This window comes from Oncorhynchus keta, chromosome 27 (genome assembly GCF_023373465.1).
Source record: "Oncorhynchus keta strain PuntledgeMale-10-30-2019 chromosome 27, Oket_V2, whole genome shotgun sequence".
Lineage (NCBI taxonomy): Eukaryota > Metazoa > Chordata > Actinopteri > Salmoniformes > Salmonidae > Oncorhynchus > Oncorhynchus keta.
The window spans coordinates 18,704,931-18,950,021 of NC_068447.1; the positions used below are offsets into that span (position 1 = coordinate 18,704,931).

The window sequence follows — 245,091 nt, forward strand, 5'->3', positions numbered from 1 at the left end:
CAAATCTACCAAGACCTGGCCGTCCCTCTAAACTTTCAGCTCATACAAGAGAAGACTGATCAGAGATGCAGCCAAGAGGCCCATGATCACTCTGGATGAACTACAGAGATCTACAGCTGAGGTGGGAGACTCTGTCCATAGGACAAGAATCAATCGTATATTGCACAAATCTGGCCTTTATGGAAGAGTGGCAAGAAGAAAGCCATTTCTTAAAGATATCCATAAAAAGTGTTGTTTAAAGTTTGCCACAAGCCACCTGGGAGACACACCAAACATGTGGAAGAAGGTGCTCTGGTCAGATGAAACCAAAATTGAACTTTTTGGCAACAATGCAAAGCGTTATGTTTGGCATAAAAGCAACACAGCGCATCACCCTGAACGCACCATCCCCACTGTCAAACATGGTGGTGGCAGCATCATGGTTTGGGCCTGCTTTTCTTCAGCAGGGACAGGAAAGATGGTTAAAATTGATGGGAAGATGGATGGAGCCAAATACAGGACCATTCTGGAAGAAAACCTGATGGAGTCTGCAAAAGACCTGAGACTGGGACAGAGATTTGTCTTCCAACAAGACAATGATCCAAGACATAAATCAAAATCTACAATGGAATGGTTCAAAAATAAACATATCCAGGTGTTAGAATGGCCAAGTCAAAGTCCAGACCTGAATCCAATCGAGAATCTGTGGAAAGAACTGAAAACTGCTATTCACAAATGCTCTCCATCCAACCTCACTGAGCTCGAGCTGTTTTGCAAGGAGGAATGGGAAAAAAATTCAGTCTCTCGATGTGCAAAACTGATAGAGACATACCCCAAGCGACTTACAGCTGTAATCGCAGCAAAAGGTGGCGCTACAAAGTATTAATTTAAGGGTGCTGAATAATTATGCACGCCCAATTTTTCAGTTTTTGATTTGTTAAAAAAGTTTGAAATATCCAATAAATCCAATAAATCGTTCAAAATATCCAATAAATCGTTCCACTTCATGATTGTGTCCCACTTGTTGTTGATTCTTCACAAAAAAATACAGTTTTATATCTTTATGTTTGAAGCCTGAAATGTGGCAAAAGGTCGCAAAGTTCAAGGGGGACGAATACTTTCGCAAGGCACTGTACATATGTCTCATTATTCAATCAGCTATGCCTCATGGTACGTTCATTTCCAGAGAGCTTCATTCTTTGAATACATGCTCATGATTATATTTTACACATCCTCAAAAAGTTGTCCCAATTCAAATTGAACTTGGGAGGACTAAATAAAATCATATTAGTTATATGTGTCTCTGTGCAAGGTTGCCTGGAACCATGTCCTTGAAGCTTCAAGGGGGTACTTAGTGTGTAGTATATTTCCCTGTCGTTGCTTGTTCATGTGTTTCCTATGGCGTGTGTGACTGATGGACAGCGTAATCAAAGTGACTGAGGATGAAGCCGATCTAATGATGGCTGCTGATGGACAGTGTAATCAAAGTGACTGAGGATGAAGCTGATCTAATGATGGCTGTTGATGGACAGTGTAATCAAAGTGACTGAGGATGAAGCTGATCTAATGATGGCTGCTGATGGACAGTGTAATCAAAGTGACTGAGGATGAAGCTGATCTAATGATGGCTGCTGATGGACAGTGTAATCAAAGTGACTGAGGATGAAGCTGATCTAATGATGGCTGCTGATGGACAGCGTAATCAAAGTGACTGAGGATGAAGCTGATCTAATGATGGCTGCTGATGGACAGCGTAATCAAAGTGACTGAGGATGAAGCTGATCTAATGATGGCTGCTGATGGACAGCGTAATCAAAGTGACTGAGGATGAAGCTGATCTAATGATGGCTGCTGATGGACAGCGTAATCAAAGTGACTGAGGATGAAGCTGATCTAATGATGGCTGCTGATGGACAGCGTAATCAAAGTGACTGAGGATGAAGCTGATCTAATGATGGCTGTTGATGGACAGCGTAATCAAAGTGACTGAGGATGAAGCTGATCTAATGATGGCTGCTGATGGACAGCGTAATCAAAGTGACTGAGGATGAAGCTGATCTAATGATGGCTGCTGATGGACAGCGTAATCAAAGTGACTGAGGATGAAGCTGATCTAATGATGGCTGCTGATGGACAGCGTAATCAAAGTGACTGAGGATGAAGCTGATCTAATGATGGCTGTTGATGGACAGCGTAATCAAAGTGACTGAGGATGAAGCTGATCTAATGATGGCTGCTGATGGACAGCGTAATCAAAGTGACTGAGGATGAAGCTGATCTAATGATGGCTGCTGATGGACAGCGTAATCAAAGTGACTGAGGATGAAGTCGATCTAATGATGGCTGTTGATGGACAGCGTAATCAAAGTGACTGAGGATGAAGCTGATCTAATGATGGCTGCTGATGGACAGCGTAATCAAAGTGACTGAGGATGAAGCCGATCTAATGATGGCTGTTGATGGACAGCGTAATCAAAGTGACTGAGGATGAAGCTGATCTAATGATGGCTGCTGATGGACAGCGTAATCAAAGTGACTGAGGATGAAGCCGATCTAATGATGGCTGTTGATGGACAGCGTAATCAAAGTGACTGAGGATGAAGCTGATCTAATGATGGCTGTTGATGGACAGCGTAATCAAAGTGACTGAGGATGAAGCCGATCTAATGATGGCTGCTGATGGACAGCGTAATCAAAGTGACTGAGGATGAAGCTGATCTAATGATGGCTGCTGATGGACAGCGTAATCAAAGTGACTGAGGATGAAGCTGATCTAATGATGGCTGCTGATGGACAGTGTAATCAAAGTGACTGAGGATGAAGCTGATCTAATGATGGCTGCTGATGGACAGCGTAATCAAAGTGACTGAGGATGAAGCCGATCTAATGATGGCTGCTGATGGACAGCGTAATCAAAGTGACTGAGGATGAAGCCGATCTAATGATGGCTGCTGATGGACAGCGTAATCAAAGTGACTGAGGATGAAGCCGATCTAATGATGGCTGCTGATGGACAGCGTAATCAAAGTGACTGAGGATGAAGCCGATCTAATGATGGCTGCTGATGGACAGCGTAATCAAAGTGACTGAGGATGAAGCTGATCTAATGATGGCTGCTGATGGACAGCGTAATCAAAGTGACTGAGGATGAAGCTGATCTAATGATGGCTGTTGATGGACAGCGTAATCAAAGTGACTGAGGATGAAGCCGATCTAATGATGGCTGTTGATGGACAGCGTAATCAAAGTGACTGAGGATGAAGCCGATCCGATCTAATGATGGCTGCTGATGGACAGCGTAATCAAAGTGACTGAGGATGAAGCCGATCTAATGATGGCTGCTGATGGACAGCGTAATCAAAGTGACTGAGGATGAAGCCGATCTAATGATGGCTGTTGATGGACAGCGTAATCAAAGTGACTGAGGATGAAGCCGATCTAATGATGGCTGTTGATGGACAGCGTAATCAAAGTGACTGAGGATGAAGTCGATCTAATGATGGCTGTTGATGGACAGCGTAATCAAAGTGACTGAGGATGAAGCCGATCTAATGATGGCTGCTGATGGACAGCGTAATCAAAGTGACTGAGGATGAAGCTGATCTAATGATGGCTGCTGATGGACAGTGTAATCAAAGTGACTGAGGATGAAGCTGATCTAATGATGGCTGCTGATGGACAGCGTAATCAAAGTGACTGAGGATGAAGCCGATCTAATGATGGCTGCTGATGGACAGTGTAATCAAAGTGACTGAGGATGAAGCCGATCTAATGATGGCTGCTGATGGACAGCGTAATCAAAGTGACTGAGGATGAAGCCGATCTAATGATGGCTGCTGATGGACAGCGTAATCAAAGTGACTGAGGATGAAGCCGATCTAATGATGGCTGCTGATGGACAGCGTAATCAAAGTGACTGAGGATGAAGCCGATCTAATGATGGCTGCTGATGGACAGCGTAATCAAAGTGACTGAGGATGAAGCCGATCTAATGATGGCTGCTGATGGACAGCGTAATCAAAGTGACTGAGGATGAAGCCGATCTAATGATGGCTGCTGATGGACAGCGTAATCAAAGTGACTGAGGATGAAGCCGATCTAATGATGGCTGCTGATGGACAGCGTAATCAAAGTGACTGAGGATGAAGCCGATCTAATGATGGCTGCTGATGGACAGCGTAATCAAAGTGACTGAGGATGAAGCCGATCTAATGATGGCTGCTGATGGACAGCGTAATCAAAGTGACTGAGGATGAAGTCGATCATGATGGCTGTTGATGGACAGCGTAATCAAAGTGACTGAGGATGAAGTCGATCTAATGATGGCTGTTGATGGACAGCGTAATCAAAGTGACTGAGGATGAAGCTGATCTAATGATGGCTGTTGATGGACAGCGTAATCAAAGTGACTGAGGATGAAGCTGATCTAATGATGGCTGCTGATGGACAGCGTAATCAAAGTGACTGAGGATGAAGCTGATCTAATGATGGCTGTTGATGGACAGCGTAATCAAAGTGACTGAGGATGAAGCTGATCTAATGATGGCTGCTGATGGACAGCGTAATCAAAGTGACTGAGGATGAAGCTGATCTAATGATGGCTGTTGATGGACAGCGTAATCAAAGTGACTGAGGATGAAGCTGATCTAATGATGGCTGCTGATGGACAGCGTAATCAAAGTGACTGAGGATGAAGCCGATCTAATGATGGCTGTTGATGGACAGCGTAATCAAAGTGACTGAGGATGAAGCTGATCTAATGATGGCTGCTGATGGACAGCGTAATCAAAGTGACTGAGGATGAAGCCGATCTAATGATGGCTGTTGATGGACAGCGTAATCAAAGTGACTGAGAATGAAGCCGATCTAATGATGGCTGTTGATGGACAGCGTAATCAAAGTGACTGAGGATGAAGCCGATCTAATGATGGCTGTTGATGGACAGCGTAATCAAAGTGACTGAGGATGAAGCCGATCTAATGATGGCTGCTGATGGACAGCGTAATCAAAGTGACTGAGGATGAAGCCGATCTAATGATGGCTGTTGATGGACAGCGTAATCAAAGTGACTGAGGATGAAGCCGATCTAATGATGGCTGCTGATGGACAGCGTAATCAAAGTGACTGAGGATGAAGCCGATCTAATGATGGCTGCTGATGGACAGCGTAATCAAAGTGACTGAGGATGAAGCCGATCTAATGATGGCTGCTGATGGACAGCGTAATCAAAGTGACTGAGGATGAAGTCGATCTAATGATGGCTGTTGATGGACAGCGTAATCAAAGTGACTGAGGATGAAGTCGATCTAATGATGGCTGTTGATGGACAGCGTAATCAAAGTGACTGAGGATGAAGCTGATCTAATGATGGCTGTTGATGGACAGCGTAATCAAAGTGACTGAGGATGAAGCTGATCTAATGATGGCTGCTGATGGACAGCGTAATCAAAGTGACTGAGGATGAAGCTGATCTAATGATGGCTGTTGATGGACAGCGTAATCAAAGTGACTGAGGATGAAGCTGATCTAATGATGGCTGCTGATGGACAGCGTAATCAAAGTGACTGAGGATGAAGCTGATCTAATGATGGCTGTTGATGGACAGCGTAATCAAAGTGACTGAGGATGAAGCTGATCTAATGATGGCTGTTGATGGACAGCGTAATCAAAGTGACTGAGGATGAAGCTGATCTAATGATGGCTGTTGATGGACAGCGTAATCAAAGTGACTGAGGATGAAGCCGATCTAATGATGGCTGTTGATGGACAGCGTAATCAAAGTGACTGAGGATGAAGCCGATCTAATGATGGCTGCTGATGGACAGCGTAATCAAAGTGACTGAGGATGAAGCCGATCTAATGATGGCTGTTGATGGACAGCGTAATCAAAGTGACTGAGGATGAAGCTGATCTAATGATGGCTGCTGATGGACAGCATAATCAAAGTGACTGAGGATGAAGCCGATCTAATGATGGCTGTTGATGGACAGCGTAATCAAAGTGACTGAGGATGAAGCCGATCTAATGATGGCTGCTGATGGACAGCGTAATCAAAGTGACTGAGGATGAAGTCGATCTAATGATGGCTGTTGATGGACAGCGTAATCAAAGTGACTGAGGATGAAGCTGATCTAATGATGGCTGCTGATGGACAGCGTAATCAAAGTGACTGAGGATGAAGCTGATCTAATGATGGCTGTTGATGGACAGCGTAATCAAAGTGACTGAGGATGAAGCTGATCTAATGATGGCTGCTGATGGACAGCGTAATCAAAGTGACTGAGGATGAAGCTGATCTAATGATGGCTGTTGATGGACAGCGTAATCAAAGTGACTGAGGATGAAGCTGATCTAATGATGGCTGCTGATGGACAGCGTAATCAAAGTGACTGAGGATGAAGCTGATCTAATGATGGCTGTTGATGGACAGCGTAATCAAAGTGACTGAGGATGAAGCCGATCTAATGATGGCTGTTGATGGACAGCGTAATCAAAGTGACTGAGGATGAAGCTGATCTAATGATGGCTGCTGATGGACAGCGTAATCAAAGTGACTGAGGATGAAGCCGATCTAATGATGGCTGTTGATGGACAGCGTAATCAAAGTGACTGAGGATGAAGCTGATCTAATGATGGCTGTTGATGGACAGCGTAATCAAAGTGACTGAGGATGAAGCTGATCTAATGATGGCTGCTGATGGACAGCGTAATCAAAGTGACTGAGGATGAAGCTGATCTAATGATGGCTGTTGATGGACAGCGAATAATCAAAGTGACTGAGGATGAAGCTGATCTAATGATGGCTGCTGATGGACAGCGTAATCAAAGTGACTGAGGATGAAGCTGATCTAATGATGGCTGTTGATGGACAGCGTAATCAAAGTGACTGAGGATGAAGCTGATCTAATGATGGCTGCTGATGGACAGCGTAATCAAAGTGACTGAGGATGAAGCCGATCTAATGATGGCTGTTGATGGACAGCGTAATCAAAGTGACTGAGGATGAAGCCGATCTAATGATGGCTGTTGATGGACAGCGTAATCAAAGTGACTGAGGATGAAGCTGATCTAATGATGGCTGCTGATGGACAGCGTAATCAAAGTGACTGAGGATGAAGCTGATCTAATGATGGCTGCTTGATGGACAGCGTAATCAAAGTGACTGAGGATGAAGCTGATCTAATGATGGCTGCTGATGGACAGCGTAATCAAAGTGACTGAGGATGAAGCTGATCTAATGATGGCTGTTGATGGACAGCGTAATCAAAGTGACTGAGGATGAAGCTGATCTAATGATGGCTGCTGATGGACAGCGTAATCAAAGTGACTGAGGATGAAGCCGATCTAATGATGGCTGTTGATGGACAGCGTAATCAAAGTGACTGAGGATGAAGCCGATCTAATGATGGCTGCTGATGGACAGCGTAATCAAAGTGACTGAGGATGAAGCCGATCTAATGATGGCTGTTGATGGACAGCGTAATCAAAGTGACTGAGAATGAAGCCGATCTAATGATGGCTGTTGATGGACAGCGTAATCAAAGTGACTGAGGATGAAGCCGATCTAATGATGGCTGTTGATGGACAGCGTAATCAAAGTGACTGAGGATGAAGCCGATCTAATGATGGCTGCTGATGGACAGCGTAATCAAAGTGACTGAGGATGAAGCCGATCTAATGATGGCTGTTGATGGACAGCGTAATCAAAGTGACTGAGGATGAAGCCGATCTAATGATGGCTGCTGATGGACAGCGTAATCAAAGTGACTGAGGATGAAGCCGATCTAATGATGGCTGCTGATGGACAGCGTAATCAAAGTGACTGAGGATGAAGCCGATCTAATGATGGCTGCTGATGGACAGCGTAATCAAAGTGACTGAGGATGAAGTCGATCTAATGATGGCTGTTGATGGACAGCGTAATCAAAGTGACTGAGGATGAAGTCGATCTAATGATGGCTGTTGATGGACAGCGTAATCAAAGTGACTGAGGATGAAGCTGATCTAATGATGGCTGTTGATGGACAGCGTAATCAAAGTGACTGAGGATGAAGCTGATCTAATGATGGCTGCTGATGGACAGCGTAATCAAAGTGACTGAGGATGAAGCTGATCTAATGATGGCTGTTGATGGACAGCGTAATCAAAGTGACTGAGGATGAAGCTGATCTAATGATGGCTGTTGATGGACAGCGTAATCAAAGTGACTGAGGATGAAGGCGATCTAATGATGGCTGTTGATGGACAGCGTAATCAAAGTGACTGAGGATGAAGCTGATCTAATGATGGCTGTTGATGGACTTTGATGGAGCGTAATCAAAGTGACTGAGGATGAAGCTGATCTAATGATGGCTGTTGATGGACAGCGTAATAAAAGTGACTGAGGATGAAGCCGATCTAATGATGGCTGTTGATGGACAGCGTAATCAAAGTGACTGAGGATGAAGCCGATCTAATGATGGCTGCTGATGGACAGCGTAATCAAAGTGACTGAGGATGAAGCCGATCTAATGATGGCTGTTGATGGACAGCGTAATCAAAGTGACTGAGGATGAAGCCGATCTAATGATGGCTGCTGATGGACAGCGTAATCAAAGTGACTGAGGATGAAGCCGATCTAATGATGGCTGCTGATGGACAGCGTAATCAAAGTGACTGAGGATGAAGCCGATCTAATGATGGCTGCTGATGGACAGCGTAATCAAAGTGACTGAGGATGAAGTCGATCTAATGATGGCTGTTGATGGACAGCGTAATCAAAGTGACTGAGGATGAAGCTGATCTAATGATGGCTGCTGATGGACAGCGTAATCAAAGTGACTGAGGATGAAGCTGATCTAATGATGGCTGTTGATGGACAGCGTAATCAAAGTGACTGAGGATGAAGCTGATCTAATGATGGCTGCTGATGGACAGCGTAATCAAAGTGACTGAGGATGAAGCTGATCTAATGATGGCTGTTGATGGACAGCGTAATCAAAGTGACTGAGGATGAAGCTGATCTAATGATGGCTGCTGATGGACAGCGTAATCAAAGTGACTGAGGATGAAGCTGATCTAATGATGGCTGTTGATGGACAGCGTAATCAAAGTGACTGAGGATGAAGCCGATCTAATGATGGCTGTTGATGGACAGCGTAATCAAAGTGACTGAGGATGAAGCTGATCTAATGATGGCTGCTGATGGACAGCGTAATCAAAGTGACTGAGGATGAAGCCGATCTAATGATGGCTGTTGATGGACAGCGTAATCAAAGTGACTGAGGATGAAGCTGATCTAATGATGGCTGTTGATGGACAGCGTAATCAAAGTGACTGAGGATGAAGCTGATCTAATGATGGCTGCTGATGGACAGCGTAATCAAAGTGACTGAGGATGAAGCTGATCTAATGATGGCTGTTGATGGACAGCGTAATCAAAGTGACTGAGGATGAAGCTGATCTAATGATGGCTGCTGATGGACAGCGTAATCAAAGTGACTGAGGATGAAGCTGATCTAATGATGGCTGTTGATGGACAGCGTAATCAAAGTGACTGAGGATGAAGCTGATCTAATGATGGCTGCTGATGGACAGCGTAATCAAAGTGACTGAGGATGAAGCTGATCTAATGATGGCTGTTGATGGACAGCGTAATCAAAGTGACTGAGGATGAAGCCGATCTAATGATGGCTGTTGATGGACAGCGTAATCAAAGTGACTGAGGATGAAGCCGATCTAATGATGGCTGCTGATGGACAGCGTAATCAAAGTGACTGAGGATGAAGCCGATCTAATATCTCTTCCTGATGGCTGTTGATGGACAGCGTAATCAAAGTGACTGAGGATGAAGCCGATCTAATGATGGCTGTTGATGGACAGCGTAATCAAAGTGACTGAGGATGAAGCCGATCTAATGATGGCTGTTGATGGACAGCGTAATCAAAGTGACTGAGGATGAAGCCGATCTAATGATGGCTGCTGATGGACAGCGTAATCAAAGTGACTGAGGATGAAGCCGATCTAATGATGGCTGCTGATGGACAGCGTAATCAAAGTGACTGAGGATGAAGCCGATCTAATGATGGCTGCTGATGGACAGCGTAATCAAAGTGACTGAGGATGAAGTCGATCTAATGATGGCTGTTGATGGACAGCGTAATCAAAGTGACTGAGGATGAAGCCGATCTAATGATGGCTGCTGATGGACAGCGTAATCAAAGTGACTGAGGATGAAGCTGATCTAATGATGGCTGCTGATGGACAGTGTAATCAAAGTGACTGAGGATGAAGCTGATCTAATGATGGCTGCTGATGGACAGCGTAATCAAAGTGACTGAGGATGAATGATCTAATGATGGCTGCTGATGGACAGCGTAATCAAAGTGACTGAGGATGAAGCCGATCTAATGATGGCTGCTGATGGACAGCGTAATCAAAGTGACTGAGGATGAAGCCGATCTAATGATGGCTGCTGATGGACAGCGTAATCAAAGTGACTGAGGATGAAGCCGATCTAATGATGGCTGCTGATGGACAGCGTAATCAAAGTGACTGAGGATGAAGCCGATCTAATGATGGCTGCTGATGGACAGCGTAATCAAAGTGACTGAGGATGAAGCCGATCTAATGATGGCTGCTGATGGACAGCGTAATCAAAGTGACTGAGGATGAAGATCTAATGATGGCTGCTGATGGACAGCGTAATCAAAGTGACTGAGGATGGATCTAATGATGGCTGTTGATGGACAGCGTAATCAAAGTGACTGAGGATGAAGTCGATCTAATGATGGCTGTTGATGGACAGCGTAATCAAAGTGACTGAGGATGAAGTCGATCTAATGATGGCTGTTGATGGACAGCGTAATCAAAGTGACTGAGGATGAAGCTGATCTAATGATGGGTGTTGATGGACAGCGTAATCAAAGTGACTGAGGATGAAGCTGATCTAATGATGGCTGCTGATGGACAGCGTAATCAAAGTGACTGAGGATGAAGCTGATCTAATGATGGCTGTTGATGGACAGCGTAATCAAAGTGACTGAGGATGAAGCTGATCTAATGATGGCTGCTGATGGACAGCGTAATCAAAGTGACTGAGGATGAAGCTGATCTAATGATGGCTGTTGATGGACAGCGTAATCAAAGTGACTGAGGATGAAGCCGATCTAATGATGGCTGCTGATGGACAGCGTAATCAAAGTGACTGAGGATGAAGCCGATCTAATGATGGCTGCTGATGGCAGCGTCACTAGGCAGATGTTGTACTGTACAATTAAATATTTAGTCATGTTCAACACTCACTGAACAATTGGGAGCCTAGTGTTAAATGATGCTAATTCCAATGTAAATTGTGTGAAATCCCTTATGGGCATTATCCCCCTTTGAAATCCAAATAGTAAACAACGGTATAATTTCTGTACCTGGTTGACCTCCTCTGGTGGGCTGCTGTCCTGTTTTGTTTCTACTGGTCATAGGGAGCCTAATTATACCATTTTGGTAGCAGGTGACCAAGCTTACTGTTGTGTATGTGAACAGAACACTTGTTTCTGTGTGTCTCTGTCTTTATTGTGTTGAGTGGGAGAAAAAGGTGATGGCAAACTGAGTGGGTTTGAGTGATAGAAAGCCCATCTGGGCAGACCCAAGGGGATCAATCACTCACACGTAAATTGATTTCACTCTTTTTCGATCCCTCTCTCTCTCACTTACACACATGCAGACATATCCAATCTCCCCCGCCCCCCCCCTGTTCTGGGCAGGGTGGCGGGCTCTTTGAGCCCCACACTTCCTGAAAGGGTGGAAATTTGATCCCATGGTTTATGCTCAAAAGAGCGCTTATCCAGGATTACGGGAGCAGATAAATAGAGTCAGTAAACTGCAGTGGTGACCTCCCTATAAATCAGCCACCACTGGGGCAACGCATGCTAGACACGATGAGAGGGAAAACAGGAGGGAAAAGATTACCAAAAATAAAGAGAGAAAGGAGAGACAACTTTTTAAAATGTATATCTGAGTGCAGTTTGAGGCTTTGCGCCGGGGATGATTAGGTGGCCAGGGAGAAAGAGTGGGATTCTTTTAATTGACACAGGGAATAACAGGAGGAAGAATAAGAGGAAGAAAGCGATAAATAAGGAGAGATACTGCTCCTCCGCCCCCACTTCCCCGGGCAGGTGTGAAATTTGTTGTGACAGAGAAAGGAGAGAAGAAGACCATTAATCTGCTCTGCCAGGGAACTCAAATTGATGATCCATTGTTGGAGAGGTAGAGAGAGGTGGGCTTGTTCCCGATCCCTCGCTGTCTTAAACACAGACACAGATGCATGCAGGTAGACTTACACATAAACACAGTCACACTTTTGCGCACTCTCTTTCTTTGTATCGCTCTCTCTCTCCTTATGTCTGTCTCCCTACTCTCACTCGTTCTACCTGCCCTCCACTCTCCCTCTTCTCATCCATCTCACTTTACAGTGTATTTGACATCTGCCCTGGCTGTCTGCCTGAGTTTCTGTGAAGGTACAGATGATGTCCTTCAAGTTATTCCCAGGCTCTCCAGCAGCAGTACAGTGGCTAGTACAGTCCTGTGGCTGCTCAGTAACACTTTCTGAGCTCAGGCTTAATAAGAAACCACACTGGGAGGACAAGGCCACTCTGACACCTCTCAGAATACAGTCAAAATACTGACACAATACAGAGAAACACACACACACACACACACACACACACACACACACACACACACACACACACACACACACACACACACACACACACACACACACACACACACACACACACACACACGTTGTACCTCTTTTCCACTTGTGCTCTCTCTCACCACCCACCCCACCCCACACACATTCTTGTTTGCAACCCTCCAAAAATACAGATAGGTAAGACAAGTGTTTGTTTGTGAAACTCTGTAGAACAGAAGAATCTCTAAGAGATTCTTTATCTTTCCTGACTCCTCCATCCAGACACATCAATTCAGTTGAATTCAAAGGACTTTATTGGAATGGGAAACATATGTTAACATTGCCAAAGCAAGTAAAATAGAAATTAAAGGGAAATTAACGAGGGAAATAAAAAAAGGACAGTACACAAAAGTTGTAAAAGAATATAGACAGTTCAAATATTATACTGAACAAAAATATAAACGTAATATGAAATAGATTCAACAAATTTAATGAGTTACAGTTCATATAAGGAAATCAGACAATTGAAAAAAATTCACTGGTTGCCCTTTTCTTGTGGCAACAAGTCAGAATTCTTGCTGCTGTGGTGGTACACTGTTGTATTTCAACTCATAGATATGGGAGTTTATATTGAATTTGATTTCAAATTCTTTATGGGTCTGTGTAATCTGACGGAAATATGTGTCTCTGATATGGTCATATATCTGGCAGTAGGTTAGGAAGTCTTTCTCGGTTGGATTTAATTGTGTTGCTGTCCTGGGGATTTGTGGGGTCATTTTGTGTTCGTGAGCATCTCTTCCTGACTCCCCCCTCCAGGCATGGTTCTATCTCTTCCTGACTCCCCCCTCTCTGACATGTCTGTATCTCTTCCTGACTCCCCCTCTCTGACGTGTCTGTATCTCTTCCTGACTCCCCCCTCTCTGACATGTCTGTATCTCTTCCTGACTCCCCCTCTCTGACGTGTCTGTATTTCTTCCTGACTCCCCTCTCTGACATGTCTGTATCTCTTCCTGACTCCCCCTCTCTGACATGTCTGTATCTCTTCCTGACTCCCCCTCTCTGACGTGTCTGTATCTCTTCCTGACTCCCCCTCTCTGACGTGTCTGTATCTCTTCCTGACTCCCCCTCTCTGACATGTCTGTATCTCTTCCTGACTCCCCCTCTCTGACATGTCTGTATCTCTTCCTGACTCCCCCTCTCTGACGTGTCTGTATCTCTTCCTGACTCCCCCCTCTCTGACGTGTCTGTATCTCTTCCTGACTCCCCCTCTCTGACATGTCTGTATCTCTTCCTGACTCTCCCTCTCTGACATGTCTGTATCTCTTCCTGACTCCCCCTCTCTGACATGTCTGTATCTCTTCCTGACTCCCCCTCTCTGACGTGTCTCTATCTCTTCCTGACTCCCCCTCTCTGACGTGTCTCTATCTCTTCCTGACTCCCCCCCCTCTCTGACGTGTCTGTATCTCTTCCTGACTCCCCCTCTCTGACGTGTCTGTATCTCTTCCTGACTCCCCCTCTCTGACGTGTCTGTATCTCTTCCTGACTCCCCCTCTCTGACATGTCTGTATCTCTTCCTGACTCTCCCTCTCTGACATGTCTCTATCTCTTCCTGACTCCCCCCTCTCTGACATGTCTGTATCTCTTCCTGACTCCCCCTCTCTGACGTGTCTCTATCTCTTCCTGACTCCCCCCTCTCTGACGTGTCTCTATTTCTTCCTGACTCCCCCTCTCTGACGTGTCTCTATCTCTTCCTGACTCCCCCTCTCTGACATGTCTCTATCTCTTCCTGACCCCCCCTCTCTGACATGTCTGTATCTCTTCCTGACTCCCCCCTCTCTGACGTGTCTCTATCTCTTCCTGACTCCCCCCTCTCTGACGTGTCTCTATCTCTTCCTGACTCCCCCTCTCTGACGTGTCTCTATTTCTTCCTGACTCCCCCTCTCTGACATGTCTGTATCTCTTCCAGACTCCCCCTCTCTGACGTGTCTCTATCTCTTCCTGACTCCCCCCTCTCTGACGTGTCTCTATTTCTTCCTGACTCCCCCCTCTCTGACGTGTCTCTATTTCTTCCTGACTCCCCCTCTCTGACGTGTCTGTATCTCTTCCTGACTCCCCCTCTCTGACATGTCTCTATCTCTTCCTGACTCCCCCTCTCTGACATGTCTCTATCTCTTCCTGACTCCCCCTCTCTGACATGTCTCTATTTCTTCCTGACTCCCCCTCTCTGACATGTCTGTATCTCTTCCTGACTCCCCTCTCTGACATGTCTCTATCTCTTCCTGACTCCCCCTCTCTGACATGTCTGTATTTCTTCCTGACTCCCCCTCTCTGACATGTCTGTATCTCTTCCTGACTTCCCCCTCTCTGACATGTCTCTATCTCTTCCTGACTCCCCCTCTCTGACATGTCTCTATCTCTTCCTGACATGTCTGTATCTCTTCCTGACTCCCCCTCTTTGACATGTCTGTATCTCTTCCTGACTCCCCCTCTCTGACATGTCTCTATCTCTTCCTGACTCCCCCTCTCTGACGTGTCTCTATCTCTTCCTGACTCCCCCCTCTCTGACGTGTCTCTATCTCTTCCTGACTCCCCCTCTCTGACGTGTCTCTATTTCTTCCTGACTCCCCCTCTCTGACGTGTCTGTATCTCTTCCTGACTCCCCCCTCTCTGACGTGTCTCTATCACTTCCTGACTCCCCCTCTCTGACATGTCTCTATCTCTTCCTGACTCCCCCTCTCTGACATGTCTCTATCTCTTCCTGACTCCCCCTCTCTGACATGTCTCTATTTCTTCCTGACTCCCCCTCTCTGACGTGTCTCTATCTCTTCCTGACTCCCCCTCTCTGACGTGTCTGTATCTCTTCCTGACTCCCCCTCTCTGACATGTCTGTATTTCTTCCTGACTCCCCCTCTCTGACATGTCTGTATTTCTTCCTGACTCCCCCTCTCTGACATGTCTGTATCTCTTCCTGACTCCCCCTCTCTGACATGTCTGTATCTCTTCCTGACTCCCCCTCTCTGACATGTCTGTATCTCTTCCTGACTCCCCCTCTCTGACATGTCTGTATCTCTTCCTGACTCCCCCTCTCTGACATGTCTGTATTTCTTCCTGACTCCCCCTCTCTGACGTGTCTGTATCTCTTCCTGACTCCCCCTCTCTGACATGTCTGTATCTCTTCCTGACTCCCCCTCTCTGACATGTCTGTATCTCTTCCTGACTCCCCCTCTCTGACATGTCTGTATTTCTTCCTGACTCCCCTCTCTGACATGTCTGTATCTCTTCCTGACTCCCCCTCTCTGACATGTCTGTATCTCTTCCTGACTCCCCCTCTCTGACATGTCTGTATCTCTTCCTCTCCCCCTTCTGACTGTCTGTATCTCTTCCTCCCCCTCTCTGACATGTCTGTATCTCTTCCTGACTCCCCCTCTCTGACATGTCTGTATCTCTTCCTGACTCCCCCTCTCTGACATGTCTGTATCTCTTCCTGACTCCCCCCTCTCTGACATGTCTGTATCTCTTCCTGACTCCCCCTCTCTGACGTGTCTGTATCTCTTCCTGACTCCCCCTCTCTGACATGTCTGTATCTCTTCCTGACTCCCCCTCTCTGAAGTGTCTGTATCTCTTCCTGACTCCCCCTCTCTGACATGTCTGTATCTCTCCTGACTCTGACATGTCTGTATCTCTTCCTGACTCCCCCTCTCTGACATGTCTGTATCTCTTCCTGACTCCCCCCTCTCTGACATGTCTGTATTTCTTCCTGACTCCCCCTCTCTGACGTGTCTCTATTTCTTCCTGACTCCCCCCTCTCTGACATGTCTCTATCTCTTACTGACTCCCCCTCTCTGACATGTCTGTATCTCTTCCTGACTCCCCCTCTCTGACATGTCTGTATCTCTTCCTGACTCCCCCCTCTCTGACATGTCTGTATTTCTTCCTGACTCCCCCTCTCTGACGTGTCTGTATCTCTTCCTGACTCCCCCTCTCTGACATGTCTGTATCTCTTCCTGACTTCCTGACTCCCCCTCTCTGACATGTCTGTATTTCTTCCTGACTCCCCCTCTCTGACATGTCTGTATCTCTTCCTGACTCCCCCTCTCTGACATGTCTGTATCTCTTCCTGACTCCCCCTCTCTGACATGTCTGTATCTCTTCCTGACTCCCCCCTCTCTGACATGTCTGTATCTCTTCCTGACTCCCCCTCTCTGACATGTCTGTATCTCTTCCTGACTCCCCCTCTCTGACATGTCTGTATTTCTTCCTGACTCCCCCTCTCTGACATGTCTGTATCTCTTCCTGATCCTCCCCCTCTCTGACGTGTCTGTATCTCTTCCTGACTCCCCCTCTCTGACATGTCTGTATCTCTTCCTGACTCCCCCTCTCTGAAGTGTCTGTATCTCTTCCTGACTCCCCCTCTCTGACATGTCTGTATCTCTTCCTGACTCCCCCTCTTCCTGACTCCCCCCCCCTCTCTGACATGTCTGTATCTCTTCCTGACTCCCCCTCTCTGACATGTCTCTATTTCTTCCTGACTCCCCCTCTCTGACATGTCTCTATCTCTTCCTGACTCCCCCTCTCTGACATGTCTGTATCTCTTCCTGACTCCCCCTCTCTGACATGTCTGTATCTCTTCCTGATCTCTTCCCCCTCTCTGACATGTCTGTATTTCTTCCTGACTCCCCCTCTCTGACGTGTCTGTATCTCTTCCTGACTCCCCCTCTCTGACATGTCTGTATCTCTTCCTGACTCTCTATCTCCCCTCTCTGACATGTCTGTATCTCTTCCTGACTCCCCCTCTCTGACGTGTCTGTATCTCTTCCTGACTCCCCCCTCTCTGACATGTCTGTATTTCTTCCTGACTCCTGACCCCCTCTCTGACATGTCTGTATCTCTTCCTGACTCCCCCTCTCTGACATGTCTGTATCTCTTCCTCTCTTCTGACTCTTCCTGACCCCTCTCTGACATGTCTGTATCTCTTCCTGACTCCCCCTCTCTGACATGTCTGTATTCTCTTCCTGACTCCCCCTCTCTGACGTGTCTGTATCTCTTCCTGACTCCCCCTCTCTGACATGTCTGTATCTCTTCCTGACTCCCCCTCTCTGACATGTCTGTATCTCTTCCTGACTCCCCCTCTCTGACATGTCTGTATCTCTTCCTGACTCCCCCTCTCTGACATGTCTGTATTTCTTCCTGACTCCCCCTCTCTGACATGTCTGTATCTCTTCCTGACTCCCCCTCTCTGACGTGTCTCTATCTCTTCCTGACTCCCCCCTCTCTGACATGTCTCTATCTCTTCCTGACTCCCCCCTCTCTGACATGTCTGTATCTCTTCCTGACTCCCCCTCTCTGACGTGTCTCTATCTCTTCCTGACTCCCCCTCTCTGACATGTCTGTATCTCTTCCTGACTCTCTCTGACATGTCTGTATCTCTTCCTGACTCCCCCTCTCTGACATGTCTCTATCTCTTCCTGACTCCCCCTCTCTGACATGTCTGTATCTCTTCCTGACTCTGACCCCTCTCTGACTGATGTCTGTATCTCTTCCTGACTCCCCTCTCTGACATGTCTCTATCTCTTCCTGACTCCCCCTCTCTGACATGTCTCTATCTCTTCCTGACTCCCCCTCTCTGACATGTCTGTATCTCTTCCTGACTCCCCCTCTCTGACGTGTCTGTATCTCTTCCTGACTCCCCCTCCGTGTCTGTATCTCTTCTGACTCCCCCTCTCTGACATGTCTGTATCTCTTCCTGACTCCCCTCTCTGACGTGTCTGTATTTCTTCCTGACTCTCCCTCTCTGACGTGTCTGTATCTCTTCCTGACTCCCCCTCTCTGACATGTCTGTATCTCTTCCTGACTCCCCCTCTCTGACGTGTCTGTATCTCTTCCTGACTCCCCCTCTCTGACGTGTCTGTATCTCTTCCTGACTCCCCCTCTCTGGCATGTCTGTATCTCTTCCTTACTCCCCCTCTCTGACATGTCTGTCTGATGTCTCTATCTCTTCCCCTCTCTGACGTGTCTGTATCTCTTCCTGACTCCCCCTCTCTGACGTGTCTGTATCTCTTCCTGACTCCCCCTCTCTGACATGTCTGTATCTCTTCCTGACTCCCCCCTCTCTGACATGTCTCTATCTCTTCCTGACTCCCCCTCTCTGACATGTCTCTATCTCTTCCTGACTCCCCCTCTCTGACATGTCTGTATCTCTTCCTGACTCCCCCTCTCTGACGTGTCTTCTATCTCTTCCTGACTCCCCCTCTCTGACGTGTCTCTATCTCTTCCTGACTCCCCCTCTCTGACATGTCTGTGACTCCCCCTCTCTGACGTGTCTGTATCTCTTCCTGACTCCCCCTCTCTGACGTGTCTGTATCTCTTCCTGACTCCCCCTCTCTGACATGTCTGTATCTCTTCTGTGACGTGTCTGTATCTCTTCCTCTCTTCCTGACTCTCCCCCTCTCTGACATGTCTCTATCTCTTCCTGACTCCCCCTCTCTGACATGTCTGTATCTCTTCCTGACTCCCCCTCTCTGACGTGTCTCTATCTCTTCCTGACTCCCCCTGACTCTGACGTGTCTCTGACGTGTCTGTATCTCTTCCTGACTCCCCCCTCTCTGACGTGTCTCTATCTCTTCCTGACTCCCCCTCTCTGACATGTCTCTATCTCTTCCTGACTCCCCCTCTCTGACATGTCTCTATCTCTTCCTGACTCCCCCTCTCTGACGTGTCTCTATCTCTTCCTGACTCCCCCCCTGACATGTCTGTATCTCTTCCTGACTCCCCCTCTCTGACATGTCTCTATCTCTTCCTGACTCCCCCTCTCTGACGTGTCTCTATTTCTTCCTGACTCCCCCTCTCTGACATGTCTGTATCTCTTCCTGACTCCCCCTCTCTGACGTGTCTCTATCTCTTCCTGACTCCCCCTCTCTGACGTGTCTCTATTTCTTCCTGACTCCCCCTCTCTGACGTGTCTCTATTTCTTCCTGACTCCCCCTCTCTGACGTGTCTGTATCTCTTCCTGACTCCCCCTCTCTGACATGTCTCTATCTCTTCCTGACTCCCCCTCTCTGACATGTCTCTATCTCTTCCTGACTCCCCCTCTCTGACATGTCTCTATTTCTTCCTGACTCCCCCCTCTCTGACGTGTCTCTATCTCTTCCTGACTCCCCCTCTCTGACATGTCTGTATCTCTTCCTGACTCCCCCTCTCTGACATGTCTGTATCTCTTCCTGACTCCCCCTCTCTGACATGTCTGTATCTCTTCCTGACTCCCCCTCTCTGACATGTCTCTATCTCTTCCTGACTCCCCCTCTCTGACATGTCTCTATCTCTTCCTGACTCCCCCTCTCCTGACATGTCTGTATCTCTTCCTGACTCCCCCTCTTTGACATGTCTGTATCTCTTTCTGACATGTCTCTATCTCTTCCTGACTCCCCCTCTCTGACGTGTCTCTATCTCTTCCTGACTCCCCCTCTGACGTGTCTCTATCTCTTCCTGACTCCCCCTCTCTGACGTGTCTCTATCTCTTCCTGACTCCCCTCTCTGACGTGTCTGTATTTCTTCCTGACTCCCCTCGTGTATCTCTTCCTGACTCCCCCTCTCTGACATGTCTGTCTTCTCTCTTCCTGACTCCCCCTCTCTGACATGTCTCTATCTCTTCCTGACTCCCCCTCTCTGACATGTCTCTATCTCTTCCTGACTCCCCCTCTCTGACATGTCTCTATTTCTTCCTGACTCCCCCTCTCTGACATGTCTCTATCTCTTCCTGACTCCCCCTCTCTGACGTGTCTGTATCTCTTCCTGACTCCCCCTCTCTGACATGTCTGTATTCTTCCTGACTCCCCCTCTCTGACATGTCTGTATCTCTTCCTGACTCCCCCCTCTCTGACATGTCTCTATCTCTTCCTGACTCCCCCTCTCTGACATGTCTCTATCTCTTCCCTCTCTGACATGTCTGTATCTCTTCCTGACTCCCCCTCTCTGACATGTCTGTATCTCTTCCTGACTCCCCCTCTCTGACATGTCTGTATCTCTTCCTGACTCTCCCCCTCTCTGACATGTTTGTATTTCTTCCTGACTCCCCCTCTCTGGCATGTCTGTATCTCTTCCTGACTCCCCCCTCTCTGACATGTCTGTATCTCTTCCTGACTCCCCCTCTCTGACATGTCTGTATCTCTTCCTGACTCCCCCCTCTCTGAAGTGTCTGTATCTCTTCCTGACTCCCCCTCTCTGACATGTCTGTATCTCTTCCTGACTCCCCCTCTCTGACATGTCTGTATCTCTTCCTGACTCCCCCTCTCTGACATGTCTGTATTTCTTCCTGACTCCCCCTCTCTGACGTGTCTCTATTTCTTCCTGACTCCCCCCTCTCTGACATGTCTCTATCTCTTCCTGACTCCCCCTCTCTGACATGTCTGTATCTCTTCCTGACTCCCCCTCTCTGACATGTCTGTATCTCTTCCTGACTCCCCCTCTCTGACATGTCTGTATTTCTTCCTGACTCCCCCTCTCTGACGTGTCTGTATCTCTTCCTGACTCCCCCCTCTCTGACATGTCTGTATCTCTTCCTGACTCCCCCTCTCTGACATGTCTGTATCTCTTCCTGACTCCCCCTCTCTGACGTGTCTGTATCTCTTCCTGACTCCCCCTCTCTGACATGTCTGTATTTCTTCCTGACTCCCCCTCTCTGACATGTCTGTATCTCTTCCTGACTCCCCCTCTCTGACGTGTCTCTATCTCTTCCTGACTCCCCCCTCTCTGACATGTCTGTATCTCTTCCTGACTCCCCCTCTCTGACATGTCTGTATTTCTTCCTGACTCCCCCTCTCTGACGTGTCTGTATCTCTTCCTGACTCCCCCCTCTCTGACATGTCTGTATCTCTTCCTGACTCCCCCTCTCTGACATGTCTGTATCTCTTCCTGACTCCCCCTCTCTGACATGTGTCTGTATCTCTTCCTGACTCCCCCTCTCTGACATGTCTGTATTTCTTCCTGACCCCTCTCTGACATGTCTGTATCTCTTCCTGACTCCCCCTCTCTGACGTGTGTCTCTATCTCTTCCTGACTCCCCCTCTCTGACATGTCTCTATCTCTTCCTGACCCCCCTCTCTGACATGTCTGTATCTCTTCCTGACTCCCCCTCTCTGACATGTGTCTCTATCTCTTCCTGACTCCCCCTCTCTGACATGTCTGTATTTCTTCCTGACTCCCCCTCTCTGACATGTCTGTATCTCTTCCTATCTCTTGACATGTCTGATCTCTTCCCCTCTCTGACATGTCTCTATCTCTTCCTGACTCCCCCTCTCTGACGTGTCTGTATCTCTTCCTGATCTCTTCTTCCTGACTCCCCCTCTCTGACATGTCTGTATCTCTTCCTGACTCCCCCTCTCTGACATGTCTGTATCTCTTCCTGACTCCCCCTCTCTGACATGTCTGTATTTCTTCTCTGACATGTCTGTATCTCTTCCCTCTCTGACATGTCTGTATCTCTTCCTGACTCCCCCTCTCTGACATGTCTGTATTTCTTCCTGACTCCACCTCTCTGACATGTCTGTATCTCTTCCTGACTCCCCCTCTCTGACATGTCTGTATCTCTTCCTGACTCCCCCTCTCTGACATGTCTGTATCTCTTCCTGACTCCCCCTCTCTGACATGTCTGTATCTCTTCCTGACTCCCCCTCTCTGACATGTCTGTATCTCTTCCTGACTCCCCCTCTCTGACATGTCTGTATCTCTTCCTGACTCCCCCTCTCTGACATGTCTGTATCTCTTCCTGACTCCCCCTCTCTGACATGTCTCTATCTCTTCCTGACTCCCCCTCTCTGACATGTCTGTATCTCTTCCTGACTCCCCCTCTCTGACGTGTCTCTATCTCTTCCTGACTCCCCCTCTTCTGACGTGTCTGTATCTCTTCCTGACTCCCCCCTCTCTGACATGTCTCTATCTCTTCCTGACTCCCCCTCTCTGACGTGTCTCTATTTCTTCCTGACTCCCCCTCTCTGACGTGTCTGTATCTCTTCCTGACTCCCCCTCTCTGACATGTCTGTATCTCTTCCTGACTCCCCCTCTTTGACATGTCTGTATTTCTTCCTGACTCCCCCTCTCTGACATGTCTGTATCTCTTCCTGACTCCCCCTCTCTGACATGTCTGTATTTCTTCCTGACTCCCCCTCTCTGACATGTCTGTATCTCTTCCTGACTCCCCCTCTCTGACATGTCTGTATTTCTTCCTGACTCCCCCTCTCTGACATGTCTGTATCTCTTCCTGACTCCCCCTCTCTGACATGTCTGTATCTCTTCCTGACTCCCCCTCTCTGACATGTCTGTATCTCTTCCTGACTCCCCCCTCTCTGACATGTCTGTATCTCTTCCTGACTCCCCCTCTCTGACATGTCTGTATCTCTTCCTGACTCCCCCTCTCTGACATGTCTGTATCTCTTCCTGACTCCCCCTCTCTGACATGTCTGTATCTCTTCCTGACTCCCCCCTCTCTGACATGTCTGTATCTCTTCCTGACTCCCCCTCTCTGACGTGTCTCTATCTCTTCCTGACTCCCCTCTCTAACATGTCTCTTATCTCTTCCTGACTCCCCTCTCTGACATGTCTGTATCTCTTCCTGACTCCCCCTCTCTGACATGTCTCTATCTCTTCCTGACTCCCCCTCTCTGACATGTCTCTATCTCTTCCTGACTCCCCCTCTCTGACATGTCTCTTATCTCTTCCTGACTCCCCCTCTCTGACATGTCTGTATCTCTTCCTGATTCCCCCTCTCTGACATGTCTGTATCTCTTCCTGACTCCCCCCTCTCTGACATGTCTGTATCTCTTCCTGACTCCCCCCTCTCTGACATGTCTGTATCTCTTCCTGACTCCCCCCTATCTGACATGTCTGTATCTCTTCCTCACTCCCCCCTTCAAACATATCTACATCTCTTCCTACCCTACCTTCAGACATTTTTATTTTATTTTTATTTTACCTTTATTTAACTAGGAAAGTCAGTTAAGAACATATATATATATATATCTTCCTGACCCTCCTCCAGATTTATTTTCCTGACCTCTTCCTGACCTCTTCCAGACATGCAGGAAGGAAAAGGAAAGGTCAAAAACAAACGTCTCATTCTCCTTATTATTTTCTTATTTTTTCAATATCTGTGCCATTTTGGAAACCACTGTGAAAAAATCATTACAAGATTAAATCTCAGATTATTAAGGATCATCAGATTAGTAATTCATGTCTTGTTAAAAAGCCTTCAGCAGGCGAATAGCTTCTTCATTACCACTTTTTCTGACTCTTTTCTTTTGTTCACTTTATTTTCTTATTATTATTAAAGCTTGGTCACAAAGCATCAGCTCTGTCAGGAGGAATGGGCCAAAATTAACCCAATATATTGTGGGAAGCTTGTGGAAGGCTATCTGAAACGTTTGACCCAAGTTAAACAATTTAAAGGCAATGCTACCAAATACTAATTTAGTGTATGTAAACTTCTGACCCACTGGGAATGTGATGAAATAAATAAAAGCTGAAATAAATACTTTTCTCTACAATTATTCTAACATTTCACGTTCTTAAAATAAAGTGATGATCCTAACTGACCGAAGACAGGGAATTTTTACTAGGATTAAATGTCAGGAATTGTGAAAAACTCAGTTTAAATGTATTTGGCTAAGGTGTATGTAAACTTCCGACTTCAACTGTATGTCTGTGTCTCTGTTTCAATTCAATTCAATTCAAGGGGCTTTATTGGCATGGGAAACATATGTTAACATTGCCAAAGTAAGTGAGGTAGATAATAATGAAATAAACAATAAAAATGAACAGTGAACATTACACTCACAGAAGTTACAAAATAATAAAGACATTACAAATGTAGTATTACAGTGCCTTGCGAAAGTATTCGGCCCCCTTGAACTTTGCGACCTTTTGCCACATTTCAGGCTTCAAACATAAAGATATAAAACTGTATGTTTTTGTGAAGAATCAACAACAAGTGGGACACAATCATGAAGTGGAATGACATTTATTGAATATTTCAAACTTTAACAAATCAAAAACTGAAAAATTGGGTGTGCAAAATTATTCAGCCCCTTTACTTTCAGTGCAGCAAACTCTCTCCAGAAGTTCAGTGAGGATCTCTGAATGATCCAATGTTGACCTAAATGACTAATGATAATAAATACAATCCACCTGTGTGTAATCAAGTCTCCGTATAAATGCACCTGCACTGTGATAGTCTCAGAGGTCCGTTAAAAGCGCAGAGAGTATCATGAAGAACAAGGAACACACCAGGCAGGTCCGAGATACTGTTGTGAAGAAGTTTAAAGCCGGATTTGGATACAAAAAGATACAGTTTTATATCTTTATGTTTGAAGCCTGAAATGTGCCAAATGTGGCAAAAGGTCGCGAAGTTCAAGGGGGCCGAATATTTTCGCAAGGCACTGTATGTATATATACAGAGTTGTAAAGATATGCAAATTGTTAAAGTAGAAAAGGTAAAATATATAAGCATAAATATGGGTTGTATTTACAATGGTGTCTGTTTCTCTGTGTATATACACCTGTCTGTATCGCTCTATATATGTATCTGTCTGTTTGAATGTATGTATATATATATATCTGTTTCTCTCTCTATATATACTGTATTATCTGTTTCTCTTTTCTCTCTCTGTATCTATCTGTTTCTCTCTCTTTATATGTCTGTCTGTTTCTCTCTCTATATGTATCTGTCTGTTTGAATGGATATATATGTACTGAATATACACTGCTCAAAAAAATAAAGGGACCACTTAAACAACACAATGTAACTCCAAGTCCATCACACTTCTGTGAAATCAAACTGTCCACTTAGGAAGCAAAACTGATTGGCAATAAATTTCACATGCTGTTGTGCAAATGGAATAGACAACAGGTGGAAATTATAGGCAATTAGCAAGATACCCCCAATAAAGGAGTGGTTCTGCAGGTGGTGACCACAGACCACTTCTCAGTTCCTATGCTTCCTGGCTGATGTTTTGGTCACTTTTGAATGCTGACGGTGCTTTCACTCTAGTGGTAGCATGAGACGGAGTCTACAACCCACACAAGCGAATCAGGTAGTGCAGCTCATCCAGGATGGCACATCCAATGCGAGCTGTGGCAAGAAGGTTTGCTGTGTCTGTCAGCGTAGTGTCCAGAGCATGGAGGCGCTACCAGGAGACAGGCCAGTACATCAGGAGACGTGGAGGAGGCCGTAGGAGGGCAACAACCCAGCAGCAGGACCGCTACCTCTGCCTTTGTTTAAGGAGGAGCAGGAGGAGCACTGCCAGAGCCCTGCAAAATGACCTCCAGCAGGCCACAGATGTGCATGTGTCTGCTCAAACGGTCAGAAACAGACTCCATGAGAGTGGTATGAGGGCCCGACGTCCACAGGTGGGGGTTGTGCTTACAGCCCAACACCGTGCAGGACGTTTGGCATTTTCCAGAGAACACCAAGATTGGCAAATTCGCCACTGGCGCCCCGTGCTCTTCACAGATGAAAACAGGTTCCCACTGAGCACGTGTGACAGACGTGACAGTCTGGAGACGCCATGGAGAACGTTCTGCTGCCTGCAACATCCTCCAGCATGACCGGTTTGGCGGTGGGTCAGTCAAGGTGTGGGGTGGCATTTCTTTGGGGGTTGCACAGCCCTCCATGTGCTCGCCAGAGGTAGCCTGACTGCAATTAGGTACTGAGATGAGATCCTCAGACCCCTTGTGAGACCATATGCTGGTGCGGTTGGCCCTGGGTTCCTCCTAATCCAAGACACTGCTAGACCTCATGTGGCTGGAGGGTGTCAGCAGTTCCTGCAAGAGGAAGGCATTGATGCTATGGACTGGCCCGTCCATTCCCCAGACCTGAATCCAATTGAGCACATCTGGGACATCATGTCTCACTCCATCCACCAACGCAACGCTGCATCACAGACTGTCCAGGAGTTGGCGGATGCTTTAGTCCAGGTCTGGGAGGAGATCCCTCAGGAGACCATGCCCAGGCGTTGTAGGGAGGTCATACAGGCACGTGGAGGCCACACACACTACTGAGCCTCATTTTCACTTGTTTTAAGGACATTACATCAAAGTTGGATCAGCCTGTAGTGTGGTTTTTCACTTTAATTTTGAGTGTGGCTCCAAATCTAGACCTCCCATGGGTTGATAAATTTGATTTCCATTGATAATTTTTGCGTGATTTTGTTGTCAGCACATTCACCTACGTAAAGGAAAAAGTATTTAATAAGAATATTTCATTCATTCAGATCTAGGATGTGTTATTTTAGTGTTCCCTTTATTTTTTTGAGCAGTGCATATATGTCTGTTTCTCTCTATATATATATATATATGTCTGTTTCTCTCTCTATATATATCTGTCTGTTTCTCTTTTCTCTCTCTGTATCTATCTGTTTCTCTCTCTTTATATATCTGTCTGTTTCTCTCTCTTTATATATCTGTCTGTTTCTCTCTCTTTATATATCTGTCTGTTTCTCTCTCTTTATATATCTGTCTGTTTCTCTCTCTTTATATTACATTTACATTACATTTAAGTCATTTAGCAGACGCTCTTGTACAGAGCGACTTACAAATTGGTGCATACACCTTATGACATCCAGTGGAACAGCCACTTTACAATAGTGCATCTAAATCTTTTTAGGGGGGGAGGGGGGTGAGAAGGATTACTTACCCTATCCTAGGTATTCCTTGAAGAGGTGGGGTTTCAGGTGTCTCCGGAAGGTGGTGATTGACTCCGCTGTCCTGGCGTCGTGAGGGAGTTTGTTCCACCATTGGGGGGCCAGAGCAGCGAACAGTTTTGACTGGGCTGAGCGGGAACTGTACTTCCTCAGTGGTAGGGAGGCGAGCAGGCCAGAGGTGGATGAACGCAGTGCCCTTGTTTGGGTGTAGGGCCTGATCAGAGCCTGGAGGTACTGAGGTGCCGTTCCCCTCACAGCTCCGTAGGCAAGCACCATGGTCTTGTAGCGGATGCGAGCTTCAACTGGAAGCCAGTGGAGAGAGCGGAGGAGCGGGGTGACGTGAGAGAACTTGGGAAGGTTGAACACCAGACGGGCTGCGGCGTTCTGGATGAGTTGTAGGGGTTTAATGGCACAGGCAGGGAGCCCAGCCAACAGCGAGTTGCAGTAATCAAGACGGGAGATGACAAGTGCCTGGATTAGGACCTGCGCCGCTTCCTGTGTGAGGCAGGGTCGTACTCTGCGGATGTTGTAGAGCATGAACCTACAGGAACGGGACACCGCCTTGATGTTAGTTGAGAACGACAGGGTGTTGTCCAGGATCACGCCACGGTTCTTAGCGCTCTGGGAGGAGGACACAATGGAGTTGTCAACCGTGATGGCGAGATCATGGAACGGGCAGTCCTTCCCCGGGAGGAAGAGGAGCTCCGTCTTGCTGAGGTTCAGCTTGAGGTGGTGATCCGTCATCCACACTGATATGTCTGCCAGACATGCAGAGATGCGATTTTATATATCTGTCTGTTTTTCTCTCTTTATATATCTGTCTGTTTCTCTCTCTTTATATATCTGTCTGTTTCTCTCTCTTTATATATCTGTCTGTTTCTCTCTCTTTATATATATATCTGTTTCTCTCTCTTTATATATCTGTCTGTTTCTCTCTCTTTATATATCTGTCTGTTTCTCTCTCTTTATATATCTGTCTGTTTCTCTCTCTTTATATATCTGTCTGTTTCTCTCTCTTTATATATCTGTCTGTTTCTCTCTCTTTATATATCTGTCTGTTTCTCTCTCTTTATATATCTGTCTGTTTCTCTCTCTTTATATATCTGTCTGTTTCTCTCTCTTTATATATCTGTCTGTTTCTCTCTCTTTATATATCTGTCTGTTTCTCTCTCTTTATATATCTGTCTTTTTCTCTCTCTTTATATATCTGTCTGTTTCTCTCTCTTTATATATCTGTCTGTTTCTCTCTCTTTATATATCTGTCTGTTTCTCTCTCTTTATATATCTGTCTGTTTCTCTTCTCTTTATATATCTGTCTGTTTCTCTCTCTTTATATATCTGTCTGTTTCTCTCTCTTTATATATCTGTCTGTTTCTCTCTCTTTATATATCTGTCTTTTCCTTTATATATCTGTCTCTTTATATATCTGTCTGTTTCTCTCTCTTTATATATCTGTCTGTTTCTCTCTCTTTATATATCTGTCTGTTTCTCTCTCTTTATATATCTGTCTGTTTCCCTCTCTTTATATATCTGTCTGTTTCTCTCTCTTTATATATCTGTCTGTTTCTCTCTCTTTATATATCTGTCTGTTTCTCTCTCTTTATATATCTGTCTGTTTCTCTCTCTTTATATATCTGTCTGTTTCTCTCTCTTTATATATCTGTCTGTTTCTCTCTCTTTATATATCTGTCTGTTTCCTTCTCTTTATATATCTGTCTGTTTTTCTCTTTATATATCTGTCTGTTTCTCTCTCTTTATATATCTGTCTGTTTCCCTCTCTTTATATATCTGTCTGTTTCCCTCTCTTTTATATATCTGTCTGTTTCTCTCTTTATATATCTGTCTGTTTTCTCTCTTTATATATCTGTCTGTTTCTCTCTCTTTATATATCTGTCTGTTTCCTCTCTCTTTATATATCTGTCTGTTTCTCTCTCTTTATATATCTGTCTGTTTCTCTCTCTTTATATATCTGTCTGTTTCTCTGTTTTCTCTTTATATATCTGTCTGTTTCTCTCTTTATATATATCTGTCTGTGTTTCTTCTTTATATATCTCTGTTTCTCTTATATATCTGTCTGTTTCTCTCTTTATATATCTGTCTGTTTCTTCTCTTTATATATCTGTCTGTTTCTCTCTCTTTATATATCTGTCTGTTTTCTCTCTTTATATATCTGTCTGTTTCCCTCTCTTTATATATCTGTCTGTTTTTCTTTATCTATCTGTTTCTCTCTCTTTATATATCTGTCTGTTTCTTCCTGTTTCTCTCTTTATATATCTGTCTGTTTCTCTCTCTTTATATATATGTCTGTGTCCCTCTCTTTATATATCTGTCTGTTTCTCTCTCTTTATATATCTGTCTGTTTCTCTCTCTTTATATATCTGTCTGTTTCTCTCTCTTTATATATCTGTCTGTTTCTCTCTCTTTATATATCTGTCTGTTTCCCTCTCTTTATATATCTGTCTGTTTCTCTCTATACATTGTATGTTTCTCTGTTTATCCATATCTCGCTTTCTCTGTTTCTCTCTCTCTATATATATAATATATATGTATATTTTTCGCTCTCTCTATATATATATATAATATACATGTATATCTTTCTCTCTCTCTATATATATATATATATATATATATATATATATCTTTCGCTCTCTCTATATATATATATAATATATATGTATATCTTTCTCTCTCTCTCTATATATATATATATATATATATATATATATATATATCTCTCTCTCTATATATATATATATATATATATATATATATATATAATATATATGTATATCTTTCTCTCTCTCTCTCTCTTCATCTGTTCCTCTCTGTCGGTTTCTCCCTCTGTTGATTTCTCTCTCTGTCGGTTTCTCTCTCCGTCGGTTTCTCTGTTTCACTGCCTTTCTATTTTTTTCACTTCATCTAACTAATAGGGAAGCCGATGCATTTGCTCACCTTCTAACCCGATGAGCTGTTTAGCTGGGGAGCTAATTACAGTGGAAGTGTGGAGCTTTGGGGGTGCAGTGTATCACTGGCTTGGCTTGGTTGTGTATTAGCAGATGTAGACAAGGCCTTGAACTGACTGGGAGTCTGTACTTCCCCTGACACACACTGTACACTTTTCTCTCCTCCCCAGTTAATGGAGAATTGAGGTAGTAAAGAGAGCAAAGACTATATCCTCAGGATATAGTTTCGAGGAGGGAGGGAGGGAGGGAGGGAGGGAGGGAGGGAGGGAGAGAAGGCAGGAGGGCAGAAGAGGAAAGCAAGGGATGAGAGAAAGAGAGAACAGAGAAAGAGTGAGACTGAGGGAGAAAAAAGAGGGAGAGACAGTAGCAGATCTCCAAATCGTGTTATATTGGGTGATTTTATAAAGAGGTCGTCTCGCAAAGCTGCCCTGACCTCCCTTGTCCCCCAACAGTAATAATGTTAGTGTGTGTGTGTGTGTGTGTGTGTGTGTGTGTGTGTGTGTGTGTGTGTGTGTGTGTGTGTGTGCGTGCGTGCGTGCGTGCGTGCGTGCGTGCGTGCGTGCGTGCGTGCGTGCGTGCGTGCGTGCGTGCGTGCGTGCGTGCGTGCGTGCGTGCGTGCCCATCCGTGCTAATGCGTACCGTGCGTGCGTGCGTGCGTGCGTGCGTGCGTGCGTGTGAGCTGAAAATACAGCACACAGAACACAGAGGCTTACTGTCCCAGCACGCACACGCAAGATAATTTACAATTTCCTACACTTGTGCAAGCAACTGAACATACTAACACATGCAGTCTCTCTCCTAACTATATCTCCAGAAGCCAGAGTTTAGTGCAGTGCCTTTCAGTTTGAAACGATTTTGAGTAAGGGCCAGGGGCTCTCACTGCCTCTTGTCCCTTAAAAGGTCATCCAAAGTCAAGTAACAACATAAGTTGCCACAGTCCCCTCCTCTTTGTCCTTCTTCATCAGCCATAACTGCCAATCCATCCCAACCATCCAGCCCCCACCCCAACCTCCAGCCCCCACCACAACCCTCCAGCTCCCACCCAACCCTCCAGACCACACATCAACCCTCCCAACTCCACATCAACCCTCCAGACCTCACCCCAATCTTCCAGACCTCACATCAAACCTCCATACCTCACCCCAACCTTCTAGACCCCATCCTGTTCTCTAGTTCCCCTCCATAGTTTCACTCTTTCTCGGAAACCTTCTCTTCCCATCCCTCTAATATACTGTACCTATTTCCTCGTTTCTTTCTCTCACTCTTAATCCTAATCCTTCTCTTCCTATCCCTCTAATATACTGTACCTATCTCCTCATTTCTTTCTCTCACTCTTAATCCTAATCCTTCTCTTCCCATCCCTCTAATATACTGTACCTATCTCCTCAATTCTTTCTCTCACTCTTAATCCTAATCCTTCTCTTCCCATCCCTCTAATATACTGTACCTATCTCCTCATTTCATTCTCTCACTCTTAATCCTAATCCTTCTCTTCCCATCCCTCTAATATACTGTACTTATCTCCTCATGTCTTTCTTTCTCTCACTCTTAATCCTAATCCTTCTCTTCCCATCCCTCTAATATACTGTACCTATCTCCTCATTTCATTCTCTCACTCTTAATCCTAATCCTTCTCTTCCCATCCCTCTAATATACTGTACCTATCTCCTCAATTCTTTCTCTCACTCTTAATCCTAATCCTTCTCTTCCCATCCCTCTAATATACTGTACCTATCTCCTCATTTCTTTCTCTCACTCTTAATCCTTCTCTTCCCATCCCTCTAATATACTGTACCTATCTCCTCAATTCTTTCTCTCACTCTTAATCCTAATCCTTCTCTTCCCATCCCTCTAATATACTGTACCTATCTCCTCATTTCTTTCTCTCACTCTTAATCCTAATCCTTCTCTTCCCATCCCTCTAATATACTGTACCTATCTCCTCAATTCTTTCTCTCACTCTTAATCCTAATCCTTCTCTTCCCATCCCTCTAATATACTGTACCTATCTCCTCATTTCATTCTCTCACTCTTAATCCTAATCCTTCTCTTCCCATCCCTCTAATATACTGTACTTATCTCCTCATTTCTTTCTTTCTCTCACTCTTAATCCTAATCCTTCTCTTCCCATCCCTCTAATATACTGTACCTATCTCCTTGTTTCTTTCTCTCACTCTTAATCCTAATCCTTCTCTTCCTATCCCTCTAATATACTGTACCTATCTCCTCATTTCTTTCTCTCACTCTTAATCCTAATCCTTCTCTTCCCATCCCTCTAATATACTGTACCTATCTCCTCAATTCTTTCTCTCACTCTTAATCCTAATCCTTCTCTTCCCATCCCTCTAATATACTGTACCTATCTCCTCATTTCATTCTCTCACTCTTAATCCTAATCCTTCTCTTCCCATCCCTCTAATATACTGTACTTATCTCCTCATGTCTTTCTTTCTCTCACTCTTAATCCTAATCCTTCTCTTCCCATCCCTCTAATATACTGTACCTATCTCCTCATTTCATTCTCTCACTCTTAATCCTAATCCTTCTCTTCCCATCCCTCTAATATACTGTACCTATCTCCTCAATTCTTTCTCTCACTCTTAATCCTAATCCTTCTCTTCCCATCCCTCTAATATACTGTACCTATCTCCTCATTTCTTTCTCTCACTCTTAATCCTAATCCTTCTCTTCCCATCCCTCTAATATACTGTACCTATCTCCTCAATTCTTTCTCTCACTCTTAATCCTAATCCTTCTCTTCCCATCCCTCTAATATACTGTACCTATCTCCTCATTTCTTTCTCTCACTCTTAATCCTAATCCTTCTCTTCCCATCCCTCTAATATACTGTACCTATCTCCTCAATTCTTTCTCTCACTCTTAATCCTAATCCTTCTCTCCATCCCTCTAATATACTGTACCTATCTCCTCATTTCATTCTCTCACTCTTAATCCTAATCCTTCTCTTCCCATCCCTCTAATATACTGTACTTATCTCCTCATTTCTTTCTTTCTCTCACTCTTAATCCTAATCCTTCTCTTCCCATCCCTCTAATATACTGTACCTATCTCCTCAATTCTTTCTCTCACTCTTAATCCTAATCCTTCTCTTCCCATCCCTCTAATATACTGTACTTATCTCCTCATTTCTTTCTTTCTCTCACTCTTAATCCTAATCCTTCTCTTCCCATCCCTCTAATATACTGTACCTATCTCCTCATTTCTTTCTCTCACTCTTAATCCTAATCCTTCTCCTCCCATCCCTCTACTATACATCTCTCTTCCTCATCCCTTTCTCTATTCTCCAGCTCTCAGCTCTACATCCTTTTCTCATCACACCATTAGAAGTGTGTCCAATAGTACACCCCTCATATACTGTACATCACTTTCTTCCTCTCCTTCTCCACTCTCCATTCTGCTCTTTCTCTCCTTCTCCACTCTCCATCCTGCTCTCTCTCTATCCTTCTCCACTCTCCATTCTGCTCTTTCTCTCCTTCTCCACTCTCCATCCTGCTCTCTCTCTATCCTTCTCCACTCTCCATTCTGCTCTTTCTCTCCTTCTCCACTCTCCATCCTGCTCTCTCTCTATCCTTCTCCACTCTCCATCCTGCTCTCTCTCTATCCTTCTCCACTCTCCATCCTGCTCTCTCTCAGCCCATTAGCAGCATGGTGATTTCCATAAGACCTGGGTGTTGTGCTTTGTCTGATGGACCCAACACTAATAGGATCCCGTAGGGGGTGTCTTCAAAGAGCTCCACACAAAATATGAAACTAAAGCAAGGGAAAATAAATCATTATAAAAAGGCAAAGGAACGCATGGAAATGTGCACACTGTGGTGTCATGGAGGAAAGCATATCAGTAACCAGGTTTCCATCCAACCATTTCATGTGGATGAATGACCTGACTGGTCTTATGGAAACAGCTCATTTGTGGGTAAAATTTCCCAACGTCGACCCCAAAAAATACGCTTGACAAGGCGGGATATTCTTTTTCTCTGTGAAATATATTATGCGACAATTGAGTTGGAAAAGCTTTTATGCACAAATATTGATAGGTTTTTCTATGATGTTGTAGCCTACTACCACTACGACATGGAAAAACATGCAGAGTTTAAGGCAGATGGAATAAGTTATGTTGAATTTCATAACTACTTATGATCGCTAGCCTTACGCCTGTCGCATGCTTCCCAGTCGAAACCATTTGTGCATATATCATGCAGAATTTTTTGTTTGTTTGTTTTGGTGTTTAGCCGGGTGTTCGTCCCTTTCCCTTCATCTCATCCCCTTCACTTCATCTCCTCATCCCCTTCACTTCATCTCCTCATCACCTTCACTTCATCTCCTCATCACCTTCACTTCATCTCCTCATCCCCTTCACTTCAGCTCATCTCCTCATCCCCTTCACTTCATCTCCTCATCACCTTCCATTCATCTCCTCATCCCTTTCACTTCAGCTCATCTCCTCATCCCCTTGACTTCAGCTCATCTCCTCATCCCCTTCACTTCAGCTCATCTCCTCATCCCCTTCACTTCATCTCATCTCCTCATCCCCTTCACCTCATCTCCTCATCCCCTTCACTTCATCTCATCTCATCATCCCCTTCACTTCATCTCATCATCCCCTTCGCTTCATCTCATCTCATCATCCCCTTCGCTTCATCTCATCTCCTCATCCCCTTCACTTCATCTCCTCATCCCCTTCACTTCATCTCCTCATCACGTTCACTTCATCTCCTCATCACCTTCACTTCATCTCCTCATCCCCTTCACTTCATCTCCTCATCCCCTTCACTTCATCTCCTCATCACCTTCCATTCATCTCCTCATCCCTTTCACTTCAGCTCATCTCCTCATCCCCTTCACTTCAGCTCATCTCCTCATCCCCTTCACTTCACCTCATCTCCTCATCCCCTTCACTTCATCTCATCTCCTCATCCCCCCTTCACCTCATCTCCTCATCCCCTTCACTTCATCTCATCTCCTCATCCCCTTCACCTTCATCTCCTCATCCCCTTCACCTCATCTCATCCCCTCATCATCCCCTTCACTTCATCTCATCTCATCATCCCCTTCATCTCATCTCCTCATCCCCTTCACTTCATCTCCTCATCCCCTTCACTTCATCTCATCTCCTCATCCCCTTCACTTCATCTCCTCATCCCCTTCACTTCATCTCCTCATCCCCTTCACTTCATCTCCTCATCCCCTTCACTTCATCTCCTCATCCCCTTCACTTCATCTCCTCATCCCCTTCACTTCATCTCATCTCCTCATCCCCTTCACTTCATCTCATCTCCTCATCCCCTTCACCTCATCTCCTCATCCCCTTCACTTCATCTCATCTCCTCATCCCCTTCACTTCATCTCCTCATCCCCTTCACTTCATCTCCTCATCCCCTTCACTTCATCTCATCTCCTCATCCCCTTCACTTCATCTCATCTCCTCATCCCCTTCACTTCATCTCATCTCCTCATCCCCTTCACTTCATCTCATCTCCTCATCCCCTTCACTTCATCTCATCTCCTCATCCCCTTCACTTCATCTCATCTCCTCATCCCCTTCACTTCATCTCATCTCCTCATCCCCTTCACTTCATCTCATCTCCTCATCCCCTTCACTTCATCTCCTCATCCCCTTCACTTCAGATCTACAGAGGCGAAAGTAATTCTCAGGACAGGGCTCAGCATATTGTATCCACCTCTTTTGTGATTGTAGATGAGTTGAAATGCATGAGAGGAAATGCTTAACAGTAGGTGGGTTCTCCAAAAAACTGCCCCGTGTAAAGACAAAGAAAAGTAAATCCCACCAACATGGCCACATCATTTCATTACAGGTGGACGGTAAACCAAAAGGGTTTATGATCCAAATAGACACGAGAGACATCTGGAAAACGTAAGTGCCGCGACACACACACACACACCATATAAGTGTATTGACCATATCAGGTTTTTATCTGTGTTCATAGCGAGTGAATCCGATATCTTCACTGGGTGAAAGCAATGAAGATAACTAAGAGGAGTGTCTTTTGACATTCAATTGTCTCAAGTGTCTTTTCACCGATTTCACATCAGTGCAGATGAAGTAAAGGAAATAAAGTTAAGAAGCTACTCTTGGAAAACAGAGGCAGCCCAGAGGTACTTAGTACAACCTCCTCTAGCTCCATAAGGGAGGACAATATTATTACATCACTATGGACGGAGAGTAGGCTGCAGAGAATCTGAATATGTGTGTCTTGTGCCCTAACTTTCCAGTGTTTTCGGTACTGCAGGTATTATAGTTTGTGTTTGTGTATTTGTAACCCGACTTCACAAAATACATTTCCATTTAACTAGGCAATAATGCGTGTGTGTTTGTCAAGTGAAGATCAATTGAAGACCCAAAGAGAGGGAATAAATACTAGAGGAACAAAGGATGGATTACATAGAGGAGGAGGATGACAAGTAGACAGGGGGCTGGGAGAGAGAAAGAGAGAGAGAGAAAGAGAGAGAGAGAGAGAGAGAGAGAGAGAGAGAGAGACAGAGAGAGAGACAGAGAGAGACAGAGAGAGAGAGAGAGAGAGAGACAGAGAGAGAGAGAGAGAGAGAGAGAGAGAGAGAGAGAGAGAGAGAGAGAGAGAGAGAGAGAGAGAGAGAGAGAGAGAGAGAGAGAGAGAGAGAGAGAGAGAGAGAGAGAGAGAGAGAGAGAGACAGAGAGAGAGAGCGAGAGAGAGCGAGAGAGAGAGAGAGAGAGAGAGAGAGAGAGAGAGAGAGAGAGAGAGAGAGAGAGAGCGAAAGAGGGGAATAAGGTCAAAGGAAGAGGTATTGAGAGAATCAGAGACATGCAGGTGATTTGACTAACATACAGGTGTCAGCATCAAGCATCTCAATTAAATGAATGTCAGTAGCCACTTCTCCATATTACACCCACCTCCATTCACCTGGACCAGAGGACTCTCAGATCACACACACCTTCCCCCATTCACCTGGACCAGAGGACTCTCAGATCACACACACACAACAAGGGAATACAAAGTAATTGAAAAATTAATTGAAATTACAATTCTGTGTGGTTTTAAAGGAGACATTTTTTAATTGATCCACCCTCTGGAATCTAATATTACACCACCACATGATCCCCAAATAGAGTCAACTAAACATAGAGCGATACAGAGAGAGATAGAGTGTTAGGGTGTGACAGATCATCAATATAACTCTTTCCTCACACAAACACACCCACACACCCACACACATCTCCCTCTATCCTTCTAATATACTTTCTTTCACACTTGTAATAAATAAGAGACCGACAGCAGACTTTAAAGAGAGCGAAAGAATGGGGGCTGGGACAGTACAGTTGTGATTAGGTTAGAAACATAACTCTGTGTGTGTGATTTTGTGTGTGTGTGTGTGTGTGTGTGTGTGTGTGTGTGTGTGTGTGTGTGTGTGTGTGTGTGTGTGTGTGTGTGTGTGTGTGTGTGTGTGTGTGTGTGTGTGTGTGTGTGTGTGTGTGTGTGTGTGTGTGTGTGTGTGTGTGTGTGTGTGTGGGGCAATGAAGCTGCTTATCTCAGTGAGTGGAAGCATCCCGTCTCTGCTGTCTCTCTCAGTCTAACCAGAGATAGTTAAATTAGCAGCTTGTGATCAGGACAAAGACACCAGGAGACACTGAGGCCAGCAACAACAGGTGAGCCTTCTGTTCAGGGAACAGGCACCGGGGAGAAACTGAGGCGAGTAGCAACAGGTGAGCCTGCTATTCAGGGAACAGGGAATGTAGTATTCCTAATCTGGGAAGCTGAGAGAGAAGTGTGGAACTTCCGATTCATGATTCAGAAGTGAATGTCGGTCATAGGAAATGATTGCACAAACATTCTGAGGAAACAAAGTCATAATTATTACAAAAATAGACATAAAATTGCAAAGTTGAGCAGGAACCAGCAAGACACACGTCCTCCTCAGCGCTGCCATCTTATATAGGATGGAATATTTCCATTGCTATTCACACGGCCGTAACACATCTGAACATCTGTTAATCGACTACAGTTCAGCATTCAACGCTATTGTTCCCTCCAAGCTCAACACCAACCTCAACACCAAGCTCAACACCAAGCTCAACACCAAGCTCAAACCTGGGTCTGGACTTCATCCTCTGCAACTGGATCCTGGACTACCTGTCGGTCAGACCACAGGCTGTGAGGTTTGGCAACAACACCTCCTCCACTCTCACAGGGGCCCCCTAAGGGGTGTCCTCAGTCCTCTGCTGTACTCCTTATTCACCCATGGCTGTGTGGCTTTGCACGACATCAACTCCATCATCAAGTTTGCTGACGATACAGCGGTTGTAGGCGTGATTACCAACAACAACGAGTCAGCCTATAGGGAGGAGGTAAGTGGACAGGTATTGTGGTGTCATGACAAAAACCTCTCCCTCAAAGTCAGCAAAACAAAGTAGTTGATTGTCTACATCAATGGGACTGCAGTAGAGAGAGTCACAAGTTCTAAGTTCCTCGGTGCACACATCATGAGGACTTGTCATGGAGCAACAACACCACCGCTCTTGTCAAGAGGGCGCAACAGTGTCTCTACCTCCTATGGCGGTTGAAGAAAGTTGGCATGCCGCACCTGGTCCTCTCCAAATACTACCACTGCACCATCGAGAGCATCCTGACCGGTTGCATCACGGCCTGGTACAAGAATTGCTCTGTCCACAACCGCTCTGTTCTCTCCCTTACTGTTGTAGTCTTGTTGTACATGGAACATATCTCACATGCACAGTTTAGAGGGAGAAGGATACCTTGGCCTGTCGAATTCTATCCACCACTTCTTTGTGGGATATTACATTTACATTTACATTTAAGTCATTTAGCAAACGCTCTTATCCATGTGTTCCTACCTTGTCTGTGGGCAGATCTGCAGCATTTCACAGAGAGTTAGAATAATCACCCTTTAATAAGTACAGAGGCGAACCTGATACCTAACCAGCTGTGGCAAATCAGAATGCTTCAAACACCTGTGCACATTTTTGTTTTTGCCTTAGCACTAAATCAGCCTTAGCTGATTCAAATGATCAAGTCATCATCAAGCTTCAAGTGGTATTTATGTCTAATAATTACATTATCTTCTATTGTTTGTCCTCATGTGTATGTTTTTCAGCATAAAGTACTCTGTGCCACTTAGTGTGGACACCAGGTGAGACCACGCACACACACAATAACAGTCTTTCTCCTTTACTTCATCCCTCTCCCCCTTCTCCCTAAATCCTCTAGGTTATATGAGCTGTGTTGGTGAACCCCTCCCACATCTGAACTGGCTGACACAGAGGGCACAGCATGATCATAGGTGAGAGGTCACTTGGTTGGGTCAACAGGAAGTATTATTAAAGAGATGCTTTACATTGAAATACAGATAGAGATGTAGTCCCAGAGTTAATGATCCAAGGTCAGTTTTGCATTTCACCTCCTGCTGATTATGATGACTGACCGTGTTAGAATTTTAAAAAACAAGGCTTAGTGATGCTCTCTCTCTCTCTATACATCTGTCTCTCGTCTGCAGGTATGTTTTGATGTGAGAGAGGAAGCCAGTCCCGTCATCGCCACCTCACCCACTCTTAATTGTTAGATTACTTGTTGGATATTACTGCATGGTCGGAACTAGAAGCACAATGACTTCGCTACACTCGTATTAACATCTGCTAACCATGTGTATGTGACCAATATAATTTGATTTGGCTAATGTTAGCTAGTCAGCTAAATTGCTAAATAGCCATTTTTGTATATTAACTTTATGACAAAAAATATGCACAATCTTTTGTCTCTACAATACTAATATATTACTCTCAATTGTAATTGTTTTGCTTAACTCATTATGACGTTATATTTACTTACATTTGCTTCCCCGTAATGTTTTGTCAGCCATCTTTGCTGAAGAAAGTCAACAGGGACGGGTGGCTCGTGTCAAATTCGTCATTGGACCCACTCGATATGATTGGACATGTAAAAACCTTGGGACCCAAATGCATAATGAGTGCTCAAACACCCCCTTGTGGTGGTCTGGAGCAATGTAGCTGTGACGCTGGATACCTCTAAGTCCCGCGGTGTAAGCTCGCAGCTTTTAAAGGAGGAACCACTGTACTTGTCAAATTAAGTGTTACCAAAACGTCCTAACAAGAGGTGAGACACTATATTTAAATCCTCTAGTAGTTTAAGAATGTCATAATCTCGCTCTCTCTATAAGACGTGGGACATCTGGAATCAGGTAGAAAAAGAGACCCAGCAGTCCTGTGAGTTGGATTTTCAGAACCCATGATTAAGAGAGACCATAGAGACGTGTGGGTGGTGAGGTTACTTGGTTAGTCCTATCTACTGCACTGTTGATTTTCATACACTTTGGAAAAGTGAAGTTTTTGAACAGTTCTCTAAAACCGGTTCCTTGCAGTTTGTCCAGGCAGACTGTATGGTGGGTCTGCTCTCCTGGTGGATTTATAATCCTAATCAATGACACAGCCAGAGGGGAATCTATATTGGTATCTTGTCCCCTAGAAAAATATCACATTTGAGTGGCTAATTTATAACCAGCTGCCAACATCGCACACCGGAGTCCTCATTTTCCCAAACAAACCCAGCCAGATAGCATCCACTCAGGTGGCAAGTCACACTGACCTCTGCTCTGCTGTCAGTCTGCATTGGACCACAACCCCATTCCCCTCCCCCTGAATCAAGCATGTTAGCCGTGGGCAGGAACAACAGCCTGCTATTACCTACCCCTGCTCTGCGCCCGGCCATCCAGGTAGAGGAGAATCTAATCTTCCACATCCTGAGAAGCATGTTGTAAATGGAGGTTCAATAATCAGCCGATTGACAGGAGTTGGGCTAAGACAGACAGACAGACAGACAGACAGACAGACAGACAGACAGACAGACAGACAGACAGACAGACAGAGTAGATCAGCTTTAATATTGCAGCAAGATTGTAGCTTCCATCAATGTAATGTTCTGCATAATTTCCAAACCCCATGTATATTCTTGCAAATATATATAAACTCAGCAAAAAAAGAAACATCCTCTCATTGTCAACTGTGATTATTTTCAGCAAACTTAACATGCGTAAATATTTCTATGCACATAACAAGATTCACCAACTGAGACATAAACTGAACAATGTGACTAACAGAAATGGAATAATGTGTCCCTGAACAAAGGGACTGCACCAGATTTGCCAGTTCTTGCTGTGAGATGTTACCCCACTCTTCCACCAAGGCACCCGCAAGTTCCTGGACATTTCTGGGGGGAATGGCTGAGATCCGGGCTCTTAGCTGGCAATGGCAGAACACTGAATGTCCTGTCCTGCAGGAACAAGCAGTATGACTGGTGGCATTGTCATGCTGGAGGGTCATGTCAGGATGAGCCTGCAGGAAGGGTACCACGTGAGGGAGGAGGATGTCTTCCCTGTAACGCACAGCATTGAGATTGCCTGCAATGATAACAATCTCAGTCCTATGATGCTGTGACACACCGCCCCAGACCATGACGGACCCTCCACCTCCAAATCGATCCCGCTCCAGAATACAGGCCTCGGTATAACGCGCATTCCCTCGATGATAAACGCAAATCCGACCATCACCCCTGGTGAGATAAAACCATGACTCATCAGTGAAGAGCACTTTTTGCCAGTCCTGTCTGGTCCAGCGATGGAGGGTTTGTGCCCATAGCCGACGTTGTTGCCGGTGATGTCTGGTGAGGACCTGCCTTACGACAGACCTACAAGCCCTCAGTCCAGCCTCCTATTGTGGACAGTCTGAGAACTGATGGAGGGAATTTGCATTCCTGGTGTAACTCGGGCAGTTGTTGTTGCCGTCCTGTACCTGTCCCACTGGTGTGATGTTCAGATGTACCGATCCCGTGCAGGTGTTGTTACACATGGTCTGCCACTGCGAGGATGATATGCTGTCCGTCCTGTCTTAGGCGTCTCACAGTACGGACATTGCAATGTATTGCCCTGGCCACATTTGCAGTCCTCACGCCTCCTTGAAGCATGCCTAAGGCACGTTCACGCAGATGAGCAGGGACCCTGGGCATCTTTCTTTTGGTGTTTTTCAGAGTCAGTATAAAGACCTCTTTAGTGTCCTAAGTTTTCATAACTGTGACCTTAATTGCCTAACGTCTGTAAGCTGTTAGTGTTTTAACGACCGTTCCACAGGGGCTTGTACAATAATTGTTTATGGTTCATTGAACAAACTTGGGAAGCAGTGTTTCAAACCTTTACAATGAAGATCTGTGAAGTTATTTGGATTTTTACAAATTATCTTTGAAAGACAGGGTCCTGAAAAGTTTATTTTTCTGCTGTGTTTACACACACATAAATATATATCGTCGGAAGTCGGAAGTTTACATACAGCTTAGACAAACACATTTAAACTCAGTTTTTCACAATTCCTGACATTTAATCCTAGTATAATGTCCATGTCTTAGGTCAGTTTGGATCAACACTTTATTTTAAGAATGTCAAATGTCAGCATAATAGTAGAGAGATTTATTTATTTAATCTTTTATTTTTTTCATCACATTCCCAATTGGTCAGAATTGTCACGCTCTGACCTTAGAGCTTTTTATTTCTCTATTTGGTTTGGTCGGGGTGTGATTTCAGGATGGGCATTCTATATTATTTTTTCTATGTTTTGTATTTCTTTGTTTTGGCCAGGTATGTTTCTCAATCAGGGACAGCTGACTATCGTTATCTCTGATTGGGAACCATACTTATGTAGCTTTTTCCCACCTATGTTTTGTGGGTAGTTATTTTCTGTTTAGTGTTTTCTGCACCTGACAGGACTGTTTCGGTTCTCACGTTGTTATTTTTTATGTTCAGTTTTCAAATAAATATCATGAACACTTACCACGCTGCGCTTTGGTCCGATTCTTCACCAGACGATGCCTGTGGCAAGAAGTTTACTTCAAATCAAATCAAATTTATTTATATAGCCCTTCGTACATCAGCTGATATCTCAAAGTGCTGTACAGAAACCCAGCCTAAAACCCCAAACAGCAAGCAATGCAGGTGTAGAAGCACGGTGGCTAGGAAAAACTCCCTAGAAAGGCCAAAACCTATGAAGAAACCTAGAGAGGAACCAGGCTATGTGGGGTGGCCAGTCCTCTTCTGGCTGTGCCGGGTGGCACATAACAGAACATGGCCAAGATGTACAAATGTTCATAAATGACCAGCATGGTCGAATAATAATAAGGCAGAACAGTTGAAACTGGAGCAGCAGCACGGTCAGGTGGACTGGGGACAGCAAGGAGTCATCATGTCAGGTAGTCCTGGGGCATGGTCCTAGGGCTCAGGTCCTCCGAGAGAGAGAAAGAAAAAGAGAATTAGAGAGAGCATATGTGGGGTGGCCAGTTCTCTTCTGGCTGTGCCGGGTGGAGATTATAACAGAACATGGCCAAGATGTTCAAATGTTCATAAATGACCAGCATGGTCGAATAATAATAAGGCAGAACAGTTTAAACTGGAGCAGCACGGCCAGGTGGACTGGGGACAGCAAGGAGTCATCATGTCAGGTAGTCCTGGGGCATGGTCCTAGGGCTCAGGTCCTCCGAGAGAGAGAAAGAAAGAGAGAAGGAGAGAATTAGAGAGCGCACACTTAGATTCACACAGGACACCGAATAGGACAGGAGAAGTACTCCAGATATAACAAACTGACACTAGCCCCCCGACACATAAACTACTGCAGCATAAATACTGGAGGCTGAGACAGGAGGGGTCAGGAGACACTGTGGCCCCAACCGAGGACACCCCCGGACAGGGCCAAACAGGAAGGATATAACCCCACCCACTTTGCCAAAGCACAGCCCCCACACCAATACTTACACTCAATAAGTATTTGGTAGCATTGCCTTTAAATGGCTTAACTTGGGTCAAATGTTTCGGGTTGCCTTCCACAAGCTTCCCACAATAAGTTGGGAGAATTTTGGCCCATTTCTCCTGACAGAGCTGGTATAACTGATTCAGGTGTGTAGGCCTCCATGCTTTCTCAGTTCTGCCCACAAATGTTCAGTAGGATTGAGGTCAGGGCTTTGTGATGGCCACTCCAATACCTTGACTTTGTTGTCCTTAAGCCATTTTGCCACAACTTTGGAAGTATGCTTGGGGTCATTGTCCATTTTGAAGACCCATTTGCGACCAAGCTTTAACTTCCTGACTGATGTCTTTGGATGTTGCTTCAATATATCCACATCATTTTCCCTCTTCATGATGCCATCTATTTTGTGAAGTGCACCAGTCCCTCCTGCAGCAACACACCCCCACAACATGATGCTGCCACCCCCGTGCTTCACGGTTGGGATGGTGTTCTTCGGCTTGCAAGCCTCCCCCTTTTTCCTCTAAACATAACAATGGTCATTATGGCCATTATGTTCCATCAGACCAGAGGATATTTCTCCATTTAGTACGATATTGTCCCCATGTGCAGTTGCAAACTGTAATCTTGCTGTTTTCTTGCATTTTTGGAGCAGTGTCTTCTTCCTTGGTGAGGGGCCTTTCAGGTTATGTCGATATAGGACTCGTTTTACTGTGGATATAGATACTTTTGTACCTGTTTCCTCCACCATCTTCACATGGTCCGTTGCTGTTATTCTGGGATTGATTTTAACTTTTCGCACCAAAGTACGTTCATCTCTAGGAGACAGAACGCATCTCCTTCCTGAGCGGTATGACGGCTGCGTGTGCACATGGTGTTTATACTTCCATGCATAATATAATAATAATAATATCAGTTGGTAGAGCATGGCGCTTGTAACGCCAGGGTTGTGGGTTCGATTCCCGGGACCACCCATACGTAGAATGTATGCACACATGACTGTAAGTCGCTTTGGATAAAAGCGTCAGCTAAATGGCATATATTATATATATTATTATATTATTATTATATTATTATATATTATATATTATATTAAATATAAATATAATATATAATGCAATTGTCTGTACAGATGAACGTGGTACCTTCGGGCATTTGGAAATTGCTCCCAAGTATGAACGAGACTTGTGGAGGTCTACAATTGTTTTCATGAGGTCTTGGCTGATTTCTTTTGATTTTCCCATGTCAAGCAAAGAGGCACTGAGTTTGAAGGTAGGCCTTGAAATGCATCCTCAGGTACACCTCCAATTGACTGTCAATAAGCCTATCAGAAGCTTCTAAAGCCATGACATAATTTTCTGGAATTTCCCAAGCTGTTTAAATGCACAGTCGACTTGGTGTATGTAAACTTCTGACCCACTGGAATTTTGATACAGTGAATTATAAGTGAAATAATCTGTCTGTAAACAATTGTTGCAAAATTTGTCCTAACCGACTTGTCAAAACTATAGTCTATTAACAAGACATTTGTGGAGTGGTTGAAAATCGATTTAATGACTTCAACATAAGTGTATATAAACTTCCGACTTCAACTGTACACACACACATACAGTATATATACGTATCTTTAAAAAAATATATGTTTTCTTTTTTTCTCTATTACCCTGTTTGCCCCAATTGGAGCAAACAGACATGTTATTGCCAGAATAGGAGAAGAACCTGACACTCGGGACACACAGGGGAACTAATACCTACCTGGAGGTGACCGCAATCCCTCCCCCATATGCCCCCCAATGCACAACTACGATAACAATAACGGGTCAGAACTCCTCCAGCTCTGTCCCATCCTGGGTATGTACATAGACAATGGTAGGCTTCAAGGGGACTCCTACGGTAGATACACCTATAGCTCATCTCTTGGCAGGAGTACTGTAGACTACTTTATCACTGACCTCAACCCAGTGTCTCTTAGAGCGTTCACAGCCAGTCCACTAACACCCCTATCAGACCACAGCAAAATCACAGTGTACTTGAACAGAGCAATACACAGTCATGAGGCATCAAAGAAAGGAAGTGAATAATATTCAACGGCTGGGGGACCTTGTCAAATGTTGTTGAGTTTCTTCTTCTGGCTTACTCCTCATCCTCTCGTCTCGTCTCCTCTCGTCTCCTCTCGTCTCGTCTCCTCTCCTCTCCTCTCGCCTCACATACTTCTCAAAACCCATTAGAAAAATAGAGATTCCTCCCTCTGACCTTCAGCAATGTGTACAATGAAATGCTTCTAATGGCAATGCTGAGATATTTCAAAATTCAAAACTGGTTTGCTGCTGTCACAACGGAGAGTACTAACCACTATATGATCATTGCAAGGTACCAGAGCTTTCTTGAAGAGGCTATTCATGTTAGCACAGTGATGTGTACAAGCTGGCTAAACGCTAGAGCTGTTAGCCAGTTCAGCTTTACTCAGTTGGTAAGTTTCAATTAATTCAATCTTATTGTTACAGCAGTCAGCTGGTATTCTGTCTATAATGGAGTGGCCATCAACCCTTTTGAGCTGTTGTGGGAGCAGCTTGACCGTAGGGTACTTAAGAAGTGCCAATCAAGCCAATCCAACTTGTGGGAGGTGCTTCAGGAAGCATGGAATGAAATCTCTTCAGATTACCTCAACAAATTGACAACTGGAATTGCCAAAGGTCTGCAGGGCTGTAATTGCTGCTAATGGAGGATTCTTTGACGAAAGCAAAGTTTGAAGGACACAATTATTATTTCAATTAAAAATCATTATTCATAACCTTGTCAACGTCTTGACTATATTTCCAATTCATGTTGCAACTCATTTCATATATGTTCTCATGGAAACCAAAGAAATGTCTAAGTGACCCCAAACTTTTGAATGGTAGTGTATATGGTGGGTGCAATTAAGCTTGGAATGTACTGAGGGAAAGTGATCACGTGGCAGGCATTGATAAGGGGAGAGAGCCATGGATTAGTGATGAAGGGGGTCAAGGACAGGTCACATTAAGGGAGAAGAAACGTTTATTACCCGCATCACTTAGTGTTCTGCCTAGCAATAAATACAATATTTAGAGAGAAGGAGGAGACTCCACCCAAAGTGGGGTACATATACCACAACTATTCTAAACATGCACTTGTCTAATGCACCTGTATTTATCCTCTGGGCAGAATTAACTCACCGGACTTAGTGTCCGGTGAGTTTTTACTCTGAGAATTAGAACCTAACCGTTTGAATGTGCAGACTGGAACAGCGGGAACATTTCCCTTGTCAGCGTCATTATTAGTCCCGTGTCCCTTAAAGTATTGCTCTGTGCTACCCAGTGGGGCGAGGTAGCACAGAGCAATGCTAAACCCCTCCCCCTTTCTCCTCCTCCCTTCCCCATGGGCTAGGCCGGTCTTCTGTGCCTTGAACCTCACGCGCCCACTGCTGTTTCAGGAGATACAGCTGGAGAACTACAAGGCAATCCCATTGTGCACCACTCGGGTGCCATGACCAATATGACCAATATATATTGTCCTGCTAATAACAGGGTTAATAATATGTCTGTGAGCATATCCAACAGGCTTTTATATAATTAATAATAATAATAACTTGAAAAAATATAACAAACATTTTGGACATGATTTCTTTTTCAAATAACTTAAACTGAGCGAGAAAAAGGCCATTCTTGAAAATGGGGTGAGACATTCTTACTAATTGGTAAATAATGCCAGGTTGCAGCAGGGTAGCCTAGTGGTTAGAGTGTTGGACTAGTAACCGGAAGGTTGCAAGTTCAAATCCCCGAGCTGACAAGGTACAAAATCTGTCGTTCTGCCCCTGAACAGGCAGTTAACCCACAGTTCCTAGGCCGTCATTGAAAATAAGAATTTGTTCTTAACTGACTTGCCTAGTTAAATAAAAATATTAAATGATATATTTATTTTCTTAGAGGGAGCAAAACAATGTACTCTAATGAGTCTCCCAGTCAAGGGTATAGTCCCAACCACTATACCATCACTGTGAGCAACCAAACCTTGCTTGTAGGTGGTATTCATGTTGGCACAGTGATGTGTACAAGCTGGCTAAACGCTAGAGCTGTTAACCACTTCAGCTTTACTCAGTTGGTACGTTTCAATTCATTCATAAAGGACCCTTTTTCTGTGACATTTGAATATCTCAATTGCAGGCTCCTCACGTCTTCTCTCCATTTGCCCACGCCTACTTCTCAAAACCCCTTGGATGAGAAAAATAGAGGACTCTATCCCTCCAACGGTTACAATGAAGCAATGGTAAAGGTATTGCTGAGATTTAATCTCAGGATTTGCCTGTTTCTTCGACAAGTGATTTAACCGAAAAAGCCACAGCACAAAAATATGTAAATCCTTGTCAGTGCCATGACCAGGATTTTAAGACAACTAACCACTATACAGTCACAGCTTGCTTGGGGAGTCTATTCATGTTGGCACAGTGATGTGTACAAGAAGGCTAAACGCTGGAATGGTTAGCCAGTTCAGCTTTACTCAGTTGGTACGTTTCAATCCATTCAAAAATTGCAATTTTTACGTGACATTGGATAATCTCAATTGCATGCTTCTCATATCTTCTCCCCACTGGCCTCGATTACTTATCAAAACCAATTGGATCAGAAAAACAGAGAGCCCTCTCATCATACTTTCTCCACCAATGACTACATTGAAGAACTTGGAAAGGCACAGCTGGGATTTGAACTCAGGATCTCCTGTTTGCAAGACAGGAACTTCAACTATGCCACAGCACCCACAGATGTAATCACACACTTTTTTATTCATTTGGGTATTTTGAGGACAGTAACAGTATCAACTGAGTGTCATACTGAAAATTCTTAAGAATCTCTGAAACAGCAGATGAACCAGTTCATGTAACTCACTAATGTACCATGAGCTAGGGGATTTTGTCAAATGCCAGAGTTTGTGTTTCTCAGCTTACACAGTACGTTTTAAGTAGTTAAAAATACAAACCTATTGCCATGTCTTTGTTCATTTCAGTGCCGTGAACAGGATTCAAACTTGGGTTTCTGCAGCCACAAGGTAGAGTACTAAGCACTATACAATCGCTTCACGCTACCAAATGATTAGTAGAGTACTAACCACTATACAATCGCTTCACGCTACCAAATGATTAGTAGAGTACTAACCACTATACAATCGCTTCACGCTACCAAATGATTAGTAGAGTACTAACCACTATACAATCGCTTCACGCTACCAAATGATTAGTAGAGTACTAACCACTATACAATCGCTTCACGCTACCAAATGATTAGTAGAGTACTAACCACTATGCAATCGCTTCACGCTACCAAATGATTAGTAGAGTACTAACCACTATACAATCGCTTCACGCTACCAAATGATTAGTAGAGTACTAACCACTATACAATCGCTTCACGCTACCAAATGATTAGTAGAGTACTAACCACTATACAATCGCTTCACGCTACCAAATGATTAGTAGAGTACTAACCACTATACAATCGCTTCACGCTACCAAATGATTAGTAGAGTACTAACCACTATACAATCGCTTCACGCTACCAAATGATTAGTAGAGTACTAACCACTATACACTCACGCTACAAATGATTAGTAGAGTACTAACCACTATACAATCGCTTCACGCTACCAAATGATTAGTAGAGTACTAACCACTATACAATCGTACTAACCACTTCACGCTACCAAATGATTAGTAGAGTACTAACCACTATACAATCGCTTCACGCTACCAAATGATTAGTAGAGTACTAACCACTATACAATCGCTTCACGCTACCAAATGATTAGTAGAGTACTAACCACTATACAATCGCTTCACGCTACCAAATGATTAGTAGAGTACTAACCACTATACAATCGCTTCACGCTACCAAATGATTAGTAGAGTACTAACCACTATACAATCGCTTCACGCTACCAAATGATTAGTAGAGTACTAACCACTATACAATCGCTTCACGCTACCAAATGATTAGTAGAGTACTAACCACTATACAATAGGCTTCACGCTACCAAATGATTAGTAGAGTACTAACCACTATACAATCGCTTCACGCTACCAAATGATTAGTAGAGTACTAACCACTATACAATCGCTTCACGCTACCAAATGATTAAGGACCCGCTGACATTCTGCACCAATTGGTACAATGAAGTGCTTGTAAAGGAACTGCAGAGATTCAAACTCTGGATGTCCTGTTTGCTAGACAGGTACTTTAACCAACTAAGCACAACACCAATAGATGTCATTTCTATTGTGGATATTGAAATCTAAACATATTTAGAGTTTCTTAAGAAATTCTATAGATGGAAGGAAATAAATAACTAATTCAATAGTTAGTGAAGGTCTGAACTTGGCAGTAGAAAACCTAAATAATATATTTGACCTCAGCTTCCCTACCAAATCTAAAAATGTCAAGTTGAAAACCTAAGAAAATGAACAACAATGACAAATGATTTGATGAAAAATGCAAAAACCTAAGAAAGACATTTGAGAAACCTATCCAACCAAAATCAGAGATCCAGAAAACCTGAGTCTATGCCTTCACTATGGTGAATCACTAACACAATACAGAAATACACTATGGAAAAAGAAGGAACAGCACGTCAGAATTTGCCTCAATGTAATTGAAGAATCCATAGAATGAACACTTCTGGGCAAATTTGAAAACACTAAACAGACATCACGAAGAGTTCTTTCCAAAACGGAGATGTATGGATAAACCTCTTCACAAATCGTTTTGGCACTATAACAAAGAACAAATAGCAAAAACATATACATGACCAAATACAAATCTTAGAATCAACTATTAAAGACTACCAGAATGCACTGGATTCTCCAATTACATTGAAGGAACTACAGAACAAGATACAAACCAAATCCTTAATGAAATGATAAAATATAGAGACCACAAATTCCAATTGGCTATTCTAAATCCTTAGCTCTGGCATCTTTTCCAATATTTGGAACCAAGGACTGATCACCCCAATCCACACATTTTTTTTGTAGGGGTTGATACATTTTTTGTTAGGGAAAATCAAGTGGAAATTATAAACTTCAGAAGCTGTTTTTAACCTCAAATACATTCCAAGTTTAAAATGTCCTGCATTGCATGAAAGTTCTCCTGCAACAGGGTGATCAAATTAAGATCCCTACATCTGTAGAGTCACAAACACACAAGCTATCAGAGAGATACCCTTCACAAGTATATCTTTCAATGCCTCAATCCCCTACCTTACTGAAACCAATTTCAATGGTTTCAAAAGAAACAATAATAACCTATTTGTATTTTGATAGGACTCTCTGGGAGGGGCAAAATGGAAAACTAGCCATTATTGGCAGAAAAGCTTGGAACTCAATTTCTTATTGGTCTATTAACTAATCTACCGCCTAGTGATGTGACCAGCAGGCTGAAATTTCAGGCGATTTTACAATCAGCTCTTACACTAAATGTGCACTAACAACATTTTCCCAATTTCACAGTATCATTCCAACCTTAGTATGGAAATATATATAAAACACAGGAAAATCAAATGTTTGACTGCACTGGGCCTTTTAATGATCAGCGTGAGCAGTACCCTGGTTTGGATAGCAGCACTATTAAACCTGACTTGTGTCTTCCATTTAACATTTCACAAAGCACAGCTTTGCACAGCATACCAAGATGATGATGGAGTGATTGAGTGTGTGTGTGGGTGTGTGGTGCGTCCTTTTGCAGAGGGGTATAAATATTGAGGAGAGGGAAGGGAGGGTGCGGCGTGTATGTGCATGTATGTGTACTTGTGTGTTGAATGAATATACCTAGGTGTGTGAACAAACACATGGCCCACTGACACCCCATAAACATGACATACTGCCTGGACCACTATAAGATCACATGAGATGTATATTCCATATAAAACTGTAGAGGGGAGGTCAATGCTCCATGGCAATTCATTCTAATACAGTATACAACACCTTGAGGAAATATAAAAGATAAATAGAGGGTGAAAAATAGGAACAGAGGAAAGAAATCACATCACCTGGTCAAGGGGACAGGGTAGCAATCCCTGCAGACTACCAGCCTTAAATTAATGTGCACATCCCCAGGCTTCATCAAGCTGTCATCATCAAGTTCATGCCTGGTTTAGATCTTATCTGTCGGAAAAATCAATTGTAAGTTTCGGTGTTCCCCAAGGTTCCCTTTTCTATTTTTTGGGGGAGGTGGATCAGCTTTATTATTGTGGATAGATTGTTGCTTCCATCAATGTAATTGTCTGCATCATTTCACAAACACATACACACACTCATATAAACATTCAAACATACATACATTTACACGATATATATATCGTATATATATATATATATATATATATTTACACACCTTCCTGTATTATTCCCTGCAAACCCTACCACCCCTCCCCCAATTGGAGAATCAAATAAACAATAACACTTAGGCTTCTACTTCCAGCTTATACATACTAACACGTTTTACAGACACAATCAATTTTACAATAGTTATATTTTGTTTGTTTTTAGTCCAGGCCTTCCTCTATTTCTGATGTCCATCCAGTTTGATTTCTATTTACCATATATTTGTAACTGCTATTTCACATTTCTGAACCTACAGTGCCTTGCGAAAGTATTCGGCCCCCTTGAACTTTGTGACCTTTTGCCACATTTCAGGCTTCAAACATAAAGATATAAAACTGTATGTTTTTGTGAAGAATCAACAACAAGTGGGACACAATCATGAAGTGGAACGACATTTATTGGATATTTCAAACTTTTTTAACAAATCAAAAACTGAAAAATTGGGCGTGCAAAATTATTCAGCCCCTTTACTTTCAGTGCAGCAAACTCTCTCCAGAAGTTCAGTGAGGATCTCTGAATGATCCAATGTTGACCTAAATGACTAATGATGATAAATACAATCCACCTGTGTGTAATCGAGTCTCCGTATAAATGCACCTGCACTGTGATAGTCTCAGAGGTCCGTTAAAAGTGCAGAGAGCATCATGAAGAACAAGGAACATACCAGGCAGGTCCGAGATACTGTTGTGAAGAAGTTTAAAGCCGGATTTGGATACAAAAAGATTTCCCAAGCTTTAAACATCCCAAGGAGCACTGTGCAAGCGATAATATTGAAATGGAAGGAGTATCAGACCACTGCATATCTACCAAGACCTGGCCGCCCCTCTAAAATTTCAGCTCATACAAGGAGAAGACTGATCAAAGATGCAGCCAAGAGGCCCATGATCACTCTGGATGAACTGCAGAGATCTACAGCTGAGGTGGGAGACTCTGTCCATAGGACAGTCGTATATTGCACAAATCTGGCCTTTATGGAAGAGTGGCAAGAAGAAAGCCATTTCTTAAAGATATCCATAAAAAGTGTTGTTTAAAGTTTGCCACAAGCCACCTGCGAGACACACCAAACATGTGGAAGAAGGTGCTCTGGTCAGATGAAACCAAAATTGAACTTTATGGCAACAATGCAAAACGTTTTGTTTGTCGTAAAAGCAACACAGCGCATCACCCTGAACACACCATCCCCACTGTCAAACATGGTGGTGGCAGCATCATGGTTTGGGCCTGCTTTTCTTCAGCAGGGACAGGGAAGATGGTTAAAATTGATGGGAAGATGGATGGAGCCAAATACAGGACCATTCTGGAAGAAAACCTGATGGAGTCTGCAAAAGACCTGAGACTGGGACGGAGATTTGTCTTCCAACAAGACAATGATCCAAAACATAAAGCAAAATCTACAATGGAATGGTTCAAAAATAAACATATCCAGGTGTTAGAATAGCCAAGTCAAAGTCCAGACCTGAATCCAATCGAGAATCTGTGGAAAGAACTGAAAACTGCTGTTCACAAATGCTCTCCATCCAACCTCACTGAGCTTGAGCTGTTTTGCAAGGAGGAATGGGAAAAAATGTCAGTCTCTCGATGTGCAAAACTGATAGAGACATACCCCAAGCGACTTACAGCTGTAATCGCAGCAAAAGGTGGCGCTACAAAGTATTAACTTAATGGGGCTGAATAATTTTGCACGCCCAATTTTTCAGTTTTTGATTTGTTAAAAAAGTTTGAAATATCCAATAAATGTCGTTCCATTTCATGATTGTGTCCCACTTGTTGTTGATTCTTCACAAAAAAAATACAGTTTTATATCTTTATGTTTGAAGCCTGAAATGTGGCAAAAGGTCGCAAAGTTCAAGGGGGCCGAATACTTTCGCACGGCACTGTACCTGCTGGAGCACGTGCTACGAGTGGGTGCTGCTATGGTGACCAGTGAGCTGAGATAAGGCGGGGCTTTACCTAGCAGAGACTTGTAGATAACCTGTAGCCAGTGGGTTTGGCGACGAGTATGAAGCAAGGGCCAACCAACGAGAGCGTACAGGTCGCAATGGTGGGTAGTGTATGGGGCTTTGGTCACAAAAAGGATGTCACTGTGATAGACTGCATCCAGTTTGTTGGGTAGAGTGTTTGAGGCTATTTTATAGATGACATCACCGAAGTCGAGGTTCGGTAGGATGGTCAGTTTTACGAGGGTATGTTTGGCAGCATGAGTGAAGGATGCTTTGTTGTGATATAGGAAGCCGATTCTAGATTTAATTTTGGAATGGAGATGCTTAATGAGTCTGGAAGGAGAGTTTGCAGTCTAACCAGACACCCAGGTATTTGTAGTTGTCCACGTATTCCAAGTCAGAGCCGTCCAGAGTAGTGATGTTGGATGGGCGAGCAGGTGCGGGCAGTGATCGATTGAATAGCATGCATTTAATTTGTGTTTAAGAGCAGTTGGAGGCCACGGGAGGAGAGTTGTATGGCGTTGAAGCTCGTCTGGAGGTTAGTTAACACAGTGTCCAAAGAGGGGCCAGATGTATACAGAATGGTGTCGTCTGCGTAGAGGTGGATCGGTGAATCACCAGCAGCAATAGCAACATCATACAGAAAAGAGAGTCGGCCCAAGAATGAGAAGGTATGGTGTGATTTGAAATGGTCGGAAATCTGTTTGTTAACTTGGCTTTCGAAGACCTTAGAAAGACAGGGTAGGACAGATGTAGGTCTGTGGCAGTTTGGGTCTAGAGTGTCACACACTTTGAAGAGGGGGATGACTGCGGCAGCTTTCCAATCTTTGGGAAGGTCAGATGACATGGAAGAGAGGTTGAACAGGCTAGTAATAGGGGTTGCAACAATTTCGGCAGATCATTTTAGAAAAAGAGGGTCCAGATTGTCTAGCCCGGCAGATTTGTATGGGTCCAGATTATGCAGCTCTTTCAGAACATCAGCTGTCTGGTGGTTCTTCGGCTAGCAAGCCGCCCCCTTTTTCCTCCAAAGATAACGATACTCATTATGGCCAAACTGTTCCATTACTGTTTCATCAGACCAGAGGACATTTCTCCAAAAAGTACGGTCTTTGTCCTCATGTGCAGTTGCAAACTGTAGTCTGGCTTTTTTATGGCAGTTTTGGAGCAGTGGCTTCTTCCTTGCTGAGCGGCCTTTCAGGTTATGTCGATATAGGACTCGCTTTACTGTGGATATAGATACTTTTGTGCATGTTTCCTCCAGCATCTTCACAAGGTCCTTTGCTGTTTTTCTGGGATTGATTTGCACTTTTCGCACCAAAGTACATTCATCTCTTGGAGACAAAACACATCTCCTTCCTGAGTGGTATGACGGCTGCGTGGTCCCATGGTGCTTATACTTGCGTAATATTGTTTGTACAGATGAACATTGTACCTTCAGATGTTTGGAAATTGCTCCCAATGATGAACCAGATTTGTGGTCTCCAATTTTTTTTCTGAGATCTTGGCTTTTTTGTTTTGAGTTTCCCATGATGTCAAGCAAAGTGGCACTGAGTTTGAAGGTAGGCCTTGAAATCCATCTACAGATACACCTCCAATAGGCTAATTGACATCATTTGAGTCAATCAGAAGCTTCTAAAGCCATGACATCATTTTCTGGAATTTTCCAAGCTGTTTAAAACTTTTTGGGGAAGTGGGAAGCTGTGGGAACATCAGGGGAAATTTCAAGTGCGCCACGTATAGTTTTTGATAAAACGCAAACTTTCATTAAAATGCACATACAAGGTACTGAATTAAAGCTACACTCGTTGTGAATCTATCCACCAAGTCAGATTTGTAAAATGCTTTTCGGCGAAAGCATGAAAAGCTATTATCTGATAGCATGTATCCCCCAAAATACTTCAACGTCACCTAACGACAGATTTTGCGATAGCCGGGGGCTACTCAAAACGCAGAAATAAAATATAAAACATTCATTACCTTTGACGAGCTTCTTTCTTGGCACTCCTAGATGTCCCATAAACATAATTTTGGGTCTTTTTTCGATTAAATCGGTCCATATATAGCCTAGATATCGATCTATGAACACTGTGTGAACAACGGAAAAAAATTGCGTTTTCTAACGTAACAACATTTTTTTAAATTAAAAAAGTCGACGATAAACTTTCACAAAACACTTCGAAATACTTTTGTAATGCAACTTTAGGTATTAGTACACGTTAATAAGCGATAAAATTGATAACGAGCCGATGTCAATTCTATAGGTGTCCGTCTGGAAATGCTGTCCGGATAAATCTCAACCAAAATATCCGGTCGGAGACCGGAAGAAATGCGTTGCCTTGCATCTGTTTGACCAAGAAACAAATAGTTGGCAAATGACAAGACTCTAGACAATGTCTGGAAGCTGTAGGTATTGCAACCTCGACCTCATTTAATCCGGTTCACCTTTAACAATCCTTGGAAGTGGCGCATGGATATTTTTTTCCATTTTCAGTGATCAGATTTTCCTGCACTTTTCGATGAAACGCACGTTCTGTTATAGTCAAAGCCGTGATTGAACCAGTTTTAGAAACGTCTGAGTGTTTTCTATCCACACATACTAATCATATGCATATACTATATTCCTGGCATGAATAGCAGGGCGCTGAAATGTTGCGTGATTTTTAACAAAAAGCTGCGAATTTTCGCAGCTTCCCTAAGAGGTTTTAAAATGCACAGTCAATTTAGTATATGTAAACTTCTGACTCACTGGAATTGTGATGCAGTGAATTATAAGTGAAATAATCTGTCTGTAAACAATTGTTGGAAAAATGACTTGTGTCATTCACAAAGTAGATGTCCTAACCGACCTGCCAAAACTATAGTTTGTTAACAAACATTTGTGGAGTGGTTTAAAAACGAGTTTTAATGACTCCAACCTAAGTGTATGTAAACTTCCGACTTCAACTGTACATTTGACAAACTCCGTATGTTTTACATTTGTTATCTTGTTGTTACTAGTCCCACCCTTCAGCTCCATGCAACCCCTCCCATCTATCTCTTAACACCATCCATATATTTTTAAACTGTGCTGTGATGCTTTCTATTCTCATAGTTTCTACAGATTGTAAATTAAAAATAAACATCTTTGCTAAAATCGCTTGACTATGACTTTTCAAATCACCCAGTATTACTATCTGCAGCGTTAGCTCTAGGTAAATGTTGCAATTCTTCAGCCATTCCTGGACCTGTAACCAAAAATGAGCTACATATGGACAGTACCAAAATAAATGATCCAATGACTCTGCCTCATCGCAGCAAAATCTGCAGACCTGGGAAGATTCTACCCCCATATATATACTTATATATATATATCATTCTATTGGTTGTAAGAATTTTGTATAATCATTTAAATTGAAAAATTAAAACTTTTGAATCCATGTGACATGGAATTGGTACATTGAAAATCTCTTCCCAATTATTTAGCAATTTATATTGCACAGCTGTCAATTTTTGGTAATTAAATTAAACTGGTATATATTTTTATTTATCACAATTTTCTTTCACCAAATTTGGTCTTTAATGCAGGGCCGAAAGACAAGTTCCTTACACCCTTATCAATTAGTATATTTGAGTTTAACCACAATATTTGTTGTATTATTTGTTCTGTCTTTTCAGGTAGAATAAACTGAAATTGCAACTAACTTTCTATCGCTTGTTTAAAAAAAATAACGATATGTTGGAGATTATTTTGTTTTCAAATAACCTAAAGTGAGCGGTTGTAATCTGAATAAAGGAAAAAAGGCCATTCTTGAACATGGGGTGAGATATTCTTACTAATTTACGAGAGAACCATTTTGGATTTAAGTATAACTTTTGTATTACTGATGCCTTTAGTGAGAGGTCTAATGCTTTAATATTTTATAATTTCTGACCTCCAAATTCATATTCATTATAAAAATAGGCCCTTCTGATTTTGTCTGGCTTGCCATTCCAAATAAAATGTCATATTTTTTGCTCATATAATTTTAAAAGCAGCTCGCTAGCTGTAGGCAAAGAAACAGGGTGATTTCTTCACAAAGACAGTATTTTCCATTCCATGGTAGCAAGATCTTAACTAACTTTGCTAACTTTCTATAAAAATGTATTTGAGTGAGATCATTTCTTACTTTCTGGATATGAATACATTGTATGTCCACATCTCCATCCGACCCTTTTATTGGTAAACTACACAGTAATGTAAAAGTTGATTTTTTTTTGTGATCCAATATGTAATATAGCACAGTTATCATACATTTGTTTTTAATTCAGAGAGGTTAGAAAACGTATCTAGATCGGCTTTGAGGCTGTGGAGGGATTTTAATTGTGAATGTAAAAGAAAACATGAATCATCAGCACACAATGACACCTTTGTTTTAAACCATGGATTTCTAATCCCTTAATATTATTGTTGGATCTCATTTTAATAGCTAAAATTTCAATGACAATAAATAGATATGCCGATAGTGGACAACCTTGTTTTACTCCTCGACAATTTAAAACTTTCTGAGATATAGCCATTATTTACAGTTTTACACCTAGAGTTACTATACATAACTTTAACCCATTGTATAAGAGATAATCCAAAATTGAAATATTCCAGGCATTTATATATAAACTCAAATCGTACTTTATCAAAAGCCTTTTCAAAGTCAGCTATGAAAACCAGGCCAGGTTTCCCTGATATTTCATAGTGTTCTATTGTTTCCAGTACTTGTTTTATATTATCTCCAAAGTATCATACATGTAAAGAAAATCTGATTAGGATGAATAATATCTGACAAAACTGTTTTAATTCTATGCGCTAAGTATTTAGCTAGAATTTAAGGCCTCCAATTTTTTTAAATGGACTGGATCTTTATATATACCACTTGGATCCTGTTTCAGTAATAATGAAATCAGACTATCTTGTTGAGTGTCCAATAATCTACCATTTATATAGGAGTGGTTAAAACATGCTAATAATGGTCTTCCACTGGTATGCCATCCAGCCCTGGAGTTCCCCGGACTTAAAGGCTTTAATTGCATCAAGAAGTTCTTCTGTAATTAGAAGGCCAGCATCCCAGTCGCCTCTTCACTGTTGATGTTGAGACTGGTGTTTTGCGGGTACTATTTAATGAAGCTGCCAGTAAAGGACTTGTGAGGCGTCTGTTTCTCAAACTAGACACTAATGTACTTGTCCTCTTGCTCAGTTGTGCACCGGGGCTTTCTACTCCGGTTAGATCCAGTTGGCGATGTTCTGTGAAGGGAGTAATTTCTCAGAACATGAATAGACTGATGAGTTTCAGAAGAAAGGTATTTGTTTCTGGCCATTTTGAGCCTGTAATCAAACCCAAATGCTGATATTCCAGATACTCAGCCAGTCTAAAGAAGGCCAATTGTATTGATTATTTAATCAGAAGAACAGTTTTCAGCTGTGCTAACATAATTTCAAAAGGGTTTTTTAATGATCAATTAGCCTTTTAAAATGATGAACTTGGATTAGCTAACACAACATGCCATTGGAACACAGGAGTGATGGTTGCTGATAAATAGGCGTACAGATGCCCATGTAGATATTCCATAAAACAAGTCTGCTGTTTCCAGCTACAATAGTCATTTACAACAATAACAATGTCTACACTGTATTTCTGATCAATATGATGCCATTTTAAAATGGACCAATTTTTTTTTTATTTTCTTTAAAAAACAAGGACATTTCTAAGTGACCCCAAACTTTTGAACGGTAGTGTATTACCTCAACTAACTTGTACCCCTGCACATTGACTCTGTACCGGTACCACCTGTATATAGCCTCCACATTGACTCTGTACCGGTACCCCCTGTATATAGCCTCCACATTGACTCTGTACCGGTACCCCCTGTATGTAGCCTCCACATTGACTCTGTACCGGTACCCCCTGTATATAGCCTCCACATTGACTCTGTACCGGTACCCCCTGTATATAGCCTCCACATTGACTCTGTACCGGTACCCCCTGTATATAGCCTCCACATTGACTCTGTACCGGTACCCCCTGTATATAGCCTCCACATTGACTCTGTACCGGTACCCCCTGTATATAGCCTCCACATTGACTCTGTACCGGTACCCCCTGTATATAGCCTCCACATTGACTCTGTACCGGTACCCCCTGTATGTAGCCTCCACATTGACTCTGTACCGGTACCCCCTGTATATAGCCTCCACATTGACTCTTTCCCGGTACCCCCTGTATATAGCCTCCACATTGACTCTGTACCGGTACCCCCTGTATATAGCCTCCACATTGACTCTGTACCGGTACCCCCTGTATATAGCCTCCACATTGACTCTGTACCGGTACCCCCTGTATATAGCCTCCACATTGACTCTGTACCGGTACCCCCTGTATATAGCCTCCACATTGACTCTGTACCGGTACCCCCTGTATATAGCCTCCACATTGACTCTGTACCGGTACCCCCCCCCTGTATATAGCCTCCACATTGACTCTGTACCGGTACTCCCCCTGTATATAGTCTCCACATTGACTCTGTACCGGTACCCCCTGTATATAGCCTCCACATTGACTCTGTACCGGTACCCCCTGTATATAGCCTCCACATTGACTCTGTACCGGTACCCCCCCCTGTATATAGCCTCCACATTGACTCTGTACCGGTACCCCCTGTATATAGCCTCCACATTGACTCTGTACCGGTACCCCCTGTATATAGCCTCCACATTGACTCTGTACCGGTACCCCCTGTATATAGCCTCCACATTGACTCTGTACCGGTACCCCCTGTATATAGCCTCCACATTGACTCTTTCCCTGTACCCCCTGTATATAGCCTCCACATTGACTCTGTACCGGTACCCCCTGTATATAGCCTCCACATTGACTCTGTACCGGTACCCCCTGTATATAGCCTCCACATTGACTCTGTACCGGTACCCCCTGTATATAGCCTCCACATTGACTCTGTACCGGTAGCCTCCCCCTGTATGTAGCCTCCACATTGACTCTGTACCGGTACCCCCTGTATATAGCCTCCACATTGACTCTTTCCCGGTACCCCCTGTATATAGCCTCCACATTGACTCTGTACCGGTACCCCCTGTATATAGCCTCCACATTGACTCTGTACCGGTACCCCCTGTATATAGCCTCCACATTGACTCTGTACCGGTACCCCCTGTATGTAGCCTCCACATTGACTCTGTACCGGTACCCCCTGTATATAGCCTCCACATTGACTCTTTCCGGTACCCCCTGTATATAGCCTCCACATTGACTCTGTACCGGTAGCCCCCTGTATGTAGCCTCCACATTGACTCTGTACCGGTACCCCCTGTATGTAGCCTCCACATTGACTCTGTACCGGTACCCCCTGTATATAGCCTCCACATTGACTCTGTAGCCTCCACATTGACTCTGTACCCCCTGTATATAGCCTCCACATTGACTCTGTACCGGTACCCCCTGTATATAGCCTCCACATTGACTCTGTACCGGTACCCCCTGTATATAGCCTCCACATTGACTCTTTCCCGGTACCCCCTGTATATAGCCTCCACATTGACTCTGTACCGGTACCCCCTGTATATAGCCTCCACATTGACTCTGTACCGGTACCCCCTGTATATAGCCTCCACATTGACATTGACTCTGTACCGGTACCCCCTGTATATAGCCTCCACATTGACTCTGTACCGGTATATAGCCTCCACATTGACCCCTGTATGTAGCCTCCACATTGACTCTGTACCGGTACCCCCTGTATATAGCCTCCACATTGACTCTGTACCGGTACCCCCTGTATATAGCCTCCACATTGACTCTTTCCCATTGGTACCCCCTGTATATAGCCTCCACATTGACTCTGTACCGGTACCCCCTGTATATAGCCTCCACATTGACTCTGTACCGGTACCCCCTGTATATAGCCTCCACATTGACTCTGTACCGGTACCCCCTGTATATAGCCTCCACATTGACTCTGTACCCCCGGTACCCCCTGTATATAGCCTCCACATTGACTCTGTACCGGTACCCCCTGTATATAGCCTCCACATTGACTCTGTACCGGTACCCCCTGTATATAGCCTCCACATTGACTCTGTACCGGTACCCCCTGTATATAGCCTCCACATTGACTCTGTACCGGTACCCCCTGTATATAGCCTCCACATTGACTCTGTACTGGTACCCCCTGTATATAGTACCCCCTGTATATAGCCTCCACATTGACTCTGTAGCCTCCACATTGGTACCCCCCTGTATATAGCCTCCACATTGACTCTTACCGGTACCCCCTGTATATAGCCTCCACATTGACTCTGTACCCCCTGTATATAGCCTCCACCCCTGTATATAGCCTCCACATTGACTCTGTACCGGTACCCCCTGTATATAGCCTCCACATTGACTCTGTACCGGTACCCCCTGTATATAGCCTCCACATTGACTCTGTACCGGTACCCCCTGTATATAGCCTCCACATTGACTCTGTACCGGTACCCCCTGTATATAGCCTCCACATTGACTCTGTACCGGTACCCCCTGTATATAGCATCCTTATTGTTATTTTGTTGCTTTTTTATTTTTTACTTTCTTTTATTTAGTATATATTTTTCTAAACTCTTATTTTTCTTAAAACAGCATTGTTGGTTAAGGGCTTCTAGGTAAGCATTTCACGTAAGGGTTGTATTCAGCACGTGACAAATAACATTAGATTTGGATTTGGTTTCTCTCTAGGTTTCTTCCTTGGTTCCGGCCTGCCTATTGAGTTTTTCCTAGCCACCGTGCTTCTATATCTGCATTGATTGCTGTTTGGGATTTTAAGATGGGTTTCTGAATAGCACTTTGTGACATCTGCTGATATAAAAAGTGCTTAATAAATAGAGTGCATTCTGAAAGTATTCCGACCCCTTGACTTTATCCATTTTGTTACGTTATAGCCTTATTCTAAAATTGATTACATCTTTTTTTTCCTCATCAATCTACACCCAATACCCCATAATTACAAATAAAACAAATGTGAGAAAAAAATAAACATCACATTTACCTCAGTATTTAGATCCTTTATTTAGTACTTTGTTGAAGCACCTTTGGCAGCAATTAGAGCCTTGAGTCTTGTGTATTACTCTACAAGCATAGCATACCTGTATTTCGGGAGTTTCTCCCATTCTTCTCAGCAGAACTCTGTCAGGTTGGAAGGAGGCATTGCTGCACAGCGACTGTCAGGTCTCTCCAGAGATGTTCAATAGGGTTCTGGCTGGGCCACTCAAGGACATTGAGACTTGTCCCGAAGCCACTCCTGCGTTGTCTTGCCTGAGTACTTAGGGTCGTTGTCCTGTTGGAAGGGGAACCCTTCACCCAGTCTGAGGTCCTGCGTGCTCAGGAGCAGGTTATCATCAAGTATCTCTCTGTACTTTGCTCCGTTCATCTTACCCTTGATCCTGACTAGTCTCCCAGTAACTGCCGCTCAAAAACATCCCCACAGCATAATGCTGCCACCACCATGCTTCACCGTAGAGATGGTACCAGGTTGGCATTCAGGCTAAACAAGTTCAATCTTGCTTCTCATGGTCTGAGAGTCCTTTTAGGTGCCTTTTGGCAAACTCCAAGCTGGCTGTCATGTTCCTTTAACTGAGGAGTGAATTCTGTCTGGCCACTCTACCATAAAGGCCTAATGGTTGTCCTTCTGGAAGGTTATCCCATCTTCACAAAGGAACTCTGGAGCTCTGTCAGAGTGACGATGGGGTTTTGGGCCACCTCCCTGACCAAGGCCCTTCTCCCTTGATTGCTCAGTTTGGCTGGGCGGCAAGCTCTAGGAAGTGTTGGTGATTACAAACTTCTATTTAAGAATGATGGTGGCCACGGTGTTCTTGGGGACCTTCAATGCTGCAGACATTTTTTGGTACCCTTCCCCAGATCTGTGCCTCGACACAATCGTGTCTCGGCGCCCTACGGATAATTCCTTTGACCTCATTGCTTGGTTTTCAACTGGGGGACTTTATATAGACAGGTGTGTGCTTTTTCAAATCATGTCCACCACAGGTGGACTCCAATCAAGTTGTAGAAACATCTCAATGAGGACCAATGGAAACAGGATACACATAAGCTCAATTTCAAGTCTCATTGAAAAGGGTCTGAATACTTATGTAAATAAGATTTTTCAAAAATCATGTTTCACTTTGTAATTATGGGGTAGTGTGTGTATATTGATAAGGGGAAACATTTATTTAATCCATTATAGAATAAGGCTGTAACGTAAGAAAATGTGGAAAAAGTCAAGAGGTCTGAATACTTTCCTTAAGCATTGTACATTTGATTGACTAATCTTACACAGTTTAAACAGCACCTCTGAAAGTACAGTGAAAGCCTTGAAAGAAGCTTTACAGAATGTCATTACGTGACTACTGTAACACCACACTTCAAACCCCAATGTTAGGACAAACATAGCATACAGACATAGCTCCCCCTACAGGTCAGAACTGATTACTACAACTACTGATCATCCCAGTGTGGGACTAAATGAGATGTTCAGATCTTTGAATAATGTGATTAAGCACATTTTATGGATGTGGAAGCTTCTCAAAATAACCTGAGATGAGGTTTGACCTGACTGGTGGTGTGTGCCATTTCCTATAATCTGGTCAGGAAACACACAGCATGACCACACTCTTCACTTATTTCAGTAGTCTAATGATCTTGTGCTTAGTTAGGGTGCCAAGCGAACCCCCCTGTTATCCTGTCAAGATAATCTTTAACCTTCTATGGAGAGACTGGGGATAATTGTCTCATGCTGCTGTACTGTACATGCTGCTGTATGGAGAAAACAAGATAACGACAGAGAAACGACAGAGAAACCTTAAACTGTCAATAAATCATATGGACTTGTACTAAAAGCAGGCTTACATCAATATTAATAGCATGTCATCTGTCAGGTTGAGATGGAGCGAGAAGGGACGTGTTCATTATTGCAACACACCTCAGGCAAACTAGTAGCTAACCAAGACAACCTGGCCTGGGAATGGAGGGAGAGCAGACAAGACTCAACCTAACATGTGTAGTCATTAAGCAGCATCTAGATAACATGTGCAGTCATTAAGCAGCATCTAGATAACATGTGTAGTCATTAAGCAGCATCTAGATAACACGTGTAGTCATTAAGCAGCATCTAGATAACACGTGTAGTCATTAAGCAGCATCTAGATAACACGTGTAGTCATTAAGCAGCATCTAGATAACATGTGGTCATTAAGCAGGATCTAGATAACATGTGGTCATTAAGCAGCATCTAGATAACATGTGTAGTCATTAAGCAGCATCTAGATATCACGTGGTCATTAAGCAGCATCTAGATATCACGTGTAGTCATGAAGCAGCATCTAGATAACATGTGTAGTCATTAAGCAGCATCTAGATAACACGTGGTCATTAAGCAGCATCTAGATAACATGTGGTCATTAAGCAGCATCTAGATAACACGTGTAGTCATTAAGCAGCATCTAGATAACATGTGTAGTCATTAAGCAGCATCTAGATAACACGTGTAGTCATTAAGCAGCATCTAGATAACACGTGTAGTCATTAAGCAGCATCTAGATAACACGTGTAGTCATTAAGCAGCATCTAGATAACACGTGTAGTCATTAAGCAGCATCGAGATAACATGGTCATTAAGCAGTATCTAGATAACATGTGGTGGTCATTAAGCAGCATCTAGATAACATGGTCATTAAGCAGTATCTAGATAACATGTGGTGGTCATTAAGCAGCATGTAGATAACATGTGTCGTCATTAAGCAGCATCTAGATAACATGTGTAGTCATTAAGCAGCATCTAGATAACATGTGGTCATTAAGCAGGATCTAGATAACACGTGGTCATTAAGCAGGATCTAGATAACACGTGGTCATTAAGCAGGATCTAGATAACACGTGTAGTCATTAAGCAGCATCGAGATAACACGTGTAGTCATTAAGCAGCATCTAGATAACATGGTCATTAAGCAGTATCTAGATAACACGTGTAGTCATTAAGCAGCATCTAGATAACATGTGTCGTCATTAAGCAGCATCTAGATAACATGTGTAGTCATTAAGCAGCATCTAGATAACATGTGGTCATTAAGCAGGATCTAGATAACATGTGGTCATTAAGCAGGATCTAGATAACACGTGTAGTCATTAAGCAGCATCTAGATAACACGTGTAGTCATTAAGCAGCATCTAGATAACATGTGTAGTCATTAAGCAGCATCTAGATAACATGTGGTCATTAAGCAGGATCTAGATAACACGTGGTCATTAAGCAGGATCTAGATAACACGTGTAGTCATTAAGCAGCATCTAGATAACACGTGTAGTCATTAAGCAGCATCTAGATAACATGTGTAGTCATTAAGCAGCATCTAGATAACATGTGTAGTCATTAAGCAGCATCTAGATAACACGTGTAGTCATTAAGCAGCATCTAGATAACACGTGTAGTCATTAAGCAGCATCTAGATAACACATGTAGTCATTAAGCAGCATCTAGATAACATGGTCATTAACAGTATCTAGATAACATGGTCATTAAGCAGCATCTAGATAACACGTGTAGTCATTAAGCAGTATCTAGATAACATGTGTAGTCATTAAGCAGTATCCAGATAACATGTGTAGTCATTAAGCAGTATCCAGATAACATGTGTAGTCATTAAGCAGCATCTAGATAACACGTGTAGTCATTAAGCAGCATCTAGATAACATGTGTAGTCATTAAGCAGTATCCAGATAACATGTGTAGTCATTAAGCAGTATCCAGATAACATGTGTAGTTATTAAGCAGTATCCAGATAACATGTGTAGTCATTAAGCAGTATCTAGATAACATGTGTAGTCATTAAGCAGTATCCAGATAACATGTGTAGTCATTAAGCAGCATCTAGATAACATGGTCATTAAGCAGTATCTAGATAACACGTGTAGTCATTAAGCAGTATCTAGATAACATGTGTAGTCATTAAGCAGTATCCAGATAACATGTGTAGTCATTAAGCAGTATCCAGATAACATGTGTAGTCATTAAGCAGTATCTAGATAACATGTGTAGTCATTAAGCAGTATCCAGATAACATGTGTAGTCATTAAGCAGTATCTAGATAACATGTGTAGTCATTAAGCAGTATCCAGATAACATGTGTAGTCATTAAGCAGTATCTAGATAACATGTGGTGGTCATTAAGCAGCATCTAGATAACATGGTCATTAAGCAGTATCTAGATAACACGTGTAGTCATTAAGCAGTATCTAGATAACATGTGTAGTCATTAAGCAGTATCTAGATAACACGTGTAGTCATTAAGCAGTATCTAGATAACATGTGTAGTCATTAAGCAGCATCTAGATAACATGGTCATTAAGCAGCATCTAGATAACATGTGTAGTCATTAAGCAGTATCTAGATAACACGTGTAGTCATTAAGCAGTATCTAGATAACATGTGGTGGTCATTAAGCAGCATCTAGATAACATGGTCATTAAGCAGCATCCAGATAACATGTGTAGTCATTAAGCAGTATCCAGATAACATGTGTAGTCATTAAGCAGCATCTAGATAACATGTGTAGTCATTAAGCAGTATCCAGATAACATGTGTCGTCATTAAGCAGCATCTAGATAACATGTGTAGTCATTAAGCAGCATCTAGATAACATGTGGTCATGAAGCAGCATCTAGATAACATGTGTAGTCATGAAGCAGCATCTAGATAACATGTGTAGTCGTTAAGCAGCATCCAGATAACATGTGGTCATTAAGCAGTATCCAGATAACATGTGGTCATTAAGCAGCATCTAGATAACATGGTCATTAAGCAGCATCTAGATAACATGGTCATTAAGCAGCATCTAGATAACATGGTCATTAAGCAGCATCTAGATAACACGTGTGGTCATTAAGCAGCATCTAGATAACACGTGTAGTCATTAAGCAGCATCTAGATAACATGTGTAGTCATTAAGCAGCATCTAGATAACACGTGTAGTCATTAAGCAGTATCCAGATAACATGTGTAGTCATTAAGCAGCATCTAGATAACATGTGTAGTCATTAAGCAGCATCTAGATAACATGTAGGCATTAAGCAGTATCCAGATAACATGTGTAGTCATTAAGCAGCATCTAGATAACATGTGGTCATGAAGCAGCATCTAGATAACATGTGTCGTCATTAAGCAGCATCTAGATAACATGTGGTCATTAAGCAGGATCTAGATAACACGTGTAGTCATTAAGCAGGATCTAGATAACACGTGTAGTCATTAAGCAGGATCTAGATAACACGTGTAGTCATTAAGCAGCATCTAGATAACATGTGTAGTCATTAAGCAGCATCTAGATAACATGTGTAGTCATTAAGCAGCATCTAGATAACACGTGTAGTCATTAAGCAGTATCCAGATAACATGTGTAGTCATTAAGCAGCATCTAGATAACATGTGTAGTCATTAAGCAGCATCTAGATAACATGTAGGCATTAAGCAGTATCCAGATAACATGTGTAGTCATTAAGCAGCATCTAGATAACATGTGTAGTCATTAAGCAGCATCTAGATAACACGTGTAGTCATTAAGCAGCATCTAGATAACATGTGTAGTCATTAAGCAGTATCCAGATAACATGTGTAGTCATTAAGCAGCATCTAGATAACACGTGTAGTCATTAAGCAGCATCTAGATAACATGTGTAGTCATTAAGCAGCATCTAGATAACATGTGTAGTCATTAAGCAGCATCTAGATAACATGTGTAGTCATTAAGCAGCATCTAGATAACACGTGTAGTTATTAAGCAGCATCTAGATAACATGGTCATTAAGCAGCATCTAGATAACATGGTCATTAAGCAGCATATAGATAACATGTGTGGTCATTAAGCAGCATCTAGATAACATGTGTAGTCATTAAGCAGCATCTAGATAACATGTGTAGTCATTAAGCAGCATCTAGATAACATGTGGTCATTAAGCAGCATCTAGATAACATGTGTAGTCATTAAGCAGCATCTAGATAACATGTGTAGTCATTAAGCAGCATCTAGATAACATGTGTAGTCATTAAGCAGCATCTAGATAACATGTGTAGTCATTAAGCAGCATCTAGATAACACGTGTAGTTATTAAGCAGCATCTAGATAACATGGTCATTAAGCAGCATCTAGATAACATGTGTAGTCATTAAGCAGCATCTAGATAACATGTGTAGTCATTAAGCAGCATCTAGATAACATGTGTAGTCATTAAGCAGCATCTAGATAACACGTGTAGTTATTAAGCAGCATCTAGATAACATGGTCATTAAGCAGCATCTAGATAACATGGTCATTAAGCAGCATCTAGATAACATGGTCATTAAGCAGCATATAGATAACATGTGTGGTCATTAAGCAGCATCTAGATAACATGTGTAGTCATTAAGCAGCATCTAGATAACATGTGTAGTCATTAAGCAGCATCTAGATAACATGTGTAGTCATTAAGCAGCATCTAGATAACATGTGTAGTCATTAAGCAGCATCTAGATAACATGTGTAGTCATTAAGCAGCATCTAGATAACATGTGTAGTCATTAAGCAGCATCTAGATAACATGTGTAGTCATTAAGCAGCATCTAGATAACATGTGTAGTCATTAAGCAGCATCTAGATAACACGTGTAGTCATTAAGCAGCATCTAGATAACACGTGTAGTCATTAAGCAGCATCTAGATAACACGTGTAGTCATTAAGCAGCATCTAGATAACATGTGGTCATTAAGCAGCATCTCGATAACATGTGTAGTCATTAAGCAGCATCTAGATAACATGGTCATTAAGCAGCATCTAGATAGCATGTGTAGTCATTAAGCAGCATCTAGATAACATGTGGTCATTAAACAGCATCTAGATAACATGTGTAGTCATGATGCAGCATCTAGATAACACGTGTATTCATTAAGCAGCATCTAGATAACATGTGGTCATTAAGCAGCATCTAGATAACATGTGTAGTCATGAAGCAGCATCTAGATAACATGTGTAGTCATGAAGCAGCATCTAGATAACATGTGTAGTCATTAAGCAGCATCTAGATAACATGGTCATTAAGCAGCATCTAGATAACATGGTCATTAAGCAGCATCTAGATAACATGTGTAGTCATTAAGCAGCATCTAGATAACATGGTCATTAAGCAGCATCTAGATAACATGTGTAGTCATTAAGCATCATCTAGATAACATGGTCATTAAGCAGCATCTAGATAACATGGTCATTAAGCAGTATCTAGATAACATGGTCATTAAGCAGCATCTAGATAACATGTGTAGTCATTAAGCAGCATCTAGATAACATGTGTAGTCATTAAGCAGCATCTAGATAACATGGTCATTAAGCAGCATCTAGATAACATGGTCATTAAGCAGCATCTAGATAACATGGTCATTAAGCAGCATCTAGATAACATGGTCATTAAGCAGCATCTAGATAACATGTGTAGTCATTAAGCAGCATCTAGATAACATGTGTAGTCATGAAGCAGCATCTAGATAACATGTGTAGTCATTAAGCAGCATCTAGATAACATGGTCATTAAGCAGCATCTAGATAACATGGTCATTAAGCAGCATCTAGATAACATGTGTAGTCATTAAGCAGCATCTAGATAACATGGTCATTAAGCAGCATCTAGATAACATGTGTAGTCATGAAGCAGCATCTAGATAACATGTGTAGTCATGAAGCAGCATCTAGATAACATGTGTAGTCATTAAGCAGCATCTAGATAACATGGTCATTAAGCAGCATCTAGATAACATGGTCATTAAGCAGCATCTAGATAACATGTGTAGTCATTAAGCAGCATCTAGATAACATGGTCATTAAGCAGCATCTAGATAACATGTGTAGTCATTAAGCATCATCTAGATAACATGGTCATTAAGCAGCATCTAGATAAAATGTATAGTCATTAAGCAGTATCTAGATAACATGGTCATTAAGCAGTATCTAGATAACATGTGTAGTCATTAAGCAGCATCTAGATAACATGTGTAGTCATGAAGCAGCATCTAGATAACATGTGTAGTCATGAAGCAGCATCTAGAGAACATGTGTAGTCATTAAGCAGCATCTAGATAACATGTGGTCATTAAGCAGGATCTAGATAACACGTGGTCATTAAGCAGGATCTAGATAACACGTGGTCATTAAGCAGGATCTAGATAACACGTGTAGTCATTAAGCAGCATCTAGATAACACGTGTAGTCATTAAGCAGCATCTAGAGAACATGTGTAGTCATTAAGCAGCATCTAGATAACATGTGGTCATTAAGCAGGATCTAGATAACATGTGGTCATTAAGCAGGATCTAGATAACACGTGTAGTCATTAAGCAGCATCTAGATAACACGTGTAGTCATTAAGCAGCATCTAGATAACACGTGTAGTCATTAAGCAGCATCTAGATAACACGTGTAGTCATTAAGCAGCATCTAGATAACACGTGTAGTCATTAAGCAGCATCTAGATAACACGTGTAGTCATTAAGCAGCATCTAGATAACATGGTCATTAAGCAGTATCTAGATAACACGTGTAGTCATTAAGCAGCATCTAGATAACATGGTCATTAAGCAGCATCTAGATAACATGTGTAGTCATTAAGCAGCATCTAGATAACACGTGGTCATTAAGCAGGATCTAGATAACACGTGGTCATTAAGCAGGATCTAGATAACACGTGGTCATTAAGCAGGATCTAGATAACACGTGTAGTCATTAAGCAGCATCGAGATAACACGTGTAGTCATTAAGCAGCATCTAGATAACATGGTCATTAAGCAGTATCTAGATAACACGTGTAGTCATTAAGCAGCATCTAGATAACATGTGTAGTCATTAAGCAGCATCTAGATAACATGTGTAGTCATTAAGCAGCATCTAGATAACATGTGGTCATTAAGCAGGATCTAGATAACATGTGGTCATTAAGCAGGATCTAGATAACACGTGTAGTCATTAAGCAGCATCTAGATAACACGTGTAGTCATTAAGCAGCATCTAGATAACATGTGTAGTCATTAAGCAGCATCTAGATAACATGTGGTCATTAAGCAGGATCTAGATAACACGTGGTCATTAAGCAGGATCTAGATAACACGTGGTCATTAAGCAGGATCTAGATAACACGTGTAGTCATTAAGCAGCATCTAGATAACACGTGTAGTCATTAAGCAGCATCTAGATAACATGTGTAGTCATTAAGCAGCATCTAGATAACATGTGTAGTCATTAAGCAGCATCTAGATAACACGTGTAGTCATTAAGCAGCATCTAGATAACACGTGTAGTCATTAAGCAGCATCTAGATAACACATGTAGTCATTAAGCAGCATCTAGATAACATGGTCATTAAGCAGTATCTAGATAACATGGTCATTAAGCAGCATCTAGATAACACGTGTAGTCATTAAGCAGTATCTAGATAACATGTGTAGTCATTAAGCAGTATCCAGATAACATGTGTAGTCATTAAGCAGTATCCAGATAACATGTGTAGTCATTAAGCAGTATCCAGATAACATGTGTAGTTATTAAGCAGTATCCAGATAACATGTGTAGTCATTAAGCAGTATCTAGATAACATGTGTAGTCATTAAGCAGTATCCAGATAACATGTGTAGTCATTAAGCAGTATCTAGATAACATGTGTAGTCATTAAGCAGTATCCAGATAACATGTGTAGTCATTAAGCAGTATCTAGATAACATGTGTGGCCATTAAGCAGCATCTAGATAACATGGTCATTAAGCAGTATCTAGATAACACGTGTAGTCATTAAGCAGTATCTAGATAACATGTGTAGTCATTAAGCAGTATCCAGATAACATGTGTAGTCATTAAGCAGTATCCAGATAACATGTGTAGTCATTAAGCAGTATCTAGATAACATGTGTAGTCATTAAGCAGTATCCAGATAACATGTGTAGTCATTAAGCAGTATCTAGATAACATGTGTAGTCATTAAGCAGTATCCAGATAACATGTGTAGTCATTAAGCAGTATCTAGATAACATGTGTAGTCATTAAGCAGCATCTAGATAACATGTGTAGTCATTAAGCAGCATCTAGATAACATGGTCATTAAGCAGCATCTAGATAACATGTGTAGTCATTAAGCAGTATCTAGATAACACGTGTAGTCATTAAGCAGTATCTAGATAACATGTGGTGGTCATTAAGCAGCATCTAGATAACATGGTCATTAAGCAGCATCTAGATAACACGTGTAGTCATTAAGCAGTATCCAGATAACATGTGTAGTCATTAAGCAGCATCTAGATAACATGTGTAGTCATTAAGCAGTATCTAGATAACATGTGTAGTCATTAAGCAGTATCCAGATAACATGTGTAGTCATTAAGCAGTATCCAGATAACATGTGTAGTCATTAAGCAGCATCTAGATAACATGTGTAGTCATTAAGCAGTATCCAGATAACATGTGTAGTCATTAAGCAGCATCTAGATAACATGTGTAGTCATTAAGCAGCATCTAGATAACATGTGTAGTCATGAAGCAGCATCTAGATAACATGTGTAGTCATGAAGCAGCATCTAGATAACATGTGTAGTCGTTAAGCAGCATCCAGATAACATGTGGTCATTAAGCAGTATCCAGATAACATGTGGTCATTAAGCAGCATCTAGATAACATGGTCATTAAGCAGCATCTAGATAACATGGTCATTAAGCAGCATCTAGATAACACGTGTGGTCATTAAGCAGCATCTAGATAACACGTGTAGTCATTAAGCAGCATCTAGATAACATGTGTAGTCATTAAGCAGCATCTAGATAACACGTGTAGTCATTAAGCAGCATCTAGATAACACGTGTAGTCATTAAGCAGTATCCAGATAACATGTGTAGTCATTAAGCAGCATCTAGATAACATGTGTAGTCATTAAGCAGCATCTAGATAACATGTAGGCATTAAGCAGTATCCAGATAACATGTGTAGTCATTAAGCAGCATCTAGATAACATGTGGTCATGAAGCAGCATCTAGATAACATGTGTCGTCATTAAGCAGCATCTAGATAACATGTGGTCATTAAGCAGGATCTAGATAACACGTGTAGTCATTAAGCAGGATCTAGATAACACGTGTAGTCATTAAGCAGGATCTAGATAACACGTGTAGTCATTAAGCAGCATCTAGATAACATGTGTAGTCATTAAGCAGCATCTAGATAACATGTGTAGTCATTAAGCAGCATCTAGATAACACGTGTAGTCATTAAGCAGTATCCAGATAACATGTGTAGTCATTAAGCAGCATCTAGATAACATGTGTAGTCATTAAGCAGCATCTAGATAACATGTAGGCATTAAGCAGTATCCAGATAACATGTAGGCATTAAGCAGTATCCAGATAACATGTGTAGTCATTAAGCAGCATCTAGATAACATGTGTAGTCATTAAGCAGCATCTAGATAACATGTGTAGTCATTAAGCAGTATCCAGATAACATGTGTAGTCATTAAGCAGCATCTAGATAACACGTGTAGTCATTAAGCAGCATCTAGATAACATGTGTAGTCATTAAGCAGCATCTAGATAACATGTGTAGTCATTAAGCAGCATCTAGATAACATGTGTAGTCATTAAGCAGCATCTAGATAACACGTGTAGTCATTAAGCAGCATCTAGATAACATGTGTAGTCATTAAGCAGCATCTAGATAACATGGTCATTAAGCAGCATCTAGATAACATGTGTAGTCATTAAGCAGCATCTAGATAACATGTGTAGTCATTAAGCAGCATCTAGATAACATGTAAGCAGCATCTAGTCATTAAGCAGCATCTAGATAACACGTGTAGTCATTAAGCAGCATCTAGATAACATGTGTAGTCATTAAGCAGCATCTAGATAACATGTGTAGTCATTAAGCAGCATCTAGATAACATGTGTAGTCATTAAGCAGCATCTAGATAACATGTGTAGTCATTAAGCAGCATCTAGATAACACGTGTAGTTCATTAAGCAGCATCTAGATAACATGGTCATTAAGCAGCATCTAGATAACATGTGTAGTCATTAAGCAGCATCTAGATAACATGTGTAGTCATTAAGCAGCATCTAGATAACATGTGTAGTCATTAAGCAGCATCTAGATAACACGTGTAGTCATTAAGCAGCATCTAGATAACATGGTCATTAAGCAGCATCTAGATAACATGGTCATTAAGCAGCATCTAGATAACATGGTCATTAAGCAGCATCTAGATAACATGTGTAGTCATTAAGCAGCATCTAGATAACATGTGTAGTCATTAAGCAGCATCTAGATAACATGTGTAGTCATTAAGCAGCATCTAGATAACATGTGTAGTCATTAAGCAGCATCTAGATAACATGTGTAGTCATTAAGCAGCATCTAGATAACATGTGTAGTCATTAAGCAGCATCTAGATAACATGTGTAGTCATTAAGCAGCATCTAGATAACATGTGTAGTCATTAAGCAGCATCTAGATAACATGTGTAGTCATTAAGCAGCATCTAGATAACATGTGTAGTCATTAAGCAGCATCTAGATAACACGTGTAGTCATTAAGCAGCATCTAGATAACATGTGTAGTCATTAAGCAGCATCTAGATAACATGTAGTCATTAAGCAGCATCTCTAGATAACATGTGTAGTCATTAAGCAGCATCTAGATAACATGGTCATTAAGCAGCATCTAGATAGCATGTGTAGTCATTAAGCAGCATCTAGATAACATGTGGTCATTAAACAGCATCTAGATAACATGTGTAGTCATGATGCAGCATCTAGATAACATGTATTCATTAAGCAGCATCTAGATAACATGTGGTCATTAAGCAGCATCTAGATAACATGTGTAGTCATGAAGCAGCATCTAGATAACATGTGTAGTCATGAAGCAGCATCTAGATAACATGTGTAGTCATGAAGCAGCATCTAGATAACATGTGTAGTCATTAAGCAGCATCTAGATAACATGGTCATTAAGCAGCATCTAGATAACATGGTCATTAAGCAGCATCTAGATAACATGTGTAGTCATTAAGCAGCATCTAGATAACATGTGTAGTCATTAAGCAGCATCTAGATAACATGTGTAGTCATTAAGCATCATCTAGATAACATGGTCATTAAGCAGCATCTAGATAACATGTATAGTCATTAAGCAGTATCTAGATAACATGGTCATTAAGCAGTATCTAGATAACATGTGTAGTCATTAAGCAGCATCTAGATAACATGTGTAGTCATTAAGCAGCATCTAGATAACATGGTCATTAAGCAGCATCTAGATAACATGGTCATTAAGCAGCATCTAGATAACATGGTCATTAAGCAGCATCTAGATAACATGGTCATTAAGCAGCATCTAGATAACATGTGTAGTCATTAAGCAGCATCTAGATAACATGTGTAGTCATGAAGCAGCATCTAGATAACATGTGTAGTCATTAAGCAGCATCTAGATAACATGGTCATTAAGCAGCATCTAGATAACATGTGTAGTCATTAAGCAGCATCTAGATAACATGTGTAGTCATTAAGCAGCATCTAGATAACATGGTCATTAAGCAGCATCTAGATAACATGTGTAGTCATTAAGCAGCATCTAGATAACATGTGTAGTCATTAAGCAGCATCTAGATAACATGTGTAGTCATTAAGCATCATCTAGATAACATGGTCATTAAGCAGCATCTAGATAACATGGTCATTAAGCAGCATCTAGATAACATGTGTAGTCATTAAGCAGCATCTAGATAACATGGTCATTAAGCAGCATCTAGATAACATGTGTAGTCATTAAGCATCATCTAGATAACATGGTCATTAAGCAGCATCTAGATAAAATGTATAGTCATTAAGCAGTATCTAGATAACATGGTCATTAAGCAGCATCTAGATAACATGTGTAGTCATTAAGCAGCATCTAGATAACATGTGTAGTCATTAAGCAGCATCTAGATAACATGGTCATTAAGCAGCATCTAGATAACATGGTCATTAAGCAGCATCTAGATAACATGGTCATTAAGCAGCATCTAGATAACATGTGTAGTCATTAAGCAGCATCTAGATAACATGTGTAGTCATGAAGCAGCATCTAGATAACATGTGTAGTCATTAAGCAGCATCTAGATAACATGGTCATTAAGCAGCATCTAGATAACATGGTCATTAAGCAGCATCTAGATAACATGTGTAGTCATTAAGCAGCATCTAGATAACATGTGTAGTCATTAAGCAGCATCTAGATAACATGTGTAGTCATTAAGCATCATCTAGATAACATGGTCATTAAGCAGCATCTAGATAACATGTATAGTCATTAAGCAGTATCTAGATAACATGGTCATTAAGCAGTATCTAGATAACATGTGTAGTCATTAAGCAGCATCTAGATAACATGTGTAGTCATTAAGCAGCATCTAGATAACATGGTCATTAAGCAGCATCTAGATAACATGTATAGTCATTAAGCAGTATCTAGATAACATGGTCATTAAGCAGTATCTAGATAACATGTGTAGTCATTAAGCAGCATCTAGATAACATGTGTAGTCATTAAGCAGCATCTAGATAACATGGTCATTAAGCAGCATCTAGATAACATGTGTAGTCGTTAAGCAGCATCTAGATAACACGTGTAGTCATTAAGCAGCATCTAGATAACATGTGGTCATTAAGCAGCATCTAGATAACATGTGTAGTCATTAAGAAGCATCTAGATAACATGTGTAGTCATTAAGCAGCATCTAGATAACACGTGGTCATTAAGCAGCATCTAGATAACATGTGTAGTCATTAAGCAGCATCTAGATATCACGTGGTCATTAAGCAGCATCTAGATAACATGTGTAGTCATTAAGCAGCATCTAGATAACATGTGTAGTCATTAAGCAGCATCTAGATAACATGTGGTCATTAAGCAGGATCTAGATAACATGTGGTCATTAAGCAGCATCTAGATAACATGTGTAGTCATGATGCAGCATCTAGATAACACGTGTATTCATTAAGCAGCATCTAGATAACATGTGTAGTCATTAAGCAGCATCTAGATAACACGTGGTCATTAAGCAGCATCTAGATAACATGTGTAGTCATTAAGCAGCATCTAGATATCACGTGGTCATTAAGCAGCATCTAGATAACATGTGTAGTCATTAAGCAGCATCTAGATAACATGTGTAGTCATTAAGCAGCATCTAGATAACATGGTCATTAAGCAGCATCTAGATAACATGGTCATTAAGCAGCATCTAGATAACATGTGGTGGTCATTAAGCAGCATCTAGATAACATGTGTAGTCATTAAGCAGTATCTAGATAACATGGTCATTAAGCAGTATCTAGATAACATGTGGTGGTCATTAAGCAGCATCTAGATAACATGTGTAGTCATTAAGCAGCATCTAGATAACATGTGTAGTCATTAAGCAGCATCTAGATAACATGGTCATTAAGCAGCATCTAGATAACATGGTCATTAAGCAGCATCTAGATAACATGTGTAGCCGTTAAGCAGCATCTAGATAACATGTGTAGTCATTAAGCAGCATCTAGATAACATGGTCATTAAGCAGCATCTAGATAACATGTGTAGTCATTAAGCAGCATCTAGATAACACGTGGTCATTAAGCAGCATCTAGATAACATGTGTAGTCATTAAGCAGCATCTAGATATCACGTGGTCATTAAGCAGCATCTAGATAACATGTGTAGTCATGAAGCAGCATCTAGATAACATGTGTAGTCATTAAGCAGCATCTAGATAACATGTGTAGTCATTAAGCAGCATCTAGATAACATGTGTAGTCATGAAGCAGCATCTAGATAACATGTGTCGTCATTAAGCAGCATCTAGATAACATGTGGTCATTAAGCAGCATCTAGATAACATGTGTCGTCATTAAGCAGCATCTAGATAACATGTGTCGTCATTAAGCAGCATCTAGATAACATGTGGTCATGAAGCAGCATCTAGATAACATGTGTAGTCATTAAGCAGCATCTAGATAACATGTGTAGGTAGACCCAGCATCTACAGGCATAACCTGTCTGGGGCAATTTTAGAAAATATAGAATGGCAACATACAGAATAGGTCGTTTTTTTTATATTTCTTCGCATGAAACTGACAAAAACATATCTGAACATAAAACAACTTCTGCCTTCCATGAATATTATCAAAGAAACTGGATTTATGCCAATCCCAGAGTAATGCCTGGGGTCGTCCTCGTAAAAGCAACCATCATCTTTGGTCAGATTATGTGACTTGGGTCATAGGATAGGAAACTTTAGCAGTTTAAGATTGCTCAGAGAGAGAGAGAGAGCATGTGTGTGTGTGTGTGTGTGTGTGTGTACAATCAAAGTTAAATGCATCATGTTAACTTTCAGAAAGTGATGTATCTTTGAACATTAAACATCTTTGAACAAAACTGCATTATACATTACTACCAGACTCCAAATCGACCCCTCACCCCTACGGCTAGGCACTTCACGTTGATCTGAGAGGGTTGGATAGGCGTGAGGAATAACTAAAGCCAAGAATGAATCACATGACAAGCCATGTTTGTATTATGCATAACTCCAAGCCAATTTCTCTCAAATTAAAAATACCACATTATCATCGTGTTATTCAGCAATGCCCAGTGTAACAAGAGTTTACAGAAAAGCCTTCATCCCAGCAACAAATAAAATTAAATATAAACTCAAAAAGACCTCACCCTACCCTCCCCGCCACCCAGACATTCATTGGTGCCTAGTCTCCATCAAAGTGATTCACATGAAGAAGAAAAAAACTCTGATATCACCTTATTAAAGATCCTGCTTATAAACTGTTTTCAACTACTATCACAATTATAATTAAATAATCATAACTACATAAAGTTATAATATTACCTGGTATAATAGAACAACAAAAAACATTCTTGCAATAATGCTTATAAGTAGTTTATAAAGCAAACATTCAAATTGTGTTACCAGAACATCAGTTATCAGTATATGTAAAAGCACATTGAAAGGTGAACTAAACAGTAACTCCAATATTGCTTTGCTAGAGGCTATTCTCTTCACAGGAGTTCCTTTCAACCTGCTTTTCTATCCCTAGTCATCAAAACCTCTCAAATAAAATGCAGTTACATGGAATCTGTTTTCTTGGAAAAAAAGTAAATGTAACTACATAGACACATAAGGGCCAGAATTTGGCCACTATCCTTTAGCCTCGATTCAATCAATGTTCGATGTACCTTATCTGTAGTTACTGTGTAGAGCTGAGTAGGAACATGTTGGCATATGGAAAAGCCTCATTGTCAAAACAATTTCAGTATCATTACATGGTAGAATGGCAAATTCATGTGTGATCGCCAGTTCCCAGTTTCACCCGGTTTGTCAGACATCACAGACAGTGCATTTTGGATTGGCTCAAATCAAATAGTGTGCTCCATTGTAGAGGAGTGGTAGTGGTGTGAAGAGGGGGCTGCAGAGTGGTGTCATCCACAGAGAATGAAACTAGTCATTAGTGGTCAAAAACACACAGGTGACACATGCAAGGAAGAAACAGAAACAAGTGGTTTTCCTCCACAAGCGTTCCTCTCTGCAGTCTCCTGTCGTTTCATACATGGAATCCAGGACACACGCTCTGTTCATCTTCCTGCCCATTCACCAACACTCAGGTGCGTGTGTGTTGGGTTCAGAGTAGCTCATTCTCGTCTTCAACGTCCTCAGAACCAGATGGGCCCTGTCGGACCTCCTCGTACCACTTATTGGTCAGAGTTTTCATCTGGATCCGACCATGCAGGAGGTCCTGGAACACACACAGAGAAAACAAACTCAAACTCACAGCAACAGAATACATCTGAGAAAGTCAAGGGAGATATAGACATCTTTCAAACTAATATGACTGGGTGCTTATGAATCCAATATGAACATGTGTGCATGCACGTGTATACACCAATACAACATGGCGTCAGGGAGAGTGGCACAGCTAAAACCAAGGTGGGATTACATGTCTCACACACTTGCTGTTGAAATGGCTGTTACCTCCTGTGTGAGTCGTCGTGTGAAGAATGGGTTGAGGTATTTAGCGTCCAGCCACATGAAGCCCTTCAGGTCGCGTCTCTGGAAGATCTGAGCCTCATACTCCTCCTCTGTCAACTCAGACAGGTGCTCCAACTCTAAGGCATTACCCTGGGGATCAGGGAAGAGAAGGGAGGGAGGGGGGGACAAGAAAGAGGGAAGAGGGAAAGCGGAGGGATGAATGAACTACTGAGAAAGAGATCGAGGGAGGAAGAAAGGCTGACGAAATCTTCCTTTGGTCTGTGACTGATGCTTGTGTGAGGCCTTTGAAGTGTTCCTCTCACTGAGACAACAGGAAGGGACTGACACCATATTAAGAGCCAACACCACAACACAGACAACAAGAAGTGACTGACGCCATACGAGAGGAGAGGCAACACCACAACACAGACAAGAAGTGACTGACGCCCTACGAGAGCAGAGGCAACACCACAACACAGACAAGAAATGACTGACGCCCTACGAGAGGAGAGGCAACACCACAACACAGACAAGAAGTGACTCACGCCCTACGAGAGGAGAGGAAACACCACAACACAGACAAGAAGTGACTGACGCCCTACGAGAGGAGAGGAAACACCACAATACAGACAAGAAGTGACTGACCCCCCACGAGAGGAGAGGAAACACCACAACACAGACAACAAGAAGTGACTGACGCCATACGAGAGGAGAGACAACACCACAACACAGACAACAAGAAGTGACTGACGCCATACGAGAGGAGAGGCAACACCACAACACAGACAACAAGAAGTGACTGACGCCATACGAGAGGAGAGGCAACACCACAACACAGACAACAAGAAGTGACTGACGCCCTACGAGAGGAGAGGAAACACCACAACACAGACAAGAAGTGACTGACGCCCTACGAGCAGAGGCAACACCACAACACAGACAAGAAATGACTGACGCCCTACGAGAGGAGAGGCAACACCACAACACAGACAAGAAGTGACTCACGCCCTACGAGAGGAGAGGAGAGGCAACACCACAACACAGACAACAAGAAGTGACTGATGCCCTACGAGAGGAGAGGAAACACCACACCACAGACAAGAAGTGACTGACCCCACGAGAGGAGAGGCAACACCACAACACAGACAACAAGAAGTGACTGACGCCATACGAGAGGAGAGGCAACACCACAACACAGACAACAAGAAGTGACTGACGCCATACGAGAGGAGAGGCAACACCACAACACAGACAACAAGAAGTGACTGACGCCCTACGAGAGGAGAGGAAACACCACAACACAGACAACAAGAAGTGACTGACGCCCTACGAGAGGAGAGGCAACACCACAACACAGACAACAAGAAATGACTGACGCCATACGAGAGGAGAGGCAACACCACAACACAGACAACAAGAAGTGACTGACGCCCTACGAGAGGAGAGGCAACACCACAACACAGACAACAAGAAATGACTGACGCCATACGAGAGGAGAGGCAACACCACAACACAGACAACAAGAAGTGACTGACGCCCTACGAGAGGAGAGGCAACACCACAACACAGACAACAAGAAGTGACTGACGCCATACGAGAGGAGAGGCAACACCACAACACAGACAACAAGAAGTGACTGACGCCATACGAGAGGAGAGGCAACACCACAACACAGACAACAAGAAGTGACTGACGCCATACGAGAGGAGGCAACACCACAACACAGACAACAAGAAGTGACTGACGCCATACGAGAGGAGAGGCAACACCACAACACAGACAACAAGAAGTGACTGACGCCATACGAGAGGAGAGGCAACACCACAACACAGACAACAAGAAGTGACTGACGCCATACGAGAGGAGAGGCAACACCACAACACAGACAACAAGAAGTGACTGACGCCATACGAGAGGAGAGGCAACACCACAACACAGACAACAAGAAGTGACTGACGCCATACGAGAGGAGGCAACACCACAACACAGACAACAAGAAGTGACTGACGCCATACGAGAGGAGAGGCAACACCACAACACAGACAACAAGAAGTGACTGACGCCCTACGAGAGGAGAGGCAACACCACAACACAGACAACAAGAAGTGACTGACGCCATACGAGAGGAGGCAACACCACAACACAGACAACAAGAAGTGACTGACGCCATACGAGAGGAGAGGCAACACCACAACACACACAACAAGAAGTGACTGACGCCATACGAGAGGAGGCAACACCACAACACAGACAAGAAATGACTGACGCCCTACGAGAGGAGAGGCAACACCACAACACAGACAACAAGAAGTGACTGACGCCCTACGAGAGGAGAGGAAACACCACAACACAGACAACAAGAAGTGACTGACGCCCTACGAGAGGAGAGGCAACACCACAACACAGACAACAAGAAATGACTGACGCCATACGAGAGGAGAGGCAACACCACAACACAGACAACAAGAAGTGACTGACGCCCTACGAGAGGAGAGGCAACACCACAACAAGAAGTGACTGACGCCATACGAGAGGAGAGGCAACACCACAACACAGACAACAAGAAGTGACTGACGCCATACGAGAGGAGGCAACACCACAACACAGACAACAAGAAGTGACTGACGCCATACGAGAGGAGGCAACACCACAACACAGACAACAAGAAGTGACTGACGCCCTACGAGAGGAGAGGCAACACCACAACACAGACAACAAGAAGTGACTGACGCCATACGAGAGGAGAGGCAACACCACAACACAGACAACAAGAAGTGACTGACGCCCTACGAGAGGAGAGGCAACACCACAACACAGACAACAAGAAGTGACTGACGCCATACGAGAGGAGAGGCAACACCACAACACAGACAACAAGAAATGACTGACGCCATACGAGAGGAGAGGCAACACCACAACACAGACAACAAGAAGTGACTGACGCCCTACGAGAGGAGAGGCAACACCACAACACAGACAACAAGAAGTGACTGACGCCATACGAGAGGAGAGGCAACACCACAACACAGACAACAAGAAGTGACTGACGCCATACGAGAGGAGGCAACACCACAACACAGACAACAAGAAGTGACTGACGCCATACGAGAGGAGGCAACACCACAACACAGACAACAAGAAGTGACTGACGCCATACGAAAGGAGAGGCAACACCACAACACAGACAACAAGAAGTGACTGACGCCATACGAGAGGAGAGGCAACACCACAACACAGACAACAAGAAGTGACTGACGCCATACGAGAGGAGGCAACACCACAACAAGAAGTGACTGACGCCCTACGAGAGGAGGCAACACCACAACAAGAAATGACTGCCGCCATACGAGAGGAGGCAACACCACAACACAGACAACAAGAAGTGACTGACGCCATACGAGAGGAGAGGCAACACCACAACACAGACAACAAGAAGTGACTGACGCCATACGAGAGGAGGCAACACCACAACAAGAAATGACTGCCGCCATACGAGAGGAGGCAACACCACAACACAGACAACAAGAAGTGACTGACGCCATACGAGAGGAGAGGCAACACCACAACACAGACAACAAGAAGTGACTGACGCCATACGAGAGGAGGCAACACCACAACAAGAAGTGACTGACGCCCTACGAGAGGAGGCAACACCACAACAAGAAATGACTGCCGCCATACGAGAGGCAACACCACAACACAGACAACAAGAAGTGACTGACGCCCTACGAGAGGAGGCAACACCACAACAAGAAATGACTGCCGCCATACGAGAGGAGAGGCAACACCACAACACAGACAACAAGAAGTGACTGACGCCATACGAGAGGAGGCAACACCACAACACAGACAACAAGAAGTGACTGACGCCATACGAGAGGAGAGGCAACACCACAACACAGACAACAAGAAGTGACTGACGCCATACGAGAGGAGAGGCAACACCACAACACAGACAACAAGAAGTGACTGACGCCATACGAGAGGAGGCAACACCACAACACAGACAACAAGAAGTGACTGACGCCATACGAGAGGAGGCAACACCACAACACAGACAACAAGAAGTGACTGACGCCATACGAGAGGAGAGGCAACACCACAACACAGACAACAAGAAGTGACTGACGCCATACGAGAGGAGGCAACACCACAACACAGACAACAAGAAGTGACTGACGCCATACGAGAGGAGAGGCAACACCACAACACAGACAACAAGAAGTGACTGACGCCATACGAGAGGAGAGGCAACACCACAACACAGACAACAAGAAGTGACGAGAGGAGAGGCAACACCACAACACAGACAACAAGAAGTGACTGACGCGCCATACGAGAGGAGAGGCAACACCACAACACAGACAACAAGAAGTGACTGACGCCATACGAGAGGAGAGGCAACACCACAACACAGACAACAAGAAGTGACTGACGCCATACGAGAGGAGAGGCAACACCACAACACAGACAACAAGAAGTGACTGACGCCATACGAGAGGAGAGGCAACACCACAACACAGACAACAAGAAGTGACTGACGCCATACGAGAGGAGAGGCAACACCACAACACAGACAACAAGAAGTGACTGACGCCATACGAGAGGAGCAGAGGCAACACCACAACACAGACAACGAGAGGAAGCAACACCACAACACAGACAACAAGTGACTGACGCCATACGAGAGGAGAGGCAACACCACAACACAGACAACAAGAAGTGACTGACGCCATACGAGAGGAGGCAACACCACAACACAGACAACAAGAAGTGACTGACGCCCTACGAGAGGAGAGGCAACACCACAACACAGACAAGAAATGACTGACGCCATACGAGAGGAGAGGCAACACCACAACACAGACAACAAGAAGTGACTGACGCCATACGAGAGGAGAGGCAACACCACAACACAGACAACAAGAAGTGACTGACGCCCTACGAGAGGAGAGGCAACACCACAACACAGACAAGAAATGACTGACGCCATACGAGAGGAGAGGCAACACCACAACACAGACAACAAGAAGTGACTGACGCCATACGAGAGGAGAGGCAACACCACAACACAGACAACAAGAAGTGACTGACGCCATACGAGAGGAGAGGCAACACCACAACACAGACAACAAGAAGTGACTGACGCCATACGAGAGGAGAGGCAACACCACAACACAGACAACAAGAAATGACTGATGCCATACGAGAGGAGAGGCAACACCACAACACAGACAACAAGAAGTGACTGACGCCATACGAGAGGAGAGGCAACACCACAACACAGACAACAAGAAGTGACTGACGCCATACGAGAGGAGAGGCAACACCACAACACAGACAAGAAATGACTGCCGCCATACGAGAGGAGAGGCAACACCACAACACAGACAAGAAGTGACTGACGCCATACGAGAGGAGGCAACACCACAACACAGACAAGAAGTGACTGACGCCATACGAGAGGAGAGGCAACACCACAACACAGACAACAAGAAGTGACTGACGCCATACGAGAGGAGAGGCAACACCACAACACAGACAACAAGAAGTGACTGACGCCATACGAGAGGAGAGGCAACACCACAACACAGACAAGAAGTGACTGACGCCATACGAGAGGAGAGGCAACACCACAACACAGACAACAAGAAGTGACTGACGCCATACGAGAGGAGAGGCAACACCACAACACAGACAACAAGAAGTGACTGACGCCATACGAGAGGAGAGGCAACACCACAACACAGACAAGAAGTGACTGACGCCATACGAGAGGAGAGGCAACACCACAACACAGACAACAAGAAGTGACTGACGCCCTACGAGAGGAGAGGCAACACCACAACACAGACAACAAGAAGTGACTGACGCCATACGAGAGGAGAGGCAACACCACAACACAGACAACAAGAAGTGACTGACGCCCTACGAGAGGAGAGGCAACACCACAACACAGACAACAAGAAGTGACTGACGCCCTACGAGAGGAGAGGCAACACCACAACACAGACAACAAGAAGTGACTGACGCCATACGAGAGGAGAGGCAACACCACAACAAGAAGTGACTGACGCCCTACGAGAGGAGAGGCAACACCACAACACAGACAAGAAATGACTGACGCCATACGAGAGGAGAGGCAACACCACAACACAGACAACAAGAAGTGACTGACGCCATACGAGAGGAGAGGCAACACCACAACACAGACAAGAAATGACTGACGCCATACGAGAGGAGAGGCAACACCACAACACAGACAACAAGAAGTGACTGACGCCATACGAGAGGAGAGGCAACACCACAACACAGACAACAAGAAGTGACTGACGCCATACGAGAGGAGAGGCAACACCACAACACAGACAACAAGAAATGACTGACGCCATACGAGAGGAGAGGCAACACCACAACACAGACAACAAGAAGTGACTGACGCCATACGAGAGGAGAGGCAACACCACAACACAGACAAGAAATGACTGACGCCATACGAGAGGAGAGGCAACACCACAACACAGACAACAAGAAGTGACTGACGCCATACGAGAGGAGAGGCAACACCACAACACAGACAACAAGAAGTGACTGACGCCCTACGAGAGGAGAGGCAACACCACAACACAGACAAGAAATGACTGACGCCATACGAGAGGAGAGGCAACACCACAACACAGACAACAAGAAGTGACTGACGCCATACGAGAGGAGAGGCAACACCACAACACAGACAAGAAATGACTGACGCCATACGAGAGGAGAGGCAACACCACAACACAGACAACAAGAAGTGACTGACGCCATACGAGAGGAGAGGCAACACCACAACACAGACAACAAGAAGTGACTGACGCCCTACGAGAGGAGAGGCAACACCACAACACAGACAAGAAATGACTGACGCCATACGAGAGGAGAGGCAACACCACAACACAGACAACAAGAAGTGACTGACGCCATACGAGAGGAGAGGCAACACCACAACACAGACAACAAGAAGTGACTGACGCCATACGAGAGGAGAGGCAACACCACAACACAGACAACAAGAAGTGACTGACGCCATACGAGAGGAGAGGCAACACCACAACACAGACAACAAGAAGTGACTGACGCCATACGAGAGGAGAGGCAACACCACAACACAGACAACAAGAAATGACTGACGCCATACGAGAGGAGAGGCAACACCACAACACAGACAACAAGAAGTGACTGACGCCATACGAGAGGAGGCAACACAGACAACAAGAAGTGACTGACGCCATACGAGAGGAGAGGCAACACCACAACACAGACAAGAAATGACTGCCGCCATACGAGAGGAGAGGCAACACCACAACACAGACAAGAAGTGACTGACGCCATACGAGAGGAGGCAACACCACAACACAGACAAGAAGTGACTGACGCCATACGAGAGGAGAGGCAACACCACAACACAGACAACAAGAAGTGACTGACGCCCTACGAGAGGAGAGGCAACACCACAACACAGACAACAAGAAGTGACTGACGCCATACGAGAGGAGAGGCAACACCACAACACAGACAAGAAGTGACTGACGCCATACGAGAGGAGAGGCAACACCACAACACAGACAACAAGAAGTGACTGACGCCCTACGAGAGGAGAGGCAACACCACAACACAGACAACAAGAAGTGACTGACGCCATACGAGAGGAGAGGCAACACCACAACACAGACAAGAAGTGACTGACGCCATACGAGAGGAGAGGCAACACCACAACACAGACAACAAGAAGAAGTGACTGACGCCCTACGAGAGGAGAGGCAACACCACAACACAGACAACAAGAAGTGACTGACGCCATACGAGAGGAGAGGCAACACCACAACACAGACAACAAGAAGTGACTGACGCCCTACGAGAGGAGGCAACACCACAACACAGACAACAAGAAGTGACTGACGCCATACGAGAGGAGAGGCAACACCACAACACAGACAACAAGAAGTGACTGACGACGAGAGGAGAGGCAACACCACCAAGAAGTGACGAGAGGAGAGGCAACACCACAACACAGACAAGAAATGACTGACGCCATACGAGAGGAGAGGCAACACCACAACACAGACAACAAGAAGTGACTGACGCCATACGAGAGGAGAGGCAACACCACAACACAGACAAGAAATGACTGCCGCCATACGAGAGGAGAAGCAACACCACAACACAGACAACAAGAAATGACTGACGCCATACGAGAGGAGAGGCAACACCACAACACAGACAACAGGAAGTGACTGACGCCATACGAGAGGAGAGGCAACACCACAACACTGAAATGACAGGACTCTACACACTCACGCTCCAACACTTCATGCTGAAACAGGAAAGGGCCTTCCCCAAACTGTTGCAACAAAGTTGGAAATGCAGAATCGTCTGTAATGTCATTGTATGCTGTAGTGTTACGATTTCCCTTCACAGGAACTAAGAGGCCTGGCCCGAACCATGAGAAACAGCCCCAGACCATAATTAATCCACCAAACTTTACAGTTGGCACTATGCAGTCGGGCAGGTAGCGTTCTCCTGGCATTCGCCAAACCTAGACTCCTCTATCGGACAGCCAGATGGTGAAGTGTGAGTCATCACTCCAGAGAAAGCCTTTCCACTCCTACAGTCCAATGGCAGCGACCTTTACACCAATCCAGATGACGCTTTGCATTGCGCATGATGATCTTAGGCTTGTGTGTGGCTGCTCAGCCATGGAAATCCATTTCATGAAGCTCCCGACGAACAGTTATTGTGCTGATGTTGCTTCCAGAGGCAGTTTGGAACTCTGTAGTTAGTGTTGCAACCAAGGACAGAATTTTTACACGCTATGCGCTTCAACACTCTGCAGTCCCGTTCTGTCAGCTTGTGTGGCCTACCAGTTCGTTGCTGAGCCGAAGTTGCTCCTAGATGTTTCCACTTCACAATGACAGCACTTACAGTTGACCGGGGCAGCTCAAGCAGGGCAGAAATTTTACAAACTGACTTGTTGGAAAATCACTGAGCTCTTCAGTAAGGCCATTCCCCTGCCAATGTTTGTCTTTGGAGGTTGTACGGCTGAGTGCTCGGTTTTATACACGGGTGTGGCTGAAATAGCCGAAGCCACTAATTTGAAGGTGTGTCCACATACACTATATGTACAACAGTATTTACCTCTACCACTCCAGTATCCCTGCACATTGTAAATATGATACTGGAACTGACCTTGTAGATAGCTTCTTACTTTCTCCTGTTCTTATTTGTGTTTTTGTTCTACCTTATGTTATTGTTAGTATTACATTGGTACTTATTACTGTATTGTTGGGTTTAGAATGAGCAAGAAAGTAATACAGAGACAACACCACAAGATACCTCTACCAGAAAGAGATTGCTGGTGTGTTCATTAACATCTGTCTGCTTGTGTATGTCAACATGAACTAGGGTAAATCACTGACAGGATTTTCTTTTTTACCATTTTCTCAGTCTTGCTGAGGTTGATGTCCTTCTTGCTCTTGCGTCGGGATTGGCTCTCCTCGTTGTCCATGATGCGAATGAGGGGCATGGTCCCACTGCCGAGGAGGAGGATGGTGAAGAGGACAATGATGATGGTGGTGGTGCCAATCAACTGGCGCTTCTCTATTGGCTCTAGACCAAGATGAAGGCTCAGGGCATAGGGGATGGCACCTCTCAGACCTAACAGAGGAAAGGAGTGAGGGATGGAGCGAGACAAGGGGAGAGAGGGATGGACAGAGCCAAACTGAGGGAGGTGTATTAGAGTAGTGAAGAAATGCTCTACTTACCACTAAACCACATGATGAACATCATCTTGGGCGTGATCTTGTGATCTCTGAAGAAGTTGAGCAGGTAGGAGAGCGGGAAAATGTTCACGGCCCGACCTACTAATACCAACACCTGGAAAGAGGTAGAATACAAAGCTCAGCACAAACAGTAACCTTTGCCCTTCACCCTACCGTCTAACCCTAGCTTCATGTCCACATCCTGGTTAAACCCCTAACCTCTACCCCTAGCTTCATGTCCACATCCTGGTTAAACCCTAGCTTCATGTTCTCATCCTGGTTAAACCCCAACCCTACCCTTATGTCCACATCTAGGCTCAACCCGTTGTAGTATAGAATGCTAACACTAGGTGGAAATGTTCCCTCATCACTGAGCGAATTTCAGGTCTGCTGCGTGCAAACTTGAAAGTTGTGAAAATTCTGTTGTGTGTTTACTGTGAACACTGAGGCTGTACCCACTTTAAATTTGTTTTAACAGTGGCCAAGTTGGCTTCTGTAGCTATTTGATCATAATGTAGGCCTACCAGAGTGGCCTACCATCAAAAACAACAGAAAATGCATCCCATAACATTTTAACATGGAAATAGCTGTTCAGCCTACAGTAGCAGCCAATTTGTGCAGTTCAATGTAGGCCTACACTCCATGAGACTTAAATGCAGGGCTTGACATTAACCCGTTAACCTTCAGACAAGCAGGTGACTGAAAATGTTGTGTTTGATGCAAGAAACCACTTTACAAAATAAAATACATCATTATTCCCATACCATTATTACAGAGAATCATTATGCTACCCTCTGACCATTGGCTACTTAGCTTATTCAAGCCTCTCAAAATATAACACTGCCCCTTTAAGACAAAAAAAAGCTTTTTTACCTAAGTCCCTTTTCAAAGAGGTCTAGAAATGCACACGTTTTGTGCTCTTGTAGGAAGCAATAACTCCCCCATTGCTGACAACAAATTACCCATAACTGGATTAATAACCCACTAACGAGCAAAGGATATGAACAAATGTACAAATGCCCCAACATGAGGCCCTCTCTTGGATCTCAAAACAAGCGCATCTACTCACGACCGCCCATGCTGTAAAAAACAGTCCAGTTCTAAGTGAATGGCACAGATACATATATGGCAACGGTGAATTTGCATATAGGCCTACTGCAGCTCTGATTGGTTATGGCGCACCGGGCCTGAGGTGTGCCTGTCAACGCAATAAAAATCCTACTCTGATGAGTTCTGTCAACAACAATATCTCTTGCATAGTTCTTTTTGCACACTAAGTATTGCATAGTCAGTTTTGGTATGTTGCATTGAAAAGTGGCTAATATTGTGTTGATTCGATCACAATTCCCACAGTAAAGGGAAACGATAGTGTTAACGGGGAAAAGTTACATTTCGTGTTTCTCTGTGTGGGAACATTGCTAGGCTATACCTGGTCACTAGAGGTTGGTAGTAATGCTAGGCTATACCTGGTCACTAGAGGTTGGTAGTAATGCTAGGCTATACCTGGTCACTAGAGGTTGGTAGTAATGCTAGGCTATACCTGGTCACTAGAGGTTGGTAGTAATGCTAGGCTATACCTGGTCACTAGAGGTTGGTAGTAATGCTAGGCTATACCTGGTCACTAGAGGTTGGTAGTAATGCTAGGCTATACCTGGTCACTAGAGGTTGGTAGTAATGCTAGGCTATACCTGGTCACTAGAGGTTGGTAGTAATGCTAGGCTATACCTGGTCACTAGAGGTTGGTAGTAATGCTAGGCTATACCTGGTCACTAGAGGTTGGTAGTAATGCTAGGCTATACCTGGTCACTAGAGGTTGGTAGTAATGCTAGGCTATACCTGGTCACTAGAGGTTGGTAGTAATGCTAGGCTATACCTGGTCACTAGAGGTTGGTAGTAATGCTAGGCTATACCTGGTCACTACAGGTTGGTAGTAATGCTAGGCTATACCTGGTCACTACAGGTTGGTAGTAATGCTAGGCTATACCTGGTCACTAGAGGTTGGTAGTAATGCTAGGCTATACCTGGTCACTACAGATTGGTAGTAATGCTAGGCTATACCTGTTCACTACAGATTGGTAGTAATGCTAGGCTATACCTGGTCACTACAGGTTGGTAGTAATGCTAGGCTATACCTGGTCACTAGAGGTTGGTAGTAATGCTAGGCTATACCTGGTCACTAGAGGTTGGTAGTAATGCTAGGCTATACCTGGTCACTAGAGGTTGGTAGTAATGCTAGGCTATACCTGGTCACTACAGGTTGGTAGTAATGCTAGGCTATACCTGGTCACTACAGGTTGGTAGTAATGCTAGGCTATACCTGGTCACTACAGGTTGGTAGTAATGCTAGGCTATACCTGGTCACTAGAGGTTGGTAGTAATGCTAGGCTATACCTGGTCACTACAGGTTGGTAGTAATGCTAGGCTATACCTGGTCACTAGAGGTTGGTAGTAATGCTAGGCTATACCTGGTCACTACAGGTTGGTAGTAATGCTAGGCTATACCTGGTCACTACAGGTTGGTAGTAATGCTAGGCTATACCTGGTCACTACAGATTGGTAGTAATGCTAGGCTATACCTGGTCACTACAGGTTGGTAGTAATGCTAGGCTATACCTGGTCACTACAGGTTGGTAGTAATGCTAGGCTATGCCTGGTCACTATGGGCTGGGAGTACTTACTATACACCAGATGACGAAGGAAAGCTCAAACTTGTGAGGGAAGCTGAAGATGGAGAGACCCAGGAAAGCAAACACACAAGTCTCTGTGGAGAAGAAAACAAACTTGTGACACTGTCTTGTGTGTTTATTTCGTATTTGTAATATTTTATGTACACGCTGCTATTTCCCTGTTTTGCCTTCTTGCCAGGCTGCCCTCGAAAAATAGGACAATGGGTTAAAAATAAATAACACAAGTCATTGTTTTTTACAACAGGATATGGGGGAAAGGACTTGTGATGCAGAAAGACAAGTGCTAACCACACATGAAGGCCACCGAGCGGAGGGTCTGCTGCATTAGGATCTGAGTGACAGGAGACAGGTTGTGATGGGTGTAGTGTGACATCACGATCCCCGAAAACAGGATAGACATGATACCTGCACAGAGAGATAGAGGGGTGAACGAGAGGGTAGGAAATGCATAGAAAAATTAATGACATTCCATTGTGTGCTTGATATTACACTGACATGAGAGGACTCACCAGAGAGTTTAATGCCCTCTGCCAGGCCGTAGGGCAGGTAGGCAAAGATGATCATCATGCCAAACTCTAAAGACGGAGTCTTCCTCAGGTCAAAGTGTTTCAGAAACTGGCACAGAGGTCAAGGGTAAAACAGTAACAGGCTCGTGTTTACAAGGTGTATGAACATGTTAAATGGGAATATTATCAACATACTACACAAAACACTCAATCACACACACAGAGAAGATACAATGGCTGATATGAGTCCGGTGAGGGTTCCGAGGGCAGCGGAACCGAAGAACATCTTGAGGAAGTATCCCAACGCCTGGAGGAATGTCTCCCAGCCCGTTACCATGGAGTTATCATCCCGGGCAAAGCCCTCGGCCGTACTGAACGACACAATGACATAAAGAGGGAAAAGAATACATCATGGTGATGTTAGGTATAGAGCGTTTCATATGGTTTTGTTAGTCAATAATTACTTGGGAAATATAATACATTATAATAGATTACCTTGGGGAGAGAATATGTAACCCATTTGACCTAAAAGACTCAGGCTGCAAGTGTATATGCTATTTATTTTTCCAGAAGGCCAGTGTAACTCATCCAACATGCAGTTTTTTTTTTCACTCCATATGCGATGCACAATGCAGATAACACCGGAATAATTGTTTTTTTAATTTAATTATTAATTATTATAATTACCATAGTGAATTGTTTTAATGTTTGCTTATGTGTCAATTAAATACCATAAGGGATGGGTTTGCCAATTGGCGATTTGACACGAAAATAAACATTTTCATTCATTCATTCATGCACTAATATGATGTCACCCAAGAGGGCAGTCACGTTGCATCACCAAAACCAAATGTTTAACCTTCTCTCAATCTACTATCTGCAATGTGCACAAGTGTATGTGTGTGTCTTCCTGTCCGTCTGTGTGAGAACCTGTTCTCCCAACACAGGGTTATCAAATTGCTCTGTACACATCGGAGACGTGACAAGTCTTTTCCTGTGACCTAGCCAGTCAAAGATGACACAAGGAACACAGTATATCTGATGTATGGATACAAACAAGGTCATTCTCTGAGAACTCTAAAACTAACCTGTTGTACTGAGTGATTAGTGCTTTTGGAGGTCGGTTCGGTTTTAGTTAGATCATAAAAAAAGACATTGATTTATTTTTACATTAAATGCACTCCGCATTATATGGGTTGAACATTGTAACACGTTGCTGCCTACGCTGTCTGACAAAATCACTATCACTGCTCTCTATCCCTCTTCTGTCTCATCACTCTCAGTGTCTGCAACACCCGAAGCTACAACCTAGTGTAGTAGGCATAAAAGAAACAAAGACTATACAAAGTTGGTCATTGTAGTCAATTACCACATTTTCTACACTAAACTACGTAGAATATTGGCCTGTTGGAAACTACAACTCCCTACTACAACTCCCTACTACATTGCACAGTTTAGGCTTGATCATATTTAACTCTTGAGAAACAGTGCAAAGTGCACATTGAACTGCAAACTTCAAGCAGTAGGGCATTCAAGTTAATCTGATGTTAATCCGTGATCTCATCGTCCTCCCAAGTCAAGGCGTGGTCTGCTGCTCTCTAGGAAGGTGTTCCCATAAGTGGGTAACACCCGCTATCAGTGGCCAACTGTGCATGGGTTCATTTAATGTATACAGGCGAGGCAACACGCGAGAGCACCATGGCAGAGAGAGATTGTCAGTAGAATAGCCTTACTGAAGAGCTCAGTGACTTTCAACATGGCACCGTCATAGGAAGCCAGCTTTCCAATAAGTCAGTTCGTCAAATTTCTGCCCTGCTAGAGCTGCCCTGGTCAACTGTAAGCGATGTTATTGTGAAGTGGAATATCTAGGAGCAACAGCTGCTCAGGCACAAAGTTGTAGGCCACAAAAGCTAACAGAACAGGACCACTGAGGGCTGAAGCATGTAGCTCGTAAAAATCATCTGTCCTCGGTTGCAACACTCAAGTTCCAAACTACCTTCGGAAGCAACGTCAGCACACAAACTGTTCTTCAGGACCTTCATGAAATGGGTTTCCATGGCCGAGCAGCCTCACACAAGCCTCAGATCACCATGTGCAGTGAAAAGCGTTAGCTGGTGTAAAGCTCGCTGCCATGGGACTCTGTAGGAGTGGAAACGCTTTCGCTGGAGTGATGATTCACACCTCAATATCTGGCAGTCCGATAGAGGAATCTGGGTTTGGCGGATGCCAGGAGAAGCTACCTGCCACAATCCATAGTGCCAACTGTAAAGCTTGGGGGCGGAAAGGCTGTTTTTCATGGTTCGGGCTAGGCCCCTTAGTTCCAGTAAAGAGAAAACTTAACGCCACAGCATTCCATGACATTCTAGATTATTCTGTGTTTCCAACTTAGTGGCAACAGTTTGGGGAGGGCCCTTTCCTGTTTCAGCATGACAATGCCCCAGTGCACAAAGCAAGGTCCATACAGAAATGGTTTGTTGAGATCGGTGTGGAAAAACCTGACTGGCCTGCACAGAGCCATGACCTCAACCCCATCGCACACTTTTGGGAGGAATTGGAACGCTGACTGCGAGTCAGGCCTAATCACCCAATATCAGTGCCCTACCTCACTAATGCTTTAGTGGCTGAATAGAAGCAAGTCCCTGCAATAATGTTCCAACATTTAGTGTAAATCCTTCCCAGAACAGAAGAGGCTGTTATAGCCGCAAAAGGGGGGTACCAACTCTAAGGCATGGTAGCTCATCTGACATTTAGAATTACAACACAGGGACAAAGGGCGAGTGCACGGACTAAGAATTACACACATTATACTAGCCTTCACCAGAAGATGTACATGTAGTGCCTTGATAAAATATAGTGACTTGATAAAACATTATGAGGAGGAAGAGGAAAGAGGGGGTGAGGAGGAGTACGTACTTTGTGAGTACGATAGAGACAGCATCGTTGAGGATGCTCTCTCCAAACACCAGCATGTTGAGGACAGGGTCCACGTTGAGGGCATTGAAGATGGCGATGGTTGCTACGGGGTCCACAGCAGAGATCAGAGAACCAAACGCAAAGCTTCAGGAGGGAGAGGGACAAGAATTTATTGGACAAAGCTTTGGACTTATTTTACAGGCTGTTTAAATCATGGTTAAAAACAGTAGGGAAAGGGTAGATAACACAGTCAGTGAAAACATATAGATAGAAAAGGCAGAGAGTGACTCACGAAAACAGACTGACTACAGAAAATACACACACACTCCACAGCATGTGACTACAGAGACATTGGGTGAACCTTCAAACACACCACTTCCTTATCCTAAAGCCAATCCATATGCTCAGCCCGGGCTTCTCAAAATGTCTGCCTCGCCTGGTTCACCAACTACTTCTCAGATAGAGTTTGTTCTTCATGATGCTCTCTGCGCTTTTAACGGACCTCTGAGACTATCACAGTGCAGGTGCATTTATACGGAGACTTGATTACACACAGGTGGATTGTATTTATCATCATTAGTCATTTAGGTCAACATTGGATCATTCAGAGATCCTCACTGAACTTCTGGAGAGAGTTTGCTGCACTGAAAGTAAAGGGGCTGAATAATTTTGCACGCCCAATTTTTCAGTTTTTGATTTGTTAAAAAAGTTTGAAATATCTAATAAATGTCATTCCACTTCATGATTGTGTCCCACTTGTTGTTGATTCTTCACAAAAAAAATACAGTTTTATATCTTTATGTTTGAAGCCTGAAATGTGGCAAAAGGTCGCAAAGTTCAAGGGGGCCAAATACTTTCGCAAGGCACTGTATATATACACACACACACACACTGCTCCAAAAAATAAAGTGAACAATAAAATAACACATCCTAGATCTGAATGAATGAAATATTCTTATTAAATACTTTTTTCTTTACATAGTTGAATGTGCTGACAATATAACACAAAAATTATCAATGGAAATCAAATTTATCAACCCATGGAGGTCTGGATTTGGAGTCACACTCAAAATTAAAGTGGAAAACCACACTACAGGCTTATCCAACTTTGATGTAATGTCCTTAAAACAAGTCAAAATGAGGCTCAGTAGTGTGTGTGGCCTCCACGTGCCTGTTTGACCTCCCTATAATGCCTGGGCATGCTCCTGATGAGGTGGCGGATGGTCTCCTGAGGGATCTCCTCCCAGACCTGGACTAAAGCATGGATGGAGCGAGACATGATGTCCCAGATGTACTCAATTGGATTCAGGTCTGGGGAACGGGCGAGCCAGTCCATAGCATCAATGCCTTCCTCTTGCAGAAACTGCTGACACACTCCAGCCACATGAGGTCTAGCATTGTCTTGCATTAGGAGGAACCCAGGGCCAACCGCACCAGCATATGGTCTCACAAGGGGTCTGAGGATCTCATCTCGGTACCTAATGGCAGTCAGGCTACCTCTGGCGAGCACATGGAGGGCTGTGCAACCCCCAAAGAAATGCCAACCCACACCATGACTGACCCACCGCCAAACCAATCATGCTGGAGGATGTTGCAGGCAGCAGAACGTTCTCCACGGCGTCTCCAGACTCTGTCACGTGCTCAGTGTGAACCTGCTTTCATCTGTGAAGAGCACAGGGCGCCAGTGACGAATTTGCCAATCTTGGTGTTCTGTGGCAAATGCCAAACGTCCTGCACGGTGTTGGGCTGTAAGCACAACCCCCACCTGTGGACGTCAGGCCCTCATTCCACCCTCATGGAGTCTGTTTCTGACCATTTGAGCAGACACATGCACATTTGTGGCCTGCTGGAGGTCATTTTGCAGGGCTCTGGCAGTGCTCCTCCAGCTCCTCCTTAAACAAAGGCGGAGGTAGCGGTCCTGCTGCTGGGTTGTTGCCCTCCTACGGCCTCCTCCACGTCTCCTGATGTACTGGCCTGTCTCCTGGTAGCGCCTCCATGCTCTGGACACTACGCTGACAGACACAGCAAACCTTCTTGCCACAGCTCGCATTGATGTTCCATCCTGGATGAGCTGCACTACCTGAGCCACTTGTGTGGGTTGTAGTCTCAGTCTCATGCTACCACACTAGAGTGAAAGCACCGCCAGCATTCAAAAGTGACCAAAACATCAGCCAGGAAGCATAGGAACTGAGAAGCGGTCTGTGGTCACCACCTGCAGAACCACTCCTTTATTGGGGGTGTCTTGCTAATTTCCACTTCCTCACCAGTCAGTCATGCTGATCTCCTCACCAGTCAGTCATGCTGATCTCCTCACCAGTCAGTCATGCTGATCTCCTCACCAGTCAGTCATGCTGATCTCCTCACCAGTCAGTCATGCTGATCTCCTCACCAGTCAGTCATGCTGATCTCCTCACCAGTCAGTCATGCTGATCTCCTCACCAGTCAGTCATGCTGATCTCCTCACCAGTCAGTCATGCTGATCTCCTCACCAGTCAGTCATGCTGATCTCCTCACCTGTCAGTCATACTCATCTTGTAGATCACATCAGCCTGTGAGAAAGAGAGAAAGATAGGACACATCACACATTTACAATAGAAACCATTTTGTGGGATTTTTTCAATGTTGCAGCATTGCACAACAGTTTGCAACACTGAGGACTGCATGTCTCAAGTGATTGCTCACATGCCCTACTGTTTCGTGGTTGTTTTGTAAAAGGTTTATCAGTTTCTAACACATATTCCTAGACTGACAATGCAATCACACTTGTGTCAATGCCAGTGAAATGTTTGGTAACATATGAAAAATGTTACCAAAAACATGTTACTATTGAGGACACCTTTGGAAACATGCGTTCTAATTCATACTTTTAAGTGCCATTTCCTCTGGGAATACATTGTACATCTTGAATGTGTTTTTTTTTATTATTTTTTTTACACACAAATCAATTCATTGCAAATCAATTTAATTCTTGAACAGCGATTTCCAAGCCGGTCTCCGGGGTACCCAAGCCATTCTATAACAGTGATTTCCAAGCTGGTCTCCGGGGTACCCAAGCCATTCTATAACAGTGATTTCCAAGCCGGTCTCCGGGGTACCCAAGCCATTCTATAACAGTGATTTCCAAGCTGGTCTCCGGGGTACCCAAGCCATTCTATAACAGTGATTTCCAAGCTGGTCTCCGGGGTACCCAAGCCATTCTATAACAGTGATTTCCAAGCTGGTCTCCGGGGTACCCAAGCCATTCTATAACAGTGATTTCCAAGCCGGTCTCCGGGGTACCCAAGCCATTCTATAACAGTGATTTCCAAGCTGGTCTCCGGGGTACCCAAGCCATTCTATAACAGTGATTTCCAAGCCGGTCTCCGGGGTACCCAAGCCATTCTATAACAGTGATTTCCAAGCCGGTCTCCGGGGTACCCAAGCCATTCTATAACAGTGATTTCCAAGCTGGTCTCCGGGGTACCCAAGCCATTCTATAACAGTGATTTCCAAGCCGGTCTCCGGGGTACCCAAGCCATTCTATAACAGTGATTTCCAAGCCGGTCTCCGGGGTACCCAAGCCATTCTATAACAGTGATTTCCAAGCCGGTCTCCGGGGTACCCAAGCCATTCTATAACAGTGATTTCCAAGCCGGTCTCCGGGGTACCCAAGCCATTCTATAACAGTGATTTCCAAGACATTCTACATTAAAGTCCAAAACTAGACAACTAACTAAACTAACTTCTCATCAGTAAAGCCCTGGTGGTGGATTAGCTAAAATAGATGTGGAATGGGGAGATGGAGAGTTCTAGAAGCCCATCGGTCCCAGGAATTGCAGGGGACCCAACAACCCTATAGAGTTCTAGAAGCCTCACCTGTCCTAGGAAGTAGATCCCTCCACCTACGATGAAGGCAGAGATGGCTGTCCCAATGACAGCAAACAGTGTGATGGAACCAATGTTCTGGAAGAAGTTACCCTGGCAACCAGAACACATGGAGGTGGAAAGATGAGCACCAAATATCCCAATACACCAAGAGGAAACACGTAAGCTCGTAAACACAGAGACACACGCTCGTAGACACACGCTCGTAGACACACGCTCGTAGACACACGCTCGTAGACACACGCTCGTAGACACACGCTCGTAGACACACGCTCGTAGACACACGCTCGTAGACACACGCTCGTAGACACACGCTCGTAGACACACGCTCGTAGACACACGCTCGTAGACACACGCTCGTAGACACACGCTCGTAGACACACGCTCGTAGACACACGCTCGTAGACACACGCTCGTAGACACACGCTCGTAGACACACGCTCGTAGACACACGCTCGTAGACACAAGCTCGTAGACACAAGCTCGTAGACACTCGTAGACACACGCTCGTAAACACACGTAGACACACGCTCGTAAACACACGTAGACACACGCTCGTAGACACACGTAGACACACGCTCGTAGACACACGCTCGTAAACACACGCTCGTAAACACACGCTCGTAAACACACATAGACACACGCTCGTAAACACACGCTCGTAAACACACAGAAAAACACACGTACGCAAGTACACACACACCTTATGTAGAGAGTATCCTGATTCGAAGATGATGGGCGGCAGAAGCAGGAGGAAGAACATGTTGGGACGAAACATCTCCTCTTCCTATCAGGGGACATGGTGGTTAACACACTCAACCTCGTTTCATCTTTAGCAATGATTTTTTGCAACAAAATAATTCAGGTGACTGCAGTCAGTGGGAGCGAGGAGTGGAAAGGATGAGAGAAAATGAAAATAGAAGGAGATGAGACAGGAAAGAGGGCCTACATAAGTTTGCAACAGACCTTGATTTGTCAAAACACATCTTTCAGTTCGACTTCAAGAGAGCTTCACACACACTAATGAATCATAGTGAGGCTCCCCTTAGAGGCACAAGACTGAGTTTGACCTAGCCTAGCACCACCATGACGCACATGATAAGCCCCTCAGGGGCACACACGTCTACAAACCTACTCATGCATACATAATGTACATACTCAGATTTATGGTACTTTATCTGACTCACACTGTACCCTGACCTGTGACCTCTTTCGCATCAGTTATGCGGGGGGGGAAAACATCCGGTTTTCCCGGGATACAGCATCTTCAACCTAGCTTCCGTTTCCCCTGAAAACCGGATGTGGGGACTCCGCTCAGGCGTTTCTTGTACACCTGCTACGTTAGGTTAATGGGATATAATGAAATCATTGTTGGCTCTCAGCTAAAATGTCTGGGCTCCTGGATCAGGAGTAGGCGTCATGTGCTGTTGCATTACGTTGTGTGTGGGGATTGTAAATCGCCTCACTATATCGATGCTGACTATAAATATCAACATGCGTGACAGTAAGTACGGCATGTTAGTGATTCAGGTGTAACTAAGTGTGTACAATCATTGTATTGTTATGCATTGTCAACCTGAATACCATATCCAGTGGGGCACAGAAGTTTAAAATAAATTATACAAATACTGAGCTATATTGCTTGCTAAAAAAATAAAATACAAATTATAATACAAATCATTCAGGGAGAGACTAGGAAGTAGGATCCCCTGTTTTCAATACTCCAGAACCCTCCCCTTGTGAGGATAACGATACAGCGTTTCTATCATGTTTTATGAGATTGGAGAAAACTTTGGGAGGGATATTAGACCATTCAACCATACAGAATCTTTCCAGATCCTTGAAAACCTTCACCTGTACTTATGGACTGCCCTCTTCAAACCACAGGTTTTCAATAGGGTTCAAGTCCAGAGATGGAGATCGCAAAATGTTGATTTTGTGGTTAATTAACTATTCCTTTGTGGATTTTGACATGTGCTTAGGGTTATTATCTTGCTGGAAGATAACTTGAGGCCAAGTTTCAGCCCCCTGGCAGAGGCAACCAGGTTTTGGGATAAAAATGCTCTGGTACTTGGTAAATTTCATGATGCCATTGACCTTAACAAGGGCCCCAGGCCCAGTGGAAGCAAAACAGCCCCATAAAGATCCACCACCATATTTTACAGTAGGGATGAGGTATTTTCTGCATTGTTCTTTCGAAGGCCATTGGTGCGTGCGTCCAAACAGCTCTTTTTCCTGTCCTCTGAACATAGCAAACTCCAGGCGGTGCGAAACGGCATTGGCACTTGGATTGGAACCAGTGCTCATGGTCATATGACAAGAAATTAGAGATATACTCAAAGCCACCGCACACCAGAGGTGGGCTTGGCCTCAAAAGAACAATGCATATGCAGAAAATACCTCATCCCTACTGTAAAATATGGTGGTGGATCTTTGATGTTGTAATTTGTTTTTACTAGGCTAACCTGTCTGCTTTGTGCTGACAGGGCAGTTTGGACATGCAAAGCGGATTTCTGAGCAAACAGGTCTATCTAATCCCGACCATAGAGAAGGTTGATTAGTCGTAAGGATTGACTACTAAGGTACATTGTGTTACCACTCTACATAAGAGGAAGTAGATAGACTGACACTTTATATTCTGGATAAGAATTAGGAACTGTTTCTAGTTCAGTTAAATCTTCTAATGCAATTTTAGTTTCACATTTTTTACGTCACATGCACAAGTACAGTGAAATGCCTTCCTTGCAAACTCAGCAAGGAAGGTATTTTTTTTGTCAGCAATGCTAACAATGAATATATATATATATATATATATATACACATATACACATATACACAAAGTAAGCATACTATATACAGGAAATATCTTAAAAGTCAGTTCCAATACCATATTACATGTGCAGGGATACTGGAGTGATGGAGGTAGGCATGTATTGGGGTAAGGTGAAGAGAAAACAGGATATAAGATAAACAGAGTAGCAGCAGCTTGTATGCGAGTGGGTGTGCAGAGTCAGTATAAAATGTACAGTGCCTTTGGAAAGTATTCAGACCCCTTGACTTTTTCCACTTTGTTACGTTGGAGTGGAGGAGGAAAGGACATACGGGAAGAGCCAACACGTTGGAGTGGAGGAAGAAAGGACATACGGGAAGAGCCAACACGTTGGAGTGGAGGAGGAAAGGACATACGGGAAGAGCCAACACGTTGGAGTGGAGGAGGAAAGGACATACGGGAAGAGCCAACACGTTGGAGTGGAGGAGGAAAGGACATACGGGAAGAGCCAACACGTTGGAGTGGAGGAGGAAAGGACATACGGGAAGAGCCAACACGTTGGAGTGGAGGAGGAAAGGACATACGGGAAGAGCCAACACGTTGGAGTGGAGGAGGAAAGGACATACGGGAAGAGCCAACACGTTGGAGTGGAGGAGGAAAGGACATACGGGAAGAGCCAACACGTTGGAGTGGAGGAGGAAAGGACATACGGGAAGAGCCAACACGTTGGAGTGGAGGAGGAAAGGACATACGGGAAGAGCCAACACGTTGGAGTGGAGGAGGAAAGGACATACGGGAAGAGCCGACACGTTGGAGTGGAGGAGGAAAGGACATACGGGAAGAGCCGACACGTTGGAGTGGAGGAGGAAAGGACATACGGGAAGAGCCGACACGTTGGAGTGGAGGAGGAAAGGACATACGGGAAGAGCCGACACGTTGGAGTGGAGGAGGAAAGGACATACGGGAAGAGCCGACACGTTGGAGTGGAGGAGGAAAGGACATACGGGAAGAGCCGACACGTTGGAGTGGAGGAGGAAAGGACATACGGGAAGAGCCGACACGTTGGAGTGGAGGAGGAAAGGACATACGGGAAGAGCCGACACGTTGGAGTGGAGGAGGAAAGGACATACGGGAAGAGCCGACACGTTGGAGTGGAGGAGGAAAGGACATACGGGAAGAGCCGACACGTTGGAGTGGAGGAGGAAAGGACATACGGGAAGAGCCGACACGTTGGAGTGGAGGAGGAAAGGACATACGGGAAGAGCCAACACGTTGGAGTGGAGGAGGAAAGGACATACGGGAAGAGCCAACACGTTGGAGTGGAGGAGGAAAGGACATACGGGAAGAGCCGACACGTTGGAGTGGAGGAGGAAAGGACATACGGGAAGAGCCGACACGTTGGAGTGGAGGAGGAAAGGACATACGGGAAGAGCCAACACGTTGGAGTGGAGGAGGAAAGGACATACGGGAAGAGCCAACACGTTGGAGTGGAGGAGGAAAGGACATACGGGAAGAGCCAACACGTTGGAGTGGAGGAGGAAAGGAGGAAACGATGCGGTAAAAAAAGGACTGCCGGCAAAGGAACGACACAGGAAGAGAAGGAGAAATGGGAGGAGAGGGAGAAATGGGAGGAGAGGGAGAAATGGGAGGAGAGGGAGAAATGGGAGGAGAGGGAGAAATGGGAGGAGAGGGAGAAATGGGAGGAGAGGGAGAAATGGGAGGAGAAGGAGAAATGGGAGGAGAAGGAGAAATGGGAGGAGAAGGAGGCAGCGAGTGAAAGGATAACAGGAGGGAAGCACATAAGGGAAAAGTAGACATGTTGGAGAAGAGAGATAGAGGGATGAATGGAAAAGGATGAGAGCATAGCCAGGGAAGACAGGATGTCATTGCCTGAGGGGTTGGTAGAGTGTGGCCTTGGCAGTTAGCAGCATGGTCCTGGGGGGAGGGGGGGGGGACAGAAGTGGGACAAGGATGAGCAGGAACAACAAAAAGAGGGGCCAGGGAGTGAGAGGGCAGACAGAGAATAGAGAGGTGAATAAAATGATAGAGAAAGAGTAGGAGCGTGAGAGACTCATGAAATAACTCTTAGATACTGAAGGTTGAGTCACTGTCACACAGAAAACAACAAGACCGTGCGTATATCAGACATGGAATGGTTTAGGTTGTCTCCAGATTGGGTTAAACAAATTGAGGGGCTGTCTTGAAGCATTAATCACTTTTTATGACACACGGGTACTGGGAACCTGGGGCAGACGCACGGGTACTGGGGCAGGCGCACGGGTACTGGGGCAGGCGCACGGGTACTGGGGCAGGCGCACGGGTACTGGGAACCTGGGGCAGACGCACGGGTACTGGGAACCTGGGGCAGACGCACGGGTACTGGGAACCTGGGGCAGACGCACGGGTACTGGGAACCTGGGGCAGACGCACGGGTACTGGGAACCTGGGGCAGACGCACGGGTACTGGGAACCTTGGGCAGACGCACGGGTACTGGGAACCTGGGGCAGACACAGACTCCAATAGACACTAAGAAAGTTGTAAAAACAAGACAACATCTCAAACATTCACATATTCTGTGCATGAGTAATCAGTCTACTCCTAGAATAAAAGGCCATTTTAAGGGACTGTATTCAACAAGCAGGAATTAAACATTGACAGCAAAGTGTGTAGTGTACCTTCCAATTAGCAAGCTCATGAAACTCAATGATCTTTATGAAGCCTCCCATCAGGATCCCTGGAAGAGAAAGACAACCACAAGATATCATGAAGAGTTCAACCAACACATAAAAAAAACACTCATCTCCATGACAGTTTTAAAGGTCTCACATTATCAAAGCTAAGAAAAGGCCACATCTCCTTGAAATGGAAATACCAACTCCTAAAGACCATTAGTGTGTGGATGTTAATACCAAGTAGGGAATTCATGTATTATCTTTAAAAGAATAAGAAAGCTATTGTCTAATAACGTTTCTTGGGCACAGGGGAAAGGGGTTAGTTTGTTTGTGTGTGTGCGACAGGCATTATAAACTGGGTGGTTCGATCCCTGAATGCTGACTGGCTGACAGCCATGGTATATCAGAATGCATACCACAGGTATGACAACATTTATTTTTACTGCTCTAATTACATTGGTAACCAGTTTATAATAGCGATAAGGCACCTCAGAGTTTGTGGTATATGGCCAATATACCACAGCTAAGGGCTAAATCCAGGCACGCCGCGTTGTGTCTTGCATAAGAACAGCCCATAGCTGTGGTATATTGGGCATATACCAAACCCCCCACAGGCCTTATTGCTTAATTATACAACACTATTTCCTCTCCAGAAAAAGTTCAATCTGGGAAATTACCTCACAGTTGACTATCTTCTCCATCTAGATGTGTTCTCTGTGTAATATCTTACACAAGCATCTATTCTACTCTGTCAACCTGCAAGGCTATTTCTGTTTCAGATGCCGTGCCCTCGCAAAGATCTAAAATGGAGATATCTGACATAGTGGTGTAATAAATGAATAAAACCAAATTGTAAGACAAGAAAACAAATGTAGGTCCAATGAGTGCTCAAACAGTATGAATCTAAAGTAGTACGACAGATTGCACATCACACGTGGTACCTACCTAAGGACACAACAGCCACACTCTCCGGCAGAAAATGTAGTTTGAACTTAATAAGCAGGTGCACCAATATGATGCAGATACCTGAGAAAACCGATACAATGGGACAGTGTCAATTTGAGAATGAAACATAGTTAAGATCACATGTTAAAAATTGACAAAATACAGTATTTGAGAGCATCCAAACAATTTCACTTCAAGAAAACCAAAAATGCTGTGGAATGCATTTAAGTTATTATAGCTTCAATCCACTATTTTATTTCAAATGGAACCAATCCATGTGTTTAGACCAACATAAACTAATCTGCAATAATCAACATAGTTGAACATCCAAATAGTGTCCAACCACTGAAGTCCAGACTCCCAAGTTTGATGCTGTGAACAGTCTGACGTCTAACCTCTTATCTCCCAAAGTGCTGGGAATCCACATACTGAATTGTGCTGATCAACACTGCTTCCATTTGTGTGTTGTGAAAACAAAAAGTTGAAAACCGTCAGGGTAGAACACTTGCATCAATCTGTGGACCAAAGACTTTGGTTTTCCCTTTTACTAATGAGCTAGACTAATGATTGCGGGTCTTGAGTCATTTCCTGAAAGCTGTAGTGTAGCCAATAGACTAACGAGTATTTAGGAATAAGGAAGCACTCAGTCCATTTAAGCCTCTCACTTAAAGATTGGCAGCTGAAGGAAGTGTTAAGCATTGTGTAGGCTAGCTTTCCTGGCAGAGCCTCATATACAATACAATTGTTTTGCAGATGCAATGTGAGAGTATTTGGTTTTGTTGAATTAATTATATGGATATTTTTTTATTGTGCTCGGCCGACATTGCAACTAAACCTTTATGTACTTGTGACCCACTGAGTTAACACAACAAATATGCTATATCTAGTCTAAGAACCAGTCTAGGATCCAGTCCTAAGCCTTGACAGAATTATTCAGCCACAACCTCTGACTGACCCACCATTTGGGATACACTGGTCGTCTGATTTAGAATACATCTTCGAACTCTAGAGGCTGCACTAATCGATACTAATGCAGAGGACTGGAATTCCTAAGAGGCAGAACATGTAGGCTTATGTCCTCTTTAGATTGTCTGAAGTGCTGCCACATCATTCCCCATCATCCATTCCTTGCTTCCTCCAAAACACTACTTCGAATTAAACTAGAACAAAAAGACCATGATTTTATGGATTGTCTCAATTTAATCCATACAGCATTATGCTACCACTTCAATTAATTACTTCTAAATTATGCTTTAAGATACAAATGTCAAACATATGTCAACAATCCTTCCTACAAAGGCCAATCTATGGATTAAGTGTAGTGAAGGGATCCCCCTAATCGGAGGGAGTGGTAGTGTTTTAGTGTTGCAATGATGGTGTATGGATAGAGCCATGAACATGGAATATAGGCTATACAATTTAGTACTTTCTTCTCTAATTTTTGTTTTTTTGTTTTTAAGATTCAAAATCCATAGGCGCTTTAATAATAATAATAATAATACAAATATGCAGAAGATTGATGGACAGACACTACTGACCGATGACCAGTAGGCTGAAGAATATGGTCATCCCACTAGACTGTTCCTCCTCCTGGGCCTTGACCCCAGCACCTGGCAGGATGGGCTTTGGGGTTGGCTTAGGGGTTGCCTTGACACCCACAGTGGTAGCGTGGAGGGTGTCATTACTGGAGTTATCTGTGTCATTTAACAGGCTGGAGCAAGGAGACAGAATAAGAGTTATCATTTTGAGACACGTGGGTAAATAGGCTATCAAATGACATCCTATGGCTAAAACAGAAGTGCACCTGGCTCTGGTCAGGCATAGTGCAGCCTGCTCTATGCTTGTGTACATGGGTGTCATTTGAGAGTAATTTGTCAATGTGTGTTTTTATCCTGTGTGATAAGAATGTGTCTCAATGTAAAGGAATATCGTTACTGACATTACATTTTAGGTAACCTCATCCCCAGGCTTGAGGAGGAAGCAAACAAGACTACATTTTAGCTAGGCTACCAAGAGTATGCAATGGGTCACCTTGGCCTACCAAACATGACCGTAGCCGAATAAACTCCGCGGTGAAGGAAGTGTCTGATGAACTCTAACTTCATCACCATGGAGTGGAGTTTAGTCAGCTACCCCTATGCTTGCTCTACACACGTCATCCACGAATAACGACAGCTGTTTCACCAGTTGCAGTCAAGGGCAACGCATTAAAAAGCTATAATCACACCTGGTTGATTGCTCTGCGTGGCCGTCTTGTTGAGGATTGGCAGCAGCTATATTTCCTTCGTTTCTCGAGGATTTTTTGTTGTCATCAGGAATAATTGTATGATCCTGTTCCAATCCAACATCGTCTCTGTCGTGCAAATCTAACAACGATTTTTGTCTCTCAACTCGTTCTGTCGTGAACAAATTTGGCCACGTCAACAAAAGACAAATAACAAGATGATACGCGGAGCCTTTCATTCTTCAAATAATGCTTTTAAAACAGCAAAGCGATGGTTTTAAGAGAAAATACTTGCACATCCATTTCTGTTTCATCGCATGTTGGCCACATCACAACTCTGCTTCCTGTTTGAACGAGCAGGGAGTTGTAGTTTTTACGTGCCACCAGGAAGGTCTTCAAATTGACTAGATCATTTTATGTGCTGATTTATGGATATAAAATATAAACTCGCCAAAAATAGTAATATCAATAACCACACTGTACAATCTTCACATCGACTTCAATATTTAGAGTGGTTTAATGGGCTTTGCCTTCAGGTAATTTCCTATAATTTCCCTCGAATCCCGGAGCTGACAAGGTAAACAATCTGTCGTTCTGCCCCTGAACAAAGCAGTTAACCCGCTGTTCCTAGGCCATCATTGGAAATTAGAATTTGTTCGTAACTGACTTGCCTAGTTAAATAAAGGTAAAATTAAATTTCAATAAATTGCAATAAGATATGACTTTTCACGGGATTTGTAGTTTCTGAAGAAAGAGCATTCCTGTATTATATAGCGACTGGACTGGAAAGAGTAGGCCTAGTCTATTTTACATGGAGAAAATTCGAGACAAGTGGCATTGGGGTGAAAATAGTAGTAAAATAACTATTGAAGTGAACATGTTTGATAGGCCTACAAACAATTAAAGGCAATCTTCAGCCCAGCCCCATACTGCCCATTGTTCCACATTCAATGGGTCTACAGTAAATTAAACCAGATGCTCACAGCTTCTTTGTACCAACAGGCCTGACATTTAAATCAGGATGCTGTTATGCTGTTGGTTGCCAGTCAAATTACAGTAGCCAACATTTGAATGCCTGGTTTGTGCTGAGCCATGCCTAAGGCAGAAGTTATGAATGTAGGTGGTGACTGACTGTATGCCTTGGGGGGATCACACACACACCAACACTACTCTTTTTCTCCCTTTACCATTTCCTCTTTGGCATGGCCAAGGGCACATCGCTTCCATAGTTCCCCTTCCCCAGGCATTTCTCTCAAAATTATCTATTTAAAGCGTACTCTGAGGGATAGGCTGGTCTGACCTTGTGCTCAACATGTTCACATTGTCTACACGACACATGCCAAAATGCACATTTCTACAAACTTGCAAGCGGAAATATTCACTTCCATGCATTATCTACAGGACCATCACAGACCCATGCACACATTGGCACATAAACAGATACATAAATGTGCACAAACACATATGCTACATGCATGCACGCACACACACACACACACACACACACACGAACAACACACACAGTCACATGTTTTCTCTCTCTCACAGACACATACACACACAATAAATATATTAGGATTGAGTACCACAAGAGCACACCATGGCTTTATGTTTTATTTTATCTTATAGAAAATGTATTGCGTAATGAAACATATTGGGGAATAAAGATACAATATAAAACCTAATAAAGTATACATTTTGCATCCATCCTGGCAATATTGTTAATATTTTGTTATTTCATTTTGGTCTAGGGCTATAATGGCTCCTCCACCTTGGCATAAAATAAGTGGAGTAAAGTACTAAAGTAAAAATATTTTGAAGTACTACTTAAAGGGCAACTCCGCCACATGTTAATTATCTCCAACATCATACCATTACATTTAACATTTACATTTAAGTCATTTAGCAGACGCTCTTATCCAGAGCGACTTACAAATTGGTGCATACACCTTATGACATCCAGTGGAACAGCCACTTGCATCTAAATCTTTTTTTGGGGGGGGGGGGGTGAGAAGGATTACTTACCCTTACTTACCCTATCCTAGGTATTCCTTGAGTACCTAGGATGTCTACATACAGTGCTTTCGGAAAGTATTCATACCCCTTCACTGTTTCCACATTTTGTTAAGTTGCAGCCTTTTTCTAAAATGGATTAAATGAAAACAAATTCTCTGCAATCTGCACACAGTACCCCATAATGACGAAGAGAAAACAGGTTTTTAGAAATGTTTGCAAAACAATTCAGACCCTTTGGTATGGGACTCGAAATTGCACTCAGGTGCATCATGTTGCCAATGATCATCCTTGAGTTGTTTCTACAACTTGATTGGAATCCACCTGTGGTAAATTCAATTGATTGGACATGATTTGGAAAGCCACACAGCTATCTACAGTTGAAGTCAGAAGTTTATATACACCTTAGCCAAGTACATTTAAACTCAGTTTTTCACAAATCCTGACATTTTATCCCAGTAAAAATCCCCTCTCTTAGGACAGTTAAGATCGCCACTTTATTTTAAGAATGTGAAAAGTCAGAATAATAGTAGAGAGAATGATTTAATTCAGCATTTATTTATTTCATCACATTCAAAGTGGGTCAGAAGTTGACATACACTCAATTAGTATTTGGGAGCATTCTCTTTAAATAATTTAACTTGGGTCAAACATTTCGGGTAGCCTTCCACAAGCGTCCCACAATAAGTTCCTTACAGAGCTGCCGTAACTGAGTCAGGTTTGTAGGCCTCCTTGCTCGCACATGCTTTTTCAGTTCTGCCCACACATTTTCTATAGGATTGAGGTCAGGGCTTTGTGATGGCCACTTCAATACCTTGATTTTGCCATAACTTTGGAAGTATGCTTGGGGTCATTGTCCATTTGGTAGACCCATTTGCAACCAAGCTTTAACTTCCTGACTGATGTCTTGAGATGTTGCTTCAGTATATCCACCTAATTTCCCTTTACTCATGATGCCATTTAGTTTGTGAAGTGCACCAGTCCCTCCTGCAGCAAAGCACCCCCACAACATAATGCTGCCACACCCGTGCTTCACGGTTGGGATGGTGTTCTTCGGCTTGCAAGCCTCCCCATTTTCATCCAAACATAATGATGGTCATTATGGCCAAACTGTTGTATTTTTGTTTCATCGGACCAGAGGATATTTCTCCAAAAAGTATGACCTTTGTCCACATGTGCAGTTGCAATCCATAGTCTGGCTTTTTTACGCCGGTTTGGGAGCAGTGGCTTCTTCCTTGCTGTGCGGCCTTTCAGGTTATGTCGATATATGACTCTTTACTGTGGATATAGATACTTTTGTACCTGTTTCCTCTAGTATCCTAACAAGATCCTTTGCTGTTGTTCTGGAATTGATTTGCACTTTTCGCACCAAAGTTAATCTCTAGGAGACAGAACGCATCTCCTTCATGAGCGGTATGACGGCTCTGTGGTCCCATGGTGTTTATACTTGCGTACTACAGTTTGTACAGATGAACGTGGTACCTTCAAGCATTTGGAAATTTCTCCCAAGGATGAACCAGACTTGTGGAGGTCTACAATTATTTTTCTGAGGTCTTGGTTGATTTCTTTTGATTTCCCCATGATGTCAAGCAAAGAGGCACTGAGTTTGAAGGTAGGCCTTGAAATACATCCACAGGTACACCTCCACTTGACTCAAATGATGTCAATTAGCCTATCAAAAGCTTCTAAAGCCATGACATAATTTTCGGGAATTTTCCAAGCTGTTTAAAGTCACAGTCAACTTAGTGTATGTAAACTTCTGACCAACTGGAATTGTGATACAGTGGTTTATAAGTGAAATAATCTGTCTGTAAATAATTGTTGGGAAAATTACTTGTGTCATGCACAAAGTAGATGTCCTAACCAACTTGCCAAAACTATAGTTTGTTAACAAGAAATTTGTGGAGTAGTTGAAAAACGAGTTTTAATAACACCAACCTAAGTGTATGTAAACTTCCGACTTCAACTGCATATAAGGTCCCACAGTTTCTTTATTTTTTTTTTATTTCACCTTTATTTAACCAGGTAGACTAGTTGAGAACAAGTTCTCATTTGCAACTGCGACCTGGCCAAGATAAAGCATAGCAGTGTGAACAGACAACACAGAGTTACACATGGAGTAAACAATTAACAAGTCAATAACACAGTAGAAAAAAGGGGAGTCTATATACAATGTGTGCAAAAGGCATGAGGAGGTAGGCGAATAATTACAATATTGCAGATTAACACTGGAGTGATAAATGATCAGATGATCATGTACAGGTAGAGATATTGGTGTGCAAAAGAGCAGAAAAGTAAATAAATAAAAACTGTGGGGATGAGGTAGGTGAAAATGGGTGGGCTATTTACCAATAGATTATGTACAGCTGCAGCGATCGGTTAGCTGCTCAGATAGCTGATGTCTGAAGTTGGTGAGGGAGATAAAAGTCCGCAACTTCAGCGATTTTTTGCAATTTGTTCCAGTCACAGGCAGCAGAGTACTGGAACGAAAGGCGGCCGAATGAGGTGTTGGCTTTAGGGATGATCAGTGAGATACACCTGCTGGAGCGCGTGCTGCGGATGGCTGTTGCCATCGTGACCAGTGAACTGAGATAAGGCGGAGCTTTACCTAGCATGGCCTTGTAGATGACCTGGAGCCAGTGGGTCTGGCGACGAATATGTAGCGAGGGCCAGCCGACTAGAGCATTCAAGTCGCAGTGGTGGGTAGTATAAGGTGCTTTAGTGACAAAACGGATGTCACTGTGATAAACTGCATCCAGTTTGCTGAGTAGAGTGTTGGAAGCGATTTTGAAGATGACATCGCCGAAGTCGAGGATCGGTAGGATAGTCAGTTTTACTAGGGTAAGCTTGGCAGCGTGAGTGAAGGAGGCTTTGTTGCGGAATAGAAAGCCGACTCTTGATTTGACTTTCGATTGGAGATGTTTGATATGGGTCTGGAAGGAGAGTTTGCAGTCTAGCCAGACACCTAGGTACTTATAGGTGTCCACATATTCAAGGTCGGAACCATCCAGTGTGGTGATGCTAGTCGGGCATGCGGGTGCAGGCAGCGATCGGTTGAAAAGCATGCATTTGGTTTTACTAGCGTTTAAGAGCAGTTGGAGGCCACGGAAGGAGTGTTGTATGGCATTGAAGCTCGTTTGGAGGTTAGATAGCACAGTGTCCAATGACGGGCCGAAAGTATATAGAATGGTGTCGTCTGCGTAGAGGTGGATCAGGGAATCGCCTGCAGCAAGACCAACATCGTTGATATATACAGAGAAAAGAGTCGGCCCGAGAATTGAACCCTGTGGCACCCCCATAGAGACTGCCAGAGGACCGGACAGCATGCCCTCCGATTTGACACACTGAACTCTGTCTGCAAAGTAATTGGTGAACCAGGCAAGGCAGTCATCCGAAAAACCGAGGCTACTGATTCTGCCGATAAGAAACTGGTGATTGACAGAGTCGAAAGCCTTGGCAAGGTCGATGAAGACGGCTGCACAGTACCGTCTTTTATCGATGGCGGTTATGATATCGTTTAGTACCTTGAGTGTGGCTGAGGTGCACCCGTGACCGGTTCGGAAACCAGATTGCACAGGGGAGAGGGTACGGTTGGATTCGAGATGGTCAGTGACCTGTTTGTTGACTTGGCTTTCGAAGACCTTAGATAGGCAGGGCAGAATGGATATAGGTCTGTAACAGTTTGGGTCCAGGGAGTCTCCCCCTTTGAAGAGGGGGATGACTGCAGCAGCTTTCCAATCCTTGGGGATCTCAGACGATATGAAAGAGAGGTTGAACAGGCTGGTAATAGGGGTTGCGACAATGGCGGCGGATAGTTTCAGAAATAGAGGGTCCAGATTGTCAAGCCCAGCTGATTTATACGGGTCCTAGGTTTTGCAGCTCTTTCAGAACATATGTTATCTGGATTTGGGTAAAGGAGAACCTGGAGAGGCTTGGGCGAGGAGCTGCGGGGGGGCCGGAGCTGTTGGCCGAGGTAGGAGTAGCCAGGCGGATGTCATGGCCAACCGTTGAGAAATGCTTGTTGAAGTTTTCGATAATCATGGATTTGTCGGTGGTGACCGTGTTCCCTAGCCTCAGTGCAGTGGGCAGCTGGGAGGAGGTGCTCTTGTTCTCCATGGACTTCACAGTGTCCCAGAACTTTTTGGAGTTGGAGCTACAGGATGCAAACTTTTGCCTGAAGAAGCTGGCCTTAGCTTTCCTGACTGACTGCGTGTATTGGTTCCTGACTTCCCTGAACAGTTGCATATCGCGGGGACCGTTCGATGCTATTGCAGTCCGCCACAGAATGTTTTGTGCTGGTTGAGGGCAGTCAGGTCTGGAGTGAACCAAGGGCTGTATCTGTTCTTAGTTCTGCATTTTTTGAACAGAGCATGCTTATCTAAAATGGTGAGGAAGTTACTCTTAAAGAATGACCAGGCATCCTCAACTGACGGGATGAGGTCAATGTCCTTCCAGGATACCCGGGTCAGGTCGATTAGAAAGGCCTGCTCACAGAAGTGTTTTAGGGAGCGTTTGACAGTGATGAGGGGTGGTCGTTTGACTGCGGCACCGTAGCGGATACAGGCAATGAGGCAGTGCATGTCAGAGCAAAAACCAAGCCATGAGGTCAAAGGAATTGTATGTAGAGCTCCGAGACAGGATTGTGTCGAGGCACAGATCTGGGGAAGGGTATCAAAAAAAGTTCTGCATCATTGAAGTTCCCCAAGAACAAAGTGGACTCCATCATTCTTAAATGGAAGAAGTTTGGAACCACCAAGACTCTTCCTAGAGCTGGCCACCCGGCCAAACTGAACAATTGGGGGAAAAGGGCCTTGGTCAGAGAGGTGACTAAGAACCCAATGCTCACTCTGACAGAGCTATAGAGTTCCTCTGTGGAGATGGGAGAACCTTCCAGAAATCCAACCATCTCTGCAGCACTCCACCAATCGGACGGGAGCAACTCCTCAGTAAAAACCTCATGACAGCCCGCTTGGAGTTTACCAAAGGCACCAAAAGACTCCCAGACCATGAGAAACAAGATTCTCTGGTCTGATGAAACTAAGATTGAACTCTTTGGCCTGAATGCCAAGCGTCAACTCTGGAGGAAACCTGGCACCATCCCTACAGTGAAGCATGGTGGTGGCAGCATCATGCTGTGGGGTTGTTGTCCAGCGGTAGGGACTCGGAGACTAGTCAGGATCGAGGCAAAGATGAACGGAACAAAGTACAGAGAGACCCTTAATGAAAACCTCCTCCAGAGCACTCAGGATCTCAGACTGGGGTGATGGTTCACCTTCCAACAGGACAACGACACTAAACACACAGCCAAGACAACACAGGAGTTGCTTTGGTATAAGTCTCTGAATGTCGTTGAATGGCCCATCCAGAGCCCGGACTTTAACCCAATCGAACATCTCTGGAGAGAAAGTAGATGTGCAGCCACTCTCCCCATCCAAGCTGACAGAGCTTGAGTTGATATGAAGAGAAGAATGGGAGAAACTCTCCAAATACAGGCGTGCCAAGCTTGTAGTGTCATACCCTAGAAGACTTGTGGCTGTATGTGGCTGTATAGCTAAAAAAAAAAAAAAAAGTTTTTGCTTTGTCATTATGGGGTAGATTGATGAGGGAAAAGCTATTTAATCAATTCTAGAATAAGGCTGTAAACTAACAAATGTGAAAAAATGTGGTTTTAAAATGATGTGGTTTTAAAATGATAAGGCCTAAAAAAATGCTCCGTTTTCACATATTTAGACAGTAGTTTGTTGTTGCAGATAATGAATATGAAGTTGAATATGAAGTTGAAAACTTTCCTATTCATATTTTTTTTGCAACTTTTACTTTTACTCCACTACATTCCTAAAGAACATATGTACCTTTTACCCGCATACATTTTCCCTGACACCAAAAAGTATATGTTACATTTCGAATGCTCAGACAGGACAGAGTGATGGTCCGATTCATGCGCCTATCAATATAACTCGTCATCCCTACTTCCTCTGATCAGGCGGAATCATTAATCACAAACAGTAGTGGTGCGTGGGTAAAATCACCAGGGAAGGCAAGCCAGGAAAAAAGCCATATTACAACCTATGTGTTAGGATAATTGCGTTATTTGCTCTATAACCTGTTAGTTCCTACTGTATGCCTTGACACCGTGATATATACATACCGTGATAGACAATAAGAAGACAATGACAGAATAAATTCAACCACACCTTTGTTTCATCACAAAACCGGAGACATATTTCCGGTTAAGTCCATAAAACATATTGCATGTGTAACAAACAGTTACATGACCTACAGCATGGTCAAGCAAGTGAATGTTTCCGACATTTTCGCACTACTAAACAACTATTGACTTTGAACCATGGAGAGTTACCGCAAGTTGCAAAGAAAACAGGCGACGCCTCCACTATTCTAGCACCATTTCAACATAATTTAATCACCTACGCTTAGTCTAATACAGTGACATCTAAAATATACCAAAAACGATTTAGTCCAATTAATGTAAGCTAAATATGATGTCACAACTGAGCTAACTCGGTTTAGCTCAATGCTGATGAGCTATTATTTTATTTAAAAAAATACATAAACAGAAGCCATTAAACAGTCATTTTCTATGAATGTATCTTTACTTTTACTCAAGAATGACAATTGAGTACATTTTCCATCACTGCATAAAGTCAATCAGTATCAGTGACGTAGTGAAAGAGTTTGCACACACTCCCTATGGGGAAACGAGACGCCTCCTCATAAAGGCATGGCACATTTTTTGTGGAAGGTAGACGCTAGTAGCTTTCCGTTCATAGTAGGCTACCACCGCCCGAGCGGCCGAGTTCCCCCGCGTCTGACTGTAGGCTAATGATGTCCTTCCACTGAATACGACACCGACAGTTTTGACTGCATTTTCGCGATTAGCTGTTCCACATTGGGACTTCTTCTAAACTGAATCAAAGCTGGCTTTAGCTGTCTTACCTTTCGATTCTGTCTTTCTATTCGCTAGACTTCCTACTCGCCTAGCCACTCATCTTTCCCGCAGAATATCTGCTGCAGTCGACAAATAAAACCGATTATTCGCAGATTGCGTTTACATCTGGACACGCTCGGGAGATTTGAGGCCTACTATTAGCCTATCTCTATTGTAAAGAAGAAAACGTCTGCGTGTTTTTGCGACTATATAATGCCGACACATCTGAGATTTCGGAGAAGGTCATTCCTTGGGCTTATATTCCTCTTCTCACTGTCCACCACTGCATTGTACTTCATCTATTCAGCGCCTGGTATCGGTAAGTCAGTCCCCATTGATCTGTAATACACTGAAATCACCCTTTATGTGATTATAATGAGATCCTCACGTCTGTGTGTTGAAGATCATGTACAGCTCGCACTGGCAACTAATGGGAGTGTTTCATAGGCTTGGGAAGCCGCGCGCCTCTCTGCTTAGGCTGCTTGGAAGTCACCAGACAATTTTATGGCTCATGATTCCGGGACGCAACTGGATGCGAGCAATGCACCTGCGTGATGATGGCGAAGTCCTTGTTGATTTTCTGCCTCTGAGGATAATCAGAACGGCTTTAGGGTTCCTGCTCTTTTGCAGATGAGCAAAGTAGCATATTGGATCAATCTACTTCTATAATTGGTGATTTTATTATCCTTACTAACGTTGGAAACATAAGGTTCAGAGTGCAACATGCATGGTTGAATAGAATATAATTAATGAAATGGAATACTTTGTTATAGAGGATTGATTTTTAGTTTGGTACCAGTCTGTTGAGCTTTCATTCCTTCCACTCCTGTCATTTGCCAAGTCTTTGGCAATGATTTGGCAAAAAACAGGAGTGGCGAGTGGAATGATAGCTGAACAGTCTGGTACCCAGGCTAGATTACAGTAACTGGGCTGCTCCCACTCCTACAGGACTTTACAGTAACTGGGCTGCTCCCACGGGACTTTACAGTAACTGGGCTGCTCCCACTCCCACAGGACTTTACAGTAACTGGGCTACTCCCACAGGACTTTACAGAAGAGTAATTGGGTGGCAACGAAGCTGGGCTGCTCCCACTCCTAGAGGACTGTGCAGTAATGTAGATGCTCACACTCCTAGAGGACTGTGCAGTAATGTAGATGCTCACACTCCTAGAGGACTGTGCAGTAATGTAGCTGCTCCCACTCCTAGAGGACTGTACAGTAATGTAGCTGCTCCCACTCCTAGAGGACTGTGCAGTAATGTAGCTGCTCCCACTCCTAGAGGACTGTGCAGTAATGTAGATGCTCCCACTCCTAGAGGACTGTGCAGTAATGTAGATGCTCCCACTCCTAGAGGACTGTACAGTAATGTAGCTGCTCCCACTCCTAGAGGACTGTACAGTAATGTAGATGCTCCCACTCCTAGAGGACTGTGCAGCAACATAGCTGGGCTGCTCCCACTCCTAGAGGACTGTGCAGTAATGTAGCTGCTCCCACTCCTAGAGGACTGTACAGTAATGTAGATGCTCCCACTCCTAGAGGACTGTGCAGTAATGTAGCTGCTCCCACTCCTAGAGGACTGTACAGTAATGTAGATGCTCCCACTCCTAGAGGACTGTACAGTAATGTAGATGCTCCCACTCCTAGAGGACTGTGCAGTAATGTAGCTGCTCCCACTCCTAGAGGACTGTACAGTAATGTAGCTGCTCCCACTCCTAGAGGACTGTACAGTAATGTAGCTGCTCCCACTCCTAGAGGACTGTACAGTAATGTAGCTGCTCCCACTCGTAGAGGACTGTGCAGTAATGTAGATGCTCACACTCCTAGAGGACTGTGCAGTAACGTAGCTGCTCCCACTCCTAGAGGACTGTACAGTAATGTAGCTGCTCCCACTCCTAGAGGACTACAGTAATGTAGCTGCTCTCACTCCTAGAGGACTGTGCAGTAATGTAGCTGCTCCCACTCCTAGAGGACTGTACAGTAACGTAGCTGATCCCACTCCTAGAGGACTGTGCAGTAACGTAGCTGGGCTGCTCCCACTCCTAGAGGACTGTACAGTAATGTAGATGCTCACACTCCTAGAGGACTGTACAGAAATGTAGATGCTCACACTCCCAGAGGACTGTACAGTAATGTAGCTGCTCCCACTCCTAGAGGACTGTGCAGTAATGTAGATGCTCCCACACTGGGCTGCTCCCACTCCTAGAGGACTGTACCTAGAGAGGACTGTACAGTAATGTAGATGCTCCCACTCCTAGAGGACTGTGCAGCAACATAGCTGGGCTGCTCCCACTCCTAGAGGACTGTGCAGTAATGTAGCTGCTCCCACTCCTAGAGGACTGTGCAGTAATGTAGCTGCTCCCACTCCTAGAGGACTGAGGACTGACTGTACAGTAATGTAGCTGCTCCCACTCCGAGAGGACTGTGCAGTAACGTAGCTGGGCCGCTCCCACTCCGAGAGGACTGTACAGTAATGTAGCTGCTCCCACTCCTAGAGGACTGTACAGTAATGTAGATGCTCCCACTCCTAGAGGACTGTGCAGTAACGTAGCTGGGCCGCTCCCACTCCTAGAGGACTGTGCAGTAATTTAGCTGGGCTGCTCCTACTCCTAGAGGGCCAGTTTATCAGCTGAGGTGTCCAGCTGTAGTCATGAGTTTCTTTGTGTGGCCCAAAGGTCAGCTGTTTTTATTACACCACGCTGTACTGTATTATGACTCTTATCCTGTTGTGTGGGATGATTCTTGGCATTTTATTGCCTGTCTTATGCTGCCTGTGAGAGTCACTGTGAGAGTCTAGAACAGCAACCTGTTAATGCCACAACATGCAAGGCTACTGTTTAGAAAATATAGTTATTTCTTGATTAGACTCAATTAGTGGTGTGATTATTTAATGAATGATCAGAACAGTTTGACTTCCACAGCACAGCGAGTGAAGAGATACAGTGGTGGAAAAAGTACCCAATTCTCATACTTGAGTAAAAGTAAAGATGCCTTAATAGAAAATGACTCAACTGAAAGTCACCCAGTAAAATACTACTTGACTAAAAGTATTTGATTTTAAATATATTTATGGATCAAAAGTAAATGTAATTGTAAAAATATGCGTAAGTATCAAAAGTAAAAGTATACATTTATAATAATAATAATAACATTTCATATTACTTATATTAAGCAGACCAGATTACACAATTTTACTTGTTTTTAAAAAAATGTAGGGATAGCCAGGAGCATGCTCCAACACTGACATAATTTTCAACTGAAGCACGTGTTTACTGAGTCCATCAGATCAGAGGCAGTAGGGATGACTGGGGATGTTCTCTTGATCACTGTGTGAAATAGACAATTTCTTGTCCTGCTAAGCATTCAACATGTAACAACTACTTTTGAGTGTCAGGGAAATGTGTGGAGTAAAAAGTACGTCCTTTTCTTTTGGAATGTAGTGAAGTAAAAGTCCTCAAAAATATATACCCTAAAAATGACTTAAGTAGTACTTTCAAGTATTTTTACTGAAGTACTTTACACCACTGGATAGGTATATGACTGAGTAAGCTAAACACCAGGGTGGGCGTGTCTCAGTAAACTAGTAGGTACTACTGTGCTGAGAAGGATGAAGTCGCCCTTAATCTAAGGTCAGTTTTGTATTTGAGGAGGGTTGATCAAGCACCTTTACTTCAACTCTGAGCATATAGCAATCCAGCCTCATGCTGTTGACAAGCTTGGACATGAATCAATTTGCAGCTTTACATTCCGCATTAAATCTGACACAAATGACATAACTGTTTCGAGTAACAATTCGTATGATAAAGAACAAGTTAGTAGTTATTTAGTTGAAGTGAGATAACCGATCACATGGTTCGTACTATCCAAACGGCAGAGGCGGGCCCAATCAGAGGCAGGGAAGAAGGGTTACTATAGGGCATATGTTTTGTACAGTAGGCCATGAATGGTTTCACGATTAGTCAAAGATGGCCTTGCTAAAACTAACAATGTGGTAATATATTCTGCTAAAAAAAATGTCTTCTTCCCCCTAGCACTACACAGCTGATTCAAATAATCAACTAATCATCAAGCTTTGACAATTTAAATAATCTGTGTAGTGTTAGGGCAGAAACCAAAACGTGCACCCCTCTGGGTCCTGAGGATCTAGTTTAGGAAATGATTGGGTAGGGGTAAAGTAAGGATTTCAGACAGCACCATATTTCCCTCTGTCCTGGACTCCTTTTAAATAATTATTTCATATGCTTATAATGCTTTATAAATGTATTATATAAGAGACCATAGTCAGAACATCACTTCTATTTCAACATACAGCCATCAACGTACAATGTAGTCTAAACTGTTCTGACTTGTCTCTTTATCAGAAGCTACAGTGCTCATGTGCTATTTATTCAATATGCTCATATTCATTGAAGCCTGAATATTGTGCTTCAACCACTTCACTGGAGAACATCCTGCTGTTTTAATGCTGCTATGCTGCTTCACTGGGACGAAAGGCACACACCTACATAATGCCAACCTCCCCTTACTCAAGCCCCAAACAATTGTCCATGGACAGACATATAATACAAGTATAAAGCATTATAAGCATATGCAATAATGATTTATAGTCATATTAGCTATTATAAGGACGGAGTCCTAGTTCAGCAGGTGTATTTGTTGGTAAACATTTTATGTCCAACACCTGCTCCAACCCATTGTGACTTACAAGGTAAACATTTTGATGTCCAACACCTGCTCCAACCCATTGTGACTTACAAGGTAAACATTTTGATGTCCAACACCTGCTCCAACCCATTGTGACTTACAAGGTAAACATGTTGATGTCCAACACCTGCTCCAACCCATTGGATGTCCAGGTCCTCCCTTGTAAGTCACATGTTGGAACTTTACCAATCATCAAAGGGTAAGCTGATCTCCCTAAGTCATCAGAATGGCTATTGACCCACCTGTGCTTTTTACCTATTGAAGCTGACTTAATCAATAATTGAATCAATGTTCATATGGGGGAACACGTCAACTGATTGGAATTGGCTTTGCAGGTCATGGGTTTTTTACCCTGACTCTTGTCTACAATTGTTTTTAAATGTCAGCCAGTTTACTCTTTGAAAAATTGACGGCCGTTCTAAAACCATAATTTAGCTTCATTCGTTTACCACCATTTAAAAAAAAAACGTAATTTATTGATGATCTCCGTTTGTTAGTGCAAACAGTTTTCCTTCCCTCTGTTATCCTGTCTTTCCCTCCTTCCCTCTGTTACCCTGTCTTTCCCTCTTTCCCTCTGTCACCCTGTCTTTCCCTCTGTCACCCTGTCTTTCCCTCTGTCACCCTGTCTTTCCCTCTGTCACCCTGTCTTTCCCTCTGTCACCCTGTCTTTCCCTCTGTCACCCTGTCTTTCCCTCTGTCACCCTGTCTTTCCCTCTGTCACCCTGTCTTTCCCTCTGTCACCCTGTCTTTCCCTCCTTCCCTCTGTCACCCTGTCTTTCCTTCTGTCACCCTGTCTTTCCCTCCTTCCCTCTGTCACCCTGTCTTTCCTTCTGTCACCCTGTCTTTCCCTCTGGTTCTCCTGGGTGTTGATTGTAGTGTTTTAAAGGCTGCGTGACCCTGAAAGTAAGATGGGTCCAGAAACGGAACTAGCAGCAGGCCATTAATAATGGATGGTAACTAGGAGCAGGACTGCTGTTACTAAAAGCTACAGTTTAGACCCCAACACTTGGGGCCTCACAGAGGGGTGATACAGGAGAAGAGGTCAGAGTACAGTAGTTCTGGGGGTGGGGAATACAATGGGGTTAGGGAAGAAGGGTGGAAATTGACTAGGAAAAGGAGGAAGAATGATGGAGAGATGTTGGATCCAGGGACATCCTAAATATAGCCTAACTCTCTCTCACTCACATGCACACACACATTTAAACAAAACAAATATATTTCATTCATTTACTCATTTATAATTGGTAGATTTTGTTATGTGTTTTAACAAACCTTTATTTGAGTACTTTTTTTGTGGTGTGGTTTTCATATAATACCTTGTGCTTCCAACCACAACCTGCACACCAGTTTTTAAATGTTTTTATCTGTATTGTTCTCTTATCACTTTCTTTGGTGCAAATACATTCAACTTAAACTAATGGCCATACAGGGGAGGAGGAGTTTATGAAAGAAACCGGGGAGGAGATGTGTAGTGTAAAATGAAGGAGGGGGAGGGTATAAGTGGTAGATACACCCTCCCGTCTCTCCCCTCCCAATATCTACCACTTCCCCCCCCCTCACCTGTCTCTCACACTTACACCCTCCCCTATATCTACCACTTACACCCTCCCCTATATCTACCACTTACACCCTCCCGTCTCTCCCCTCTCCTGTAAGTGGTAGATATAGGGGAGGGTGTAGGTGGTAGATATAGGGGAGGGTGTAGGTGGTAGATATAGGGGAGGGTTTACGTGGTAGAGACAGGGGAGGGGAGAGACAGGGGAGGGTGTAAGTGGTAGAGAAAGGGGAGGGTGTAAGTGGTAGAGAAAGGGGAGGGGAGTGACAGAGGAGGGGAGAGACAGGGGAGGGTTTAAGTGGTAGTGACAGAGGAGGGGAGAGACAGGGGAGGGGAGAGACAGGGGAGGGTTTAAGTGGTAGAGACAGAGGAGGGGAGTGACAGAGGAGGGGAGTGACAGGGGAGGGTTTAAGTGGTAGAGACAGAGGAGGGGAGTGACAGAGGAGGGGAGAGACAGAGGAGGGGAGAGACAGGGGAGGGGAGAGACAGAGGAGGGGAGAGACAGGGGAGGGTTTAAGTGGTAGAGACAGAGGAGGGGAGTGACAGAGGAGGGGAGTGACAGAGGAGGGGAGAGACAGGGGAGGGGAGAGACAGGGGAGGGGAGAGACAGGGGAGGGGAGAGACAGAGGAGGGGAGAGACAGGGGAGGGTTTAAGTGGTAGAGACAGAGGAGGGGAGTGACAGGGGAGGGGAGAGACAGAGGAGGGGAGAGACAGGGGAGGGAGGGTAGAGACAGAGGAGGGGAGTGACAGAGGAGGGGAGAGACAGGGGAGGGTTTAAGTGGTAGAGACAGAGGAGGGGAGTGACAGAGGAGGGGAGAGACAGGGGAGGGGAGAGACAGAGGAGGGTTTAAGTGGTAGAGACAGAGGAGGGGAGAGACAGAGGAGGGGAGAGACAGAGGAGGGGAGAGACAGGGGAGGGTTTAAGTGGTAGAGACAGGGGAGGGGAGAGACAGAGGGGAGGGGAGAGACAGAGGAGGGGAGAGACAGGGGAGGGTTTAAGTGGTAGAGACAGGGGAGGGGAGAGACAGAGGAGGGGAGAGACAGAGGAGGGGAGAGACAGGGGAGGGTTTAAGTGGTAGATACAGGGGAGGGGGAGGGTTTAAGTGGTAGATACAGGGGAGGGAGAGACAGGGGAGGGTTTAAGTGGTAGATACAGGGGAGGGGAGAGACAGGGAGGGTTTAAGTGGTAGATACAGGGAGGGGAGAGACAGGGGAGGGTTTAAGTGGTAGATACAGGGGAGGGTTTAAGTGGTAGAGACAGGGGAGGGTTTAAGTGGTAGATACAGAGGAGGGGAGTGACAGGGGAGGGTTTAAGTGGTAGATACAGGGGAGGGGAGAGACAGGGGGGGGGAGAGACAGGGGAGGGTTTAAGTGGTAGAGACAGAGGAGGGGAGAGACAGAGGAGGGGAGAGACAGGGGAGGGTTTAAGTGGTAGATACAGGGGAGGGGAGAGACAGGGGAGGGTTTAAGTGGTAGATACAGGGGAGGGTTTAAGTGGTAGATACAGGGGAGGGGAGAGACAGGGGAGGGTTTAAGTGGTAGATACAGGGGAGGGGAGAGACAGGGGAGGGTTTAAGTGGTAGATACAGGGGAGGGTTTAAGTGGTAGATACAGGGGAGGGGAGAGACAGGGGAGGGTTTAAGTGGTAGATACAGGGGAGGGGAGAGACAGGGGAGGGGAGAGACAGGGGAGGGGAGAGACAGGGGAGGGTTTAAGTGGTAGATACAGAGGAGGGGAGTGACAGGGGAGGGTTTAAGTGGTAGATACAGGGGAGGGGAGAGACAGGGGAGGGTTTAAGTGGTAGATACAGGGGAGGGGAGAGACAGGGGAGGGTTTAAGTGGTAGATACAGGGGAGGGTTTAAGTGGTAGATACAGGGGAGGGGAGAGACAGGGGAGGGTTTAAGTGGTAGATACAGGGGAGGGGAGAGACAGGGGAGGGTTTAAGTGGTAGAGACAGGGGAGGGTTTAAGTGGTAGAGACAGGGGAGGGGAGAGACAGGGGAGGGTTTAAGTGGTAGAGACGGAGCAGGGTTTAAGTGGTAGAGACAGGGGAGGGTTTAAGTGGTAGAGACAGGGGAGGGTTTAAGTGGTAGATACAGGGGAGGGGAGAGACAGGGGAGGGTTTAAGTGGTAGATACAGGGGAGGGGAGAGACAGGGGAGTGTTTAAGTGGTAGATACAGGGGAGAGACAGGGGAGGGTTTAAGTGGTAGATACAGGGGAGGGGAGAGAGGGGAGGGTTTAAGTGGTAGATACAGGGGAGGGGAGAGACAGGGGAGGGTTTAAGTGGTAGATACAGGGGAGGGTTTAAGTGGTAGATACAGGGGAGGGGAGAGACAGGGGAGGGTTTAAGTGGTAGATACAGGGGAGGGGACAGGGGAGGGTTTACAGTGGTAGATACAGGGGGGAGAGACAGGGGAGGGTTTAAGTGGTAGAGACAGGGGAGGGGAGAGACAGGGGAGGGTTTAAGTGGTAGAGACAGAGGAGGGGAGAGACAGAGGAGGGGAGAGACAGGGGAGGGTTTAAGTGGTAGAGACAGAGGAGGGGAGAGACAGGGGAGGGTTTAAGTGGTAGAGACAGAGGAGGGGAGAGACAGGGGAGGGTTTAAGTGGTAGAGACAGGGGAGGGTTTAAGTGGTAGATACAGGGGAGGGGAGAGACAGGGGAGGGTTTAAGTGGTAGATACAGGGGAGGGGAGAGACAGGGGAGGGGAGAGACAGGGGAGGGTTTAAGTGGTAGATACAGGGCAGGGGAGAGACAGGGGAGGGTTTAAGTGGTAGATACAGGGGAGGGGAGAGACAGGGGAGGGTTTAAGTGGTAGATACAGGGGAGGGGAGAGACAGAGGAGGGGAGAGACAGGGGAGGGTGTAAGTGGTAGAGACAGGGGAGGGGAGAGACAGGGGAGGGTGTAAGTGGTAGATACAGGGGAGGGGAGAGACAGGGGAGGGTGTAAGTGGTAGATACAGGGGAGGGGAGAGACAGGGGAGGGTGTAAGTGGTAGATACAGGGAAGGGGAGAGACAGGGGAGGGTGTAAGTGGTAGAGACAGGGGAGGGGAGAGACGGGAGGGTTTAAGTGGTAGAGACAGGGGAGGGTTTAAGTGGTAGATACAGGGGAGGGGAGAGACAGGGGAGGGTTTAAGTGGTAGAGACAGGGGAGGGGAGAGACAGGGGAGGGTGTAAGTGGTAGATACAGAGGAGGGGAGAGACAGGGGATGGTGTAAGTGGTAGATACAGGGGAGGGTTTAAGTGGTAGAGACAGGGGAGAGACAGGGGAGGGTGGGAGGGGAGAGACAGGGGAGGGTGGGAGGGGAGAGACAGGGGAGGGTGGGAGGGGAGAGACAGGGGAGGGTGTAAGTGGTAGATACAGGGGAGGGTGTAAATGGTAGATATAGGGGAGGGTGTAAATGGTAGATATAGGGGAGGGTGTAAATGGTAGATATAGGGGAGGGTGTAAATGGTAGGTGGAGGGAAGAGACTGGGGAGGGTATAGGGAAGGGAGGGTATAAGGGGGAGGTAGTCAAAGTATGAGGAACGTAGTGGGTGCAGAGAGCAGGGGGTAGAGAGAGGAGGAGAGGGACAGGGGAGGGTGGGAGAATTCTGGGATGAGTAGGTGAAGAGATACCAGAGGAGAATGAAACAAAGAGATGATGAGGGATAGACAGATCGGGAGTACCCTCGTTCTCTGTTACACTCCAGGGGAGCTTTCCCAAACACCAGTATGTATGTTTTACCCAGCATGCCCCTCTCCCTTATGCCCAGTCCCTAGTTTCTGCGTCACTGGAGTGTAGTCATAAAAACACGTATAGACCCCCTCCAACAAGCACAACAAACTGCACCACACACACACACACACACACACACACACACACACACACACACACACACACACACACACACACACACACACACACACACACACACACACATATATACCCACATGAGCTCAGCTTCTCTGTGGCCCTGGAGCATGGATGCTGTGATGCAGTTGGGAGGCCGGGGATGCAGGCCACAGCTGGGCTTGATGACTGCAGTTTACTTAATTAAAACATGAGAGGATCCCGTCGGAGCTGGGGAAGGCACAAGCCCTATTTATAGAGACACCCACGCACTGGCACACTCAGAGCAAGAGAGACGAGAAATCCAGGTGCTTCTTATGTGTCAGTGCTGTGTGTGTCTGTGCTGTGTGTGTCTGTGCTGTGTGTGTCAGTGCTGTGTGTTTATAGGTGAAACCCCCAGGTGTACTGAATGAAAGGAATGTTCTACTACTACATGGTCTGTGCTGTGTGTGTCTGTGCTGTGTGTGTCTGTGCTGTGTGTGTCTGTGCTGTGTGTGTCTGTGCTGTGTGTGTCTGTGCTGTGTGTGTCTGTGTTGTGTGTGTCAGTGCTGTGTGTGTCAGTGCTGTGTGTTTATAGGTGAAACCCCCAGGTGTACTGAATGAAAGGAATGTTCTACTACTACATGGTCTGTGCTGTGTGTGTCAGTGCTGTGTGTGTCAGTGCTGTGTGTGGGGGGTTTGTTGTTTTGTAGGTGAAACCCCCAGGTGTACTGAATGAAAGGAATGTTCTACTACTACATGGTCTGTACCACTGTTAGTTCCATCGTGCATTCAGCCATCTCTAGTCTACAACCCATGAAACATTTTGGTTACGTTAGATTTTACAGTCTGCTAACTAGCTAGCTTGCGTTTTTATAGATTTCACAGTAAATTGGAAATACAATTTGTATGTAATAATTAGTTTATTTGGGCATCATCATGTCATTAAAATCAATGTTTATAAAACACTGACCACAATGCATGGTCATGTTCTCAAAGCTAAAATTGCAGCATTGGAGGTATTACTTTAAACATATTGATGCAGCTAAACTGTCAACTTCCTTATTCTGCTCCCTTTATATGGGTGTTGAGGAAGTAAGTTCACTCTGTACCAGGAACAAGTAGGTCACAGTACGTTTGTGTAAGACATTCTGTGTCTGGTTATTCATTTGTAATTGCCCTATGGGTTTAACCTTTGGCCTCTAATGGATAGGGCTAAATGGAAATGTTTCTTAAAGAAGACACAAGCATATGCATAACCATGGGAGCACATGAAAGAGAACAGTTTGGAGCTTATGGGAAAAGTATGAGACTAAAGTTGAGAACACGAGGTCACCTGACACAAGACTGAATCCAAACATGACACTGTTGATTGTAACATAAACATAAATGACCGGGCCGAACACCTCTCTAAAGTGTGCAGTTTCAATGCACTTTTATGACTCACCAAACAGTCTTCAACTACAAGGTGCTTTTAATAAAAAAACGTTTTTGCTCTCCTAGCTGTGCCATTGAGGAATTCGAGCCAGCACACTTTTAGTTGTTTTGTTTGAAACACATGTAGGCTCGGCCCTAATTTATGTGTTTTCTGTTACATGGAACTGCATGGCAAATGGTCCAGGAGCAAAGGTCAATGCCCAAGGACTAGTCAGCCCTTCTCCCTCTGAGGGGCCAAAATGTATCTATGTTACAGTATCCAGAGTACTGACTATTGAATGACTGATAGATACATGGATACTATAGCATTATTCTATCTGAAACAGGTTCACTGAGGAGAACTCTGATGATCTCTGTGGTAACTGTTCTCTGATGCTTTCTATATGGATGGTTGGCTGATCTCTGTGGTAACTGTTCACTGAGGAGATCTCTGATGCTTTCTATATGGATGGATGGATGATCTCTGTGGTAACTGTTCACTGAGGAGATCTCTGATGCTTTCTATATGGATGGATGGATGATCTCTGTGGTAACTGTTCACTGAGGAGATCTCTGATGCTTTCTATATGGATGGTTGGCTGATCTCTGTGGTAACTGTTCACTGAGGAGATCTCTGATGCTTTCTATATGGATGGATGGATGATCTCTGTGGTAACTGTTCACTGAGGAGATCTCTGATGCTTTCTATATGGATGGTTGGATGATCTCTGTGGTAACTGTTCACTGAGGAGATCTCTGATGCTTTCTATATGGCTGGATGGATGATCTCTGTGGTAACTGTTCACTGAGGAGAACTCTGATGCTTTCTATATGGATGGATGGATGATCTCTGTGGTAACTGTTCACTGAGGAGATCTCTGATGCTTTCTATATGGCTGGATGGATGATCTCTGTGGTAACTGTTCACTGAGGAGATCTCTGATGCTTTCTATATGGATGGATGGATGATCTCTGTGGTAACTTGTGTCTGGGCAGCTCTAAAACTGGCTCTAAAACAGGTTTTGTCATTTCAGGAATTCTGTCTTATTTACATAAGCCTCATCCCCCACACAAGCCTCATCCCCCACACAAGCCTCATCCCCCACACAAGCCTCATCCCCCACACAAGTCTCATCCCCACACAAGTCTCATCCCCCACACAAGTCTCATCCCCCACACAAGCCTCATCCCCCACACAAGCCTTGAACTGCTGTGACATCCTGTTTAGGTTGGGCCTTGGTCGTCAGGTTATTCTGGTAACTCGGTATCGTTTGATTGACCAATGGTTGGTTTTGGGTTGAAAGGTTACATCTTCAGATGTTATAAATGGAATTAAATGCCTTTGTTCTCTCTCGTATCCAGTCCATGGAAGAAGGTTATATGATCAATTCTCATTTTCTAGGCCTCCGGTCTAGTAAGCGTCTCTTTGTTCATTTTTATTTTTACCTTTATTTAACTAGGCAAGTCAGTTAAGAACAAATTCTTATTTTCAATGACTGCCTAGGAACAGTGGGTTAACTGCCTGTTCATAACAACAGATGTCATGCTTTGTCTTGTAAGTTAACCTTAGGATCTATATGCTTAGAATAAAGCATTCATTGCCTATTACTGTAACTCAACTATGGTGTTCTTGCATATTGCTAAATAATCTTTCTGGAGTCAGATAAAAATTTTAATAGGCTAATTGCTTAGTCGTATTAGGAGTCGTATGTGATGCATTGATACATATTATGCCCACGACACACAACCCTGGATCCTCGCCATCACACAATTACTGTTTACACAATCCAAAAATGGCCCGTTTTCTAAATCACAATCTGGGTCAGGTGGGCATCATTTGAAAGCTTGTTCTATTGCCAACATGACTAGCTAAGTTATGAAATAAGATCTTACGGTGTTTCACAAGGCAAATCAGAGAAATGTAATTTTGGTGCACATAGAAAGGACTCATGAGTGCATTCAGGCATTTTCTTCACAATAAACAAACAGGCTCATTCTGTTCAGAACAACCCAAGGTATGACGCCATGTCGACTTGCAACTGCACATCAAACCTCGTGATCATAAAAGTTGACATTTGTGTATGACATGAGTTTATATAGTTTTATGACTTGGAAATGTGAAGTTCGCATTTGGATTCGTGGGAATTTATTATAATTCTCAACGTCTCATCTTTCATAATACATCGTCCTCTTCATTTACAGCATTCCCCTCACTCGGATAACCAAAAAGTTCCCCACTTACCAGGAGGGATGGGGCAACTTCTTGTCACACGAGTTGCTCAAGTTCAGAACGTCAGTCAGCATAAAACTCACACATCAGTGTGAAGGATGTGTAGCATTACTATACAGCCACTGCGTCCAGATTTAGGTGCTTATTAGTGCCCAAATCTGCCATTTTCAACCCATGTACGAGTGTAAAGGCTACATGCTTTGAACCAGCAAAACAGTGCTTTAGCTTAGTTAAGTGTCAGTGACTGATTGTACCCTGACACACACACACCTCATAAAAATGACATTGCATACATCGCCAAGGTGTTGACTGCTGAAGCTTATCCTGCGACGCCAGGCTGATGCCCATGGTTTTATGGCATACATCTCCATGGTGTTGACTGCTGAAGCTTATACTGCGACGCCAGGCTGATGCCCATGGTTTTATGGCATACATCTCCAAGGTGTTGACTGCTGAAGCTTATCCTACGACGCCAGGCTGATGCCCATGGTTTTATGGCATACATCTCCATGGTGTTGACTGCTGAAGATTATCCTGCGACGCCAGGCTGATGCCCATGGTTTTATGGCATACATCTTATCTCCATGGTGTTGACTGCTGAAGATTATCCTGCGACGCCAGGCTGATGCCCATGGTTTTATGGCATACATCTCCAAGGTGTTGACTGGCAAAGCTTATCCTGCGACGCCAGGCTGATGCCCATGGTTTTATGGCATACATCTCCAAGGTGTTGACTGCTAAAGATTATCCTGCGACGCCAGGCTGATGCCCATGGTTTTATGGCATACATCTCCAAGGTGTTGACTGCTAAAGATTATCCTGCGACGCCAGGCTGATGCCCATGGTTTTATGGCATACATCTCCAAGGTGTTGACTGGCAAGGCTTATCCTGCGACGCCAGGCTGATGCCCATGGTTTTATGGCATACATCTCCAAGGTGTTGACTGCTAAAGCTTATCCTGCGACGCCAGGCTGATGCCCATGGTTTTATGGCATACATCTCCATGGTGTTGACTGCTAAAGCTTATCCTGCGACGCCAGGCTGATGCCCATGGTTTTATGGCATACATCTCCAAGGTGTTGACTGCTAAAGCTTATCCTGCGACGCCAGGCTGATGCCCATGGTTTTATGGCATACATCTCCAAGGTGTTGACTGCTGAAGCTTATCCTGCGACGCCAGGCTGATGCCCATGGTTTTATGGCATACATCTCCATGGTGTTGACTGCTGAAGCTTATCCTGCGACGCCAGGCTGATGCCCATGGTTTTATGGCATACTTCTCCAAGGTGTTGACTGCTGAAGCTTATCCTGCGACGCCAGGCTGATGCCCATGGTTTTATGGCATACATCTCCATGGTGTTGACTGCTGAAGCTTATCCTGCGACGCCAGGCTGATGCCCATGGTTTTATGGCATACATCTCCAAGGTGTTGACTGCTGAAGCTTATCCTGCGACGCCAGGCTGATGCCCATGGTTTTATGGCATACATCTCCATGGTGTTGACTGCTAAAGCTTATCCTGCGACGCCAGGCTGATGCCCATGGTTTTATGGCATACATCTCCATGGTGTTGACTGCTAAAGCTTATCCTGCGACGCCAGGCTGATGCCCATGGTTTTATGGCATACATCTCCAAGGTGTTGACTGCTGAAGCTTATACTGCGACGCCAGGCTGATGCCCATGGTTTTATGGCATACATCTCCATGGTGTTGACTGCTAAAGCTTATCCTGCGACGCCAGGCTGATGCCCATGGTTTTATGGCATACATCTCCAAGGTGTTGACTGCTGAAGCTTATCCTGCGACGCCAGGCTGATGCCCATGGTTTTATGGCATACATCTCCAAGGTGTTGACTGCTGAAGCTTATACTGCGACGCCAGGCTGATGCCCATGGTTTTATGGCATACATCTCCAAGGTGTTGACTGCTGAAGCTTATACTGCGACGCCAGGCTGATGCCCATGGTTTTATGGCATACATCTCCATGGTGTTGACTGCTGAAGTTTATCCTGCGACGCCAGGCTGATGCCCATGGTTTTATGGCATACATCTCCAAGGTGTTGACTGCTGAAGCTTATACTGCGACGCCAGGCTGATGCCCATGGTTTTATGGCATACATCTCCAAGGTGTTGACTGCTGAAGCTTATCCTGCGACGCCAGGCTGATGCCCATGGTTTTATGGCATACATCTCCAAGGTGTTGACTGCTGAAGCTTATCCTGCGACGCCAGGCTGATGCCCATGGTTTTATGGCATACATCTCCAAGGTGTTGACTGCTGAAGCTTATCCTGCGACGCCAGGCTGATGCCCATGGTTTTATGGCATACATCTCCAAGGTGTTGACTGCTGAAGCTTATACTGCGACGCCAGGCTGATGCCCATGGTTTTATGGCATACATCTCCATGGTATAATTCTCCCATCCTGATAGCATGTGATTCTGTTAATTACAGGGAGCAAGTGGGTGTGAACTGCCAGTTAGTTCATGTTGCCTGCTGTGGTAACTATGGCTGTGTGTTTTTATGGTCGGTCAGTCACCCACACACAGCGACCAGTGGTAGCAGTCCTCTTTTCTCAGACCCCGGTGATCCGGGATACCCAAAGAGAGAGAATGAGGCTAAAATGTATTACTAGAGGGTGGACAGACAGACAGACAATGCCTATGCACAGTGTTGCAGCAGAGGGTTGGCTCTAATGCTTGTTTAATAATAATAATGTTTTATTGTTGCACACTGGACAGGTGCAGTGAAATGTGTTGTTTTACAGGGTCAACCATCGTAGTACGGTGCCCCTGGAGCAAATGAGGGTTTCCTTGTTTAAGGGGACATCGACAGATTTTTCACCTTGTCTGCTTGGGTATTTGAACCAGCGACCATTTGGTTACTGCCCCAATGCTATAACCACAAATGCCCTGCTGATGTTGCGAAGATCCACACAATAGCTGCATCTGTAATGTGTAGATATCAGGTGAGCACGGCTATAACCTGTTAACATCTATTGTAAAATTGGAGCGAGCTCAGCTTTCACTCAACCTGCTCTGGTCGGGTACGTCCGACCCCCCCCTTTCCAAAATAAGTTATTTCCCGGATTGACTGGCCTCTCCCTGTTAGACTGGCCTGTTTCTGTTTGACTGGCCTCTCCCTGTTTGACTGTGTCTTTGTCTCCATGCCAACCTCTTACGTCACCATTTCCTTGCTGCATGCCACCTTTGGACCTCTGAAATCTGTTGTCTGGTTTTGGCAGGCTTGTTTTCTCCATAAACCACTCTACAGCTATGGACAATTTGTGAGTTGGCAGGGTTTCAGCTGAAATCTGTTCATGCAGGGCCTAAATCGACTGCTTCTTTAAGGGTTTTGGAATCCGGTTTCCTGACTGTAAAACCCTGAGGCTTGCAAAACCCATCCAAGTAAAGGAAATGACTAGCAGAAATATTGTGTCTGTTGATGCAAAGTTTTTACATTTTTCATTATCTGTTGAATTTGAGTTGTGTAGTTTCCTTGATGACTCAGGGTCAGTTTGTACCCCTCTTCCTGCATAGCTTGCCTCTCCAGGCTTTTTAGAGCCCCCACCCGAGTTTCCTGCAAGGCAGCTCAAAAAATAGCTGTGTTTCCTAGAAATGCTTTTCATTTGTGTGTGTGTGCGTGCTTTTATTTGTCCTGTGTGCCAGACTGGTCTCCTGGACTACATGTAACATAGTAAGCGTAAATCCAGGACACTGAAATTAGTATGCTATGTTGTATAACATGGAAGGTTACTTAATGCGTGTTCGAATCTCATCACGGACAGCTTTAGCATTTTTAGATAATTATCAACTTTGCAATGACTTACTACTTTTGAGCTATTTTGCAACTACTTAGCATGTTTTGAAAATTCGTAACATACGAAATGGAGTTTCTTAAAATTACGTACAGAATAATACAAAATGCTCCGAGACTACGTTGTGTGTGTGTGTGTGTGTGTGTGTGTGTGTGTGTGTGTGTGTGTGTGTGGCAAGCCACTTCCTTCCAAGCTGCCATTTTGGAAGGCAGCAAAGCAGCATCCTGCTCATAGCATCATTTGAATCCTGATTTGTGTAAACTCAAAGGGTGTGTGTGTGTGTGTGTGTGGCAAGCCACTTCCTTCCAAGCTGCCATTTTGGAAGGCAGCAAAGCAGCATCCTGCTCATAGCATCATTTGAATCCTGATTTGTGTAAACTCAAAGGGTGTGTGTGTGTGTGTGTGTGGCAAGCCACTTCCTTCCAAGCTGCCATTTTGGAAGGCAGCAAAGCAGCATCCTGCTCATAGCATCATTTGAATCCTGATTTGTGTAAACTCAAAGGGTGTGTGTGTGTGTGTGTCAGCGCTCATGTCATGAGCATGGTGGTGTGTAGCAGGGTGCTTTGCATTTTGGCAAACGCGAATGGAGGCAAAAACCATGTCTGGCTGTCAGTCTGTCTTGTTGACCTCCAGTCCGTGTGTAGCTGGTTGGTGGGGACTAGAGAATGACCATTGAGGGTAATGTCTAACTCATTAACTTTGTTGTTCAGTGAGGCAGCACTTTAGGGCCAACAAACTACAATTTGGGATTTATAATCCCTAATATAATTAATCTGCTTAACAATACCATTCAGTCCATCCAAATCCAGTTAGTTTCATCCATAGTCTAAACAGTCTCCTTTCGTGTCACATCCGAGGTGAAAGAATTGGACAGGTGATTGTACACAGTCTACAAAACATTATGAACGCCTGCTCTTTCCATCAACTGACCAGCTAAATCCAGGTGAAAGATCCCTTATTGATGTCACTTGTTAAATCCACTTCAATCAATATCGGTGAAGGGGAGGAGACAGGTTCTTGAAAATCCTTCTTGAAGGGGGTGGAACTCAATATTAGGAAGGTGTTCTTAATGTTTTGTACACTGTATATTTCATCCACCATATTTCTTTCATGTGTTTTTCTAGGAAGTCCCACACCCACACTGCAGACTTTCCATAGATTGAATGTCTCCTCTTTAGACCATGATACCAACTGTCTGTCTCTGACGTATGTCATTTTCTTGTTTGTTTTTTTTTTACATTTATTTTTATTTTACCTTTTATTTAACTAGGCAAGTCAGTTACGAACAAATTCTTCTAGTTACCGTGGTCCCCAAGACCTTGATAAGACCGAAACACTACCTTTGTATATCTTTATCGTCACAGTAACAGCAAACATTTTTCTTCCAGCCGCTGTGTGTGTGTGTGTGTGTGTGTGTGTGTGTGTGTGGGTTCCTCCCCAAGAGAACCAAATGGAAAAGGCAGAGTTATTCTGTGCCTGGTGCATACATCCAAACACACTTAATCAGTCCCCATGCGTTTGGAATAATTTGATGCTCTGCTGTGAAGGGAGTTGAATATATGTTTGGAATTAAATTGATTATGCCAAGTGTGGTTAGATCTGATTTCTCATTTTACATATTAGTAGGCCTATTCATTCATATCTGCCAAATGGCCATTTCAAAAGAAGCAAGCAATTTGTCAAAGTGACATGGCCACACATGGGTAATCAAACCGTGAAAGCTCTATGAATTGAGTACTTTTCATTTGTTCCATGGAAACCAGTTGACTGCCCTCTAGAGTGTTAGGTCGGTGGGCCTATGTCTTTCTGCCCTAACTGCTATTGGACCCATTGTTTTAAGCGTGTGTAAGGTGAGGCCCAAGGACATGTGATGCAATATTAACAAAGGAATTTGGTTAAACACTATAATGTGAGTTCATTGTACCTATCGAGTCTCTCTCAACCACCAGAAATCCTCTTATAGCCTTTCATTGACTGTGTTCCTTCCTTTACGAAAGCACGCACACATTCACACTATCTCTACTGCAATTTCTCTCTCTCACAACTTAATGACCATAATCTTGTGTGGTTACCATGGGACACAGTACTCTCTTGAGAGGCTATTAAGCAGGACTAAAATAGTTGAGAAACCCACTTCCTCACTGATATGGCAAGGACAACTTATCTAGTTATCTATAGCAATCTATTGGTGCATTATCAATGATGCCCCTCCCCCCACTCATTGTAGGCTAATAAAGATCATGTATGTGGAAACTTCTGTCTAATTTACTGTGGGCCAATAAAGTGTCTGATAGATCAATGGTGTCACGGACTCCTCCTAGATACACACTAACAGTCACACCTCTCATAAATAAATGGACTCTTCCATCATGTTGTGAGAATACTTCAGAAATACAAACTAGTGTCTGCAGGTTTTTGGTTTTTCCTGTCAACTAATCCCTAAACAACAAGGTGAGTGAAGTTCCTTACTAATTAATGACTCATTTATGAATCAAGTACAAGGGAGGAGCGACAACCCACGGACACTTGGCCCTCCGGGGAAAGAGTTTGACACCTGTGTACTATTGCATGGCAGCTTCCTCACTGAAAGTATAGGCAGCACCTCTAGTTCACCATTGTCATATTGTTTCAGCACAACATCCTGTCTCTATCCACCTCTGACGTAGATTAGTTCCCCCTAGTGACTACACTAGCAAAACCACATGATCCTACTCCAAAACATGTCAACTTCTTCTGTCACTCAGATTCAGATCTATTTCATTTAGATGTGTTGTCCTCTAATCTTGGGTGGGTTGTTTTATTAGGTGTGTGAGGATTGGGGTAGTTTGGAGTAAGGGAGATGGACACTAATCCATCAGTGTAACCTGAGGGACAGGAGAATAATCTCTTTGTTTTCCGCGGCCCGTCCCTCCCCTTGTTATTGATACTGCTGCCGTGGTTACGCTGGTCTTGTGCTGCTGGCACACAGCAGCTGGTGGTAATGGAATCACTTGTTCATGTCAACAACATGACCACAACATGAACAGCCCAGTTATCTCATCTCATAGGGACCAGGGGGGCGGTGTGATGGGGGGATGATGATGATGACATTGTCCTCACCAGCATAACAAACAATGTTGTTACGACAAATACTGTAATGATGGTGATGACCATTTTTAACAAGGTACCCGTTCCACTTTGCCATTGCAACAGATCCTGTTGTTGACCATGCCGTCTCAGTCATCTGCTGTTCAGGAACTCCTGTGTTTTCCTGTTGTCTGTTCCCCATGGTACCATGTATAAAAAGAGTCTTGTTAGAGCTGCCCTGTAAATCCTCTAGAGGGTAGTTAAAGTCAGTTCTACTCTGGAGCTGTGGATGTATTTTTACATTTAGCAGCGGTCATGTATTTTTTTTACATTTCGCAGTGGTTATGTATTTTTTTTAAAACATTTAGCAGTGGTTATGTATTTTTTTTTACATTTAGCAGTGGTTATGTTTTTTTTTTTAACATTTAGAAGTGGTTATGTATTTTTTTTACATTTAGCAGTGGTTATGTATTTTTTTTTTAACATTTAGAAGTGGTTATGTATTTTTTTTTTATACATTTAGCAGTGGTTATGTATTTTTTTTAACATTTAGAAGTGGTTATGTATTTTTTTTTAACATTTAGAAGTGGTTATGTATTATTTTTTTTTACATTTATCAGTGGTTATGTATTTTTTTTACATTTAGCAGTGGTTATGTATTTTTCTTTTTACATTTAGCAGTGGTTATGCATTTTTACATTTAGCAGTGGTCAGGTATTTTTACATTTAGCAGTGGTCAGGTAATTTAGCAGACACTCTTATGCAGATCAACTTACAATTGGTGGATTCATTATTTATGTAGCAAGTTAGCTGAAGTTTATATATGCTTGCAGCATTTCTCTGTATCTTCTGGTCCTGTTTTCAGTGTAAGCAGTATAGGGTTTGTCTGTATCTTGCGGTTGTATGTCTGTAGTTGCTAGCTTCTTCCTCTCTTTATGTAGTGTTAGCGGAGTGTGCTGTGGCCTATTTGTTCAGTGAACAGTAGCAACCCTCAGCTGTGAGGAGACCTCGCCCCTCTTCTGCTGAGAAAGAGCGGGAGATGTAGAGAACGAGGAGGGTGTGTGTATTTTTTTTTTTTTGTATGTTTGCTTGTGCGCGTGTGTGTGTTTGTAATGTGTGCAGCTTTTCTGAGCCAGAGTGAGCTACTGCAATAACACAATGTTGCTCTGGACAGCTGCCAAATAAAAGTGCAGTGTAGACTCTGCCTGCGGAGGAGGGGAGTTGGAGATTGGGATAAGTGTAGACTCTGCCTCGGAGGGGGGTTGGAGAGTGGGATAAGTGCAGTGTAGACTCTGCCTGTAGAGGAGGGGGGTTGGAAAGTGGGATAAGTGCAGTGTAGACTCTGCCTGTAGAGGAGGGGGTTGGAAAGTGGGATAAGTGCAGTGTAGACTCTGCCTGTAGAGGAGGGGGGTTGGAAAGTGGGATAAGTGCAGTGTAGACTCTGCCTGTAGAGGGGGGGGAAAGTGGGATAAGTGGGATCTGCCTCAGAAGGGGTTGCAGTGGGATAGACTGCCTGCAGAGGGGGGTTTGGACAGTGGGATAAGTGCAGTGTAGACTGCCTGCAGAGGGGGGTTGGAGAATGGGATAAGTGCAGTGTAGACTCTGCCTGTAGAGGGGGGTTGGAGAGTGGGATAAGTGCAGTGTAGACTCTGCCTCAGAGGAGGGGGTTGGACAGTGGGATAAGTGCAGTGTAGACTCTGCGTGTAGGGGGGTTTGGACAGTGGGATAAGTGCAATGTAGACTGCCTGCAGAGGGGGGTTGGAGAATGGGATAAGTGCAGTGTAGACTCTGCCTGTAGAGGAGGGGGTTGGAAAGTGGGATAAGTGCAGTGTAGACTCTGCCTGTAGAGGAGGGGGTTGGAAAGTGGGATAAGAGCAGTGTAGACTCTGCCTGTAGAGGAGGGGGTTGGAAAGTGGGAGTGCAGTGTAGACTCTGCCTCAGAGGAGGGGTTGACAGTGGGATAAGTGCAGTGTCTGCGTGTAGGGGGGTTTGGACAGTGGGATAAGTGCAGTGTAGACTGCCTGCAGAGGGGGGTTGGAGAATGGGATAAGTGCAGTGTAGACTCTGCCTGTAGAGGGGGGTTGGAGAGTGGGATAAGTGCAGTGTAGACTCTGCCTGTAGAGGGGGGTTGGAGAATGGGATAAGTGCAGTGTAGACTCTGCCTGCAGGGGGTTGGAGAGTGGGATAAGTGCAGTGTAGACTGCCTGTAGGGGGGTTGGAGAGTGGGATAAGTGCAGTGTAGACTGCCTGCAGAGGAGGGGGGTTGGACAGTGGGATAAGGGGTGAGGCTGGGGATGCTGTAGGAATGAATCACTGCTCCGTAGCGTGGTCTGACAGGGAATCTCACCTCCCTCAGACTGAATGCTGCCTGGGAGGGGCACAAATAGAATTTGTGTGTGTGTCTGTGTGTCTGTGTGTGTGTCAGTTGCAGGGTATTGGGTTAACCAGCTTTAGGGGATCACAGTGTGCAGACAGTGTCATTTAGGGATGAGCAGGGTGTGCCTGTGAAACAGATGAGGAAGGGATTGGGAGGTGGAGGGATGGATGGATGGATGGGACAGGCAGGAAAGAACAGTTGTGAAAGAGTGTTTCTGTGAGGTGGGAGAGAGACATGGGCTTATCTCTTTTTAAAATCCTACCTAATAGTATCCACCCATTTTTCTGTCTTTGCTCTCTCTTTTTCACCTGAGAAATCAACTGGGCTCTGTCCTAATCTCATAGGATATCGCTTCACTAACCCACTCTGAAAGAAACAAAGAGCGCCTTGTTCTACCGTCTGCCTGCGCTGTTTACCACAGCAAGGATACAGCCAACAGTGGAAGAGAGGAGCGAAAGAGTAAAGAGAAAGGCAACAGTTTTCTGTCCCTCAGTTCATTTTCCAGTGTTATTCTACAGTAAAAGTGAGAATGTGTTTCTGGTACTCTAGTTTTGTATTTGTTATTCTCTTCATCTGGTCCCCATGTTTTTCTGCAATGTTGTGTGGCTCAGCTCTGTGTGCAGGATGACTCAGGAGGTACACACACACACACACACACACACACACACACACACACACACACACACACACACACGGGACAGAAGAGCAGATGGAGGAGCAGAGTGGCTGGTGTGAGACAGAACATGAACTCTAGCCGGCCCCCTGCTTTCCCTGCTGGCTTATGTCCTCAATAGTATGTGTGCCATATTGTGTGTGCTCACTTCTCTTCCCATCCCTCCTGAACCAGCCAGCTTTTTACCATCAGAATAGCCTCAATTCGTTGGGGTCTACAAGGTGTCGAAAGCTTTCCACAGGGATGCTGGCCCATGTTGACTACAATGCTTCCCACAGTCGTGTCAAGTTGGCTGGATGTCCTTTGGGTGGTGGACCACTCTCGATACACACAGGAAACTGAAAAACCCAGCAGCATTGCAGTTCTTGACACAAACGGGTGCACCTGGGATCTACTACCATACCATGCTCAAAGGCACTTTCAGCGTCTGAATGGCACACATACACAATCCAAGTCTCAATTGTCTCCAGGCCTAAAAATCCTTCTTTAACCTGTCTCCTCCTCCCCTTCATCTACACTGATTGAAGTTGATTTAACAGGTGACATCAATACAGGATCATAGCTTTCACCTGGATTTACCTGGTCAGTCTGTCATGGAAAGAGCAGGTGTTCCTAATATTTTGTACACTGTGTAGCTAGATGTCACTTTCATTTGCCTATCACACTTTTGCATTATGTCAATTCTACATTGCAAAAGTTGTGTTAGAAGTTGTGTTGTAACTCCCACGTACTTCAGAACTGCATTTAGACGTTAGGAGATAAGTTCTGGTGATTTTAATCTCAACTGTACATATGGGTAAAATGCATGGAGAAATTCCTAGAACGCTGATGTGCAATGTCCCAAACTGATTTTGGATATGTATGCAATTTGTCATCTGGGCTGTTCAGTGACCTATAGTGTTAACACTGTATCATTTCAACCCCCCCTAGGGCTAGTACACCTGCTGACACTGACATGGATAAAGAATGTGAATGACCCTTTTAGATAATGATTGTGTTTGTATTTCTTCCTATATTGTGCGTGTGTTGCTCACTATTGTCAGTGAATGATTCATATCTACCGGTAAGGAGGATTGATGGGTTTCTGGGAAAGTACTGTCTCTAGTTTCTTAGTACAGATGACTCACTGCTGCTCACAGGTTAGTTTCATTTCTTTATTTGTGTCTCGTGTTTAGAGCTATTGGGTTGACTCTGAGGTTTGTCCTAATCAGTGCCAGAGCTAATTTGGTGACTAATGGTATGGCATTAATGTTGTTGATCTTACTCGGTAGCTGTTCGGATTGAAGGGATCCCTAAAACGCATCTCTTGCTTACCGTTTCTGTTTGACCATAGCCTACATTTAATGAGGAGTTGATGAGGATGTTGCATGAATAGTGTGTAGTCTCTGGCTTGTATCATGCTTGGCCTGGTGCTGAATTGGGAGAGGGGGTGGAGAGGGATGGAAGAGGAAGCGTTGTGTGTTGACTCTAGCAGGAAGTGGGCACGGTGCCAAATAGCGCTGTGGTGAGTGACGTCATCATGGAACACAGACTGGAGAGCAGTTCCTCTCAAAGGGAGAATTAACAGATTTCTCTCTTCCATCTCAATCCCTCAAAGATGAGAGAGGAAGGGATGCAGAAGAGAGGAATTTGTTAGTGGAAATCATAAGAGTGGAATGGAAGGGGAAACTCCACAGACATCCGGCCCTTTATTCAGCGTAAAGCGTGTGAGTGTGGTCATGAATCAGATATTTATTTGTGTCTGACAGAGAGAGGAATTAATTCCCGCTTCTAGGAGCCGTGGAGGTGTGTGTGTGTGTGTGTGTGTGTGTGTGTGTGTGGTGTGTGTGTGTGTGTGTGTGTGTGTGTGTGTGTGTGTGTGTGTGTGTGTGTGTGTGTGTGTGTGGAGGTGTCTACAGAGTGGCCCCTTGGGAAAGACAAACACATGCAGCTGATAATTTAAGGTTATGTAATCTCCGGCAACCAGATGGATGGGGAGCGTGAAGGATGTAGGGAAGAGGAGAGAGAGAGAGAGAGAGAGAGGGGTAAGAGGAGAGAGATATGATGGAGAAAGAAATTACAAGGGGGGAGGGAGATTTTTGTTTTTGGAAAGGAATGCGTGTCAATACAGCACAAAGAAGAGATGAGAGAAATAGAGCGAGTGATCAAGATGAAAGAGTGAGATAAATAACACGGAGGGGGGAGATGGGGAGGAGGGCATGGGAGAGAGGGGGGACATGAAAGGAAGGGCATGGGAGAGCGAGAGATGGCATGGGAGAGCGAGAGAGGGCATGGGAGAGGGATAGTACAAAACTAGGGTTAGAGAGATGAAAAAATAAGGAATGTGACAAATGAATCACTTTTTTTGTAGACCAGTTAAATATTGGAAGTGCATGCAAAGCCAGTCACTCTATGCTTTCTGGAAGTGTTTGTGTAAATATTGAAAGTGCATGCAAAGCCAGTCACTCTATGCTTTCTGGAAGTGTTTGTGTAAATATTGAAAGTGCATGCAAAGCCAGTCACTCTATGCTTTCTGGAAGTGTTTGTGTAAATATTGAAAGTGCATGCAAAGCCAGTCACTCTATGCTTTCTGGAAGTGTTTGTGTAAATATTGAAAGTGCATGCAAAGCCAGTCACTCTATGCTTTCTGGAAGTGTTTGTGTAAATATTGAAAGTGCATGCAAAGCCAGTCACTCTATGCTTTCTGGAAGTGTTTGTGTAAATATTGAAAGTGCATGCAAAGCCAGTCACTCTATGCTTTCTGGAAGTGTTTGTGTAAATATTGAAAGTGCATGCAAAGCCAGTCACTCTATGCTTTCTGGAAGTGTTTGTGTAAATATTGAAAGTGCATGCAAAGCCAGTCACTCTATGCTTTCTGGAAGTGTTTGTGTAAATACTGATGATGGTATAATCAGTAAAACAGAAACCGCTACATAGAGATGTAGGGCTTCCATATGCAGTGCCTTTTTTAAACACATTTTGTTACGTTACAGCCTTATTCTAAAATTGCTGAGTTAAAAATATATATATATAATTTTTTATTTATTTTCTACACACAATAACCCATAATGACAAAGTGAAAAAAGTTTTGGGGTATAAATAGAAATACCTTATTTCCTATGAGACTTCAAATTGAGCTCAGGTGCATCCTGTTATCAGTGATCATCCTTCATTTTTCAACAACTTGATTGGAGTCCACCTGTGGTAAATGAAATGGATTGGACATGATTTGGAAAGGCATAACTGTCTGTATAAGGTCCCACTAAGACAGGATTGAGTCGAGGTACAGATCTTGGGAAGGGTACCAAGAAATGTCTGCAGCGTTGAAGGTCCCCAAGAACACAGTGGCCTCCGTTCTTTAATGGAAGAAGTTTGGAACCACCAAGACTCTTCCTAGAGCTGGCCGCCCGGCCAAACTGAGCAATTGGGGGTGGTAGCTTGGCTAGACAGCCTGCTTGGAGTTTGCCAAAAGACTCTCAGACCATGAAAAATTAATGATGAAACCAAGATTGAACTCTTTGGCCTGAATGCCAAGCGTCACGTCTGAAGGAAACCTGGCACCATCCCTACGGTGAAGCATGGTGGTGGCAGCACATTGCTGTGGGGATGTTTTTCAGCGGCAGGGACTGAGAGACTAGTCAGGATAGAGGGAAAGGTGAATGGAGCAAAGTATAGAGATCCTTGTTGAAAACCTGCTCCAGAGCACTCAGGACCTCAGACTGGGGCGACGGTTCACCTTCCAACAGGATAACGACCCTATCGCTCAACCAAGACAATGCAGGAGTGGCTTTGGGACAAGTCTCTGAATGTCCTTGAGGGGCCCAGCTAGAGCCCAGACTTGAACACAATCGAACATCTCTGGAGAGACCTGAAAATAGCTGTGCAGCAACCCTCCCCTCCAACCTGACAGAGTTTGAGAGGATCTGCAGAGAAGAATGGGAGAAACTCTCCAAATACAGGTGTGCCAAGCTTGTAGCATCACATCCAAGAATACTTGCAGCTGTAATCACTGTCAAAGGTGCTTCAACAAAGTATTGAGTAAAGGGTCTGAATACTTTTTTTTTTTGTGCAAACATTTTGCTTTGTCATTGTGTGTAAACCAAAAAAAAAAAAAATTTTAGAATAAGGCTGTAAAGTAACAATATGTGGAAAATGTCAAGGGGTCTGAACTTTCCGAATATACCGTACAGTCGGGGCCAAAAGTTTTGAGAATGACACATTAATTTCCACAGTTTCAAAAGGGTCAAATGCTTTTATTGACAATTACATGAAGTTGATGCAAAGAGTCAATATTTGCAGTGTTAACCCTTCTTTTTCACACTTTTTTGTTCCCTCGAGCCACTTAGTTATCACTTCTGCGTTATGGTAAGGTGCTCCATCATGCTGGAAAAGGCATTGTTCGTCACCAAACTGTTCCTGGATGGTTGGGAGAAGTTGCTCTCGGAGGATGTGTTGGTACCATTCTTTATTCATGGCTGTGTTCTTAGGCAAAATTGTGAGTGAGCCCACTCCCTTGCCTGAGAAGCAACCCCACACATGAATGGTCTCAGGATGTTTTACTGTTGGCATGACACAGGACTGATGGCAGCGCTCACCTTGTCTTCTCCGGACAAGCTTTTTTTTGGATGCCCCAAACAATCGGAAAGGGGATTCATCAGAGAAAATGACTTTACCCCAGTCCTCAGCAGTCCAATCCCTGTACCTTTTGCAGAATATCAGTCTGTTCCTGATGTTTTTCTGTTTTTCCTTTTTTCTTCTTTGCTGCCCTTCTTGACACCAGGCCATCCTCCAAAATTCTTCTCCTCACTGTACATGCAGATGCACTCACACCTGCCTGCTGCCATTCCTGAGCAAGCTCTGTAGTGGTGGTGCCCCGATCCCGCAGCTGAATCAACTTTAGGAGACGGTCCTGGCGCTTGCTGGACTTTCTTGGGCACCCTGAAGCCTTCTTCACAACAACTGAACCACTCTCCTTGAAGTTCTTGATGATCCAATAAATGGTTGATTTAGGTGCAATCTTACCGGCAGCAGTATCGTTGCCTGTGAAGCCCTTTTTGTGCAAAGCAATGATGACGGCACATGTTTCCTTGCAGCTAACCATGATTGACAGAGGAAGAACAATGATTCCAAGCACCACCCTCCTTTTGAAGCTTCCAGTCTGTTATTCAAACTCAATCAGCATGACAGAGTGATCTCCAGCCTTGTCCTCGTCAACACTCATACCTGTGTTAACGAGCGTATCAAAACTTTTGGCCACGACTGTATATTGTACTTGTTTGCATTCGGCTAACTGTATCTAAGGAATGAGTTTCTCTCAAACAATGGCTCTGATTTCCTTAGAAATGCCAGTCTGCAGACTGTATACAGAAACCCACAAGTGCACAAATATGTAGTGTGTGTGCTTGTGTGCGCACACTGGTCAGGAAAGGGTGTGTATTTTAAGTCTGTATGAATGGCACAACCCTTCTAGGCCCACATAACAAAACACAGCCATCTTGATGGTAAGTTTGACCTACAGGTAAGAGATACATCTTCCATGTACACAAGTTGTCCTTCTGCAGACAGTGTGTGTGTGTCTTGATCTATTATGCTCTTACAGTATTGTGCAGTTTTGTGCTTTTGATTGAGGTTTTGAAAGTGAAAGGTTTTGACGACCGTTCCTAGGTCGTCATTGAAAATAAGAATGTGTTCTTAACTGACTTGCCTGGTTAAATAAAGGTATATTAAAAAATATATATTAAAATATATATATATATATATATATTAAAATCTGAAAATCGGTGCCCGAAAATACAGATTTCCGATTGTTATGGCCATTCCGATTAATTGGTCGACCTCTAGTGGATACAGATACATTTGTACCGGTTTCCTCCAGCATCTTCACAAGGTCCTTTGCTGTTGTTCTGGGATTGATTTGTACTTTTCGCACCAAATTCCATCTCTTGGAGACAGAACGTATCTCCTTCCTGAGCGGTATGACGGCTGCGTGGTCCCATGGTGTTCATACCTGCGTACTATTGTTTGTACAGATGAACGTGGTACCTTCAGGCGTTTGAAAATTGCTCCCAAGGATGAACCAGACTTGTGGAGATCTACAATTTTTATTCTGTGGTCTTGTCTTTTGATTTTCCCATGATGTCAAGCAAAGCGGCACTTAGTTTGAAGATAGGCCTTGAAATACATCCACAGGTACACCTCCAATTGACTCAAATTATGTCAATTAGCCTTCAGAAGCTTCTAAAGCCATAACATCATTTTCTGGAATTTTCCAAGCTGTTTAAAGGCACAGTCAAAGTTAGTGTATGTAAACTTCTGACCCACTGGAATTGTGAGACGGTGAAATAATCTGTCTGTAAACAATTGTCGGGAAAAAATGACTTGTGTTATGCACGAAGTAGACGTCCTAACCAACTTGCCAAAACTATAGTTTGTTATCAAGAAATTTGTGGAGTGGTTGAAAAATTAGTTTTAATCACTCCAACCCAAGTGTATGTAAACTTCCGACTTCAAGTGTGAGTGTATATCTATCGAAACACATGTACACTAGATGACACTACATTAAAGCACTTGTGAAGAAACGTCTCTGTTGGAGGATGAGGTGGCAGGCGTTGGCGCAGGCATTTATTGTTACCTGATAGAAGTTGACACAATTTATTATTTTCATCTTGACCATTCAAATAATTTGTTTAGTTGCCGAGAAAGATCATCCCTAATGTTGTTGTATGACCCACAGTAAAGCAAGGCTTGAGCCTGTTTCAATGGATCCATTGTTACAGAATGTACAGATCGGTTTATCTAAGGGAGGGTTTGTGTATCGACCAGTCTTTATAGCGAGAGGGGCCCCTTCACATCTAAATTTAGCTAAATGAAGTGTGCGTGTGTGCGTGTGTGTGTAGCATGTCGATCTCGGACTGCCTTCGGGCTTCTCGACATCACTTACTGTGGTCAAGCTGGGCTAGCGGTTCCAGAGAGGACATCCAATAATAGTTTAGCATCAACGGGAACCTTTCACCTGCAACAGCACCTCCCAATAATATAATAATATAATAATATATGCCATTTAGCAGACGCTTTTATCCAAAGCGACTTACTTCATGTGTGCATACATTCTACGTATGGGTGGTCCCGGGAATCGAACCCACTACCCTGGCGTTACAAGCACCATGCTCTACCAACTGAGCTACAGAAGGACCACACCAATGATGCTAGAGCACTACTCTACTGTCCATCATCATCAACATACTCTCGGATCTATTGTAGCAATCATCATCGACATACTCTTTGATCTATAGCAGCAATCAATCTTCATAATTGTGCGTTTTTTGTTGTAATTATTTGCGGTCCAATTGAATCGCTTAATGGTTTAAAGGCACAGTGTAGTCAAATTTTGATGTTTCTGTGTTTAAAAAAAATATACTTCCCGCACTAAGGTTGTAATAAGAGTGTGAAAATTATGATAATGCTTTTTTGGTGTTAGAGCTGTTTGAAAACACTGCCTGAAATGTCAGCCTGTTTTGGTAATTGGTAGACCAATAAGAGTTCCAAACCTCTCTGCCAATAACAGCTATCTCTCTGGTTAGTGGTTCTTTGTATTTTGTGTTTGTAGGTCCTCAGGCTCTGTTGCAGGTATGTGGGAAGTGCTGATATGGGCTGATGGTAAAAATGACAATTTTTCAGAGTGACAGCTTTAAAGCCTTAGTCTTGTATGTGTGTGTGTTCCTATTGTAAACCTGGCCTTTCAGCTCTTATCAGACAGCCAGCAGGATCATCTCCTATTGCTGAGGGTGTGTGTGTGTGAGAGAGTTTATGGTCAATATTGCCTTCATAGCAGTATTTTGTGGTCGTGTTCTTGTAAGCCAGTTAACATTCCTTCAATCATTTAGCAATCATCATCATCATCTCTGCAGATGACCAAGGAGAATTCACATGTACTAGATGGAAATACAGCCGAGAAATACAGCCGAGCAGATATTAAAGATCACATCATGCTGCATCTGCAGGGCCCATATTCACAAAGCATCTCAGAGTAGTGATGATCTAGGATCCGGTCATCCCTCTCCATATAATCATAATCATTATGATCTAAAAGACCAAACTGATACTAGCCTTCCATCAAATGATTGAAAATACCAAACCCTGCATAGCTTCAAACCCGAGCCAGCAGTAGGATGCCAGTTGGGATGGCTACTAGCTTACCAGAGCCCTCTTCCTTTACAGCTTCACATTCATCACTGATGGTTGTCATGGTGGAACATGACAGAAAATGTACAGAGGGGGAGAGAGAGGTGGGAGAACACAGAGGGGGAGTGAGAAGAGGATAGGATAAAGGGAAGCGAGGTAGGGGTGAGCTTGGCATGAGAACAGTGTGTTTTTACAGAGCTCTGGAGAACAAGGTCGACCAAGGTCTCCCATCAAGCTTAGAAGGGTTCAGTGCTGGCCATGTGAGAAGGGTTTTACTGGACAGGTCTCAGATGGACTCATCCAAAAGATTTACTGTCTTTGTTGTTTACCCAGAAGGAGTATTACTTAGATGATTCGATCATTATGGACCCCCCCACACACACACACACAGACCGTGACTTGTCTTTGAGCTCCGAGATAGGCTCAGGCATAACATGAGTTGGCATCGGCACAGAGTAATGAGTGGGTGCCTGCATGTGGAAATATATATATATACACACACACACACACACACACACACACACACACACACACACACACACACACACACACAGGAAATGCTACATTGATGTGGATACGGATGCAGAGTATTTTATTGGAATCTCAGCTATGTTTGTGTTCTGCAGAAAAAAGAGAACATTAATTCAGTTATTGGTGGTCTGGAGTCTCTCTAGTTCTGCAACCAAGGCTATTATTGGTCTCTACCAATGTGAATGTCATGGTAATAGAATTACTGATAAATCACATTTCATGGAGTTACACACATACACATACAATCCATGCTCACGATAGCATACATGTAAGGCAGTGTACACACACACACAAAGAAAGCGAGTGTTTTGCGGAATGCTGCTGGGAATGGGATATTGGTTGATGAGATTAATCAAGAGATATGAAAGGCACACTGAGACAAAGCTCCTCTTGGCTCAAAGGCTCATTGTCCTCGACTTTCAGGCCTTGTGACTCAGCTAACGAGTGACACACACACACACACACACACACACACCGTACGTACACTAATACACAGCGATGCGGACATAAGACACAGCTTTGTAGGAATCAGTCAGTTGTAGTGGTCCTACCCTTCCACTGCTGTAGTCTCTCAGGCAACAGTCCAATGAATAATGGGCAGTGCTCCACTTAGCACCACTCTGCTAATTACTGGCTATGACATGGATACATGTAGACCATAGGTATATTGTTTACTAAAGGAGTATTACATGTATAAACAGCTGTGCAGCTGATATTATTATAAATACTGAACATATGGCCTTTGTAGTGCCGTGGTTGATTGTGCTATTAATCTACATTGAGTGTACCATTATGTACACCTGCTCTTTCCATGACAGACAGACCAGCTGACTCCAGTGAAAGATATATCTTATTGATGTCACCTGTTAAACCTACTTCAATCAGTGTAGATGAAGGGGAGGAGACAGGTTAAAGAAGGATTTTTATGCCTTGAAACAATTGAGACAGATTGTGTATGTGTGCCATTCAGAGGGTTTAAAACTATTTAAGTGCCTTTTGGATGGGGTGTGGTAGTAGGTGCCAGTTGCAACAGTTTGAGTGTGTCGAGAACTGCAACACTGCTGGGGTTTTCACATGTGTATCCAGAATGGTCCACCACCCAAAGGACATCCAGTCAACTTGACACAACTGTGGGAAGCATTGGAGTCAACATGGACCAGCATCCCCGAGGAACGTTTTAGACTCCTTGTCGAGTCTATTCCTCATTGTATTGAGTCTATTCTGAGGGCAAAACGGGGTGCAACTCCATATTAGGAAAGGTGTTCCTTTGTGTGTGTGTGTGTGTGTGTGTGTGTGTGTGTGTGTGTGTGTGTGTGTGTGTGTGTGTGTGTGTGTGTGTGTGTGTGTGTGTGTGTGTGTGTGTGTGTGTGTGTGTGTGTGTGTGTGTGTGAGTGAGCTGGGTATAGCAGTTGAACCACATCCTTTATGCATGTACTTTCCAGACGACACAAACAAGTCAGCCCACTCATGTGGTTCCCACGCCCAGACAGATGGACAGACCTGTTTAAAACCACTAACCAAACATTTACAGTGGAAGAAGAAGCCAGTGCTCTCATTTGGGTGACCAGAGCTGTGTTCAAATACATATGTATTAGAGTATCTGGTATCTGTGTATTTGAGTACTTTCAAATACACAGACCCAAAAAAGTAATTTTATTTGAATGGTTCTTTGTAAAAACCAAATAGTCTACCAAAATCTATTTGACATTATTTTCAAATACCTAGGTTAAATACATGGGAGTGTATTTCCAAATACATACGAATATATTCAAATAAAACAAAATCAGAATACTTCAAATGTATTTGAGATATTTTAAGCAGTATGTGAACCCAGGTCTTGTGCTGACAGAATGAATAATAACAATTTAGTCATTCTTGATTATTTTGGTCTGTTTGGTCTTGTGATTTGGTGCCTATATGTGGTGCGGTACTGACTACAATTGAAGTCGGAAGTTTACATACACCTTAGCCAAATACATTTCAACTGAGTTTTTCACAATTCCTGACATTAATCCTAGTAAAAATTCCCTGTCTTAGGTCAGATAGGATCACCACTTTATTTTAAGAATGTGAAATAATAATAGTAGAGAATTATTTATTTCAGCTTTTATTTCTTTCATCACATTCCCAGTGGGTCAGAAGTTTGCATACACTCAATTAGTATTTGGTAGCATCGGGTCAAACGTTTCAAGTAGCCTTCCACAAGCTTCCCACAATAAGTTGGGGGAATTTTGACCCATTCTTCCGGACATAGCTGGTGTAACTGAGTCAGGTTTGTAGGCCTCCTTGCTCGCACACGCTTTTTCAGTTCTGCCCACACATTTTCTATAGGATTGAGGTCAGGGCTTTGTGATGGCCACTCCAATACCTTGACTTTGTTGTCCTTAAGCCATTTTGCCACAACTTTGGAAGTATGCTTGGGGTCATGTTTATTTGGAAGACGCATTTGCGATTAAGCTTTGACTTCCTGACTGATGTCTTGAGATGTTGCTTCATTATCCACATAATTTTCCACCCTTATGATGCAATCTATTTTGAAGTGCACCAGTCGCCCCCGCCAGCAAATAAACCCTACAACATGATGCTGCCACCCCAGTGCTTCACAGTTGGGATGGTATTCTTCGGCTTGCAAGCCTCCCCCAAACATGTCCTCCAAACATATCGATGGTCATTATGGCCAAACAGTTGCAAAACGTAGTCTGGCTTTTTTTTATGGCGGTTTTGGAGCAGTGGCGTCTTCCTTGCTGAGCGGCCTTTCAGTTTCTGGTGATATCGGACTCGTTTTACTGTGGATATAGATACTTTTGTACCGGTTTCAAGGTCCTTTGATGTTGTTCTAGGTTTGATTTGCACTTTTCGCACCAAAGTACATTCATCTGTAGGAGACAGAACGCGTCTCCTTCCTGAGAGGTATGACGGCTGCGTGGTCCCATGGTGTTTATACTTTTGTACTATTGTTTGCACACATGACCGTGGTACCTTCAGGCATTTGGAAATTGCTCCCAAGGATGAACCAGACTTATGGAGATCTACAGGTCTTTTTTTCTTAGGTCTTGGCTGATTTCTTTTGATTTTCCCATGATGTCAAGCGAAGCGGCACAGAGTTTGAAGGTTTGCCTTGAAATACATCCACAGGTACACCCCCAATTGACTCAAATGATTTCAATTAGCCTATCAGAAGCTGCTAAAGCCATGACATTTTCTGGAATTTTCCAAGCTGTTAAAAGGCACAGTCATCTTACTGTATGTAAACTTCTGACCCACTGGAATTCTGATGCAGTGAATGATAAGTGAAATAATCTGTAAACAATTGTTGGAAAAATGACTTGTGTCATGCACAAAGTAGATGTCCTAACCGACTTGCCAAAACTATAGTTTGTTAACAAGAAATTTGTGGAGTGATTGAAAAACGAGTTTTATTGACTCCAACATAAGTGTATGTAAACTTCCAACTTCAACTGTATATGTGGTGTGGTGCTGCCTATATGTGGTGCAGGTTGTCATGTGGGAAGGTTGACAGTAGGTTAAAGGGAGAGAAACTGGCAGGTTTTCTGCTCTCTGACTCCCCAGAGAAACATACAGGAAACAATTAGGAAAGACTTTAGTGCTTCTTTATTGCGTGTCTGTCTCTACTGCATGCCATCTCTCTCAATTCCCAAAGCAAGTAAAATAGATAAATAAACAAAAATGAAACAAACAATTTAAAAAATGTACCTTAAACACTACACTTACAATAGTTTCAAAGGAAAATATACATTTTAAATGTGATATTATGTCTATATACACTGTTGTAACGATGTGCAAATATTTAAAGTACAAAATGGAAAATAAATAAACATAAATATGGGTTGTATTTACAATGGTGTTTGTTCTTCATTGGTTGCCCTTTTCTTGTGGCAACAGGTCACAAATCTTGCTGCCGTGATGGCACACTGGCATTTCACCCAGTAGATATGGGAGTTTATCAAAATTGGATATGCTTATGAATTATTTGTGGGTCTGAAATATGAGTGAAATATGTGTCTCTAATATGGTCATACATTTGGCAGGAGGTTAGGAACTAGGCAAGGGGCAGTGATGGGAGAAGGGTGGGCAGGGGCATATCAGGATTATTTTATACTATTGGACAGAATGGGAGGGGCCATCAGTATAAGATGTTCTTATTGGACAGACGGCAGAACTGGAGGTCAGATCTGCACAGAAAGTTTGGTGTTTTATTTTTGTTCTTTCTCCTCTATCAAGTGCAGCCATGTGAGTCTGTGATCGTGGCTGGAGATTTGTCTCTCCCCTGATCATTGTTGCAGTTTCTGTTTTTTCCTTTTTTTCTCTCTTCTGGATTTTGTGGGCAGTGTGCACATACACAGACCTGGCTCTCAAGAGAAGGCAGGCTAAGGCGGCCTTTCTCAATATCAAGGCTATGCTCACCGAGTCTGTTAAAGCTTTCCTTAGTTTTTCATCAGTCACATTGGTCAGGTATTCTGCCACTGTGTACTCTCTGTTTAGGGCCAAATATAGCATTCTAGTTTGCTCTGTTGTTTTGTAAATTCTTTCCAATGTGTCAAGTAATTATCTTTTTGTTTTCTCATGATATGGTTGGATCTAATTGTATTGCTGTCCTGGGGCTCTGTTTGTGTTTGTGAACAGAGCCCTAGGACCAGCTTGCTCAGGGGACTCTTCTCCAGGTTAATTTCTCTGTAGGTGATGGCTTTATTATTGACGGTTTGGGATTTTTTTTAGGTGGTTGTAGATCATTAGCGGTTATCAGCCTAATTCTGCTCTGCAAAAATATCCTCTGGGTGAAACACCAAATAATGCATGCAGAGTCTTTAATTTGGTGTTTGTCCCATTTTGTGAATTCCTGTTTGGTTCGCAGACCCCTGACCTCACAACCATGAAGGGGAATGGGTTCTATTGCCCTTTTGTGGTTGTATTTTTTTAGCCTGTTGATATGTCAAATTTGATGGTCCGTTTGATTGCATAGAAGGCCCTTCTTGCCTTGTCTATCAGATCGTTTACAACTTTGTGGAAGTTACCTGTGGCGCTGATGTTTAGGCTGAGGTACGTGTCTTTTTTTGTGTGTAATCTAGGGCAATTGTGTCTAGATGGAATTTGTATTTGTGGTCCTGGCAAATTGACTTTTTTTGGAACACTTATTTTAATCTGTGCAGAAGATCTAGGTGCTGCGGTAGGCCCTTCTTGGTTAGGGACAGAAGCACCAGATCATCAGCAAACAGTAGACGTTTGACTTCCGATTCTAGTAGGGTGAGTCGGGGCGTGGCACATTTGTTTTAGTGCCTTCGCCAATTCGTTGATATATGTGTTGAAGAGGATGGGGCTTAAGCTGCATCCCTGTCTCACTCCACGGCCCTGTGGAAAGAAATGTACGTGTTAAGGCCAGAGCCAATTTTAACCGAACACTTGTTGGTTGTATATATGGATTTTATAATATTGTATGTTTTTCTCCCAACACCGCTTTCCATCAATTTGTGTAGCAGACCCTTAAGCCAAATTGAGTCAAAAGCATTTTTGAAATTAACAAAGCAAGATTTTGCCTTTGTGTTGGTTTGCTTGTTTGTCAATTAGGGTGTGCAGGGTGAACACGTGCGCTGTCGTACCGTAATTTGGTAAAAAAGCCAATTTTGACATTTCCTCAGTACATTGTTTTCACTGAGGAAATGTACACGTTTGCTTTTAATGATAATGCAGAGGATTTTCCGAAAGTTGCTGTTGACGCATATCCCACGTTAGTTATTGGGGTCAAATTTGTCTACGCTTTTGTGGATTGGGGTGATTAGTTCCAAATATTATTGGGGAAGATGCCAGAGCTGAGGATGTTAAAACATGTAAGTGTAGTCAACTGGATTTTGTGTTCTGGATATTAACCATTTCATTTAGGATACCATCAACACCACAGGCATGTAGTGGTTGGAGGGTTTGTATTGTACATTCTATGGGTTCTTCAATTACATTGAGCTGATTTCTGATGTGCTGTTCCTTTTTCCATAGTGCGTTTCTGTATTGTGTTAGTGATTTACCATCGTGAAGGCGTAGGCTCAGGTTTTCTGGTTGGATAGGTTTCTCAATTTCTTTCTTTGATTTGATGAAGAACGCAAAAACCTTTTTATTGTTGTTAATTATCTTAAGTTGTCTGCTTGACATTTTGGATTTGATACGGAAGCTGAAAGATCAAATATACGGTCTAGGATTTCTACTGCTAAGTTTACACCTTCGCTATTAAGAGAAACGTTTCGTCCAGGAAGTTGTCTAGAATGGATTGAATTAGTTTTTGTTTTTCTTAATATTATTGGCTTTGATGTTTTTCTTAATATCCTTTGGCTTTGATGCCTCATGATTTGAGTATTGCTTAAGTTGAGTGTGATTTTGCTGTGATAGGGGTGTCAGTGGGCTGACTGAAGGCTCAGAGTATCTGAGTTGAGGTCTGTGATAAAGTCATCTACTGTACTACTGACAAGGGATGAGCTGTAGGTGTACCTACCGTAAGAGTCCCCTCGAAGCCTACCATTTGACTATGTACAGATCCAGCGTGAGACAGAGCTGTAGTCGTTGTGACTCGTTTTTGTTGGTGGTTTTGTCATAGTTGTGCCTAAGGGTATATTTGGGAGGACATGCTGTCTGTGTGCTAAGAGTGTCAGGTTTTTTTCCAGTTCTGGCATTTAGATCCTTAGACTAGTACATGTCCCTGGGCCTGGAAATGGTTGATCTCCCCCTCTAGGATGGAGAAGTTGTCATCGTTGAAGTATGAGGATTCTATTGGAGGTATATAAACTCAGCAAAAAAATAAACGTCCTCTGTCTACTGCATTTATTTTCAGCAAACCTAACGTGTAAATATTTTTATGAACATAACAAAATTCTACAACTGAGACATAAACTGAACAAGTTCCACAGACATTTGACTAACAGAAATGGAATAATAAGTCCCTGAACAAAGGAAGGGGGGCAGTCAAAAGTATCTGGTTTGGCCACCAGATGCATTAAGATGCATTTGCCGGTTCTTGCTGTGAGATGTTACTTCACTTCCACAAAGGCACCTGCAAGTTCCCTGACATTTCTGGGGGGAATGCCCCTCACCCTCTGATCCAACAGGTCCCAGAAGTGTTCAATGGGATTGAGTTCCGGGCTCTTCGCTGCCCATGGCAGAACACTGACATTCCTGACTTGCAGGAAATTACACACAGAACGAGCAGTATGGCTGGTGGCATTGTCATACTGGAGAGTCATGTCAGAATGAGCCTACAAGAAGGGTGCCACTTGAGGGAGGAGGATGTCTTCTCTGTAACGCACAGTGTTGAGATTGCCTGCAATGACAACAAGCTCAGTTCGATGATGCTGTGACACACCACCCCAGACCGTAACGGACCCTCCACCTCCAAATTGATCCCGCTCCAGAGTACAGGCATCGGTGTAACGCTCATTCCTTTGACGATAAACGCGAATCCGAAAATCACCCCTGGTAAGACAAAACCGTGACTTGTCAGTGAAGAGCACTTTTTGCCAGTCCTAACTAGTCCAGCGACAGTGAGTTTGTGCCCATAGGCGACATTGTTGCCGGTGATGTCTGGTGAGGACCTGCCTTACTACAACTAGCCTACAAGCCCTCAGTCCAGCCTCTCTCAGCCTATTGCGGACAGTAATTGCAATGTATTGCCCTGGCCACATTTGCAGTCCTCATTCCTCCTTGCAGCATGCCTAAGGCACATTCATGCAGTTGAGCAGGGACTCCTGGGCATCTTTCTTTTGGTGTTTTTCAGAGTCAGTAGAAAGGCCTCGTTAGTGTCCTAGGTTTTCATAACTGTGGCCTTAATTGCCTACCGTTTTGAGCGGGCTCGAGCGATCACGACAACTCAGACAAATTCCAAATAGTGTCCACAGAAACATGTCAAACGTTTTTTATAATCAATCCTCAGGTTGTTTTTAAAATATGTAATCGATAATATATCAACCGGCACGGTCTCTTTTTCAGTAGGAGAGGGAGAGACGATGGCTGCCCAAGCTCTGTTGCGCAAGCAAAACTCATGCGAACACCTGACGCAATGTTATCTTTCTCGCTCATTTTTCAAAATAAAAGCCTGAAACTGTTAAAAAAAAATGAAAGACAGATTTTGTACCTTGTCAGCTCGGAGATTTGAACTTACAACCTTTCGGTTACTAGTCCAATGCTCTAACCACTAGGCTACCCTGCCGCCCCTAAAGACTGACACCTTGAGGAAGCGATAGGAAAAGGAATCTGGTTGATATCTCTTTAAATGGAGCGAATGCAGGCTATGGAACATGGAGCTTTCAAAATAGAAGCCCCTTCCTGGTTTGATTTTCCTCTGGTTTTCGCCTGCAATATCAGTTCTGTTATATTCACAGACAATATTTTGACATTTTTGAAAACTTTAGAGTTTTCTATCCTAATCTGTCAATTATATGCATATTCTAGCATCTGGGCCTGAGAAATAGGCCGTTTTACTTTGGGAACGTTATTTTTCCAAACATAAAAATAGTGCCCCTACAATGTGATTTTCATAGTTGAAGTGTACCTATGATGAAAATTACAGGCCTCTCTCATCTTTTTAAGTGGGAGAACTTGCACAATTGGTGGCTGACTAAATACTTTTTTGCCCCACTATATATATTTTGTTGACAAGCTTGAAATGGGCTTGATCTAATTTGACACAACAAGCAAAATCGCATATCAAAGTTTAGCTCTCTTAATAAATCAGGAGGCGGAGAGTTCTGTCCTTATATTTACGTATAATATAGGAGTTTTGCCTTTGGAGGATATTCTTTTTATGTTGCATCCTCACTGGGCGCCCCCATTTTAATTTGGGTTATTTTCGGGTGGTTATATTAGACACATCCATGCAAGATCTGAAATAAACATTCCAGTCTGAAAACACCCTTTATGAAAATGATTGCTCATTCAATGTTGGATTGAAAACTGATGAAAACTGATGTTCCCTGACAGAGTTAGCAGTGTCATTTTTCTTCATTGTAGTTCTTACTTACAGTAGTTCATCCTTTCTGTTAGTGGTGTGGTTTCTAAATGTCTCCTCAATCTTTTTTGGCAGAAAATATACCAAATTGCAGGTAATTTTGACAGAGCAGGACCGTATGACTGTATCAATGAACTAACGTTTCACTCCTCTCTCCCTCCTCCTCTCTCCGTAGTAAATGAGTACCTGTTTATGGTGCAGGCCACAGGGATTCACATCAAGGACAACGTGAAGAATATCGGTGTTCAAGTTCTAGAGCAGGTGGTCAGAGGTGGTTACAATATCAATGGCACAGGTAAGAAACAGCTAACACAGGTTCTTAATGTTAGGGCACAAGTCTGCCAACACAGGTTCTCGATTTAATATGTTTCTTAACACTTCTACATTATTTTGGATGCTACCATGATTACGGATAGTCCTGAATGAATCGTAAAAAATGATGAGTGAGACAGTTAGACACACCAATATCATACCCATAACACACGATAACCTCTCACCATTACAATAACATAGGAGTAGGGATGCATGATATATCAGTGAACATATCGGAATCGGACGATATTAGCTAAAAGTACCAACATCCATATCGGCTAATGTCTAGTTTAACGCCAAAGTGCAAAACCAATGTCAAAGCTGACGTGCATACCTATATAACGTAGGTACATGACGTGCATACCTATATAACGTAGGTACATGATGTGCATACCTATATAACGTAGGTACATGACGTGCATACCTATATAACGTACATGACGTGCATACCTATATAACGTACATGATGTGCATACCTATATAACGTACATGACGTGCATACCTATATAACGTACATGACGTGCATACCTATATAACGTAGGTACATGACGTAATGACGCCACATAAAATTTTGCACTAAACGTGCAACACAACATTCCTATCCTAGCCCACAATATCTGCTGTGTGGATCGAGCAGTCAACAAGTCGAGCAGTCATTTGAAAGAGTAAGAACATTTCAGTGAGACAACTCAAAGATGAAATCCATTAAAGTCAAGATAATGGAATTCATTGCCCTTTACAATCAACCGTTCTCTGTCGTGGGTGATGTTGGCTTTCGCACACTGGTCGAGCACCGGTACACACTACAAAGTGCGCAAACGGCGTTCGGTAGCCATGACCCAAACGGCGTTCGGTGGCCATGACCCAAACGGCGTTCGGTGGCCATGACCCAAACGGCGTTCGGTGGCCATGACCCAAACGGCGTTCGGTGGCCATGACCCAAACGGCGTTCGGTGGCCATGACCCAAACGGCGTTCGGTGGCCATGACCCAAACGGCGTTCGGTGGCCATGACCCAAACGGCGTTCGGTGGCCATGACCCAAACGGCGTTCGGTGGCCATGACCCAAACGGCGTTCGGTGGCCATGACCCAAACGGCGTTCCATAGAAATCCTAAATGTAAATGTAAATGTAAATCCTGGTTGAGAATGAAACGACTAAACAAATGAACAACGAAACAGCACAGCCAGTATGTGACAGAAATAGGTTTTGATTGTTTTACTGGTAATGGGAACATACGTAAATGCCATAAAAATAACTTTTTGGTGCGTGTGTGTGTGCGTGTGTGTGCGTGTGTGTGTAACCTTAACTAGGGAAGTCAGTTAAGAACAAATTCTTATTTATAATGCCGGCTAAACCCGGACAATGCTAGCCCAATTGTGTGCCGCCCTATGGGACAACCAATCACAGCCGGATGTGATACAGCCTGGATTCAAACCAGGGACTGTAGTGACACCTCTTCCACTGAGATGCAGTGCCTTAGACTGCTGCGTCCGTGTGTGTGTTAACTATTTAACTGTACTGGAATGCTTAAAAGGCAGCAAAAAAATGTAATATTGGTTATATCTGGGGGTTTTTGGCAAGGAAATATCGGTATCGGCCAATAATGGTAATATCGGTGCATCACTCCATAGGAGGTTAGCATTTTTTATGGGGGTATGATATTTGTGCGTCTAACTTTCTCAGTCATCATTATTCATTCAGGATTCTTCATAATCATAATAGCATCCACATTAGTTTAGAAACATATATTCTTTACAATAAAGTGACAACATTATTTAGTATTAATTTCTGGGCACAAAAAGATCTGAAACACAACCAAAACAAACAGCAAATAGGTAATTTAAAAAGTTATAGTCAATCGATCAATAATATAATTATTCTCTTGGCAAAACATTTGATCTTTGATTTACAATCTGTAGAAACTATGAGAATAGAAAAATTAAGCACAGTTGGAAAAATGTATGCCAAATAGAAACTGTACGGTGTTCAGAGATAGATGGGAGGGGTTGAGGGGAGCTGAAGGGTGGGGCTAAAAAATAACATAACTAATGTCAAATATACTGTGTCCGTAATGTCAAATATACGGTGTCCGTAATGTCAAATATACGGTGTCCGTAATGTCAAATATACTGTGTCCGTAATGTCAAATATACGGTGTCCGTAATGTCAAATATACGGTGTCCGTAATGTCAAATATACGGTGTCCGTAATGTCAAATATACGGTGTCCGTAATGTCAAATATACGGTGTCCGTAATGTCAAATATACGGTGTCCGTAATGTCAAATATACGGTGTCCGTAATGTCAAATATACGGTGTCCGTAATGTCAAATATACGGTGTCCGTAATGTCAAATATACGGTGTCCGTAATGTCAAATATACGGTGTCCGTAATGTCAAATATACGGTGTCCGTAATGTCAAATATACGGTGTCCGTAATGTCAAATATACTGTCAAATATACGGTGTCCGTAATGTCAAATATACGGTGTCCGTAATGTCAAATATACTGTCAAATATACGGTGTCCGTAATGTCAAATATACTGTGTCCGTAATGTCAAATATACGGTGTCCGTAATGTCAAATATACGGTGTCCGTAATGTCAAATATACTGTCAAATATACTGTGTCCCTAATGTCAAATATACTGTGTCCGTAATGTCAAATATACTGTCAAATATACTGTGTCCGTAATGTCAAATATACTGTGTCCGTAATGTCAAATATACGGTGTCCGTAATGTCAAATATACTGTCAAATATACGGTGTCCGTAATGTCAAATATACGGTGTCCGTAATGTCAAATATACGGTGTCCGTAATGTCAAATATACGGTGTCCGTAATGTCAAATATACGGTGTCCGTAATGTCAAATATACGGTGTCCGTAATGTCAAATATACGGTGTCCGTAATGTCAAATAAACTGTGTCCGTAATGTCAAATATACTGTGTCCGTAATGTCAAATATACGGTGTCCGTAATGTCAAATATACTGTCAAATATACGGTGTCCGTAATGTCAAATATACGGTGTCCGTAATGTCAAATATACTGTCAAATATACTGTGTCCCTAATGTCAAATATACTGTGTCCGTAATGTCAAATATACTGTCAAATATACTGTGTCCGTAATGTCAAATATACTGTCAAATATACGGTGTCCGTAATGTCAAATATACGGTGTCCGTAATGTCAAATATAATGTCAAATATACTGTCAAATATACGGTGTCCGTAATGTCAAATATACTGTCAAATATACGGTGTCCGTAATGTCAAATATACGGTGTCCGTAATGTCAAATATAATGTCAAATATACTGTCAAATATACGGTGTCCATAATGTCAAATATAATGTCAAATATACTGTCAAATATACGGTGTCCGTAATGTCAAATATACTGTCAAATATACTGTGTCCGTCATGTCAAATATACGGTGTCCGTCATGTCAAATATACGGTGTCCGTCATGTCAAATATACGGTGTCCGTAATGTCAAATATACGGTGTCCGTCATGTCAAATATACGGTGTCCGTCATGTCAAATATACTGTCAAATATACGGTGTCCGTAATGTCAAATATACTGTCAAATATACTGTGTCCGTCATGTCAAATATACGGTGTCCGTAATGTCAAATATACGGTGTCCGTCATGTCAAATATACTGTGTCCGTCATGTCAAATATACGGTGTCCGTCATGTCAAATATACTGTGTCCGTCATGTCAAATATACGGTGTCCGTAATGTCAAATATACGGTGTCCGTCATGTCAAATATACGGTGTCCGTCATGTCAAATATACGGTGTCCGTCATGTCAAATATACGGTGTCCGTCATGTCAAATATACGGTGTCCGTCATGTCAAATATACGGTGTCCGTCATGTCAAATATACGGTGTCCGTCATGTCAAATATACTGTGTCCGTCACGTCAAATATACGGTGTCCGTCATGTCAAATATACGGTGTCCGTAATGTCAAATATACTGTCAAATATACTGTGTCCGTCATGTCAAATATACGGTGTCCGTAATGTCAAATATACGGTGTCCGTAATGTCAAATATACGGTGTCCGTAATGTCAAATATACGGTGTCCGTCATGTCAAATATACGGTGTCCGTCATGTCAAATATACGGTGTCCGTCATGTCAAATATACGGTGTCCGTAATGTCAAATATACTGTCAAATATACGGTGTCCGTCATGTCATATATACTGTGTCCGTCATGTCAAATATACGGTGTCCGTCATGTCAAATATACGGTGTCCGTCATGTCAAATATACGGTGTCCGTCATGTCAAATATACGGTGTCCGTCATGTCAAATATACGGTGTCCGTCATGTCAAATATACGGTGTCCGTCATGTCAAATATACGGTGTCCGTCATGTCAAATATACGGTGTCCGTCATGTCAAATATACGGTGTCCGTCATGTCAAATATACGGTGTCCGTCATGTCAAATATACGGTGTCCGTCATGTCAAATATACGGTGTCCGTCATGTCAAATATACGGTGTCCGTCATGTCAAATATACGGTGTCCGTCATGTCAAATATACGGTGTCCGTCATGTCAAATATACGGTGTCCGTAAAATGTATAGAAGTTCAGAACTTTTGCGAAACCGCACAGTTGAAAAGGATATGGCAATTTGAAATCCAAACTGGATGGTGTTCAGAGATAAATGGGAGGGGTTGGGGGGAGCTGAAGGGTGGGACTGGATGGTGTTCAGAGATAAATGGGAGGGGTTGGGGGGAGCTGAAGGGTGGGACTGGATGGTGTTCAGAGATAAATGGGAGGGGTTGGGGGAGCTGAAGGATGGGACTGGATGGTGTTCAGAGATAAATGGGAGGGGTTGGGGGGAGCTGAAGGGTGGGACTGGATGGTGTTCAGAGATAAATGGGAGGGGTTGGGGGGAGCTGAAGGGTGGGACTGGATGGTGTTCAGAGATAAATGGGAGGGGTTGGGGGGAGCTGAAGGATGGGACTGGATGGTGTTCAGAGATAAATGGGAGGGGTTGGGGGAGCTGAAGGATGGGACTGGATGGTGTTCAGAGATAAATGGGAGGGGTTGGGGGGAGCTGAAGCGTGGGACTAAAAACAAACAGGCCCAACCTCTACTATTATAAAGTGTACTGTGTCCATAAAATGTATGTATAAGCTAGAAGTAGAAGCCTAAGTGTTGTTGTCCATAAGTTTACTCCAATTAGGGGAGGGGTGGTAGGGTTAGGGGAAAATAATAAAGGAGAATATTTATTTACTAACAAATATATATGGGGATTGGAAATGATGCAGACAATTGAATTGATGGAACCCACAATCTATCTGCAATATTAAAGCTGTGCTACCTCCTAAAAAAAACCCCAGAAAAATAGCAAATGCATCCATTAAGTTTGTAGAGTCACAAGCTTGTTGTAATCATTGTGAATATGGGACCAAATACTAAACTATTGACTACTTTAATTCACGTATACAGTACCAGTTAAAGGTTTGGAGACACCTACTCATTCCAGGGTTTTTCTGTATTTTTACTATTTTCTACATTGCAGAATATTAGTGAAGACATAAACTATCACATAACACATATGGAATCATGTAGTAAAAATATATTTTATATTTTTCAAAGCAGCCACTCTTTGCCTTGATAACAGCTTTGCACACTCTTTGCATTCACTCAACCAGCTTCACCTGGGACGCTTTTCCAACTGTCTTGAGTACTAGTAGTTCCCACATATGCTGAGCACTTGTTGGCTGCTTTTCCTTCACTCTGCGGTCCAACACATCACAAACCATATCAATTGGGTTGAGGTCGGGTGATTGTGGAGTCCAGGTCATCTGATGCATCACTCATCACTCTCCTTCTTAGTCAAATAGCCCTTACACAGCCTGGCGATGAGTTTTGGGTCATTGTCCTGTTGAAAAACAAATGATAGTCACACTAAGCGAAAACCTGACGGGATGGCATATCGCTGTAGAGTGCTGTGGTAGCCATGCTAAGTGTGCCTTGAATTCTAAATAAAGACTGTGTCATCTACAAAGCACCCCCACACCATCACACCTGCAGACATGCAGAGATCATCCATTCACCAACTCTCAAATTTGGACTAATCAGGCCAAAGGACAGATTTCCACTGGTCTAATGTCCTTTGTTTGTGTTTCTTGCCTTAAGCAAGTCTCTTTATATTGGTGTCCTTTAGTTGGGATTTCTTTACAGCAATTTGACCATGAAGGCCTGATACTCTGTTACTTGAACTCTGAAGCATTTATTTGGGCTGCAATTTCTGAGGCTGGTAACTCTAATGAACTTATCCACTGCAGCAGAGGTAACTTTTGGTCTTCCTTTCCTGCAGCGGTCCTCATGAGAGCCAGATTCATCATAGCACTTGATGGTTTTAGCGACAGCACTTGAAGAACGTTTAAAGGTTCCGGATTGACTGACCTTCATGTCTTAAATTTACAGTCCATCATTACTTTTTATTTTCTTATTTGAGCTGTTCTTGCCATAATAAGGACTTGGTCTTTTACCAAATAGGGCTGTCTTCTGTACACCACCCCTACCTTGCCAGAACACAACTGATTGGTTCAAACATTAAGAAGGAAAGAAATTCCACAAATGAACTTTTAACAAGGCACACATGTTCATTGAAATGCATTCCAGGCGACTACCTCATGAAGCTGGTTGAGAGAAGGCCAATAATGTGCAAAGCTGTCATCAAGGCAAAGGGTGGCTACTTTGAAGAATCTCAAATATAAAATCTACTTTGATTTGTTTACTACATGATTCCATATGTGTTATTTCATAGTTTTGATGTCTTCACTACAATGTATAAAATATTAAAATAAAGAAAAACCCTGGAATGAGTAGGTGTTTCCAAACGCTTGACTGGTACTGTAAGTGCATTTGTCCCAATGCTTTTGGTCCCCTAAAATGGGGAGACTCTGTACAATTTTTGAGATGTGTAACGACTAAACAGTTCACCCGATATGGATGAATATACCCTCAAATTAAAGCTGTCAGTCTGCACTTTGACTTCATAGTCATTGTATAATTTCAAATCCAAAGTGATGGAGTACAGAGCAAAAACCTTTGGCGCTCACTGTAGTAGTCTAAGGTGTCATAATTAATGAGTTCTCTCTGGCTGCGTCTAGGCACCCTATTCCTTTTTATATACTTTTCACCACAGCACAAGGTGAATAGTGTGCCCATTTTTGTACACAGTCTGTGTGTCCGGACGATTAACACTGAGCAACATACTGGCAGTAGTGGAAATGTATTTAGGTTAGGCCATTGATTTCTCCTTCTGTCTGGGACCAGATTATACCTATGACTTCAACCTGAGTGAGAGTGATGTGCCGCCCACCACATACCTCCCCGACAGCTTCACCTATTTGTCCTCACAGATTTGCCCAGAGAGACTGCCCTCCATGAGTGAGTACACACACACACATGTTTGTTTTACTATACTTGTGGGGACCAAATGGTTGATTCCCATTTAAAAATCTGCTTTTCCATAACCTTAACCCCAAATCCCTAACCTGAAACCTAACCCTTAATTCTAAACCCTATTGTAAACCTAACCCTTAATTCTAAACCCTATTGTAAACCTAAGCCTACAATATCTTTTTTCCTTGTGGGGACCGGCAAAATGTCCCCACTTGTTTCCTTGTTTTACTATCCTTGTGAGGACTTCTGTTCCCCACAAGGATAGTAAAACCATAAACACACACTCTAGAATATTGGCCTTAAACCATTAGCTAGTCACATGGTACACAAGTTTGATTTATTTCAAGCACTACTTTCAAAGAGTTCACTTCACAATGAGATTGGTATTTTATACCTATAGAGTTCTATTCTGGGCTTTGTGCTCCCCTAGCTAGTTAAGTGAAAGACTGTTACCTCAGTTCTTGAATGTCAGTTTATTTAGTCTTACGAGTGTATATATGGTTGCGTGCTGTCCTGTTCATTCAGTGTTGACCTCTCTCTCTCTCTCACTCACTCACTCACTCACTCACTCAGAGGGGAGGCTGGAGGTGAATATGAGTGAGATGGCTCTGGAGGATGTGGAGAGGGTTCTGTTGAATGCTGAGCCTAGCATGACCCTGGGGGGCTACTGGAAGCCCAGGGACTGTGTCCCACGCTGGAAGGTGAGTTAGTGATTGGCGCAGTCCATCACACGCACTGTCATACTGCACATGCATGTAGCCTGTATAGGACTCTGATGGAGGCACTGTACTGTACAGTCTGGATCAACACATCAGCCCTGGATAATGTATTTATTAGTCTTTTTAAAATTGAACTGGAAATATATATTGCACTTCAAGAGTGTGCAGCCAGGACTACATTCCTCCCATGTCTAAATTCTTCTCAAGGAAATGAAGGCACACAAACACATTCGCAAAACAGAGCAGCCAAACAGTGACACTAAATTCCAGCTAGATGTGTGTGAACCAGACACTGTTTCTGCAGGAAGACAGCTGATTGACAGAGGGGGTTTGATGGTTGACATCTCCATTTCCCTACTCAGGCTCAAAGGAAACCTAAAGACATGTTCTGGAACTTTGGCAATTATTATTATTATTATTATTTTACCTCCTGCTTTGGATGTGTCAATGTGTAGTTCATACATGCATCATCTCTGAGAATAACTACGGTCTTACCTCACTTAGCCACGTAACCCTAGTTTGAAAGTGACCATTTTTCTGGAACTTGTGCTGCACCATTTTCCATACAAGTTCCCCCACGTAGGCCAGCCCTCTAGCAATTCGAGTTCTAGCCAATGAGCTTCAGGCCCTTGCCATTTGAGTGACAGCTAACCATTTGCACACACAGCAGAGCGAGAAAGAGAGCAATGACGTGGTGCACATCTCTGCACAAGTACACAATTTACTGGGATCAGTTTTGGCTTGTGAGCACCACTTTCAGAACTACTGGCTAAGAAGTATACAAAAGTACTGGAGAATCTCTTTAAAGCTGCTGCTGTTACTAAGATGACTCTTCTAAAAACCAAAACCAGGGAAAGCATTTAGTTGGCCCTCTCCAGAGTGACCTTCAATCCACCTATCCCCATGCAATGATCAGTAGATGCCATATCTGATTGTGTGAAATTTATATTTTTGAAAGGCCTGTTGAAATACTTAAATGCCTTCTTCCTTACTTCTGTAGTGGTTATGCCTTATCTGATGTGTAATAATGTTGTTCCCCTCCCTATCCCTAGGTGGCGATACTGGTCCCATTCCGAAACCGCCATGAGCACCTGCCTATCTTACTCAGACACCTGATACCAGCACTACAAAGACAGAGGCTACAGTTCGCCTTCTATGTTGTAGAGCAGGTAAACACGCATGCACACACTGCTTGGGTATGTAGGGCTCACTGGATACCCAAGCAGCTCTGTGGTTATCCAGTGAGCCCCACATACCCAAGCAGTTCTGTGGTTATGTGGGGCTCACTGGATAACCACAGAACTGCTTGGGTATGTGTGGCTCACTGGATAACCACAGAACTGCTTGGGTATGTGGGGCTCACTGGATAACCACAGAACTGCTTGGGTATGTGTGGCTCACTGGATAACTACAGAACTGCTTTGGTATGTGTGGCTCACTGGTTAACCACAGAACTGCTTGGGTATGTGTGGCTCACTGGATAACCACAGAACTGCTTGGGTATGTGTGGCTCACTGGATAACCACAGAACTGCTTGGATATGTGTGGCTCACTGGATAACCACAGAACTGCTTGGGTATGTGTGGCTCACTGGATAACCACAGAACTGCTTCTGTATGTGTGGCTCACTGGATAACTTCTTTCTCTCCTCCCTCCCTCGGACCACTCCTCCCTCTCCTCCTAGGTTGGTAGTGAGCCCTTCAATAGGGCCATGTTGTTTAACGTGGGTTTCCGGGAGGCTATGCGGGACCTGGACTGGGACTGTATGGTGTTCCACGATGTAGACCACATGCTGGAGAACGACAGGAACTACTACGGCTGTGGAGACATGCCTCGCCACTTCGCTGTCAAACTCAACAAGTACTCCTACATGTGAGTCTCTCACAAACTTTCAGACACTCGTGTGTGTATTGTCACGTGCTAACACACACATACACAATTTTTCCATTAGTTGGAGTCCAGGTTTCTCCTAACCATTTATTGTCCTCTAGGCTTCCGTACAATGAGTTCTTTGGTGGCGTCAGTGGTCTAACAGTGGAACAGTTCACCAAGATCAATGGCTTTCCCAATGCATTCTGGGGCTGGGGAGGAGAAGACGACGACCTTTGGAACAGGTGAGGAGAACGCCCTCCATACCCACACGCTTCACTCCTCCCTTTTATTACTTCCTGTACTCATACAGAACATAAACAACACACCATGTCCCCTGTGACAGGTTTACAGTCCTGAACTATCCTGAACTTTAACCAATTGCAATTCAAAGTCTTTTTTTTTTTTTTTTACCCCTTTTTCTCCCCAATTCCGTGGTGTCCAATTGTTAGTAATTACTATCTTGTCTCATCGCTACAACTCCCGTACGGGCTCGTGAGAGACGAAGTTCGAAAACCATGCGTCTCCGAAACCCAACCCAACCAAGCCGCACTGCTTCTTAACACAGCGCGCATCCAACCCGGAAGCCAGCCACACCAATGTGTCGGAGGAAACACCGTGCACCTTCGACCTTGGTTAGCATGCACTGCGCCCGGCCCGCCACAGGAGTCGCTGGTGCGCGATGAGAGAAGAATATCCCTACCGGCCAAACCCTCCCTAACCCGGACAACGCTAGGCCAATTGTGTGTCGACCCACGGACGTTTTTGAGAAAGATACCCTGTGAAATCAAATTTTATTTGTCACATACACATGGTTAGCAGATGTTGATGCGAGTGTAGTGAAATGCTTGTGCTTCTAGTTCCGACAATGCAGTAATAACCAACGAGTAATCTAACCTAACATTTTCACAACTACCTTATACACACAAATGTAAAGGAATGACTAAGAATATGTACATAAAAAAATATATGAATGAGTGATGGCTGAACGGCATAGGCAAGATGCAGTAGATGGTATAGAGTACAGTATATACATATGAGATGAGTAATGTAGGGTATGTAAACATTATATGAAGTGGCATTGTTTAAAGTGGCTGGTGATACATTTATTACTTCAATTTTTCCATTATTAAAGTGGCTGTAGTTGAGTCAGTATGTTGGCAGCAGCCACTCAATGTTAGTGGTGTCTGTTTAACAGTCTGATGGCCTTGAGATAGAAGCTGTTTATCAGTCTCTCTGTCCCTGTTTTGATGCACCTGTACTGACCTCGCCTTCTGGATGATAGCGGGGTGAACAGGCAGTGGCTCGGGTGGTTGTTGTCCTTGATGATCTTTTTGGCCTTCCTGTGACATCGGGTGGTGTAGGTGTCCTGGAGGGCAGGTAGTTTGCCCCCGGTGATGCATTGTGCAGACCTCACTACCCTCTGGAGAGCCTTACGGTTATGGGCGGAGCAGTTGCCATACCAGGCGGTGATACAGCCCGACAGGATGCTCTCGATTGTGCATCTGTAAAAGTTTTATTTTTTGGTGACAAGCCAAATTTCTTCAGCCTCCTGAGGTTGAAGAGGCGCTGCTGCGCCTTCTTCACCACGCTGTCTGTGTGGTTGGACCATTTCAGTTTGTCTGTGATGTGTACTGTACGCCGAGGAACTTAAAACTTTCTACCCTCTCCACTACTGTCCTGTCGATGTGGATAGGGGGGTGCTCCCTCTGCTGTTTCCTGAAGTCCACGATCATCTCCTTTGTTTTTGTTGACGTTGAGTGTGAGGTTATTTTCCTGACACCACACTCCGAGGGCCCTCACCTCCTCCCTGTAGGCCGTCTCGTCGTTGTTGGTAATCAAGCCTACCACTGTAGTGTTGTCTGAAAACTTGATGATTGAGTTGGAGGCGTGCATGGCCACGCAGTCAGGGAGTACAGGAGAGGGCTGACAACACACCCTTGTGGGGCCCCAGTGTTGAGGATCAGCGGGGTGGAGATGTTGTTACCTACCCTCACCACCTGGGGGCGGCCCGTCAGGAAGTCCAGGACCTAGTTGCACAGGGCGGGGTCGAGACCCAGGTTCTCGGGCTTGATAACTAGTTTGGAGGGTACTATGGTGTTAAATGCTGAGCTGTAGTCGAGGAACAGCATTCTCACATGTTATTGAGTAAATGTATTTCTTGGTTTCTTTTCATTTTAATAAGAGAACCTTCAATTCATTGCATTTTTATTTGTTGATGTAAAAAATCGAAATTGACAGATTTATTTTTAAGGTTGTGCATTAGATTTGAGGTGGGTTGGGGTCGCTAGAAATTCTTGGGAGAAAAAGTGGGTCCCCAGAGAAAGTTTGAATACCACTGCCTTAACCTTTACATTAACCATTCAGAATGAGTGCCTGAACTTAATGTTTAACCCTTTCCAAAACATTAAACTAAATTTGACATTTGGGACAACTTAGAAATTTGTTGTGTAGTAAGACTGAGAACTAGTTGGACACACAGCAGGCATTCTTCCTCCATTTGTCTTTGCCATACAGCATTGTTATCCCCCCACACACACACACACACACGACTCAGAGTCCACTCCCACTGAAGCAGATGTGTCTACTTCGCCCCAAGCTTTACACAATCACTGACAACAGTATGTACTGTACAGTTTGTGTCTTTGAATTGTTTATACCATGCCGTTGTGAGTGTGTGACTCTGTAGTGTTACTGTGTGTCTGACAGGGTGCAGTATGCTAACTACACGGTCAGTCGGCCGCAGGGAGAGTTGGGCCGTTACATGTCAATCCCACACCACCACCGTGGCGAGGTGCAGTTCCTGGGAAGGTTAGTCTCTCACACACACACACGCACGCACGCACGCGCGCGCGCACACACACACATGCCACTCTCTAGTACATTAACACACATCCCCGGTGATACTTGGGGATTTGGATAAAGAGGGTGTTTGTGAGAGGAATGCAGCCCCGGCCCATGTGAGCCAGTCACATGAAGAGTCCGAGTTAGTGGCTTTCAGGGATTTCTCCACTCCTCCAAAGATTTTGCATGTGACTTGCTTGGGAGCTACATTCCAAGCATATCCTCTCTACTCTCATTCCTAAATACTTAACATCTTTTACAAGTCAGCAGTTGGTCGAACACGTCAAATTGAGCCGTCGTAAACCTGGGGTATTTCCCAATAGTCTACCATGACTTCCTTCTGGTCTCTTCTACTTCATCTTCTCAGGGACCCAAACTGACCTTGGAACAGTGTCTAGGCTCGAGGCCGGCAGACTTCATTCTCCTCTGTCTGATCCCTGTCTTTCTTCTGTCCTCCCAGGTACACTCTTCTAAGGCGCTCTAAGGAGAGACAGAGTCTGGATGGGCTCAACAACCTGCGGTACTCCCCCCTATTGTCCCGGAGGCCTCTCTACACCAACATATCAGTCAGCCTGAGCAGGAAGCTAGCCCCTATAGCAGACTATAACTGACCAGGAAGCAGCGGGCCACACAGCCCTCCGGGGAAACGAAGTCATTATGGACGTCAGCCATATCTCACCAGTCACAGCACTCCTTAGGACTTTTTAGTTCATTTACTTTGATTCAGTTTTTTAAGCAAAAAAGACATGCAGAACGGTGTTGATTGATCAATCCTCGTGACATGTAAGGAGAAAGCCGCACTCGTTTTGTGCTGTGGTCCATCAATCGCTTCTATCATCCGGGCTTCTCCACTCTTCTGTCTCCACCTGCCCTCCACACCATTTTGGGCCTTTAGCATTCATTCTTTCATTAATTTGTTCAGTAAGTCATTAATTCACTCATGGAGACAATGGCAACTGTAACCATAAGGGAAACAGAAACACGTTCCCTCTATAGGGCTGTGGTGTGGAGGGGACAGTAGTGTAGTTTGTGTATGTGGCTGAAGGAGTTAGGTTGTACACACAAATCTGCTGACACAGTCCCTAGGCTTTGATTTTATTTTGACCTTGAATATTTGACCTGAATATTTTTCATTGACTTATTAAACCTGTGAAAAACAGACACACACAGAGTAGGTCCTCACAGCTGGCTCTGTGTAGGACATGGAGGGAGAGAGAGACGCTGTGGACAAAGGTATAACATTAGCTTGAGACTGACTTGTGTGCAGAGTGGCTGACTGGTCACAGTAGACACACCTTTAGCTAAATAAACATACTAGCCTAGCAAATTGAAAATCTTTGACAGTACAGTGTGAGTGAGAGAGGGATAGCTATGTATGTGTGAGTGAGAGAGGGATAGCTATGTATGTGTGAGAGAGAGAGGGATAGCTATGTATGTGTGTGAGAGAGAGAGGGATAGCTATGTATGTGTGAGAGAGAGAGAGGGATAGCTATGTATGTGTGTGAGAGAGAGGGATAGCTATGTATGTGTGAGAGAGAGAGAGGGATAGCTATGTATGTGTGTGAGAGAGAGGGATAGCTATGTATGTGTGAGTGAGAGAGGGATAGCTATGTATGTGTGAGTGAGAGAGGGATAGCTATGTATGTGTGAGTGAGAGAGGGATAGCTATGTATGTGTGAGAGAGAGGGATAGCTATGTATGTGTGTGAGAGAGAGGGATAGCTATGTATGTGTGTGAGAGAGAGAGGGATAGCTATGTATGTGTGTGTGAGAGAGAGAGGGATAGCTATGTATGTGTGTGAGAGAGAGAGGGATAGCTATGTATGTGTGTGAGAGAGAGAGAGGGATAGCTATGTATGTATGTGTGTGAGAGAGAGAGGGATAGCTATGTATGTGTGTGAGAGAGAGGGATAGCTATGTATGTGTGTGAGAGAGAGGGATAGCTATGTATGTGTGTGAGAGAGAGGGATAGCTATGTATGTGTGTGAGAGAGGGATAGCTATGTGTGTGTGTGTGTGAGGGTGTATGTGTGTGTGTGTGTGTGTGTGTAGTATGTGTGTGTGTGTGTGTGTGTGTGCTATGTATGTGTGTGTGAGAGAGGGATAGCTATGTATGTGTGAGAGAGAGAGGGATAGCTATGTATGTGTGTGTGAGAGAGAGAGGGATAGCTATGTATGGGTGTGTGAGAGAGAGAGGGATAGCTATGTATGTGTGAGAGAGAGAGAGAGGGATAGCTATGTATGTGTGACAGAGAGATAACTATGTGTGAGAGAGAGAGAGGGATAGCTATGTATGTGTGAGAGAGGGATAGCTATGTATGTATGTGTGAGAGAGAGAGGGATAGCTATGTATGTATGTGTGTGAGAGAGAGGGATAGCTATGTATGTGTGTGAGAGAGAGGGATAGCTATGTATGTGTGTGAGAGAGAGGGATAGCTATGTATGTGTGTGAGAGAGAGGGATAGCTAGGTATGTGTGAGAGAGAGAGGGATAGCTATGTATGTGTGAGAGAGAGAGGGATAGCTATGTATGTGTGAGAGAGAGAGGGATAGCTATGTATGTGTGAGAGAGAGAGGGATAGCTATGTATGTGTGAGAGAGAGAGGGATAGCTATGTATGTGTGAGAGAGAGATAGCTATGCACATGGGCTTGTCAGCATCCTGTTTTCACTGCTTTGAGAGATTTCTGATGTCAGACACATGTTTAGTGAGTCTCCTAAACTGAAATGTTCACTATTCACATCATGTCATGCAGTTTAAGCCTGTCTCCCAATTCACACTCTTTTCCCTATAGGCCTGTGTGTTCCACAATCATGTGTAACACTGTATAGGAATAGGATGATGTTTGAGAGGCAGTCTAAAACTAGAGACCCTGTTCTATCCCCTTTACCCTAAACAGAAATGTTTATTCATCTATAGGGTCATTTGCGATGGAGCTTGCAGAGGCACTTTCTCTAGTGTCTATTTAAAGAGACACTGCACTGTGTTTGCAGCTGCTTTGTGTAATGTCATTCTGACGTTGGTTAGACACCGTGGCAACGCTTTCCAGCCCCCCATCCTGCTGGACTATGATGACGGTGCCCTTAGGCACTGCTCAAAGGTCAGAAAGTAACTGTAGACACAGATTAAGTCATTAGCAGTGGTTAATCTTTAGCCAGTGTGTGTGTCTGTGTGTGGGAAAAGTCTGAATACTGGGGTTTGTGTTTGGGTGGTATGCTACATGAGACCTCACAAACTAAGGTACATACACCACTCCAAATATCTCCAGCAATTCCAGCCCTTCGTCTTCTCGTCTGTGCAGATATGTGTATTTTTGTATTTGTAGTTTTTAAGGATCTCCATTAGCTGCTGCTATGGCAACTCTTCCTGGGGTCCAAACAAATGAAGGCAAAAATAAAACGGTACATCATACAACATTATTACAGTAGAACATTTATAATCCCATCATACGTATGTGTGTGTAGAGTGCATGTGCTAGCGTGTGTGTGTGTGTGTGTGTGTGGCAGTGTGTGGCAGTGTGTGGCAGTGTTTGAGTGAATTCGTTTTGTCACAGTACTGAAGTAACATCAAATGTGGTCCTACTGTTGTCTCTGTTCAAATGCCTATATTCCAACACACCGGCCCCTCCACGTCTTGGTGTCTCTATAGCTTTAATATACTGATAGTTCATTTCACACACATCGCCTTGTCAAATCATTGACTTTCTTCAGATGTATCATTTGGGAAAAAAGTTTTTTTGTGTTCCCATGATATGACGGAGGCGGGACCTCCTTTTATTTATTTAATCTTTTAAAGATGACTTCCTGTGATTGATTGATTTTTGTTGTGGTGATGATGATGATGATTCAGTAAACTTGCTGTGAGACAGGCTGTGTTAGAAGCACTGAAACTTGTGGTTGTGAGATTGAAAGTTCAACCTGTGTGGAAAGATGTTCCAAATGAACCCCTGCCCCTAAACTCTATGCACTTAGATCTGAAACAATTAGCAAAATGGTAACGGCTCCACCTTTTTTTAAATGCTAGTTGGAATGTCTGCCATATTGCTTATACCTGTCCAATCCACTTGGATCTACACACATGCATAGAGATTAGGATATAGAGGTTAATTTTGGATTTTATATGTTCGTTAAATCAGCTGAACCGGCAATGTAGACGTAGGCCATTTTGTGTGACAACCACAGGAAGAGGAAGACGCCTAATTATAAAGTCACTTCCTCCTGCTAAGCACCTTCTGTTTCTTCATCGATAATCAATGGTGCTGATCTGCTTGCCCTTCGATTGGGGGAGCCACTCACTACGTGCTGCCTGGGAACCAATCCTGTGTGTAGATAGCTACAGGAAGTACCCCTCTTATTGGTTCATCCTTCCTCTTTTTAATGTCACCCAACTAGAAGCATGTGTTTACTTACCTACTGTGGCCAATCACGTTGGAGGTGCTTAGTGGAGAGTTGTTGACATTAGCTGCTAGTTTCTCTAAAGTCTTCCTCTTCGAGTGTGTTTGATTGAAATGGTGGAGCCTGTCAATGCCAGGGGCCCAGGTGTCATTTACAAGAGGTTGTTTTTTTTTGTTTGTAAATATTTAGGTTTTGTTTGTTTTCAAGCTCTGCTCTGCTCAGAGAGCCTGAGTTTGTAGGCTGGAGTGTTCTGATTCGAGCCCTAAGGTTTCCACTACTGCTGGAGGAGGAGAGGAATAAAACCCAGTAGTAGTGCCTATCACCCTGCTGTCACTTCTAGGTTAACCCCAGACCTTCAAGGTAAGTCCCAGTCCAGAGCCGAGGCCTGCAGCCTCTGGTCCTGTTCCTTTGCCTTGAACCAGTGACCTAGACCTGGGAAACCAAGTAAACATGTACTGTAGTATACTGTCTTGTCAGTGACATTGGTTGGTCTTTACAGTGCTGCAGCTCTCGAGGATTAGGACTGGGGACACCTTGGTTTAGGCATGGTCTTACGTCAGATAGCCCAACGATCGTCTTAACGGCGTGTCCCGTTATAATAACGCCATCTGCCGGAAGACAATGGGGTTTAGATTGTTGTTGTAACTGATCCTGTGTCAGTGTGGTAATCCCAGAGCTCAGCCAGGGTGTGCTGCAACGCCCTGGTCTTGTCAGGCTCCTCTCTGACCGAGCAGAGCCATGATCTGATCCATTCTGTGCCAGTCCAAATGAAGGGCTCAGTGCTGCTCCGCCCTGGTATGACTAGCCACTGTTATTATTCTGTCTAGATGTACATGTAGCAGACTGGATAATCATGGAGGCTAGTCGTCTCAGAGATGGGTACTGACGCCTGACAGACTGGCAAGCCTTAATAAAAACCTCTAATTTATTTCACTGTTTTCACACGCTTACATTTTTTATGAGCAAATCTATTTAAATTGATGGAAAAGGTGCATATAAGATAAATGTCCACTCTGTAAATATTATTGTCTAGTGTTATTGAAAAGAGAAATTAAAGGTCTTAAATCCCTACAAATGCTTAACGAACAAGGGGTTCCGCTGAGTTCCTTCTGGTGCCATGGACCTACTTACCCTCATCAAGCGCTACATAATCACTTTCACGTTATTGGTTCCAAACTCATTGTAGATAAGGAATAATGTAAGGGTTAGTCCATCAGCATTAGAACCCATCAGCATTCTGGTATAGTTCCCATTGTCATGAAGTAGATGATGTGGGTCATCTCAGTCGTCTATAGTGGTAAGGTGTAGGTGTAGCTTATAGGCAGTGCTTGACTTGGGGAGGAGCTCACCAGAGCCGAGTACTGGCACCTCAAATGTTCTCCTGCTTGAGCTCCTGTTCCTCTTATAGAATATCAGCACAAAAGTATTGTGGAGCTCCTGCACCTAAATATAAACGGTACCGGCACCCAAAATGAGTACTCAAATCTATTTCAGTCCAAGTCAAGTACTGCTTATAGGGTATAGGGAGAACTACATCAGCCAGAAACACCATTATGTTTATAGTAATGGGACAAGGAAGCGAAACCATGTTCCAACTGCTACCAACTCCAGATTATACACCCCCAAAATGTGTTTTTGTATAAAGGCAAATTAAAAGATGAATAAATACATGACTATATTACTAATATATCTTTCTCTGATTGTAAGGACTTTATTTCTCCTTGAATTGAAGCCATTTGAAGCCACTTGTAAAACTCGATGTCAGCCTTATATCTGTCTGTCTGCATTCTTTTGTATGATTTTTTTTTTACCATCGTTATTGTCAAAGTACACCAATAAAATTAACTTTAAACGATGTCCATGTGCTCTGAAATTATTATAATTAATGGAGCCATCTTGACTCATTAGGGCTAGAAATGGGAGGAGTAAGGAGAAGAGGGAGTGGTCAGAGCTAGTCACACCAGTACTGTAGGAAAACTAGACCAAATCATGTCTCCTGTTAACAGAACTCTCCACTGCACAGCTGTTCTGTATCAGATCAGTGACTGGGACAAAGGTTTTGGTTGTTTAATGTTGTGTGTGTGTCATCTGTCACAGCAGGGAGCAGAAAGAGTCTGAGAGGAGGGTCACAGCTGCATTTAGAACGACAACAACAGCACATCTCAGGTTAGCTCACTGCAGTCACAGGTTAGCCCACTGCAGTCACAGGTTAGCCCACTGCAGTCACAGGTTAGCCCACTGCAGTCACAGGTTAGCCCACTGCAGTCACAGGTTAGCCCACTGCAGTCACAGGTTAGCCCACTGCAGTCACAGGTTAGCCCACTGCAGTCACAGGTTCACAGGTTAGCCCACTGCAGTCACAGGTTAGCCCACTGCAGTCACAGGTTAGCCCACTGCAGTCACAGGTTAGCCCACTGCAGTCACAGGTTAGCCCACTGCAGTCACAGGTTAGCCCACTGCAGTCACAGGTTAGCCCACTGCAGTCACAGGTTAGCCCACTGCAGTCACAGGTTAGCCCACTGCAGTCACAGGTTAGCCCACAGCAGTCACAGGTTAGCCCACTGCAGTCACAGGTTAGCCCACTCCAGTCACAGGTTAGCCCACTGCAGCAGTCACTGCAGGTTAGCCCACTGCAGTCACAGGTTAGCCCACTGCAGTCACAGGTTAGCCCACTGCAGTCACAGGTTAGCCCACTGCAGTCACAGGTTAGCCCACTGCAGTCACAGGTTAGCCCACTGCAGTCACAGGTTAGCCCACAGCAGTCACAGGTTAGCCCACAGCAGTCACAGGTTAGCCCACAGCAGTCACAGGTTAGCCCACTGCAGTCACAGGTTAGCCCACTCCAGTCACAGGTTAGCCCACTGCAGTCACCCGCCTTTTCATTTGGCTCCATTCAATCGTCTAAAACCACTAGGAGACATATGCCACAGAATTGTACTGTCATATGGCCATATTTGCTCATTCATATACACTCTGTGCAGTGACACACAATTATTTTGACGGTTTTATTAGAGAAACGTGTTTGAGTGTGAAAGGGTATACCTCACCTGTTGCACAACTGAATGTGTTCAATGTGTCTTCCACATTTAACTTTAATCGAAGTCCATTTCATCGGTGCATATGCATATGTACACTCAACCAAAATATAAACGCAACATGTAAAGTGCTGAAATAAAAGATCCCAGAAATGTTCAATATGAACAAAAAGCTAACATCCCTGTTAGTTTTCATTCCTCCTTTACCAAGATAATCCATCCACCTGACAGGTGTAGCATATCAAGAAGCTGATTAAACAGCATAATCATTACACAGTTGCACCTTGTTCTGGGGACAATAAAAGGCCACTCTAAAATGTGCAGTTTTGTGTCACAAAACAATGCCACAGATGTCAAGTTTTGAGGAGTGTGCAATTGGTATACTGACTGCAGGAATGTCTACCAGAGCTGTTGCCAGAGAATTTCATGTTAATTTATCTGTCATAAGCCATCTCCAACGTCGTTTTAGAGACTTTAGCAGTAAGTACAAACGTCCTTACAACCGCATACCACTTGTATGGCGTAATGTGGGCGAGCGGTTTGCTGATGTCAACATACCAGTTGTATGGCGTCATGTGGGCGAGCGGTTTGCTGATGTCAACGTTGTGAACAGAGTTCCCCATGGTGGCGGTGGGGTTATGGTATGAACAGGTATTTCCAGCAACTTCGCACAGCCATTGAAGTTTTGACAACATTCCACAGGCCACAATCAACAGCCTGATCAGCTCTATGTGAAGGAGACGTGTCGTGCTGTATGAGGCAAATGGTGGTCACACCAGACACTGACTGGTTTTCTGATCCAAGCCCCAACTGTTTTATAATGATCTGTGACCATCAGATGCATATCTGTATTCCCAGTCATGTGACGTTCATAGATTAAGGCCTAATTCATTTATTTCAATTTACTTCTTGTATGAACTGTATGCATGTTGCGTTTTGTATTTTTGTTCAGTATATGTATGTACGTGCGTTTGTGCCTCTCTCCAGCAGTCTTTATGCCACTAATGAAAGACTTGGCCTTCAGTGCTGATGAATGGCAATTCCTGATTCTATGGGTAGCACTCTGTTCCTATTCTGTGTGTGTGTGTTTTGGCGTGTTTCAGTCACTTCCCTTCATATCAGCACACAAAGTGACAAGCCTCAGAGCTGCTCTCTCTCCACCCTGTGTGTCTGTTCTCTAGGTCATCCATGGTTGGGTCCCTCTGTGCCTCGCTGCGTCCCCAGGGAGGGAGAGGGTAAAGTTTGTTGGAGCGGGCACCCAGCTGTTCCCTGCCCATGGGGCCCTGCTCACTCTGTGTTTGCTCTATCCTGCTGTGTGTTTTCTATTTGTGTGTATATAGGTATGTATGTATGCAGTTGAAGTCGGAAGTTTACATACACCTTAGCCAAGTACATTTAAACACAGTTTTCACAATTCCTGACATTTAATCCTAAAATTCCCTGTCTAGGTCAGTTAGGATCATCACTTTATTTTAAGAATGTGAAATGCCAGAAAAATAGTAGATTGATTCATTTTGGCTTTTATTTCTTTCATCACATTCCCAGTGGGTCAGAAGTTTACATACACTCGATTAGTATTTGAGTATTTGGTAGCAGTGCCTTTAAATTGATTAACTTGGGTCAAGTGGTTCGGTTAGCCTTCCACAAGCTTCCCATAATAATTTGGGTGAATTTTGGCCCATTCCTCCTGACAGAGCTGGTGTAACTGAGGCAGGTTTGTAGGCCTCTTTGCTCGCACACGCTTTCTCAGTTCTGCCCACACATTTTCTATATGATTGAGGTAAGGGCTTTGTGATGGCCACTCCAATACCTTGACTTTGTTGTCCTTAAGCCATTTTGCCACAACTTTGGAAGTATGTTTGGTGTCATTGTCCATTTCGAAGACCCATTTGCGACCAAGCTTCAACTTGCACCAGTCCCTCCTGCAGCAAAGCACCCGCACAACATGATGCTGCCACCCCGTGCTTCACGGTTGGGATGGTGTTCTTCGGCTTGCAAACCTCCCCTTTGTCCTCCAAACATAATGATGGTCATTATGGCCAAACAGTTCTATTTTTGTTTCATCAGACCAGAGGACATTTTTCCAAAAAGTACAATGTTTGTCCCCATGTGCAGTTGCAAACTGTAGTCTGGCTTTTTATGGCGGTTTTGGAGCAGTGGCTTCTTCCTTGCTGCACGGCCTATCAGGTTGTAACGATATAGGACTCGTTTAACTGTAGATATAGATAATTTTGTACCTGTTTCCTCCAGAATCTTCACAAGATCCTTTGCTGTTGTTCTGGGATTGATTTGCACTTTTCACACCAACGCTTTATCCAAAGCGACTTACAGTCATGTGTTCATCATTCTAGGAGACAGAATGCTCTACCAACGTCTCTCCTTCCTGAGCGGTATGACGGCTGCGTGGTCCCATGGTGTTTATACAATTGCGTACAATTGTTTGTACAGATGAACGTGGTACCTTCAGGCGTTTGGAAATTGTTCCCAAGGATTAACCAGACTTGTGGAGGTCTACAATTTCTTTCCGAGGTCTTGGCTGAGTTCTTTTGATTTTCCCATGATGTCGAGCAAAGAGGCACTGAGTTTGAGGGTAGGTCTTGAAATACATCCACAGGTACACCTCCATTTGACTCAAATGATGTAAATTATCCTATCATTATAAGTGAAATAATTTGTCTGAGATGTTGGAAGAATGACTTGTGTCATGCACAAAGTAGATGTCCTAACCGACTTGCCAAAACTATAGTTTGTTAACAAGAAATTTGTGGAGTGGTTGAAAAACAAGTTTTAATGATTCCAACCTAAGTGTATGTAAACTTCTGACTTCAATTGTGTGTCTGTATATGTGTGTGTATATATATATATATATATCCATTGTGTGTGCGTGCATTCCATCAGTAATTCCACAGCCTTGTTGTGACTCCTGCCTGCATATCTGTCAGGGACACGAGTGACGCCTGTTCACCCATCTGATCTTCAAACACTCTCCTCTCTTCCTCCCCCTCTTCCAATATCATTTTTCCTCCCCCTCTTCCTCCCTCTCCCCCTTCCATGTCTAACACAGCCAATCACAGCAGTGTTTCCCATCTCTCTACTCTCACCCTTCCATCTCTAACACAGCCAACCACAGCAGTGTTTCCCGTCTCTCTACTCTCACCCTCCCCTCCTTTCGCTGCCACCCTTTCATTCTCCTCTGGAGCCTCCCCATCCTGGTGACAGTGCTGAGTCACATCCTGTCCTCCTGTTTACCCTGTAGTCTGACAGTCTAGTCCACCTGGCATGGAAAACATTTTGTTCTGTTTAGTGAATGGTATGGAATGTGCAGTCCCTGATAAGGAGGAAGGGTTTAACATACTGTTCTTGTGTATTGGAAATACTACTGAAATTCTGAATAATAAACCACAACTTCTGTCATTATCAAAGGATTTGATGCCTCCTGCTGGTTATTCATAGATCTGCATCAGAACATGAGAAATCAAATCAGAGTTTATTGGTTTATTAGTTGTATACGTAGATTTGCAGTGAAATGCTTATGTGAGTTACAGCAGGTGCAGTAGAAAGTCTTATGTTAGTAGCTCCAACAGGGCAGTAGAAAGTCTTATGTTAGTAGCTCCAACAGGGCAGTAGAAAGTCTTATGTTAGTAGCTCCAACAGTGCAGTAGAATGTCAGTTATGTTAGTAGCTCCAACAGGGCAGTAGAAAGTCTTATGTTAGTAGCTCCAACAGGGCAGTAGAAAGTCTTATGTTAGTAGCTCCAACAGGGCAGTAGAAAGTCTTATGTTAGTAGCTCCAACAGGGCAGTAGAAAGTCTTATGTTAGTAGCTCCAACAGTGCAGTAGAATGTCTTATGTTAGTAGCTCCAACAGGGCAGTAGAAAGTCTTATGTTAGTAGCTCCAACAGGGCAGTAGAAAGTCTTATGTTAGTAGCTCCAACAGGGCAGTAGAAAGTCTTATGTTAGTAGCTCCAACAGGGCAGTAGAAAGTCTTATGTTAGTAGCTCCAACAGGGCAGTAGAAAGTCTTATGTTAGTAGCTCCAACAGGGCAGTAGAATGCCTCTCAAACACAATACAAATACACAAATAATCAATAAATCAAGAACTGTCAGAACTAGTCCAATTAATACTCCAAAGATACTGTATATTAGCGTGAGCATTTACAGTATATAAATACGTGATGTTTTATAGACAGCATGTCATTTGGAAAAGAAAATGGTATGTACAATAGTAGGTATATTAGGATGGGCTATGTGGAGAATACAGTATATACATACACAGTGAGTAAGCAACAGTATATAAACAGTATATGAAGTTACCAGTGTTCAATGTCTCACATGGGACATTAGTCTCAAGATGTAGAGCGGAGTATCGGGCAGGTAGCCGGCTAATGATGGCTGTTCAACAGTGTGATGGCCTGGTGATAGAAGCTGTTTCTCAGTCTCTCAGTCCCGGCTATGATGTACCTTCTCCGTTAGACAGTATCAGAGTTAACAGACCGTGGCTCAGGTGACATGACAAATTTCTTCAGCCGCCTGAAGTTGAAGAAGCGCTGTTCCGCCTTCTTTACCACAGTGCTGGTGTGGTGGCACCATTTCAGGTTCTCAATGATGTGCAGGCCAAGGAACTTGAAGCTTTTTAACCTCTAGACTGTGGCCCGTGGATGGGGACGTGCTACCTCTTCTGTCTCATTTAGTCCACGATCAGCTCCTCTGCTTTGTTGACGTTGATGTAGGGAGTATTTTCATGGAAACACTTTGCCAGGGCTCTAACCTCCTCCCTGTTGGCTGTCTTGTTGTTCTGGTCCTCAGGCCTACCACTGTCGTGTCGTCAGCAAACTTGATGATTTAGTTAGAGTCGTGATCGGCCAGACCGTCATGTGAGTACAGGAGGGGGATGAGCAAGCACTGTGTTGAGGCTCAGTATGGCAGAAGTGTTGTTGCCTGTCCTCACCACCTGATGTTGGCCTGTCAAGAAGTCTAGGACCCAGTTGTACAGGGATGACTTCAGACCCAGGGCCATGAGCTTAGTGACGAGCTTGGAGGGCACTATGGTGTTGAAAACTGCTGTAGTCAATGATCAGCGTTCTCACACAGGTATTCCTCCTCCAGGTGGGATAGGGCGGTGTGCAGTAAGAGATTTAATCGTACATGGATCTGTTGGTGTTGTATGCAAATTGTAGGGGGTCTAGGGTGTCATTTAAGATGAAGGTTGTATGGTCCTTGACTCTCAAAGCGCTTCATGATGACAAAGGTGAGTTCTACAGGGTGATAGTCATTTAGTTCAGTTACCTTAGCTTGCATGTGAGGTTTTTGTATGAGTAGGCCCAGTGGCCTAGTATGAGTGCCAGTCGGTTTGTGCCATCATGTCAGCTGCCCGTCACTCATTGTTTGGCTTGACAATGAGCAATGAAGATGGAGAAGCACAAACAGATCTGGGACCAGGCTACCAGTTCACCTTAGTATCAAAACTCTTCAGCATAATACTATTCCGTCTTAGACATCAGAATGACCAAAGAAGAAAACACAAAACTTTAAGGAGAAATACATTTCTTTTACAATAAAAAACCCTAAATGTTTACAAATATTATAGCACCTTTCATGTTGACATAGGCTCCAGTATTTTTAAAGGAAGAGTCCACACAGAGTGGAGTGTGTTTGCCAGTAGAAACCCATAGCTGCTCATTAGTCTTACATCATTCACTTTGTTTTTGTTATTGGTTTTACACATATCTCTAATACGTAAAGTATAACAATGGCTCGAGGCCAGCAGACTTCATTCTCCTCTGTCTGATCCCTGTCTTTCTTCTGTCCTCCCAGGTACACTCTTCTAAGGCGCTCTAAGGAGAGACAGAGTCTGGATGGGCTCAACAACCTGCGGTACTCCCCTATTGTCCCGGAGGCCTCTCTACACCAACATATCAGTCAGCCTGAGCAGGAAGCTAGCCCCTATAGCAGACTATAACTGACCAGGAAGCAGCGGGCCACACAGCCCTCCGGGGAAACGAAGTCATTATGGACGTCAGCCATATCTCACCAGTCACAGCACTCCTTAGGACTTTTTAGTTCATTTACTTTGATTCAGTTTTTTAAGCAAAAAGACATGCAGAATGGTGTTGATTGATCAATCCTCGTGACATGTAAGGAGAAAGCCGCACTCGTTTTGTGCTGTGGTCCATCAATCGCTTCTATCATCCGGGCTTCTCCACTCTTCTGTCTCCACCTGCCCTCCACACCATTTTGGGCCTTTAGCATTCATTCTTTCATTAATTTGTTCAGTAAGTCATTAATTCACTCATGGAGACAATGGCAACTGTAACCATAAGGGAAACAGGAACACGTTCCCTCTATAGGGCTGTGGTGTGGAGGGGACAGTAGTGTAGTTTGTGTATGTGGCTGAAGGAGTTAGGTTGTACACACAAATCTGCTGACACAGTCCCTAGGCTTTGATTTTATTTTGACCTTGAATATTTTTCATTGACTTATTAAACCTGTGAAAAACAGACACACACAGAGTAGGTCCTCACAGCTGGCTCTGTGTAGGACATGGAGGGAGAGAGAGATGCTGTGGACAAAGGTATAACATTAGCTTGAGACTGACTTGTGTGCAGAGTGGCTGACTGGTCACAGTAGACACACCTTTAGCTAAATAAACATACTAGCCTAGCAAATTGAAAATCTTTGACAGTACAGTGTGAGTGAGAGAGGGATAGCTATGTATGTGTGAGTGAGAGAGGGATAGCTATGTATGTGTGAGAGAGAGAGGGATAGCTATGTATGTGTGTGAGAGAGAGGGATAGCTATGTATGTGTGTGAGAGAGAGAGGGATAGCTATGTATGTGTGTGAGAGAGAGAGGGATAGCTATGTATGTGTGTGAGAGAGAGAGGGATAGCTATGTATGTGTGTGAGAGAGAGGGATAGCTATGTATGTGTGTGAGAGAGAGAGGGATAGCTAGCTATGTATGTGTGTGAGATAGCTATCTCTCACACACATGTGTGTGTGTGAGAGAGAGGGATAGCTATGTATGTGTGTGAGAGAGGGATAGCTATGATGTGTGAGAGAGGGATAGCTATGTATGTGTGTGAGAGAGGGATAGCTATGTATGTGTGACAGAGAGAGAGGGATAGCTATGTATGTGTGTGAGAGAGGGATAGCTATGTATGTGTGTGAGAGATAGCTATGTATGTGTGACAGAGAGAGGGATGTGACAGAGAGATAGCTATGTATGTGTGTGTGAGAGAGAGGGATAGCTATGTATGTGTGTGAGAGAGAGAGGTATAGCTATGTATGTGTGACAGAGAGAGATAGCTATGTGTGAGAGAGAGAGGGATAGCTATGTATGTGTGAGAGAGGGATAGCTATGTATGTGTGAGAGAGGGATAGCTATGTATGTGTGAGAGAGAGGGATAGCTATGTATGTGTGTGAGAGAGAGGGATAGCTATGTATGTGTGAGAGAGAGAGGGATAGCTATGTATGTGTGAGAGAGAGAGGGATAGCTATGTATGTGTGAGAGAGAGAGAGGGATAGCTATGTATGTGTGTGTGAGAGAGAGGGATAGCTATGTATGTGTCAGAGAGAGAGGGATAGCTATGTATGTGTGAGAGAGAGAGGGATAGCTATGTATGTGTGAGAGAGAGATAGCTATGCACATGGGCTTGTCAGCATCCTGTTTTCACTGCTTTGAGAGATTTCTGATGTCAGACACATGTTTAGTGAGTCTCCTAAACTGAAATGTTCACTATTCACATCATGTCATGCAGTTTAAGCCTGTCTCCCAATTCACACTCTTTTCCCTATAGGCCTGTGTGTTCCACAATCATGTGTAACACTGTATAGGAATAGGATGATGTTTGAGAGGCAGTCTAAAACTAGAGACCCTGTTCTATCCCCTTTACCCTAAACAGAAATGTTTATTCATCTATAGGGTCATTTGCGATGGAGCTTGCAGAGGCACTTTCTCTAGTGTCTATTTAAAGAGACACTGCACTGTGTTTGCAGCTGCTTTGTGTAATGTCATTCTGACGTTGGTTAGACACCGTGGCAACGCTTTCCAGCCCCCCATCCTGCTGGACTATGATGACGGTGCCCTTAGGCACTGCTCAAAGGTCAGAAAGTAACTGTAGACACAGATTAAGTCATTAGCAGTGGTTAATCTTTAGCCAGTGTGTGTGTCTGTGTGTGGGAAAAGTCTGAATACTGGGGTTTGTGTTTGGGTGGTATGCTACATGAGACCTCACAAACTAAGGTACATTCACCACTCCAAATATCTCCAGCAATTCCAGCCCTTCGTCTTCTCGTCTGTGCAGATGTGTATTTTTGTATTTGTAGTTTTTAAGGATCTCCATTAGCTGCTGCTATGGCAACTCTTCCTGGGGTCCAAACAAATGAAGGCAAAAATAAAACGGTACATCATACAACATTATTACAGTAGAACATTTATAATCCCATCATACGTATGTGTGTGTAGAGTGCATGTGCTAGCGTGTGTGTGTGTGTGTGTGTGGCAGTGTTTGAGTGAATTGGTTTTGTCACAGTACTGAAGTAACATCAAATGTGGTCCTACTGTAGTCTCTGTTCAAATGCCTATATTCCAACACACCAGCCCCTCCATGTCTTGGTGTCTCTATAGCTTTAATATACTGATAGTTCATTTCACACACATCGCCTTGTCAAATCATTGACTTTCTTCAGATGTATCATTTGGGAAAAAAGTTTTGTGTTCCCATGATATGATGGAGTCTGGACCTCCTTTTATTTATTTAATCTTTTAAAGATGACTTCCTGTGATTTTTGATTGATTTTTGTTGTGGTGATTATTCTGCCCTTGAGTTGCGTTCCCATGCAAAACTAGACAGATAGCTATTCTGCCCTTGAGTTGCGTTCCCAGCAAAACTAGACAGATGCTAACACTAAGTCTTCAATAAAACTCCCAAAACTAGACTAACAACTAAGTCTTCAATAAAACTCCCAAGGCGTGACTTTTCTTGAATGAATATATTGAAAACGTTTATGTTGTGAAACTGCAAAATACAGAAAAGAATATACTTTAGTGTTCAATTCACACCGACATACTGTAGATGTACATTAAACATTTGAAGTTGCATAAATACAAAGCACGCGCTAAGGTACCATGCATCTGGCATGATGCCAAACCATATAGCTAATTGTTAACCATATGGTAATTGCTCCTTTCATTACTCTAACAATGTATAACCATCTATGTAGAATAACAAAGCATATTACACTAAAAACAGTAACAAAACTACAGTATTGTATATTTTACAATTTGTTTGCATGACGCATGAGCAAAGTAATACAGCTAATGACATACACAAAAGGCATTGCAATTTGTGAGTAAATGCAACCAACATTGATATGTAAGAAACTCTATCAATAACAAGATTATCATCATTAGCTAAATGCTTGAATCGAACTTACAAACAAATATTTTTCCAAGGCTGAAGCGTGACAAGAAATAACTACATTGAAAGACCTGCACCGTAGCGTTGTTTGTAGCTGCTTCTATGCGTGCAAAACAAATTCTGAACTTCCCGTTTGCGTTGACTTTCTAAGTACCAGAAAGCGCCACTAGGGGGCAAATAACACCATTGAACACAATGAAAATCCAATTTAACCATTGTAATAAAATAATCTGTTATCTTCTAACAGGATGGCAGCACACTCCCCGCCTGGTATAATGAAACTGTGCCACTATGAAATAAAACATATCAAGAAACAAATAATGTCCTTTCTATTTTTATCTTTTGTCTCTAGGATGCTTCAGAAAGAAGAACAACAATCTCTGAGATTGGTCTCAGAAACACCTTAGCAGCTCCTTGCTTGACAATTTTTAGTTCTACTTTCCTAACCTTTTTGTCAGTACTGGGAAAGGTTTTTACCACAAGCCCGACTGGCCAGTCATTTCTGTGTGCCTGACTGTCTTTCAATAAGACAACATCTCCCACTTTTACATTTGGCTTTTCTGCTGTCCATTTTCTGCGTCTCTGCAGCGTTGTCAGGTACTCCTGTCTCCACCTTTTCCAAAAGGTTTCCACTGTTTTCCATGAAGGTCGTTCATGCTGAAGTATCTGGAAGGGGCTGAGGTAGCGCTGGTCTTTTGTGTAAGTAACATTGAGGGTGTGAGAATGGTAGGCATGTTAGGGTCGGTTGATACTGACACTAAGGGTCTCGCATTGATTATTGCCATAACTTCAGACATAAGAGTGCTCAAGACCTCATGTGTGAGACGAGTGGAGCCCATCTGAAACAGCATAGCATCAAGAATACGTCTGGCAAACCCATTGAGTCTCTCCCAAGAACCACCCATATGAGACGAGTGTGGAGGATTAAATATCCAAGTACATCCCTTATCTGAGAGGTATTTAGTCAGTTCGAGTCATTTGTGTCGATACCCAGTTCCCTGCAGGCACCTATAAAGTTTGTACCTCGATCAGACCTTAGCACTTTTTCTGGACCACGGATAGCGAAAAACGCCTCAGCGCGTTGATGAAGCTGGATGTGGACATGGATTCGATAAGCTCGATATGGACTGCTCTAGTAGACATACATGTAAAGAGCACCGCCCAGCGCTTGAGTCTGCACTACCACCTCTAGTGCGACGAGTTATGACATTCCATGGTCCAAACACATCAAGTCCAACGCTGGTGAATGGTGGTTCAGATGTGAGTCTGTCTGCAGGCAAGTCAGCCATTTTTTGGTCAACTAGCCTCCCTCTAACCTTGCGGCAGGTGACACACTTGTGAATGACACCAGAGACCAGACGTTTGCTCCCAATAATCCAGAAGCCTGCTGCTCGAATAGCTCCATCTGAAAAATGACGGCCTTGGTGAGCCACTTGCTCGTGATAATGTCTTACCAGCAGAGTGGCAACATGATGTGTCCGTGGGATGATGAGAGGATGTTTTTCGTCTTGTAACATGTCAGCGGAGGATAAGCGGCCTCCCACCCTCAGCAACCCATCCTCATCAATCACTGGGTTCAGCTTTTGACTGTACTTTGCTTTGGGAACTCTTTTCCTTTTTCAATGCATTTGAATTCCTCTCTGAAGGCTTCATGTTGCACACAGTGAATGATTGCTGTTTTGGCTTGTGACAACTCACTTGTACCGCATGGTTTATTACAGTCATGCCAGCCTCTGCAGCTGGTGTTGTCTGCACCTTCATGGAAGGATCTTGCAACATGAATGAGTCGTGCTGTGGCTCGATTGAGAGTTTTCCAGCTTGAGAACCTCTCAAAGCGATGAGAGCTGAGTTGAGCTCCAGAAACTTTAGATGCAAAGACAGTGACGTCTGGTCGAATCTCTGCATCTGTGTGAGGCTCTACAAGGTCAAAATTGATGTTCTCAGGCTTACTCGAGTTTGTTTGGGTCAGGAACGGTGGACCTGAGAACCAACTAGTGTGTTTTAAGAGCGCAGCAAGTATGGGCCTGGTTGCATGGTCTGCTGGATTGCTGCCAGTGTTTATATAGCACCACTGATCTGGATGGGTAGACTTCCTGATGCGAGTTATCCTATTGGCAACATAAACATAGAATCTTTTGGTGACATTGTGGATGTAACCGAGAACTATCTTACTGTCTGTGTAGAACTTGGCTGCATGTATATCAATGTCAATTTCGTATTTGATCAGTTCATACATTTCAACAGCTAGCAAAGCCGCACACAGTTCTAGGCGTGGGATAGTGTGGGCCGGACGAGGGGCCAATTTTGATTTCCCCATGACAAATCCAACATGGCATTGACCTTCCGAGTCAATAACTCTCAGGTAGGCTACCGCTCCTATGGCTACTGTAGAGGCATCTGAGAAGATGTGTAGCTCTCTTCTTTGATTGGTAGACAAGGAGACTGGGATGGAGGTCCGCTGTATATTCATATGTTCCAACTCCATCAAAGATTCCTTCCACATTTTCCATTCCTCTTCTTTTCCTGTGGGAAGAGGGGCATCCCACTCACTCTGATCAGAAGAGAGTTCTCTGATTAAGGCTTTACCTTGCATTGTTATAAGAGCCACGAACCCAAGGGGGTCATAAAGACTATTCACTGTAGACAGGATGCCTCTCCGCGTAAAAGGCTTCTCATTGTGGGACACCTGGAATGAGAAGCTGTCTGTTTCCAGGTTCCAAGAAAGTCCCAGACTCCGTTGAAAGGGGAGAGGATCCACTCCTAGGTCCAGATCTTTTAAGTCTTTAGCACGGTCCTCCATAGGGAAGGCTTCCATAACTGTTTTGCTATTGGATGCAATCTTGTGTAGTTTCATGTTGGACTCCGCTAACATTGCTTGTGTTTTTCTTAGAATATTGATAGCTTCTTCTGTAGTAGCTACTGATGTCAGACCATCATCGACGTAGAAGTTCCTCACTACATATTGCTTGGGTTCTGACCCGTGTTCCTTCTCACCCTGTAGCGCTGCTCGTCTCATGCAGTAGATGGCTACGGCTGGTGAAGGGCTGTTCCCAAATACATGGACTTTCATCCTGTACTCAGTTATGTTTCTATCTGGGTTGTTGTCTTCATACCAGAGAAACCTTAAGTAATCTCTGTGATCCTCACGTACACCAAAACAGTAAAACATTTGTTGCACATCTGCTGTTAGTGCAATGCAATCCTTGCGGAAACGCATTAGGACACCCAAGAGTGTGTTGTTTAAGTCTGGACCACTGAGCAGAACATCGTTAAGTGACACGCCTTGACACTTAGCACTGGAGTCAAATACTACTCGTATTTGTTCAGGCTTTTGTGGATGGTAAACACCAAATATGGGCAGATACCAACGTTCTTTGTCTCCCTCTAGTGGCTGTGAAGGTTCGGCTTGGTCGTTATCCAGCATCTTTTGCATGAAGTCAATAAAATGACGCTTCATGTCAGGCTTTTGTCTAAAGTCCTGCGAAGTGATGTGAGATGGTTCATGGCCTGCTCCCTGTTATTAGGAAGGCGACGTCTATTGGGGCGAAAGGGTAGTGGAGCCACCAGTTGTTTCCATCATCCTGGAAAACCTGCTTGTCCATGAAGGCTTTGTCCTCCACTGATGGTGCTGGTTTATCATCGTCTTGTGTTTTGTCGAACACGGAACATCCCAGGCTGTCTGTGTTCACAGTTGTGATTGGATCTCTCGAGTGCACTGTAGAGGGAGAGATGTGTTTCTGAGCTACGCTGTTGTAGTTCTCTTTTACCTGGATGATGTCAGGGCAAGGGCTCAGATAGGATGTGCGACCATTTTGAAGTATGTTTGTCCTGAACACGTTAACATTGGCTGGTCGGTGAGCAGTTCCCAGATAGACCTCACCCACAATGACCCACCCGAGGTCGAGTCGCTGTGCATAAGGAGTGTCGTGGGGCCCATTGATTTGCTCTCGTACCTTGTGTACCCTTAAGATGTCTCGTCCTAAGAGCAGGAGGATGGGAGCGTCTGGGTCCACAGCTGGAATTCTGTCCATAACTGGTTGCAGATGGGGATGATGATACGCAATGTCGGGGGAGGGAATCTCCATCCTATCATCTGGCATCATATCACACTCTATCAGAGTAGGGAGAGTGAGCTGCATGTGTCCATCTATAGACTCCACCATGAAGTTGACGGCTCTCCTGCCTGAAGTCTCTGTTACCCCAGAACACGTCTTCATGGTGTATGGAGCAGAGTTGTCATTGATGTTGAAGAGACTGAAAAACTCTGTCTTGGCCAGAGATTTGTTACTCTGTTCATCAAGCACTACATACATTTTGACAGCTTTCTCTTTTCCCAGCCGGATAAGCTTTGACTAAGCATATTTTTGAACATGATCTTGGATTGACTGCCTCACCACAGATCTCTGTACACTTTGAGGTGACAGATAGAAGAGCATCGTCACCTTGCTCCCCGCCATTATCTGTCTCTGCTGTAGCGGTGTATGTATTTGTAGGGGCTGGGCCTGGATGCAGAGCAGCAAGATGCCTGTCGCTGTCGCACTCAGAGCACTTGATTGAAACCTTACAGTCTTTAGCTCTGTGCTGAGTTGACCCACAACATCGGAAACAAATGCCATTGTCTTTGAGATATGATTTGCGCTCATCTAGAGTTTTGTATCTAAACCCACGGCACTTTTTAAGAGGATGAGGCTTGTTATGTATTGGGCAGTGACGGTCAGAGTTTTCAACCTTTTTCTTACTGGGTTTGGTTTGGTGGTCTGAGGCCTCAGATGACACATCTGTCTTGTATACAGTCACAGGTGTCTTGCTGCTGTACCTGGCAGGTTTCTCACTTTTCATGGACACCTGGTTAGTTGAGGTGTAGAGGGTGAAGCTGGGGTCATTTCTAATTTTCGCCTGGTTCCTGATGAATCTCGAGAAGAACGAGAATGATGGGAATGCTACCCGATAGTCCTCCTTATATTTGGATCCCTGTGCTATCCATTTTTCTTGTAAACTGAATGTAAGTTTCTCTACAATAGGGTTTACCCCGAGATGTGTCCAGATAAGCGAGGCCTGGAAGGTACCCTTCTACTTTAGCACACTCCAGTTCGAGAAGAATGTCACCTAGTTCTCTTAGTTTGTGATTGTCTTTGTTAGCCAGTTTTGGAAAATCATCCATTTTCTTCAACAGTGCATTCTCGATCACTTCGGGTGTACCATAGCACTCTTCTAGTCGTTGCCAGACCATGTTAAGTCCTGCTGTTGCGTTGAAAATATGGACAGATCTAATTCTGTTTGCTTGCTCAGACGACTCTGCCCCTAGCCACTTGGTAATTAGATCTAACTCTTCCCTGGCTGATAAATTCAAGTCTCTGGTCGCATTGAGAAAGGATGCTTTCCATGCCCAATAATTATCAGGGCGATCATCAAACTTCAGGAGTCCGGAACTCACCATCTCACGTTGTAGGAGGTACTTGATGAGGTCTGGTGCCACTTGTGACTCAGGGAAGTTGTGTGTGTGTGACTGGAAGTGGGCTTGCTTTCCATTTCCACCATGCTGCTGTTCATTTCTTTTGAACGGAGAGTCTCTGCTCATGTTCTGTTGTTTGCTACTTTCTGGATTATGGCATGTAGCTGGGTCAACACTAAGCTCTTGTTTCTCCACTTTAAATTGAAGTTCAGCAAAGTAGGGCCTAGCATGTTGTTGCACATACTCACATGTACGTTGGACTGGACTTAAGGGCTGTGTCCCGGTGTCTAGTTCTTTGCAAAGCTCTCTGCGTTCTGATCCTACAACTTCTTCAAAAGGCTGCAGCTTCAGCCAACGCAGCAGCAGCTGTTCTCTCAACTTGGAGAACATATAAACTTGCCTCGAGGTCAGCTTTTGCTTCAACAAGCTGGCCTCTATTTCTGCCCTTTGTTTCATCACAGAAGCTTCCTTCTCAGCATAAGAGACTTGTGCGTGTGCTGCGTCCGTGCTTTGATGGCTGCAGAACTCGCTGTTGAGGATCTGCTTGACTGTTTTGATGACCTTGATCTTGTAGATTGAGACTTGGTCCCAATGTGCTGAAGAGGCTCTTCCATCTCTCTCTGTTGAACACCTGGCTCTGGTTGTTGCATCGTAGACTGCTGGTATTCCCTAGGATGAGAGGCTTTGTTGGCTGATGAACGTAGAAACATAACCACCGTGTGCAGTTATTCTTGTGCTTGAGCCCGCTGTGATGATGTTTTTTCACTATTCTGCCCTTGAGTTGCGTTCCCATGCAAAACTAGACAGATAGCTAACAACTAAGTCTTCAATAAAACTCCCAAGGCGTGACTTTTCTTGAATGAATATATTGAAAACGTTTATGTTGTGAAACTGCAAAATACAGAAAAGAATATACTTTAGTGTTCAATTCACACCGACATACTGTAGATGTACATTAAACATTTGAAGTTGCATAAATACAAAGCACGCGCTAAGGTACCATGCATCTGGCATGATGCCAAACCATACAGCTAATTGTTAACCATATGGTAATTGCTCCTTTCATTACTCTAATAATGTATAACCATCTATGTAGAATAACAAAGCATATTACACTAAAAACAGTAACAAAACTACAGTATTGTATATTTTACAATTCGTTTGCATGACGCATGAGCAAAGTAATACAGCTAACGACATACACAAAAGGCATTGCAATTTGTGAGTAAATGCAACCAACATTGATATGTAAGAAACTCTATCAATAACAAGATTATCATCATTAGCTACATGCTTGAATCGAACTTACAAACAAATATTTTTCCAAGGCTGAAGCGTGACAAGAAATAACTACATTGAAAGACCTGCACCGTAGCGTTGTTTGTAGCTGCTTCTATGCGTGCAAAACAAATTCTGAACTTCCCGTTTGCGTTGACTTTCTAAGTACCAGAAAGCGCCACTAGGGGGCAAATAACACCATTGAACACAATGAAAATCCAATTTAACCATTGTAATAAAATAATATGTTACCTTCTAACAGGATGGCAGCACAGTGATGATGATGATGATGATTCAGTAAACTTGCTGTGAGACAGGCTGTGTTAGAAGCACTGAAACTTGTGGTTGTGAGATTGAAAGTTCAACCTGTGTGGAAAGATGTTCCAAATGAACCCCTGCCCCTAAACTCTATGCACTTAGATCTGAAACAATTAGCAAAATGGTAACGGCTCCACCTTTTTTTAAATGCTAGTTGGAATGTCTGCCATATTGCTTATACCTGTCCAATCCACTTGGATCTACACACATGCATAGAGATTAGGATATAGAGGTTAATTTTGGATTTTATATGTTCGTTAAATCAGCTGAACCGGCAATGTAGACGTAGGCCATTTTGTGTGACAACCACAGGAAGAGGAAGACGCCTAATTATAAAGTCACTTCCTCCTGCTAAGCACCTTCTGTTTCTTCATCGATAATCAATGGTGCTGATCTGCTTGCCCTTCGATTGGGGGAGCCACTCACTACGTGCTGCCTGGGAACCAATCCTGTGTGTAGATAGCTACAGGAAGTACCCCTCTTATTGGTTCATCCTTCCTCTTTTTAATGTCACCCAACTAGAAGCATGTGTTTACTTACCTACTGTGGCCAATCACGTTGGAGGTGCTTAGTGGAGAGTTGTTGACATTAGCTGCTAGTTTCTCTAAAGTCTTCCTCTTCGAGTGTGTTTGATTGAAATGGTGGAGCCTGTCAATGCCAGGGGCCCAGGTGTCATTTACAAGAGGTTGTTGTTTTTTGTTTGTAAATATTTAGGTTTTGTTTGTTTTCAAGCTCTGCTCTGCTCTGCTCAGAGAGCCTGAGTTTGTAGGCTGGAGTGTTCTGATTCGAGCCCTAAGGTTTCCACTACTGCTGGAGGAGGAGAGGAATAAAACCCAGTAGTAGTGCTATCACCCTGCTGTCACTTCTAGGTTAACCCCAGACCTTCAAGGTAAGTCCCAGTCCAGAGCCGAGGCCTGCAGCCTCTGGTCCTGTTCCTTTGCCTTGAACCAGTGACCTAGACCTGGGAAACCAAGTAAACATGTACTGTAGTATACTGTCTTGTCAGTGACATTGGTTGGTCTTTACAGTGCTGCAGCTCTCGAGGATTAGGACTGGGGACACCTTGGTTTAGGCATGGTCTTACGTCAGATAGCCCAACGATCGTCTTAACGGCGTGTCCCGTTAGAATAACGCCATCTGCCGGAAGACAATGGGGTTTAGATTGTTGTTGTAACTGATCCTGTGTCAGTGTGGTAATCCCAGAGCTCAGCCAGGGTGTGCTGCAACGCCCTGGTCTTGTCAGGCTCCTCTCTGACCGAGCAGAGCCATGATCTGATCCATTCTGTGCCAGTCCAAATGAAGGGCTCAGTGCTGCTCCGCCCTGGTATGACTAGCCACTATTATTATTCTGTCTAGATGTACATGTAGCAGACTGGATAATCATGGAGGCTAGTCGTCTCAGAGATGGGTACTGACGCCCTGACAGACTGGCAAGCCTTAATAAAAACCTCTAATTTATTTCACTGTTTTCACACGCTTACATTTTTTTATGAGCAAATCTATTTAAATTGATGGAAAAGGTGCATATAAGATAAATGTCCACTCTGTAAATATTATTGTCTAGTGTTATTGAAAAGAGAAATTAAAGGTCTTAAATCCCTACAAATGCTTAACGAACAAGGGGTTCCGCTGAGTTCCTTCTGGTGCCATGGACCTACTTACCCTCATCAAGCGCTACATAATCACTTTCACGTTATTGGTTCCAAACTCATTGTAGATAAGGAATAATGTAAGGGTTAGTCCATCAGCATTAGAACCCATCAGCATTCTGGTATAGTTCCCATTGTCATGAAGTAGATGATGTGGGTCATCTCAGTCGTCTATAGTGGTAAGGTGTAGGTGTAGCTTATAGGCAGTGCTTGACTTGGGGAGGAGCTCACCAGAGCCGAGTACTGGCACCTCAAATGTTCTCCTGCTTGAGCTCCTGTTCCTCTTATAGAATATCAGCACAAAAGTATTGTGGAGCTCCTGCACCTAAATATAAACGGTACCGGCACCCAAAATGAGTACTCAAATCTATTTCAGTCCAAGTCAAGTACTGCTTATAGGGTATAGGGAGAACTACATCAGCCAGAAACACCATTATGTTTATAGTAATGGGACAAGGAAGCGAAACCATGTTCCAACTGCTACCAACTCCAGATTATACACCCCCAAAATGTGTTTTTGTATAAAGGCAAATTAAAAGATGAATAAATACATGACTATATTACTAATATATCTTTCTCTGATTGTAAGGACTTTATTTCTCCTTGAATTGAAGCCATTTGAAGCCACTTGTAAAACTCGATGTCAGCCTTATATCTGTCTGTCTGCATTCTTTTGTATGATTTTTTTTTTACCATCGTTATTGTCAAAGTACACCAATAAAATTAACTTTAAACGATGTCCATGTGCTCTGAAATTATTATAATTAATGGAGCCATCTTGACTCATTAGGGCTAGAAATGGGAGGAGTAAGGAGAAGAGGGAGTGGTCAGAGCTAGTCACACCAGTACTGTAGGAAAACTAGACCAGATCATGTCTCCTGTTAACAGAACTCTCCACTGCACAGCTGTTCTGTATCAGATCAGTGACTGGGACAAAGGTTTTGGTTGTTTAATGTTGTGTGTGTGTCATCTGTCACAGCAGGGAGCAGAAAGAGTCTGAGAGGAGGGTCACAGCTGCATTTAGAACGACAACAACAGCACATCTCAGGTTAGCTCACTGCAGTCACAGGTTAGCCCACTGCAGTCACAGGTTAGCCCACTGCAGTCACAGGTTAGCCCACTGCAGTCACAGGTTAGCCCACTGCAGTCACAGGTTAGCCCACTGCAGTCACAGGTTAGCCCACTGCAGTCACAGGTTAGCCCACTGCAGTCACAGGTTAGCCCACTGCAGTCACAGGTTAGCCCACTGCAGTCACAGGTTAGCCCACTGCAGTCACAGGTTAGCCCACTGCAGTCACAGGTTAGCCCACTGCAGTCACAGGTTAGCCCACTGCAGTCACAGGTTAGCCCACTGCAGTCACAGGTTAGCCCACTGCAGTCACAGGTTAGCCCACTGCAGTCACCACTGCAGTCACAGGTTAGCCCACTGCAGTCACAGGTTAGCCCACTGCAGTCACAGGTTAGCCCACTGCAGTCACAGGTTAGCCCACTGCAGTCACAGGTTAGCCCACTGCAGTCACAGGTTAGCCCACTGCAGTCACAGGTTAGCCCACTGCAGTCACAGGTTAGCCCACTGCAGTCACAGGTTAGCCCACTGCAGTCACAGGTTAACCCACTGCAGTCACAGGTTAGCCCACTCCAGTCACAGGTTAGCCCACTGCAGTCAGGTTAGCCCACTGCAGTCACAGGTTAGCCCACTGCAGTCACAGGTTAGCCCACTCCAGTCACAGCCCACTGCAGTCACAGGTTAGCCCACTGCAGTCACAGGTTAGCCCACTGCAGTCACAGGTTAGCCCACTGCAGTCACAGGTTAGCCCACTGCAGTCACAGGTTAGCCCACTGCAGTCACAGGTTAGCCCACTCCAGTCACAGGTTAGCCCACTGCAGTCACAGGTTAGCCCACTGCAGTCACAGGTTAGCCCACTGCAGCCCACTGCAGTCACAGGTTAGCCCACTGCAGTCACAGGTTAGCCCACTCCAGTCACAGGTTAGCCCACTGCAGTCACAGGTTAGCCCACTGCAGTCACAGGTTAGCCCACTGCAGTCACAGGTTAGCCCACTGCAGTCACAGGTTAGCCCACTGCAGTCACAGGTTAGCCCACTGCAGTCACAGGTTAGCCCACTGCAGTCACAGGTTAGCCCACTGCAGTCACAGGTTAGCCCACTGCAGTCACAGGTTAGCCCACTGCAGTCACAGGTTAGCCCACTGCAGTCACAGGTTAGCCCACTGCAGTCACAGGTTAGCCCACTGCAGTCACAGGTTAGCCCACTGCAGTCACAGGTTAGCCCACTGCAGTCACAGGGCCCACTGCAGTCACAGGTTAGCCCACTGCAGTCACAGGTTAGCCCACTGCAGTCACAGGTTAGCCCACTGCAGTCAGGTAGCCCACTGCAGCCCACTGCAGTCACAGGTTAGCCCACTGCAGTCACAGGTTAGCCCACTGCAGTAGCCCACTGCAGTCACAGGTTAGCCCACTGCAGTCACAGGTTAGCCCACTGCAGTCACAGGTTAGCCCACTGCAGTCACACAGGTTAGCCCACTGCAGTCACAGGTTAGCCCACTGCAGTCACAGGTTAGCCCACTGCAGTCACAGGTTAGCCCACTGCAGTCACAGGTTAGGTGCAGTAGCCCACTGCAGTCACAGGTTAGCCCACTGCAGTCACAGGTTAGCCCACTGCAGTCACCCTTTTCATTTGGCTCCATTCAATCGTCTAAAACCACTAGGAGACATATGCCACAGAATTGTACTGTCATATGGCCATATTTGCTCATTCATATACACTCTGTGCAGTGACACACAATTATTTTGACGGTTTTATTAGAGAAACGTGTTTGAGTGTGAAAGGGTATACCTCACCTGTTGCACAACTGAATGTGTTCAATGTGTCTTCCACATTTAACTTTAATCGAAGTCCATTTCATCGGTGCATATGCATATGTACACTCAACCAAAATATAAACGCAACATGTAAAGTGCTGAAATAAAAGATCCCAGAAATGTTCAATATGAACAAAAAGCTAACATCCCTGTTAGTTTTCATTCCTCCTTTACCAAGATAATCCATCCACCTGACAGGTGTAGCATATCAAGAAGCTGATTAAACAGCATAATCATTACACAGTTGCACCTTGTTCTGGGGACAATAAAAGGCCACTCTAAAATGTGCAGTTTTGTGTCACAAAACAATGCCACAGATGTCAAGTTTTGAGGGAGTGTGCAATTGGTATACTGACTGCAGGAATGTCTACCAGAGCTGTTGCCAGAGAATTTCATGTTAATTTATCTGTCATAAGCCATCTCCAACGTCGTTTTAGAGACTTTAGCAGTAAGTACAAACGTCCTTACAACCGCATACCACTTGTATGGCGTAATGTGGGCGAGCGGTTTGCTGATGTCAACATACCAGTTGTATGGCGTCATGTGGGCGAGCGGTTTGCTGATGTCAACGTTGTGAACAGAGTTCCCCATGGTGGCGGTGGGGTTATGGTATGAACAGGTATTTCCAGCAACTTCGCACAGCCATTGAAGTTTTGACAACATTCCACAGGCCACAATCAACAGCCTGATCAGCTCTATGTGAAGGAGACGTGTCGTGCTGTATGAGGCAAATGGTGGTCACACCAGACACTGACTGGTTTTCTGATCCAAGCCCCAACTGTTTTATAATGATCTGTGACCATCAGATGCATATCTGTATTCCCAGTCATGTGACGTTCATAGATTAAGGCCTAATTCATTTATTTCAATTTACTTCTTGTATGAACTGTATGCATGTTGCGTTTTGTATTTTTGTTCAGTATATGTATGTACGTGCGTTTGTGCCTCTCTCCAGCAGTCTTTATGCCACTAATGAAAGACTTGGCCTTCAGTGCTGATGAATGGCAATTCCTGATTCTATGGGTAGCACTCTGTTCCTATTCTGTGTGTGTGTGTTTTGGCGTGTTTCAGTCACTTCCCTTCATATCAGCACACAAAGTGACAAGCCTCAGAGCTGCTCTCTCTCCACCCTGTGTGTCTGTTCTCTAGGTCATCCATGGTTGGGTCCCTCTGTGCCTCGCTGCGTCCCCAGGGAGGGAGAGGGTAAAGTTTGTTGGAGCGGGCACCCAGCTGTTCCCTGCCCATGGGGCCCTGCTCACTCTGTGTTTGCTCTATCCTGCTGTGTGTTTTCTATTTGTGTGTATATAGGTATGTATGTATGCAGTTGAAGTCGGAAGTTTACATACACCTTAGCCAAGTACATTTAAACACAGTTTTTCACAATTCCTGACATTTAATCCTAAAATTCCCTGTCTAGGTCAGTTAGGATCATCACTTTATTTTAAGAATGTGAAATGCCAGAAAAATAGTAGATTGATTCATTTTGGCTTTTATTTCTTTCATCACATTCCCAGTGGGTCAGAAGTTTACATACACTCGATTAGTATTTGAGTATTTGGTAGCAGTGCCTTTAAATTGATTAACTTGGGTCAAGTGTTTCGGTTAGCCTTCCACAAGCTTCCCATAATAATTTGGGTGAATTTTGGCCCATTCCTCCTGACAGAGCTGGTGTAACTGAGGCAGGTTTGTAGGCCTCTTTGCTCGCACACGCTTTCTCAGTTCTGCCCACACATTTTCTATATGATTGAGGTAAGGGCTTTGTGATGGCCACTCCAATACCTTGACTTTGTTGTCCTTAAGCCATTTTGCCACAACTTTGGAAGTATGCTTGGGGTCATTGTCCATTTCGAAGACCCATTTGCGACCAAGCTTCAACTTGCACCAGTCCCTCCTGCAGCAAAGCACCCGCACAACATGATGCTGCCACCCCCGTGCTTCACGGTTGGGATGGTGTTCTTCGGCTTGCAAACCTCCCCCTTTGTCCTCCAAACATAATGATGGTCATTATGGCCAAACAGTTCTATTTTTGTTTCATCAGACCAGAGGACATTTTTCCAAAAAGTACAATCTTTGTCCCCATGTGCAGTTGCAAACTGTAGTCTGGCTTTTTTATGGCGGTTTTGGAGCAGTGGCTTCTTCCTTGCTGAACGGCCTATCAGGTTGTAACGATATAGGACTCGTTTAACTGTAGATATAGATAATTTTGTACCTGTTTCCTCCAGAATCTTCACAAGATCCTTTGCTGTTGTTCTGGGATTGATTTGCACTTTTCGCACCAAAGCACGTTCATCTCTAGGAGACAGAATGCGTCTCCTTCCTGAGCGGTATGACGGCTGCGTGGTCCCATGGTGTTTATACTTGCGTACAATTGTTTGTACAGATGAACGTGGTACCTTCAGGCGTTTGGAAATTGCTCCCAAGGATGAACCAGACTTATGGAGATCTACAATTTCTTTCTGAGGTCTTGGCTGAGTTCTTTTGATTTTCCCATGATGTCGAGCAAAGAGGCACTGAGTTTGAGGGTAGGTCTTGAAATACATCCACAGGTACACCTCCATTTGACTCAAATGATGTAAATTATCCTATCATTATAAGTGAAATAATTTGTCTGAGATGTTGGAAGAATGACTTGTGTCATGCACAAAGTAGATGTCCTAAACGACTTGCCAAAACTATAGTTTGTTAACAAGAAATTTGTGGAGTGGTTGAAAAACAAGTTTTAATGATTCCAACCTAAGTGTATGTAAACTTCTGACATCAATTGTGTGTGTGTATATGTGTATATATATATATATATATAATATATATATATCCATTGTGTGTGCGTGCATTCCATCAGTAATTCCACAGCCTTGTTGTGACTCCTGCCTGCATATCTGTCAGGGACACGAGTGACGCCTGTTCACCCATCTGATCTTCAAACACTCTCCTCTCTTCCTCCCCCTCTTCCAATATCATTCTTCCTCCCCCTCTTCCTCCCTCTCACCCTTCCATGTCTAACATAGCCAATCACAGCAGTGTTTCCCATCTCTCTACTCTCACCCTTCCATCTCTAACACAGCCAACCACAGCAGTGTTTCCCGTCTCTCTACTCTCACCCTCCCCCTCCTTTCGCTGCCACCCTTTCATTCTCCTCTGGAGCCTCCCCATCCTGGTGACAGTGCTGAGTCACATCCTGTCCTCCTGTTTACCCTGTAGTCTGACAGTCTAGTCCACCTGGCATGGAAAACATTTTGTTCTGTTTAGTGAATGGTATGGAATGTGCAGTCCCTGATAAGGAGGAAGGGTTTAACATACTGTTCTTGTGTATTGGAAATACTACTGAAATTCTGAATAATAAACCACAACTTCTGTCATTATCAAAGGATTTGATGCCTCCTGCTGGTTATTCATAGATCTGCATCAGAACATGAGAAATCAAATCAGAGTTTATTGGTTGTATACGTAGATTTGCAAGTGTTACAGCAGGTGCAGTGAAATGCTTATGTGAGTAGCTCCAACAGGGCAGTAGAAAGTCTTATGTTAGTAGCTCCAACAGTGCAGTGAAATGCTTATGTGAGTAGCTCCAACAGGGCAGTAGAAAGTCTTATGTTAGTAGCTCCAACAGGGCAGTAGAAAGTCTTATGTTAGTAGCTCCAACAGGGCAGTAGAAAGTCTTATGTTAGTAGCTCCAACAGTGCAGTGAAATGCTTATGTGAGTAGCTCCAACAGGGCAGTAGAAAGTCTTATGTTAGTAGCTCCAACAGGGCAGTAGAAAGTCTTATGTTAGTAGCTCCAACAGGGCAGTAGAAAGTCTTATGTTAGTAGCTCCAACAGTGCAGTAGAATGTCTTATGTTAGTAGCTCAACAGGGCAGTAGAAAGTCTTATGTTAGTAGCTCCAACAGGGCAGTAGAAAGTCTTATGTTAGTAGCTCCAACAGGGCAGTAGAAAGTCTTATGTTAGTAGCTCCAACAGGGCAGTAGAAAGTCTTATGTTAGTAGCTCCAACAGTGCAGTGAAATGCTTATGTGAGTAGCTCCAACAGGGCAGTAGAAAGTCTTATGTTAGTAGCTCCAACAGGGCAGTAGAAAGTCTTATGTTAGTAGCTCCAACAGGGCAGTAGAAAGTCTTATGTTAGTAGCTCCAACAGTGCAGTAGAATGTCTTATGTTAGTAGCTCCAACAGGGCAGTAGAAAGTCTTATGTTAGTAGCTCCAACAGGGCAGTAGAAAGTCTTATGTTAGTAGCTCCAACAGTGCAGTAGAAAGTCTTATGTTAGTAGCTCCAACAGGGCAGTAGAAAGTCTTATGTTAGTAGCTCCAACAGGGCAGTAGAAAGTCTTATGTTAGTAGCTCCAACAGGGCAGTAGAAAGTCTTATGTTAGTAGCTCCAACAGGGCAGTAGAATGCCTCTCAAACACAATACAAATACACAAATAATCAATAAATCAAGAACTGTCAGAACTAGTCCAATTAATACTCCAAAGATACTGTATATTAGCGTGAGCATTTACAGTATATAAATATGTGATGTTTTATAGACAGCATGTCATTTGGAAAAGAAAATGGTATGTACAATAGTAGGTATATTAGGGATGGGCTATGTGGAGAATACAGTATATACATACACAGTGAGTAAGCAACAGTATATAAACAGTATATGAAGTTACCAGTGTTCAATGTCTCACATGGGACATTAGTCTCAAGATGTAGAGCGGAGTATCGGGCAGGTAGCCGGCTAATGATGGCTGTTCAACAGTGTGATGGCCTGGTGATAGAAGCTGTTTCTCAGTCTCTCAGTCCCGGCTATGATGTACCTTCTCCGTTAGACAGTATCAGAGTTAACAGACCGTGGCTCAGGTGACATGACAAATTTCTTCAGCCGCCTGAAGTTGAAGAAGCGCTGTTCCGCCTTCTTTACCACAGTGCTGGTGTGGTGGCACCATTTCAGGTTCTCAATGATGTGCAGGCCAAGGAACTTGAAGCTTTTTAACCTCTAGACTGTGCCCGTGGATGGGGACGTGCTACCTCTTCTGTCTCATTTAGTCCACGATCAGCTCCTCTGCTTTGTTGACGTTGATGTAGGGAGTATTTTTATGGAAACACTTTGCCAGGGCTCTAACCTCCTCCCTGTTGGCTGTCTTGTTGTTCTGGTCCTCAGGCCTACCACTGTCGTGTCGTCAGCAAACTTGATGATTTAGTTAGAGTCGTGATCGGCCAGACCGTCATGTGAGTACAGGAGGGGGATGAGCAAGCACTGTGTTGAGGCTCAGTATGGCAGAAGTGTTGTTGCCTGTCCTCACCACCTGATGTTGGCCTGTCAAGAAGTCTAGGACCCAGTTGTACAGGGATGACTTCAGACCCAGGGCCATGAGCTTAGTGACGAGCTTGGAGGGCACTATGGTGTTGAAAACTGAGCTGTAGTCAATGATCAGCGTTCTCACACAGGTATTCCTCCTCCAGGTGGGATAGGGCGGTGTGCAGTGCTTAAGAGATTTAATCGTACATGGATCTGTTGGTGTGGTATGCAAATTGTAGGGGGTCTAGGGTGTCATTTAAGATGAAGGTTGTATGGTCCTTGACTCTCAAAGCGCTTCATGATGACAAAGGTGAGTTCTACAGGGTGATAGTCATTTAGTTCAGTTACCTTAGCTTGCATGGGTAATGTGAGGTTTTTTGTATGAGTAGGCCCAGTGGCCTAGTATGAGTGCCAGTCGGTTTGTGCCATCATGTCAGCTGCCCGTCACTCATTGTTTGGCTTGACAATGAGCAATGGAGATGGAGAAGCACAAACAGATCTGGGACCAGGCTACTAGTTCACCTTAGTATCAAAACTCTTCAGCATAATACTATTCCGTCTTAGACATCAGAATGACCAAAGAAGAAAACACAAAACTTTAAGGAGAAATACATTTCTTTTTTACAATAAAAAACCCTAAATGTTTACAAATATTATAGCACCTTTCATGTTGACATAGGCTCCAGTATTTTTAAAGGAAGAGTCCACACAGAGTGGAGTGTGTTTGCCAGTAGAAACCCATAGCTGCTCATTAGTCTTACATCATTCACTTTGTTTTTGTTATTGGTTTTACACATATCTCTAATACGTAAAGTATAACAATGCAACCATCATTTCTTCATATAAGTTAAAAAGTCAGTTAAAAATCCAAATAAAATGTCAAAAGAACAAAAATATCAGAAAAACAACAACAAAAATATCCCTTTAGGGAAAATATTGCCCAACTATACAACCAAGGGTGCATGTCAATAGTTTCAAATAGCCTCTTCTCCTCATCTCCTTTCCTTCCCAGATCTGAACAGTTAGGGTAGGTCAAAGCAATATGATGGAATCCTGCTCTGAATTTCTTCTCAACTTTCCCATCAGAGGAGATGAAGGAAAGCAGATGAAAATGTGAATCCTCTTCACACTACTGACACACATAAGTCTCTCTCCGTAGCTCGGCTGCTACTGGTCTCCCCTATGATTGGCTGAGCCCTTCCCGACACAGTCTTTGATCTCTCCCTTCAGCTCGGCTAGCTGTGTAGAGTGACTGGCCAGCGTTCCATTCACCTGTGACAGGTACGAGTCAGAGTGTCTCTCCAGCTCTGCTCTGATCCTCTCCAGGTGGTCCGCCAGCTCCCCCAGGCTGCCACACTGTCCCTCCACCTGGGACACACGACTATCCACCTCCTTCACCTCCCTCTGAACCCCAAGGGCCGTGCTCCAGCAGCCCTGCAGCTCTCCGGCCAGCCTCCTCCTCAGGCCCACCAGTTCCCCCTTCAGCTGGGCTAATCGGCGCTCCCCGGCCCCCAGGAGGGAGGCCTGGCGCCCCACCAGCTGGGTGATGCCCTGGACCTCGGTGGCTAGCTGGTTCTCCCTGTGTGTCCATGTGGCATTAGCTTGGCCCACTCCCTTAGTGAACAAGCTAACCGAGTCCCTCAGACCCTTCAGGGTGCGGTTGACAGAGTTGACATTGATTTTGAGGAGGGTGATCTCTCCTTGGACAGAGCCTTCCTGATCCTCCTGGGCGATACGGTTCAGAAGGGTCTGCAGTGTGGTGTTGAGATGGTCTAGCTGGTCGGCATGGGAGTCCAGACGACCTGACACCTTCTTCTCCACCTCCCCACACTCCTCCTCCGCTAGGCCTGTCCCCGTACCTCCTTCAGGGGTAGTTGCGGGGGAGCAGGAGGAGGTGCAGAGGAGCTCCAGGTCTGTGAGCTGTTTCTGAATGCCGTCCAGGTCTCCCTCCACCCTCCTCCTGACTGACTCGATCTCTGTCTCCAGGGCAGGCACCACCTGACCCTCCAGCAGAGCTGGGGCGGTGGCGTTTCTCAGCTCTTCCACGGCCACAAACACCCTGTTCTCCAGGGTCTTCAGCTTGTCCTCCAGGGTATTGAAGCCGTCCAGCTCCCAAGGCACCCTGGCAACCCCTACTTCCCCAGACTCTGTGGCATTGAGCCGGGCATCCATGTTCTCCAGACGGGCCTCTATCAGGGTCTCAATGTGGATAGTCTGGTCAGTGAGAGCAGCCTGGAGCTGGCGCTGAGACTCCGTTAACCCTGTCACTGACTCCTCTAACATCAACACCCGCTGGGACAGGCTGTTCACCTGCAATGACAGTGACATGTCAGGCATGTAGTGTAGCAATAAGCCAGTCATGTACATGTTTAAGCCATTTACAGATTGTGTGTTACAGATTGTGTGATAGAAATGTAAAGTACATTTTCGATTGAGCTGTCATATGCAGCATTTACTGTGAATGCATTCTCTGCTAAAGCGGGACGATTGCCTTTAAATTTCAGCTATATGGATTGAATAGAGCCCCAAAGTGAATTGGTACCTGTCCGCAGCAGCTCTCAGTGAGGGTCAGCCCCTGTATTTGGGCCTGCAGAGTACCCAGCTCCTCTCTCAGGCCAGTCTCTCTGCCGTCCAGTGACTGCTGAATCTGTTCCTGTCCATTCATGTGTTCATTATGACACTGTCTCTGGACCTCTCCTATCCTCTCCTCACAGTGGTTCTCCAGGCCAGACAGACGCCTCTCGAAGCCGTCCAGGATCTCAGCGCGGACGCCAGCAAGCTTTGCATCCAGCAGCTCCATGATGGAGGGAGAGCCCGATCCAGGGATGGGCCTGCCGGTCGCAGCCTCCAACATCCTCTTCAGCTGCCAGTCATGGCCCAGAACCATACCCTAATGAATGAGAATGACAATGGTTTGGTTTTAGGTAGCACTTTCCTCAAACTCTTGACATTGTGTAGAAATTGGTCAGTGCGGAGTCAAAGATGTACAGAATCTCAGTGTGAGATTCAGGATCGTTCTGATTGGCATTGTGCCACAAGTTTGATTATTGATTTGGACATGACATGGTTTTCTACATTTCCATAATCTAGCATAAACAATTCTAATCACAATACCTTAGCACCCACCTGTATCTCCTCCAGCATGTGTCCCTTGGCTCTGAGCTCATCCTTCACCTCCGTCACCCTCCCAGCCAGATCCCCAAACCCGGGGAAACCCTCTCCCCCCTTCAGGCCGTCTGGGGTCCCGTCTGGGATAACCCCGAAGCCAACGGAGGAGTCAGAGAGACGGGGGGCACTGGAGAGCAGGGAGCCCAGCATCTTTGTGGTATCCTCCCGGAGAGAGAGGCGCAGACGGTCCTCCAGGCCAGCCACCACCCCGTTCAGAATGTCCAGACCCTGGGTTAGGCGACGCAGGTCCACCTCCATACGGTCCAGACGCTCTCCACTAACACCAACCTTATAACCTAGAGAGAAAGAAAATGATGATTACATAGGGCAAGGGAAGGAAATGGAAGAGTAAATCAGGGTTTGAAAATATAAATTGGTGAATATTCCACCCCTGTCTGGTCTGACCGTAGTTGGGTTTGCCATTCCCGGTGGGAAGTTGTCCAGTGGGAATGGGTCTACTATCAGGCTGATTTGGGAAGGGCCTCCCAGGCTCCAAAATAGCCCTCCCAGGGACAGGTTTGTGGTCCAAGGGGGGTCTGGGCTCCCCGTGAGGGTATCCCTTCGCTCCTGGGCGGTGGGGGGCACCACCCCTGAAGGGGGGCATCATATCGGGCACGGAAGTGGGTCCATCGTAACAGTTCTCTCCAGAGTAGCCAGGACAGCACCTCCACTCCAGCTCAGTGATGGTTTTATAACCCACCTTGTATTTAGGCTTGTAGAAGGTCCGGTACCTGGAGTGGAGGATGGAGAGCAGGAGTGGAATATGGAGAGAGCAGGAGTGAAAGATGGAGAGGAGGAGAGAGCAGAAGTGAAGGATGGAAAGAGAAAGAGTGGAGGATGTAGAGAGAAAGAGTGGAGGATGGAGAGGAGGAGAGAGCAGATAACAGATCAGGAATTGAGATGGGAGGAGAGGACAGGATAGATCAAAGGATTAGGGTGTGTATAATGAGATGGTGGAGGGTATAAACAGTAGATTAGGGTGTGTATAATGAGATGGTGGAGGGTATAAACAGTAGATTAGGGTGTGTATAATGAGATGGTGGAGGGTATAAACAGTAGATTAGGGTGTGTATAATGAGATGGTGGAGGGTATAAACAGTAGATTAGGGTGTGTATAATGAGATGGTGGAGGGTATAAACAGTAGATTAGGGTGTGTATAATGAGATGGTGGAGGTATAAACAGTAGATTAGGGTGTGTATAATGAGATGGTGGAGGTATAAACAGTAGATTAGGGTGTGTATAATGAGATGGTGGAGGGTATCCAGTAGATTAGGGTGTGTATAATGAGATGGTGGAGGGTATAAACAGTAGATTAGGGTGTGTATAATGAGATGGTGGAGGGTATAAACAGTAGATTAGGGTGTGTATAATGAGATGGTGGAGGGTATAAACAGTAGATTAGGGTGTGTATAATGAGATGGTGGAGGTATAAACCAGTAGATTAGGGTGTGTATAATGAGAGGGACAGGTATTGAGATGGTGGAGGGTATAAACAGTAGATTAAGGTGTGTATAATGAGATGGTGGAGGGTATAAACAGTAGATTAGGGTGTGTATAATGAGATGGTGGAGGGTATAAACAGTAGATTAGGGTGTGTATAATGAGATGGTGGAGGGTATAAACAGTAGATTAGGGTGTGTATAATGAGATGGTGGAGGGTATAAACAGTAGATTAGGGTGTGTATAATGAGATGGTGGAGGGTATAAACAGTAGATTAGGGTGTGTATAATGAGATGGTGGAGGGTATAAACAGTAGATTAGGGTGTGTATAATGAGATGGTGGAGGTATAAACAGTAGATTAGGGTGTGTATAATGAGATGGTGGAGGATAAACAGTAGATTAGGGTGTGTATAATGAGATGGTGGAGGGTATAAACAGTAGATTAGGGTGTGTATAATGAGATGGTGGAGGGTATAAACAGTAGATTAGGGTGTGTATAATGAGATGGTGGAGGGTATAAACAGTAGATTAGGGTGTGTATAATGAGATGGTGGAGGGTATAAACAGTAGATTAGGGTGTGTATAATGAGATGGTGGAGGGTATAAACAGTAGATTAGGGTGTGTATAATGAGATGGTGGAGGGTATAAACAGTAGATTAGGGTGTGTATAATGAGATGGTGGAGGGTATAAACAGTAGATTAGGGTGTGTATAATGAGATGGTGGAGGGTATAAACAGTAGATTAGGGTGTGTATAATGAGATGGTGTATAAACAGTAGATTAGGGTGTGTCCTGAGATGGTGGAGGGTATAAACAGTAGATTAGGGTGTGTATAATGAGATGGTGGAGGGCAGTAGATTAGGGTGGGGGTATAGGTGTAACAGTAGATTGAAGGGTGTATCATGAGATGGTGGAGGGTATAAACAGTAGATTAAGGTGTGTATAATGAGATGGTGGAGGTATAAACAGTAGATTAGGTGTGTATAATGAGATGGTGGAGGTATAAACAGTAGATTAGGGTGTGTATAATGAGATGGTGGAGGGTATAAACAGTAGATTAGGTGTGTATAATGAGATGGTGGAGGGTATAAACAGTAGATTAGGGTGTATAATGAGATGGTAATGAGATGGTGGAGATGGTATAAACAGTAGATTAGGGTGTGTATAATGAGATGGTGGAGGGTATAAACAGTAGATTAGGGTGTGTATAATGAGATGGTGGAGGGTATAAACAGTTAAACAGTAGATTAGGGTGTATAATGAGATGGTGGAGGGTATCAGTAGATTAGGGTGTGTATAATGAGATGGTGGAGGTATAAACAGTAGATTAGGGTGTGTATAATGAGATGGTGGAGGTATAAACAGTAGATTAGGTGTGTATAATGAGATGGTGGAGGGTATAAACAGTAGATTAGGGTGTGTATAATGAGATGGTGGAGGTTTTATAAACCAGTAGATTAGTGTATAATGAGAGCAGTAGATTAGGGTGTGTATAATGAGATGGTGGAGGGTATAAACAGTAGATTAGGGTGTGTATAATGAGATGGTGGAGGGTATAAACTAAACAGTAGATTAGGTGTGTATAATGAGATGGTGGAGGGTATAAACAGTAGATTAGGGTGTGTATAATGAGATGGTGGAGGGTATAAACAGTAGATTAGGGTGTGTATAATGAGATGGTGGAGGGTATAAACAGTAGATTAGGGTGTGTATAATGAGATGGTGGAGGGTATAAACAGTAGATTAGGGTGTGCTTAGGGTGTGTATAATGAGATGGTGGAGGTATAAACAGTAGATTAGGGTGTGTATAATTTATAAACCCAGGGTGTGTATAATGAGATGGTGTATATAGATTAGGGTGTGTATAATTGGAGGTATAAACAGTAGATTAGGGTGTGTATAATGAGATGGTGGAGGGTATAAACAGTAGAATGAGATGGTGGAGGTATAAACAGTAGATTAGGGTGTGTATAATGAGATGGTGGAGGTATAAACAGTAGATTAGGGTGTGTATAATGAGATGGTGGAGGGTATAGGTGTGTATAATGAGAGTAGATTAGGGTGTGTATAATGAGATGGTGGAGGGTATAAACAGTAGATTAGGGTGTGTATAATGAGATGGTGGAGGGTATAAACAGTAGATTAGGGTGTGTATAATGAGATGGTGGAGGGTATAAACTAGGGGTGTATAATGAGGTATAGATGGTGGAGGTATAAACAGTAGATTAGGGTGTGTATAATGAGATGGTGGAGGTATAAACAGTAGATTAGATTAGGGGTGTATAATGAGATGGTGGAGGGTATAAACAGTAGATTAGGGTGTGTATAATGAGATGGTGGAGGGTATAAACAGTAGATTAGGGTGTGTATAATGAGATGGTGGAGGTATAAACAGTAGATTAGGTGTGTATAATGAGATGGTGGAGATAAACAGTAGATTAGGAAAGATGGTGGAGAGGTATAAACATGAGGGTGTGATGAGATGGTGGGGTATAAACAGTAGATTAGGGTGTGTATAATGAGATGGTGGTATAAACAGTAGATTATGGTATAATGAGATGGTGGAGGGTATAAACAGTAGATTAGGGTGTGTATAATGAGATGGTGGAGGGGAGATTAGGTATAATGAGATGGTGGAGTATAAACAGTAGATTAAGGTGTGTATAATGAGATGGTGGAGGGTATAAACAGTAGATTAGGGTGTGTATAATGAGATGGTGGAGGTATAAACAGTAGATTAGGGTGTGTATAATGAGATGGTGGAGGGTATAAACAGTAGATTAGGGTGTGTATAATGAGATGGTGGAGGGTATAAACAGTAGATTAGGGTGTGTATAATGAGATGGTGGAGGATAAACAGTAGATTAGGGGTGTATAATGAGATGGTGGAGGGTATAAACAGTAGATTAGGGTGTGTATAATGAGATGGTGGAGGGTATAAACAGTAGATTAGGTGTGTATAATGAGATGGTGGAGGGTAAACAGTATAGATTAGGGTGGTATAATGAGAGAGGTATAAACAGTAGATTAGGGTGTGTATAATGAGATGGTGGAGATAAACAGTAGATTAGGGTGTGTATAATGAGATGGTGGAGGGTATAAACAGTAGATTAGGGTGTGTATAATGAGATGGTGGAGGGTATAAACAGTAGATTAGGGTGTGTATAATGAGATGGTGGAGGGTATAAACAGTAGATTAGGTGTGTATAATGAGATGGTGGAGGGTATAAACAGTAGATTAGGGTGTGTATAATGAGATGGTGGAGGGTATAAACAGTAGATTAGGGTGTGTATAATGAGATGGTGGAGTATAAACAGTAGATTAGGGTGTGTATAATGAGATGGTGGAGGGTATAAACAGTAGATTAGGGTGTGTATAATGAGATGGTGGAGGGTATAAACAGTAGATTAGGGTGTGTATAATGAGATGGTGGAGGGTATAAACAGTAGATTAGGGTGTGTATAATGAGATGGTGGAGGGTATAAACAGTAGATTAGGGGGTATGTGTATAAACAGTAGATTAGATGGTGAGATGGTGGAGGGTATAAACAGTAGATTAGGGTGTGTATAATGAGATGGTGGAGGGTATAAATGAGAGTAGATTAGGGTGTGTATAATGAGATGGTGGAGGGTATAAACAGTAGATTAGGGTGTGTATAATGAGATGGTGGAGGGTATAAACAGTAGATTAGGTTGTGTATAATGAGATGGTGGAGGGTATAAACAGTAGATTAGGGGATAAAGAGATGGTGTAGTGTGGAGATTATACAGGCTCAGGTGAGGGATTGTACTAGGGGTTATTACCCTTGTCTTTCTGATTCCCTCCATTTTATTTGAAGTAGAAATCCTTTGACTATTTATCTCTGAGGTCACTACAGGGGACCTTTGAGAGGCTTCACACCAGAGAGAATATGACATCCCAGCTCACACCCTCATTACATGAATTACCATAATATATGTTTGTTTATAATCCACTGGGATGAAAATAAATGGTCAAACAACACTTTCAAACCCCTGTGGGCGGTTCAGAGTCACAGAGCCACTGACAAAACAACACAGTTGGGTGTGCTGCTGGGGGGACAGTATGGCGTTAACTAGTAGTACACACTGCCACCACCAGAGGGCAGCACAAAAAAACTTTAAGGAAAATATTTTTAACCTTTTTTTATTTTTTTAAATGATCAGTTCACATAATATAATTTTAAAATCTGCAATAAGGTGTATGTAATAGAATATACCGGTCAAAAACGAATGTAGATATGATAACATGTCATTCTAAAGCTTCCAAAATCTTGTTTGCAATAGGAGTACCATCATGGCTGCACGGTTGTTTCCAAACAGCGCCCCCTGTCAGTCATCCATGATTTATACATATCATTGGTCCAAATGCAAAGCACACTGACTGCTTTGCCATGCTCGTCAAAAATACATGGAAAGTGTACAACAGTGGTTGAGTCTCATTGTCAGTATCCTTTTCAGCCCCCTCTTACAGTTCGTATGAGTGTCAGAGGCTGCTGGGTCTGAATTCTCTACAGTAATTATATAGTTTCCAGTTTTACGTTTTAATTGTCCTTTCCCAATAATGCAATAGTTCCATAAAAAAAGAAGTGAGCTATTAAAAGTAAGTAAGCTATATACAGGGTCAGTGCCAATACCATATTTACCATATTTAATATGCAGGGATACTGGAGTGGTGGGGTAAGGTAACTAGGCATAAGGATACAGTATGAATAACCGAGTAGCAGCGTATGTGATGATTGTATGTGTGCCTGTGTGTGTGTGTGCGCTGAGTCAGTGTAAATGTGAGCACGTGAGCAAGTGAAGTGTACTTACATGACGACAGGACACTTCTGCCCCCAGATGCACTTGGTTGTGTACTCTGCCGTTACGTAAGTGGCCATACTGTCCTGCATCGTACACGTGATGTTCTTCTGGACCACATACGCACAGTGGTTTCTGATAGAGAGAGAGAATATCAATAACGACAAAAACAACAACAGGATATCATCAAGTCCTCAAGCCAATGCTGTTTCTCCTGTAGAACTCTGTCCATAACAGCATTAGTGACGGTTGCCACTCCAGCACATATAGCAGCTCTTCACAATGACCAAGGTTGGAATTCACTCATTCCGTACCACACTTTCTGAAAGTGCAGTGATGAAAATCAAGTTGAATTCTGGCCCATGTTAGACATTTCCAATGACACTGATTCCCACATATACTATACTTGAGGCCAAAATCCTACATGAAGACATATGTGTTGTTGAGCCATGGACTGTCTCCAAGAGGCTCTGCAGGCTCATTCTGTCACTTTGACGCCAGTGCAACTATAGCAACGGCTAAATGTTCCTAGGCCGGTCCAACAGGAAGCAGTGCTCCGGCTTCTGTAGGACGTTAGATGTTGTTGGGGTTCCAAGGGATACTTATTATTAAGTGTGAAACGTAGCACTGCTCCACAGCACTTCCAGGGCACACAGAAGTGTTTTGGAGGAAAATGAGGGAATACGTTTGAGGCAGAGAAGTGTGTGTATGCCAAGTTAACAGGTTCATGGGGCAAAGAGAGAGGACAGGCTGTCGGAAATTATGAGAAACCACTGCCTTATTGGTTTAGGCATCCCTTAGCGTGTGTGTGTGTGTGTGTGTGTGTGTGTGTGTGTGTGTGTGTGTGTGTGTGTGTGTGTGTGTGTGTGTGTGTGTGTGTGTGTGTGTGTGTGTGTGTGTGTGTGTGTGTGTGTGTGAACTCTCGCTCTCTCCATGTGTTGACTCTATTGATAGGGGACTGGAGCGGGAATGACTGGGCTCCTTTCATACAGAGCAGGAAACCTGTTGCCGGGGTGTGCGTCGTCAAGGAAGTGGTTAGCTGTGCTGTCGTGTGACCTGACCTGGTGAAGTATTATGGGATGTTCTTCGAGTCTATGGACTGCACTAACGCCACTTTCTAGTGGGAGGGATATATTGTGCCTTTGGAAAAGTCTGTGTGCATTTTCTCAAAATAACAAAAAGCAAGAAAGTACACATGCAAATCACTGTTCACACGTACACAGACAAAGGCAAACATGAACACACACATCCCCTCTCACCCATATTCATGTAGAAGACCTCCTTTACAGTAAAATGCACAATATACAACTGGTTTTAGAATCATACAGTAAAATGCACAACATCACAACTGGTTTTAGAATCATACAGTAAAATGCACAACATCACAACTGGTTTTAGAATCATACAGTAAAATGCACAACATCACAACTGGTTTTAGAATCATACAGTAAAATGCACAACATCACAACTGGTTTTAGAATCATACAGTAAAATGCACAACATCACACCTAGTTTTAGAGTCATACAGTAAAATGCACAACATCACAACTGGTTTTAGAATCATACAGTAAAATGCACAACATCACAACTGGTTTTAAAATCATACAGTAAAATGCACAACATACAACTGGTTTTAGAATCATACAGTAAAATGCACAACATCACAACTAGTTTTAGAGTCATACAGTAAAATGCACAACATCACAACTGGTTTTAGAATCCTACAGTAAAATGCACAACATACAACTGGTTTTAGAATCATACAGTAAAATGCACAACATCACAACTGGTTTTAGAATCATACAGTAAAATGCACAACATCACAACTGGTTTTAGAATCATACAGTAAAATGCACAACATCACAACTGGTTTTAGAATCATACAGTAAAATGCACAACATCACAACTGGTTTTAGAATCATACAGTAAAATGCACAACATCACAACTGGTTTTAGAATCATACAGTAAAATGCACAACATACAACTGGTTTTAGAATCATACAGTAAAATGCACAACATCAAAACTGGTTTTAGAATCATACAGTAAAATGCACAACATACAACTGGTTTTAGAATCATACAGTAAAATGCACAACATCACAACTGGTTTTAGAATCATACAGTAAAATGCACAACATCACAACTGGTTTTAGAGTCATACAGTAAAATGCACAACATACAACTGGTTTTAGAATCATACAGTAAAATGCACAACATCACAACTGGTTTTAGAATCCTACAGTAAAATGCACAACATCACAACTGGTTTTAGAGTCATACAGTAAAATGCACAACATCACAACTGGTTTTAGAATCATACAGTAAAATGCACAACATCACAACTGGTTTTAGAATCCTACAGTAAAATGCACAACATACAACTGGTTTTAGAATCATACAGTAAAATGCACAACATCACAACTGGTTTTAGAATCCTACAGTAAAATGCACAACATACAACTGGTTTTAGAATCATACAGTAAAATGCACAACATCACAACTGGTTTTAGAATCATACAGTAAAATGCACAACATCACAACTGGTTTTAGAATCATACAGTAAAATGCACAACATCACAACTGGTTTTAGAATCATACAGTAAAATGCACAACATACAACTGGTTTTAGAATCATACAGTAAAATGCACAACATACAACTGGTTTTAGAATCATACAGTAAATTGCACAACATCACAACTGGTTTTAGAATCATACAGTAAAATGCACAACATACAACTGGTTTTAGAATCATACAGTAAAATGCACAACATCACAACTAGTTTTAGAGTCATACAGTAAAATGCACAACATCACAACTGGTTTTAGAATCATACAGTAAAATGCACAACATCACAACTGGTTTTAGAATCATACAGTAAAATGCACAACATACAACTGGTTTTAGAATCATACAGTAAAATGCACAACATCACAACTAGTTTTAGAGTCATACAGTAAAATGCACAACATCACAACTGGTTTTAGAATCCTACAGTAAAATGCACAACATACAACTGGTTTTAGAATCATACAGTAAAATGCACAACATCACAACTGGTTTTAGAATCATACAGTAAAATGCACAACATCACAACTGGTTTTAGAATCATACAGTAAAATGCACAACATCACAACTGGTTTTAGAATCATACAGTAAAATGCACAACATCACAACTGGTTTTAGAATCATACAGTAAAATGCACAACATACAACTGGTTTTAGAATCATACAGTAAAATGCACAACATCACAACTGGTTTTAGAATCATACAGTAAAATGCACAACATACAACTGGTTTTAGAATCATACAGTAAAATGCACAACATCACAACTGGTTTTAGAATCATACAGTAAAATGCACAACATACAACTGGTTTTAGAATCATACAGTAAAATGCACAACATCACAACTGGTTTTAGAATCATACAGTAAAATGCACAACATCACAACTGGTTTTAGAATCATACAGTAAAATGCACAACATCACAACTGGTTTTAGAGTCATACAGTAAAATGCACAACATCACAACTGGTTTTAGAATCATACAGTAAAATGCGCAACATACAACTGGTTTTAGAATCATACAGTAAAATGCATAACATCACAACTGGTTTTAGAATCATACAGTAAAATGCACAACATCACAACTGGTTTTAGAATCATACAGTAAAATGCACAACATCACAACTGGTTTTAGAATCATACAGTAAAATGCACAACATCACAACTGGTTTTAGAATCATACAGTAAAATGCACAACATCACAACTGGTTTTAGAATCATACAGTAAAATGCACAACATACAACTGGTTTTAGAATCATACAGTAAAATGCACAACATCAAAACTGGTTTTAGAATCATACAGTAAAATGCACAACATACAACTGGTTTTAGAATCATACAGTAAAATGCACAACATCACAACTGGTTTTAGAATCATACAGTAAAATGCACAACATCACAACTGGTTTTAGAGTCATACAGTAAAATGCACAACATCACAACTGGTTTTAGAATCATACAGTAAAATGCACAACATCACAACTGGTTTTAGAATCCTACAGTAAAATGCACAACATACAACTGGTTTTAGAATCATACAGTAAAATGCACAACATCACAACTGGTTTTAGAATCATACAGTAAAATGCACAACATCACAACTGGTTTTAGAATCCTACAGTAAAATGCACAACATACAACTGGTTTTAGAATCATACAGTAAAATGCACAACATCACAACTGGTTTTAGAATCATACAGTAAAATGCACAACATACAACTGGTTTTAGAATCATACAGTAAAATGCACAACATCACAACTGGTTTTAGAGTCATACAGTAAAATGCACAACATCACAACTGGTTTTAGAATCATACAGTAAAATGCACAACATCACAACTGGTTTTAGAATCCTACAGTAAAATGCACAACATACAACTGGTTTTAGAATCATACAGTAAAATGCACAACATCACAACTGGTTTTAGAATCATACAGTAAAATGCATAACATCACAACTGGTTTTAGAGTCATACAGTAAAATGCACAACATCACAACTGGTTTTAGAATCATACAGTAAAATGCACAACATACAACTGGTTTTAGAATCATACAGTAAAATGCACAACATACAACTGGTTTTAGAATCATACAGTAAATTGCACAACATCACAACTGGTTTTAGAATGGTCCTTCTGTAGCTCAGTTGGTAGAGCATGGCGCTTGTAAAATCCCGGGACCACAACGTAGAATGTATGCACACATGACTGTGGTTTTAAAAGCGTCAGTAAATGGCATATATTATTATATTATTATAGAATCATACAGTAAAATGCACAACATACAACTGGTTTTAGAATCATACAGTAAAATGCACAACATCACAACTGGTTTTAGAATCATACAGTAAAATGCACAACATCACAACTAGTTTTAGAGTCATACAGTAAAATGCACAACATCACAACTGGTTTTAGAATCATACAGTAAAATGCACAACATCACAACTGGTTTTAGAATCATACAGTAAAATGCACAACATACAACTGGTTTTAGAATCATACAGTAAAATGCACAACATCACAACTAGTTTTAGAGTCATACAGTAAAATGCACAACATCACAACTGGTTTTAGAATCCTACAGTAAAATGCACAACATACAACTGGTTTTAGAATCATACAGTAAAATGCACAACATCACAACTGGTTTTAGAATCATACAGTAAAATGCACAACATCACAACTGGTTTTAGAATCATACAGTAAAATGCACAACATCACAACTGGTTTTAGAATCATACAGTAAAATGCACAACATCACAACTGGTTTTAGAATCATACAGTAAAATGCACAACATCACAACTGGTTTTAGAATCATACAGTAAAATGCACAACATCACAACTGGTTTTAGAATCATACAGTAAAATGCACAACATACAACTGGTTTTAGAATCATACAGTAAAATGCACAACATCACAACTGGTTTTAGAGTCATACAGTAAAATGCACAACATCACAACTGGTTTTAGAATCATACAGTAAAATGCACAACATCACAACTGGTTTTAGAATCCTACAGTAAAATGCACAACATACAACTGGTTTTAGAATCATACAGTAAAATGCACAACATCACAACTGGTTTTAGAATCATACAGTAAAATGCACAACATCACAACTGGTTTTAGAATCCTACAGTAAAATGCACAACATACAACTGGTTTTAGAGTCATACAGTAAAATGCACAACATCACAACTGGTTTTAGAATCATACAGTAAAATGCACAACATCACAACTGGTTTTAGAATCATACAGTAAAATGCACAACATACAACTGGTTTTAGAATCATACAGTAAATTGCACAACATCACAACTGGTTTTAGAATCATACAGTAAAATGCACAACATCACAACTGGTTTTAGAATCATACAGTAAAATGCACAACATCACAACTAGTTTTAGAGTCATACAGTAAAATGCACAACATCACAACTGGTTTTAGAACTACAGTAAAATGCACAACATACAACTGGTTTTAGAATCATACAGTAAAATGCACAACATCACAACTGGTTTTAGAATCATACAGTAAAATGCACAACATCACAACTGGTTTTAGAATCATACAGTAAAATGCACAACATCACAACTGGTTTTAGAATCATACAGTAAAATGCACAACATCACAACTGGTTTTAGAATCATACAGTAAAATGCACAACATCACAACTGGTTTTAGAATCATACAGTAAAATGCACAACATCACAACTGGTTTTAGAATCATACAGTAAAATGCACAACATACAACTGGTTTTAGAATCATACAGTAAAATGCACAACATCACAACTGGTTTTAGAGTCATACAGTAAAATGCACAACATCACAACTGGTTTTAGAATCATACAGTAAAATGCACAACATCACAACTGGTTTTAGAATCATACAGTAAAATGCACAACATCACAACTGGTTTTAGAATCATACAGTAAAATGCACAACATACAACTGGTTTTAGAATCATACAGTAAAATGCACAACATCACAACTGGTTTTAGAATCATACAGTAAAATGCACAACATCACAACTAGTTTTAGAGTCATACAGTAAAATGCACAACATCACAACTGGTTTTAGAATCATACAGTAAAATGCACAACATCACAACTGGTTTTAGAATCATACAGTAAAATGCACAACATACAACTGGTTTTAGAATCATACAGTAAAATGCACAACATACAACTGGTTTTAGAGTCATACAGTAAAATGCACAACATCACAACTGGTTTTAGAATCATACAGTAAAATGCACAACATACAACTGGTTTTAGAATCATACAGTAAAATGCACAACATACAACTGGTTTTAGAATCATACAGTAAAATGCACAACATCACAACTGGTTTTAGAATCATACAGTAAAATGCACAACATACAACTGGTTTTAGAATCATACAGTAAAATGCACAACATCACAACTAGTTTTAGAGTCATACAGTAAAATGCACAACATCACAACTGGTTTTAGAATCATACAGTAAAATGCACAACATCACAACTGGTTTTAGAATCATACAGTACAATGCACAACATACAACTGGTTTTAGAATCATACAGTAAAATGCACAACATCACAACTAGTTTTAGAGTCATACAGTAAAATGCACAACATCACAACTGGTTTTAGAATCCTACAGTAAAATGCACAACATACAACTGGTTTTAGAATCATACAGTAAAATGCACAACATCACAACTGGTTTTAGAATCATACAGTAAAATGCACAACATCACAACTGGTTTTAGAATCATACAGTAAAATGCACAACATCACAACTGGTTTTAGAATCATACAGTAAAATGCACAACATCACAACTGGTTTTAGAATCATACAGTAAAATGCACAACATCACAACTGGTTTTAGAATCATACAGTAAAATGCACAACATACAACTGGTTTTAGAATCATACAGTAAAATGCACAACATCAAAACTGGTTTTAGAATCATACAGTAAAATGCACAACATACAACTGGTTTTAGAATCATACAGTAAAATACACAACATCACAACTGGTTTTAGAATCATACAGTAAAATGCACAACATCACAACTGGTTTTAGAGTCATACAGTAAAATGCACAACATCACAACTGGTTTTAGAATCATACAGTAAAATGCACAACATCACAACTGGTTTTAGAATCCTACAGTAAAATGCACAACATACAACTGGTTTTAGAATCATACAGTAAAATGCACAACATCACAACTGGTTTTAGAATCATACAGTAAAATGCACAACATCACAACTGGTTTTAGAATCATACAGTAAAATGCACAACATACAACTGGTTTTAGAATCATACAGTAAAATGCACAACATCACAACTGGTTTTAGAATCATACAGTAAAATGCACAACATACAACTGGTTTTAGAGTCATACAGTAAAATGCACAACATCACAACTGGTTTTAGAATCATACAGTAAAATGCACAACATACAACTGGTTTTAGAATCATACAGTAAAATGCACAACATCACAACTGGTTTTAGAATCCTACAGTAAAATGCACAACATACAACTGGTTTTAGAATCATACAGTAAAATGCACAACATCACAACTGGTTTTAGAATCATACAGTAAAATGCATAACATCACAACTGGTTTTAGAGTCATACAGTAAAATGCACAACATCACAACTGGTTTTAGAATCATACAGTAAAATGCACAACATACAACTGGTTTTAGAATCATACAGTAAAATGCACAACATACAACTGGTTTTAGAATCATACAGTAAATTGCACAACATCACAACTGGTTTTAGAATGGTCCTTCTGTAGCTCAGTTGGTAGAGCATGGCGCTTGTAACGCCAGGGTAGTGGGTTCGATACCGGGACCACCCATACGTAGAATGTATGCACACATGACTGTAAGTCGCTTTGGATAAAAGCGTCTGCTAAATGGCATATATTATTATATTATTATAGAATCATACAGTAAAATGCACAACATACAACTGGTTTTAGAATCATACAGTAAAATGCACAACATCACAACTGGTTTTAGAATCATACAGTAAAATGCACAACATCACAACTAGTTTTAGAGTCATACAGTAAAATGCACAACATCACAACTGGTTTTAGAATCATACAGTAAAATGCACAACATCACAACTGGTTTTAGAATCATACAGTAAAATGCACAACATACAACTGGTTTTAGAATCATACAGTAAAATGCACAACATCACAACTAGTTTTAGAGTCATACAGTAAAATGCACAACATCACAACTGGTTTTAGAATCCTACAGTAAAATGCACAACATACAACTGGTTTTAGAATCATACTGTAAAATGCACAACATCACAACTGGTTTTAGAATCATACAGTAAAATGCACAACATCACAACTGGTTTTAGAATCATACAGTAAAATGCACAACATCACAACTGGTTTTAGAATCATACAGTAAAATGCACAACATCACAACTGGTTTTAGAATCATACAGTAAAATGCACAACATACAACTGGTTTTAGAATCATACAGTAAAATGCACAACATCACAACTGGTTTTAGAGTCATACAGTAAAATGCACAACATCACAACTGGTTTTAGAATCATACAGTAAAATGCACAACATCACAACTGGTTTTAGAATCATACAGTAAAATGCACAACATCACAACTGGTTTTAGAATCATACAGTAAAATGCACAACATACAACTGGTTTTAGAATCATACAGTAAAATGCACAACATCACAACTGGTTTTAGAATCATACAGTAAAATGCACAACATCACAACTAGTTTTAGAGTCATACAGTAAAATGCACAACATCACAACTGGTTTTAGAATCATACAGTAAAATGCACAACATCACAACTGGTTTTAGAATCATACAGTAAAATGCACAACATACAACTGGTTTTAGAATCATACAGTAAAATGCACAACATCACAACTAGTTTTAGAGTCATACAGTAAAATGCACAACATCACAACTGGTTTTAGAATCATACAGTAAAATGCACAACATACAACTGGTTTTAGAATCATACAGTAAAATGCACAACATACAACTGGTTTTAGAATCATACAGTAAAATGCACAACATCACAACTGGTTTTAGAATCATACAGTAAAATGCACAACATACAACTGGTTTTAGAATCATACAGTAAAATGCACAACATCACAACTAGTTTTAGAGTCATACAGTAAAATGCACAACATCACAACTGGTTTTAGAATCATACAGTAAAATGCACAACATCACAACTGGTTTTAGAATCATACAGTACAATGCACAACATGCAACTGGTTTTAGAATCATACAGTAAAATGCACAACATCACAACTAGTTTTAGAGTCATACAGTAAAATGCACAACATCACAACTGGTTTTAGAATCCTACAGTAAAATGCACAACATACAACTGGTTTTAGAATCATACAGTAAAATGCACAACATCACAACTGGTTTTAGAATCATACAGTAAAATGCACAACATCACAACTGGTTTTAGAATCATACAGTAAAATGCACAACATCACAACTGGTTTTAGAATCATACAGTAAAATGCACAACATCACAACTGGTTTTAGAATCATACAGTAAAATGCACAACATCACAACTGGTTTTAGAATCATACAGTAAAATGCACAACATACAACTGGTTTTAGAATCATACAGTAAAATGCACAACATCAAAACTGGTTTTAGAATCATACAGTAAAATGCACAACATACAACTGGTTTTAGAATCATACAGTAAAATGCACAACGTCACAACTGGTTTTAGAATCATACAGTAAAATGCACAACATCACAACTGGTTTTAGAGTCATACAGTAAAATGCACAACATCACAACTGGTTTTAGAATCATACAGTAAAATGCACAACATCACAACTGGTTTTAGAATCCTACAGTAAAATGCACAACATACAACTGGTTTTAGAATCATACAGTAAAATGCACAACATCACAACTGGTTTTAGAATCATACAGTAAAATGCACAACATCACAACTGGTTTTAGAATCATACAGTAAAATGCACAACATACAACTGGTTTTAGAATCATACAGTAAAATGCACAACATCACAACTGGTTTTAGAATCATACAGTAAAATGCACAACATACAACTGGTTTTAGAATCATACAGTAAAATGCACAACATCACAACTGGTTTTAGAGTCATACAGTAAAATGCACAACATCACAACTGGTTTTAGAATCATACAGTAAAATGCACAACATCACAACTGGTTTTAGAATCCTACAGTAAAATGCACAACATACAACTGGTTTTAGAATCATACAGTAAAATGCACAACATCACAACTGGTTTTAGAATCATACAGTAAAATGCATAACATCACAACTGGTTTTAGAGTCATACAGTAAAATGCACAACATCACAACTGGTTTTAGAATCATACAGTAAAATGCACAACATACAACTGGTTTTAGAATCATACAGTAAAATGCACAACATACAACTGGTTTTAGAATCATACAGTAAAATGCACAACATCACAACTGGTTTTAGAAAGCTCAGTTGGTGGCATTTTAGCCAAGTGGGTTCATTCCCGGGACCACAGTAAATGTATGCACATGACTGTAATCGCTTTGGATAAAGCGTCTGCTAAATGGCATATATTATTATATTTTTAGAATCATACAGTAAAATGCACAACATACAACTGGTTTTAGAATCATACAGTAAAATGCACAACATCACAACTGGTTTTAGAATCATACAGTAAAATGCACAACATCACAACTAGTTTTAGAGTCATACAGTAAAATGCACAACATCACAACTGGTTTTAGAATCATACAGTAAAATGCACAACATCACAACTGGTTTTAGAATCATACAGTAAAATGCACAACATACAACTGGTTTTAGAATCATACAGTAAAATGCACAACATCACAACTAGTTTTAGAGTCATACAGTAAAATGCACAACATCACAACTGGTTTTAGAATCCTACAGTAAAATGCACAACATACAACTGGTTTTAGAATCATACTGTAAAATGCACAACATCACAACTGGTTTTAGAATCATACAGTAAAATGCACAACATCACAACTGGTTTTAGAATCATACAGTAAAATGCACAACATCACAACTGGTTTTAGAATCATACAGTAAAATGCACAACATCACAACTGGTTTTAGAATCATACAGTAAAATGCACAACATACAACTGGTTTTAGAATCATACAGTAAAATGCACAACATCACAACTGGTTTTAGAATCATACAGTAAAATGCACAACATACAACTGGTTTTAGAATCATACAGTAAAATGCACAACATCACAACTGGTTTTAGAGTCATACAGTAAAATGCACAACATCACAACTGGTTTTAGAATCATACAGTAAAATGCACAACATCACAACTGGTTTTAGAATCCTACAGTAAAATGCACAACATACAACTGGTTTTAGAATCATACAGTAAAATGCACAACATCACAACTGGTTTTAGAATCATACAGTAAAATGCACAACATCACAACTGGTTTTAGAATCATACAGTAAAATGCACAACATACAACTGGTTTTAGAGTCATACAGTAAAATGCACAACATCACAACTGGTTTTAGAATCATACAGTAAAATGCACAACATACAACTGGTTTTAGAATCATACAGTAAAATGCACAACATACAACTGGTTTTAGAATCATACAGTAAAATGCACAACATCACAACTGGTTTTAGAATCATACAGTAAAATGCACAACATACAACTGGTTTTAGAATCATACAGTAAAATGCACAACATCACAACTAGTTTTAGAGTCATACAGTAAAATGCACAACATCACAACTGGTTTTAGAATCCTACAGTAAAATGCACAACATACAACTGGTTTTAGAATCATACAGTAAAATGCACAACATCACAACTGGTTTTAGAATCATACAGTAAAATGCACAACATCACAACTGGTTTTAGAATCATACAGTAAAATGCACAACATCACAACTGGTTTTAGAATCATACAGTAAAATGCACAACATCACAACTGGTTTTAGAATCATACAGTAAAATGCACAACATCACAACTGGTTTTAGAATCATACAGTAAAATGCACAACATCACAACTGGTTTTAGAATCATACAGTAAAATGCACAACATACAACTGGTTTTAGAATCATACAGTAAAATGCACAACATCACAACTGGTTTTAGAGTCATACAGTAAAATGCACAACATCACAACTGGTTTTAGAATCATACAGTAAAATGCACAACATCACAACTGGTTTTAGAATCATACAGTAAAATGCACAACATCACAACTGGTTTTAGAATCATACAGTAAAATGCACAACATACAACTGGTTTTAGAATCATACAGTAAAATGCACAACATCACAACTGGTTTTAGAATCATACAGTAAAATGCACAACATCACAACTAGTTTTAGAGTCATACAGTAAAATGCACAACATCACAACTGGTTTTAGAATCATACAGTAAAATGCACAACATCACAACTGGTTTTAGAATCATACAGTAAAATGCACAACATACAACTGGTTTTAGAATCATACAGTAAAATGCACAACATCACAACTAGTTTTAGAGTCATACAGTAAAATGCACAACATCACAACTGGTTTTAGAATCCTACAGTAAAATGCACAACATACAACTGGTTTTAGAATCATACAGTAAAATGCACAACATCACAAATGGTTTTAGAATCATACAGTAAAATGCACAACATCACAACTGGTTTTAGAATCATACAGTAAAATGCACAACATCACAACTGGTTTTAGAATCATACAGTAAAATGCACAACATCACAACTGGTTTTAGAATCATACAGTAAAATGCACAACATCACAACTGGTTTTAGAATCATACAGTAAAATGCACAACATACAACTGGTTTTAGAATCATACAGTAAAATGCACAACATCAAAACTGGTTTTAGAATCATACAGTAAAATGCACAACATACAACTGGTTTTAGAATCATACAGTAAAATGCACAACATCACAACTGGTTTTAGAATCATACAGTAAAATGCACAACATACAACTGGTTTTAGAATCATACAGTAAAATGCACAACATCACAACTGGTTTTAGAGTCATACAGTAAAATGCACAACATCACAACTGGTTTTAGAATCATACAGTAAAATGCACAACATCACAACTGGTTTTAGAATCATACAGTAAAATGCACAACATACAACTGGTTTTAGAATCATACAGTAAAATGCACAACATACAACTGGTTTTAGAATCATACAGTAAAATGCACAACATCACAACTGGTTTTAGAATCATACAGTAAAATGCACAACATACAACTGGTTTTAGGGTCATACAGTAAAATGCACAACATACAACTGGTTTTAGAATCATACAGTAAAATGCAAAACATACAACTGGTTTTAGAATCATACAGTAAAATGCACAACATCACAACTGGTTTTAGAATCATACAGTAAAATGCACAACATACAACTGGTTTTAGAATCATACAGTAAAATGCACAACATCACAACTGGTTTTAGAGTCATACAGTAAAATGCACAACATCACAACTGGTTTTAGAATCATACAGTAAAATGCTGAAGAGGATTTTATGCTGGTAGTTCCCTCCCTATAAAGGCTGGATTTATTGACAATATGAAACAGCTTTACTTCTTGTTATTGGTTAATTCATAAGAGTGCAAGGAAAAGGCCTGTTTTAGGGTTAAGAAGTTAAGGTGATTGACAGCTGATGGAAAGGGGACTGTGTTTGTGTGTGTGGTGTCAGATTGAGGAGGGAAAACAGACTACACTCCCAGATTTCTTTGTCAGGTGCACATCTGGGCTGAGGGAGCAACCTTCAGATTCTTATCACTGAGGCCTGAAGACCAGGAATCCAAATGAGCACAGCCACCAGAAAGCCTCTGCTCCCCTCCTCTCCTTCTTTCCCTGCTTGCTTCCATCCCTCTCTCCCCTCCTCCTTCTCCTTACTTCCTCTACTCTGATTACCCTCCCTCTCCCTCATCCTTCTCCCATTCCCTCTTCCTCTATTTTCTCCTCAAACTTACTCTCTCCTTTCGCTCCAACTTGTCACCCCCCTTTTTTTTACCCCCTCCTCCCTTCTCTCCAGCCCCCCATTGCATGGGTCTGTCAATGTAATTTGGGTCTCTGTGTGTTATTCATTCCTAGCAGGTGTCTCAAAGACATACAGAGAGAGAGTGAGACAGAGAGATGGAGGGAGGGTAAAAAGAGAGAGTGAGAGAGAGAAAGAGAGTGTGAGAGAGAGAGAGAGCTAAGATACTGTGAACTCAGTGTGTCTCTCTACAGACAGTGATTTGGGCCAGAGCACCTCAAGGCCAATCCATCTGCTTTGGAAAGCAGCAAATAGGGTCAATGAGAAACAGAGAACGTTAATGGAGATGAAGAGATAAACCTGAGAACAGCACCACACACACACACACACACACACACACACACACACACACACACACACACACACACACACACACACACACACACACACACACACACACACACACACACACACACACACACACACACACACACACACACACACACACACACACACACTTACTGGAGATCTGACCTCCTCGCCTCACAACCACTGAGACCGCAAAGCAAGAGCCATAAAGATTACAAGGGCTTCACAGCTGTGTGTGTGTGTGTGTGTGTGTGTGTGTGTGTGTGTGTGTGTGTGTGTGTGTGTGTGTGTGTGTGTGTGTGTGTGTGTGTGTGTGTGTGTGTGTGTGTGTGTGTGTGTGTGTGTGTGTGTGTGTGTGTGTGAGTGTGAGTGATTGGCTCAGCTGCTGTCCTGGTACTGAGAATTTGGACTTGGTCTATTGTGGTAAGACTGCGTTAATCCTGACTCTGGGGAACAGGGATGGACTGATCCAGGATCTGAGATGAGAGAATTAAACTTCACACTGTTCTCAGTCTTTCCATCTTCACCATCAAAGATGTGTACACAACAGAGTTCTGTCTATAACCCTACATGCTATTGCCTGAAAGACAGTTCTCTCGTCATTCTTTTCAACCATTCCACACTACCCAAAACAGATATCTCACCTTCCAAGCTCTCTCCCCAAAAACAAACCTCCCTCTGCAACCTTACCCCACCCTGCCTCACCCTCTTTCTCTCTGTGCCTCACCTCTCACAACTCCCCCCAACCTCCCCCAAAAGACAGAGCACAGCCCCTTCCTCACCCTTTCTCCCAATACTTCTCCACTCTCTCTCTTTCTCTCTCTCTCAATTCAATTTAATGGCTTTATTGGCATATGTTAACATTGCTAAAGCAAGTGAAGTAGATAATAAACAAAAGTGAAAAAAACAATACAAATTCAACAGTAAACATTACACTCACAAAAGTTCAAATGCCATATTAAGTACAGTGTTGTAACGATGTGCAAATAGTTAAAGTACAAAATGGAAAATAAATAAACATAAATATGGGTTGTATTTACAATGGTGTTTGTTCTTCACCGGTTGCCCTTTTCTTGGGGCAACAGGTCACATATTGTGCTGCTGTGATGGCACACTGTGGTGTTTCACCCAGTAGATATGGGAGTTTGGCAAAATTGGGTTTGTTTTTGAATTCTTTGTGGATCTGTGTAATCTGAGGGGAAAATGTGTCTCTAAAATATTGGCCTTAATTTAACTAGGCATGCCAGTTAAGAACAAATTCTTATTTACAATGACGGCCTACCCCGGCCAAACCCGGACGACGCTAGCCAATTGTGTGATTCAGCCTGTGAGTAAGTCATTTTTCTGGTGTAGGTCTGGTCCCACTGTAAATATTTCCAGTATATCCTTATAGTTCCTAAATCCCCTCTGAGTCTCCGAAGGGGAAAGGATAATTCCCTTTCAAATTCTCCTATGGAGCGCTTTGGCAAATATTATTGCAAGTAGTCCCTCAACCTCTCCCAAAACAACTCACCTCTCAATCCATATCCCCCTTTTCTTTGTTCTCCTTCTTTCTCTGCTCATCCTCCTCCTCCTCCTCCTCATTCTCTCTTTCTCAATTTATATTTCATTTCCTAACTTTCTCACAATCTCTCTCCTCCCCAAACACTATGCTCCAGGGATCAACAGCTTTTCTGGAGTGGGTGGTTGGGGGACCCGAAACATAATTACTAATCATTTGTAAGAAGCCAAACAGATATGTTTGACTATAACATAAGTTCAAACCTTGCTAACATTTGTATACGATCACGTGTCACTCTATGATGCGTGGAAATACTTGGACAGATTTCTTCAATTAAAATCACTGCTGATTTCCTCCTGTTTTTACAGTCTTTTATGTCCAACATTGAAAATTCCACACCTTCTCTTGCTGTCTTCCATAGTTGTAGTGCCAATGTGAAGTGTGATTTTAACATGTTGTTCTCAACTGCAAGGGTTACTGCCTACCTGTCCCTCAAACAGATGTATTCGTGGACCAGGGAAGAAACTTTCCAAAAGTTTCAACGTATGATCAGTCTTGCATATGATCCCCAAAATCTCTTTCCTGATCTCTCTCTCTCGGCCCCTCTCTCTCTCCTTCCTTCGGTCTCTCTATCTCTCGGTCTCTCTTTCTTTCTCTTCTGAAACTTATCACGAGGGGCCGCAGTTGCCCCCCCCCCTCCCCCATTTCAGAGTACATTTTGTGCAATTATAAACATTTTGCAATTTTATAACTAAATTCCTGGCCATCCCTGTCTTAGAACAATGAAATGATGCAGGTGCAGTTTTTAATATGATGAGTGAGACGATCAATAGGGGTCCCTCAGCAGGTTATTAAACCATGATACAAGTTTACATTGCTGGCCGCTAAACTAACTTAGCAATCTGAAAAATGTTAGCTTGCGTGGGCTAATCAGTGACTTACATAACGAGAGATAAACCGATGATGCACAACCAAATTTAGAGAAATTAAGGTAAGTTGAGCCCCCCCAAAATAAATCAAAGAGCCTTGAAAAGGGGTCCTGCGGGCCACAGTTGACCATCCCTGTCTTAGAACAATGAAACGATGCAGGTCCTGTTTTTCCAGAACTCAGCTCAGATGTATACAGTGCATTTCCTATAGCTTGTTTACTTTTGGAAGCAGAGTAAGACTCAAATACTGGCAGTTCTTGTGCTAGCCCATTTAAATACCTCTCTTTAGCCCAAGGTATTTCCTCATGCATTTAATCTACTTTAGGCTATAGCTACTAAAACTAAGGGATTGCAGTCCGGGAGTAAAATGACTGCCATCGTGGGAAAGTATGTTGTGTTTGCTACAGTATAATGCATGCCTGTCTGTCGGACATCTACTTCGCATTATGAGTGAGCAAAGAGAAAACACTATAACACTTATAGTGGCAAGCTCAACTGCTTGTTGAGAAATATTAAAGAGTATTAAAAAGTTCTTTCTAACCTCTGGTTCTCCGTTATGAACCCATACAGCACACAACAGCAGAGTTGACTATCGCTGAATGCATCCATGTCAAAGCCTCTACAGCCCCATTCTCATCGACAGGGCAGTAGTGGAGCAGATCGAGATATTCAAGTTCCTTGGTGTCCACATCACCAACAAACTATCATGGTCCAAACACACCAAGACAGTCGTGAAGAGTGCACGACAAAACCTTTCAACCCTCAGGAGAGTGAAAAGATTTGGCCTGGGTCCTCAAATCCTCCAAAAGTTCTACAGTTGTACCATCGAGAGCATCCTGACTGTTTGCATCACCGCCTGGAATGGAAACTGCTCTGCCTCCAACCGCAACGCCCTACGTCCCAGTACATCACTGGGGCCAAGCTTCCTGCCATCCAGGACGTTTATACCAGTCACTGTCAGAGGAAGGCCCTAAAATGGCAAAAGATACCAGCCACCCCTCCACCCCATTTCTATTCTGCTACTACTCTCTGTTTATGATCTATGCATAGTCACTTTACCTCTACCGACATTTACATATTACCTCCATTACCTCAACTAACCTGTGCCCCCTCACATTGACTCTGTACCGGAACCCCCTGTATATAGCCTTGTTACTATTATTTTATTGTTGCCATTTACTTATTTGTTATTTTTCTATTTTCTTATTTTTTACTTTGTCTATCGTTTTTACTTCAGTTTATTTTAGTAAATACTTTCTTGACACTTATTTTTCTTAACTGCATTGTTGGTTAAGGGCTTGTAAGTAAGCATTTCCCTGTAAAGTCTACACCTGTTGTATTCGTGGCATATGACAAGTAAGATTTGTTTTGATTTGATCTTGGAGAATGTCAAGAATATCTATCACTGCTGTCATCTCTGCAAATCTAACAATATACTGTATACACAACTTGTAATTGTCAAGCATATCAGATGGACGGACAGACAGACAGAGCCGGTATAGCCTTTGCCCCCTACCCACTGGTACCCATATCTGGGTCTGGCTCACATAACCATTTTCAGAGTCTATTGACAAGATGTTTGTGAGAATCAGCTGACTCTTAAGAACCCGCCCCTTTTTTAAAAATGATCGCCTAAAATGACATACCCAAATCTAACTGCCTCTAGCTCAGGCCCAAAAGCAAGGATATGCATATTCTTGGTACAATTTGAAAGGAAACACTTTGAAGGTTGTGGAAATGTGAAAGGAATGTAGGAGACTGCCCAAATGTGCCTAATTTGTTTATTAATCACTTTTCATGTTCAAAATTGTGCACTCTCCTCAAACAATAGCATGGTATTCTTTCACTGTAATAGCTACTGTAAACTGGACAGGGCAGTTAGATTAACAACAATTTAAGCTTTCTGCCAATATCAGACGTGTCCATGTCCTGGGAAATGTTGTTACTTACAACCTCATGATAATTGTATTAGCCTACGTTAGCTCAACCTCATGATAATTGCATTAGCCTACGTTAGCTCAACCTCATGATAATTGCATTAGCCTACGTTAGCTCAACCTCATGATAATTGCATTAGCCTACGTTAGCTCAACCTCATGATAATTGCATTAGCCTACGTTAGCTCAACCTCATGATAATTGCATTAGCCTACGTTAGCTCAACCTCATGATAATTGCATTAGCCTACGTTAGCTCAACCTCATGATAATTGCATTAGCCTACGTTAGCTCAACCTCATGATAATTGCATTAGCCTACGTTAGCTCAACCGTCCCGTGGAAGGGACACCGACCCCGAAGGACCATACAGTCCCATGGGAATCTAGCTTGGGGATGCACTCCATAAGTTTCCTGTGGAGCCCTCCCTCTGAATACTGTGTCTGTAACCACTACATTTCTGGAGTTCTGTTAAAATGAAGACAGAAACATGGCAGCAGTAGAATACACCACAAACAACATCCCAATGAGCTAAGTTGGAGTGCAAACAAAGATTTTCCCCAATACTCCCCCTGTAGCCCTCTATGGTCTGTGTAAGTCCCCATGCAGTCCAGTTGTAGGCATTGTGATCATTGTCTACCTTGTTACTACCAATGAGGAGAGGGCCACATTCCCTCCCACCAGGAAATAGTCAGCATGAATGGGACTGAACGGCTGTCAAATCACATGCTCCATTGCAACAAGACAGTTAAAAGCAAAACAAGAAAAACGGCCAACGCACCAACGGCTGAAGACTAGACGGAGAACGTTGTGATGTGTTAATTCCATGTAGTGACTAGTAGCCTACGGAAATACATTTATTTTGTTATGTAGCTTTGTACATGTGTGTTATGTTATTACTGGTATTTATACGTGTTAGACATTCCAGATAATCTCGCTCACACACACACACACACACACACACACACACACACACACACACACACACACACACACACACACACACACACACACACACACACACACACACACACAGGCTCATTGCAGCGCGTGTGATATTAGTAAAGTAAAGTACCAGTCAAAAGTTTGGATACGCCTACTCATTATCTTCATTTTTACAATTTTCTACACTGTGGAATAATTGTGAAGACATCAAAACTATGAAATTACATGGAATCATGTGGTAATAAAAACTCAAAACAATGAAAATATATTCTATATTTGAGATTCTTCGAAGTAGCCACCCTTTGCCTTGATGACAGCTTTGCACACTCTTGGCATTCTCTCAGCCAGCTTCATGAGGTATTTACCTGGAATGCAGGTGTGCCTTGTTATAGGTTAATTTGTTTCAACATCTAGTGGAAAGCCTTCCCAGAAGAGTGGAGGCTGTTATAGCAGTAAAGGGGGGACCAACTCCATATTAATGCCCATGATTTTGTAGTGAGATGTTTGACGAGCAGGTGCCCACATACTTTCGGTTATATAGGGCATATCCACTGCCCCAGACACCAACTGAAGTCATATATCTACGGTGACTGTTTGCCTGTGACAGATCCCCAGGGTCCTGTATGACCTGGGTGAGTTAGACAGCCTATTAATACAACTGGAGGATAGATAGATGTCCACCTGTCTCTTTTTGTTTTCCTTCAACTATGTCTCCACTGCAGCTAAAGGCAAAGAATTAAAGGTTGCCACACTCAACTCTTTAGAGACTCATTGGCTGCAGAGTTCAAGTGCCTATTCTACTCCTATGCTAAGGTTTTAGACCATGAATCTGGAAATGCATATGTGTGTGTTCCTGTGTGTATATTTAAACCTATTGGCATCAGTGTCCCTGTCGTAAACCAAATAATCTGCCACTATAAAGGAGCACTAGGCCCTGTCTTGTGACAGCACAGTTGCAGTGGCATTTCAGCCATTTTAGACTTCACTGTAAAACACCTACTGTCTCTATGGAGATGTAAGGCAAGGGTGAGATGGAGGGATAGGTTGGAAGGGGGAGGTTGAGGGTGAGAGGGAGGGATAGGGAAGAAGGAAGGGGAGGTTGAGGGTGAGCGGGAGGGATAGGGAGGAAGGGGGAGGTTGAGGGTGAGACGGAGTGACAGAGATAGGGAGGAAGGGGGAGGTTGAGACGGAATGACAAGGAGGAAGGTGGTTGAAGAAGAGGGGGAGGGAGAGGTAGTGAGCGAGTGATTGATTGAGGGTGAGGGTAGAGAGACTGAGGAAGGGGAGAGAGAGTGAGTGAGATCTAGTGAGGAATGGTGTGGTGAATATATGGATTAGGGCGGGATAAAGACAACATTAGGAGAGACCTCTCTGGGTCAATTAATGTGAGGAAAGGATAAGGGTAAGGATAAGGGCAGGTGGGGAAAGTGTACTGATGTCACACCCTGATCTGTTTCACCTGTCTTTGTGCTTGTCTCCACCTCCCTCCAGGTCTCGCACATCTTCCCCATTATCCCCAGTGTATTTATACCTGGGTTCTCTGTTTGTCTGTTGCCAGTTCGTTTTGTTTCGTCAAGGCTACCAGCGGTTTTCCAGTGCTCCTATCTTTCTCTAGTTCCTGTTTGCCCGGTTTTGACCATTCTGCCTGCCCTGACCCTGAGCCTGCCTGCCGTTCTGTACCTTGTCACACCACCCTGGATTACTGACCTCTGCCTGCCCTGACCCTGAGCCTGCCTGCCGTTCTGTACCTTGTCACACCACCCTGGATTACTGACCTCTGCCTGCCCTGACCCTGAGCCTGCCTGCCGTTCTGTACCTTGTCACACCACCCTGGATTACTGACCTCTGCCTGACCTGATCCTGAGCCTGCCTGCCGTTCTGTACCTTGTCACACCACCCTGGATTACTGCCTGCCTGGATTACTGACCTCTGCCTGCCCTGACCCTGAGCCTGCCTGCCGTTCTGTACCTTGTCACACCACCCTGGATTACTGACCTCTGCCTGCCCTGACCCTGAGCCTGCCTGCCGTTCTGTACCTTGTCACACCACCCTGGATTACTGACCTCTGCCTGCCCTGACCCTGAGCCTGCCTGCCGTTCTGTACCTTGTCACACCACCCTGGATTACTGACCTCTGCCTGCCCTGACCCTGAGCCTGCCTGCCGTTCTGTACCTTGTCACACCACCCTGGATTACTGACCTCTGCCTGCCCTGACCCTGAGCCTGCCTGCCGTTCTGTACCTTGTCACACCACCCTGGATTACTGAGCCTCTGTACCTGTCACACCACCCTGACCCCTGCCTGCCCTGACCCTGAGCCTGCCGTTCTGTACCTTGTCACACCACCATCTGGATTACTGACCTCTGCCTGCCCTGACCCTGAGCCTGCCTGCCGTTCTGTACCTTGTCACACCACCCTGGATTACTGACCTCTGCCTGCCCTGACCCTGAGCCTGCCTGCCGTTCTGTACCTTGTCACACCACCCTGGATTACTGACCTGAGCCTGCCCTGACCCTGAGCCTGCCTACTGTTCTGTACCTTGTCACACCACCCTGGATTACTGACCTCTGCCTGCCCTGACCCTGAGCCTGCCTGCCGTTCTGTACCTTGTCACACCACCCTGGATTACTGACCTCTGCCTGACCTGAGCCTGCCCCCCTGTTTTTGTAATAACCTTTTGTGACTTTGAAAGTGTCTGCATTAGGGTCTTCTCCTGAACCTTGACAACTGAACTATCCTGCTCTAGTAGAAGTATCGTGCCTTCAATTACATTTGACTCAAGTAAAAGTAAAAAGTAGCTCATTTAAAAAGTACTCAGAGAAAAAGTAATTGAGTTACTTTTTAAAAAATTAAAAAATTGACCTTGATAATTAGCACATTTTTCTAAGGTTACCTGAACATTGTTACACATGATCTTTTCAATGCATTACATTGAAAAAGGAAGAGAGGAAATGAATGTACAGTAGGAACTACGTTTTCTTATATGAGTTGCAATAAGGTACATCTGTATGTAAAAGAAAACTAAGGATTTGTCAAAAATATGCAATTAACATTAAACATTCAAAGCAATTAAAATGTTTTAATAAATAAAAAACACAATGCAAAATGAGGTGCATGAACAATAAAATTGCCAGACTTCAATATACTTCAGACTCCAGAAATAAACATGTCTAATTCTTTCACCCATTCAATCCCTCGTTCACCCCTCTGTTTCTCCATGGGACCGGTTGACATTCACCTACCCATTCACACTCTTTCCCTCACTGCACTCACTCCCTCTTTCCCTCACGCACTCCCTCACTCACAAACCCCCCTTCACTCCCTCACCAGGGGTGGAAAGAATACTGAAATATCCTGCTCAAGTAGAAGACAAATTACATACTTTGAAAAATACTGCAAAAAGTACTTGGAAAAGCTACTCAATTATTACTTTCCACCTCTGGGTATGGGTGATGCATTGCTTGCTGTTTGGGGTTTTAGGCTGGGTTTCTGTACAGCACTTTGAGATATCAGCTGATGTACGAAGGGCTATATAAATACATTTGATTTGATTTGATTTTATGCGGGTGATAGAGGCGGGTTAAGAGTCGGAATAAAGACTACGTCGGGCTGGGTCAGGGTCTGTCTGCTTGGTGAATTAGGGTGAGAAGGGAGTAGGGTGAGGGAGGGGTGAGGGTGTAGGAGGGGTGAGGGAGGGGCGAGGAAGAAGTAGGGTGTAGGAGGGGTGAGGATGAGGGAGTGGTGAGGAAAGAAGAGGGTGAGGGAAGGGTGAGGGAGTGGTGAGTAAAGAGGGGGTGAGGGAAGGGTGAGGGAGTGGTGAGGAAAGAAGAGGGTGAGGGAAGGGTGAGGGAGTGGTGAGTAAAGAGGGGGTGAGGGAAGGGTGAGGGAGTGGTGAGTAGGGAGGAGGGAGGAGGGTGAGGTAAAGGGTGAGAGAGTGGTGAGTAAAGAGGGGGTGAGGGAAGGGTGAGGGAGTGGTGAGTAGGGAGGAGGGAGGAGGGTGAGGTAAAGGGTGAGAGAGTGGTGAGTAAAGAGGGGGTGAAAGAAGGGTGAGGGAGTGGTGAGGAGGGTGAGGGTAAAGTCTAAGTAGGGCCAGACCAGGCTCTGTCTGCTGGGGCTGGTAGAGGAAAACAGCAGGGAGCTGTCCAGAGTGGTCCATCTCTCAGGGGAAGCCAAGCAGGAGAATGAGAGAAAGGAGACAGCAGACCCCAGGGCCAAACAACCTAACAATTCCTATGTTCGTGTGTATAATCAATGAATTGCCATGATAGTCTTTTTTAGGTTTTATAATAAAACGAGGGAGAGAACCACAGGAAGTGGAGCGAGAGATTATCCCCCCAGAGCCAGCTATTTTATCACTTGGGTAAGTATTTGGTGGTGAATAGAAGAGATCAAAAGCTTTACTTGCGTCGGAGCACAAAGTATGTCCCCACATGTTTACCCCTTACTGTAAATCTACTGTAGCCTGGTATTGAATTACACTGAGGCTGGAATTCAATCAAATTCACCACAGTCATGTCTTCATGACCAAACTTTAGCCAGCATAGACACACTTCTTATTTTGACACAAGCCACAAGACTCAACGTGAGGGAAGCCTGTCAGGTAGTAGTAGGTTTTCCCTTCCCAAAATATATCATATAAGGGTTTGATTTAATTGAGCTGTGAATTACTACATGACTAAAGCAGGATCCAAAAGCATCAAGCCTTGGTACTGGTTTAGACTTCTATTAGCATCACTCCCATCTGGCTAGGGGTACCCAGCTGTATGTCTGCTTCTAATTGAGCTCACACACACACACACGTGCGCGTGCACAAACACACAGAGCTCAGAAGATCAATACCCCTGACATCATCTCAGCTCTCCTCTTATAATGAGCTCTTTGTCTCCATAATGCAGCATGTCATTGTTTCTTAATAATGTTTATCTTCAGTCACAGATGGTTTTAACCACAGAGATAGGCTGACGGTGTGTGAGAGAGAGAGAAGCAATTCAGTCACAGATGGTTTTAACCACAGAGATAGGCTGACGGTGTGTGAGAGAGAGAGAAGCAATTCAGTCACAGATGGTTTTAACCACAGAGATAGGCTGACGGTGTGTGAGAGAGAGAGAAGCAATTCAGTCAATTCAGCCAGTGTTATTGAAGCGACACAGTAACCAAAAGCATATTTGTATTACCCATCCGTGACATGGGTTAAGATATAAGATTCATGTGGAAAAGAGCTATAAGCCCATATTCTATTTGCCATGGAAATCGTTATGGCCTTGTAAATCACTTGGAGAGGTGCTGTATAAATGTATGACTAGTAAAGTTGAAGCGAGACACAGTTTCAGGAGATGCACTTACTTGTGGCGGGTCATGGGTTTTCCTGGGGTGTAGTGTGGGTTGACTCCAGCCTTGTACAGGTTGTATCTGTTGCCATGACTTCCTCCAAAGAACGGGTTCCCATGGCCTGTTCCATAGAAGGTTCCTTTGGTGTCCACCAGTGACAGGAACACTCCTAGAATAAAGGGCTGCAGAGCAGCTTGAGAAAACCTGGACCTCATTTTCTCTTCGTAGAGGCTGCCAAAATAGCACCCGTGGAAAAGCACCAAAAAGGAGGACCAATATAAATGATTAAGGAACCGATTGATATCTAGAAAGGAGATTTTTAAAAAGAGCTGTGTGTCAGGTGCCTGCAGTGTTGTTGTCTTGTCTTCAGTTAGCCCTGAGGGAAACCTCTAGTCCAAACCTCTGCAGTGTTGTTATCTTGTCTTCAGTTAGCCCTGAGGGAAACCTCTAGTCCAAACCTCTGCAGTGTTGTTATCTTGTCTTCAGTTAGCCCTGAGGGAAACCTCTAGTCCAAACATCTGCAGTGTCAACAGCAATCTGACCTGTCCTCTATCTTACTTCTTCAACACATCGCTCCCAGACAGCTGCCAGCAATAGGCAGAACAGAAGAAAACCTAGAGAATGAGATGGAGAAGGGAAGAGGGAAATAGGGAGGGAGAGAGCACAACCAAATGTAAAGTAAAGGACAGGTGAAAAAGGGGGAGACAGACAGAGGAGAGTGAGAGATAGAGATGGTCTCTAGGAATGCCACAGCTCCATACACAAACACGAGTGTGTGAGTGAGCGGGGGACGTGCTGACTAAGCTCCCCCAGCCTTCTGCATGCTGTGTGGGTGTGTGTGTGTGTGTGAGGTGTGTGGATCAGCGTGCTCCACTACTGACTCTGAGGGGGCAGGCTGACAGGCAGCAGTCATTTGCATATCCCTCCCAAACCCCAGCCCCTACCCCTGGCCTGACATGTTGCCCAGCCCAGACACAGGGGAACAACCCCTATTTTTTTTTCTCTCTCTCTCTCTCTCTCTCTCTCTCTCTCTCTCTCTCTCTCTCTCTCTCTCTCTCTCTCTCTCTCTCTCTCTCTCTCTCTCTCTCTCTCTCTCTCTCTCTCTCTCACTATCGTTCTCTCTCTCCAACCAGACTCAAATGGAAAAACAGAGCAATCCAGGCCAGCACCCACCTAACCTACCCTCTTTCCTCTTTACCCCTCCTTAACCCCTCCTTCCCTCTACCCCTCCTTAACCCCTCCTTCCCTTTACCCCTCCTTAACCCCTCCTTCCCTTTACTCCTCCTTAACCCCTCCTTTCCTTTACCCCTCCTTAACCCCTCCTTCCCTTTACCCCTCCTTAACCCCTCCTTCCCTTTACCCCTCCCTAACCCCTCCTTCCCTTAACCCCTCCTTTCCTTTACCCCTCCTTAACCCCTCCTTCCCTTTACCCCTCCTTAACCCCTCCTTCCCTTTACCCCTCCTTAACCCCTCCTTAACCCCTCCTTCCCTTTACCCCTCCTTAACCCCTCATTCCCTTGACCCCTCCTTAACCCCTCCTTCCCTTGACCCCTCCTTACCCCCTCCTTCCCTTTACCCCTCCTTAACCCCTCCTTCCCTTTACCCCTCCTTAACCCCTCATTCCCTTTACCCCTCCTTAACCCCTCCTTCCCTTTACCCCTCCTTAACCCCTCCTTTCCTTTACCCCTCATTAACCCCCTTCCTTTACCCCTCCTTAACCCCTCCTTCCCTTAACCCCTCCTTCCCTTTACCCCTCCTTAACCCCTCCTTCCATTTACCCCTCCTTAACCCCTCATTCCCTTTACCCCTCCTTAACCCCTCCTTCCCTTTACCCCTCCTTAACCCCTCATTCCCCTTACCCCTCCTTCCCCCTTTACTACCTCTCTCTCTTCTTCCCCACACACACCAGCTCTTGCAGCAGAAGGCTTTTCCCTCTCTCTCTCTCTCTCTCTCTCTCTCTCTCTCTCTCTCTCTCTCTCTCTCTCTCTCTCTACCCCGCCCTCATATCTACCATCCACTTCCTTCTCTGTTTCTTTCTCTCTGTCCCCCACTCCCTCCTTCCTATACGCCCCCATCCCTCTCCGCCAGTCTCTCGCTAGCAGCTGGACATCAAAGGGGAGCCACTGTGCAGTGAGGGGTTTCCATGTGCGCCTCTACCCAGACACAAGGATGGACCCTCTATCAGCTTCCCTATGTTCCCTCTACCACTTACCCCACACCGCTCAGCCCCGCTGGATGCATTCATATAGCCACCTCATCCACCTTCATATAGCCACCTCATCCATCTTCATATAGCCACTTCATCCATCTTCAACATGTCTACTTACAGTACATGACAAAACGACAGTGGAGTACATTAAACGGATGCACATACAATTCATTTGATGAACAGTGAAAGAAACAGTGTCAGCTAAAGCGGTCCCCATACGACCCTGTCTTTCATAAACCTGATAAACCCAAACACTCAAGTGTCAGAGACCTCACATAGTCTTATCAGTTAAACACCGCCTTGCTTTCTGTATATATCTTATCAGTTAAACACCGCCTTGCTTTCTGTATATATCTTATCAGTTAAACACCACCTTGCTTTCTGTATATCTCTTATCAGTTAAACACCGCCTTGCTTTCTGTACATCTCTTATCAGTTAAACACCGCCTTGCTTTCTGTATATCTCTTATCAATTAAACACCGCCTTGCTTTCTGTATATCTCTTATCAATTAAACACCGCCTTGCTTTCTGTATATCTCTTATCAATTAAACACCGCCTTGCTTTCTGTTCATCTCTTATCAGTTAAACACCACCTTGCTTTCTGTATATCTCTTATCAGTTAAACACCGCCTTGCTTTCTGTACATCTCTTATCAG

The 245,091-nt window shown here is 43.4% G+C and overlaps 3 protein-coding genes across 26 annotated transcripts; 1 reads left to right on the plus strand and 2 right to left on the minus strand.

The window, feature by feature from the left end:
- Positions 1-80,076: 80,076 nt before the first annotated feature.
- slc9a8 (solute carrier family 9 member 8) lies at positions 80,077-112,129 on the minus strand. 11 transcript variants are annotated; one of them, XM_052481856.1, is made up of 18 exons: positions 111,965-112,127; positions 109,254-109,426; positions 107,716-107,796; positions 106,774-106,832; positions 106,429-106,596; positions 106,341-106,380; positions 102,031-102,114; positions 101,319-101,420; positions 99,978-100,012; positions 97,464-97,607; positions 94,783-94,921; positions 94,554-94,659; positions 94,333-94,449; positions 94,036-94,118; positions 91,361-91,472; positions 91,033-91,253; positions 81,564-81,710; positions 80,077-81,327 (listed from the first exon to the last, which is right to left on the minus strand). In XM_052481856.1, the coding sequence occupies exons 4-18, from the start codon at positions 106,791-106,793 to the stop codon at positions 81,214-81,216; spliced, it is 1,632 nt and encodes a 543-aa protein (XP_052337816.1). In that variant the 5' UTR covers positions 106,794-106,832; positions 107,716-107,796; positions 109,254-109,426; positions 111,965-112,127; the 3' UTR covers positions 80,077-81,213. The 11 variants fall into 11 exon arrangements, with proteins under 11 accessions (XP_052337816.1, XP_052337815.1, XP_052337810.1 ...); XM_052481855.1 differs by having other exon boundaries at positions 106,457-106,624; XM_052481850.1 differs by lacking the exon at positions 111,965-112,127 and adding an exon at positions 109,943-110,306 and having other exon boundaries at positions 106,457-106,596.
- Positions 112,130-118,655: 6,526 nt separating this feature from the next.
- Positions 118,656-199,711, plus strand: b4galt5 (UDP-Gal:betaGlcNAc beta 1,4- galactosyltransferase, polypeptide 5). 13 transcript variants are annotated; one of them, XM_052481860.1, is made up of 13 exons: positions 118,656-119,217; positions 160,413-160,532; positions 167,873-167,986; positions 168,575-168,702; positions 169,773-169,889; positions 170,405-170,592; positions 170,712-170,834; positions 173,299-173,400; positions 173,894-174,990; positions 175,126-175,321; positions 175,539-175,842; positions 175,901-178,091; positions 198,123-199,711. In XM_052481860.1, exons 1-9 carry the CDS (start codon positions 119,112-119,114, stop codon positions 174,042-174,044), a joined length of 1,149 nt encoding a protein of 382 aa, XP_052337820.1. In that variant the 5' UTR covers positions 118,656-119,111; the 3' UTR covers positions 174,045-174,990; positions 175,126-175,321; positions 175,539-175,842; positions 175,901-178,091; positions 198,123-199,711. The 13 variants fall into 13 exon arrangements, with proteins under 13 accessions (XP_052337820.1, XP_052337822.1, XP_052337821.1 ...); XM_052481862.1 differs by lacking the exons at positions 175,126-175,321; positions 175,539-175,842 and having other exon boundaries at positions 173,894-175,044; XM_052481861.1 differs by lacking the exons at positions 175,126-175,321; positions 175,539-175,842 and having other exon boundaries at positions 173,894-175,015.
- LOC118359587 (EMILIN-3) lies at positions 184,536-243,081 on the minus strand. 2 transcript variants are annotated; one of them, XM_052481859.1, is made up of 8 exons: positions 242,670-243,081; positions 242,240-242,611; positions 216,577-216,699; positions 210,703-211,028; positions 210,256-210,593; positions 209,672-210,019; positions 206,859-209,439; positions 184,536-185,531 (listed from the first exon to the last, which is right to left on the minus strand). In XM_052481859.1, exons 2-7 carry the CDS (start codon positions 242,437-242,439, stop codon positions 208,297-208,299), a joined length of 2,478 nt encoding a protein of 825 aa, XP_052337819.1. In that variant the 5' UTR covers positions 242,440-242,611; positions 242,670-243,081; the 3' UTR covers positions 184,536-185,531; positions 206,859-208,296. The 2 variants fall into 2 exon arrangements, with proteins under 2 accessions (XP_052337819.1, XP_052337818.1); XM_052481858.1 differs by having other exon boundaries at positions 242,240-243,081.
- Positions 243,082-245,091: the final 2,010 nt, after the last annotated feature.

Bases quoted from the DNA above. Each gene is read 5' to 3' on its own strand.
- slc9a8 (XM_052481848.1), bottom strand. From the start codon at position 110,178: ATGAAAGGCTCCGCGTATCATCTTGTTATTTGTCTTTTGTTGACGTGG. The intron at 107,797-109,253 runs GTCAGTAGTGTC...CGGTTTTCTCAG, and splicing joins CTTCAGCCTACTGGTCATCG to GTATCTGCATCATATTGGTG. The intron at 106,625-106,773 runs GTACACTACACA...CAACTTTCTTAG, and splicing joins ATGAGCTTGCTAATTGGAAG to TGTCTATTGGAGTCTGTGTC.
- b4galt5 (XM_052481862.1), top strand. From the start codon at position 119,112: ATGCCGACACATCTGAGATTTCGGAGAAGGTCATTCCTTGGGCTTATA. The intron at 167,987-168,574 runs GTGAGTACACAC...TCACTCACTCAG, and splicing joins AGAGAGACTGCCCTCCATGA to AGGGGAGGCTGGAGGTGAAT. The intron at 168,703-169,772 runs GTGAGTTAGTGA...CCCTATCCCTAG, and splicing joins ACTGTGTCCCACGCTGGAAG to GTGGCGATACTGGTCCCATT.
- LOC118359587 (XM_052481859.1), bottom strand. From the start codon at position 242,439: ATGAGGTCCAGGTTTTCTCAAGCTGCTCTGCAGCCCTTTATTCTAGGA. The intron at 216,700-242,239 runs GTAAGTGCATCT...TCTCTCTATCAG, and splicing joins AAACCCATGACCCGCCACAA to AAACCACTGTGCGTATGTGG. The intron at 211,029-216,576 runs GTAAGTACACTT...CCTCCACTCCAG, and splicing joins CAGAAGTGTCCTGTCGTCAT to GTACCGGACCTTCTACAAGC.